The 288358-nt window shown below is 36.8% G+C and overlaps 1 protein-coding gene and 1 pseudogene across 2 annotated transcripts; both read right to left on the reverse strand.

The window, feature by feature from the left end:
* Window positions 1–52277: 52277 nt before the first annotated feature.
* Window positions 52278–53543, reverse strand: LOC128116931 (40S ribosomal protein S6-like; annotated as a pseudogene).
* A 6074-nt stretch (window positions 53544–59617) lies between these two features.
* On the reverse strand, window positions 59618–220730 carry Chm (CHM Rab escort protein). 2 transcript variants are annotated; one of them, XM_052734988.1, is made up of 15 exons: window positions 220625–220730; window positions 191704–191770; window positions 166672–166744; window positions 165335–165459; window positions 140463–140844; window positions 137895–138011; window positions 137272–137392; window positions 135480–135705; window positions 99742–99819; window positions 89841–89945; window positions 89387–89450; window positions 85718–85814; window positions 73111–73209; window positions 67549–67709; window positions 59618–62707 (listed from the first exon to the last, which is right to left on the reverse strand). In XM_052734988.1, exons 1-15 carry the CDS (start codon window positions 220671–220673, stop codon window positions 62516–62518), a joined length of 1956 nt encoding a protein of 651 aa, XP_052590948.1. In that variant the 5' UTR covers window positions 220674–220730; the 3' UTR covers window positions 59618–62515. The 2 variants fall into 2 exon arrangements, with proteins under 2 accessions (XP_052590948.1, XP_052590958.1); XM_052734998.1 differs by lacking the exon at window positions 59618–62707 and adding an exon at window positions 64747–66263.
* Between the last annotated feature and the right edge of the window lie 67628 nt (window positions 220731–288358).

Genomic DNA, 288358 nt, shown 5'->3' on the forward strand with positions numbered 1-288358 from the left:
AATTTGTGTCCCTTTAATCTCCTTATGTTGTCTTATTGCTATGGCTAGAACTTCAAGTACTATATTGAATAAGTATGGGGAGAGTGGACAGCCTTGCCTCGTTCCTGATTTTAGTGGAATTGCTTTGAGTTTCTCTCCATTTAATTTGATGTTGGCTGTTGGCTTGCTGTAAATTGCCTTTATTATGTTTAGGTATGTTCCCTGTATTCCTGATCGCTCCAAGACCTTTATCATGAAGGGGTGTTGGATTTTGTCAAATGCCTTTTCTGCGTCTAGTGAGATGATCATGTGGTTTGTTTCTTTGAATTTGTTTATATGGTGTATTACATTGACGGACTTTCGCATGTTGAACCACCCTTGCATCCCTGGAATGAAGCCTACTTGATCATGGTGGATAATTGTTTTGATGTGTTCTTGGAGTCTGTTTGCCAGTATTTTATTGAGTATTTTTGCATCAATGTTCATGAGGGAGATTGGTCTGTAGTTCTCTTTCTTTGTTGTATCCTTGTTTGGTTTAGGAATCAGGGTAATTGTAGCCTCATAGAAGGAGTTTGGTAATGTTCCTTCTGTTTCTATTGTGTGGAACAATTTAGAGAGTATTGGTATTAACTCTTCTTTGAAGATCTGGTAGAATTCTGCGCTGAAACCATCTGGTCCTGGGCTTTTTTTGGTTGGGAGACTTTTAATGACTGTTTCTATTTCATTAGGGGTTATAGGACTATTTAAATAGTTTATCTGGTCTTGAATTAACTTAGGTATGTGGTACCTATCCAGAAAGTTATCCGTTTCTTTTAGGTTTTCCAGTTTTGTGGAATAGAGGTTTTTGAAGTATGACCTGATGATTTTCCTGATTTCCTCAATGTCTGTTGTTATGTCCCCCTTTTCATTTCTGATTTTGTTGATTTGGATGCTCTCTCTCTGTCTTTTGGTTAGTTTGGATAATTGCTTGTCTATCTTGTTGATTTTCTCAAAGAACCAACTCTTTGTTTCATTATTTTTTTGTATTGTTCCCTTGTTTCTATTTTATTGATTTCAGCTCTCCCTTTGATAATTTCCTGGTGTCTATTTTTCCTGGGAGACTTTGCTTCTTCTTGTTCTAGAGCTTTCAGGTGTGCTGTTAAGTCACTAGTGTGAGATTTCTCCAACTTATTTATGTGGGCATTTAGTGCTATGAATTTCCCTCTTAGCACTGCTTTCAAAGTGTCCCATAGGTTTGGATATGTGGTGTCTTCATTTTCGTTGATCTCTAGGAAGTCTTTAATTTCTTTCTTTATTTCTTCCTTGACCCATTGGTGATTCAGTTGAGGATTATTCAGTTTCCATGAGATTGTAGGTTTTCTGTAGTTTTTGTTGTTGTTGAAATCCAACTTTAGACCATGGTGGTCTGATAGAACACAGGAGGTTATTCCAATTGTTTTGTACCTGTTGAGATTTGTTTTGTGGCCAAGTATATGGTCGATTTTAGAGAAGGTTCCATGGGGTGCTGAGAAGAAGGTATATTCTTTATTTGTTAGGATGGAATGTTCTGTAGATATCGATTAAGTCCATTTGAGTCATGACATCAGTTTAAGTCCTTTATTTCTCTGTTAAGTTTCAATTTGGGAGATCTGTCCAGTGGTGAAAGTGGGGTGTTGAGGTCTCCCACTATTAATGTGTGGGGTTTTATATGTAGTTTAAGCTTCAGTAATGTTTCTTTTACATATGTGGGTGCCCTTGTGTTTGGGGCATAAATGTTGAGAATTGAAACTTCATCTTGGTGGATCTTTCCTGTGATGAGTATGTAATGTCCTTCTTGATCTCTTTTGATTGATTTTAGTTTGAAGTCTATTTTGCTGGATATCAGGATGGCTACACCCGCTTGTTTCCTAAGACTGTTTGATTGGAAAGTCTTTTCCCAGCCTTTTATTCTTAGGTAGTGTCTATCTTTGAGATGTGTTTCTTGTATGCAGCAGAAAGATGGGTCCTGCTTTTGTATCCATTCTGTAAGCCTGTCTTTTTATAGGTGAATTAAGTCCATTGATATTGAGGGATATTAATGACCAGTGATTGTTCATTCCTGTTATTTTTTGGTGGTGATGTGTGTGTACTTCTCTTCGTTGGGGTTTACTGCTGTGGCTTTATCTATTGCCTGTGTTTTCAAGGGTGTATCTGACTTCCTTAGGTTGGAATTTTCCCTCTAGTGCTTTCTGTAGGGTTGGGTTTGTGGATAAGTATTGTTTAAATCTGGCTTTGTCTTGGAATGTCTTGTTCGCTCCATCTATGATGATTGAAAGTTTTGCTGGGTATATTAGTCTAGGCTGGCATCCATGGTCTCTTAGTGTCTGCATTACATCTGTCCAGGTCCTTCTGGCTTTCAAAGTCTCCATTGAGAAATCGGGTGTTATTCTGATGGGTTTGCCTTTATAAGTCACTTGGCCTTTTTCCTTAGCTGCTCTTAATATTCTTTCTTTATTCTGTACGTTTAGTTGTTTAATTATTATGTGGCGAGGGGACTTTTTTGGGGGCTCTAGTCTGTTTGGTGTTCTATAGGCTTCTTGTATCTTCATAGGCATTTCGGAGTATGGGTTTTTAAAGTATATCCTTGTGATTCTCTGGATTTCCTTGGTGTCTGTGGTTATGGGCCCAATTTGTTTCTAATTTTGTTAATTTGGACATTCTCTCTCCACCTTTTTAGTTCATTCAGAGAATGGGTTGTAAGTCCTATTGACTTTCTCAAAAAAACAACTCTTTGTTTTATTGATTCTTCCTATTTTTTTTCTATTTTATTGACTTCAGTCCTGAGCTTCATTATTTTTTGCTGTCTTCTCCATTTGGGTATGTTTTCTTCTTTTTGGTCCGGAGGTGTTCAGGCAGAGAGTGAGGACAAGCCACGACAGAGACGGAGATGAGGCTTGCGACTGGAGTGGGAGGAATGCAGGGAGAGGTGGAGATCTAGAGCTAAGCCAGCTGCTTCGTTGGCAAGAGTGGCCTAAGGTTTCCCAGATGGTGTCTGCTGGCCCAGGAGACTGAATAAAGCCATCAGTGGGGGGAAGGAAGTTTGAGGGAGAAAATCTGTGGGATTTACTGGAGATGGGGTCAAAGAGGAAGGGGAGTCCGCAGCAGGTAGTCTGCTACAGAGCTGGAGGTGAATCTGGGGGATTGGATTTGGAGGAGCTAAAGGAGAAGTTAAGATCAGCAATTAGTTTACCTGCTTCCTATTTTACTTACCAGAGTTCCCTGTGGTTTTCCAAGGAGTGTCTGCTGGAGGTAGGGGCTGGGATAAAGCAGTGAGTGAGGAAAGGGAAGATAAGAGGGAAATATCTGTATGCTTCTCTGGAAATGGGGAGAGGGAGAGGCTGCAGCAGGTAGATTGCTTGGAATGAGAGTGGGGACTTGGATTTGGAAGAGAGGAGAGAGAGGTGAAGATCTACAGTTACCCACCTTCTTTCCTGGCTGGAGTTGCCTGTAGATTACCAGGGAATTCCTGCTTGGGTTGGGGAATGTGAGATAAAGCAATAAACTGGAGGAGGGAAGCTTGGGGACAAAGGTTTTTGTCCTCCACTGGAAATGAGGGTAGATAGGAAGCAGAGGCCACAGCAGGTGGTCTGCTACAGCCCTGGGGATAAGACTGGAAGACTAGGGGGACTGGATTTGGAGGAGCTGAGGGAGAGGGAGGACTAGCCTATCTGCTTCCCTCACTTAAAACAGATTAGGTGGCTAGTAGAGACTGTAGATGAACGGTCTTGTTAAGTAAGAAACACAGAGCCAATGCAGAGATGAAAGCCCAAGAGGTCAGAGCTAAGAGCTAAAAACCTTACCCTTCACTGCTGCTGCTGTCCTCTTCAGCCAAGAGCCCTACTTCCTGTCTGTCTTTTTTATAGACTTTCTATTCTGCCTTCTCATTGGTTGTAAACCCAATCACATGACCTCCTCGTCACTGCCTGTCTGTACAGACCTCCAGGTTTTCTATGGTTGGTATTGAGATTAAAGGTATGTGTCTCCATGCTGGCTGTATCCTTGAACACACAGAGATCCACCTAGCTTTGCCTCTCAAGAGCTGGGATTAAAGGTTTGTACCACCACTGCCCAGCTTCTGCTATGGCTTGCTATAGCTCTGACCCCCAGGCAACTTTATTTATTAACATACAAATAAAATCACATTTCAGTACAAATAAAATATCACCATAAGAGACCACAATATATATACTACACAGGTATAGAATGCTGTGATTATTTATCTTTTATAATATCATTTGATCCTTATAATGTTATTTAAGTGGGTAGTGTGGTGGTCTAAATGAAATGGCCTCCATAGATTCATAGGGAGTGGCATTATTGGAGATGTGGACTTGTTGAAGTATGTATGGCCTCGTTGGAGGAAGTGTGTTGGGGGTGGGTGGGTCGGGGAGAGGTGGGTTTTGAGGATTCAGAAGTTCAAGTTAGGTCTAGTAGCTCACTATCTCTTCCTGCTACCTATGGGTCCAGATGTAGAACTGTGAGCTACCTCTCCAGTACCGTATCTGCCTGAGTGCCCCCATGCTTCCCACCATGATGACATGGAATAACCCTCTGAATTGTAAGCCAGTCCCAATTACATATTTTCCTTTATAAGAGCTGCTGTGGTCATGGTGTCTCTTCACAGCAATGAAACCCTAACTAAGACGGGTAGGGTAGTTATTATCTCTCACATTCTACCAATAGTATAATTGAGTGCCAGGAAGTTTCATTTTTTTTTTAAGATCTGCTAGTAACTGACAAACCTCAATAGAATGTTGAATGATAATGCATTGTTTAAAACATCTTACAGTAATGCAGTTTGGAATATTAGCAAGAAGCCACACTCAATAGAAATATTCCACTCAGATACCTTGTTATGGAAAGCATAGTTAGCTGATGGCCCAAGCAATGTATTTACTGGCTGTACTAGGGCATTCTTCAGGAGTTCTCAATTCCTGTGAGCTGCCCCAAGCTCCCAATAGGCAGGAAATGAATGCCTGCCACTTACTGAGGATCCAATTAACAATATGAGCCACCAAATACTCTTGTAAGCTTCTCCTCAATAAGTATGGTCTATAACAGTAACTGGCTTCTGATCCATCTGTTCACAAATGCCTCCTGCTTACATGACAAATGTTCCTTCTGTGGAAAGGAAGACCTTGCCAATACTCACTGTACTGGCTGGGTTTTTGTCAACTTGACACAAGCTAGAATCATCAAAGAGGAAGGAGCCTCAGTTGAAGAAATGCCTCCATGAGATCCAGCTGTAAGGCATTTTCTCATTTAGTGATCAATGAGGGGAGGGCCCAGTCCATTGTAGGTGGTACCATCCCTGAGCTTCTGGTCCTGGATTCTATGAGAAGGTGGGCTGAAGAAGCCATGGGAAGCAAGCCAGTAAGCAGCTCCCCTCCATGGCTACTGCATCAGTTCCTGCCTCCAGGATCCTGCCTTGTTTGAGTTCCTGTCCCGACTTCCTTCAGTGATGAACAGCAATGCTGAAGTATAAGCCAAATAAACCCCTTTCTCCCCAACTTGCTTTTTTGTCATGGTGTTTTGTCGTAGCAATAGAAACACTAGCTGAGACACTCACCTCTACTTTCAGGAAGTTCTGCACACCATGAAAAAAGAGTCCTCAACAAATTCATAACTATTTCCCAAAACTCAACTTTGTGTTGAAGCTTGCTTAACTAACTTTAGCAAGTTTGAACCTGCCTATAGTAATGTGAAAAATGACAAATATACTTTAAAGGGCTGAAAAATAGAAGCATGCTCTATTAAGACCCAAAAAAGCTTTGATAATAAAGCATCGAACATTTTGAAAACTCAAAACAAAAAAAGAAAGAAAAGAAAAAAGAAACTACAATCAGAGTCCAGCGATATGTGTTTTAACAAGCCCTCCAGTGGTTCTGATATACACACAGTTTGAGAGTCATTTCTATAGATCTTAGAGAAGATCAAAACATTTTGTTAGTGCTAAGAGTTAAGTTTAGTTCATGGATAAAACCAGGACTGAGACTAGGGTAAAGTAAATGTGATTGCTAATGTATAAAATTAAAGTAATTCCTTTCAGAGGTATCCAAGTACTCTGGTATTGCTATTTAATAAATGAAAAGAGAGCATTGTCTAAGTTAATAACATGAGATAATTTATTTCAATTAATTATTTCAATTAATTAAATAGTAATAGATTAATACATAGTTTAATATATTTTAAGACAATCTTTTTGAAGTGTATATAATAAAGTGAAACAGATCTGGCCAAAATCAAGAAATAAGCTCATTATTTTTGAAACTCTTGTTTACAAATGTGGTTAACATGATTTAAATTTTTGGAGATTCATTTCTTATTTTTAATCCAGCAAGATTACCAAAAGGTATATTATGTATTGGTTGCTAGTTGGTATGATTTCATTGATCATATTATTTTCCTTCTGGTATATAACGAACTGACATAACCAGTCTGAGGCATTAAATCCGATATTTATGGAGCACTTTGAGGCGGATGCTGTGCTATGAATGGTAATTGTAAAATTAGGAGAGGGAGGATGTTCCTACCAATGATGAGCAATTTGTGGCAAGACATACAGAATTGTGAGCACACAGAGGACTGCAAGAAAGCCCTGAATACTTTTGAAGTTGGTGGGGAAAAAGGCAGAAAAACACATTCCTCAGGGAATAATAAGACTGATTTAAATAAAGCTAAGCTATCTAGCTTTAGTAGGACTGGTTAATGATCTGATATATACATTTGATGTATTATCATGCAGCCACAAACATGTATAGATCCCTACTAATACTCAACGACCCCCATGTCAGTTTTAAGAAGTAATGTACTATATATTCTCATAGTTTGAATGAAAGATATGTGAAATATCTCAGGAAATACATGGAGACTATATCACAGTTGCCACTAAAGAAAGAATCTGGGTTAAAGGTCTAGGTGAAAGAGACACTTCATTTTTGATAATATATCACATGTAAACATCACCTACTTAAAAATTAATGAAATTTAGTTTTAAAATATATTCCAGAATTAACTATGTCTTTGTTTGTTTGTTTGTTTGTTGATAGACAGTGATATGTAGCCAAGGCTAGTCTTGAACTTACTATATAGTGCAGAATAACTTTGAAGTTCTGGTTATCCTGCCTTCATCTCTGAAGTGTGATTACAGGCATGTGCCTCTACACTCATGTTTGTGGTGGGAGTTGATCGCATGTGCACCACAGTCCATAATAAACATGGTGACAAGTGCCTGATCCCAATGGGCTACTTCACCAGTCCATCCACCCACTATATTTTTTAAGACAGAGTCTCTCACTGAACCTGTAGTTCACTATTTCAATTACAATGGAGCCCCAGCAAGTTCACAGGATTCAACTGTCTTCACCCTCCCAGATTTTTACATTGGTGCTATGATTCAAACTCATGTCAATATGCTAGAAAGAAGTTTATCCAGCAAGTCACCTCCTTAGCCTCTCATTTCTTTCATGTTGTCTTGGAAATTGAATTCAGAGCTTTGTGCCTGCTAGAAAAGCACTCTATTAGCTGGGATACATCCCCAGCTTGTGTATGTGTGTGTGTATGTGTGTGTATGTTATATGCATGTGTGTGTGTGTGTGTGTGTGTGTGTGTGTGTGTGTGTGTGTGTGTGTTCAGGTGAGTTAAACCTGTACATTTTGATTAGGAATAAAATGTTGTTGATTGCTTTTGAGGCCATCATCTCAAATATTTTTTCACTAGTAATGTTACATTTGAATTAGAGGATCACATCGTTATCACATTTTTATCGCATTGATCAGTAGGATCAATTTAGCAAACCCTCCTCTTTATGCCCTCTCTCTTCCTAAAGCCATTTTCAGTCAAAGAAGATGCTTTTCCCAGAAAGAACCACCAAAGGTATCAATATAGCTAAAGGTATCAATAAAGCTGCACTTTCCATGCCAGAACATTCAAACAAGACTACATGCTCTCTGTGAAATTAGCATTTATTTTTTTCTTAATAGGAGGAGGTAGAGAGTATTTAATCAATGAGAGGTCAAAATAAGATACTGGCAAATACTGAAAATATGACATAGGATAAATGAATTATAAGAGTGTCATAGAAATGTCAGCAAAACCAATATGCATTATATGAAAAACAGGCATTCCTCCAGTGATCTGAAGCAATATTGGAGTTCAGTGAAAAGCATTTCTCTTTGTTCTTGTCTGAGCTACATGCAGCAGCTCAAATACTATGCAATGTCACTTCCCAGGACACAAGGGACTTCAGTACTTTTATGGAATTACAGGCCCAGGAAGAACATGTCATTGAAATAAAACTTGAGAGAGAAAAGTCCATTGTGTTTTATGTTTGAATATGGTCTTTTAAAATGTAAGGCAGAGTAAAATTATTTGATGTAAAGATATGTTTAGATTTTGGAATTTTGGGAACTCAGAGTATAGACTTGATATACAATAAATTAGAAACATAGATATTTTGATACATTGAATGCTAAAATCTGGAAAAATCATTTCTTCAGAATGAATGTAGCTTTAGGAGTGGAGAGGGGAATTGGGAATATCTAAGTTACTAAGCACAAATTACTTTTCAGGTTTAGAAACTCAGTCTTGACAGTGCTTCAAAGATCTTGGAATGTTCATCAAATCCACAAACATACTGGCATACAAAACAAAATACAAATTACTAATTTTCACCTAAAATCATCTGTAACATGGGCTAGAGTAATTAAATCTATTAATCAGTATATTCTATTTTTATTCTTTGATAATTTCATATTTGTATATATTTTCATCAGAAATACTCCATTACCCTATCTTATTTCCCTCTCATTCCTGGCGACCCCTTTGTCGTCTCAACAAGTTACCCTTTCATGATCCCTCTTTTTTTTTGGTGTGGCCCACTGAGTTTAGTGAAAGTTGTGTGTATGACTATGAATAGAGGATTATTCACTGGAACGTGGGTGTTATAGGAAAGTTTATGTGGTATGGTGGCTTGAATATGAATGACCTCCATAGGCTCATATATTTGAATGCTTAATCACCAGGAAATGCAACAGTTTTATAAGATTTGAAGGACTAGAAGATATGTTCTTGTTGGAATAGGTGTGGCCTTGTTGGAGGAAATGTGTCACTGGGAATGAGCTTTGAGGTTTCAAAAGCCAATGCCAGGTCCAGGTGCTTGCTCTCTGTCTCTCTGTCTTTCTCTGTCTCTCTCTGTCTCTGTCTCTCTGTCTCTCTGTCCCTCTCTGTATCTCTGTCTCTGTCTGTCTCTCTGTCTCTGTCTGTCTCTCTGTCTCTCTGTCTCTCTCTGTCTCTCTGTCTCTGTCTCTGTCTCTGTCTCTCTCTCTCTGCTTGTGAATCAGGATGTAGCTCTCAGCTACTTCTTAATCACCACAACTGCCTGTATGCCATGATGCGTTCTGCTGTGATGATAATGGATTAAGCCTCTAAAACTGTAACCAAGCCCCTAGTTAAATGCTTTTTTTTTGTAAGAGTTGCCTTGGTCATGGTATCTTTTCACAGCAATAGAACAGTGACTAAGACACACAGGAACTGAGATTATAATCAGAAGCTGATCAAGTAAACATAAAAGTAAATCAGGGAAGTTTTCTGTATGGTTTCCATTTCTATTGCCATCCAACTAGGATAAGGGAACACCAATCTCAACTAGAGGGACAGAACTACTAGGAAAACATTTATACTAGTATTTGTCCTGCATCATTCAAGAACTGACCAATCAATTTCTATTATCAGAACCTTTAAGTTTATAATTACCATGAATTAAGCTTTGTCTAGTTCTCTCTTCCACGTTTGTTTCATAAAATTCTCTTTTTGTTAAATTTGTACTTATCTGAACTCATCCATTATATGTTGCTTTTGATATCATAACTCAGAGTTAAGAAAGAACCTCACTCTAACTTCTAAGGTTACTTGGATGGCAATAGTTTTTATAACTTTTATCTGAGAATAGTTTAAGCATATTAAAGGATGTCATTAAGGACTTAAATATGTTCTTCACGCTCTTCTGAATGGTTCACATATATTTTATACACTAATTTATATAGCAAAATGTTATTTATTTCTAATAGGACAGATAAGGCTATAACCACACAATTCTAGGTACTTGAATACTAACTCATTCCTCATTAAATCCAAGCATCCTATGATCCTCCTTATCTTTTCATATATATATGTACATATGTGTGTGTTACTGGATGAAGGCTCTCTGATGACAATTAAATAGTCACCAATCTGATTACAGGAGAAGGCCAGTTCAGGCACCCTCTCCACTATTGCTAGGACTCTTAGCTGGGGTCATCCTTGTGGATTCCTGGGAGTTTCCCTGGCACCATGTGTCTCCCTAAATCTGAAATGCCCCCACCCCATCAAGATATCTCTTTCATTAGTCTCTCCCTCCATCCTGCCCCCAACCCACCTAACTGGATCCTTCATGTTCCCACCCCCCATCTCCCTCACTCCACCCCCAGTTTACCCAGGAAATCTCTTATTTCCCCTTCCCAGGGAAATCCATGCATCCCTCTTTGGGCTCTCCTTGTTACCTAGCCTCTCTGGGGCTGTGGATTATAGATTGGTTATCCTTTACTTTACACCTAATATACACTTATAAGTGAGTACACACCATGTTTGTCTTTCTGGGTCTGGGTTACCTCACTCAGGATTATTTTTTTTTCTAGTACCATCTATTTGTTTGCAAATTTCACAATGTAATTGTGGTTTGTTTTTCTTGTTTGTTTGTTTGTTTTTTCAGCTAAGTAATACTCCATTGTGTAAATGTACCACATTTTCTTTATTCATTCTTCGATTGAGGGGTTGTTTCCAAGATCTGGTTATTAAGTATAAACCTGTTATAAACATAGCTGAGCAAGTGTCCTTGTGGTATGAGTAAGCATCATTTGGGTATATGCCCACGATTGGTATAGCTGAATAATGAGGTAGATTGATTCCCAACTTTCTGAGAAAATGCCATATCAATTTCCAAAGGTGCTGTACAAGTTTGCACTTCCACCAGCAGTGAAAGAGTGTTCCCCTACCTATCCATCTCCAATGTAAGCTGTCATCAGTTTTTTTTTATCTTAGTCATTCTGACACGTGTAAGATGGTATCTCAGAGTTGTTTTGATTTTCATTTCCCTGATGACTAAGGATGTTGAACAGTTCATTCAGTGTGTCTTGACTATTTGAGATTCTTCTGTTGAGAATGCTCTGTTTCGATCTGTACCCATTTTTTAATTGGTCTATTTGGCAACTTGATGTCTAGTTTCTTGAGTTCTTCATATATTTTGGAGTTAAGCCCTCTGTCAGATGTGGGGTTGAGGAAGATCTTTTCCCATTCTGTGGGCTGCCATTTTTTCTTACTGACAGTGTCCTTTGCCTTACTGAAGCTTTTCAGTTTCAGGAGGCCCCATTTATTTTGTCAGTCTTAGTTCCTTCGCTATTGGTGTCCTATTCAGGAAGTCTTCTAACATGCAAATGTGTTCAAGGCTACTTCCCACTTGCTCTTCTATCAGATTCAGTGTAACTGGATTTGTGTTGAGGTCTTTGATCCACTTGGACTTGAGTTTTGTACATGTTGATAGATATCGATCTATTTCCATTCTTTTACATTCTGATATCCAGTTATATCAGCATCATTTGTTGAAGATGCTTTCTTTTTTCATTGTACAGTTTTGGCTTCTTTGTCAAAAATCAGGTGTTTGTAGGTGTGCGGATTAATGTCAGGGTCTTCAATTCGATTCCATTGGTCCACATGTCTGTTTTTATGCCAATACCATGCTGTTTCTATTACTATAGGTCTATAATAGAGCTTGAAGTCAGGGATGGTGATACCTCCGGAAGTTCCTTTATTGTAGTAGATTGTTTTAGCTATCTTGGGTTTTATGTTTTTCCATATGAAGTTGAGTATTGTTCTTTCAAGATCTTTGAAGAATTGTGTTGGAATTTTGATGGGGATTGCATTGAATCTGATGGTTGCTTTTGGTAAGATTGCCATTTTTACTATGTTAATCCTACCAATCAACTCACATGGGAGATCTTTCCATTTTCTGATATCTTCTCTTAATTTTCTTTTCTTTTCTTTCTTTTTTCTTTTCTTTTTTTTTTGTTTTTGTTTTTGGAGACAGGGTTTCTCTGTGCAGCTTTGGTGTATGTCCTGGATCTTGCTCTGTAGACCAGGCTGGCCTCGAACTCACAAAGATCCACCTGCCTCTGCCTCCCGAGTGCTGTGATTAAAGGCATGTGCCACCACTGCCCGGCTCCAATTTCTTTAAAGACTTAAAGTATTTGTCATACAGGTGTCTCACTTGTTTGGTTAGAGTTACACTAAGATATTTTACAGTATTTGTAGCTATTGTAATGAGTGTTGTTTCCCTGATTTCTTTCTCAGCCCATTTATCATTTGTATATTTGAGTTAATCATGTTTCCAGCCTTATCACTGAAGGTGTTTAATAGCTGTAGGAGTTCCCTGGTAGAATTTTTGAGGTCACTTATGTTCACTATCAAATCATCTGCGAATAATTATACTTTGACATCTTCCTTTCCAATTTGTATCCCCTTGATCTCCTTTTGTTGTCTTACGGCTCTAGCTAGAACTTCAAGTACTACATTGAATAGATACAGAGAGAGTGACAGTCTTCTCTTTTTTGTGATTGCAGCAGAATCACTTTGAGTTTCTCTCCATTTAATTTGATGTTTGTTGTTGGCTTGTTGTGTGTAGTAGAATATTTTAAGGTATGCTACTTTTGCTCATGTTGCATTTGTTTAACTCTGTGAAGCTGTGTTACTGTGCCTGATAAAACACCTGATGGTCTAATAAAGAACTGGCCAATAGCAAGGCAGGAGAAAGGATAGGTGGGGCTGGCAGGCAGAGAGACTATATAGAGGAATAAATCTGGGAGGAGGGAGATCTGGCAGCCAGAGAAGGAGGAGGACATCAGGAGCCAGCCACCCAGCTACACAGAAAGCCATGGAATAAGATTTACAGAATTAAGAAAACGAGAAAATCCCAGAGGCAAAAGATAGGTGGGATAATCTAAAGTTAAGGAAAGCTGGCAAGAAACTAAACCAAGCTAAGGCCAGGCATTCATAAGTAAGAATAAGCCTCTGTGTGTGATTTATTTGGTAGCTAGGTGGTGGGACCCCCCCAAAAGAGCAAAACCCTCCAACAACAGTTGTATATTGCCTTTATTATGTTTAGGTATGTTCCTTGTAACCCTGGTCTCTCCAAAACCTTTATCATAAAGGGGTGTTGGATTTCGTCAAAGGCTTTTTCAGCATCTAATGAGACGATCACGATCATGTGGGTTTTTTCCTTACAGTTTGTTTATATATTTGATTACATTGACAGATTTTCATATGTTGAACCATCCCTGCATCTCTGGGATGAAGCCTACTTGATCTTGGTGAATGATTTTTTTGATGTGTTTGCTCTTGGATTCAGTTTGCAAGTATTTTATTGAGTACTTTTGCATCAATATTCATGAGGCAGATTGATCTGTAATTTTCTTTCTTTGTTGCATCTTTGTGTGGTTTGGGTATTAGGGTAACTGTAGTCTTATAGAAAGAATTTGATAATGTTCCTTTTATTTCTTTTGTGTGGAACAATATGAAGAGTATTGGTATTAACTCCTCTTTGGAAATTTTGGTAGAATTTTGCATTGAAACCCCTGGCCCTGGGCTTTTGTTGTTGTTGTTGAGGGACTTTTAATGACTGATTCTATTTCCTTGGGGGTTATTGATCTATTTAAATTGTTTATCTGGTCTTGATTTAATTTTGGTATATGGTACCTATCAAGAAAATTGTCCATTTCTTTTAGATTTTCCAATTTTGTGCAGTATAATAAAGGGGTTAATCCATGGAGTCTATTTAATGATCAAAGGAATTTATTTGGGGGTAAACTGGCAACCACAGGAGATTTATTGTAGAGTCCAGGAAAGGTGAGCTATGTCTCACACTGAATAGCTTGGTCCAAGATTTCAGCTTCCAAAACCACGAGGTAGCCAAGAGGAGGAGGCGTACATGTGTCCCAGGTCTTAAGTGTCCTCGGTGGCTATTCCCCAGAGGCAGATACCTCAAGATCATAGGCAGGTGTAACAGCTACAACTGCCTCACTAGGGGCAGTGCTTCAGGGCTTGGCTCAAACAGCCACCCCACCCACTACATCTCCCCCCTTAGTCTAAATAAGAAAATTTTAGCCTAATACAAAACTATATACAATAGGAATGATTATCAAGGAGAAATAAAGGATAATGACATAAAAAATGAAACTACCACCAACAAGAACATCAAACAAGAGACAGATACTAAAATCCAGAGGTGTCTAGAACACAGGTAAATGGTATGTTAGATTATTCCAAAAGCTGTCCTGTCCAGAAGAATCTAAATCTAGTACTTAATATAATCTAGATAAGATATGAGAAGATTGTAACTGTAACTGTTAGTTTTCAATCCCATCAAAGGCCTGAGAAAGAAAATAATAATACCTGAGAAAATGGGAAATGTATACAAGCAACTTTCGGAAATTTCTTGAGAATAGACAGAGACAGCTGGCAGCCTGGACAATCACCTAAATTTTCTCAGCATTGTTGGGGCATCCAATTTGGCTACAGGCCTAGAATATCTGACAGACCATTTTCAGAAGCAGGAATTTTGAAAGACTATCTTACCCTGTCTTGGCAGAGTTCAGTAGTTGCTTTTCCTTGTGTCTCACTTGTCCAGAAAGGGCAGCAATTTTACTGTCAGCAGTCAAGGTAAGGGCAGTTCTTTGCCCAGCAGGCCATTATGCACCAGGAAGAAGACAAACTTCCAAACAGAGTGTCTTAAAAGCCCAACATTCTCCCAAGATCAGATCAATGCTGCCAGGAGCAATTGTGTCTCACGTCAGCAGAATTCTTAGTTATTTAAATGCCATATTCTCTAGGTTTATGAAGTGTTTGAAGATTACCTGTCCATCTGACCTATGTATCTGTAAATCTGGACAACCTAACTAACATAACTATAGAGATGACAAGCATAGATGACTATAAATCTGTAAGTCTTATCTACCTAAATAACCTAAGGACTAAAGCTTCATATAAACAAGTAAACAGTCTATAAACAAATGTACAGTAAAGGGACAATGACCTCAAAATTGTGACAATACACAAAATATCCTAAACAGACGTATAAATATGTAGTGCAATATACAATATGACAACAATCCTAAATATGTATCAATATATAAAATATCCTAAACAGAGATAGAATGCACATACAGTATGACAAAAATAATTTTACATTTGTATCAATATATAAAATATTTCAAATAGGAGTAAAAAAATGTACATATATGTACACTACAACAAATATAGTTCTGTATTTGTATCAATATACAAGAATCCATAACACTGCAAATTATCTAAGTCTGATATTTTACTAGTATATACAATTATCTACCTTAATATTCTATACTTATCCATTCCTCTTTTTCTTTTCAGCTACCTACTACAGTACAGGTTTTTGACATATGACCTAATGATTTTCTGGCTTTCCTCAGTGTCTGTTGTTATGTCCCCCTTTTCATTTCTGATTTTTTTTTAAATTTGGATATTCCCTGCGTTTTAGTTAGTTTAGATAAGGGATTGTTTAGCTTGTTGATTTTCTCAAAGAACCAACTCTTTGTTTCATTGAGTCTTTGTATTGTTCTCTTTGTTTCAATTTTATTGATTTCAGCACTGAATTTGATTATTTGATTATTTCCTGCTGGTTACTCTTCCTTGGGGAAGTTTGCTTTATTTATTTATTTATTTATTTATTTATTTATTTATTTATTTGTTCTAGAGCTTTCAGGTGTACTGTAAAATCACTACTGTGAGATTTCTCCAAATACTTCATGTTGGCACTTACTGCTATGAACTTTCCTATTAGCACTGCTTTCAGAGTGTTCCATAAGTTTGGGTATGTTATGTGTTCATTTTCATTGAATTCTAGAAAGTCTTTAATTTCTTTCTTATTTCTTCCCTGACTGAGTGGTAATTCAGTTGAGAGTTGTTCAGTTTTCATGAGTTTGTAGATTTTCGGTAGTTTGTGTTGTTGAACTCTAACTTTAACCCAGTGATCTGATAAGATACAGGGGGTTATTCCAGTTTTTTTGTATCTGTTGCAATTTACTTTGCGACCAAGTATGTGGTCAATTTTAGAGAAGGTTCTGTGAGGTGCTGAGAAGAAGGTATATTCTTTGTGTTAGGGTGAAACATTCTGTGGATATCTGTTAAGTCCATTTGAGACATAACATGTTAACTCCAGCAGTTCTCTGTTTACATTCTATCTCTATGATCTATCTATTGGTAAGAGTTGGGTATTGAAGTTTCCCACTATCAGTGTTTGATGGTCAATGTGTTATTTAAGCCTTAGTAATGCTTCTTTTACAAATGTGAGTGCCCTTGTATTTGTGGCATAGATGTTCAGAATTGAGACTTTATCTTGGTGGACTTTTCCTTTGATGAATATGAAATGGCCTTCTCCATCTCTTTTGATTAATTGTAGTTTTAAGTCTATTTCGTGAGATACTAGGATAGCTAGACTGGCTTGCTTCTTAGGTCCATTTGATTAGACAATCTTTTCCCAACCCTTTACAAAGACAGAGGTAATATCTGTCTTTGAAGTTGAGGTGCATTGCTTGTATGCAGCAGAAGGATGGATCCTGTTTTCATATCCATTCTGTTAGCCTGTGTCTTTTTATTGGAGAATTGAGTCCATCGATAATAAGAGATATTAATGACCAGTGATTGTTATTACCTGTTATTTTTCTACTTTGGTGGTGGTGGCGGGTGTGTGTGTGTGTGTGTGTGTGTGTGTGTGTGTGTGTGTGTGTGTTTCCATTCTTTGGGTTTTTCTGGTGTGAGATTATCTATTCCTTGTGTTTTTGTGGGTGCTGCTAACTTCCTTGGGTTGGAGTTTTCCTTCTTGTAGTTTCTGTAGTGCTGAATTTGTGGATAGGTATTATTTAAATCTCGTTTTGTAATGAAATGCCTTGTGTCTCCACCTACAATGATTGAAAGTTTTACTGGCTATAGTAGTCTGGACTGGCTTCTGTGGTCTCTTAGAGTCTGCAAAACGTCTGTCCAGGACCTTCTGGCACTTAGTCTCCATTAAGAAATCGAATGTAATTCTGATAGGTCTGCCTTTATATGTTACTTGGCCTTTTTCCATGCAGCTCTTAATATTCTTTCTTTATTCTGTACATTTAGTGTTTTGATTATTATGTAGTGAGGGAACTTTCTTTTGCACTCCAATCTATTTGGTGTTCTGTGAGCTTCTTGTACCTTTATAAACATGTCCTTCTTTAGGTTATGAAAGTTTTCTTCTATGATTTTGTTGAATATATATTCTGTGCCTTTGAGTTGGTATTCTCCTGTTTTTTCTATCCCTGTTATTCTTAGGTTTGGTCTTTTCGTGGTGTCTTAGATTTCCTGGATGTTTTGTGTTAACATTTTCTTTGACAGATGAATCTATTTCCTCTATTGTATTTTCAACACCCGAGATTCTCTCCTCTGTCACTTGTATTCTGTTGGTTATGCTTGAATCTGTAGTTCCCATTCACTTACCCAGATTTTTCCATTTCCAGAATTCACTTGGTTTGTGTTTTCTTTATTGCTTCTATTTCAATTTTCAAGTCTTGAACTATTTCCTTCACCTGTTTCATTGTTTTTTCTTAGATTTCTTGAAGGAATTTATTGATATCTTCCATTTTTTTTTTTTTTGCCTTTTCCTTGATTTCTTTAAGGGAATTTTTCATTTCCTTTTTAAGGGTCTCTATCATCTTCATAAAGTTGTTTTTAAGGTCATTTCTTGTGCTTCAGCTGTGTTGGAATGTTTATGTCTTGATGTTGTAGGATCACTGGGTTCTGGTTGTAACATACTGTCCTTTCTGTTGTTGAACGTATCCTTACCCTGGCATTTACGCGTATGGGTTTTGGATGATTATAGATCTGGGTATTGATTCTTGTGTTGTCTTTGTTGGATGGGTGTTCTGTTCCTTTATTATTTGTTTCCTTTATTATCTTTTGGCCTGAATGCCCAAGGGTTCTTGTGATTAATAGGTCTTCAGGTCCAGCAGGTTTGTCTCAGCTGAGGTTTGTGGGGGGTTTGAGTGCCTAGATTCAGTGAATCCTCCTGTACTTTTCACTGGTGTGGGCTGTACCTGTGCCTATGAACTCTGTTCTTCCAACTGGTTTGGGTTGTGCCTGTGTCTATGGAGTCTGCTGGAGTTGTGGGGAAAGGCTGACTACAGAGAGCATGATGAGGTGGATGGGGTTGGGCAGTAGAGTGGATCTTGGGAGAACAGAAGCCAGTGGGGGGGTGGTAATGGTTCAGCCTGCAGCCCAGTGTCTCACCTGCCTGAAGGCTGCTGGGGACTGCACCAGAACAGTGCAGTTCCAGCAGAGTTGAGGGCAGGGCTCAGCTGCCTTGCTTATGCTGAGATGGGAGTGGGAGGCACAGGGCATGTGCCTTACGGCTTAGGGTCTGGAGGTTGAGGCAGTTCAGCTTGGAGGCCAGTCACTCACCTCTTCTTCCAACTGGTATGAGTTATGCTTGTGCCTATGGATATAACAGGAATCTTAAAAGGCCTTATATTAAAAAAAAAACAGAGCCACATATTGTGGTGAAAGCTAAAAATCAGAGAAACAGAACAAGCCACAGCCAATTTTCACCTTACCAACTCCTCAGCCTCCAAAGCAAGACTTCCTGTTTACTCACGCCTCATACCCTTCTGTGCCCTACCATCTTACTTACTTCCTAGTGCTGGGATTAAAGGCATGTGTGCTTCCCAAATACTTGGTAGCAAAGGCATGAAATTTCAAGTGCTGGAATTAAAGGTATGTGCCACCATGCCTGGCTCTGTTTCCAGTGTGGCCTTGAACTTACAGAGATCCAGTCGGATCTCTGCCTCCTGAATGATAAGATTAAGGGTGTGTGCCACCAATGTCTTGCCTCTATGTCTCATCTAGTGGCTGGCTCTGTCCTCTAATTCCCAGATAAGTTTATTAGAGTATACAATATATTGGGGTACATAATATATCACTGCATATGGAGTCTACTGAAGTTTTGGGGGAGGGCTGTCCACAGGAAGAATGATGAGGTAGGTGGGGTTAGGTGGCAGAGTGGGTCTTAGGGGAACAGAATCCGGTGGTGGAGGTGGTGGAGCAGCCTGCAGGCAGGTCTCTCACCTGCTGGCTGGCTGCTGGGGACTGCGCCCATATACTTTCAAAGTAACAATATAACCTGCGATCTATTGGCATGAGAATATTCTTAAAACTTGTGTCAAATGAAAATAATTCAATTTTATGTCAGTATATTAGTTACTTTCTGTTACTGTGATAAAATACCCTGACAAAAAGCAACTTAGGGAAGAAAGGGTTTATTTTAGCCCACAGTTCCACTAAGATAGACACCAGCATGGCAGGGAAGGCCTCGTGATAGTCAGGGGAAAAAAGAGTGTCAGGAACAGGAAGCTGGCTTGTCACATTTTCATCAAAACTGAGGAAGTAGAGACAGAGAAAACAAAAAGCAGGACAAGGCTATAAACCATCAAAGTATATCTCCCCTGACATACTTCCTCTAGCAGGGGTCCACCTCCTAAAGGTTGCATTACCTTTCCAAACATCACTGCCAACTAGGAACCAAGTGTTCAAATACATAAACACATAGGGGACATATCTCTTCGAAATCACCACAAACAGTATAGGGAATTGGGCCTACTTTTTATTAACAAGTTTTCATATAGGTTTTTAAAAAACTAGATGGCATCAAAATAATAGCTATTGTTACTACTAGAATGTTAGATCATGTGTCAATTATTTTTGCCAAATGTGTTTATTTAAAATTTATACATTTCATGCATGAAATGTTTTTATTAAAGAAATATTTTAATGCCTACTCAGATATGATATAATTAGTATTAATAAACACTTTTTACTCATTTTCCATAATAGAATCCTTTTTTTTTTTTTTTTTTTTTTTTTTTGGTTTTTTCGAGACAGGGTTTCTCTGTGTAGCTTTGCGCCTTTCCTGGGACTCACTTGGTAGCCCAGGCTGGCCTCGAACTCACAGAGATCCGCCTGGCTCTGCCTCCCGAGTGCTGGGATTAAAGGCGTGTGCCACCACCGCCTGGCCCATAATAGAATCTTAAATTAAATCACAAGCCTTTAACTTTATATTACTTAATATCTTCTAAGCTTTCTCTAGAGGACTTTTTATCCATTAATTATGTTCAAAGATCAAAATGGGCCAAATCAAAACTTTGAGAAATTTATTTCCAGTGCCCTGTGCTTTTTATTTCATAATCTCCAGGCCTTTCACACCATTGAAGTTCTTATGTAAAAGACAAGAACAGTAATAATGCCTGACATAAGAATAATTGGAGCAGTCAAGTTCATAGCAATGTACTAAGCACTTAACTATGTAATCGCTGATTCACACAGTTTCCTCAGATTGGTCTTATTGCTGTAATACTGCAATTCAGCAACCATGTTTGAGCAGTTTAGAAGAGGTTAGAGGCTAGAAGGAGGATGAATGCATATGATCAGTGCACGAGGCTGCATGTATACAAATGTCTCAATGTATTCAGTAATGTGTGAATTAATATTTGTCCATACTTTTTTAAAGTCAAGAAAAGGGAAAAAATACACCCATGACACTACACAAATGTTAAGTAGACTAGATATGATTAAAATCTATTTTGGTAGAAAAGAAAATCCCATAAAAGAAATAAATTTTCTATACTGTCCTTATTTGACAATCAGGATCTAACAAAAGCAGATATCCCAAGAACTTTCAGTGTTTCCTCCAGAAAGTCATCCCTCCCTAGATCATCTAACCACTTGGACTTGCTGCATCTTCCCATATTTCACAAAAGAAACATGAAATGCAGATTCACAGGTACCATCTCTTAGCCAGTTATCTCATGACTGTATCTTGCTAATCTCATATTGTAGCACAAATTCTAATTGGTCTTAAAAATAAAAACCAGGAGTCTGATATCAGGGTGAAAGCTGAAAGATCAGAGAAGTAGAGCAGCCAGCCACTAGAAAGACTTCTTATCTTGCCAGCTCCTCAGACTGAAAGGGCCGAGCTCCTGTCTCAACCCCACCTTGTCACTTCCTCTCTCTGCCCAGCCATATTATTTCCTGTTTCCTCCTCCCAAATGCTAGGATTAAAGGTGTGTGCTACCAGTGCCTAACCTCTAGTGGCTAGCTCCACACTCTGATCAGGCAAGCTTTATTTGTTAGAGCACAAGCAAAATATCACTCTGGCAACTTATCATCTATGATCATATATATTTATTTTTTAAATAAAATTTTCCTTCGAAATTATTGTGGCAAAATATGCATAACCCAAAATGTACCCTTTCAACAATTTATATTTCTGTGGTGGTAAGTATGTTCCCAGTGCTATATAACCATCACTACCATTCATTTGAGAATATTTCTTCCTAATATTATGAAAGTAAGGGTTTGTTCATTTATTTCTATTTTTAAATTAATATACAAGATAATAGATGTTATTGTGGCATTTTTTAACAAAGTGTGTTTCAGTATATTCTTATCATCCCTGCCATCCCCCTCACTTCCATTGTCTTCCTGTGACCTCTCCTGAGTCTCTTCTCCTCTAGTTCCCCATCTGCCTTTTCTTAGCACCTAGTTTTTACCCGCCTTTAAGGTTTACATACATCTATGCTCATTTACACACACACACACACACACACACACACACACACACACACACACACACACTCTACAGGCTAGGACACACATATGAGATAGACAATGTCTGTTTGCCTTTCTAAATTTGGGTGATCTCTGTTACTATATTTTCCAGTTCTATCCATTTTTCTGAAATTTTCATTTTATTTACAGCTGAGTACAATTCCATTGTGTGTATGTACCATATTTTCTTTACCACTCTTCACTTAGACATTTGAGTTGATTCCATTTCCTTTTAACTAGAACAACAACAAACATGAATGTACAAGTGTCTCTATGGTGGGATATGAAGCTCTGTTGTTATATGCCTAAGAAAATATTTGCCAGCCAATTTTCTGACAGGGGCTAATATTCAAAATTTATTAAGAACTGACAAAAATTAATCACCAATAAAACTTTTACCAATCAACAAGTGGGGGTAATGAATGTTTCATCTTTCAAAAGAAGAAACACAAATGGATAGTATTTTTAAAATGTTCAACATCCCTTGTCATCAGGGAACTGCAAATTCAAACTAATTTTAGGTACTACTGTACCCTTGTCAGAATGGCTATTATCAAAAAAACCTGTCAATAAATGATGGAGGGGATGTTGATGTAGAGGGAGCTTTATTCACTGCTGGTGGGAATAAAAATTAATACAGCCATCATGGAAATTCAACTACCATTGCACTTGCATCTAACTCAATAGGAGAAAACTCATGCTTAGTACCATAAACCTAGGCAACCACCCATAGCTGTCTATTCCACAGACCCTGGAGGAGAATCTCCTATTGTCATTTTCCTAATATAATATAATAAATATAATAATCAACTATACTCTAAATACTTAGCCTTGTCCACACAGGTAAGTATTTATCTTGTCCCGCATCAAAGAAACTTATTTTGTAAAAAATAGAATCCCTATTCCTTATTCTCCCTCTCTGTTGTTGATCCAGCTGGGATCTCCCACTCCCCCAAGCTCTCTTTCCCTCAACCCTCGCCTTTCATTACCCCCACTCATGTCCAGGCTGTTCATGTAGATCTCATTCCATTTCTCTGTCATTGGGTGATCCCTGTGTCTTTCTTGGGGTCCTGTTTTCCAGGTAGCCTCCCTGGTGATGTGAGTAGCAGACAAGTCATCCTTGTTTCATGTCTAGTATCCTGCTATGAGTGAGTACATACCATGTTTGTCTTTCTGAGTCTGGGTTACCTCACTCAGGATGATTTTTTCTAGATCCATCCATTTGTCTGCAAACCTCATGATGCCATTGTTTTTCTCTGCTGAGTAGTATTCCATTGTGTATATGTACCACATTTTGTTTATCCATTCTTCAGTTGAAGGGCATCTGGGTTGTTTCCATGTTCTGGCTATTACAAACAATGCTGATATGAACATAACTGAACAAGTGCTCTTATGGTGTGGTTGAGCATTTCTTGGGTATATGCCCAAGAGGGAGAATAAGGAATAGGAGACCATGGTAAATAAAGACCACATGAGAATAGGAAGAAGCAAAGTGCTAGAGAGGCCCACAGAAATCCACAAAGATACCCACACAACAGACTGCTGGCAGTGGTCGAGAGACAGCCCGAACTGACCTACTCTGGTGATGGGATGGCCAAACACCCTAATTGTTGTGCTAGAAACCTCATCCAACTACTGAGGAATCTGGATGCAGAGATCCATGACTAGGCCCCGGGTGGATCTCTGGGAGTCCAATTAGCGAGAATGAGGAGGGTTTATATGAGCGAGAATTGTTGAGACCAAGGTTGGATAAAGCACAGGGACAAATAGCCAAATGAATGGAAACACATGAACTATGAACCAATGGCTGAGGGGTCCCCACTGGATCAGGCCCTCTGAACGGATGAGACAGTTGATTGGCTTGATCTGTTTGGGAGGCACCCAGGCAGTGGGACCAGATCGTGTGCTCATTGCATGAGTTGGCTGTTTGAAACCTGGGGCCTATGCAGGATTGTTTGGCTCGGCCTGGGAGGAGGGGACTAGACCTACCTGGACTGAGTCTACCAGGTTGACCTCAGTCTGTGGGGAAGGCTTTGCCCTGGAGGAGATGGGAATGGGGGGGGGGGGGGGGTTGGGGGGAAGGTGAGGGGGACGGGAGGGGGGAGAACAAGGGAATCCGTGGCTGATATGTAGAACCGAATTGTATTGCAAAATAAATTAATAAAAAAAAAAATAGAATCCCCCCTTTAAGGCCTGGAAAGTCATAACTATTTTTTGCCCCTGAAAATTTAATTTTTATAGATCTATCATAAAACTGGAATTATATAACAGTCTCCTATTCAGGCGTGGTTCTGAAAAATCTTCCCATGCCCTCTACCACTGTATTACATGATCCTTTGGGTGTAGGTGTTTCATTGTAGAAGTACCAGCAGGGGTTGGGCAATCCATAGTCACCTATTCTCTGCATTTTGGGCATTTGTGAATTTTTGTAATAGTCTCTATTTGTTGCATAAGAAGCTTCTTTGATGAAGGGTAAGATGTATACTTATCTGTGTGGATAAGGCTAAGTATTTAGAGTACCGTTAGAAATTATATTATATTAGGAAAATGATAGTAGTAGATTCTCCTCCAGATTCTGTGGCCTTTTCAGTGATGGATGGTTGTTTACGTTTTTGGTATCAAACATGAATTCCATCCTAATGAATAAGATGTAAGTGCAATTAGATCCATTGGTTATCCCCAAGGTAGAAGTGTATGGTATCATTGGGAATATCATTCCAGGCTGGTCATTGTTGTTTGCAGGCTTTACAGTTGGGTAGGACTATTAATTATTTTTATCCATTGGCAGCTTGTATAGCACCTTCCTGTATTACATGATCTGTCCTCAGAGAGGAGGCTTCCAGGTTAGTTCCAGCTGGATTACTCCAAGTTCTGTGACTAAGGTATGTGATGTCTTCAGTAATAGGGTCTTATGGCTCCCTTAAAGATTTCTTCTTCTCTTCTACCTTCTCCACTCACATATCAACATTCACTAAATTACCTACCAGATCTTGAATTAAACCATTCTACTTTAACTTATAATTCCTCTTTACTTTCACTTCCATTATTTAAATATTATAACATCAATTATTCAAATTAATTCTGGCCCCTAATCAATTTGTATGTTTCATGAAAGGTAAAGATCACCTCTTCTCCATAATAAAAACACTCAGTCAAGTCTTCACTTTCCATCACTCTCCTGGCATATTCCTCCAACTTAGATCCATTGACACCTGTATACTTTCTCCCTTGTAAATATTCTTAAGCTTCACAAAGCACTGGAATAAAATAGAAAAACTCTCATTCAGACTACCCATAAACTATATACCATGTTTGGTCATACTGTCAGTATCAAAGCAATCAGTTTTCTGTGGGATGAGTAATACTGACTGTCCTACTCTTGCTCCTTGAGGATTGGTTCATAAAGATCACACATGAATTCATTTAAGATACAGGATAGTGAAGAATAAATGAAGAAAACAAGTAAGTCTTTAATTATGTTGGGAGTGGCATGTTAGTCAAGGCATTATAGCAAATTATTTCTAAAAGTCTGTTCTGAAACAAAATCAACTGACATGAGAGTAGAAGTTTTTGTTGTTGTTGTTGTTATTGTTTAACCCTGGTCAGTTTTGTTGATACATTCTGTAATCTACAAATTGGGAGGAATTTTGGCCTCTGCTTCCTTTCCCTTGATTCCTTTGGTTATTATTGCCTCATTATACAGTCATTTGTACAATGTTTTGGCAGACATTTGCTGTTGCATAAATTAAAGTCATGGAAACTCGCTTTGCCTACAGGTCTTTATGAAAATACCAGCAACATTTTTATTGGAATGTCAAAGTTTGTCAACCATTAAACTGATTGATTTTTCATTATACAATTCAATAGAAGAGGCAATCTTCAGTTTGTATGCAACATTACTCTGAGAAAAAGACTCGTTGTTGAAAAATCCTTCCTGCTTATGCTTTAAAAATGATATTCCTTTCACAAGAGAGCTTCATGTTTTAAAGGTATCTTTACACATGAATTGCTCCATTCATATTCCTGGTACAGGTATAGCATGGTAATTCACCTCACTGCAGGGAAAGAGCTTTTCTATTTTGTAGTAGCAACACAAGCCCATTTTATATTACACTATAGTCTATTAATTATATTATTATTTTATTCTCTCTAAAAAGATCATTTGATGTAGATTATGACTCCCAAAAATGATCAAATTGACTGTTTGGGATAGAGAAGAGCCTTTCCTCAGGACTAGCAAGTCTCAGCAGCTGTGTTGTGTTTCCTATACAAATCCTCTCAAATGATCCTGAACTTCTTTTGTAGGCACACCTGTCATGGAAATAGTCTATGCTAAATTGTAGGTTCATTTACCCTTTGGCTATGCCTCTAAAAATGTCAGCAAGGATACCAATTCGTGCCAACTACTGCTGGAACAGCTGTTGGTTGGTTAGGAATGAGAAAGCAACCTTTATATTGGCTTATTTATTTGGAGCAAACAAAGAAAGATGTAAATTTCCACAGTCACATCTCGATTCACTAAGGCAGATGTGTATCTGTTGTCTGTATGTCATATAATCCCACAGCAGTATTAGGAATGAAAATTGTCCTTTGTTTTGAAACCTCATTACAAATGTCAAAAAGAAAAGAGAATTGTCCAGTGGTAGGAAACTTCATGAGGTGGGAAAATATTTTCTGAATATTCAAGATATATAATGTCTAAAAAGACAAAGCATAGTTGATGAAAAACACAAAATGTTTTTATTGAAACAAGAATCCTAAAAGAAAAGTTAAAAGGATTCACCTTGTAGAATCAATATTATAGGTGAGAAATCGCAAGAGAAAAGTGTCAGAAATTGATGCTGATCCCTAGCTAGCTGAGTAGCCTTGAGCTTCTAAATCTGGTGGTGAAGAGAGTGCAAAGAAACATTAAGTTACTTATAAATCCTAAAAAAATCCATCAGCCTAATAGACATGGAGCAATTTCAGATATTGCAGGTTGAAGTTCAATGACAAACTCTAGAGTTAAGATCTTAACACAGGCACCAGAATGACTTTTCAGAAAGGGCTGTCCTAAAAAGTGGAGTGTGTGTTGAAGATACTCTTGCATGCTTTCATAAAGCACCATACCTGCTTACAATGAACAAAGACATAAAGCTTGTCCCATGAAAATCAACAATTATATAATTAAGACTACATAAAGATGAATTATAATAAACATTACAAATATTTCTGTGATCTTATACAGCATAAACCTTATGTCAAGTTACAAATTTCTTGGCAGCATTTATTTTGACTTATGACAACCTCCTTGCTTCCCTGAATTTGCTGTATGACAGGCTGCTCTCACAGTCAATGATTAGACACTAATAAGCATTATCATTTGCAAAGAAGAAAAATTCAATTTTATTTATTTTAAGAATATAAAGTGAATATCTTTACAATGTAGTACTTTTCAGTTCAATATAATGGATGTCTAGTTTCTTTGAAGAATTAGTGGGACAAACTACACATTAAGAAAACTCATATACAACAGGAGTTATGACATTTACATGGTAGTATATTAAACATGAAAATAAATTTCAAAGATATGTTTATTGAATTTCCATGTTCCTGACTTTGATAATATTCTGACATGGCATTCTAAGTCATTTTGTAGAAAGAAAAGAAGAAATTTCTTTTTTTTGAGAATTTTAAACATATATATATATATATATATATATAATATAAAATAGTTTCAAAGCAATGTTTCTAATTATATGAAAATATATACTAGGGGCTGTTAAGACCACTTTTTCAGAGGACCTGGGTTTGATTCCCAGCACCCACATGGTGGTTTACAACTGTCTATAACACCAGTTCCAGGGGATTCAGCACCCTCTTCTGGCATTTGTGGGTGCCAGGCACACAAATGGAACACAGAGATACTTGCAGATAAAACACCCATACACATAAAATAAGACTATTTTTTAAAAATCTATACTAAAACTATTATATTTCCCATTTGCTACACTGAAATTTGAAAAATTGACAGAAAAGTTGACATTCCACAGCTTTGGTAAAATAAAAAGCTGTTTAAGAGAAAAATGTAATTCATGTAGTCCTGCAAACACACATCTTCTTCTATGAATAAAAACTTGCTACATTAGGATTTCCAATATATTTTAAGATTAAATAATATCATCACGACAATTGACAAAGGATGAAAAATTACAAGTATAATATAAAATTTGTTCTTTAAAATATAGCTGGTAAAATCCTACCTAGATGGTTTGGAAAAATCAAACTAGTTAAAAGCTCAGGTAATAACCAAGTTCTATGTAAGATAGAAATCCAAATGTGTTATACATTTTTAGATGAAATATGAAGCTGATTTCTTCTGTTATAATCAATTGGTTGAAGATTCATGTTTTCAAGAAGTCTATGAAACTGGAATTAATTGCATTCTGAATATTTAGAGATTTGTTATTTTCTAGATGTGGCAAAACGGAGTCTCATAATCTGTCCCCATCTCCTAGGCACACTTTTTCTCTCACACAGTGTTTTGCATTTTGAAATATTGAATTAGATAATAATTATTTAAACTCAGGTGATTTCATAATGGAATCTAGAAGTTATCAACTCTTGCAAAGTTAGAGGTCCTACCAACTACAGATCTTCATTCCTAAATAGGGAAGACCACAAAACCCACATTGCTTCAAGTGTTAGCTGTTGAAAAGGAGTTGTTCAGCTAGAAAGAGCCTATGCTTTTCATTATTAGTATATTTAAGATCTTACTTAATGTCGTCTATTTAGTGTTTCTAAGCTTTGTGACCTCTGATTAAGAGAACCACATATTGTTCATCGGTAACTATATTCTATCTCACTTCTGTGACTGTTACAGTTGGTTTTAAAATGTTTTATTGCATTTATTTATGTGTGTGTGCTACAAAAGACACAACACACATGCAGAGGTAAGAGGACAACGTGTGGGAGTTGGTTCTCTCCTTTCACCTTGTATGACCTGGGAATTGAACTCAGGTTGTCAGGCTTGGCAGAAAATGCCCTTACCCATTGACCCATCTTGTTGGCATTTTTGTATCACCTACACTTTGATGGTTGAGTAACTAATCTTTTTTCACCCATATAAGTGGAAGAGCATTATCACTGTCTAATATATGTGATAATTAATTCAGAAAATGAGGAAGTTAATCTCTCACACCTCTCTCTCTCACACACACACACAAAACAAATAATCCAATGAGAAGGCATGTTAAAGGGATACAGAATCCAACTGAATGAATTAGTAATGGCTAAAGCAAGAACAATTTAAACACTAAAGTATTATTGGATTATAACCAAAGTTTAAAATAAATATACATAAATCCTTATTGATAATAGTAAATCACTGCATAAAAGTAAATGAGTATTAGACAAATCATTCTTGAATAACAATTTGAAATAATTTACATATTATTATAAAAGAGATAAAATGTACATCTTCATTCCATAACTGTATTAGTTTATGCTGAGTAACTTACTTCCAAAGCATAGAGTATGAATGGGGAAAGGGAAAAAATGACTTCACAGTAAGGAAATATGGCAAATGTATTGCAGGTAGACAACGAAGTTTGATTGACATACTGATGGTAAGTCAAACTGATAGCATATTTTTTTTTTATTTTAAAAAATGGCACTGAACATCTTTAGTTGCCCTCTCAAAAATCTAATGCCATTATTAATATAAAAAAGTAAATCAGACCCATCATGTTGTACAGGGTCTCACATCACAAGAGACCACAAATAAGTATTCAAGTAGGCACTCTGTAAATGGAAGCTTCTGTCCTGCCACCAAATACCTGGTGGCTGCTTCCCAAATTACCACACAGTGGCTCATATTAATTATAAATGCTCAGCCAGTAGCTCAGGCTTATTTCTAACTAGCTCTTACACTTAAATTAACCCATAATTTTGGTGAGAATGCAAACTTGTGCAGCCACTTTGAAAATCAATATGGTGCTTTCTCAGAAAATTGGGACTCAGTCTATCTCAAGGCCTTCCAATCTTTCTACCCCCTCTTATGTAATGTTCCTTGACTCTGAGAAGTAGGAATTGTCTTTTAGATATATCAGTTGAAGCTGAGCATCCTACAGTCGCTTCTCTGCATTTTTACCAGTTGTGGATTTCTGTAATGGTCTCCACCTGCTACAAAAAAAAAGCTTCCTTGGTGAGTGGTGAGAGTTACATTTATCTTTGAGTATAAAGATAAGTATTTAGAATGCAATTATGAATTATGCTGGTTTAGTAAAATGGCGATAAGTATTTTTCTTCTAAAATCCATGTTCTCATTAGCCCTAGGTAGTAGGTTAGATTTCCAGTACCAGGCATGATTTCCCTCTTGTTTAGTGGGCCATAAGTCCAATTGGACAGCTGTTGGTTACTTCCAAGATATGACTGCCACTGCTGCTTCTTTAGGGATATCTTTTCATGCTGTCCATTGTAGTACATAGGCCCAGAAAGATAGCTGCAATGGTGAAGTAGTAATACTGTTAACTTGGGGGTAGCCAACTGTTATTTAATTGGACTTACCTAGCCATCTATCAGTAGATAATGAGGTCATGTTTCTTAGAGCAGAATCTTTCCTAAGTCAGTATAATTTCTTTTTAAAAGCCTGCTAAGAATTCTGTGGGAATTGTGTTTAATACATAGGGTAATATCTTTATAATATTGAGCCTTCTAAGTCATGAACATGGATTGCCTACTTATTTAAATCTTTTTTTCATTATTAAGACATTTTGTATTCATTTTACATAGCAACCACAGATCATCCTCTCCACCCTACTCCTGCCCACCAGCCTTCTCCCCCCCCTCCCGACCCCCTATTACCACCTCCTCCAAGGCAAGGTCTCCCATGGGGAGTCAGCAGAGCCTGGTACATTCTGTTGAGGCAGGTCCAAGCCCCTCCCTCATGCACCAAGGCTGCGCAAGGTATCCCACCATAGGCACTGGGCTCTAAAAAGCCCCCAAAGCCCACTCATGCACCAGGGACAGATACCAATCGCACTTCCTGGGGGGCCCCTAACCAGTTCAACCTAAACAACTGTTTTGCCTATCAAGAGCGCCAAGTCCAGTCCCATGAGGGATCCACAGCTATTGGTCCACAGTTCATGAGTTTCCACTAGTTTGGCTGGCCCTCTCTGTACGTTTTCCCATTATGATCTCAATGTCCTTTGCTCACAGAATCCCTCCTCTCTCTCGTCGATTGGACTGCTGGAGATCTGCCTGGAGCCTGGCCATGGACCTCGGCATCTACTTCCATCAGTTACTGGATGAAGGCTCTATGATGACAGTTAGAGTATTCATTAATCTGATTACCAGAGTAGGCCAGTTCAGGCACCCTCTCAACTATTTTTTTTAATTTTATTTTAGAATACAATTCAGTTCTACATATCAGCCATGGATTCCTTTGTTCTCCCCCCTCCTGCCCCCCTCCCCTTCCCCCCAGCCTCCTCCAGGGCAAAGCCTCCCCCGAGGACTGAGATCAACCTGGTAGACTCAGTCCAGGCACGTCTAGTCCCCTCCTCCCAGGCCGAGCAAAGCAACCCTGTATAAGCCTCAGGTTTCAAACAGCCAACTCATGCAATGAACACAGGACCCAGTCCCACTGCCTAGATGCCTCCCAAACAGATCAAGCCAATCGACTATCTCACCCATTCAGAGGGCCTGATCCAGTTGGGGGCCCCTCAGCCATTGGTTCATAGTTCATGTGTTTCCATTCGTTTGGTTATTTGTCCCTGTGCTTTATCCAAACTTGATCTCAACAATTCTTGCTCATATAAACCCTCCTCTTGTCTCAGAGGTTAAGAGCACTGACTGTTCTTCCAGAGGTCCTGAGTTCAATTCCCAGCAACCACATGGCGGCTCACAACCATCTGTAATGAGATCTGGTGCCCTCTTCTGGCTTGCAGGAATACATGCAAGCAGAACACTGTAAACATAATAAATAAACAACATAATAAATAAACCCTCCTCTTTATCGCTAATTGGACTCCTGGAGCTCCACCTGGGGCCTAGCCATGGATCTCTGCATCCAGTTCCCTCAGTCATTGGATGGGGTTTCTAGCACGACAATTAGGGTGTTTGGCCATCCCATCACCAGAGTAGGTCAGTTCGGGCTATCTCTTGACCATTGCCAGCAGGCTATTGTGGGGGTATCTTTGTGGATTTCTGTGGGCCGCTCTAGCACTTTGCTTCTTCCTATTCTCATGTGGTCTTCATTTACCATGGTCTCCTATTCCTTGTTCTCCCTCTCTGTTGTTGATCCAGCTGGGATCTCCCGCTCACCCGAGCTCTCTTTCCCTCGACCTTCGCCCTTCATTACCACTCTTGGGCATTTACCCAAGGAATGCCCAATCATACCACAAGAGCACTTGCTCAGTTATGTTCATATCAGCATTGTTTGTAATAGCCAGAACCTGGAAACAACCTAGATTCCCTTCAACTGAAGAATGGATAAATAAAATGTGGTACATATACACAATGGAATACTACTCAGTAGAGAAAAACAATGACATCATGAGGTTTGCAGGCAAATGGATGGATCTAAAAAAAATCATCCTGAGTGAGGTAACCCAGACTCAGAAAGACAAACATGGTATGTACTCACTCATAGGAGGATACTAGATGTGGAACAAGGATGACTGGACTGTTACTCACATCACCAGGGAGGCTACCTAGAAAACAGGACCCCAAGAAAGACACAGGGATCACCCAATGACGGAGAAATGAATGAGATCCCTCTCAACTATTGCTAGTAGTCTAAGGTGGAGTCATCCTTGTGAATTCCTGGGAACTTCCCTAGCACCATATTTCTCCCTATTCCCATGATGTCTTCATTTATCATGGTATCTCTTTCCTTGCTCTCCCACTCTGTCCCTGTTCCAGCTCCAACCTCACTTTCTCTTATGTTCTCATCCCGCATCCATTGCTCTCCATTACTTCCCTTACCCCCAGTTTGCTCATGTAAATCTCATCTATTTCTCCTTCATTGGGTGATCTATATGTCCCTCTTAGGGTCCTCCTTGTTATCGATCTAGCTTCTCTGGAGCTGTGTGTTGTAGTCTGATTATCCTTTGCTTCACATCTAGTATCCACTTATGAGTGAGTACATACCATGTTTGTCCTTCTGAGTCTGGGTTACCTTACTTGGGATGATATATTCTAGTTCCATCCATTTGCCTGCAAATTTCATGATATCATTTTTTTTTTTACTGCTGAGTAGTACTCCATTGTGTATATGAGCCATATTTTCTTTATCCATTCTTCAGTTGAGGGGCATCTAGGTTGTTTCCAGATTCTTGCTATTATGAATAATGCTGCTGTGAACATAGTTGAGCAAGTGTCCTTGTGGTATGCATGAGCGTCCCTTGGGTATACGCCTAAGAGTGGTATAGCTGGGTCTTGAGGAAGACTGATTCTCAATTTTCTGAGAAACCATCATACTGATTTCCAATGTGGCTGTATAAGTTTGCCCTCCCACCAACAGTGGAGGAGCGTTCCCCTTGTTCCACATCCTCTCCAAGATAAACTGTTACCAGTGTTTTTTATCTTAGTCATTCTGACAGGTGTAAGATGGTATTTCAGAGTCATTTTGTTTTGCATTTCCCTGATGACTAAGGATATTGAGCAATTCCTTAAATGTCTTTCAGCCATTTGAGATTCTTCTGTTGAGAATTCTCTGTTTAGCTCTGTAGCTCATTTTTTAATTGGATTGTTCGGTATTTTGCTGTCTAGTTTCTTGAAGTCTTTATATATTTTGGAGATCAAGTCCCCTTTATATATTTTGGAGATCAGATGTGGGGTTGGTGAAGATCTTTTCCCATTCTTTAGGCTGTGGTTTTGTCTTATTGACCATGTCCTTTGCCCTACAAAAGCTTCTCAGATTCAGAAGGTCCCCTTTATTAATTGATACTCTCAGTGTCTGTGCTACTGGTGTTATATTTAGGAAGTTGTCTCCTGTGCCAATGTGCCCTAGACTATTTCCTATTTTCTCTTCTACTATGTTCAGTGTAACTGGGTTTATGTTGAGGTCTTTGATCCACTTGGACGTGAGTTTTGTGCATGGTGACAGATATAGATCTATTTGCAATCTTCTACATGTTGACATCCAGTTATGCCAGCACCACTTGTTGAAGATGCTTTCTTTTTTCATTGTACAGTTTTGGCTTCTTTGTCAAAAATTAGATATTTATAGGTTTGTGGATTAATGTCAGGGTCTTCAATTTGATTCCATTGGTCCACATGCCATTTTTTGTGCCAGTACCAAAGTATTTTTATTATTATAGCTCCATAGTAGTGTTGCTAGAGTTTTTCTGCCTGGCCCACAGTCAGGGCAAATCTCTCTCACCCGCCAGTCCCAAGCCGCTCAAACCCGATCAAGTAAACACAGAGACTTATTTTGGTTACAAACTGTATGGCCGTGGCAGGCTTCTTGCTAACTGTTCTTACAGCTTAAATTAATCCATTTCTATTAATCTATACCTTGCCACGTGGCTTGTGGCTTACCGGTACTTTACATCTTCCTTGTCCTGATGGCGGCTGGCAGTGTCTCCTCTCTCAGCCTTCCACTTCCCAGCTCTATTCTCCTCCTTGTCCCGCCTATACTTCCTGCCTGGCCACGGGCCAATCAGTGATTTATTTATTGACCAATCAGCAACACATTTGACATACAGACCATCCCACAGCATAGTAGAGCTTGAGATTAGGGATTGTGATGCCTCCTGAGGTTGCTTTATTGTACAGGATTCTTTAGCTATCCTGGGTTTTTTGTTTTTCCATATGAAATTGAGTATTGTTCTTTCCAAGTCTGTGAAGAATTGTGTTGGGATTTTGATGGGGATTGCATTGAATTGGTAGATTGCTTTTGGTAAGATTGCCATTTTTGCTATGTTAATTCTACCAATCAATGAGCATGGGAGATCTTTCCATTTTCTGGTATCTTCTTCAATTTCTTTCTTTAGAGACTTAAAGTTCTTACCATACAGGTCTTTCACTTGCTTAGTTAGAGTTACCCCAAGGTATTTTGTATTATTTGTGGCTATTGTAAAGGGTGATGTTTTTCTAATTTCTTTCTCAGCCCATTTGCCATTTATATATAGGAGGGCTACTGATTTTTTTGAGTTAATCTTGTATCTTGCCACATTACTGAAGTTTATCAGCTGTAGAAGTTCTCTGGTAGAATTTCTGGGGTCATTTATATATACTATCATATCATCTGCAAATAGGGAAATTTTGATTTCTTCCTTTCCAATTTCTATCCACTTGATCTCCTTTTGTTGTCTTATTGCTCTAGTTAGAACTTCAGTACTATATTGAATAAATATGGGGAAAGTGGACATCCTTCTCTTGTTCCTGATTTTAGTGGAATCGCTTTGAGTTTCTCTACATTGAATTTGATGTTGGCTGTCGGCTTGCTGTAAATTGCCTTTATTATGATTAGGTATGTTCCTTGTATTCCTGATCTCTCTAGGACCTTTATCATGAAGAGATGTTGGATTTTGTCAAAGGCTTTTTCAGCATCCAATGAGATGATCATGTGTTTTTTTTTCTGTTTGTTTACTCAGATTTTTGCCTTTGCATCATTGCCTCAGTTTGTGTCTTTTTATTTTCTCTCATTTCAGTTTTCAAATCTTGAACTATTTCCTTCACCTGTTTAATTGCTTTTTCTTAGCTTTCTTTAAGGGATTTATTGATTTCTTCCAAATTTTTGTTTGTATTTTCCTCGATTTCTTTAAGGGAATTTTTCATTTCCTCTTTAAAAACATCTATCATCTTCTTAAAGTCATTTTTTAATGTCGATTTCTTCTGCATTAGGATGAACAGGTGTTGCTGATGTAGAACCACTAGGTTCTGATGGTACCATATTGGTCTTTATGTTGTTGACTGTATTTTTGCACTGGCATCTACCCATCTCTTCCTCCACTTGGTGCAAGTGTTGTCTGTGTCTGAGGGAGCCTCTCTTGGTCTGATTCTCTTGATCCAGTGGGAGCTCTTGGTGCAATTGTGACTCTTGGTGCAATCAGTGCTGATGGACTCTTTGTGTCAGGGAGCAGCTCTTAGTCCAATCTGTGCTGGCAGGCTCTGTCTCAGGGAGCAGCTGCAGTCTAGGAGGGTGGATGGTTTTGGGAGGGGTGGGGCTTGTAGGTTACAGGGTCTGGTGGGGGATGGTGGTAGTCTGAACTGACAAAAAGTAGTCTTGCCTGCTGGCTTGAAACTGAGACTGCAATTGTGGTAGTGTAGGGCATAGCGGTGTTCCCCTGGGCCCAGAGCCTAGAGGCTGGGGTGTTCAGCTATAAGAACAAAGACTCACCTCTTAGTCCAATAGGCACTGGCAGGCTGTGTCTCAGGGAATAGCTGCAGTCTTGGTACTTATTTGAATCTTAAGTTTCCCTGTACCTACAATCTGTCCTGTTTGCAAGATGTACTAGGGCAATGATAGCACAGAACTTATGGGAGTGGCCAATGAATGTTTTGTTTAACTTGAGGCCCATACCATTAAAAGGAGCCCATGTTCTATACTGCCTGGATGGCCAGGAACCAGAGACTGGATAGGCCAGAGACCTAGGATATAACCAAACAGGCTTGGCAAAAGAAATCAATGAAATGATTCCTAATTGTATTCTGCTACAGTCATAGATGGTGCCTTGTCCAGTTGTCCTCAAAGAGGCTTCCTCCAGTAGTAGATTGAAGCAAATGCAGAGACCCACAGGCAGACATATGGAGAGAGAGTTCAAATTGGAAATCTTCATCTGGGCCTTTCCCTTGGAGATAGGAGAACTCTGAAATAGAGCAGGAGAAAAGATTATTGAAGTCAGAGGGGATAGAGGACACTGGAAGAACACAGCCCCCTAAATCAACTAAGCAGAGCTTACAGACTGAAACAGCAAGCATGGGGCCTCCATGGGTCTGCACCAAGTCCTCTGTGTATATGTTATGGCTGTTAGCTTGGTGTTCTTGTGGGACTTCTAACAGTTGGAGTGGAGTGTCTCTGGCTCTTTCACCTGCTCTTAGGACTCTTTTCCTCCCATTGGATTGCCTTGTCCAGCCTCTATATAAGGGATTTTGCCTTGTATTGCTGTGTATTGTTTTGTCCAGTTTGGCTGTCTTCTCTTGGAGGTCTGCTCTTTTCTGAAGAGGAAACAGATGGGGAGTGGATCTACAGGAGAGGGGAAGTGTGTGTAGGGAAGCTGGGAGGAGTGGAGAGAGAGGAAACTGTGGTTGGGATATACTGTATGACAGAAGAATCTGTTTTCAATAAAAACGTTAAAAAGATAAAATAAATAAATTTTAAGTTTTTTTGGTAAAGTGTTTTTGTTCAATTAATGCTGTCCATAAACACAAGGGTATGGGGATAACTACTGGTCCATAGTTATTTTTTTCTTCATTAAAATTCAATACTTAAAGGTCATTGTCTTTATATTTTCCCTTAATTTCTTAAACAATACTATTGTCTATTTTACTATCTACTTTGAAGTTCATAGTTTGCTAAAATCAACAGCAAGGGGGCTGGAGAGATGGCTCAGAGGTTAAGAGCACTGGCTGTTCTTCCAGAGATCCTGAGTTCAATTCCCAGCAACCACATGGTGGCTCACAACCATCTATAATGAGATCTGGTGCCCTCTTCTGGCCTGCAGGCTGAACACTCACTGTATACATAATAAATAAATAAATCTTTAAAAAAAAAAAAAAAAAGATGGCATTTCTCTTGCCGGGCGTTGGTGGCATGTGCCTTTAATCCCAGCACTCGGGAGGCAGAGCCAGGTGGATCTCTGTGAGTTCGAGGCCAGCCTGGGCTACCAAGTGAGTTCCAGGAAAGGCGCAAAGCTACACAGAGAAACCCTGTCTTGAAAAACCAAAAAAAAAAAAAAAAAAAAAAAAAACAGCAAGGATTACTCAGGGGCAATTAGCATTGTTTTGTTTTCTTATTTTTTCTTAACAGAGTTTATATCACTCTTTCTTCTTTCCATGTCTTGAACTTTTTAAAAATTGCATATTTTACGCAATATGTTGTGGATTTCTGAAGTTTCCTCCATGAAGGTGGCTGGTGGTGGTATTTTTGTTTCATTTTTTTAAATTTAATTTTATTTTATTTTACAATATAATTTAATTCTACATATCAACCTTGGATTCCCTTGTTCTCCCCCCTCCTGCCCCCCTCCCCTTCCCCCCAGCCCACCCCCATTCCCACCTCCTCCAGGGCAAAGCCTCCCCCGTGGACTGAGATCAACCTGGTAGACTCAGTCCAGGCAGGTCCAGTCCCCTCCTCCCAGGCCAAGCCAAGTGATCCTGCATAGGCCCTAGGTCCTGGAGTTAATCTGTAGATTGTGCTCCCCATACTGGGTGGCCTCTGCTGGCTTGGCTCATTTCTTTAAATTCTTAGTTTTGCTTTCTAGCCTGGCTTCCTAGGGGTCACTCTGTGTTTATATAGTTGAATGGTCAGTGAATGATCAAAGGTTGTGCTTAAACAACTTTAGTCAGTGGGACATTTGTGCATGGTTTTGTGTATTTATACAAATTTAGGCCATTCTTTACCCTCCAGACACTAGGCCCTTTAAGGAATCTAATTACATTCTGGTCAGCCATGAATATTTTTGTTATAGTTCTCTGATATAGCAGATGTTCATGTAAAATGTCACCTGCTTTGTTGCTTTGCTGTTGACTGTAGCCCTGCTCATATCGTCCCATAGTTTCTATTTTTACTAACAGGGCCACTGGGCATAGTGATTCCATCTTCTATATCACATCAAGTTATCTTCCTCTGCCAGTCATGGGATGACTTTACTGCCTGTGGTAGTAGTCATGGGATGGTTTTACTCCCACCGTGGTGGAACCAGCTCAACTACCAATATAGTGTTAACACTGGAGAATACAGAAGATTATATATTTTATTGCTCTTTCCTGAGAATCACTTTTTCACATGTAAACACTTTTCTATTTTTGGTTTACCTTTATTCTTTGTCAGATCTCTGGAATGATGATTGAGCTTATGAAAAACAATATTATAGTTGGTGGTGGCTATGGTGGTGCATATTTTTAAGCACTTGGGAAGCAGGGGTAGGTGGATTTCTGAGTTTGAGGCCAACCTTGGCCACATGTGGCAAGTTTCATGCCAGCCAGTTGTACATAGGGAGGCCTTGTCTCAAAAACAATAGGCTCCCCGAAATCCCCAATATTGTACCATTTTTATGGTTGTAGGGGTAAGGCAGAGAATGTTTGCTATCCTTTTGATTACAGTATAATCTGATTACTACATTTAAAGAATAAAAATAACTTGATTTGGGGGAGTTTTCCATTTTCTTTTTGGGGTTCTCACTTGACTATTCTGAACTAACACAGCAAAGTCAGTCAACAGCACATATTATTTTAGTGCCAAAAGCAGATTTGACTGGATGTAAATACCTAATTACAAACTCAAACACAGCAAGTTCTCCTAGAATTACTGTTCCAAGTATCTAAATAACAAATGGCTAGCGATCAGTTATATTAGTATATCAAAGAATCAATTAGAGTGAGTCCTTAACAAACCTGGCCAGCACCAAAAAACTCCTGGCCAGCACCTCAGATTCTGATTCAATACATTTGGAGTACAGGAAACTACATTTTAAACAAACATCATCAAATAATTCTGATGCAAGTAATCCAAGAGAGAACTGGAGAAAGTTTTATATAAGAATGAAATACAGTATTTGGGGCTGAGAAGATGGATCAGCTGATAAATCCTTTGTTACTCAAGCCTGATGACTTAAGTTTGGAAGCTTAGAGTCCACCCATGTAAGATCCTGACAGGGTGACACATGTCTGTAATCTCAGAATTCCTTCAGTAAGATAAAAAGTGGAAACAGGAGAATGGCCTGGAAGCTTATAAGTCAGGTAGACTTGAGTATACACCATTAAGACAAATCAGAAGAAAGGCCCTAATTCCAACATGATATAAGGTAAGCATAACACCAGAAGCTGTACTCTAATTTTCATATGCATGACATAGCAAGTACATGCTTTCACACATGGGTACATACACATGCATATTGTATACATACATATACACAATATACATATATATATACAATATATACACAAAATATGAAAATAACTGTCAAGCTATGTTTTATCAAAGATATTCAGATAATTGAGAGTGAAGTCATTTGTTTGGGTTTTGTCATACATTTCCTTATGATGTTACAAATTTGGAAATGTTCTTGTTACTCTATTGCATCAGCCATAATTTTGTCTGTCAAACATAATTCTGTCTTCTGGTAGTTGAACCTCTACTGACAAGTTGACTCTTTTGACCACAGACATGGCAAGATGATTTAAGTTTTTACCCTTTGCCAAAGTAAAAAATAAAAAATGCCCCAAACTAGTCATTAAAGAAATTTTTAGGAGTTTTACTGGAACTTGAGTAAAAAAGTCTTCTATTGAGAGATATAAAAATAATATAATCTTAGATCAGCTACTACTGAAGGAAATTTTTCAAGAAGCCAAGAAACACACAGAAAATTAGAGTCAACAAGAGTAAAAAAGAAGTTTGAAGGTACTCTGGACTTTCTTACACATACACAGAGGGAGAGAGAGAGAGAGAGAGAGAGAGAGAGAGAGAGAGAGAGAGAGAGAGAGAGAGAGAGAGATTTCTCTAATTCTGTCTTGTTTTCTTTTTTGAATACAGTCTACCTGTGAAACCCAGGGTAGCATTGAATTCATTACCTTCATCCCCTAGCCTCCTGAGTTCTAGAATTAGAGGCAGGCACTATCACACTCATGTTATATTTCTCTCATTTCACCTAGTTCATGACATATTATTCTTTATGTAGAACTGAAATAATAGTAATGTACTGTGCCACTGAGTAAATGCTCTCTGATGTATTCATAACACCAATACCTTGCTCCTGAAGTCACATGAGCATATATGAAGTATGCTCTTTTAGCAGTTCTCAGAATAACTTCCATATTAAAAACCACACTGAATCTCATTTTCTTAGATCTTAATAAAAATTTATGAAGAATATAATTCAATAAAATATAAACTATAACAAGTAATGTTTACAGATGATGATATGTGAAAGTTAAAATTCTCCATTTTAATTGAAACCCTACTCTTTTTTTAAAGTTGTACTTTAAGGAATACATTTGTTTTAGCTTTCCCATTATCCTGTGCCACTGCTAGAGCTTCATTTCTCTAGTGTTTTTTTTTTTTTTTTTTTTTGGTTTTTGTTTTGGTTTTTCAAGACAGGGTTTCTCCGTGAAACAGTCCTGGCTGTTCTGGAACTCACTCTGTAGACCAGGTTGGTCTCAAACACACAGAGATCCACCTGCTTCTGCTTCTCGAGTGCTGGGATCAAAGGTGTGTGCCACCACTGCCTGGCTTCTCTCATGATTCTTAAAGCTTTGGTGGTTTTATCTTCTCTAGCCATTGCAGAGCTCTGGGGTATCTTCCTGTATTTTGCTACACTTCATCTGTATTCATAGTTCCTCAGATTATTCCAAATATCCTGCTTAGAATATCCCAATTGTAGAAGAAAAGGAGCCAGAAACTGTATATTTTTTCTCCCTGTGTTGTTTCCTTTTCTAAAAGGCAAGACTCTTCCTTAGTTTCCCTACTTCCAGTAACCTGGAAAGGTCTTCTTCAGCTGGTGATCCATAGAAGACTTTTTTGGTGGTAAATTGAATGATGATTATAGCACTGTACTTAGTTTTCTACAGTTACTCATTTATAAGTTTGAATACTTCTCTTTACTTCCCTCATTCCCTACCTTATAGAAACAAATGTCTAGAAAGACATTTCATTATGCCTTGGATAAGATCATTTTTACATGCTTCCATTAATAGAAAAACGTAAGATTAACTAGAATTCATTGTAAGCATTTCTGTTCAATTCATAAGTGCACAAAATTTTTTGATAAAGTTAAATCTGAATTTCAAAGAATAATTTTATTGTTAAAACAAGATATTTTTCATCACCTGGTAATAAAGAAGAAATCTTACAGTGCCAACTAAGAATACAATAACATCATCAATTGGACCTAATTAAACAAGGAAGCAGTTTTCATTCTGGTGCAAATCTTGCACAGAAGTAAAACGTATTTCAATAAAATGTCATTTTATGCTTTAACTACCTCTGTTTTTATTAAAAGCAAAACAAAGCAATGCTTCTGTGGGTCAATGAATGCAGCATTTAAAAAAAATAAGGAAAATGTTAGTGATGGAAGTGATACTTCTACTGTTCCATCATATATCATTACAGTTGTATTTGACCTCCCTACAGAAAATTGTTTGCATCTGTCTTCAGCATTTTTCCAGCACATATTTACAGCATATCAATATATTAACACTTATTTCCCCTGTTACACAACATTTTGCATTACTGAATCAGTGCTATTATATGTGTCAGAAAAATGTGAATATTTATCACTGTTCTGGCAGCATTTAAGTATCTGATCTAAGGTATTCTCCTCAGAAGATGTTTGAAGGAACTGTTTGCACTGACTGTTGTCAACCAGCTTGTATAATTAAATCAAACAGGATAAATAATTTGGATTGCACATGGAGATTATATACTTCCAAGGATACAATGGTGCCATTGATTTTATCTAATTGTCACACTGTATAGGATTACAGTTTATAGAGCCATTTGGAAAATGTGATCTTCATACGCTTGTTTTGATACCACCAATTAGACTGGAGTAAAGCCACTTAGCTCAGATTTCATTATTTTGCTTGCTTTCCTGTATCTTTTAAGAAATGAATAGGGTCATAACTCTTACATTAGGTGAAGAAGAATGTAAGGCCTCTCACTTCCTGGATATAATGCAGCCTCCTAAGCAAACAACTTGGGCCTGATAGATCCAGTTTTCCCATTAAGGCTCAGTTTTCATGGGCAAGACTGCCTGCTTAGGATGGGACTCGTTTGATTTTGTTGAAATATTAGAGAAGGCATTCATTTATCTGACGGTGTCACCTACTCATTTCTCTGTGCTACTGAAACTTTGGCCTATAGACTGCTTTTCTGGGAGCCTACATTATTAAATTGGAAGGTTCTAAACCTGAAATATGTTACTTTCATTTAACAGAAGTCAAATAAGAAAACTCTGCCATGGAGAAATTACAGATGGTTTATCATGGCATTTCTACTCTAAAATTGTTGAGCAAAACATTCTATAGAAATTGAGCTCATCAAAATTGTCCAATATGCTGTACTTTTAAAAAGTTAGGCAGATTTACATCAAAACTAACCTTTTCTATGCTGTTCTCCCTTTTAGTTTAACTATTGACAAATGACAGAGATAATACAAGGGCGACAGGAGAAAGAATGCAAAGATTCTCACCAAAATGCTTTGGTTTTTTAAATTGCTTTTAACTACCCTGCATTTGAAACCAGATTACCTCAGTTTAAACTTTTTTTATCATTTAATGTAGAAAGTTGTGCCTCAGTTTCCTTATCTCTGAAAATAAGAGCTGTAATGTACCTGCATCCTTGGCTGTATAAGAATATAAAGCACCTAAACCAGTGCTTTTACAGCTTGTGTGCAGTGTGTTAGCTATTAAATATTAGCCTTAGGAAGTCATAAAATCTACTTTTAAATAGTTAGCCCAGGTCTTTAAAACAATACACAGACTTTCTTCTCTGAAGACATTGCTTTGCTTGCCGGGCATTTCTTATTGGCCTCATTTATTTTTCTTAGCTATTTCCTTTGACCTCTCCCCTGTTCTCAGATTGAGAATGTCCAGAAATCAAAACTCCCATTTCAGCAGGCATATCTTATCTACTTCTCAGCATGTTAAAGCAGAACGAGTCACATTTATAATGTACTGCTCTTGACCCCTTCACCCAATTTAACTTTGGTTCATGCTGAAAACCTCGGTTGGAATTCGGAAGCACTTTTGCCAAAGATCAATTTTAAGAAGCTGTCATCTGCTAAAAGCCCAGTCTAAAGTCCATGATAGATACAGGAAAGAGAACAAGTAGAAGTTTCCTAGCTAGAAAGTGTATAGTATCTTGGATTTATTCTTTGCATATTATAGTTTACATAGCAACTGCAACTGTACTATTGCTGACTTGATACATTAAATGAACCATGTCTAGTCTAGTTTATTTCTACCATTATTTATTTAACAAAATATTCTTCATTATAATTACCTAATAAATATTAAACTGACTTCAGAATGCACAATATTTTGAAATCACTACCTAATGTGTCTTGTAATTTAGAGAAAAGCTTTTCTCTACTTTAGGCAAAGAAAGGGTAGTAAGAATCTGAGAATACTTAAGGACTTTTCTCGTAGTACTTTATTTTCCTCCAGCAGCATCCTGTTTCACTTTTTAAACAATTTACTGAAATTTTAATTGGGCTTAATCTCACAGCTTGTACATATTTGTCTTTCTTATTCCAAGAAAGTAAACAAAGTTTAATATTCTTATTTCATAGTAATAGTTTTTCAAAGGATAAAATTTAACTGATTTTGTGTTAACATAGAAGAACAAACTACAAGACACAGAGTAAATATGGAATTGGAGCTAAAACAGATAGTTTAGTCTTAACAACACCCAAACTCAAGGCTTAAGAAAACACATGTCAGAAAACACAAGGTAACCGAGATACCTGGAAAATCCCAGGTCACAGCATTGTCTTTATGCATAGACCATAAAGTTAATGGTGTCATTGCTTAGTTTTACAGGTCTCTGTGTCCAATAGATTGCTTAGCTCTTTGAAGACAAAGATTGTTTTTTATTTATCCTACCATTTCTGATTGTTTTTAAAGTGTTTGTTGTTGTCATTTGGGAACATTTTCAATTAAAACTTTCTCTTACCTTCAGTAACAGCCTCATTTCAGTGATGATTTTAGTTCATTGCTTTATTTTGAAAATTATTTGGGGATACAGGATGGCATCAAATTTCCCAATGGCAAGTGTGCTATGTGGAATTTAAAAGTTTAATAAGTCTATCTTAGTCAATTAAAGTCAATATATACTGGATTCCTACCAACTGACAGACAGTATGTTAGGAAACTTACTTTACATGTCTGTCTTAGTTACTTTCCTATGAAGAGACACCACGATCAAGGTAAATTATAGAGGAAAAAGTTTTGGGGCTTACAGTTTCAGAGGGAAAGTTCATGACTATCATGGCAGGGATCTTGGAAGCAGGCAAGCAGGCATGGTGCCAGAGCAGTAGCTGAGAGTTACATCCTGATCCACAAACACAAAGCAAAGAGAGCACTAACTGGGAATAGCATGGGCTTTTGAAACTTCAAAGCCCACCCCCAGTGACATATTTTCTTCAACAAGGCCATACCTCCTGGTCCTTCTCAAACAAACAGTTCCACCAACTGGGGACTAAATATTCAAGCATATGAGCTATGGGACCATTCTCATTCAAACCACCACATTCCACACCCTGAGCTCCATAGGGTTGTAGCTATGTCACAATCCAAAATGCATTCAGTCCACCTTCAAATATCCCTATAGTCTTTCACAGTCTCAAGACTTTTAAAAAGTCTAAAATACCTTCTGAGACTCAAGACCACTTCTTAAGTGTAACCCCCTGTAAAATCAAAAAACAAATTACATAATTCCAACATGGCACAGAATATACATTACAATTGCAAAAGAGAAGAATGGGGGCATATTTAGGAAATATTGGACCAAATCAAAATGGAAATCCAAAGGGCAAACTCCAAATTCTGTAGCTTTGTACCCGATGTCAAAGGGTTTAGGTGACTCTGACCTTCCAGCTTTGTTGACTACAACACACTTATCTATCTTGACTGGTTCCATTCCCTTTGTGCAGTTCTCTCTCCATGGGAGATACCCCACAGCTCTGGCATCTCAAACATCTTTGGGTCTCTAATACAATCCAGGCTTCTCTTCCACAGTTTCACACACCAGCCTCTGTGGGCCTCCATGCAGGAACTCCCGTGTCACAGGCTTGGCCTTAGCAGATTTTCTTAACCTCAGAGGAAGATCCAATATCCCTTTACTCCTGTGTTCTTCATGACTCTAAGGCCAGAACCATCATGTGGCTGATGCTACCAAAGTCTGCTGCCTGCTTATGGTGGAGCCTGGCCCTCTCTTTGAATTACATTTGCATAAGATTTGTTTGTCGTTGATTTTATGAACAGATAATCCCTTAGGTCCTTTTGTTTGTTCGGTTGGTTGGTTGGTTGGTTTTGACAAGTTGAAAGCTTAGCTGGTAGGGCATTGCCCTGAGGGAACCATTCCCTCCATTTCATTTCCCCTTATCTCTTATAGCACAAACCACGGCTCCAACATTAAATTTCCTGGAGATACTTTTTTCCTCAAACTATACAGATTGTATTTCCTTTTGTCCTGCTTGTTCTTGTTCACTGTAGATCTGCAGAAGAGTGATCATTCAAGCCAGGTGGTGGTGGTATAAGCCTTTAATCCCAGAACTCAGGAGGCAGAGGCAGGAGGATCTCTGAGTTTGAGGCTAGCCTGGTCTATAGTGACAGTTCCAGAAAAGCCAACAGCCAGGACTAAATATAGACACCCTGCCTTGAAACTCCCCCCCCCAAAAAAAAAAGAGTACTCACTCATAACCATGTGACAGTCAATATTAGGTCATCTTAAAATCTCCTCTGCCAGCAAAATTAGTACAAACCTTTTCAATTTAGCCTCAGGTAGATTCTTAGGACAAAGGCAAAACACAGCCATATTCTTTGCCAAAATATTACAAGAATGTTCTCTAGCCCAGTTCCCCTCTGAAACCTCTTGAGTTGGGATCCAAGTTCACCTTGAACTCAGCCTACTGTGTTCCAAGTTTCTAGTAGGATGGTCCTTTTAAGCCTGGCTTACTCCTGCATTCCTAGTCCAAAGTTCAAAAGTCATCTACATTCTCCCTAAAAATAAATGGATAAGCCTATCACAGCAATAGCCTATTCCTGGTATCAACTTCTGTCTCAGTCACTGTTCTATTGTTGTGAAGACACATCATAGTCAAGGCAACTTAGAAGGGAAAAAGTTTACTAGGCCTACAGTTTCAGAGGGAGAGTCCATGACCACCATGGCGGGGAGTATGACAACAGGCAGGCAGGCATTGTGCTGGAAAAGTAGCTGAAAATTTAAATTTTGATCTGCAAGTAGCAGGGAGGAAGGGAAGGATGGAGGGATGGAGGGAGGAAAGGAAGGAGGGAGGAAGGGAGGAAAGGAGGGAGGGAGACAGGAAAATACTGCTTATAGCATGGACTTTTGAAACCTTCAAGATCATCTCTGGTGACACACTTACAAGACCACACGTCCTAAACAGTTCTAACTTGGGACCAATCAGTCAAACATAGGAGCCTATGGTGGCCATTCTCGTTCACGCCACCACAAATTTCATTGACTGAGGAATGCCAAATAAATTTTCCAAATGATAACACATCACAGAATTTCTTATCTAACCCTAATGGTTTTAATAATAAAAAAACATTACAGGGGTAGATCACTGAACTTTGCTATATTGCTTTAGTCTCAGATATTGATTTTACAGGTAACAAGAAAATGAGAGGGACATATATTAACCTGAGAGACTTAATTGAAACCTTTCTTTCCTACTCTTCCTCCACAGCCTTCTCTATATCTTTCATCTTCTTTATGAAGACATTGTTTCTTATATTGCCATATTATCATTGAAAAGCTTGGGAAGCACAAAGTGATATCATAGAACATTATAACTCCAAACAAATTTGAAAATATCAAGTTCTATATACCAAAATGATAAATAGAATTCTTTGAAGATAAATTAGAAAGGGGGAAAGTCAGGAAAGAAATATAAGAGCACAGAAAAGCAGAAAGTAGGAGTCAGAAAGGGAGAGAGAGGGAGTAAAGGAAAATATGCTTGGATTTAGTACATTAAAGCAATTATTAAAATATTTCATTTAGAAGAAAATGCAGAGTTATATTCTCAAGCCCTGCATAATGTTTATCTGTAGTTTAATTTTATAGATGTTTCAAAATAAGACCTTAAATACCCATGAGAGGGTAAAAGCAATTCTAAATTTGGGAAGATAGACTAATAATAAATTTAATCCACTGTTACTTTGGGTAACATTAATATTGTTTTTCTAAGTGAGAATAACCTATCAACCTCTGATGATAGCAACTAGCAGAAAACCAAGACTTTTAGAGCTGGAAGCCTTTAAATTGTCAACTTCCTACATTCAGAATTCTTGAGATGAATTTTTTTTTGAGGAAGAGAGGCATACTCATTTATATTTATTTTTAATACTTATTTATTGTTTATAATGTCAGATATTATATGTTAATTATTTATCATTAACCAATGAAATAACAGTAACATTGCAAAGTATTAACTTTTGTTCTTCCCCAATCACTACTTAAAATTATTGTGTTAAGTTTTGTAGATGTAATTCTGAACAGTTTTATTAAATAAGAAACACAGAGCCAAATGCAGAGTTAAAAGCCCCAGAGGTCAGAGAGCAATAGCTAAGAGCTGAGACCAAGACCGCCTTCTTACCACCTGCTGCCATCCTTCCCCTCAGAAAAAGACCTACTTCTACTGTGGGATGGTCTGTATGTGCTCTGATTAGTCAAGAAATAAAACACTGATTGGCCAGTGGCCAGGCAGGAAGTATAGGTGGAACTAACAGAGACGAGAATTGGGAGACCAGGAAGGTGGAGGGAGACACTGCCAGCTGCTGCCATGACAAGCAGCATGTAAAGATGCCTGTAAGCCACGAGCCACATGGCAAGGTATAGATTTATAGAAATGGATTAATTTAAGATATAAGAACAGTTAGCAAGAAGCCTGGCACGGCCATACAGTTTGTAAGCAATGTAAGTCTCTGTGTTTACTTGGTTGGGTCTGAGCGGCTGTGGGACTGGAGGGTGACAGAGATTTGTCCTGACTGTGGGATAGGCAGGAAAACTCCAGCTACAAATGGCACCCAACATGGGGCATGAACCCACAACCCTGAGATTAAGAGTCTCATGCTCTATGACTGAGCTAGCTGGGCGCCAGATATTGAAAAAATTATTAAGGCCACTCCACGTAGTAAAAAGGGAGATTTATTTAATGGTGTAACTTACAAATGAAGGAATAGGTAGGTTGAGGGTTCTAGGAAAGGTGCAGCGCAGTCTGGCAGTGTTCTCTGGAGAACTCTCCTTGGTCCACCTCTAGCGTCCGGGTCCCTAGCAGGAAGAGAGCAAAGCACATTCCAATCTCGGGTCTTCAGGGTCTTCCCTTGGCCCCGCCCTGTAGGCGTGATAGTTACCGAAGCCTCAATGGGGGTTGGAACTTCCAGACCAAAGCTGGAATGGCTACCCACTACATACTTCCTGTGTGTCTGTCTTTTTATTGACTTTCTGTTCTGCCTTCTCATTGGTTGTAAACCCAACCACACGACCTCTTCGTCACTGCCTGTCTATACAGACCTCCAGGTCTCTATGGTTGGTATTGAGATTAAAGGCGTGTATCTCCAAACTGGCTATGTCCTTGAACACACAGACTCTGCCTGCCATGTGATCAGATTAAGGGCGTGTGCTACCACTGCCAGATTTCTGCTATGGCTTGCTATTAGCTCTGACCCCCAGGCAACTTTATTTATTAACATACAAATAAAATCACATTTCAGCACAAATAAAATATCACCATAAAGTTTCCTGCATTTGAGATAATCACAGGGTGCAACACTACTAGTAGTAGTGTCTGAGTCAGTGTTCTATTGCTGTGAAAAGACACCATGACCAAGGCAACTCTTATACAGGAAAACATTTAATTGGGAGCTTGCTAACAGTTTCAGAGGCTTAGTCCATTATCATCATCATGGCAGGGAGCTTGTGGCAGGCAGATGTAGTGCTGGATAAATAGCTAAGAGCTACATCGAGATCTATATGCAGAGCTATAGATAGATAGATAGATAGATAGATAGATAGATAGATAGATGATAGATAGATAGATAGATAGATAGATAGATAGATAGATAGATAGATGAGAGGGAGGGGAGGAGAGGAGAGGAGAGAGAGAGAGAGAGAGAGAGAGAGAGAGAGAGAGAGAGAGAGAGAGAAAGAGAGAATGGGGTTGGCATGGGCTTATACAACTTCAAAGTCTACCTTCAGTGACACACTTCCTCAAAAAGGCCACATCCCCTAATCCTTTACAAATTGTGCAACATTCTGGTGACTAAGAATTCAAATATATGAGCCTATGAGGACTATTTTTATCCAAACCACCACAAATAGTGATGTTCATGTTAGGAGATAATGCCTTTGTGGCAGTAGTATCTTCTCTTCATGATAAATACTAAAGCAGATATCATTATGAATAGTTTTAATGTAAGGAAATTGGAACCAGAGATATGAATTTGCTCAAAGACATATAATTTTGGAAGTGAGACAGGTTTCAGGCCTGCAACTGATTGCAGAATCTTGCTTGGTCCCAATCTATATTGCTACCTGTAGCTGAAAGTTTTCCTGGTCCTGTCTAGCTCCCATGGCCCCACAGTCCACAGCTGTTCAGACCCAAGTAAACACACACAGGCTTATATTAATTAAAACTGCTCGGCCATTAGCTCAGGTCTACCACTGACTAGCTCTTACACTTAAGCGCAGCCCATTTATGTTAATCTATATGTCGCCACGTGTTCCATGGCTTTACCTGTGTGCCATTACATGCTGCTCCCTGGACGGTGGACTGGAGTCTTGTGACTCAGCATTCCACTTCCCAGAATTCTCCTTGTCTGTTTATCCTGCCTATACTTCCTGCCTGGCTACTGGCCAATCAACATTTTATTTATCAACCAATCAGAGCAATACATTCACAGCATATAGAGCAATATCCACAGCAGCTACCCATTAGTAATATATTAGCAGTACCTAAATTTTTACTTACCTATTACAATGAGGTAAAGAAATAAGTCATATGATATGTTGATAAACATTTTCTAATTATTACTACATAAGTTTTCTTTGCTTTTGTAGAAAGAAGTAAGATATGATTTGTGGGTTGATTAAACATATTTGCCTTATTTTTAACTCAAACTTACTTTGTAATGTTCTTTGTAAGATTCTGGTAGAAGAAATTATACCAACATAGTAATTAAGATATCACTTACTAAGTAAAATTAAGTAATGTGAGGAAAACATTGCTTATCCTTTGTTCAATCATCTAATGCTTGTTGAAAGGTTATGTTGTATCAGTTATAACATCCGTATGCTTTCAATATATCCCCAGAGACAGAAATATCTATGTCACCAGGGAAAATTTAAGGATATCATAATACTAAAAATCCTAACATACTGTACCATATCAACAGGTGAAAGAACTAAATTTAGTCAGTACACGACCCATAATATCAATATATGCATACAGAAAAAAAACTTTAGACAAAATTCTCAACAATTAGTAAGGGAAGATTTTAGTAAAATGAAATTGTATCTGATACCACCACTCCAGTTGGCATTGTTTTAGAAGTTCTAGGCAGATCAGTAAGAAAAACTAAAAATACATAAGACATAGGATTAAAAAGGAAGATATAAAGATATCATCAATCATGAATTTTATAATTATCTTACTAGAAGACTGAAAAGGATCTATGGTTAAATAATAACATGGCAGTTTTGCAAGGGTGTTAATTGGAAGATCAATACATAATTACTGCCCTGTATAACCATAAGCTTTCATGAAAGGAGATTTTATTAAGATAACCTTAATAAAACAAATATGGCCTATACTTTTAAATAAGTACAATGATATGGTATTTTGTAGTGAACCTATAATCACAAAAATCTCCACATTATAACAAAATATAGATTCATATCTTGTCCTAATAATAGTTAATATCAGCCATATGGCTTTCAGTCATAGCTTTTAACCCAACCCTATGTTATATCTCAAGATTCTTGTGAGCTTCAAATTTGTTGTAAGGACATCTGGAATATGTAAACTATTAGTTATGGAAGGGGAGAAATGAATATAGGAGGCATGTGCATCATAACTTTCTAACCACCCTAATTTACCTTCAAAAGAAGATCGGAAATATAGAGCTGAACATGGGCATTTGATGAATATTATCAGCCTCTGACAAAAAAGATATTGTTAAAAATATAATAAAATCTCAATAAAAAGCATGATATACCATGTTCATGAATAGGAAATTAGGATACAAGTGGATGGAATTTCAATGAAAATCACAAGGAATTTTGTCTATGTGTGTATATGATGCATACAATTTAACAAGCTGAACCTAAATGTATTTTATAGAACAAAATGTCAAGAATGGCTGAGACTGCTTTGAAAAAAAAAGTGAAATTGCTGACCCTACCAGATATCAAACTATGTTATAAAAGTCATAATAATGAAAATATGTTTTAAGTGTATATGAATAGGAAAAATACATATTGACATTAAATACAAAGTTCAGAGCATAATATACTGAGTATAAAAAAATCATAATGGTGGTGAAATATTGAGAAACTACCAATGAGCTAATTCAAAATCACAAATTAACACATATTTAGCTATATAATAAACAGAGAAATGAATATTAAATAATAATATAATTTTGATTCATCAGACATCAGATAGATACGCAGAAACTGAAAGAACAATAATATCTAGCTTTTAATACAAGTGTAAACCAGTCTTTTGGAAGTATTATTGTGACTACCAAAATCTAAAATACATATATATCCCTCAATTCAGCATTCAATCTGTAAGAATTTGTCAAATATACATATGAGTGGATCTATATGAGAAGTTTACCTAATAATTGCTTTCCATTGTCACAGAATTAGAAGCAATCTGTTCTGGTGTTTACTGTTGCTGGAGAATTTTTCTCCAGCTCCCACCGCCAAGTCCCGCCAGTCCCGGAGCCCACTTATAACATAAACACACAGACTCTTACATTATTTAAACTGCTTGGCCATTCGCTCAGGCCTATCATTGTCTAGCTCTCACTCTTATATTCAACCCATTTCTATTAATCTTTACTTTGCCACGTGGCTCGTGGCTTACCGGTACTTTACATCTTCCTTGTCTTGGCAGTGGCTCCAGCTGGTCTCTCTCCTTCCTCCCTCCTTCCTCAATTTTCCGCTCACCTTGTCCCGCCTATACTTCCTGCCTGGTCACTGGCCAATCAGTGCTTTATTTATATAGAGCGATATCCACAGCAGTTTACTTTGGCTTCTTTCATTTATGGCCCTAAGTTTAGCATATTCTACAGCCTCCTCTTCATTTTTCTTAGTGCATTACTTCTTTAGAAGAATAAGTCAGTGTTCCTATCACAGAGCACATGGAATAACAAGATGCTGAATCTTAGGTGCTTCAGTCTTGGGCTTCTTACCTTCTTTGTTTTAAGGGCTTTCTCATAATTACAGACATCATCTTCTTTAGAGAGATTGAAAAGCTTTTGGATTCTGCTATCTCTTTAAGGCCCCAACAGTCAAGGTACAGTAGTATCTGTCAGTCCAGGAATATCCACCCTCCCCGCCCCCCCCCTTTTTTTTTTTACAATAACCAAGTTGAGAACACTCAGATTGCTCTCCACAATACATCCACGAACAGGCTTGTTCTTCCTCTCTCTAGTTTTCCTTGGTCTATAACAAGAACAGTCTTTATTCAACAGTAGGTACATTCTGCCATAGGGCAAGATGCCTTGCTTCATGGGAAAACTTTGTCATTCTCACCAATTTGGACCACAGAACCCTTCCACTCTTCAAAATCAGAGCACCAGTAACTGGCCATGAACTTCTCAGAAAGTACAAAGTTTGTTTGTTCATTGTCCACTTCAATGAGTTTCTGACAGCTGGTGGCTGGAAAGGAGATATTCAGCTTCATCTTGACACAGTTGACTATCTGGGAAGTACCATGAAAGGCAGCTCATGGTACATTTTTAATAAAGTAAATAGAATTTGTACTCTAATATTTTTTGTCTGTTAAAGTTATAACACAAACAGCACTTTACCATTCACACTTCCTTGCAAGAAGATACTACATGTTTGATCCCCCTTGTTAAGCCTGAAGTACCAATTGCCAGACACTTATTTCCATGCATTTTAATCTGTATTTCATCAGTTACTGTTAGCTTGGGGGGGTCTGTAAATATGCATAATGGTGGAATGTATAACAAGTACAGTGAAAGCTTGAATTTCACATGTTTGCTGATTTTGTCTCACAGACAAATTTCTTGGTTTTTTTTAATATCTTTTACTTTATAAGATATAACTTGGGGGCTGCAATACTACTTATTTGATGAAATCCTATAGTTATCACTTTTCATCTAGCAAGTTAAAATGAACCACTAACATCAGGTAACTAGAAGGGCCATTGTGTGGTCAAACTAGAAACTGCAGGTTTGGCTGATTAAGAATTCACTGGCAGAACTGCTGTGGCAGTCCTTGTAGAGAGAAAAGTGATCTGATAATTAGGAAACCTGTGTCTAATGTTGGCTCTGTCTTTACTCATGGAATACCAATGCCACCTTTCAACAAGTGTCTTTTTATGTACCAGGAACTTTGCTGAGTATTTCCCAGGGGTTTTTATGAGATCCAATCACACGAAATTCATCTGCAGTGAGTACTACCAGGACCCCATGCAACATACAAGGAAACTGAAAACTAGAGACTGAAAGAACTTGCTAAGTTAAGAGTTACAGTGAATAAGTGGAAGTGACGGTTCAAATTTAGATTTGACTTCAAAGTCTTAAGTATCACCTTGTCACACCATTCTTTCATTAAGGTTTCTTTTCTCTTGTCCTGAGTTTCCCCATATACAAAAGCAGGATATATTGTCTGTTAAGATTTCCTCCCCTCTTCCATTTTCACCATTAGTTTTTTGAGAATTTCACACAATGTATTTTAATCATATTCACCTGCCACTTCTTCCTTTATTCCCAGATCCACCCCCTACCCCTTCACTCTCTCCTAATTTCATGCCCTCCTTTTTTTTTTCTTAATAATCTACCAGTTCCGATTTGTGTTGTCCATATACTCATGGGAATGGAGCCATCCATTGGCATGTGGTAGGCCAAACAAGACCCATACCCTTAAAAAAAAATCTGTCTTTGTCTCCTCTTAAGCCAACAACTTTCATCAGCTCCTCAGTTAGTCCTCCTGTACTAACTACCCATTCCCTGTCCACACTAGACTGGTTTGATCATGTGCAGGCATCCACAGCTGTTTAATGAGTGCAGGTTTTATAATAGTAATTCCAACTTCATTATCTTTGGCCTTCTATTACAGGTTATTGGAGATATGGTTTTGAACAAATGTTTTGCCATTTTTCTTTCAACATTTTATTTTTATGTGTATGTGTACCTTGTTGCTTTTACTGCTAGAACTTAATACTATTATTGACTACCCAGAAAAGGAAGGTAACAAAGGCAACTTCTCACTCACAGCTTTATCTTCAATTATAGCTTGTAATCACATATTTAACATTGAGATATTTTAATTTCCAGAGAATATTTTCCTTCCTTCCTCCCTTCCTTCCTTCCTCTCTCTCTCGCTCTCTCTCTCTTCTTTCTTTTTTTTTTTTTTTTTTTTGGTTTTTTGAGCCAGGGTTTCTCTGTGTAGCTTTGCGCCTTTCTTGGAACTCACTTGGAGACTAGGCTGGCCTCGAACTCACAGAGATCTGCCTGCCTGTGCCTCCCGAGTGCTGGGATTAAAGGCGTGCACCACCACCGCCCGTTTCTTTCTTTTTTTGAGACAGGGTTTCTCTGTGTAGTTTTGGTGCCTGTAGTGTGAAGCGTAGTCCAGTGGTGTTCTCTGGAGAACTCTGCTCAGTCTACCTCCTGAGTCCAGGATTCAGGGACCAAGAGAGCTGGCCCATCCAGATCTTGGGTCTTCAGGGGGCCTTTCTTGGCTCTGCCTTGTAGGCGTGACAGTTACTGAAGCCTCAAAGGGGGTGGTACTTCCAGGTCAAAGCTGGAACGGCTACCCACTACAAGCTATCTGCACTTAAATGTTCTGATAAGTACTGACAAACTGTCCCTCATATAAAAAGGTATAACCAATTTGTATACTGATTTGTTAGTGGCTTTCCTGTACATACTTGTGGCAGGGTCCTATGCTGTTGTTCCCTTTGGGGGAGGGGGCCAAGTAGGCACAGAGTCAACGACACAGACTCTGGGAGAATGTTGAAGCAACAAGCTCAGTTTATTCAGGAAGAGGCAAGCCTTATATACCCTCCACCCCACCCTGGGGGAAGGTCTGATGAACATGCATCTGCTGGTGTGACATGGCTGCCTCTCATTGGTCCAGGTCATCTCCAGATCATGTTTTAGCTGCTGTTGCTAAGGCCCTTAGGCAGACCCAGGTTGGTTCTCAGAAAGAATCTTTTTTACTTGTTTGGGCCAGCTGGCCCTCAAGCCTGTTAGGGATGAGTCATCCCACACATACTTACCATTCTTGTCTACTATCAATCTTATAGACTCTGTTAAGTCTCAAATCCCCCACTCTCCAGGCTGGTATAGCTTTCCTTGACTACTGAGAGAGTAGTACTACTGTATATGGGTTTAAAATATTCAACATTTCCAGAACATTTTTTTATTTGTTGAAAATTCCATAGATTTAAATAATGCATTTTGATCATATTTGTCTACCACTAGGCCCCTGTTGGAACAGTGTTCAGGAATGTAGTCATGTGAGAATTCTGAGTGCTTGTAAGAACACTCAGAGGAAACAGTGTTGTGACCTCAGTTTAAAACACAGAATTGTTAGACTGTTTTTGTGCTCCTCCTAGGTTTAGCGAATAGGAGTTTACCTCAGATTACTTGTCACTGCTTGCTGCTGTTACTCAATTTAATGCTTTAACTATCCTTTATATGCCTCTATGGAAAAACATATTTTTGCCATGTGTGGCTTGTCCTTGCAATTGTATACAGCTTGAACCCATGAGAACATTACTCATGTAATTTTTTTTAGCCCTCAGAGTATAAATTGTCTGATGCTCTGAATAAAGTTGGTGCATGAGACTTTGGCCCACCTCATTTATCAACTCTATTCTCCCAGGTCCCACCACCTCTAGAGTGGTGACAACTCCCTCCAACTCCCCCCAAGTGTCCACACTCCATCTTGTGCCCATCTTTATGTCATGCCCTCTTTTTAAATTTAATAATCCTATGCCGGGCGGTGGTGGTGCACGCCTTTAATCCCAGCACTCAGGAGGCAGAGCCAGGCGGATCTCTGTGAGTTCCAAGGCCAGCCTGGGCTACCAAGTGAGTTCCAGGAGAGGCGCAAAGCTACACAGAGAAACCCTGTCTCGAAAAACCAAAAAGAAAAAAAAATTTAATAATCCTGTGTCCAATTAGTGCTGCCCATCTACTCATGCATATTAATACTGGCATATTAATAACAATGCCAAAGTAGTTGACTTATCCTTATACCTACTTGTAAGTGTAGTTCTCACACATCAAAGAAGCTTCCTTTTGCAACACACAGAGACTATTACAAAGATATATAACTGCTCCAAATGCAGATTAGGGACCATGCCCAGCCCCAAATGATACATCTACAACACAACCCCCATACATAAGGCTCATGGAAAATCATGAATGAGAAGGTAGACCAGAACACCTGCTGCTAGGTAAGTGTTTTATAGATATGATAGGAATGCTGCACTGATGAAATCTCAACTATATAGTAGCCTAAACAAGACCTGCAAAATGACAACATCATTTGACATACCAATATCGACTGGGTAAATTTCACAAGGTCCCACTCCTAGATGAAGAGCTACAGGCAATCAATGACTGATGAGATGGGAGAATCAGTTTTCTCCAGGGATGAGCTTCCCGATAGGTTAGGCTAATTCTAAGTGGTCAGAGCTAGCACATAAAAGCAACACTAAAGGGGCTCAGTAGGTTGTGGTGTGTGCGTATGTAACAAAAATAATTAAAAATGTTATAAATTTCAGAGTGTACAGGGACATGGGATCAGGAGGAAGTGGAAGTGATGTAAATATAGTACTGATGTATGAACTTCTCAAAAAAAATAATTTAAATAAGTTTACTCTTGACAGGTGTGGTGGTGCATGCCTTTAATTCCAGCACTGAGAAGGCAGAGGCAGGTGGATCTCTGAGTTCGAGGCCATCTAGCGATACATAGTGAGATCCTGCCTAAAACAACAAAAACAACCAACCAACAAAAACAAATAAGTTTCCTCTTATACGAGAGAAATTTATATTGATAGTTCTTAGAAGCACAAGTTTCTATTATGTATTAAAATGGAAACAGAAAAGCAAGAGCCTTTCAAGTTTATCAATCTCTGTTGACGTGGTACACTGATGCTTTTCCACCACATGTGAAAATCCAAAGTAGAGATACTCAGTGCTGCTTCTTGAACAGTGACAGTGTACATCACTAGCTAATTTTCTTTTAGGGTTTGATTATCCACTTTATAGAAAGAGGATTTACACAAGCAAGTCCTATTAGCATTGATAGGAGTTACCAGATTAATCTTCTTACAGTGATCAGCAAAAAGACTACAGTCTACTAGGATTTAAGTTCTAATGACTGATTGCCTGGCAAATAATCCTGAACCCTCATCATCAGATAGAGCAGACACAGCAACTTGCAGGGGAAGGACTTCTCACTGGAGTCCACAGCAAAACTGCATTAATGGAAAGAACATGGTCTTCAAAATGTGACTTGGAAAGCCGAGTGTTAAGCTGCTTGGTGCTTTAAACAGCTATTATTAAACAGAATTCAAACATATCAAAGCACTTTTTAAGAGTGTTAATACTCTATGAGCTCCATGGTGCTTGAAGGATAACACAGCTACTTGTTTAAAAATTCAATCAACCTTAGCTTTCAAAGTCTTGATTTATTAATAATCTTACAGATAAATTGCCAGTTTTGTAAGAATTCTGGTTAGCTTTTGAATACATTCTGAGGAGCTTCATGAACTATTTGGAATTGACAGAAAATATCAGTATTCTTTGATTATTTTGTTTAAAAAAACATAGCTTAATGAATTACTTCTGCATACAAAGAATGGAAGCAATTATTTTTCCTACTGCAAATAAGCTGTTAGAGACTCAAACAGCTAAGAGAAAAGCATTTCCAGTTTTCATTACCAAACATGAAAAAAGATTTTGGATTCTCTTTCTCTAAGATGCAAAAACAGGTTGTAGGTGTTCAATGTACTGTAAAGTCATAGCTTATGCCTCACAACCCTCTGTAACACTGATCTCAGGATAAACTACCATCTGCTTTTGCTTGATAGTGACATTAATATTGGTTTCTAGAACATTTTGTTAAGTTAAACCAAAGCCATTCAAAGTTTGATAATCTGCCATACAAATTTACCACTATGGGTAGGTAAATGCCTGCAAATTAAATAAAACACACAGTGGACAACTATTTAATAACAGTATAAAAGCAGAAGACTAACCCAGATCCAAGACAATCTTTTTAGTTATTGGCATATATATATACATATATATATATACATATGTATATACACACAAACACACATACACACACACCCCTAGGTTTTTCGAGACAGCATTTCTCTGTGTAGCAATGGCTGTCCTGGGGATCAGGCTGGCTTCAAACTCACAAGAGATCCACTTGCCTCTGCCTCCTGAGTGCTGGGATTAAAGGTGTGTGCCACCACTACCTGGCATTTATATATTTTTAAAAGTGGTGTTTGGGATTAGTATTTTATACTAATCAATACACATTAATTTAAGTCAGTCTCCTATTAAAGAATACTTAAGTTATAATCAAACACATGCAGAGCTGACTATAAGCTAAGGAAATCTTCTATGAGGAGTGGAAGTGCTAGATAACAGGCTATCTACACTTCAAAGTTCTAGCAGGTACACTGCTAAGCAAAGTCTCTACCACTGAGCTGCATCTCTACCCTATACACAAAATTCAAATATGAAAGAATAGGCCACTACAGTGGAAAGGCATTGAAAAATCTTTATTTCCTCTGAAAAGTCCCTGTTACAGTGTGCAAATTATTATTCATGCTTTTAAAAATACATATAATAAAGTTTACTGAGCAAAAAGACAAATTATTCAATACCAATAACAGTACATAAGTAATTTGCAAGAAAATGGTTTTAATTCCTTTAAATGATTGCTACTATTTAGGAACTAGAAAACAAAATTTAAGACAGAAAAAAAATCTAGAAACAACCTTGCCAGAAATTAAAACTGTCAACAATCAACTTTATAATTGTGGATAGTATTTTAGAAATTTCCTCTATCCTAGAAGTTACCCATGTTTGTGGCCATTTTACTTTAGAAAAATAGAAAGTGACATCTATTGTTTATGTTTTCTTGGGCAGGCACACCAACTAGAAAAAATATACAAAAGCAACATGGGATTAGTTATTGGATCTTATATCAATCACTTAATGATATGATTTTTGGTTACTAAGAAAACAGGCATGCATATTTAAATATTTTGAACATACAAGTAAAAATTCTTTGATAACAGCAACTTTTAAAGTTTAAATTACTGTAATATTTGCATTACGTAAAACAGCAATTTTATTCATATTATGTTAAACTTATGGTTTTACAACATTACCTTAATGATTGTTGTTGGTATCGTTTTGAAGTTAAAACAGCAAAAATAAGTATTTACTGGCAGTAATTAAGAAAACAAGAAAAAGCTCTTCAAATGTTTAGTATTGCATTCTGAAGCAAGAGGAAATAGGAAGAACTGTCTTTACAATCTTTAAGAAGAGTTTCGTGGTATTTTTAACCACTACTTGAAGCATTTCAACAATATATTTAGTAAATGACCTGGAAGCGCGATTGTTTGGATGACATCAAAGGAATGAAAAAAGCTGCAGTATTAGCTAGGCCATGAAAGCATACAATAGTTGCTGCTGCTCTACAATTTACACAGCTGCGGTGTCCAAAGGTTTCTAGTTATTCTAAACCTATCTAGCCTAATTGTCTCCTTAGGTAAATGCGCATGCTGCATTTAGGAGGTCTTAACTCTAGATTATAACAAAGTACAACATTTTTAGTGGTGCAACTTCATTGTGATTGTATTCCAACTGAATATCCCCATCTAAGAGAAACTTCTCTATTGCTGCCATGGAGAGGCAGGACCAATACCTGGTGCCGAACAGGTGTGTACTTGGCATTTAGTGCATGCCCTAGTTGGGCTTCAGGAAACAACAACAGACTGAAGAGCTGAAGCTTTGTGACAAAGTAGGTTATAATGTGATTCTGTCCCTGATTTGTGTGACATTACAAAAGGGAAAGGGCACTAGAGAGGAGAGAGGGCTGTACAGCGGGAGGTGCAGGCAGTCGGAGAAGACTAGCCTGGGAATCTGGGGTGTTTGTCCTCCTTCCTAAATTCAATTCAATCTGCAGGGGTCAGCAAGAGCAACATTCCTTGGATTTTTCCATTTCTTAAGACTCTGCTGGGAGCTTCCTTTGAAATCTTCCCTGAAACCTGGCCAGGCCAGGAACTAGCTGCATGTGGAGAACTCCATGCTTTTCACTGGAGCCATTGCTCACTGACAGGAAGCACTGGGTTTATTTATTGTTTATTTATTTACAGGTAGTTCTAGGTCCAAACTATTGCTCAAAGAAAGTAGACCACCAGAGCTTGGAGAAATTTAAATGCAGGCATTGCAAATAGATTTGCTGCCAATATATAGCCCTAATGTTTTCATGTAAAGTGTGTATTACAGTTTATTAACTGTTATACTCTGTTCAGTTCTCCATGGTTTCAGGTTTAGTTGCCAGAAGAGGAATATGAATTTATTAAGTATTTCTAAGACTTTAAAAACCACCATTCCACTTGTTACTAATGAGGAAACAGACTTGCATTTTAAAAATTTCACACAATAAATATAACACTGTGATCATGAGGTTTGTTTGATATACAACCACAGGTCAATCAATGAGAAAGTTCCAAAACAGTATTTTTCCAGAAGAACCATTGTAAGGATGGTGCTGCATTTATCTCATAACCACTCTGACATAGTAAGCATAGTATTCCACTTTGAATCTGGAGAAACTGAAGATAAGAAGTTAAACAATTTGCCTAATATTTTGAGTAGCACAGCCATAATGAAATTAGTTCTGGGAACAAGGAGGTTCGTGCTTCAGTTACTCTGATTTAGTAGAATCATGAAGGACCTTTTCCAAATGTTTGCTTCCATTCTTACATTTCCTCATCTTTGAACTTTAGCCAGCGTGTATAATATTACATCCAAATTACTAATTACTAACAAATCATTATTAGCAAAACATCTGAACACCTTAGTATTGACATTTTTGGTTCTTAACATAGAAAATAAAACCAACTTTTACCCCAAATATAGGCTTCTGGCCAGATTATGATATCTTAGCTTTACTCTATTGTATTTACATATCCTTTTATCTGTTATATCATACCCAGAATGAAAATATAATTCAAATAATCAAAATAAGTATGTGAGTTGACTCTCCAGATGTGGCTTTCAACAAAAAAGATCCCAAGTGGCAAACAAATTTATGTGAACACCACATAATTACTAACTATGCATAGGATCCCTTTCACATCATAGCTACATTCCCAGGAATCAGTCCATTTATATTTTTCATCTGCTAATCTTACAGGTTTGTTATCTTAAAACAGGCAAGTCAATATGCTTTACACGTGTTTTATGTTCCTGGAAATGCCCTCTTTGAAGAAAATTCCCCTTTAAATTTCTGGGACTCATTTCTTCTTGTAATTTTGCCTATTGGTTGTTGTTTTCTAAAAGATTTCATATATTCTTTCCATCAAGAAGACTATGAAACCAAGAAGAATTTCCAAGTTAGCATATTAAGTCCGATGCATATGCACTACTCAGAGGGCTCCTCTGGGTTTCCCAGGTCTGTACTTTCCTTGGGAGTCTCTGAGCTGGCCTCTTGTATGACACTGGATTCTGAAGCTTCTTGTTGTGAGTTGTCTCCCTCAAGGACAATATCTTCAGGATTTGGTGGGGCTGGACAGAAGTCTTCATTTGGGCAGATTTGCTGGAAAAGTGTTTCTGCCTAGCCAAGGATGAAAGGACGAATTAATTTTTGGACATCAGTTTAAAATGTATGTGCATTTGTGGCACTATCTAAAAAATCACATCTTTAAAAACTTATGTAAACAGATTTTAACCAGTATATGTGACTTAGTTTAGTAGAACAAGGTAAGAGAATCAAAAAGCAAACATGAGGCTAATAAACAGATAGTAAATATGGCCAAGTCACAATAATCCACCTCACTGTTAAAGCTTTGTGTCATGCAAGGGAGCTTCTACTCTAGGCAACTGGTGAGGAAGAGTCATTTTAAGGTGTTAAAGAACACACTGCTTTCCTATACTGCTTCTCCCTTCTTTGTAATACACATTCAAGTGTAGTCGGAGGAACCTCTCCTGACTGCCTATTCCCAAATAACCAGTCAGAGGCTTAATATTAACTACAAATGGTTTGGTCTATGGCTCAGGCTTATTACTAGCTAGCTCTTACATCTTAAATTAACCAGTTTCTATTAATCTCTGTATCGTCACATGGCCAGTGGCTTATCAGTACTTTCACATCTTGGTTCTTGGGCAGCTTGCTGGCTTCTCCTGACCCTGCCCTTCCTCTCCCCAGCATTCTTAGTTTGGTTGCCCCACTTACACTTCCTGCCTGGCTACTGGTCAATCAGCATTTTATTAAACCAATTCAAGTGAAAAATCTTTACAGTGTACAAGAGCATTATTCCCCCCACAGAATGCAAAGACATCTATTTTGCCAAAACTTGACCATCTATGGCCCACAGGTCCAACCCAGACCACCTCTTGCTTTTTTAAATAAAAGTTTATTGGAACACAATTCTCATTAGTTCACCCACTATCTATAGCTGCCTTTTCTCTTTAATGGCAGACCTGAGAAGTTTCAATGAAGAGTACACAGGCTTTATAACCTAAATATTTACCATCTGGACACCTTCACTAGATGATTAAAGATGGTAGTCCTGAGAGTTTGGTGGAAGGGCAATAACAGAAACTTTTAAACTTTAAAGTTGATTTGAATTCTTTATTTTTTATTGCATATGTGTATAACATGCATGCCAAAGCACACATGTAGAAGCCAGAAGACAACATTCTGGAGTTGTTTTTTTCCTTCTACTTTAGGTTCTGGGATTTGAGCTCAGGTTGGGAGGCTTTCATGGCAAGCACCTTTACCAACAGAGCCATTTTCCTGCATTTAATATGGATTTGAAAGCAATTTGATTTTTAGGTATGCTTCAAGTATATACACATTTTGAAACAGAATATTTAATATATATATACTTTAAAAATTTGAAATATTTAGTTGAATATATATGTATATGTATGTAGTGATATCTTAGGATACATAGTATAATGGTTACCAAAATTAAATGAACTAAATCATGCCTTAACTTAGATTTAGAAAGTACATTAAGCAAACTGATTCAAATTCAGAGTGACAAAAATCAAGTTTTGTTTGAAAATTCCACAATGATACAAAATACCTTTTATGCTAATTAAAAACAAAAACATTCATAGCTACCATTTTGGATGTTCGTAGTTAGAACACTTAACATCTGGTCTCTTGAAGTATAAAGTGGAGGAATAAGGAAATAGTAATCAGACGATATACACTTTTAGTGACAAAATGACTAACTGCTGTGGATCTAATGTGCTGCATAGTGATCACAGTTAACTCTGTGCCGTCTACTACAAATCTCTCAATTAAATACCAGACATGCTTACTTTGCTCTTCATCCTAGGAATTCAGTATGTGCCTTTGCCAGAGATTCCTGGCTCCTACTGTAGAGGCTTGAAGACCTACATCAAGGCCTCTACTACTTCACACCTCAGTTCTCCCTGATGGCCTTCTGTCCTCTATTTCCATCCTGTCTGTAAAAGTTCTCTCTCCCCTTTGCTTCCCCATGTAAACAGATGCCAAATCATGGGAATGCCATTTTCTGTTTCTTTTTTTTAATTATTATTAAGAAATTTTCCATTCACTTTACATACCAACCACAGATACTCCCCCTTCCCTCTTCCCACCCCCAGCTGTCCCCCTCAACCCACCCCCCATCCCCAAATTTTTGAAGTCAAGGTCTCCCATGGGGAGTCAGCAGAGCCCGGCACAATCAGCTGAGGTAGGTCCAAGACCCTCCCCCATGTGTGACATTTTCTGTTTCTTAAACTCTGTTCTTTCCCCACTGACAAAGTTCCAGCAGGAACCATCTGTCAAAGAGACAGTTTGTAAATCGGAGTAGTTGTCTTGCCTCAAGGACCCTGCCTCTTACCATAATCTATCTCTATGCGACTCTTAATGGTGCGTATGGAAAACAAAATTCTCTTTATGCCACTTCCCAGCTTAAAATCACCCCATTACTGACAAGATAAAACTGACAGTCCTAACTATTACATTATAACCTCTTCCAGCCTACTTTCTCTGGTCCTACCTTCTATCATTTCTTTCAACCTCCAGATCTCACATTTTGCTACACTAAGAAGTGGTTATTTGGACTTTCTAAAACCCAATGTTTACATCCTGTGCAGGTCACGATGCTATTCTCTCCATCTGCAGTGTTTGTCTTTGATTTAAATGGTCATGCTCCACATTTATCATGTCCCACCACACAAGGTTTTCATGGTCACTATACGTACTGAACTGGTGGCTTCTAAAGTTAGATCAAGTAGTATTATCAGTGTGTAAGTCATTAGTGCATCCTAAAATCATAAGCTGTCACATATATACAAGAAAGTCAGATCTATATATTCAATCTCTATGCATTAACAGATAAGAGGTGCAAAATTTCCAAATGCTAAAATGTATAATTTTAGCTGAAAAAGAAATATATTACAATTCTGCAGAGGCCTATGCATTTACATAGGCAAAGCCATGATAATATTCTGAGAGCTTTCATGAATAACTTCCTTATTTAGAAAACAGAAGTTGCCAATAGGTGACTGAGATAACCACATGATGATATACTGGAATTAGAGCTCAATTTATCTGAATAAATTGGCAATTTATAAATATTACTGAGGCTCTTTAAAGAAGGCATATTTTTCCTCAAGTGGATATGATATGTAACACGTTAATGAGCATTCAAACAAACATTAATGGTGTTTTCTTCATTATATTTCATATAACCCATGAAAGTTATCTTTTTGTGAAGCAAATTACTGCATAAAAATATAGCCCCTTACCTGTAATCTTCTAGTATGCAGTATAGCTCACAAAAGCACTTGTAAGTTCTTATTTTAAAATTCAACTATTTTGGTTTAAAACAAGGCAAATCTTGAGCTATGGGTAAGAGTTGTAATTCCCTGTACGTTTGACATCATTCAGGACCTAGCATAATTTTCCAGGACCAATATTAGACTCTAATGATAAAATATAAAATTATGGCAAAAGTTGGTTCACTGTTCATAGCATTACTGCTGTACCAAAAGAGATTTTTAAAGTTTCAGTAAGACCACTTGGTACTAAACTCACTGTTACTGGTGATAACATAATTGAATCCATGGTCGTCTGTGGTCTTAGAGTCAACCCCTCCCATACACACATACACTCCACAAAGCTCAGGGAACTGCAGACAAGGGGGTGGAAAGAAGATGTGAAATACCATTTTGTAAGTAAGAAAGATATAGACATGGCAACCATGAACTCACAGCAGCTATGTTCACAAAAGTTGGGCCCTCATACCTCTCAGGTATGGAAGGAGATGGAACTGGAGGGGGTCTACCACTCACTGCTGATCTATTGGTAACCAATAGAATTTAGGATTGGGGAGGCAGAATATCTAGTTGCATACTCACTAGTTCAGGCCCTCAAGGTTAGTTTCAAACTTAGAGTCACATACTTGGCCCTAACCAAACTACATGGGGGTATTAAACAAATCCCAAACTGGTAAATAGGGGAAAGAGATTTGTAGTGTGTGTGCGTGCGTGTGTGTAAGGAGATTACTGATAGGGGTGGCAAGGAAATAGGAATGGGTAGATGAAAAGTATTTAGAATACACAATGTACATATATGAAATTATGAAGAACAAAATTACTAAAAAACAAAAACAATATTAAATTATCTACTTGTTGACTAAACAATGGATGTGCCAAAAGCATCTGACAAAAGTTTACACATTTGTCTCAAAGCATACCTTCTCTTCCTTTTTTCCTATCAAGGTAAAAAACGTGTTTTGTAATATGCCCTAAGGAACTTCTGCTTAATGGAATCAGAGTGTACCTTTGGCGCCTAGAATAAGTGGGTACTTCTTCACAGCTCTACCTAGGACTAGCCCATGTGGATTTATTACACTTCTTGGCAACTATAACAACAGCTTTGGGGCACTGACTTGAGTCAAAACATTAATGGTGTTATGTTCATTATATAAAATGACATCACTCATTCTTTTCTAAGATTAAGAAATGCATTAGAGCATTATAAAATTATCTTACAGACTTTACTCATTCTACCCTTCTAGAAATGGCTCAGGTTATTGCAGAATATTTATTTTTTTTCAAAATATGCACCAATAATCCAACTGTTTCTATTAAAAGCATTATTTAAGAATACAGGCATTTTAAATTCATTTTTAAGAATATATATATTTCTAATATCTTCATTATTTATTCTCAAAGTAGTACTCATAAATAAGCCTTTATAATTCCTTATATAACTCAAGGAGGTAAAATAGCTGATAAAAGTATATTTAACGTAGCACTGTAGTTCACAGGAAAAAAAAAAGCCAAACAGTATTAAATGAGAAAGAAAGATGTTTTACTGTTTTCTTTTCCCTCCTCCCAGGAGGATAAACCACTCACTTACCCCAGTATACCAATTTCTTAATACAAAACTGAGAAACACCAATGCCTTACCTGTTTGACTGCATTATCATTTCCTAGACCACAGTCTGGGCCAGAGCACACATAAACATTGGATGGTAAATCATTATAACAATCTCTGCTGATATCTGAAGAATCTCTCATATTGAAGTAGAGTGCCCACAGAATCCTTGGCTTTTCAACGTGTTCATTTTCTAGTGGTAGAAATAAATTTTATCACATTGAAAAACGTAATTTACTATGCTATACGGGCAAATATCAATAAAGCTATGACGACATTATAGTAAATCAGACATTTTTATATATAAGCGATTATTGAATGCGAAAACACAAACTCTAAGGAAAGTATATGGCATTTCAAACAATGAACACTTTTCAATCCAGGACAAGTTAGATTTTAGAAATTATTTTGAAAGGTTGGCAAGATGGCTCAGCTGTTTAAGTTGGTTACCAAGACTGAAGACTGGTGTACAATCTCTGGAACTCACATGACAGAAAGAAACAACACCTGAATTGTCCTCTGACCAAATGTGCAGTGTTGTGTACACATGAACACACAAATAAATAAATAAATGCAACAAAATATTAAAGTTCTTACATCACACCCACCTTTAAATTATCTCTTCTAAGTGAAAAGTTACCATAAATCATGCTTCACATAGAAAAACAACTTAATGTTATATAGTAACTTAATAGTATATATGTATGAAATGATAATTATAGAAAATGACATTATTCAGAATAAACAAAAGCATAGCAAATAGAGATAGGAATTAATGGTTATTAGAGGTCGGGGGGGGGCTGGGACAAAGGTCAGGTAGCTATTTATGGATATGGAGTTTCTTTGGCAGAGGGCAGAAACAAATGTTTTATAGTTGTTTCTAGAGATGTTTAAACAGTTCTGTGAATATACCTTTTAAAACTTGGAGTTTTACTTAAAATGTGAAAATTGTATGGCATATGAATAATATCTGTAAAAATGTTACTTAACATACAGAATTTAAAATGATATACTCTAACTCTCATTCTAATGCTTTATGTTATTGGATCACAAAATTAATGGGAAACAACAAACAAAAAACAATTACCAAAAAATGAAGCCAATAGGTTGAATGTCATTTTGAGTACAAGTTCACTCACTGAAGAGCAGCCAACCGTTATGCATGTTAGGCAATGACACAGGATCTGGGTACATACAGATGGAGTAGACTTAGTTCTGATTCTCCTGTTTTTAAAAATTTCTTCTAATGCAGGGCATAGCACACAAAAAACATACATTAAATAATTTACAAATTGACTTTAGTACTATTCTCAATAATCAAAATATAAAGTGTTTATAGAAAGGTCCAATCTTGTTAGCCTCAATTCCTACAGCCTATTTCTTATTATAGTAATGATCACTGCTCTGCCTCTCTTCTTTTAAAATGTTATAATTAAAGTTTCTTTGGTTGAAGACAGAAAATATTGCTGTTAATATATGTATTGATTATAGTTTTCTCTAGCCCAACTCTGTCAAAAATTCAAATTCTACATGATAATAAGGAATGTTTATGACAATAGTCCAATTCTGTGAGATACAGTGTGAATCATCAAGAAAATGCTAAAGGTATAATTATCCAGTTACTGTTCTCATTGAATTACTAAACAATGTAGAACCATTTTTAGCTAAATATGCCGTTGAATTAAAAAGAATGTCCTAGGCCCCAGGATAATTTTATTTAATTTTAAATATCTCTACTGTAGGAAGAGCAAATATGCCATTTTTCTAGTTTGTTCTGAACAATTCATAGTAATTAGTGTGAAAAGATAAGGAGCTGAGTGAAAGAAGTGATCTCATAAGGAGTCTTTAATTTTTCGTTAATTGTTTATTTTATGTGGGTGGGTAGGTAGGTGTTTTGTCTGCATATATGTCTGCACCGTGCGCATGCAGAAGCTAGAAGAGGCCACAGAATCCCTCAGGAACTGGAGTTTCAGACAGTTGTGAGCTACCATGTGGTTAATAAAAATTGAAGCCAGGTTCTTAGGAAGAGGAGACATTCTTAACCACTGATTCCTCTCGCTAGCCCCAAGGGATCTCTTACTGATGCTAAGATTTGAGTCCGAGGTACCACTAATTCATGCAGGGACATATTAGGTAGCAAAAACTACTTATTAACAAAAGAATGTAAGAAACATATTTCAGTTAAAATCATGTGGCTTTTATTAAATTGACTAGTGAGTTTAGCTTCAATAAACTGTGAGAATTTACTTAAAAACACCACCTATGAGTGATGCATCAAATACTGCAGGGAAATGCCACCTATGTGTAATGGCATCAAATACCACAGCAGGGAAGTGAGCTAAGGTGTGGAAGGTCTTTAATAGGGCCCAGGTCATATCTAGGTATATATTAGGTGAGCCTATCTTGTAGTTCATAAATGTTCTCTGCCTCAGACGACAGCCTTCATTCAATACAAGACGGGTGAAATGAATAGCCCTACAGATTTTAGGAAAGAGATTTCACAAAGGTTAAGGCTTTGACAAGAAACTATGTTGAAAGTGAAAATTGACATAGTCTGAAGATCAATGGTCTGGATACAAGGGAGCCATCAAGCTTTGACCTTAGAACCTTCAAAGAGACATGTAATTGCTTCATCTTTCTTGGAGGTCAGCTGGAGGCAGAGAGAGAGAGCTGGAAAAATAATATGCACTCTGAAGCAAGTAATTGTCAAAACTACTAAAGCTGATAAACAATTGCTCATTTCAATCAGCTAGATGATGTGCTAGACTAAGGAAGTAATAGCTGACATAGAGTAAGATTGTGTTAATTAAACAAGTGCATATCCTGAATAAAGCAGGTAGAAGAAAAGTAGTCAAAGCAAACCACATGAAAGCAGTAACTATCTATAGGTGCATGCCATGTGCAGCGAACAAGTAAAGTAATTTAGTTAAGCTGCTTAAGCCCTGGAATATAAAATTGAAATACAAAACAAGAAATTAAGAGATGGCATTTGATTTCCTGGTACAGCAAGTATTTAGTACCTTTGCCAGGCAGCAAATTAACACTTCATCTATGCAGGGAACTTGTTTTAGGAAGCACTGCTATTAGAGATAAAAATGACTACAATGGAATGAGGCAACTCCACTAACCAGGCAGAATGGAGGGAAAACAAATTAAAAAGTCAGAAAGAAGATGATGCTGTCCTAATATTACATTCTAGACATTTTAAAGTACTGTAGCAACAAAATTCTTGCTTTACCTTGTATTAGAAAGTCTTGTATTATAAATAAGAAATCAGTAAAGTTCTGTCAGTGAGGTTCACATACCACTCAGTTTATCACCTCTCAACGTTTACAAGGGTATTCTAGACTCTACACAAGAAAATTAATTGTAAGCAATGACCTTATTTTTTCTATAGAATGAGGCTCATTAAGCACAAATCATCTGTTATTTCTTTAGATTAAAAAGTAGACAAGGATTTAGAGATATTTGATGTGCTTAAAGGAGCCTGGTGGGTGGGTAAGAGTATAATTATTTCTTTGGAGAGGGCAATCTGAAGAGCTCTGGCTGATATCCATGAACCAGAAAGGTAAGAAAGATAGGCATTGTCTTCAGAATCTTACTACAATTCCCCACATACACTGTCAATCAGTGTTATAGTAGTAAAGAGATCATCATCCTTTTCATGAAAGAACTTCCTTTTAAGGTGACTAGGCTAATTTTCATAAAGGTTTATGATGCACAACACCATATAGAATGTAGAACTCAAATGCAAAAAAAGGCCACACAACATTATTCTGTTATGTTTCAGCAAAAAATATTTACAATGCTCTAAATCACAAAGTTCCAGATGATTGTCAAATAACCAAAACATAATAAAAGCCTATAAAAATGCAAGCTTTTGCAAGAGAAGGATGTATTTTAATGTATTAAAAGTTCATATTGCTCATAAAGTTGCTTCTCCCTCATTTAGGCAGGAAAATGAATTGAGTTCGCTTCTGCAGGTGACTTTGCCTCTTTGACCTGCCATGGCCCAGTGCTCACTTTATCTGGTGATTCATTTTCAATAACTCCAACAGTATTTGTTCTGACATTTTAATTAAAATATGACCACTACCTCATCCTGATGATAAAAAGGCCTATGTGTCAGTGAAAACTAGCTTTGCAGTGCCTCGGTGCACCTGAGGACCCCTCTGGCATAGTTCTTGCTAAAGAATTTCACTCAGCTTCCAAACAATACATCATTTCTAACTGGGATCACTTTCACCATTAAGATTAATCTTAAAAATCTAAAATGGCAAGTGGATGCTAGTTAGCGAACATGTAATTTCCGCCAGCCTGATTTTGTAAACCAGAAAATTAAATGCATTTAAAAAGTGAGGAATAATGATATGTTTAGTGTATTATTTGGCACAGTCATAAACTGAAATTACAACAGAGACACTGAAAAAGTTCAGAAATGAAAACAATACTCATGGTTATGAGCAAGAGATGCAATTAAAGCCAGAAGATAAAAACTATGACTCTACACAGATTGAGGGACATGGTTGTGTATGTTATAACATTGAAATAAAATTTTTAATGGTAACTCAAACATTTCTACAATACCTTCAAATAAAAAATATACATAAATGAACCAAATCTAAACTCAAGTGAAGCTTTTTTTAGATAAAAAGAATTTATTCAACTGGGGATTTCACAAAGAAATTACATTAGCAACTATAAACGGAACTCTTTGTCAAATACGTAAATGTTTGTATCTCACTCTTTATCATCTCTGTATTAAGAAAGGAGTAAATAGAACCATTAGAAATAAAAACAAATGGCTGGCTATCTGAATAAGTGTATCATTTAAAGAAAACAGCAATGGAAGACTGGAAGAAAGTCAAAGGAATCAAGCAAACATGAAAATGCTTCAGTGAAAATTACCTTTACTTCATATACATGAGGAAGATCTATCACATTACATTTCTGACCACTGACATACTACATATGCGATATTTGTTCCAGTAAGAGCTACTAGTTGTACCTTGTTGTTTTTTTTTTGGGAGGGAGGGTGGTAATTTTAAAAATTCAAAGTGGAAAAGTATTCTTTAACTATGAGTCAGAAACAGATATCATTTATAGAGCTAAGTATTTGGTATAGAAGTAGTATTTAAAGATAATCATTTAATAATTAGGACTTGTATACTTGCCAAGTAATATTTTAATTTTCTGAAAGTTAAAGCAACATTTTAAAAAAGGAATATATGGTTTTTCATAAAAATCCTGTAAAATAAATATAGTTATGAAAAAGTACCTGTAATATTATCAAAATTAATTGAGAAATTTCCCAGTACCTTCCCTTTCTCGGGCATGTATGTATGCGTATAAATGTATATTTTGATAATTAGGATTTTTTTGTCTATAAGTGTGATTATTTTCCTTTAACAATAAAGACTGAACATTTCTTCTCTTATTTATGCAATAACTGTGTTCAAAATCCTTAGTAAATAAGTATGTGGGAGTTATTGCTGAATACTTAACTTTAATTCAGGTTCAGTTCAGTTCATGAGATATCTAAAAGGAATATCATGTTACATTAACTTTCCACTACAAATAATCTATTTTCTTACCTGCTTCCATTTCTGTATATGGAGTAAACAATTTCTGTACTACTTGTTCTAAATCTTCTCTTGCTGTTTTAGAAGACACACAAGTTAAATGCACTAAATCTGAAAAACAAAAACAAAACCAAAAACATACTCACTTCCTGCTCATCACAACTTTTATTCATATTCAAAGCACTTAGTATCATAGGTAGTAGTGATTAAGCAAATCGTGGTTCCTCTGTTCCACGAATTTACAATCTAGTAATGATGATACAGGTAAAACCAATGTATTATGACATACAAAAAATTAAATGTGTACAAATGACAGTTAAAAGAAATCACATTAATACCCAAAGGTAAGTAACAGCTGAAGTTAATTTTGCAAAACATAAAGTAGTCAAGCTTATGAAATCATCTGTATATGCGCACACACACACACACACACACACACACACACACCAGGGTGGTGGGAGGGAGCAAAGTACAAGGTTTATTAGACCAAAGAAGAATCCATTATACAGACTTGGTTGACAAGTTAACAACAAATCATCTATCCTTTACATAAAACCTTTTTGGGTTAACACTGTTGGCTTAGTTTGAATCATAAAATACTTCAAAGTCCATAAAATAGGAGCCAAAACAATCCATACAATATTTCCAGGAATTCTAAATTACTTATTTTTGCATGTACAAATTCACATTGCCTAGACTTGGATAATGTTGAGGTTATAGAATGCAATATCATGTACAAGGACCCTTCACAAAAGTGAAATAATGTAGTCTGATATAAGTTCTGAATGCATATGTACAAAATGTTGGCATTTTCTTTTGGGCCTAAATAAAGACATAGACACTTATTAATTATGAATGCTTGTTCTTAGCTTGGGCTTGTCCCACTTGCTCTTTTAACTTAATTTAACCTGTTTCTATTCATCATGCTTTGCCTTGGGGTTTTTTACCTTTCTTTCATCCTGTATGCCCTACTGTCCTGCTTCTTCCATGTCTGTCTGTCTGGCTCATCTCCCTGTTGTTTCCTTTTCTTTTCTCCCCTCCCCCCCAGCCTAAATTCCTCCTCCTACTTTTTCGCCCTGTCTGGAAGTTCTGCCTATACCGCTTCCCTCACTATTGTCTGTTCAGCTTTTTATTAGACCAATCGGGTGCCTTGGCAGGGAAGATAAAACAGCAACACATCTTTACATAATTAAACAAATGTAGCACATCTTTACATAGTTAAACAAATGAAACATATCTTTGCATAGTTAAATAAATATTCCAAAACAAGAAAGTCCTATGCACTGAAAGATCGTGTGTGCAGTGGGATAAAATAACAGCAAAAAACCAGTATAATAGAGAAGAGAGCGTACCAAGAAATTCTTTTCCAAACATACCACTAAAAGGCATATCCATTTCTCCTGTAAGAGTTTATTTTACAATAGTAGAATTTGAAAAACCCTAGAAAGATATTTAAAATTTTATAATGAAAGCCCAAATCAAAATAGGACTCTTATCATTAAAATTCATTCCCTACATACAGAAAACGTAGCTTATATGCACACTAGGGTTTTAACCGGCCACAAAGAAGAATCAAATTATGTAATCTATAGGAAAATGGATGGAATTCGATATTACTGTGCCAAACAAAATGAATCACACTCAAACATCTTTTTTTATATGTGGAATTTCTGGAGAAGGGGCATGAATACAAAAGTGGGAGTACTTAGTATGTAAAAAGGAAAGGAAGAGAGGAAAACTAAGAAAAGGACCAGGTGTGTGTGAATATTATCAGAGCACATTACATGAATGCATGCAAATGTTAGAATCAAATCTGATCCTTTGTATAATTAATACATAATAAAATCAATTTCATATTCAAATGATGTAAAATATCTATGAATGAAATGGGGACCTGTATGTGTGTGTGAGAAAATGGATGATGTATACATGTGTAAGGTGGAGGTGAGCTCTTCTGTGAGGATGTGTTGAGGCCATAGGCTGACACTGTGATGTATTCCTCAGTAGGACCTTATTTTCTGAGCCAGTGTCTTTCACTGGACCTGGGGACTCTCAGTTTCAGCTAGAATGACTTGCCAGTAAGCGCTAGGGTCCCATCTATCTCTGCCTCTTAGCACCGAGACTGCAGAAGTGTGGTGTTTCACACGGGTGCTGGGGATCCAAATTCAAGTTTTCATGTTTACACAAGTACTTTACCCAAAGAATCTTCTCCCAAGCCCTGGCGAACTTTTAACATGAGAGCAAAAAATCAAACTTTGTAGCCCTCCTAGTCTACCAAAGAAAGTCATATTACAGGTTACTTTATGAATTATAAGTTTCTCTGACTTTACTGTTCTTTGTATTAGAGGTTGAGTGTTATTTTTCAATTATAATTATTTTTGAAATTGAACTATCAATCTTCATACCTCAAGAACCTTTTGCAGGGCCAAACTTTAAAAATCATTTTTCTCTATTTCTCAATAAAACTTTTACTTAGTATTTCACAAACATATGTTGCTAATGAAATTTCCTTGTCATGAGCAGATATTAATTATTCCCATTGTTGAAGATACATGTGTACACACAAATGCACCTGTATGAGTAAAATATGACTGATTTCTTATGTGAAATGCAGGAAATTGACCTACTAGGACAGAAGCACAGAAAATACCAAGAGATCTCACCATCCTCAAATTAACTATGCCCAAGAATTGCTCACAAAATTATAAGATGCAGTTATAAAATTCTTAAATGAATTTCAAAACTTGCAGAACTGTCTGTGCATGCATGTATCATTATTCTATATTACTGCATGTAGTGTGTAGCTGTTCTAGCTATGACCTTGAAGCACTGCCTCTAGTGAGGTAGCAGGTAACTGTTACACCTGCCTATGATCTTGAAGTACATACTCCTGGGGCATGGCCACTCAGGACCCTTAAGATCTGGGGTGCATGTATGCGGCTCTCTCCTCACTCCCTCATGGTTCTGGATGCTGGGACTGACCAGGCAGATCTTGGAAGAAGATCAGCATGGGACATAGCTCAGCATTCCTGGACCCTACAATAAATACCCGTGCTATAGTGAGTTATCCCCTAATAAATTCCTCTGCTCATTAAATAGACTCTATGGATTTCTCGCATTAATTGTATGCTATAAATATTATTTCATATCACTCATTCATTATCATTTTCTAATTGAGAAAACAGATGGATGGTAAAGTGAAGCAGATTTCTCATAATTAGTAAAAGGAAAAACCAGGACTCTGTGCTTGATCAGAATCATGTTTTGCGTCTGTGGAACATCTGCCCTCTTTACTCTCATGAAAAGATATGGTGTGATTGTCAACATCTGTAGACAACACAGATAGTCATTCAGGTCAGTAGTGCACATGATAACACAAAAACACTTTTTGTAAGTTATGGTAAATACATGGAAGTCACTACATAGATGTTCAATCCTACCTTCTTCCACTTCACCAAATGATACATTTCAATCAATTTTACTTTTCTGTTTATCTCTCAAAATTATCATGTATTAATTGTATTTAGAATAACTTTTATAAAGTTAATCACTTAGTCAATACAATTTTATTGTATAAAATTTGTATTTGGATTATTTTTCTATTAAAATTACATTAACTATTCAATCCAAAAGAAATTTTTAATAGTTAAAAGTTTACAGCTCTCTGAGGTTTCTAAAAGTTCTATTCCATATGCTTTCTTATTATATGACTACTAATTAGATTCCACTGAATATATTTACAAGGGATATTATAGTTTTGCTATTATGGATAAATATTTATGTTAGAAGTAACAGTATTTCAATTTATTTGAGTCTTCTTATGAAGAGCTGTGGTTATCAAAATAGCTGTGTTTAAAGGATACATGATCAAAAATATATGACTGCCTTAAGAGTATAATACAAATTCAAGGCCAAACCTGTACAGCATATTGTAATATTTCTCCTATTCGCTATAAAACATGTACTTAACATTCCATAAGTTTATTTTTCTTCATGGAATTATCTCACTCAATAAATGTCAACAAGCCCTACAAATTATATCAGGCAGAGTAAATATTTTCCAAAAGCATTATATTTAATTATCACCTATTGACAGCTGTTATTAACATGGAATATGCAACACAAGCTGCAATATTTCCCACAGGCATTATGCGATATTATAACTGACTAAAATAAAATGCAAATCCTAACTATAAAATTTAAAAACTACATTCTCTTTACTTCATTCAGCAACTGCTTAAAGGCTTACTTGGCTAAAAAGATAACTCAATATATTCTTTACTACCATTCCTATGATGTCAATACATATAGACTTGTATTGGCATTAAGGAATCACATTCAAAATAACAATTTCCAGAATGGAATGACAGCCCTGGCAAAACTAGTTACTAATCACAGCTACTAGCAATGAAAATAGAAAAGAAAACAGAAACTCAACATTTAGAAGTGACAATTCTCTCAGCACAAAGTCAGAAATAACTGTTCACAAAACTTGTTTTGGAACACTGATATCTCTCACAAGATACTGGTTAGGAACATAGAGGATTTCCACTCAGAAATACATAGAAACACATACAGGAGTACATACAGAAATGACAAGTCTAGTATCTGGGAGCGCTGGGTGAGATAGTATAGCATGATTATATGATCCTGTTTTTTTCCCCCCATTTTCTTATGCTTTCTGTATCTGTAATGTCAAGGCAGTTTTTCTCAGGCCTTGGTGTCCTCACGATTAGGCAGAAGGGGTGGAATTAGGTCATCTGCACTACCACTGATAAAGTCTTATGAAGCCAACTCTCTATTTAAAACCACAATTTTTTAATGATAATAAAATCTTAAATCAAAAATGGACAGTATTAAAACCTGAATATAAAATAAGAGTAAGCAAACGGCTGTTGAAAAAGATAAGAAGTCTATTCCTCAATGTTCTGAAGTCAGAATACACTGAAGTTATTCACAACATACAAACACACAAATCTGTTCCAAAGGTTTTTTTTAAGGAATTTTGCAATACAGGCTAGTCAACAAATTATGGTTTGTGGTATCACCAAAGAAAACATAATTTATATGTATAGGGATTGATGTGGCTCATAACTTATCTTTCACATATATTCATAAAAGCCAACTGTAATTTATGCAATACAGCACAAATAAGAATACTTGGTTTTGTCCATAAAAGTGAAAGGGTCAGAAAAATCGTTTTCTCCATAGTGCCAAATAGGGAAATGAGTTTGACATATGTCACACAATTTGGTTTCATAAACCAACCTTGAAAAACTTGACTCAACTTGCAATTTCATGGCAAAATTTAATGTTAAAAAAAATCACTCCAGAATGTTAACCTAAGATCAAGAGGAAAAAATTCAGCTTATTTATTAAATAAAATCTCCGCTTTGTAACAATACTAACAAAAATAATTTCAAATATCACATTTTCAAGCAGCAACTAAAAAATGAAGAAGACACTGAAAAGTGTTTTAAATTATCTAAAGTTGTTTGATGAAAGGTATGCAACGTTTTCCTAGTAGGGTTGTAAAACCAGAAAGGAGTATGTAAACAAGATCCTGTATAAAACTTTAGATTATACATTATTATACATGATAGTCACAAATCTATAATCATACCACAGATAAATAACTTCGTGTAACATAAAATCCCAGAATAAAACAGCTGTTACTGCCTGATTATTATGTATAGAAAAAGATTTCAAATTGCATAGCATATGAATAACAACTATAAAAAACATGAACTTGAATGTCAAATGGAAAGGTTGCAGAGATGATGTTTGCTCATTCATAAATGATTTTAGAATAAACAAACTTCATTTAGGATGTAATATGACTTGTTTAGCTTTACAAAACACAATAATGTCAAATTCTTAACAACCCCAGTAGCACAAAACCAAATTAATCAAGGGAACATGAATTTGAGTTGATGTAAAGATTTTTAAAACTGTAATAAATGACACAATAATTTACCTAATCCATGGCTGCCTAGAAAAGGACTGTATTACTAGATGGAATGATCAGCTTAAGAAGTACTGGTCTCCATTTTCATTGCAAGTATAGTAATATCACATTTATCCAAAGGGATATTTTGCACATAGTCAAAAACCAGGGAGTGTACTTGTTTTACTTTCCTAATTTTTTTTAAGCACCCAAGATGTTACAACATTTACTACCCAATCCCTCACTAAGGACTTATTTATGCTAATATTACAGCTATTAGACACAAGCTTACTTATCTTGCTTTTTAACCCTCTGTAGAATAGTTCTGGCAAATGAGATATCCTGGGAGACATATCAGTGTTCCCAAACAAGTTTTGTGAACAGTTATTTCTGGTTCTTTGTTGAGAGAATTTTGACTTCTAAATGTTATGCTGTTATTTTGTTTTCTTTTTCTTTCAGTATTGTGCAGGAAAGCAGTCTGACAAGGGGAAAGGAGGAAGACATATAAAATGTAGACAGCAGAAGGGGCAAAAGCATGCCACAGGGTCATTGAGCATGGGAGCAAACAGGGCTCAGCACCTCAGTAGCCTTCAGGACTGCTCAATTAAAATGGATTATAATAAATAACGATCCTGATATCTATAACTATAACACAGCATAGGAAGTAAATTGTGAGATATGTGTCAAAAAGGTAATTAAAGACTGGTAAAACAAAGTTTGGTTCTAAAAGAAAGTACTCAAAAGACCACTGCATAGTAAAGTGGGCTGAATAAATGATGGGTGACTGAAGACTGTGTATCCACAAATGACATTTCTAAGCAGTAATTAACCTTTTCCTATGGCAGTCCCTTCTAAAGTACTGAAAATTAATTTAACAAGATATCAAAAACATTTTATTTTCAAGGACAGGATCTCTAGTTTCCTTAGGAGACAAGTCTGCTATAGGCTTATTTTATAAAAGTTAGTTTAATTTTATACATTTTTATGGAATAGTACAATAATTAAATAAAATATGCATGTAATGTGCAATGATCAAACCAAGATAGTTGGCACTTCCAACTCCTTCAGCATGGCTTTGCACATGTGAGTAATACATAATAATATTATATATTTATGGGATACAATGGTATTTCAATACATGCAAAACAAGAATGAATTATGGTCAATAACATATATATTCTCTCCCCATCTCCACACACACATACACACACACACACACACACACACACACACACACACACACACACACACACACACGTGAACTTTTAAAAGTCAGTAATGAAATAATGATGAAAATACTAGAAAAATCATCACCAAGAGTAGAAAAAGAGGAAAAAGACACAAGTTTGTGTCAAGCATGTGTTACAAGAACAAGCTAACTTGAATAATTTTTAACATCTCAGAATCTTTCAACCCTTAAATCTTTGCCCATCTTTACCAAAAAAGTTATAATTATATATAAAGTACATCTTACAAACAAGTTAATTTGCTCTTGGGTAATCTCTGAAATATTTAAAATGTGTTTAACAACCTCACCTTAAATCAGCAAAGTTTACATAATTTACTTTCTATAAATTTCATTTTGTTTCCTCTGAGGAATGGATACAGTCAGCCTCACTGGGATATATTTGGACTACATTTGATTTACTCAGGTATAACTGCATTAGTTACAGTGCTTGCCAACATTTGTCAAGTGATTCCTTCAATAGAAAGAATGATGAGTTTCACTTAGGATTCCATCATCATGGCCTGTTTTTAGGGCAAGTACAGGTGCTCGGATCCACTTACCTGGCAAATTGATTATATTATATAATATACACAATGTGATCAGCTAGAAATGTTTTCTTTCTGTTAATCTTAAATAACTGTGCACAGGGAAAACAAGTCACTTCAAAATCCATTTAAAGTTAAGTGCCTGAAAACACATAAAATTTGCACATGTAGAATTATTCTTGAATATTATTTTACTTGTTGATATCTATACATCACAAGCAACCTGGATTATCAATCACAGTTCACCATAATTAGCATAAGTATGGGAAATCCAGAAGAGAGAATCCAAAATATAGGCTCTTAACACATCACACAGTCCTATTTATCATTTTCCAGGCTGCTTGATAAGAGAAAGGATTAAATTATGTTTCTGAATTAAACTGTGAGATGATAATTATACAAAATTTAAGAACATGTTCTATTGTGTCCACAATGTGCTATATTCAAAGCTTTAGGAGAAAAGAGAAAATACTCAAAAGAGACAGAGAAGCAGTTTGGTAGAGAATGATGGTGTAACATTCTGAATGAAGTCATATGTTTATCATCAGGGAGCTTCAAATGAGAAAAATAAATGGGAGAAGGTTTGGACACACAAAATAAAAACATAGTATATTTGCCCATTTTCCCCCTGACTTGAAATAGAAAAAAAAAATGAAAATGAAGAAAATGAGAATAGACACATGGAAGCCTTCTGTGATATTATCAGACAAATTCTATTTTAGAAGACAGATGAAGAACAGAACAATTTGAAGCTACATGTGACATCAATGACTCTTAAATAAGGGAGCAACAGGAAAATATGCCATTAAAGACTTTTAATGTCTGAGTTACATCTGTGAAGAGGCTCAAAGCATTAAAAAAAAGGAAGAAGGCAAATACTAATTAAGTTATAAAGTAAGTAAATGATAAATATGTCAGTTTCTATCTTAGTATCTTTCTTAAGTCTTGCTACATATTATATCAAACATTAAGCCTAACTATTATCTTATAAAATAATACATACTGCATAATGAATGAAAAAAAGATTTAAAAGTGATCAAGAACTTCCCTTTTTCTCTGTGATAAGGCAAAGTATCATTAATGAACTCAAACTTACCTCTTTCAGGCCAGAAACAAGACAAAAACAGCTAGTGTATTTGTCCATTTTCCTGGTATTATACTGATATAAAGTGATTAAGTTACAGTAAAGACCAGAGAACTTCAAAGTAGAAACAAGTGAGAAAGCAAGGGCTTCAGAAACCAAAAGATCTTGGCCAGTTTGCTTAAAATACTGTCATACATTATCAAAAATGTCTGTGTGACTAGTGGTTTCTTCCCTATACACAAATTCTGGAGGCTTGTGTCACTTGATTTCTTTCAAAAACACTTAAGATAATTTCTAAGGAAGATGTAGAAATTCCCAGGGTATGGGATATGACTATGAGGCTTATCAATTGTTTAGCATATGCATTCCTAGCACCACACACACACACACATCTACAGATAAATTAAAGACTTTCAATAAATAAAACTTTAAACAGCAGGAACTTCTAGTGAAGAAACAAGACACAGTAGTAGATTAAGAAACTGACCAATGTCTTTTCTATTTCCCTTTCGCAGTGAGATTAATGTGTCCCCACTTGAGTCATCCATGTTACTTAGCTTCTTTGGGTCTGTGGACTGCAGCATAGTTATTCTTTACTTTATGGCTAATATCCACCTATAAGTGAGTATATATCATGTTTGTCTTTCTGGTTCTGGGTTACCCCATTTAGAATGATCTTTTCTAGTTCCACCCATTTGCCTGCAAATTCCATCATGTTACTGTTTTTAATAGCTGAGTAATACTCTATTGCGTATAAGTATCACATTTTCTTTATCCATTCTTCGGCTGATGGACATCTAGGTTGTTTCCAGGTTCTGGTTATTATGAATAAAGCTGCTATGAACATAGCTGAGCAACTGTCCTTGTGGTATGGTAGAACATTCTTTGGGTATATGTTCAGGAGTGGTATATCTGGGTCTTGAGGTAGACAGATTCCAAATTTTCTGAGAAACCACCATACTAATTTTCAAAATGGCTGTGCAAGTTTGCACTCTCACTAGCAATGGAGGAGTGTTTCCCTTGCTCCATATCCTCTCCAGAATGAACTGTCACTTGGGTTTTTGATCTTAGCCTTTCTGACAGGTGTTCTGATTTGCATTTCTCTGATGGCTAAGGATGTTGAATATTTCTTTAGGTGTTTCTCGGCCAGTTGGGATTCCTCTGTTGAGAATTCTGTTTAGATCTATATCACATTTTTAAATTGAATTTTTTTTTTGATTACTAGTGTCTTGGTGCTAGAAGGTACTCTGCAGAGTACCAGAAAAGAAAAATAACCACCCATCTACAAACCCTGTGCCCTACAATAGAGACCGGACTGCAAGATGTACTGATGCTATAGTGGCACAAATGGTATGAGAAAGAGCAACAACTTTTTGATTGAATTTGAGGTCCACTAAATGAAATGGATAACATACCTGACACTGCTAAAGTGACCAAGAATTCAAGACTAAACTGGTCATGGTTCTAGGGGAAAACACACTACTATTATTCTCTGAAAGAATCATAACAACTCTTCATGGCATATCAATATACCCATAGATCAGTGTATTGTTCAACCATCATCTGAGGAGCTTCTTATTGAAGTAGATGGTTAATAACAGAGACCCACAACTGGAAAATGCACAGAAAGTGAGAGACTTTGGAACACTCAGTCCTAAATGGGAGGTCTTACCCTCAAGGCTAAGGGGTCTATGTGGAAGAGGAGACAGAAGGATTGTAAATGTCAGAGGGGATGAATGACTCCTAGGAACCAGTGTCTTCCAGACACAACAGGAATGATGCACATATGAACTCACATAGACTTTGGCAGCACACAGAGACCTGCATATATTAAAGCCAGACAAAAATTCCAGCACTAAAAAGGGGAAGTAGACTCCAAGTCCCAAACCCTAACCAAGAAGCTGTTTGCAATTAATGCCTTATAGGAAAGGGGAATAAGTTTTCTCCAATGGATTGTCACTGGGTTTATCAACCACACTCACAGGCAGGCACAATGACCAAGAGTAGATGGCCAATACAAAATGAATTTTTTTTCCTTTTGTATTGTTTGAGAATTTTTTTTCTTATTGGTCATTTGTTTGATTGTTTTTTGATTTATCGTGGGTTTGTTGTTGTTGTTAAGTGGAGAGAAAGTATATGAAGTTGGATGGGTAGGGAGGTGGGGTATATTTGGGAGGAGCTGGGGGAGGAAAAAAATTAAAATGTATAATGTTTTGCTATATGTAGAATCCATAATCCAGTCTATTTGTAATATATCATTAGCAGCTGCCATTTATTATATACTTTGTTGTTGATAGACATTATATTAAATGCTTTATAAACATTCAGAAGCCCACAAAGTTGGAGAGAATCTTTGTCATCTCTACAAATGACAGACGAATAATATCCAGAATATAAAAAACTCAGAAACCAGAGTGAATGGGCTTGGGATCTAGACAGTGTTTTCAAAAGAAGAAAAAAAATTACTAAGAAATATCGCAAAAAAAATGTTCAATTAGGGAAATGCAAACCAAACAACTTGGAGATTTTGTCTTACTCTGGAAAGAATAGCAAAGATCAATGGAACAACAGGAAATAAATAATGAAGGGGAAGCAGGAAAAAGGAACTCTTACTCACTGCTGGTGAGATTGTAAAGTGGTGCAACTACTGTGGAAATCAGGATGAAGAACCCCCAAAAGGTTCTTCATTTATTTATACCAAAAGGCTATAAATAAATCTACCATATGATCTACCTCTAACACTTTTTTACATATGCCCACAGGATGCTACATCGTACTCTAGAGATACTTCTTAACCAAGTTCATTGCTGTTCTATTCACAACATCTAGGAAATGGAAACAACCTAAACCCTTCAACTGACAATAAAAATGTGGTACATATACACTATGAAGTACTATTCAGCTTTAAAGAAAAATGAAAGCATGAACTTTGAAGATAGATGGATAGAACTAGAAAAGATTATATTGAGTGAGGTAACACAGAAAGACAAACATCACACGTTCCCTTTATTATGTATTTCTTGAAATATAACAAAGGAAAAAGTGGTCAAATATCATGATCATGTAAAACATTTATACATCACAGTGATCTAGAAGAACTGAATTATGTATTGTTACATTTGGACATGAAGTGTTTGCCAAAGTTCTGTGTATTGAACACTTGCTTCCCAGCTGCTGGGGCTATTTTGCTGTGTTCTAGAAACTTGAACTCGCACCTACTTAAAGGAAGTAAGACAGAGAAGGGAAACCCACTTCACTCTAGGGTATTGGGCAAATGGTATGCACTGTAAAAAAAATCACTATTAGGATTAATGGCAAGTTAATTCCACACTGTTATCACTCTTGATGTTCATTTTCTGCAAATAGGAAAAAAAACTATGTTAAAGTCAACAACAAACACTTTAAAGTTTGAAATAGATCCTCTGTCATACATGAAGCTGTATGTTCAATTCCTAGTATGATAAAAAGGGGGGAAAGGTAAATTTTTAAAGAAATATACATCCGTATTTATTGCTTCTCTTCATCATACTGTAAGAAGTCCTAGATAGAACAATCAGACAAGACAAAGTAATGAAAAGTATCCACATTGGAACACGTTGGAGTTAAATAGTCATTGTTTGCAGATGACAAAATTTTCTGTAAAGAACCTCCTCAACATTAAATAATACACTGTACAATGTATACATGTACCAAATCAGCATATTATCTAATATGTATTTTTTGTCTTACATATCAGTAAAAATTTTAATAACTAATTAAAAGTTTTAAAAGGAGAATTTAGTGAGAGAGAGAAAAAAGAAGATTACTGTGCTTACATGTGCCTTTCATGCATGTCATTGTGGAAGAGCATAACTCAATGACCCGAACGGCAAAACTTCCTGGTTCTTCTGCTGGCACTGTCAAAATGGAGACCTGAAAACCAGAAGAAATAATAGAAATAACTGTTAGGTCTCTTTTATTTTTCTATCTTTTGAGTGTCAACTTCACAGTTCCCAAATATCCTTTGATATTTGAAAACATTTTGCTTATAAAAATTTCATTTGGGAGTAAAATGTAAAACATGCAACACACGTCTCAATATCCAATTTCTTCATTATTACTCATGTTTATACAATTCCCATCAACCGTGAATATTTCAAATCTTTAATACTGATTCCATCATCACACATCACATACTATTCAAAGGAATGCAATTATAATATTACTGTTAAAATATAAGCACTCTGCTCCTTGAGATCAGATTATAATAATAAGTGGTCTTGTCTACTACTGATATGATATATGGCTCATATTTTAAAGGCTTTACATGACCATCAGATCAATGTTTCTCTGGAGAGCTGGTTTCCATGTAATTACTCAGTCAAATCTACAATCTAAGGAAATTATAACCTCTTAAAGGAAATGCTAGTGAAAGAGAAAGCCCCATTTTCACTTTTCCCTGCTTGTGCTGTGCTTGCATTCTGACTAGGAATGGAAAGAGGAAGCAACTACAACACATTTTTAAAATAGAAATTGTCACAATACCAATGACTATCCTACTTGCCATCTATTTGGCGGCTTATGATGTCTCAAAAACAGTTCTCCATGTTCCTCTTAACTCTCTTTGCTGCTATTAAGGATAGAAAATGTACTTTAGCATCAAAGAGAGAGAAACCACTAAGACATTGAACACTGTGAAGTAATGAAATGACTGGGACTAAAAATATGACCATAATTGAAATCGTTCCTTTAATGATTCTACCAACATGGAAGAATTTCTTTTGGTTCCTGCAATTATCATAATTTATTACTGAGATAAAATCAGTATTGTTCTACTGGAACACCTCCCTCACCTAAACTCTGAGAAGTTGACTGTCTCAAGTATTACAGAGATTTTAAAGACATTACAGGAGAATCTCTTCAACTCTCTAACATCACTAAGCAATATGCCTGGACTGTCCACCTGTTTCTTTTCCTACCCTCTAATCTTTTTAGTTCTACTTGCAATTCAAAATGAAGATCTATAGAGAGGTGGGAAAGAGAGGAAGGGAGGAAGGGGTTGAAGGAAATAAAGGACTAACTTTGTCAGCTATGTGGAGGATGGATCTCAAGATGACAGATGGGAAGCAGGGTGACAAGTTAGAAGGTAGAGATTATAAACATGGAAACAGTAAAGTTAACCACAAGAAAGGGAAGAACTGAGACAACTTTTATCAATTATAAGGATAGGACCCAAAGGTTGAGAAGATGTCAGAAAGAAGGAAGTTTGTGTGGCTAGAAAAATATCAGTTCTGTTCTCAGAAGCAGTGAGCAGTAGAAGAAAAGCACTGTGAGGACAGAAGATGGTGACTTCAGCTTTAAGTGCCTATCTCTTGACAGTTACCCAACAGAACTTTGACATGTGAGCCTGGAACCCCTGGGCCTCTAAGAGCTGACCTCCAGCATTTATATGGAATTGAGACTATGGATTCGAATACAGGAAATCATTTGAGTGTGCAGAGAGACAGATAATATAGTTGGATGAAGGGAGTATTTTGATATTTAAGAATAGGAGAAAAAGAAAAAGAGCGTCAAAAAGGAAGAGAAGGAATAGTCAATGTTCTGAGGAGGCACAGGGCATGAAAGCCAAAGGTGTTCAAGAGAAAGAAAGAAAAAAAAATGTCAAAAGCCATCAGGAAAGTCCTGGCAGAAAATAATAAAAAATGTCTCCTGACCCTGAATACCATGTTTTTTTAATGCATTTAAGTAACAGAAATTGTGGCAGACGTGTATGGGCAAAGCAAGACTGTGGTTTAGAAATGCCTGGGAGTTCAGGAGCTGGAAGCAGCAAGTACAGTGTATAGAACATCCTATTAAAAAGAAAGGAGAGGCTGAGTACTTGGTCGAGATGGAGGCAGAGTCAAGAGATTGGGTTGTTTTGTTTTTAATTGTAAAATTTCAGTCAGTGTGTCTGTATAGCATTCATGCATATATCAAAAGCACCTGTGAAGGAGGTTGCCTACAGATAAGGAAGACACAGACCCCCCAAGACACAGACCCCTCAATTACTTTTGGGATGGTGTACATATACTGTGGGTGGTAGGGCAGAGATTCAAGTTCTTTTGTGCATGCTGGGTATCTTATTTTACCCAGAGAAACAAGAAGATGAGAAGCGATCAAAAGCCAGTGAAGAATTTATATGTGAACAGGATCCAGCTGAATGAGGCTGACACCAGACTTTGTGGGAGGGCCAATCTGCTTGGCTGTATAACTTTCTCAAGTGGCCCTCAGTGATATGAATACAATTAGTAGCCAGACACAGGAAAGAGATTTTCCTCTGTGTTTCCAGTGAAGCCCTAGCAACATGGGAACTGAAGGTGTTAGAAAGAGTATCCACTACTGTATCTAAGGCAAAGGAAAGGAAGAGGGTAGAAGAGAGATGATAAAAATTGAAAGAAATCGAGGGGCAATTCTATGAACAGACAGATGGGGAAAATGATTAAAAAAGATGGGAAGACTGGAGCAGATTCATGATCCTCATGTCTATAATCTTCAGATTTGACTGGACCATAGACACTGCTCAAAAAATTGTACATAGAACAGGCCACTCCATAAAATGATCAGTATACGTCTTTCTTTCAGGTTTGATTTGCTTGTAAGCCTCATACTTGGGAGAGGACTTCACCTTGTAATTTAAAGAATAGAATTCATCAACTCCCAAACTTACAAAAAAAATAGTTCCATTTTCACCCTCTTACATAACACACCAGACAATGCTTGGGCTGGTTTTTCTCTGACTTTTGGTTGGACTTCAACTCATCAATTACTTTCTTTCTTGCCTGAGTATCTCAACTCCTCTGCTGACTCCATTCAAACAGCTAAAATACATAACAACCTTTTAAAAGAAAGCCCTCCTCACTTCCACATCCCTCTTCAGGGACCAATTCCTCTTTCTTATAAGGAATTGCCTCTACTTGCTCTTTTCCTGGTTCTGTCTCCCTGTCCCCCTCAGATGTATTCACAAAGCCCATGGTTTAATCGGAAATCTAGACCCATCAACCAACAATGGCAGCCCAATGTGAAGAGGGAAACATTAACTGCTATATAATATCTTTAAGCTATCCTATGCTAATCCTTACTGCACCGAACTGCACTTCTTAGTTGTCTGTCTGTTTTTGTGCACCTAGGCTACGTGGTATTTGAAGGCAGACATGCTATCATATTTATCAATCTCTCCTAAGAGGTCAGAACTCTCTGGCTGCTGAGGAAAAGGCACTTGTTTGCGAACTATTAAATGAATGCTCAGTGTTAGAGATTTAATACACAGCATAGGGGCTACGGTTACTAAGACTATATTATAAACTTAAAACTTGCTAAGAGTGGACTTTCACTACTCTTGCCATAAAAAATGCTCTGTAAAGATAGACATGTTCATTAGTTTGACTGTAGTATTAAGATCATCATGTACATATATTTCTTTTTTTAACAAACATCTTTTATTCTAAAAAAATAGAGGACTGAATCACCTGTTGATCTGAATCCGTTTTTAGTACAGATCCATCTGTAATCAGGACTGCCCTGGATATCTGCCTGCAATGCACAAAAGAGGAAAGCAGTGATTCAGATTCTATGGTTAAGTTTCAATTATTGTTATGTAACCAGCAGAAGGCATGTTTCAAAGATTTAAGTAAGGATAAAAGTGTCAAAACCAAGTCAAGTTCTGCTTTAATCTTTTCTTGGCTCAAGAAAGAAGGATGCACGACCTACAGACAAACTCCAGCTGACGCAAAGGAGAAGAAATTCTGCTAGGCTCCCCTCAAAATAGAACCAAGTAGGGAAGAACAGTAAGAAAAAGAGTTATACCTTCAGTTTGGTATACCTCTGCATGCTCCTTGAAAAGCAGAATGATGAGAAGGGACAATATAACTACATGGCCAGAAGTGTTCCCTTCCTTTGCGTAATGGGTGGAGGGTACCTTACCTGTACTGTACACGGGAACATGTGTTCTCAGAAAGGTAACTGTCTTCAATAACGAAATGTTTAGATATTATTCTTTGACCAAACTGATCTATCATTGCTTTACATCTATAAAGAAGATAAGCATAGAAGAAAAGATCATATTAATGATTAAGTAATTGAGAAAATGAAATAATGAACTGCTGATTTTGATTTGAAACCTTGTGAAACTTAAAATTGCCAAGTACTCTGCATTTTCTAACAATGAACTAGAGATATATTCTAGTAGTTATTCTGACATCTTTTAAACTATAACTGCATGTGAACTGTTACTTAAATATTTATTTTGATTGTCATTAGTCTGTAAGTGTAAGGCCAGCAAAGCATTATTGCACAATTCCAAGCTTTCCTCACATTTAGAAACTAGAAGCCATTCCTTTGTTTAGAAAAAAAATCAGCTTTCTTTTTTCCACCTTTAACAGTTCTAAGAGGAAAAGGAAAGCTGATTAAATATCTTGTTGTATCATTCCCAGCCTGTAAAGGCCACTAAAGGCTTTTTATTTTCTGTTAAGTGTTGCTTTCTCTTTTGTTCAAGAACAGCTATCTGGTCATGCGTTTGATAATGTTTTAAACAGAAAAAAAAAAAGGATAGAGCCTCTTTTAATATCTGTTTCCACTTTACTTCAAAGGATAATCATGGAAAGATTTCTTTCAAGTGCTGTTTCCAAATAAGGAAAACACTTATGCATGGACATTATCAGGTCTCTGTCATCTGATATGTGTTGGGACAATGAATCATATAGAACCCTCCATTGACCTTCTTTCAATGTGTCTAGATAAAAGGATGAAAATTAGAATCCATCTCCTTGCAGTGCCACAAGTTATAAATGTACTTTATAGGGCTCATTATCCAAACTAATGGACTAAGAGCGACATCCTTGAAACGGACTTACCAGCATTGACAAAGCCACTATACAGTATTTCAGGAACTATATGCAAATGACTGTATGTTTGCTATATCTTTTTATTATGGAAATATCAATTTGCTTTTGTCACAGCTTCTTTTGGCACAGGAATTATTTTATTAGAAATATACTTATATGCTGGTCTTCACAAAAATGCAAGCAAATGATTTTCACACTCATATCATATTTAAAATATTCTGCTATAAATTAAAGTATCCTCAATTGGTCTAAACAAGCCAAGTAAGGGATCAATTAAAGGCATATATGAACTAAAAATAAAATGACCAGCATCCAAAACCAATGGAAAAAGGAGATGAATTTGTATTTTGCTGTTACTATTGAATAAATGGCACACCACTGCCGGCAGGTTAGACTATTATGTCTCACAATATACTTAGAAACAAGTAAGCATATTTTAATATAAATCTGTTGTATTAATATTTAAATGACTTCCCCATCTTACCTACACTTCAACTCTCCTTCATTCCCTTAAACTAAGAGCTCACCTTAATTAGCACAAAGGACTTACACCAAATATTGGCCAAGGTAATTTTTAAAAAGTAGAAAGGTAAGTTTGTTTTTTAACCTCCTACTTTGAAGCATTCATAAACAATTTAAAAATCAAAGTACTTGAAGGAATGGAGAAGAGACATTTGCTGAACTGTCATGACATACTGATTATATTTGTCCTGTAACCATTGGCAAACATTCTTACTTTTAACTAAGAAGCTACAGAAATTGAAGAAAGAATAATGCAGACAGGCAAAGGGAGTATAAAGTGCTATGTATGTTGAAAGGACTGAGGGTATACAGATTTGTCTTTTGTTGAAACTCAACTAATGAATATTTAAGGATGGGGCACAAGTATAATTATATCTAAAAGGATGATGGAAAACACTGAACTGTAGTTCATGATGTCCATATTGAAGTGTTTAGGGTGAATTTTACTGATATCTGCAATTTACTGTGGAATGCATAAAAGATGAAACAACAGAAGGCTCAAGAGTTGAGTAACTGAGATGTGTGAATAAGCAAGTATACTGCATTGTTCACTGCAGAAATTGAGCAGAAGACATAAGAGGTGTTCACTTGAAATTCAGTGTTGGTAAAGGGTTTGAAATTGAGAAAAAAGTGCTTTTCATATAAATCTTCAACCTCAGTGCCTTTGCAAAAGGCTATTATCAAACAAACAAACGAGCAACCCAGAAATAAACCTAGCCCTCAAGATTACAGAGTCTTTCCTCCTTTGTTGGTTTCCAAAGACTCATAGGGATCTGTTGGTGACTGGCAGACACTGTTGTCAGGTGTTACAGTATTAGAAAGAATTAATGCAGACAACCCAGAGAGGGAATAACGAGATGTGGATACACGCAAGCTCAACTATGCAGGGATAAGATGCTAATAAATGTGCCTGTTTATGCAGAAGCTTCAGATGAAACAGTGATTTCCAAAGGAGGAGGAGGAGGAGGAGGAGGAGGAGGAGGAGGAGGAGGAGGAGGAGGAGGAGGAGAAGGAAACAAATCAGAATCACACCTGGGGGACTTTTTCAAATAATAAGTACCCCTGGAGATTCTGATAAGCTTCCAAGTCCCAAGAAAGAATCAAAGCGAAGCCTCTGCTACTGCTGCATCTTTACGTTACACTAAAGTGAGAAAAGTAAAGAGCTCCAGATAGAGAAATTACCCACATCTGTACAGAGTGAGCGACTATTACATATGCCCAGTCTTGGTCTGGTAGACAGTAACACCATGACTCACCTGTTAGTCTCATTCTTACCCTGAAGTACTGAGGCAGTAGCCCTAAGCAAAGCTGTGCAAACCAAGACATATTAAGCAAGTGGTAAGATTTGTTTTCCCTTAGATACTTGACTTATTGCCATATATTCAGCCTAATTGGGAGAACAATGAAGAACGAATATTGATTTGGGACCTACTCTTAATCTTTGTGTTATAAAGATTAATATAAAAATTAGATGACATTCGCTTAATGGAAAACAACAAAATGAAACAGTGCTGCCAGACACATTAAAATACCCTCCTGCCTACTCCTCCCACATAAACCTGAGGAAGCCGTTAATGATTAACAGCATTTCGGACTTAGCAGAGGGCCTTGCTGAGCCTCATAAATAGTAAATTGAGAAGGAACATGATAGGAGTTCCTAGTTACAGGGACACTATAACCAAGCTGATCATAAGAATCACTGAAGCTAGACAGAACATTTCTTGGGCAAGGCTTTCTAAATCAACAAACCACAACACTTACTCAGTTCTTGGTTCATTGATACAACAGCATAAATAGCAAAGTGACAATAAAGGAGGAAAAAAAACACAGCAAGTTTAAATCAAAACATCTGGAACTCAGTCAAGAAGAGAACATAACAGTATTAATGGGTATGCAATCCCTTTGATCTTCAGAATTAAAACCTCAGGCAATAACACAGTATGGAAATGAGAAATGAAATAATAAAAAAGGAAAATACTAGTTAAGGAAATGCTAAGATTCTTAATCACTGAAGGAAACAAACCAGGTATTCCTATTGGACACAGCTTGTGAGTCCTCTCAAAGGCATTAGTTCCAATTTTACATCTTTCAAAACACTGTTCCAAAATGTTTCACAATGATATTTCCAGGGTGGATATCTACTACAGTCATTTCAACTCACTAACAGATTTGGGTTTTTAGTTGTTGCTCTGACCTTTTCATAAGATGTATATCTATCTTCCTAATTTGTACTGATTTATTTTCTTGATAGTCTACTTATTCTCTTAGGAATATTTAATCGGCAAATAAAAGCTATACATATTTAAGGAATACAATGTGAAAATCTGACATGTATACACTGTATAATGAATAAAAGAATCAAATTAACACATCCAATTACCACCTACAATTACCATTGGGGAGTGAAGATGTTTAAAATCTGCTCTTATCAAATTTCAAGTACACAATGAAGTTATCATTACCTACTTCCTTTTTATATCTAGCTTGTTGTGCTCCAAATTGACTTTAACACAGTTCCACATCTACTTTCTTCCCTTGTAATCTTTCTATCAAGTAAGGCTATGACCCGCAGTTATAACTTCCCCACCCAAATCTCTCTTCATATCTAATCTACTACTATATTAGATTCCACCTTAAAATATTTCTTGTAATTAGCCTCTTTTCTCCCACATCACTGACACCGCCTTAGGCTCTGGTAGCACTTAATAAGGCAGTGGACTGCTACAAAGCTGATACCTTATTTATTCAACATAAAAATACGGCAATTAGCTATGCCACATACTGTTCCAATAGGTGATAATGAAGATACAGACACAGGCAATTTTAAAATAATAGTACTGCTCAGCAATAAAAGGTAAGGAAAGAAGCCAGGCAATGGTGATGCACGCCTTTAATCCCAGCATTTGGAAAGCAGAGGCAGACAGATCTCTGTGAGTTCTAGGCCAGCATGGTCTACAAAGTGAGTTCTAGGACAGCCAGGGCTACACAGCCCTGTCTCAGAAAAAACAAAAACAAAACAAAACAAAACAAAAAACAAGACAAACAAAAAAGGCGAGGAAAGACCATTACAGAGTACTAAGAGAGGTATTTAACTCAGCTTTGAATGGATGGGCAGAGTATCAGGGAATGTAGTTCTGGGGAAGTGATTCACGATGTTTGTCCAGGAACAACAGAGTTAAGCAAACAAGTCTGAGAATGTCTGTCTCAGGTAGAGAAACTCACAATCACTTCAGTGTTAGCTGTTCAGAAGGTAAGAAACAAAGAGGGACAAAGAAATGAGTGGCAGGCATCAGCTAGATGTCTCCTATATGGCTTTAGAGTTTATTCGGAGATGATAAAAGTCATGGAGGCTCTTTACATTTCTTCTTCATAGAGAAGAGAGCTATATCTGTGGACCAAATAACTCTCAAGATACCTAGCTACATTAAGTGTTTTATAATGTCTTCCAGTAGACTTTAAACTGTACGAAAACAAAAATCTCGATTTTTGTCTTGTTCCCTTCTGTATTCCCAGTGCCCACTACATAGAAAACAACTAATACTTTCATGAATGGGGAATGGTCAGATGATGGAAGTATTCTGCACAAGTGAACATTAAAAGCAAACAATTGTGATTCTAGAGGTAAAGAGTATCTTTTCATTACAATCCTTCTTCCAAATCACTGCCAAGATTACTTACCCTATTGAAAAATACAGCTAATAAGTCACACTTTTTGGCAAAGAGTAGAACACAACAGACCTTCTTCCTTTAGGGCATGCCAAGGTTTCCAATTACATATACTACTAATGTGTACTGAACTACTTGTATGTGTAATCATGGTTTTATGAGGTTTATCTGCTTTGCTAACATTACAAGAACCCTATAAGGTATGGTTTGTCAGCCACTCCACTTTTTTATAATAACACTAGGGCACAGAGGAGTTCAACATGCTGCTTAATTTCACACAGGTTGGAAATGGCAATGTCAAAATTCAAATACAGTTTATGTGTCATTGAAGGCTGCACTGTTCCCTTAAATTCCAATACAAAGACACAGGGTCTATATTTTATTTCCTTTTTTTCTTAAATCACATCACAACATAGTAACTAGCATGAGATTTGGTAAAGGGCAAGCTTCTAGAATATAATTCTTACCATTTTACAAAAGGGATACCCTACAATCAGAACTTCAGTAATGGCACAAGTAATGGAATCTTATGTTCAGCCTAACAAACTACTATTAACATCCAAATATCCAGGGAAGGTAATCGGAAAAAACCAATATTTCTAAAATATCCTAACAACAAATCTAGTAAGCAAAATAGCTAAAGTATACATAGAAGATGAACACAAGGACTATTTTTTACAGGCCACTAGTCCAAAGTCATAGCTACCATATCCAAATGTTAAATACTGTACTGCTAAGAGCCAAACTTAATTTATCTGAATTTTATCTAGTTAGCACAACTACAAAGGAAAAGAAAGCTGCTCAAGAAGAGCTTTCAGTGTTTAAAAAAAAATCAAAGAGTAGAGTGTTCGAATTTTGGGGAAAATGATTAGGAGATATCTTTTTTTTTTTTTTTTGGTTTTTCGAGACAGGGTTTCTCTGTGTAGCTTTGCGCCTCTCCTTGAACTTACTTGGTAGCCCAGGCTGGCCTCGAACTCACAGAGATCCGCCTGGCTCTGCCTCCCGAGTGCTGGGAATAAAGGCGTGCGCCACCACCGCCCGGCAGGAGATATCTTAATAAGCAGTGCTATTGGGTAATATAGTATGGAGAGTCTAGGCAAAGCAAATTAAGCAAAAGTGAAAAAAATCAAGCTCTATGCAAACACAGGGATAAAGTTGGTTACATATTCCATATAGTATAATATTATGTGCCTCCTCTCTCAAAGTTTACTTCATACTTTAATATGTAAACAGGACATCAACCTCAACGCTGTGGTCATTTATGTTTCTGTCAACTTTCTTAAACAGAAGGTAAAAAGCAAAACACATACACAAAGCTAAAGTCCTTCTAAGCCTCATTCATTAACTTATTAGAGGGTTACTGTGGATAATGAGTGATAGAGACATGCCTTATTTATGAAGATATTAGTGATATCTTGTATTTCCTACAGAGAATTTATCAAATAATATCAAGGGGACTAGCATAGAGGTCTGACTTAGTGTTTGAGATTTAAGGACTCTGACCTAAAGCATGGGCAAGTTGTAATTACACTAAATGGGAGAAGCAATGTCAACTGTTCCATCTAGTAAGAGAGGCAAACTAGAAGAATACAAATCTTTGCAGGTTGCTTGCTTAAGATTACAATTACAATAAACAATTTTCTAAGTCACCATAGAGTCCTTAAAAAGAAACAAATATTGGATGTACTCAACTTTAAGATCAGGATTTTAAACAAAATTATCCTGTACTTTTAGGTCTTCACAATATATCTCCTATTACTGCCATTTCTCTAAAATAGTAGATCTTAAATGAGGACAGTGTTTGGGAAAGATACATTAGCCTGAAACCAATTTGAATTAAAATTAGCTTTTGATATTTACATAAACTTGGCCATTGTTATCAGAGGTATACACTTTTGGTTATAAAATACTACATGCCTTTATTTTTATTTTTACATATTTCTTAAGGAAGAACTTTAAAGATCACTTAAATGACTCATTTGGTGAGGTGACAGGAAATAACAGGAATCACATCACTCCAAGCCAAGATAAAAAACTATACTATTATAGTTAAATTGTTAAATACTTGGAAGGAATAAATGTTTCAGTAAGAACTGCATGCTATCTCTAAAAAGGTTGTATTTAAAAAAAAAGATAGAGCTGGGCAGTGATGACACATGTCTTTAATCGCAGCACTTGTGAGGCAGAGGCAGGTGGATCTCTGTGAGTTAGAGGCCAGCCTGATCTACAGAGTGAGTTCCAGGATAGCCAGGGCTACAAAAAGAAACCATGTCTCAAAAAACCAAAACCAAAACCAACCAACCAACAAAAAACCCCAATAGATAAGAAAATGATGTTCATTGTTAAACTGTGGTTTAAGCAAAATAACATAGCACAAAATAGACACCGTGCTATTTGTTTATAAAAATAGACATAAATTGTTCAATTTGTTTATAATTTCTCATTACTCAATAATGTGACTACTGGCCCACACTTAGGCATATGAAGTATTTTAAGTTCACTTATTACTAAATGTTAAGGAAGAGCCAACTAAGTACTTTCCAATATCAGTTAAAGTAACCAAAGCATCATGTCAAATCTGAAAGAAGACTCAATGATTATTACTGAGTTCTTCTAAACTATCTTACAGATGAAGGAATTGGCCCAAAATAGGACTTGCTGTTGTTGTCATTCACATCATTAATATGAATCAAAAGCCGCTCGCATTGCAAAATGAACAGACCTTTGCATATCTTAGGTGTTGTTAATAAATACAGTGCTTTAGGATGATACGGTGATACAAAATATTTTAAACTAGAAGGCAAGCTGCTTACTACCTTAAGTTCATACTGTCAGTATATCTGACAAGTTCATCTAGAGAAAACCTTATAATAAATTAAGATTTAGGGTACTCAAACTCATCACAGAACAAAGTACTCTTGTCTAAATCTTTAAATTTAGCTTACAGAGATGACCACTGTATCTCAGTGTCATCGAAGAATAATTTATATTAGATTCTCTGAGGTATTGCTTCTAACTGTAGTTTTCTATCCAAAAGTGGTGACAAACACCTGTAATCATGGGGTACACAGTGAGAACCTGTCTCAAAACACCAAACCAACCCAATAGAAATTTAATGCTGGGGGTATCTAAAAGAATATTACTCAATTCAATTTTCTTGGTCACTTTATAGTTTTAAAATTACCAGTTGGGGGTTCTTATGGTTTCATTTATCTGTTCCAAGTAGAATCTGTATAAGTTCATAAATGTAGATCCTTTGTTTAGAATAGCATACCCATTTCAAGAAAGAAAGAAAAGGAAGGAAGGAAGGAAGGAAGGAAGGAAGGAAGGAAGGAAGGAAGGAAGGAAGGAAGGAAGGAAGGAAGGAAGGAAGGAAGGAAGGAAGAAATCACCAACAAGAAATATGAGTGATGCAAATTCTTCATGTAACTGAGACCAATATGTGGTACTGGAATGGTGCCCAGAGATTATAAAAATGGCCTAAGTAAATAAACACCAAACAAGCAATTCATTAACTGATTTCTGTCATAGGAAAGATTCTTGTTTCAAAATGACTGTAAAAGGAAAAACAAGCTGGGAGGCATAAAGACAACCACTCCTTTATAAACTTATAGTTCTTCATGAGCCAAACAGAATATCCTAAGCCTTTAGGGATAGTCCATTATATATTATCATTTCTTTCATTTATATAGTATGATTCTGTTCAGCTGCTAAAGATACTTTATAAGAATCTTAAATCACATGTCAATTTTTACACCACAGAATTGCAAATTTACTATGTCTTACTTATTTCTAGCACTAAATCTTAGCTAATTTAACTACTTATCACACTGTAAAAGTCACCTATGAGAAATTAATGGCAAATTTATTTCATTTAGACTGTACACAATTACTGTATAAAGAAACAAGCTATTTAAGATTTTAGTTACAAATATTATTGCACTTGATAATTTCAACAACACTATTTTTACTATACTCCTAAAATAGTCATCTATGAAATACAGTCAATAGGTACTTGAGAACATCTAAGAAATTAGAGACACAGCAATTTCAATAGCTCTGAAAACTTCATTCAGTTGAGCTATTACTGTTTCAGCATAAAACTTAGAAATTGTACGATGGCATTTTACTGAATTTAATTTAGACAAGAGTATACAATAGTAAATAATAATAAACCCTAGAGAAAATAATTAAAATACAAAATAGAGGTAAATAGATGGTGCTCAGCTATTGTAAGAAAGCGGATAAATTCATACTTTAATCCTCTACGAGCTTGTAGGCCTCATTCTGTTGTAAAAGAATTTATCCTCAGATAACAGGACAGCATAGTTTATGACAACAATCTACCTAAAAACTCATTAAAGTCTTTTCTCTTGAAGTGACATGCATTATCAGCAGAGATTAATCTGATGAGTCTTTAGGTGAGCTCCATTTTTAAAAATGCAATAACAGAGGGCTTTGTTGTCATCTGATGAAAATCAATTAGAGGAGGTAAGGCCACAAGGAAAACTAACATCACTCATCACCTACCCCCGGCAGCTGAAATGATTTGTCTTCCAAGCTTGAATGATCAGGAGCTACAGTCATATTGCAGGGAAATTAATTTAGTTTCTATATTCTGAACTCACTTTCCTTGTTCTGGAAGACCTAAACACAAATTACTTTTAATCAAGGTTGATATGTTATTAATACCAAGGAGGATCATTCAAGAATCACTTTTTAAAAAGCAACTTCTATGTTTTTCACCTGTGTCTGGTGTATAAATATAGGAAGGTTACTTATAGCATCCTTACTTTCTGGATTCTTTGTCCACTACAAGGCATTGTACAGAATGGCGAAGACAATAGATTCCACCAAACACAGCACACATTCTAGAAAGAGAATAGAAAGATGAGAATTAGGATAATTGAGTTGAAAATTAAGGTAACAAGATTAGTTATCTTATACATAGTAACTGGTATTACAAAAAAAGAAGTCTGATAATATATAATTTTCACTATCCATTATAAAATTTCTCAGATGTAACATTAGCAATTTCTTTATCCAACAAAGGGATTATGATTAATAATATAATACTGATAGCTAAAACTGTGACCAGGCCAAAAGTGTCCTAAGCAAGAGTTCAATGTCCCCCTAAAATCAGCTCCTGCATTTCTAAGGTGCATAAACCACGAATATTCTCTAGAAGTGATGCAAGAGTTACTCAACCACAATAACAACAACAACAACACAACAGAGAAGGGTGAAGAAGGATGGAGCAAGGAGGCTTCAAGAGACTTTTGAGGAGGTCACTCACCATAGAGGTAAGCAAAATCTCCAGGAGCCAAGACTAACTAGGAACTGCAAACTTAGAACATGGCAGGAGTTGATGCAGCAGAAGCTGTAAGGAGTTGGCTTGCGTTATTCAGTTATGTACTAGCGATTTAACATCCGGATATGAAGAATAAGCCTTAAAATCTGAGCACAAAAGGAAATTATCTTTCATGCCATCTGATTATCTAAGGGACTCCACTTCAGTAAAATGATGGAGGAAAGAAACACACTCATTACTAGAGGTGCGGGGCGGGTGGGGTGGGGTTGGGGGTTAGAATGCTGATTTGCCTTTAAGCTCTGGGTGGTCAAAGCTTATACTTCTTTACTCACAACCAAGGTTACATCCCCACCAACATCAAAAATTTGAAATTACACCATTAAATGATCCAAAACACCCATTACCAAGGAAATATCAAGAAAAGTGGCTCTGGGTAAATGATAATTCTGGACTTCAACTAGGGCTGTGTGAGACTTCCACAGGTTAGAGTCTCATAATGATGATTTTAAAACCTAAAATTACACAGTACAGAAAGAAACGTATCAAGCCCTGAGTGAGAATTAGCAGACACAATTTAACAGCATAGTTAAACACATAAAACCCTATTTGGATAGAATTATTAAGTAGAGGTTATAGGTATGCTTAAAATGGATTAATCAAAAATGTGAAAAAGAACAATGGAATATCAGAAAGATGACTATGGTAGGCTGAATATTCTCCCCAGCAGATGTCCACACCCTAATCACAGAGATATATAGACATGTTACACTGCCATCGTGAAGGACTTTACAAGTACATTACATTAAGGTTCCTGCCATCAGATAATTCTGGTGAGCACAAATTACAGGGGTCTACAAAAGAAGAAGCAGGAAGGTTAAAGTCAGATACAAAGATGTGCAGGTGAGCACAGAGGTCAGAGTGATGCTGTTTGTATGAGGTAGCTACATGCTAAAGAATGCAGGTGGCCTTATTCAACTAGAAAAGGAAAGGAACAGAGCCTTCCTTCGTGCCCTAAGAAGGAATGCAGTCCTTCTGGTCTCTTTCAGACTGCTGACCTCCAGGAATGTAAGAAAATAAATTTGTGTTGTTTTATCCTACTGAGTTGGTTAGAACAGAAATAGGAAATTAACAGAAAGATATACGTATACATAGAAATGTTTATGAAAGAAGTAGCAATATGAATTTGGGTAAAGAATAGGCTGTGACAAAGAAATTTGGGGACAGCAAGTTACATTTATCAGAAGAATCATCTCTGATTCGTACTGTGTTCAAAATCAATTTCAGGAAGAGGACAGGCGTAAGTATGAAAAGCAAAACTCAAGACAACATAGGAAGATATGAAGTTAGGAAAGATATTTTTCAACAAAACATAAAACTCATCATAAAACTGAGAAAATAGAGTAACTTTAAATATTTAAACATGTAGACAAGGAAGTTTAAAAAAGGCAAGCCACAGATACGAAAAGAGATGTACAGAAACATTAGTAGTTATTAAATATTTCAGTCTGGATAACAATTTGTTACAGTAATCTCAAAATACATACATTTCAGAGCAGAAACACCTATTGCTATGTAGATATTTTAGGTAATCCCTGCTATATGAAGAAGATATATTATATGTAACTTTTTCTTTCTTCCTGTATACATTGTAGGCATTGTGGTTAAGGAAGAATTTTGACTGCCATATGCCAACTATGCCACATACTAGCTGTGTGACCATGGAAACAGGATAATCAGCTCCACTGTATCTAATTTCCCTCACCAGCCTTGCAATACCACTTATTCACATAGGGTTCTTCTGAAGAATAAACAAAATAATGTTTGTAAAGAAGTTATAAAGTATATGATACACAGAATTGAAAGTACATCATATGTTCATTTTAAAATAATGTTTTTATATATCAACATAAAATAGAAATATCTAGAGGAGAATTAAAAAATAAATGGACATTTATATACACAATAAAGGAGTTTAGTTTAACCAAAGGAGATCTAAGATCTAGTCATTGTCCCTAGCTTCTGGGAGGTGATCTCTATGCCATCTAAATGTCATGCCTGAAAGGCATGTTTTTGTTTGCCTAGAGACATTGGTTCAACAGACAGCCTTAAGAAATTGGTTTAGAGGGAGGGCAGGGTGGACCAGATAGCTTTAGGATGGGGGTGGCTGGATCAACAGTTTGATTAGGGGTGAAGAGCTTTGGTCATTTGATAAATATCAACTAAACTCCAATGGGGTAGGCACTGACCTCAGCTCCGTTATGCCTAAATGTTGAAGCAACAATTAAAAACAGTTGAATACTGATGCTCAAGTGAGTTTTCTTGGTTAGTCAGACATGCTGGTCATATACCTGCATATGGAGAGGCATAATGCTCTGATTCTTCAGTGAGGAAACATTCTACAAACTGTACATTTGGAATCCGTCAGTGTTCTGCCCTATAAATCTTGAATAATTGACTTCTATATCCATTCCCTCTAATGAACAAAACTATTATATACCAACTTTTAATGAGTCCTTCAAGCTAATTATCATCCCTAAGGTCGACTTTGCAAAACTAACAACTATGCATTTGGTGTTAGAAGTAAGGATAGTTTGTGATGACTACATCCTATAAATATGCATACAGTTGTCCAAATTCTCATATCATACAAGGGAATATATAAGAAATATAAATGCATGAAACTTCATCTCTCATCTATTAATGTGGTTGTATTTTAAAATGTAAAAGCTGGGTGACAATAGAAATTTAGGAAACAATACTTTCTGAGTGGCATCATTTATAAAAAAATTCACAAGTTCATATATAAAATCTCACCATACATTAAAAGGATACACAATATGTAATGCACAAAACTTTGAGGAAACTAGAAACAAACACTGGAATAACAATTCCTCTAGGAAAGTAGAGAATGAAAGCTACACTGAAGAGAATCAGTTGCTTAATTTCTTCACTGCTCCTGCAGAAGTCTGGTTCTCAGAACCTGTATCAGGAGGCTCACAGCCATCTACAAATCCAGTAATATCAAGGGATCTGATGACCTCTTCTGGCCTCCCCGGGAACCTACATGCACATGCTGCACATAAACTCATGCAGGCCCACATACATATGCATAAATAAAAATAAATGAGTAAAGTTTAAAAAAGTAATTAAAGTAAATTTGGCCAAATTTTGAGATTTGACAAAACCAAGTGAGTACATTGATGTCTTTTATTTTAGTCTATACTGAGAATGTATTTCATAATCTATGTAGAATGTAATGAAAACTATAAATGGTGGAGATAAATGACATTCATTAAATAGGGTTTAGTATTTTCCTGTCTTTCCAAATTGAATCCTCTTAGATGGACACAAGGAGGATAGCTATGGTAGATTAGAGGTTGGGTAATAATTTCTTCTGGTATACTATGTGGTCAGGGCACAAGGAAACTGGTAGTTTTTTTACATTGAGAAAATCAGCATAATTCAATAAAGGACACAACAGAGACACTAAACAAAATTTCACATGGTTTAAAAACCTGTAGACTATAAATTTTATGTAGGACACTAATTATAAGACAGTCTTCTTTCCTGTTAGTCTTGCTCACCAATAGAATTTCAAATTGTGCAGTTATATTTATTAGTCTATCTGATGTTAAGACATTACAATCTATCATAATGAGATTTAGAAAAATAATCTCCCAGGTGGACTGTTTAGTTGCATTTGCTGTGTGGTATTCAGTCTTCTGTTTTGGCAAGAGAGTACTGATAGACAGGAAATCATGACCAAGGTAACTGACATGATCTTCACTGTCAATTTCCTGCTGATAACAAAAGAGTTCACAAGAAACACCGTTGTTCTACTTCACACAAATAAGTTGAATCAGATTCAAATCCCAAATAAAGTTCTCGTTTGTTTGAGGGACAGTTTTATGTTGTGAGTGTGGTTGCAACAGTCTTTCTGGGTTCCTCAGAAGTAGCTAGGGGTGAGCTGTTACCATCCAATCTACAGAATTTTTCATCTCAGACAGACTAGGCCACATTCTCATGTTCACGTCTCTTACTCCTGCCCCTTCATGCTCACAGAAATAAAGAAGTTAATGTGGCATCAATTCTTCAAAGGGTAAATGCTATTTTTAAATGTCTTCTTACTTTTGAAAAAAAAATCTGACTCAATTCAAAGTTGTATAAGGTTAAAATGTTATGAAACATTATGTCATAGAATATTACCAATCAAAAGATTGCTAAATGCACTTAATGAAATGTGATTTTACAAAGACCCCTTTTAAGTTTCTGTATGAAACAGACTACTGTTTTTGCATGTATTATCTAGTATTCTTTTGAAAAATAAACTTTACAAAATCTGAGCTACATGAAGCCTCTACAAATCATCAAAAATTTCCTGGTTTTTAACATGATATGGTCTATCAACTGTTGTTCTATGTACTTTAGGAAAAAAATCTTGTAAAGAATGTTAAGGACCAGAGGACCAGATAATGTGAATAACATGGAGTATTACAAAGAAGTTTAATGGTTACACACAGTCATAACCATACAACTAAATTCTCTCCAAATTTTAAATGAGAATCTAAGTATTTAGTGGTTTTGCAAAGAATAACAACATGTACTATAAATATTTCAGACTACAAGGATATACAGTTACATGTTTACAATTTTCACACTGCTTCTCTTTGGGCTTGTCTGCTGGAGAGGGAAACACATTGAGTTTATAAGGGTGGTATTTGTTCTCTCTCACACATCAATTTTCCTTATGCATCTTATGCTCCTATTACCAAACTCAGTGGTTTGTGTCTGGCAAAATAAGGATACCCATCAACTTCTTTTTGTGCTACTCTTATGACTCATTTCTGTATTTCGCCTTCACTGTTTTTTTGCTTGTTTGTTTGATTGCTGGGTGATATAAGATGGCAATGAGCAACAGAGGAAATTTGTTACAAGTGAATATTAAGCTCAACTGTGGGTTCTTGAGAGGTATATTCAAAACTTAAATAGCAACCATGGTCACGGCAAGTGGGGAAGGACATGTGAAGAATCAACTATGTGCTATATTTATGTTATTGGGGCACAAAACCCATAATATAAAAAAAGGAATCATGGCTACCACTGAATGCTTACTACATGATATATATATATATACTACATGTATGAACATGATGCATCCTATAATAATCCTGTAAGACAGAGATTTACAAATTTGGAAACCAGACACACACAAACATATCCACACACATACACACACAGAGAGAGAGAGAGAGAGAGAGAGAGAGAGAGAGAGAGAGAGAGAGAGAGAGAGAGAGAGAGAGAGAGAGAGAGAGAGAGAGAAAGAGAAAGAGAAAGAGAGACAGAGACAGAGACAGACAGACAGACAGGCAGACAGACAGAGGTGTCAAGGGATTTACTCAGGGTCATTTAATAAATGGCAATGCTGAGAAAGAGACTGAAATGGAGTGATTCCAGAGATTTCTCTGTTAGTCTCATTGTTCTTATCCTCTCTTTTTGCCATTATGAAGAAAAGCTAGAATTAGATGGACAAATTATTCCTAAAGTTGTTCTACACCTGTGCATTTGCAAAGATTATTATGAAAACTACAGTAGTCCCTCAAGATCTATTCACTATTGTCTCTCCTGAAAAGATGTGTTTCTTCCTATACATTCTAAACTTAGAGTACATAACTTCAACTGTATAGTACAATTATAATTATAGTAGAAATGCTTGTCTTTAGAGTTTCTAGCAAATAATGAATACTTCATAATACACATTAAAAAACATTATGAAGTACATTGTTCAAGCAAAAATTTTAAATAAAGTGCTGTGAGCAAAAAGAAAACACTCCAAAATGGGGTATATTTGTAGGTAATGTGGCTTAGTAAGTTGGATTCTAGAGTATGAGAAATGGTAACCTAGTAATGCAAGGATCAATGTATTAATGCTAAACAATTAAGATCCCCAAAGTAGCAAACATCTAAGATTTCAATTTTACAGCAGCATCATGGGGCCTGAAAGAATGTGTGGCTCTGCTATACCTACTTGCTATAGTGCAATAAGTATGGTAAGTATTATAATAATAAGTAACCTAGGTATTGAGGAATTACATGAAAATCTACAGACATCTACACCCAGATCATACAGCAAGCTGATAAAACAGCAGTTGCACTAAATATGTCTCCTACCATACCATGATATATAATTCACCTATTGCATCTGTAAAGTTTGATGTTTTTAATAACTGTATGTATAGCTAAACATACATCAGAGCACTATATTTAAAGCAGCACAAGGAGCTTTCTATCATGTTCACCTGGTACATGCTGCTCTGAAAAATGAGGGTAGAGAGAACTACATGGATTGTGTGTTTATTTTATATACGTAAATACACACATGCGGGGGAGGGCAGCACAAGTCTCAGTGCTTCTTATATTCACATATTGTAAGTTCATTCTCAGTATGTGTTATGTATCACAAGATGTTTATGAGTTATAGACTCACAATGCATATTTATATTACTATATTGTACTTACTGATTATAGTACAGTGAGTACTTAGTACAGTGCTCAATAACAGTATGACTCTTAAAGCTCCCCTTTCTTGGTATTTAGTATCATTCCAGTTGGAAGAAGAAGAAGGATATTAGGTGTCAAAATTGAATGCTACATTTTTGGTTGTAGTGGGTCTACCTTCTAGGAAAGTAAAAATGGGTATGATGTGAGTCACAGCATCAATTTTCCTTATGATTTTCTTTAATAGTCAAGCTGCTTTCATCCAAACCAGCTTTAGACTTCTCACTGCCCCAGAATCAAATGTATCCTCAAGGAAAAGAATGTCCAAAACAATCCTAAGCCAGGCCCCATCTTTTACTGCCCATTCCTGATTCTATTCACCAGGATAAAAAGAGAAACAAAAATAATGATGTCACCAATAAAAAAAAAAAACACTCAAATGTGTGTTCTATTCACAGTGACCTAGTATAATGAAACTGACAAGTCACTCATTCATAATACTGATCACAGTGACAGAACCTGAAGACAGCTGGATTGGTAAGAAATAATCAACATGAAAACTTTCACTAGGAACCAAGTGTCCAGTTGTAGTTACAATATGCAAATTACAGAGATCAGCTTTTGGAGATGGTCAAGAAATCAATGTGGACATCAGACATGGTGGCTATGTCCTGTTTGTTTCTCCCACTTGCTGTTCTATGACTAGTTCTTGAGATGATAAAATGGGGATAATACTTATCACACAGAGCAGTTTCCTGAGATAAATGCATTAAAAGGATGTGAGGTGAAGTGTTCACTATATTGCAATTTGTTAGCTACCATCTCCTGAAGCAAAGTGACTAAGTTTACAGAATTCCATTACTTAGGAGGAATTGTTGGCCTACACTGATCAACGTATGTAGTAATCTGCCTGGGTGTTCATGGTCTGTATTTTCTTCTACTAGAGTTTAAACAACATAGGCACCTGGTGAATGTAACCATCTTCCACAAAGAGATATGTGACAGATCTACGAGGTCTATCACAACATGCACTGACATTTATCCCTTCATTCTCAAAAATTTATAGAATTAGGACTACTGTTCATTAGATATAGTCCTAGTCAGTTAGGACACAGAAAAGAAGAAAACAGCTGTCCTTGACGTCATATAACTTTTCTAGTATAAAAATGGACAATGAAACAACATAATTAAAGATCGTAATTTCCTAGAAGCAACAGAACAGCTTAATGGTAATGTGACTTGGGAGTCAGAGTATAAGACAAACTGAACTGACATTTGAGTACAGAATCAAGTAAACAGAAGAATGTGACCATGTGAAGGTGTCGAGGAAGAATATTCCAAGCAGAACAAACAGCCAATTCCAGCACTTTAAGTATAAATGGCTCAGTGTATTTGAGAAAGGGAAAAATGACTATAGGGCTACAATAAATATCATATAAAGTGATATCACCAAAAAAGTAAGGGATCTGATAATGCAAGGTCAGAGTTGGGAAATTTTTTTTTCTTCCTGGTGTAGCAACCCACAATTTATCCATGTTTCTACAGATTAACCATCATTGATGCTCTTGAAAGTAACCCCAATGAAATCTACTGGGTTCATTATGTTAACCTTGGGAGGGATTCATGTTTTGGTCTAATATTGGTGACCCTTTCTGAGGTGAAGAGGCATTTGTTTATTTCTTCCCAGGAAAAAATAATGCAGTAGTAAATAAAGACTTAGTTTTTCCTTTGTTTGTTTTTAAAGATGGCTCTTGCTACTCAATGGAAAGTTTTCAAAAGGACTACAGAATGGGGAAAGACTAGTAATGACTGCTACTAATGAAGAAGTGAGTGATGATGGTGACCTGAAGCACAGTAGTGACAATGCAGATGAATAGCCTGGGGCCAGATTTAAGACACAACTGCTGAAGAACTGGATATGGAATTAGATTTCCCCAAGAACAATTCAAGGACATTGATAAAGTTCTAAGTACAGTGTTTCCCTTGAAACATATAACAATCAAATGCACCTTCTTAAGCCCAGTTGTCTTCCTGCAAGGGCAATGCTTTGAAGGAGTATCCCCGAATACTCTTCCCCAGGGGTGTGTGATTACTAGTTAATTGCTACCATTACCAGCAAGCACTATCTCTTGGCCTTTCATCAACATCACTGCTTAACACTCTGGATACTCATTTCCAGATGGGGGACACACAGATTAGTTTTTGTTCCTTGAAGAAGTTACCATGGACTAGGAAGGACACAGCACCCTTGGTAACCTAAGAAACTATCAGGCACACATATATGAATGCAGTGGGGCTTCTCATGCAGACTTCAGCCCCAAGGAAATCAGGCTGGGCACTGCTGTCACTCTTAGAAAGCATAATCATCATGCTTAACTTAGAAAAAAATGTCCAGAAAGAATGCCTAGCCTTCAGAAAGCTCACTCCCAGAAACTGCCTTTATTTCATACATCTTAGTCATATATCTTGTCTCTTCTGTTCTTGGTGCCATTCTGTAGATGATATATTCACTTTTTCCCAAGCTTTTCCAGCTGTCCTTAAATTTAACCTTCTCTAGGAAAGTCACAATACAACTATGTATTGGATGACAGAAACAGATCTGTATTAATAACTGCACCAGGGGTTCAGAATAACTTAGCATAAATTATAGAACACTAGTCATCATTCAAGCCTTAAAAAATAAAGCCTTTCAAAACATTGGGGGTCAATTTGTATGCTTCCATCACAAGCTGGGCTACAGATCTGCAGTTCACATGTTTGCACAAGGGATCCAACTATCAACTCCAACCCAGTAAGCTCCTACATCTAGTTTATCACAGTGATACCAAGAGGACTAGGAATGGAAAGCATCGGGGTTTCTGAACTAGTCTTAAAACATAATTTTGAGAACGCGCTAAATAATACTTAACTTTTTAGCCAAATCACTATAACTAACAGACTCATCTTTTTTTACGGTGGCAGTTCTAAAGAAAATTCTTTTAAAGAACTTCTTTTAAATTCAAGTATATATGAAAAAACCTCCATAGACTATGCAATTTCCTTTGATCAGTCTTCTCTCTCTGCCTCTTTCTCGGGTATGACAATGTACATGATATATCCATTTCCAGTTTGAGTAACCCTGTGTGAATTTTTTTTTCACTTTGCTATCTTATTACAAGATATCCACAGAGTCTGCTTAAAGGGTAAAGAAATTTATTAGGAAGGAAGACTCACTACAGTACAGGAGATTTATCGTAGGGTCCTGGGAGGCCGAGGTACAGTTCAATGCTGTTCTTCCACCTGAGTCTATCCCAGCATCCAAGCCCATGAGGGAGATAAGAGAAAGGAGTATGTATCTTAAGGGTAACCCTAAGGCCACACCCAGGGGCAGGTACGTTAAGATCATAGGTAGGTAGCACAGTTACCTGCTACATCTCTGGGGCATTGCTTCAAGGTCATAGATTGAACAGATATCTACTACACTACCACATACTGAAGATCCATATTTCACAATACACAGACAAAAAGAAATCTAGTCTAAACAATGACAAGAATATGCTTGGCTCTTTAATTTCTAAAACCCTATATGGTTATGCCCAGTATGATATAGATATTTGTGAATGCAGAAACAAGAATGACCCAAACTATGTGAAAATCAAATTCCCTTGTGTATATGCACCACATTTGTTATCTGCTTATCTGTTGTTGGACATCTAAGCCTATTCTATTTATTTCCTATTGGGAGTAGTGTAATTAAAGCATGAATATATAGTTATTTCTGTGATATTTTAGCTTAAGAGACCTAAAAGTGTATACCCAAGAGTGGGAGAGTTGTGTGGTAGCTCTATTATCAGGTTTTTAATTGTCATAAATTTTGTTGAGAATTTCATATATGAATACTGTATTAACATCATTTCCCTCCTCTGCCTCCTCTTTTTTTATCTCCCCCTCCAAGTCCCACTCAAATTCATTAACTCTTCAATAATTATTTTTGTGATATGTATATTCTCAGTTATGATATTTTCTCTATTGTTACATGTATGCATATACACACAATGCACACACACACAACCTACTAAGTCTGTTTAGTGTTACTTGTATGCATAGGATTTTACAATTGATTACTTGGTATTGGCTAGCTAATTAGGGGGCTCATCCTGTGGGAGACTGGGTGTCCCTTTCTCAGCAGTCATTAACTGCTGTATGTTCTCTCTTATTTTCAGTTTCTTAAGGAACCTCCAACTTCTACAACCCCTGCATATTTACATTCCCACAAGCAATGTATATGGATTCTTCTTTCCTACATCCTCCCAGGCATTGTTTGTTATTTGTTTTCTTGATGACAATAGGAAAATGGGTGGAGTTTGAGATAATTTTGTTAAGCAAAGTTAGCCTGACTAGAAAGAAAAATATCACGTATTTTTTCTTGTGCAAAAAAAATATAGATTTAATATTGTGCATGCATGCATGCATGTGCAGGACATTAAAGTAAAAGGGTCTATGAGAGCAGAGGAAGAGCTATAAAGATGGGAGGGAAAAGTCAGGGCAAGGAAATCTCTGTAACATGAAAGCAACAGGGGAACTATGGGGGAGAGGAAGTGGAGCAGCAACAGAAGGCAGGAAGGAAGGCAGTGGGAGAGGGAGATAAATAGGTATAACGTACAATGCCATAGTCTTCTTAAAAGACACACCAAAACCATTACTTTGTATGTTAATGCTAAGTTCTTCAGAAAAATAAATGAAATCAAAAATTGAAGGTGAATAAACCAAACTACCATCTTCTGACCTATACAATGACGCCTAGGTGCCTTTCACTATTTGAAAACTGTGCAGGGAGATGACTGTTATAAACCCCTAAGTGTCAACTATAAACTGGAAAGCAGATAACTAGTGAAGTGGGAAGTTACTATGCTGACTCCCCTATCGCTTAGAAAAATACTTCATGATTAAAAAAACCCACAAAACCAAACATTGCTTCTTGGTAAGCCTACTATAAAAATCTCACCATGCAAGTAAGAGCTCATTTAAAACACCCCCTTCCTTCCTTCCTTCCTTCCTTCCTGTGTTTAAACCAGAACTGTATGCATGACTAAACATTATCCCCAACCCCATGGGGAGAGAACATTTATTTTTTTAAAGCAGTCTTTGATATAAAATGTTATCAAAGACTTTTTGAAAATTCAAATGTTCACTGGCTCCCCCTTGTTCACACCTTATTTACCCGTCAAAGAACTTTCAGAACGTTAAGGTATAATTCTCTCACAAAAACCACGTTCTTTCCTCCTGTGGATTCTATATTTAAGAGCTTCAGCTTTCTGCTATTTATTACAAAATGGACTCTCATACTCAATTAATAGTTTGCCTTACTGCTCTGTCACTCCTGGGTTATTTCTTGAAACCACACACCCTGTACACCTTTTCCACTCCACATGTCAACTCATTTCCTTTAACTGCCCCCACTCAAAATAGGAATTCAGGACAATGTTACCATATTAAACTAAGATGGCTCAAGAACACATCAGGACCCAGCTGTCTGTGATCTCAGACACAGTGTTTCCACTTTTTATCCTTTATGAGTATATATGAAGCTATACAGTCAAATAAAAACAAGGGATGCTCAGCTATGTTAGGCAAATCTTGGCTACCTCCTTCAGGCCTTCTTAGTACAACCGATAATGGTCCTAGCCAGGGACTGAAAGCACAATGCAGCTGCTACTGACCTAGGGTTGGACATTTGGCTGAAATCAAATCAATCAGTTACTAACCTGCCACCTGCCACGGTTTTTGAACCGTGTTAGCTTAAGAATGAGTATGGGGCCGGGCGGTGGTGGCGCACGCCTTTAATCCCAGCACTCGGGAGGCAGAGCCAGGTGGATCTTTGTGAGTTCGAGGCCAGCCTGGTCTACAGAGCGAGATCCAGGAAAGGCGCAAAGCTACACAGAGAAACCCTGTCTCGAAAAACCAAAAAAAAAAAAAAAAAAAAAAAAAGAATGAGTATGGGCTGGGCGGTGGTGGCTCACGCCTTTAATCCCAGCACTCAGGAGGCAGAGGCAGGCAGATCTCTGTGAGTTTCAGGCCATTTTGGTCTACAGAGGGAGATCCAGGACAGGCAACAAAACTACACAGAGAAACCCTGTCTCGAAAACAAACAAACAAAAAAAAAAAGAATGAGTATGGAGTAATTCATGGATTTAGCCCTCTGATAAGCATGAAAAAAATGGTGTGCATGTAGCATTTAGAGGAATATTAAAGAGGAAAATCCAGTCCAGATATAACAAGGAAGTCAGTATGCATTCATTAGAGAAGTTAAAGAGCTGAAGAAGAAAGCAAACCTTTCCAATAGGTTCTCTACTATAGAACATCCAAGAGACTAATCTGCTTACATAAAAAGCAGATGTTTTCTGGTTAAGAGTACTAGCTGCTCTCACAGAGGAAATTCTGGTTTCATTCCAAGCATCAACACAGTGCCTCACAACAACCTGTAACTCCAGTCCCTCTTCTGACCTACACAGGCACTGGACACACATGTGGAACACAAATATACATGCAGGCACTCATGTATATGTAAAGAAAGAAGTATTTAAAACTCACTCTATTGAAAGACATCATCTTCCTAAACACATAAGTAAAAACTGTTGCTTACCTAGAGTGAGGAGTAGCCAAGTGGCAGACCAGAAGATAAATCCTGCCTATAGTTCTGCGTTACTTGTTATCACAGTTTGAAACAATGGATCTGTGGCTCCTTTAAACAAGCTCATCTGGGAGTACTGAGCCTGCAATCAAGACCTACAGTCATTTATATGCAGCTGCTGAGTTATGAGCATGTGCTCTATCTACAGTTCACCATTGTCTCTTCCACTCCTCACTGTCTTCTTCTAGCCTATTTAATTTGTTTCTATGATCTACCAGATTGCATCTTCTATGTTTCTACTATATGCTAAGCTTTTTTATTTTGATATTTCATTCTAATGTCACAAATGTTCCATACTAGATGCTATTCAGGAGGTTGTGCATTAAAATCTGAAATGTGAGTGCTAAGAAGGCTTCTGACACCAGAAACACATATACAAGAGCAGGAATGTTAAATTCTGAGTGTATATTTACTTAACAAGCTTTAGAAGACTTAGGGGGCTGGGAAGATGGTCCAGTTGGGTAACATATTTTCTGCATAAGCATAAGGATCTAAGTCTAGATTCCCAGCAACCACATAAAAGGCAAGCATAGTGGCATACATCTATACCTTCAGAGCTGTGCAGCATACAGGAAGGTCTTGACACCTTTCTGGCTATGAAATTCACAAGCTCCAGGTTTGGTAATAGACTTGTCTCAAAAAATAAGGTGAGCAGTGATTCAGCAAGACACCAGATGTGGACCTCTGCCCCTACCCCACCCCAAACACACACATGATACAAAGAAACATAAAAGATACGGAAAGAGAAAAATGTATTTTATGCTCTGAAATGACCACATTTTTAAAAAAATGGAAGTCAATGAGTTTTTTTTTTCAATTTCCATTCTATTCTAGCAATAACAGACTTTTGGGAATGTCTGTGATTTCAGAGATATATCATTTATTTAGATTTAAAAAAATCTATGTATAAGATACATAAGATTAATAAGATAAATTGATAAGATTAATCAAAGTTTGAACTTCATTATGAATCCATCTTACTTAGAATGCTCACAAATGACTTCTTTAGTTATTTACCTGTTAATATCAAAAGAATCTTCACATTTTATGGAAGTTTTATAGTTCTCAAATTAGCATAAAGAAATTAAAACAATGATCGCTTCTCTGGCATGAATATATGGATCTGACCAATGACATTAGAATACAGAAAAATGTCCTCACTTGTGGGCATGGCTTTCTTTTGTAAAAATTTTTATTTAAAAAACAAAATGCCATTTTCAAACATATACAATACTCACATCACACATTAACTTAAAAATGACAATTTGCTTTCTAATTTCACAAGCCTTGGACTTTTCTCAAAAGTAAATTCACTTTGTTTTAACAGACACTGACAGAATGTAATGCTTGTGCACAAAAGTATTGTTAGGGCTAAGTTTGCAGTATCATCAACTATATAACAAGGGTGGCCAACACCTACTGTTTCCATATATGAAACATACACAGCTCAGCCCCAAGATTTTCTCACTTCTTCCATTTTAACGTAAGTTAAGAACATGGAAATTGTTTCTGAAAAATATGAAAAACTGAAACTATTGGGAGATTGCTTGTTTCAGTTATTAAACTGCCTCTACAGTTATAAGCTCAAAGAAAATCCACAAACCAAAATAATATCCATACAATATATTATTCAGATAATTGTGTATATTTGGAGTACACCCGAACTCTTTGATGCTATTAACTCCAAAGAGCAGACAGTTAAGGCAATATAACTCTAATTAGTAGAGTACAGTTCCAACAATGATTCAGATTTTGCTGAAACTGCATACCAACACTGGACTAAACTTCAACTTTGCCCTGGTGACATCAAATAGTATTATAGATCAATTAAGAGTCAAGAAAAAATTTGGCTGGTAGCCCTCATCATACATAGCCTTTAAAAGAGCAATTTTAGTTTCTATCAAGGTAAGAATCAGCAGTTGTAATCTTTTAATACAGCTTCAAAACAATAGGACCCATTAATAGCTGAACTTTTGACAGCAGTATTCAAGATGATTTATGAGTTTGTATATAATTTGATTATTCTATTAATTTTGCTGATTACTGCTTCAGCTAATAAAGTGAAGGTCACTTCCAAAATAAATCTTCATTACATTTCACAGAAAGTAACTGCCTCCAACTAGTTGTTTTCTTTAATTAAAAACTAATGTAACAAGAAAGAGATAGGCTTCAGGGTTACTCATCAGTTGTACTATGCAGATATAACATACACAGGACAAATCCAATGCAATACAAAGTGTCTCTTCATCTAATATCTTAATTTCAAAAATGGAAGTATTACATTTATTTATACTAATACTAAAATTACAAAACCCAACTTAAATAATGTTTTAAAAATTAAAGAGAATATTTTGATATACAAAAGATATTTAAATAGTCCCTAAACACATATTATAAAATGTAAAGCAATGTTTTTACTTCTAAAATTATGTATGTAGGGCTCTGTATATGAAAAAGAAACAGTAGATCACTGCCTTAACCAGATCTTTCCTAGAGGTAGAAAAAGGCTCTCTATGCGCCATAAGATAAATAATGGGCACAGGGCCCTGAGAGGTTGGAGAGAGATCAGAGGAAAATGGTCAGGGCTCAGATTAATACATTATTCTTATTTAATCTATTTTTACACACAGAACATTCTGTGTCCTAGATTTAATGCTTCATTTTATTATTTTTAAAGTTCCTCAGCCCTTCAGCTTGAGGTCCTATCATCAAAGCTGATGAATCATATAACCGCATCAAACCAATAAAGCAAATTAAATGATGCATATTTTCCCACAGAAGTAAAAAGCAGCCCTCAAACTCAGGAAATAATATTTCAAAAGATTGAAAGTTTGATTATAATAAATTATAGAGGTGCAATAATACCACAAAGAAGGAGGCAGCAACAACTTTCCTGCATCCTCAGTTGGGCTTTCACTACATATTACACTTGCGTTTAACTGCTTTGTCCAGCACTGATTACCTCCTCTTTTGTATATATGAAAAGATTCTACATTCCAGCTCTGTAACTAATGCTTCTGGCCATTTAGAGAGTTCCTCTCATAACCTTAAAAACTCATGTTGTTCCATCATACTCTGGCACTACACTCAAATGCCACCTTCCAGAGTAGACTTAGATACCCACTACCTTTGGTCACCCTACAAATGTCCTTCTCAATAATCACTGCATGGAAAAAATCTTGCATTTTTCTCACAGAATGTTCACTCCAATTATTTCACATGTCTCTCAATAGTCTCCCTCCCCCACAAGAAAAATCTGTTTTTATCACTTTATCGTGAACATCTACCAAAACACTGAAGTATTTATTTGGCAAATTAAAAATTTTAGTCTAAACTTGCAAACGATAAAGCAAGGAGCCTGAATTTAGTCAGTTGCTCTCCTAACTGATTTGGTGGTGGTGGTGGTGGAGATTCATAGACTACAAAAACACATCTAAGACTATTGCAAATGTATTGGTAGTAAGAAACAACAAACTAACCACACTCGTACTACTAGGTCATTTTCATGACCAAGAGTAGATATTTTCAACAGATTTAGAGATTCAGATTGTGGTCATGGAAGAGTCAGGAAGAATGCGAAAGACTGTGGGAAGCGGAGAGGGAGAGAATACAATCAGCCTTTCTTCTAAGGTTCTAAGTTCTGTGCGAGTTAGTTTTCTGCCAACTTGACATAAACTAGAGCTACCTAGTAAGAGGGAGTCTCAATTAAGAAAATGCTTCCATCAGATTGAATGCAAGTCTGTGGGGAATTTTCTTGATTAATAACTGATGTGAAAGGGCCCAGTCTACTGTGGGTGATGCCACTCCTGGGTTGGTGGTCCTAGGATGTATAACAAAGCACGCTGAGTAAGCCATGGAAAGCGAGCATCAGTAAGTAATAAGTGTTCCTCCATGGTCTCTGCTTCAATTCCTGACTCTGGGTTCTTACCTTGAATCCCTGCCCTGACTCCCTTCAGTGATGGGCAGTGACATGGAAATGTAAGCCAAATAAATCCCTTCATCCCCAAGTTGCTTGTAGTCAAATGTTTTATTGCAGCACTCGAAAGCAAACTAGAACAATTTTGAGCTATATAGATGGATACAAATTCATTACCTATTGTAACATTTTCCCTGATGGGACACTCAAGTTTTTATCAAGTTATTTAGAGCCTGTTTAGAGGTTCTAGGAAGGAAATGCAGCTATTCCTACACACCTGAATGAAGACTAGTCCTCCTCTCTAATGGAAGGAAGGTGGTCCTCTGCCACGGAATATGCAGCTTGAGGAAGATGGGAATGCAGTGGTGAGGCAGAAAGTGAACCCACCTAACCAGCCAACCAAATCAGCAAAATCAATCCTGGTGATTGATGTCACAGCGAGATCACCCTCACATCGATTTTAGCAAGTTATTTGTAGAACCATCAGTTCCCACCTTTGTTTTAATTCATAAGATCTAAAATTATGTTTTTATTTTTCATTGAAGTATAAGGGAACACACATAGCAGTTGTTAAAGAAGACAATTTCTATCTAACAAGATCAATAGTAAATTATCACCTCTACCTGACTAGCAGATTAAGAACTTGGTGCTGCAAGAGGCAGTGAGAAGAAAAAATAAAGTGGAGTAATAGTGGGACCTATGCAGAGCCTCCAGCTTCTATTATCTGTTATAAAACTCATAAAACCTGTCTGGGTGTGTGTCTGGAAATGAATGAATCATTGAAATGTGTGTTGGGACAGAGAGGGGTTGAGAGCTACACATTGTTTAACCCGATATCAAGAAGGAATTGTGCCATAAAGATAACTTCACAGCTACTTAAGGAGCTTTCATTCAGCTTTTAGCTGTCTTTGTTTGCCTAATTTCTGATAGGTAATAAGGTTTCTTTTTACACACCAAAATGGTATTGTGTAAGTCCACATGTTTACAAACTTAGGTTCTTATCAATAGATTATAATTCTTTGATAAGTTTCACAGAGTGGGTATTTCTTAGAAGCTCAAAATGAATCTGTTGAGACTGGTGGATTATTATCTTTTAATCTTGGCATCAACAGGAACATTTCAATTTTTTCAAACGCAATGGTCAGACGATTTGATTTTACTAGCACATTTGTTTGTGAGTAAGAGCATCTGCATGACAGAGGTGCAACTGAAAAGCATAAGCATTTGCTTTAGTTCTACTGGCTCTGAATATCAACAGGTTTCAGTGAAGTCACTGATGCCACAAAGAAAATAATAGTTCCAAATTTATGTGTCCAAGAAAAGTACTTTCTACTCTAGTAAATATTTGAGAAACTAAAAACCAGATTTCAGTCTAAGCTTTGGTGTTATTAGACTTCTACTATAAAACAAAAACTTTATATAGAGACACTATATTATCATTAAAGAAAATTACAAAAATAGAAGATTAAGAGCTTCTGGCTGCACCTGATTGATCTGTATTATATGGGCCTTGCCTTAGTTTTCTGGTTTCAAGCACCATCACAATTACGTCCAAAAATACAGTAAATATGACTTTACTTCTGCTTTTGGCAATTAAAAGTAATGTTTATTTTCACCTATATTTACTAGCAAAAGGAGTACACCATAACACATACACTACCACAGTGCAGGAAAGAATGGAGTCCAACTCCACAAATGGTGGCAAGCAAAGCCTTCATTCTAGTGAGAGGAAGAAGTACTATAAGGAGATATGAGACAATAGCAGCTCTGATTTGAGTACACGAGGGCTACTGCAGTATGACTTTAAAGTTCATTTCGAAATATCATGAAGGACAGAAACACTGCAGTCAGAATGTTGGCCCTCATGGTATTAGGCATGTCAGGCCGAATTCAGAAATTCACAATTCACACATAATCACCATAACCTAACTTGGAGATTATTTGAAGCAGCAGTGGCTTGGATGTTGTCGATTTATATGTCAGGCACTATTCTAAGAGCTTTGCAAATATCTGTTTCCTTAATCTTTTTAACTCTGTGAAGTACATAGTTTAAAACATAAGGTTAGAAACAAAGTTAATCATCCAATAGACAAATGAGGTTATTTTAGAGTTAATTTCCTCTAAATGTACCTTAAGTTTATGGGTATATGCATATAAGACCTCATTTACTGTAGGTTAAGGAAAGAATATTTTACAATTCTGTAAATTTACTTTAAAATAGACATACTGTTGTTTAAAGCAACAACAAAATTACCCTGCAAATGGCAGCGCAAAAGGCTTGACAGGTATGGGTGTTTACTGACGTATGTGCATCAGTAGAGTAAATCTGCTTTCCATTAAATCACTGAAGACCAGTGTAGGTGTGCATTATGAAATCCTGATTAACAACTTCCATTGTGTCTCGTGTCACCACACAGAACGTAACTCAAGACACAGGAGTCACTTAGAAGTAGTTCAAATTAGTCTGATTCCCTAAATAAATAAAATAGTAGAAGGTGATATGCCTTCTTGTTCATGTCATTCATTTGTTCAGCAAACTGTTTTCATACAGAGTACAAAGCAAAAATATTTAAACAGTTGTGAACAAATGGTAAATTGGTAAAATTCAAATCGGACAAACTTTGTGAGATAAAAGTATTTTGGGATTTTGTACATCTGTGAGACCACTTACACTTGTGTATACATGGAGGCCAGAGGTCAACCTTGGGTGTTGTTCCTCATCTCTTGAGGTAGGGTCTCCCACTGACTCCCATTGGCTAGACTGACCTGTCAATGAACTCTGGTGATCCACCTATCTCTGCCCCTCTGCATTAGGGTTACAGGTACCTGAGACTATGCTCAGATTTTCATAGAGGTACTGAGGATCTGAACTTGGGTCCTCATGTCTTCCTGACAGGTAGTTTAACTACTAAACCATCTCTCCAACCCTACAACTAGCTTTTTCATGTGGGTTTGAAGGGGTTAAACTCTCCCACTTTCACAACTGAATTAGGTTCCAGTTCTCTAAGAAGGACAAACAGGTGTCTTTTCCAACAAAGAGCCATTTCTCTCCAAGGCCCTTACATTCAGGGTGGAGGGAGAGAACAAACACAGAGGGTCTAAGTCAGCCCCACAGTATCTCAAGGACAAACCCAGCAGCCCACTTCTGAGTCACATCTCAGCTTGTGCAGATGTGTCCAAAAATGATAAGAGTAAACCTCAGCCAATTAAAAATATACTAATGTTACTGCTGCTTGTTTAACCAATCATATCTGAGATGATCTAAGTGTCCCTAAAACTTCGCTTAGTTGTGCTTAAAAGGAGCCTACACATCCCTCTTGGGGTTGTTGCCATTTTGTACAGGTGAACGATCCCACATGCATGATGGTATAATAAACACTCTTTGTTCTTGTATGCTATTTGAATCTGGGGTCTTCCTTCAGCATTTCCTCAGACCCTACAGGCTCTGGGGATAAAACCCAGAGCCTGATATCTGCATGGAACTCACTCTACTACCTGAGCTATCTTCCCAGTCCAGAACAAGTTTTTACTCTATTTCATCATTACCAGACTAGTGTAGACCTTCTGCCTAATTTGTGGAAAGGGGGACAGTTTAAAGAAATAAAATGGGTCAAATGTTACATTAACTATCTCAGTCTCAAGTCACGTGTCATTTATCTAGTTAATAAAATGAAAATAGTTTCTGTACTGCAGTGTTTATTGTTTTATAATTTTTAAATCATTTAATTTACTAAGCCCATACTATGTATACATTGTGTAACAGTTTCCTCAGAGATGAAAACATTCCATTTGGAGCAGAAGCTCCTTAAGTAGATAAACAACTCAAAATAGCTTCAGGAAGCCCCTGAAACTGACCAGATTTAATAGGCCTCTCCTTGCCAGAGTAAACAAATGCTGAGAGTCTCTCTCAGAGAAGCCAAGCTACAAGAAGACGCTCAAATGAGAAAATCTACAAAAACAACTCTGAGACCAGAACCACTGCCTGGAAGGAAGCAGAAACCTGCTGAGATACCTGGAAGAGGTTTATACCAGAGTAACTTAGAAAGGACACTCCCCAACCTGTTGAGCTGCATGCAGGCTGTGCAGTGTGCTCCAAGTTCCAGCTTTTATGAACTGTCACACGTGCCAGGGTTGGGCATTGTGATACAGCTGTTTTTGAGTAATTTCTGCTCCTATAACCCTGCAACCATACTCCTGTAAGTAGCCCCAATGAAACTCATTGGTTCACCAAATTGGAATTAGATGGCGTTGGTACTTTGTTCTACTGTGAGATCCTTATCTGGGGTGAGTAGACATGTGTGTTGTGTCTACACAGGAAAAGTTTTGTATCACAACAGTATTGACCAAAGTTCTAACTATGTAAGGACATATGAGCAAAATTTAAAAATTCAACTAACAATAAAAAACTATACAGCATCAGTAATAGGAACTACAGAGCGACAAAGATGATTTAGTTTTACATAGTAAGCACAGCTACCAACAGATAAAAAATTATTGAGTTATTAAATTATTGAATTCTGATGCTAGAGCCAGTTTATATAAGAAAAAAGTCTACAATATACAAATTAATTTTTCAGTAGTCCCCGAAACATTTACTTTAAGTCTCAGGACTATAAAGTCATGCAACTTTGATATAATAATATTCTCCATTCACCTTAGATAACACAGAATATATGTTCTCTTATGTCATTAAGAATACTTAATGGATGAAGGCTGGCCTTCAAAAGGAACAGGGTTCAATTCCCAACACCCACATGGCAGTTCACAACTGTCTACAACTGCAGTTCCAGCAGATCCAATGCCCTTTCCATGGATTCCATGGGCACCAGGCAAACACAGTGCAGACATACATGTAGGTAAAACAACCATACACATAATTATTTTTAATTGTTTATATTTGTTTTAAATCCAAGGGATGGAGATAAGTTTATATTATTTCCTTTCCCATAATATAAGTAAGAGCACTAAGGTATTGGAAATTTAAAAGAAACGTTCAGCAATAACTAATTACAAATAACATGAATGACAGAGATAACTGAATGTAGAGGCTGCCGTTGTTTTACTTGTACTTTGTTTCATTTTGATTGACAACCTTTAATTTATATTAAAAAAAACACTTTACATACTATTTCTATCACAATTACTGTATTACCTAGTTAGCCAATGAAGTTCTAATAAACTCTTAAGAGTTACAACGAATCCCTCACACCATATATTTAAATATTAGCAAGAAGTTATTCATATTAATTCTTTCCCTGTCAAAACCTGAGGAGTAATGTAGGCAAGAATACAAAGCATTCCATTGCTTTATTAACGACAATGCTCACTGATCTGTGAATAACCTGGAAAAAGAATGAAGATTATTGAGTTACTTTACCAATCTATCCATCCATCACTACAGAACAGGTTTCAAAATGATGGATTATCTCACCACCCTGCTGTTTATCCCACACAACATTCTCTCCTCAAGGGGAAACACACAAACAATGATAAAAACATAACCATGCTTCCCTACATAACTTCTATGACAATACAAACTAGTAACTAGAAAGAAAACTGTCCTTAAAATAATATACAACTGATTCTGAAAATTAGGTATATTGCTGTGTTTATTTTATCTACCAGAATTCAAGAGTCTATACTAATTCTTGAAACTTTCCAGACAGTTTTTAAATTATCTATTTCACATCGCTCTTATAATTTAATAAGAATAATTCTCAACTGAGTGCATCTCAGTAGTATTTATCATTTGCACATGGTGCAGACTGGCTATCATAGAGACTTTTATGGTACTGGGAGAGTCTGTTAACTTATTTTGGTGAACAAATGCACTTACACAAATTATTTAGACAAAATTAGGCATGTAATTTCAAAGTATCCCAAATTTCTGAAATCTAAGTGAATGATGAAAGACTGGATTTGAAGTTATTGTTCAGGAATTCGGCAAATCCCACTCTTCTATCCAGGCTTTCACTATTTTTATTTTAAACTGAGTTTTGCTTTTTTAAATGATGGCTTTAAGTTTGTGGTATATATCTGAAAGTCAAATACAAAAGGCTAATAGAAGTATAATCATATATATTCTTTTAGATTTATAGGCTGAACAAATAAAGGAGAAAATACACCATAATGTTCAATGTGATATTGATAATGGGTTACAGAAGCCAGGAGTTGTAGTGCATGATTACAATCCCAGCCCTTGAGAGACTCAGGCAGAAGTAGCACTATGAGTTTGAGGTCAGCTTTGGCTACAGAGTGAGTTCAAGACATGTCTGGGCTATATAGCAAAAGCCCATGTCATAAAACCCAAAAAAGGAATGGATTTGATTTTTTCCCTTCTTGCTTTTTTTTTTTTGTGGTGCTGGAAATAGAACCCCAAATCATGTATAAGAACTACTGTGGAGCTACAACCAGAGCCTTCAAATTCTGATAATAATAAATAATGTTTTTGCTCTTGTTTTCTAAAATTTTTGCAAATGAAATTATGGTTCTTACATAATAAAGACAATATTATGTTTTAAACATTGGTACCAACATAGGGCAATGATTAAATTATGGTGTGTACATTCATATACTAGGTTATTTCATCATTTAAAAATTTAAAGCCTGTATACACACACACACACACACACACACACACACACACACACACACACACACACACACTTACAGATGGTTGTCTTTACAAGCATAGAATAGGTGAAAAAATATACATTCAACTTAATAGTTTATAATAGAAGTGGCAAATTCAAGGATGGAGAATGGGGCTTCTATTTCTTTACAAAATTATGGAAGTGTGTTTCTTTGTACCTTCACGGTTTCCCCTTAAATATGAAGACCTTGTATTGTTGAATAATTCATGTTTTAATAGGTATTTAGAATCTCCTACATGTAAAAAAGAACTTTGCTAATTGTCCTACTTGAATTGTTCTACTGATTAAAATGCTAAGGTATGTTAGATTGCTCTATTCCTTAAAGAAACTACATTGTTGCAGATTATAGAATCAAAACAGTACAAAAAGATTTTAAGAATGGACAGAAACTTTTAGTCTCACTCTTTGAATATTTAACTAGTGTTAAATATTCCTTAGGCAGAGTGATCACTTTGTTGTATTATTGTGCTACTCACAAAATTTAATATACCCGAAACTGGATGGATTTGCCTAAGTGCAACATCCAACAATGTCAAGATTTTTTCAAATGGATTTTGTCTACTACAAGTTAGTGGGGAAAGGTAGTGGCATTTAGTGGGAAGAACTCAAGGATACTTACTATTAAATCTTCTGCAATACAAGGGACAGCCCTCCAAACAGAAATGAATCATACTGACATCAATATCTTTAAGTGTGAAACTGAAAAACTGTTCTATAAGATATGTTAAAACTATGTAGCTGACTTGAATACACCACAGTAAATTGCAAGCAGGTTCAGACAAAAAATGGCTCTTATCTCAGAGCAGTCTAATATTTTGGTTTCTTTTCTTAAAATGGATAGTTAGCAACCGTCTGAATACTTACAACTTCATCAAGATGCAGCCAGTCTACATTAAGTGCATGGCAGATCTTAACTTCCTGCAAATCAATGACTTTCACATTTACATTGTACATTTTAGAACCTGATTAAGAGTACTTAGTCTCTAATTGGCTCATGAGTATGTTTTTTCAATTATATACTTCTTGTATTGATATAAAGGTCTATGCTATATTATTTTTCACTACATATAGAATGCTCTAAAAAACAATTATTGAATTAAATGGACAGACAAGAAGCCAAATCTATAGCAAATGTTTCTTCACATTTTGGGCTCATTTTTATTTAGCTTAATCTAATCTTTTTTGTTAATTATGATGGAAATCAGACAGCAGTTCCACTGATGGCAGTGTTTCCAGGGTCAGCAATAACAGCAACACCTGGGAATTGGATAGAAATGCAAACTATCATGACCAACTCCAGTTCTACAAATCTGAAATCCTGGAGATGAGGTTAGTAATTTGTGTGTTAATTTCTGAATACATGAGGAACACTACTGTAATATTTTATTCACATACAGTTTCCATGGTTATATATACAATTAGCCTAGCTTTCACTTGATAATATTTAGTTAATGGTTGGTATATACTAGGTATAATGTGGACTGAGGCATGCCTGTACCATTTTCTAGTATAGTTTTTGAAGGAGACCATACAGCCTACAAAACCCAAACTACTAACACTTAACCTTTTGTGGAAAAATCTTCACTAATTTATATGGCTAAATCTGACTTTCTAACTCTGCCTCATATTCACTCTGTGTCATTCTATAAAAGCATCAAGCAGCAGTGACCATTAATAATCATAATAACAACAATAGTAACAGCAGATAACATTCCTATAATACATGAGTATACAGTATCGTAAGACCTTTCTCGAAATTAACAATTGTAATACAACTTGTAAGATAGACGCCATTATTATCCTCACAAAGAAGAGAAATAGCAAGATACTAGTTATCTGCTCAAATATGCATACCAAGTAAATAGCAAGGCCATCATTTGATTTCATGAGTCTGTCACTCTTCTTCACTATAGATACTTCTTGCCCACATGACTAGGGCATAAGTAGCCATTTGTATCCAGTTGGAAGAAGTACATTAAAATTACTGTTTCAGTAGCAACATATTCCAAGTTTACTGTGTCCTGACACACATCATATATCTTATAGATCCCCGAAGCATTCTTATAATTCACTCCTTGGGACTTCGGGCTTTTATGATCTCTTAACAAATATTAAATAATGAAAATTCATAGCAATGATTCAATTCTTTTAAATCATAGCTGTCTGTGAAAATCTGAAGAAACTATGGCTCTTTTATATAAAAACCCACATGTATAATATTTCATATATACAAATTCCAATGATTAATGTACTGTAGATTAAGAAGCTTTGTCATATCTCCTTTTTTCAGAAAAAGTTATTTTAACTATTGTATACTTCATGAGCCACAAAGAATGCATACTAGAAAATCTGTATTCTAGCCTCAGTACCATTTTACTTTAATTCTCCTCATTTGTAAAATCAGACAACCAGTCAAAACAATTTCTATGTACATTCCCCAAGTCTATTATTCCCAGAATTATAGTTTGATTTCTGTATGAAAAGAGATTAAGGGGATTTCTTTAAAGGGGAAAAAAACCTAAAGCTTATTTGCCACTGGCAAAAACAATGAGGTAGATACCAAAAACCCTTTCTGACTTCTTATGCAATTGAAAAAAAATGTACACGTTCAGTTTCTCAAAAGTTTAATATCTAGTCATTTAAGACTTCCCCCTGATTTTTGGATAAATTTATCCAAATTAACAAATGCTTCTTATGATTCCAAAAATCTCCTGGTAGAAAAAAAAAGTCCTCATAATTAAAGAATGAAGTAAGTAGATTCTTTTGGCCTGAAAGGTATTTTCTACTACGATTTGTCCAAAAGGAACCATAAAACATTAAGCAAAATATATTAATCTACTGATTTTCTAATGTTGAACTCTAGACTGAAGAAGGCTTTCAAAAGCAAAATGACATAGCAATACCAACTATCTCAGTCTATAATAAAACCCCAAACCAATGGTTACCACCAAATCAAAGCAGCATCTGCATGCCCCATTTGTAGCAGAGATCTGAAATCACTAACTGAATTTATTCAGTGAAAGATTCTCTTTTCTTTCCATGCTGTTGCTCCAATAACTTTGAATAATATTGTTAAAGAAGCATACATCCATTCACATATTTTGTACATTTGGGTCTCACTCATGCTCTCTTTTAAAAATTATTAATTTAAAAAAAATTATTAATTTAGAGATAAAGCTTGAGGTCTACAATTTCCTGCAATAATGGGACTTTCCTTACATATTATATTGCAATTATCTGATTTTTCACATATAACATGCAGGGAAACGTTGAGTCTGAACACTCAGTAAAAAAAAAGTTTGATGGTGGTAATTTAGTTGAATGTGTATGGTTACATACACGCACATACACACATATGTGTTTATACACATATGCTAAAATTGAAACACTCCCATTGTTCATCTTTAGTTTTCCACATTGGAAGGATAAAATGAGACCAAATAAAGGCCACTAAAGCACAAAAGACTAAATTACTGAGTAAAGTAAACTTTAAATACTCTCTTATTTCCATTTTCCCCTCAAACAAAACTCTCTGGCAGTCGTACACTACTTATAAAATATGCAAAATCTATTTGCTCATGCTGGTGAGAGGGCTCAACAGGTAAAGTCACTTGCTGCCAAACAAGACGCACACAAATTTGACTGATCCCTGGAACTAGAAGGAAGGAAACAATACTTGCAAATTGTTCTTTGTCATCTACCTACACGCTGTGGGACTAGTATGGTACACACCTACATATATACGCACATGCGCGTAATGAAAGAATGAATATATTAAATAGACTAAAATTTGTTTGCTCCCAATGTGCTGCTCCATTTCTCACATTATAAAAACATAACACTATATAAAATTAATTCTGAACTAGAAAGTAGTTCTAAAATGTATTATGTCACCAACTACACAGATGGCATTAATAAATTCCTAAATTTAGGGACAGAAAAAGAACTTCTGTTTGGAAAATAAGCTATGTTTAAAAAATTGATATACTGCACACATATTTTGTCCAGTGTGCCAGAAAAAAATATTAACCAACTGAAACATGGTAAAGAAAATTTTAAGACTTGCTAGACTAGAAAAATACATAGGTTTCAATGACTTTCCATCCAATATGGTCCCAATTATATGCTCTGACATATTAATGTATACTAGGTAGCAAAATAAATAAGCTTCATTTTCTTTGCTAAAAAATCAACCTATTTAAAATGATAAAAGCCTCAAAAGGCATTTATTCATGGAAGTTATCTCTAGTACTTAAAATGTTATACTGCTTACACAGAATTCATTTAGGATGCAAGGATATGACTTACAAATGTCTTTGAATCCTTCACATAAATATGCATGCACACCATTTATAACAGTAGCCTTGATGAGAACACGCTGTAACTGGCTGTGAGAAATGCTTAAGAGGCTTATATTAAAACAGAATACAGAATGGTGGTTAGAAATCACAGAACAGGTGACACCTTATTCTGATAACCTGGTGATAAAAAGCATAGACTATGATGTATAGATAGTGGTAGTGTTAGTAGTTTAGGGTATAAACAGATCAATATTTACATGAAATTATAGTGCATTATGCAGTAAATCCATTAAAAACTTAAAAAATAGAATCCCTAAGCCAAGTAAATACATTTTTACTACAATTCAGTGCTATACATTTAAAATACACCAAGAACTCAGAGTTGTGTTAATTACCAAAGAACTAGTTAAAAGTTTAACATAATATTTCAAATATTACAGGGAAAGGTTTGTTTGTTGTTTCTAGTATTCATACACTTCATTGTACCATTCCTTGAAAGAATAGTTCAAATTGGAGAAGATCAAGTACAATTTTTATAACAACATCAAATTTGAACCATAGGCACAATACTGATGCAAGTTCAGTAAAAGAATAAATAGAAAGTTTTGATAGCATTTTAGCCTTAAAAATGTCAATGAAATGATTCCTAATGACCATCATAGATCTGTGCCTAGTGCAAGTGTCATCAGAGAGGCCTCCTCCAGTAGCTGATGTAAGTAGATGCAGACACCCACAGCCAAACATTAGGTGGAGCTTGGGAAACTTCACGGAAGAGGGGGAGGAAGGATTGTAGGAGCCAGAGGGTCAAGGACACATGGAGAACAAGGCCCACAGAATTAACTAAGATGGGCTCATAGAGACTGAAGCAGCAATCAGGAGGTCTGTGCTAGTTCCTCTGCGCACATGCTAGGGTTGTTTAACTTCAGGATTTTGTGGGACGCCTAATAGTGGGAGTGGGGTTGTCTCTGATTCTTTTGCCTGCACTTGGGACCCTTTCCCTCCTCCTGGGTTGCCTTGTCTAGCCTTGATATGAGGAGATATGCCTAATGTTACTGTATCTTGTTATGTCATGTTTGGTTGATATCCCTGGGAGGACTGCTCTTTTCTGAAGGGAAACAGAGGAGCAGTGGATCTGGGGGAGAGGGGAGGTGGAGGGAAAGGAGGCTGCTGTAGGGATGTATTGTATGAGAGAAGAATAAACAAAAAGTAAAAAAATCCAAAACAACAAACAAACAAACAAAAAGATTAACTACCAACTAAGGAGGAAATGCTCTTGTTTGTTTGGATATAATACATGAACGTCTCATTCTGAAGTATTTTCATATTTTGGAATATATGCAATATACCAAAGGTGACAAGGTAGCTTAGTGATGAGATTCAAATTTAAACACCAACTTATCTGTGTTTAATATATACCTAATAAACAAAGGATGAGGGTAAGTTTAAACATGTTTGCTGTATGGGCGTTTAGACAATGAAGTAGCAGGTAACATGTGGAATTCTCCACTTGTGGCATCATGTCAGCACTCACAAATTTCAGACTTGGGCATATTAAGGATTTCAATTTTTCAGAAAAAGACTACTGCTTTTTATGATTAGTTTTAGATAAGATCTCACTATATAGTCCAAGCTGGCCTCAAACTCATGGTGATCCAGGATTGGAATTGTGTAACATGATGCTAGGTTGCTTCCTTTCATCTGTATAAAGTATTAATAAATAAGTCAGTGTACTGCAGATCACTTCACAAGGAACTTTTACTTTCATCCCTGTTCTTTACCCAGTTTGGTAGGAATGAGTGTGGCAATAGAAAAAAATTACACCGTAGTTTCTGAAAAATGTAAACAAAAACTCCATAAGAAACAGCAGTTATACATGGAAAGAGTGACTAAGAAAAGTATAAAACTTCCTACTTAATTTCTTTTTTAATCATTTTTATTTATTTTTGATACTATAATAATATTTCTCCCTTCCCTTTCCTTCCTCCAAACCCTCCCATATACCCCTCCCCACTCTCCATCAAATTCATGGCCTCATTTTTCACTGTTATTGTATGCATGTATGTACATGTATATACATACATATGTATATATACATACACACACATACATATATACCTACTGGGTGGTATACGCCAGTAGGATATGATGCAGAGTCAGATGCAGGAGGATCACAGGTCCCTACTTAATTTCAATTTATAGGACGAGCTATGGTTCTAAGAATCCAATACTCCTCCATCATATCTACCTTGTCTCCTATTTAGGAGAAAGAAAGAGACCTATAATATTCAGAAATTAGTCACTTCCATTCTTATAATCAAATATTTAGGAAATATAAATGTGATAATACATGCTTCCACTGATACTTGGTGATGCACACTATAACAGAACCATCTGTTCACACCAAAAAAAAAATTCTATTTTACATGAAACAATTCTTCCTGCACTCCTGATACTGAAGGAAAGCAACCACCAATGATAAATACCTCATCCCCTGAAACACCCGGGAGAACACACTACAAAAGTAGGGCTGAAATTACAGCTTTGAGCAATAAACACTTCAACAAAAAATTATGTGTTCAAAAGCTTTATGCCAGTTTCACCATGGTAGAGCTATACGGGGTTCCATAACCAAGTGAAGGTCCTGGAAAAGAACTAGTAACTCCTCAAATTTGTAGTGCCTTGTTGACAAAAGCAAATAACTGCAGAAATATAAAGTACCTCAAGTTCTGAGAGATCAGATCAAAGGGAAAGCAGTGCAAGAGGAAATAAAACACTAATTTGAATCAGCAGGATTAACACATGACACTAATTGACCATATGAAAGTATGTATTAAATAGAATGAGAATGTAAAATTCTAGGCTCTGAGAGAGCCTGCACACATGTGGAGGCTATACATACATTCAAACATACACAGATACTCATAACATGAAAAAAAACCAACAAATATTTTATAAGAAAGACAGTGCAGTAATGTAGGACATCAAAAACACTATCTTAAAAAAAACACTTCAAAGAAAAGAGATACAACTTACAAAGAAACTACAAATTAGACTGATTTCATACTTTTCATGAGCAAAAATGAGATATAAATAACAGAATAAACATTAAAAATAGTGAAAAGAATTGTCAACCTAGATTCATTTACGTCTTTGAATTCCACTCAACCAAAAATTAAAAGAAAGCCAACAGCTATAGCTATTTTCAGATACAAAAGGTCTCGGAGGACAAGTTGTAAAGGAGAGAAAGGAGAAGACTGCAGCAGACAGGACTCATCCCAGCTCAGCAAAAGGACTAAACACAAGTATGACTATGCTAATAGAGTCCCAAACACAGACTCCAAAGATGAAGCAAGTAAGTAAGTGCTCAAAACTTGGAATAGGTGTTCAACTACCAGGCAAAGCAGATTTTTGAAGAAAAAAAATAAGGATAACAAAAATCAGCAGATAATTAAAACATTAAAGTTATTAGGAAATGTTGACAAATTTCTATGTTTTTATTTAATGTCACAATAAGCATAAAGTAAGCTTTGATAAAATTACAGGGAAAAATTGACAAATCCAGTATCATAATGGAGATTTTTCAAAACACATCTATAATATTGGTAGACCAATAAGAATGAAATTCAATAAAAATAAAGTTTGAAAATTACAACTTAAGTTTGATTTACTGAACTCTGAAAACAATCCTCAGAGAATTCTGTACCTTACAAATATATAAATGTTTTTGAGTAGACAGAGAAATTATAAAACCTGATGATTATCCTGTGACAAAGCTTAAAGCATCAATATCCCCAAAATATTTCTACCTTCATAACACAATTAAATTGAATACTGTGAGCAAAACTGTCCAAGTTAGTTGTTCTGAAATATCTCATAATAACTTAATTTAATGAAGGGATCTTAGTAGAAATAAAAACTTAAAATTTCTAACAAAATACATAAAAACTAATAAGAAATAAAACAACTCATATGTATTTTCATAATTTAAAAGTTCTTACTAGCTAAAAAGATAAACTGAGTTTGGTGGGACATGCCTATATAATCTGAGTTCTTCAGAAGCTGAAGTAGGCGAATGGTGAGTTTGAGGCTAACCTGAGCTACATAATGAGATGTTTTGCACACAAAGAGACTAATATAGTTGACTTTTCAAAACATAAAATGTGGAAACACTACTATATTTTATCATTTACTATGATCAAATAATACCAAATGTACACTGTGGACTTTTAAAATCTATGGCATTATGAAAAATTAATATTAATCCAACTTTACACACTCTGACACAGAAACAGTATATGGTACCATTCACAGTGGAGAGAAAAGTAAGCAACACAAAGATAAATGTGGTCCATACTGTGTTACTGCAATCATTTCATAGCTAGCTCATGTTAGTCAGCAAACTCAAGTGTTACACTTAAGATTCTGAGTGGCATCAAACATCATAAAAGCAGTTTGTTTCTCCAAGAAAGAGTGCGTAAAGAAAAAGTATCTTTCCTTACATAATTTTTGTCACAAGCAATACTCACAAAATATGTGTTAGTCAATAATGTTATTGGTATAGTTTCAAGTCAACCACAGGCTACCAGGATTTAGACTTTGGAGGTTAATAGATCTGATTTCAAGGAAGGGTCAGTTCCACTGACTATTCCATCAAATAAGTTTTCAAGTTTCAGCCTAATAACCGGGAAAGGCAAGGAAGAATACAAGAGAGCTCAAATAAGTCTCCCATAAGCAAACCACAGAGACAGTAACGAATTAATAAACAAAGCTTTAACAGAGACAATTCAAACACCCAACTTAAGTGTTAGAAATCTACTACAGGTATAAAACTTACCCAAGGTTACAATGGTAGTAAACAAAGACACCCCATTTAAACAGAAGCAGTCTATCTACAAAGTTCATATTCTTAACTACCAATCAAAAAGCTACACAGAAATGAAAAGCTTCCTGAATCCAACTATACTAATCTTAACAATCTTCTTGTAGAACACCAACACAGACAAAACACATAAAATTTTAACTATGATCAATAATCAGAATACACTTAAGAATCCTATAAATCATTAAGAAAAGAGCAACAACCCAAAAGATAAATGGGCAAAAGATGAAAAAGTAGTCCTCAAAATAGAGATCATGAATAGCCAATAAATGAGAGGCTCAACCTCACAGGAAATCAGGGCAATGAGTAAAGACTAACAAAATTGTTTAAATGCTGGGAAATACATAAAGCAAATAGAAATTCCTATATACTGTTCCTAGGGTGTAACTAATAAAATTATCAAAAGAAATACCAATATTACAATAGTAAAATGTAAAACACACATGCTATGGCTAAAAAAAGAATCCATTCTTGTCTGGAGATGACTCACTGGTTAAGAGCCCTGGCTACTCTTGCAGAGGACCCATGTTTGTGTCTCAGCTACCACATGTCAGCACACAACCATCTATAACTTCAGTTCTAGGAACTCCTACACTCTCTTATGGCCTCCATGGACACCAGGCACACATGTGATGCACATATATTCATGCAGAAAAAGCACTCATACAAAAGCATTCATAAAAACTTCATTCTTAGGTATGCCTCCTAAAGGAAATATTTTATGTGTTGCGTGAGTGTATGTGTGTGCCTGTGCATCCATCATTGTCCTGCTCTATTACATTTCACCTTATTCCCTTGGAACAGGGTATAGTGATTTGAATGATAACATCCCTCAATAGTTGTTGGGGTTGTTTGGGGAGGTTTAGCATGTGTGGCCTTGCTGGGGCAGTATATTACTACAAGTGGGCTTTGAGTGTTTAGTCTCATCACACATTACGTTCACTCTACTTCCTGCTTGCAAATGAAGGTGTGAGGTGAGCTTCCTGCTCCTGCCACCATTTGTGTTGCTCTGGCTCCCCACCATGATGGGACTGCTATCCTTCTGGAAATGTACACCAATAAACCCTTCCTTCCATAAGTTAGCTTAGTCATGCTGTTTCATCACAGCAATAGAAAAATTAAGACAGGGCTTCTCAGTAAACCTGGAGCTAGGTTTGTGGCAGCAAGTCACAGAGATCCTCTAGTCTCAGACTCCTTCCACACAGAACCCTGGAGTTACGGGCACACAGGTGACTACTTCTGGCTTTTTTTGTGGGTTCCAAGGATATGAACTCAGATCCTCATGCTTGCATAGCAAGCAAGCTTTATCTACTGGCCCATCTTTCTAGCTGCTCCAAAAGAAAGTCTTGAACACATATATCATAAGATATGTTGTGCTGGCTAGTCTTACATCAACTTGACACACAAACTACAGAGTTTATCTGAAAGGAAGGAGCCTCAATTGAGAAAATGCTGCCATAAGATCCAACTGTAAACCTTTTCTTAGTTAGTGATCAATGGGGGAGGGCCAGTCCATTATGGGTAGTACCATCTCTGGGCTGGTAATCCTGGGTTCTATAAGAAAGCAGGCCGAGTAAGCCAATGGAAGCAAGCCAGTAAGCAGCACCCCTCCAAGGCCTGAGGCAGCTCCTGCCTCCAGATTCCTGCCCTGTTTGGGTTCTGTCCTGACTTCCTTTGATGAAGAATAGCGATATGGAAGTGTAAGTCAAATAAACCCTTTCCTCCCCAAGTTGCTTTGGTCACGGTGTTTCATCATAGCAACAGAAACCCTAACTAAGACACATACACAAGGATGTTAATAGAAAATATCAACAGAAAAATGGAAAAAAGAGTTTATGGTACATTTACAATAGACTTATCTAACAATGAAAATTATATAAAATATAATTGAATATATAAATAAGTATAAATATAAATCTCTTAGATAAAAATGCATATATACAACATCATTGTTGAAACATAATGTTGGGTGACAATAGGGATTTATAATACTTTATCAGGTCCAAAAACAGGCCAAACTGAATATATCATTTAGATGGAACCAACAAACATTAAATTGCCTATAAAAAACAGAATGAACCATGTTTGTATATACTAATTCTTCATTGAATTGATTTTAAGATAGGAGCTTCTAGAAAGAAGCCTGGCCTCAACATGCTATGTAGCCAAGAGTGGCCTTGAACTCCTAACCCTCCTGCTTTCACATCTCACATGCTAGGAACACAGGGATGCACCACCAAGCTCACCTTTGTTTAATTTTCATGTTAGTCATACAACTCTTTTAGAAGACATAAATTGTAACTTACCTGCAGAAACACTGTGGGAGTTCACCTTGGCCATATAAAGGAAACAGAAATGGAGTGTTGCCATACCGCCCAAGACAGTGAAGAAAGTTTTTGGTAGCTTTGAGGCCATCTACAGTACAGCTTGTTGGCTCTGAGGTCATTGCAATTGAATGCAGGACAAAATATTGTAGGTTGGGGGTTAATTTTTGCGTTTTTAAATATTCAGAAAACGGAGTTTCCTCATATGCTATGAAAAGAAAGATGAAAATTTATCAATTAAAATCAAATTTAATTTCTACTTAAAAATATCCCACATTAATAGTCAAGTCTGTTAAAGACTTCAAACAGGACACCAGTGGCCCTTATTACTACAGTTTGGACATGAACTATGGGTCTTAAGAACAAAATATGGAAACAACCTCATTATCCTAAATAAATTGATGGCATAGTTTTTAAGTTTTAAATGACAAATCTTTACTATTTTATTGATGTGAAAATCCAGGAAGACATTAAATAATTCAATGAATTATGGTGGCTGGCAATAACCTCAATTCATCAGCATTTCAACTATATAACAATGTTAACACAAATCTGAAAATATTAAGCAAGATAAAATGTAATGAACTGATAAAATACATTAATAAAAATGTCACTTTTGTTACATTTTGCATTTTCTTTTTGTTAAATATATATTTTGCATTCAAACCTAGAATAAAAAACTTTTACTAAAAAATAGTGAAACTAATTTCTGTGAGGCTGCTGGAACCCAACATGCTAATAATCACACTTCAAATAATAAGGAACACCTACAAAACTAGTCCTTCCATTACCTAAGAGAAAACAGGTAAATGTACTACTTGTGGGAGGAAACAATCCTGTGACAACAGACATTAGTTTAGGTAAATAATCCAAGTCAATAAAAATGATAGACGTTAACTGATTAAGAGGCTCTAAGTTTAGGCACTGGAAAGAACAACCTGGTATTTCTTCAGGCGTTACTAGCAAGAAAGAGGTTTTCAGAATTCCATCAAAACAAACCATGATGCAATTCTCATTGTAATTTTATAAATGAATTATGAACACAATAATTTAATTTTGCACAATTTTCCACCCCAATGTCCACCCCAATGTACTTGAAAAGCAGCCGACATTAAAACAATGAAATCAATTTTCAACAGACTAAAATAACTGTCCGTAAGATTACAATAGTAGGCTTAAAGCTAACATTGGAAACCACAGCTTCTCTAAATCTAGAGGTTTCTAGTATACATCACATAGCATTTATGTCAAAAAAATGAAGAGCTCAATATTTCAAGTAAAAGCAGTCCTGAAAAGTGACATCTACACAAATTTATTATTATTATTAATGATAAAGTAAAGACAAAATAACAAAAAGAATGGCATATATCAACAATCAATTAATACACTATATCTCATGAGCCACGTCCTACATTCAGTTCCTAGTGCCATACACACATAGATTAAATAATCAATTATCCAGGGTATTTAATTTAAAAAGAATAAAAATGAGGGCCTAGCATGACATTCTGGCAATGTTGAAAATCTCTGCATATATATATAGCCACTTGACGCATAATGGGTACGAAGCACTTGAAATATGGCTAGCATAACTGAGAGAATGAAGTATTTAATTTGAATGAATTTAAATAGTACCAATGCGCTATGGCTAACTTACTGGATACAGTAGAAGTTAGAATGCATTTTAGAATAATTAGTTGTTTACCAAATTGAGGAAACATATTAAAATTAAAATAACAAATAATTAACAAAACAAATTAATGGAAAGCAATACCTTTGTATGCATCAGGATGCTCTTCATATTCCATACAAAATGTTAGAAATTTCATAAGCATTCGTTTTTCTACCATAGTAAGTCGTTTGCTATTGAAGACATCTGCTCTAGAACAGGGAACCTGAAAATATTTGCAAGTGAAGACGATTTTAAAATGCTTCCTAATGACACAGTATTCCAGAATATACTTTGTATTCCTTTCCTCATTATAAGGTTATCATTTCCATTCCATCCTGGCTGCTTCATGTCACCTTTCATCAGTTCTAATAGCATCTCTGTTAACTACAGAGCTAATTAACTTGAGAGCCCTGTTACTTAATTCTGCCAAGTTGTTCTTCATGCCATTAAAAGGCCAATGACATGTCACCCCTAATAAGGAACAAATGACAATTCAAATATAGTATTGCTGCCTGAAATTAGCATTTCCTCAACATTAAAATCAACCTGGGGAATAAATGTTCAAAAATAAAACAGGAAATTTACTGAAGCAAATTTTGTATTTACATTTATAAACAACCATGCAAAGTTGGAACTTACTGCCTTACTAGGAAAATAGTAATTGTCCTTTCTTATCCTTCTAAATGAGTAATAGTAACGACTCACACAGTTAAGTGATACAGTACCTGTTCCACAATTCCATCTCGAAATGCAAGAATCCTTGTAATATTTTTAAACTCTGCATATCGACTAACGTTTGATTTGATTAGAAGATCAATTAGTAATCCCCGAGAATAGAGAAGCTGTAAGCAGAAAGTGTTTGAGAAGATATGATCAAAGACAAAATAATGGAAAATGGCAACTAACACACATACACAAACTTGTTAGAATTTAAGTTATATATGCATAAGACAATTCATTAAATGCTCACAGTTCATATATGCATAAGACAATTCATTAAATGTTCACAGTTCATTACTATAATTTAAACCAAAATATCTATAATATAAAAGGTTTCTTCATAACTTGTTCTTGCAGTAAAACCTGAACTCCTAAATAGTTCTTCTACTCTTGTCTAGATGATATATGAACATTCATGAATTTCATTACAGAAATGTTAATGCATTTAATTATGAAATCTCTTCTCAGGTCTGCTAAGAATGTTATACTGCACACAGTACATCAACATGTCCACTGTATTTCCTTCTTAAATATCTTTGTCACCTCAGGATCCAAAGATCTAAGGCTGATAAAAGATTTTGAACCAGAAATAGAGCCAGTTGGTTTTAAGAAGAGATCAGTACAGTGGACCACCCCATGCCACCAATATAGACAAACCAACCAAAAACAAAATCACCTCACATGGTTTTGTGATACATTTCCATAACAGAGTCAAATTCTTAGCCTCTCATACTCTAAGTTTATATGACATATAATCTTTTCAAGAGGTGAACAATTTTACTATTGATATCTGTGTGAAGGACTGGCTTAATCTTTCAGTGTACTTTTTAATTAATACCCGAGAGGAAAACAATAAAACTTTAAACAGTATTATCTATCATGTTAGAAATTCAACCGTATGTATATTATATATTTGGCTATTTCCTATGATCATGGTACTTACAATTTATAACTCAATACACTAATAACTGGAAAAAATAAATAAAATGTTTCACTATACAAAGAAATATGGCAGCATAAAATTTTGATCTGTTATTAATTTGAGCACCAAAGATGATCTGTATATCAATATAAATTATGAACAATTTTGTAAACTATCGTATTAGTTTAGCCAACTAAACTAATCGTATTACACCAACTGAAGTAAATGTGGCATTTTTAGAAATTAATCTAAATACTCTGACTAAATAAATATGCCATGTTATTTGATTACCTCATTCTTAACACACTGTAAGTGATACACCTTACATAATTGTTAAAATGGCAAGTCTTAACTATAAAGTAGAATAAAGTGGTATTTCATTTGCTTAAAAATAATTATTTCTGATGTAATACTGCATCAAGAGGCACAATTTTATAAATATTAATATAGAACAAAAATTCATTCTAATTATTAAGTCAAATAAAGCTTAAAACAAGTGAATTTCAGTTTTCACTGAAGAATAAAAAACAAATTTCAACTAAAATTATCTTAGACATAAGTTTCTGAAGCATGGAAATAATATATGTACCGTATTTAATCATAAGTTGTTTTTCAATGTCCCCTAAGTGATCTACCATGTCAATTTCGCATTGATGAGATGAAACAAAGCTGCAATCACACTAAAATAATCAGAAGCACTTTTAAACAATTTGTTTTGTCTATTTGGCACTCTGGCTCCATAACTGAGGTATATAAGCTTACTTAGAATCGTTTTTAAGTCGAAAAAAAAACTTTTATGTTGATTTTTCTCTACTATTCTGAATAGTACAATATTTTATGTAGGGAAATATTTATATTTCCACACACTAAAGTTCAAAGTGAACAGGGGAATGGGCATACTGGATTTCATTAGCAAAATATAAGGTGCATGAATTGTCCCCTCCCTTTTCTCTTATCACACCCTTTATGGCAAGTCTGATGGGGTATTTTATTATTATTTTGAACAAAAATAACCTTGCTTCTTATGAACCCCATGCAGTATTGAAGTCTCCCATGATCTAGCAACCTCATCAGAAATATAATGAGCTAATGTTAGAGTTAATTATGGAAACACCAGCAAAGACAAAAGAATTCTTCACATCCTTTGCCACTACTAGAAAGGTATGCTCCAATGTCCTCAAACCTGACCGTGTGATTTTAAAAAATGCATTTGTTCATTTGGAATACTTGTACTAAAGTTAATTTTTATAAGGGCTAAGGACATTTAAATAAAATTTATTGCAAAGAACATGAGATTTGAACACGAATTCAATAGAATTTTTCTTCTGATGGAGTTGATAGTGACCATGAATTAGAATATTAAGATGAACTACCTGCCCTAATACATTAGCATTCTTCACAGACAAAAATATTTAGTATAATTTAAAAGTGCAGTAACTACATTAATACTAACATTTTAGTGTAATTTTAACCTATACTTAAAACAATTATTTTGTAACTGAATTATAAAATTCTGTTTACTATCTTCACGTAAAGCAAACACAATTCAGAAACTAAAATGAACAAAAGTACACTGAGAGATCCAGATGCTATTTTCAATCATTTGAAATTATTGTTGTTCTAGGTTAAGATGTATAAAATTAGTACTTACTTTTGATACTAAATCAATATTAAATCTTCTGCCTTCTTTAATAATCTGTGAGTAAGTAATTGTATTTTTCTTTGGTGGCTCTGTGTTGTCTTGTACTTTAGGCACATTTTCACTGGTCTCTTCCTCTGAAGTTTTATCATCACTAAGATTTTCTTTCTCTCCTGCTGCTTCAGCATCATTTACTTCTAGTGAACTCTCTGGATCACTGCTCTGAGTCTGTTCTGCTGGTGTTTCACAGCTCCGGGTGCTTAATGACTCATCTGCAGTAGGCAGGCCAGAAGCTTCTGCAGCCTCTGCAACCTCTATGGACTTCACGGATGTCACAGAAGCATGATTTTTCTGCAGTGCACCAGCTTCTTCAACATCTTTGTGCAAATCCTGACTAATAAGAAATTATGATAATAATCAGTATCATGCTTCTGATATTTCTACTCTGCTCCAATTTCTTACTGCTTTAAACTTTTTGTGGTAAGTTTTATTCCTCTATCCTTTTGTCTTAAGTTCGGGGTACATACTGCTAAAGTTTCAACATGAAATTTGAAATCATTGTTTCCTATTTACTATTGATATTTATTACTCCACTGAAAGCTTCATTTCCAAAGTTATTACTAGAGTAAGCATTTTTAGTCTACTGTTATCTTGATACAATAGACTTCCATTCATCTTGTCTACATTGCTGGCAGCTTTAGAAATGTCATCCAGGTGGTGCTGGCTTGAGAGTTATGAAGGATATAAGAGTAAAGGGGTCATAGAATCTTTCTCCATGGTTTTAGAAAGCTACAGAGGCCAGGCAACAGTGGATAATGAACCTAAGAGGACAAGAGACCCTAAGAGGCCTTTGTGTGAAACCTAGATTGCAGTGGAGACCTCAAGATGTTGGAGATGTCAGAACCATGTTTTGGTCCAGTATTTCCTCACTATGCCCCATTCCTCCCTTTTGGGATGTTAATGTGCATTCAGTGCTATTATATGTTAGAAGTGTATAATTTGTTTTCTGATTTTACAGGTGGTTACTTATGAGACTGCTTTGAATCTCAGAAAAGACTCTCTGGGCTTTTGTTTTTTTAAACAGTGCTGCAAAGGAATAAAAGGTGGTGATTTAAATGAGAAATCACCCCTGCTTAGTCTCCGGAATTTGAATACTTGGTCCATGGTTGGTAGTGCAGTGTGGGAAGTTTAGGAGATGTGGTCTTGCTGGAGGAATTATGTCATTGAGGGTGGGGTTTGAGATCTTAAGGCCTGTGGTTCAAGATGTGAGCTCTCAGTATCCTGCTCTAACCAACATGTCTACTGCTTACTGCCATGCTTACCCACAATGACAGACTCTTATCCCTCTGGGATAGTAAGCCCAAATAAACTTGGTCATGATGTTTTACCACAGAAACATAACTGACATGTAAATATCTAGGACAAATTACTCTCAACCTAGATATGCTTTATCTTGAATTTCCCTAAGGGGAAGGCTTTAATACCAAGTGTATATTCCTTAAAATATCTTCATAGAAGACCCCACTTCCAAAAGTAGTTAGGCAACACAGATTTGACTTGTTATGAAAAAAAATAGGAGAAAACTCACATTTAGGTTAGTAGGGAGGTAAGCGTAGAGAGGGTGGATATGGGAAGAGTTGAAGGGAGTGAACATGATCAAAATACATTGTATGAAATTATCAAAGAATAAAAATATTACTTAAAAGTCTATTACAGTTAGTTTATGTCTAATAAACTCCAGATGAAAATAAAATATATAGGCAAAGGCTTTTTTCCTTCTCTTTTTGAAATTATAATATTATTACATCATTTTCCCCTTCTGTTTACTCCCTTCAAATCCTCCCATATATGCACCTTGCTCTTTCAAATTCATGTCAGAAGCTACACCATTAAATTCTCACCAACATAACTTCCTAAACATGAGCTGAACAAGAAAAACAATAGACATGTAATCATATTTTAATATAAAAATGCTTACATGTAGAAAGTAGAAAAAGTTAAGCCAAGGGAACACAAGGTATTATAAATTTGAAATTCTGGGTGCAATGGAAATGAAAGAACAGAATGATAGTCACAGGTTAAGAAATTAAACATCAGCATGCCAGACAACCAGGTAGCATCTCCACAAACCATATCCACACTTTCCGTTTCCCTAGACCATGTCCTCCTGCTCTCCCTCCTCCCACTCATCACTGTATCCTAGCGCCCAACTCAGGTGGACTCTACTTGCCCAACCAGAGGCCATGCCTGCCAGAAAACCAGGTAGGGTGCCCATGGACCTTCTCCACTCTCTCTGCTACCCCAGGACCAATCTCTCAGGCTCATACTTAGAACTACAACAGAACATTAGCTTCGGTCTCCCTTCTGCCATGCCCACATCTCCTGTAGATCCCACCGTCCATCCCCTCTTAAACTCCCTCCATCCAAGTTGACACTATATCCGAGGCCCCAACTCAAGTGGAGATCTGCTGCTCAGCCTCAGGTCAAGCCTGCTAAAAAAGCAAGCAGGCTGCCCACAGAACTTCTCTACTCTCTATGTTCCCCTAGAGCCAATCCCCCCTCTACTCACTAGCACTGCAAGAGATCACAAGCTGTGGCCTCCCTCCCCCCTGCCCATGTATCTCATGGATACCACAGACAACCCCTGTTGACCTCCCTCCCCTGACCGCATTCCAGCCTCCAACACCAGCAGGCATTCCCTGAAGACACACCAGCCATGCAGGACAGTAAAGCAGGCAATACACAGCCACCACACTCTGACCATCCAGACAGGAAACAGAAACCAAGGAATAAAACACTCACCTACCAAGACAAACCCAGAAATCAGTACCTAGACCTATAATCACCCCAAACCCAGATGCCTAGATGCCAGCGAGCATAAGAATACAATCAATAAAGCCAGGACAATATGTATCCACTAGAGGACAGCAGTGGCAGTGAAGGGTAAGGTTTTTAGCTCTTAGCTATTGCTCTGACCTCTTGGGCTTTCATCTTTGCATTGGCTCTGTGTTTCTTATTTAATAAGACGGTTACATCTACACTTATAGACATTATAATACACCAAATACACCTAACAGATATTTACAGAACATTTCACCTAAACACAAAAGAAAATACCTTCTTCTCAGTACCTCAGGGAACTTTCTCCAAAACTGACCACATACTTGGACACAAAGCAAGCCTCAACAGATACAAAAAATTGAAACAGCTCCCTGCATCCTATCAGACCACCACAGATTAAAGCTGGATTTCAACAAAAATAGAAACAACAGAAAGTTTACAGTCATAGAAACTGAACAACTCTCTACTGAGTAGAAAACTGGTCAAAACCAAAATAAACATAGAAATAAAAGACTGTCTAGAATTCAATGAAAATGAACGCACAGCATGCCTAAACTTATGGGACACAATGAAATCGGTGCTAAGAGGAAAGTTCACAGTACTAAGTGCCTATATAAAAACACCGGAGAGATCTCATACTAGCAACTTAATAGCACACCTGGAAGCTATAAAACAAAAAGAAATAATTATATACACGATTAGACAGCAAGAATAATCAAACTGAGGGCTAAAATCAATAAAATAGAAACAAAGAACAATACAAAGAATTAATGAAAGAAAGAATTGGTTCTTTGAGAAAAATCAACAAGCTAGACAAACACTTGTCCAAACTAAAAAGTAGAGAGAGAATATCCAAATGAACAAAATCAGAAACAAAAAGGGTGACATAACAACAGAGGAGGAAATCTAGAGAATCCTAAAGACATATATTAAACCTGTAGTCCACGAAATTGAAAAATCTAAAAGAAATGGATAATTTTGATAGATACTGTTTATCAAAGTTAAATCAAGATCAGATAAACAATTTAAATAGACCTATAGGTTCAACACAACCCCCATCAAAATTCCAACATATTGTTTACAGACCTTGAAAGGACAATTCTGAACTTCATATGGAAAAAGAAACAAATAAACAAAACAGGATAGCTAAAACAATCCTGAACCATAGAACTGCTGGGGTATCACCATCTCTGATTTCAAGTTGTCCTACAGAGCTTTAGTCATAAAAGCCATATGGAATTGGCATAGAAGACAGACACACTGATCAATGTAATGGAATTGAAGAACCAGATGTAAGTCCAAATGCATAGGAACACCTGATTTTCAGTAAAGAAGGCAGAAGAAAGCATCTTTAACAATGGTACTGGTCAAACTGGGTGTCTTCGTGTAGAAGAATGCAAATAGAAACATATTTATCACCCTGCACAAGTGGATCCAAGTGGATCAAAGACTTTGACATAAACCCAGACACATTGAACCAGATAGAAGAGAAAGTAGCGAACAGCCTTGAACACATTGGCAGAGGAGACGATCTTCTAAATATAGCACCATTAGCGCAGGCACTAAGATCAACAATTAACTAATGGGACCTTAAGAAACCAAAAAGCTTTTGCATGGCAAAGGACACCATTAATTGGACAAAGTGGAAGCCTACAGAATGGAAAAAAAAATTAGCCAATTCCACATCTGATAGATGGCTAATGTCTAAAATATATAAAGAACTCAAGAAACCAGATATCAAAAAAAATAATAATAATTCAGTTTAGGCCCCCAGGCAGTGGGACTGGGACTTGTCCTTAGTGCATGAGCTGGCTGTTTGGAACCTGGGGCCTATGCAGGGACACTTTGCTCAGCCTGGGTGAAGGGAGAAGGGGACTGGACCTGCCTCAACTGAATCTATCAGGCTGAGCTGAATCCCCAGGGGAGTCCTTGCCCTGTAGGAGATGGGAATGGGGGGTGGCCTGGGGGGAAGGGGGGCGGGAGGAGGGACGACAGGGGAATTCGTGACTGATATGTAAAATTAAATTAAATTATAAAATAAAAAAATGGGGTACAAATCTAATCAGAGAAATCTCAAAAAAGAATCCCAAATGGCTAAGAAACACATGATCAACATCCTTAGACATCATGGAAATGAAAATCAAAACTACTTTGAAATTCTATTTCACACCTGCCAGAATGGCTAAGACCAATAACACAAGGGACAGCTCATGCTGGAGAGGACGTGGATCAAAAGGAACACTCCTCCATTGTTGGTGGGAGTGCAAACTTGTACAGTCACTTTGGAAATCAATATGGCGGTTCTTTAGAAAATTGGGAATCAATCTTCCTCAAGACCCAGCTAGACCAATCTTGGTCATATACCCTAAGGACTCTCCATCCTATCACAAGGACACTTGTTTAACTAGGTTCATAGCAGCTTTATTCATAGTAGCCAGAAACTGGAAACAATCTAGATGCCCCTCTACCAAAGAATGGACAAACAAAATGTGGGTATATTTACACAATGGAGCATTACTTAGATGTTAAAAACAATGGCATCATGAAATTTGCAGGCAAATGGATGGAACCACAAAAAATCATCCTGAATGAGGCAACCCAGACCTAGAAAGCTAAATATGGTATGTATTCACTTATAAGTCGATATCAGCAGTTAAGTAAATGATAACCAAGATACAATCTGTAGACCCAGAGAAGTTAGGCAAAGAGAGGTCTGGGGAGATTCAATGATCTTCGTGGGAAGAGGAAATAGAACAGATTTTGCAGGTAGACTGGGACAGGCTGGCATTGGAGTGGAAGGGATCAGGTGAAGGAGGATATGGGATAGAGAAAGAGAGTGCAGGGAGAGACATTGGAGAATATTTGAAGGTAGTGTGGAAACCTAGTACAATAGAAACTTCCTAGAATCTATGAAGTGGGCCTAGTGAGGACTCCTAGTAATGGGGGCTACAGAATCTGAAGTGGCCATCTCTTGTTTCTAATCAAGGTTTTCAATGGCAGGATTAGGTTGCATTCAGTTGCCTTGTAGGCTGAAGAGGTGCCCATGAAGATCCCCAAACAACCCAGGCTCATTCTAGGACAGAAAGTTGCTCACTGCATACTAACACCAGGGACCCCATGGTTGAGGACAACATCCACACAGTTCATTGAATGTGCAGAGGTCGAGCTGGTACCTGCATGGAGCCTTCATCCCTATGGTCTAGTCTCTTTGGTGTAGGAAGATACTCTGTAAGCTACTGGAAGAGAAACCTGGACATCAACCCAACCCCAAAACTCTCAACCAACAATCTGTCCCTCCTGCAAGATGTTCTGGGGCAATGGTGGTGCAGAACTTGTGGGTGTGGCCAACCAATGTCTAATTTAACTTGAGGCCTACTCCATGAGAGGGAGCCCATGCCTGATAATGCTTGGATGGCCAGGAACCAACCGAAGATGGGATGGCCCAGAGACCTAGGGTATAATCAAACATGACTGCTATATATACGTACTACACATATACACGCATACATACAAACATACATACGTATATTTAGATCAATGGAATGATTATGATTCCTAATGATATTCTGCTATACACATAGATCAGTGCCTTGTCCAGTCGTCATCAGACAAGCTTCCTTCTGCAGAAGATGTGAGAGGATACAGAGACTCATAGCCAGACATGCAGAGAGTCTAAATTGGAGGTCTCCAACAGGTCCCTCCCCTCGGAGCTTGGAGAATTCCGCGGAAGAGAGGGCAGAAAGATTGCAGGAGTCAGAGGGGATAAGAAAAGCAGGAGAAGATGGCCCACTGAATCAACCAAGCTGGGCTCATAAGGGCTCACAGAGACTGAAGAGGCAAGGACAGGGCCTGTAATGGCATGTACTAAGTCCTCTGGATATATGTTGTGGTTGTTAGCTTGGTGTTTTGTGGGACTCCTAACTGTGGGAACAGCTGTGTCTGTGACTCTTTTCCTCTGACAGCATTGCCTTGTCCATTTTCGGTGGGAGGGTTTTATCTAGTCTCACTTTATTGTGTTTTGTCATGTTTGGTTGTTATCTCTAGAAGGCCTGCTCCTTTTTGATGGGAGATAGGGGTAGGGTTTGGGGGTGGAGGTGGATCTGGGAGAGAGAGAAGGTGGAGCAGGGGAGCTGGCAGAAATAGAGGGAGGGGAAATCTGTGGTCGGGGTGTATTGTATGAGAAAAGAATATTTTCAAAATGCCAAAATTTATTGTCAAAATGTAATGATAACTTCAATGAAATTTAATTTAAATAGCAAGTGATAATCATTAATGACCAGCAAGACTTTTCCTAAGTAGGTAACAATAGTGGGGAAATAATCTATGTTCTTGTTCCTCATGTCGTTACTTGGGAAATCCTAGGCAAGACACTTAATATCACACAAATTGCTCACCTGTAAAATAGGTGTAAGTCCATTTACCTTATCTTTCATAATAGAGTTAGAAGATAAATTAACTTATGTGAAAAGTAGTTAATAAACTCAAAAAAGTCAAACATGAGGTATAGATCAAACCTAAAGTTTTGTTAAACTGCCTGTAGGTCAAAAGAAAAAACTCAAAACTTGTACCTACATTGCCTTATAATATGATGGAAACTCTTTGGCCATACCATTACAATTAACATTAAAAACACAAAAGTCAGGGCTAGAAAGATGGCTCAGCAGTTAATGTTTGCTGCTTGTCCTATTTTAATTTCTGTTTGTATGATAAATCACTGACCCATGGTAACTTGGAAAGTATTTATTTGGCTAAGAGGTTACAGTTCACCATGGCAGGAAGCCAATACAAGAACTCAAGGCAGGTGCCTTGTGGGAGCCCGTTCTCGGGTTCCTCATGGCTTTAACCAGCAGGTCCGCATAGAGGATGATTAGGACCACCAGCCTGAGTGCAGGTGTCTGAGATGATCTGCACTTGGTTGTGCTGGGGGAGGAGGTCTTTTGCTCTACCCCCTGGCATCTCTATAAAAACTCTGGGGCAGAGACAGTTGGGGCCCGTTGGAATAGGTTCCAGGCCCTCTCGAGGCTATCCTTTATTTTCTATGTTTATCTCCACAAGATTCTCCGCAATAAATCCTTCTATCTAATATTTCCTGCTGCTCGCACTCAAGAAAACTCTGGGGAACTGTGGGGGTGGTGGGGAAACGCACCACAGAATGGCGCCATGAACAGGGACTAAAGAAAAAAAAAAGGAACTAAAGAAAAAAAAGGGGGGACTAAAAAAGGGGGGACTAAAAGACAAATGAACAGGGACTAAAGATAAAGGAAAATAATAGTTTTATTACAAAGTTTTTGGCGAAAGTGTGGGTCAGCCCTGCCAGTGGAAAGGCATGCCGGTGTTATGGAAAAAATATATATTTTTTATATATATCATTGAGAGGCAGGGGTTTTATCCTCGAGAGAAAAGGAAAGCAGACTGGAAGGATGTCCGATGCTGCAGCGAAATTCTCTTCTGTCAAAATTTTCTATCTTCTATCCCTTTCTCAATTTCTATCTGTGAAAAATAAGTATAAGGCATAGGGTAGTAAAATAGTGTAGGAAAACTTAGAAGTGTAAGATTGTGTAGGAAAAAATAAGTAAGGCAACTAGACAGAAAAACTCTTCAATTTTCTAACTTAGGGGGCTATGAATGCAAACTGGGGGAAAAAATCTTTCTTTGGGCTTTACGGGTAGTAAAAAAGCTCTTCTTTGAGCTTATGGGGAAGAAAAAGTTTCCTATGGAAGCTTTTGTCCTGGGGACAGCTGAAATACTAAGTCCAAGCGGCAGGAGAAAGTGATTTCTCCCTGAGGCAAAAAATGGGGGTGTAAAAAGCCAAAAAGTTGGGAAGTTTTGGGAAAAGTTGGTCTTTCTGTCTTGGGGAAAAAAATCTTTCTCTTAAACTAAAAAGCTTTTCTTGGAAAATTTGGGGGGGAAATCTCTCTAAAAAAGCCTTCAACTTTCTCAAAAGCTCTAAAACTTAAAAACTGAAGCCTTTCAGAACTCTCTCTCAGAAGGACAAACTAGAATCACCTGAAGACATTAGTATGGGAATCACCTGTGATTAGCTCTAAGGGAAAACAACCCTCTTAAGACAGCAAAACCTCTCTAAGTTCTGTCTTTCAAGCTTTAAAAATCCTCCCTGCAATGCAGGAGGCAGGGACAAGTTCCTAAAAACCTCTCTTCTAAGCTCTGTCTCTTAAAGCTAGTAAAAGACAGTGGGTCAGAGTACCCTGAGGGAAACACTTGGGAGAGTGTGGGTAAAGAGCTACAAAGAGCCCAAAAGGGCCTGAAACTTTACCTGAGAAAAGGAAAAAGCCAAGCTTTTCAGTTATGCCCAGCTGAGGCATCAAGGGTTTTGTTTGAGTGAGCGTTTCAGAATGAAAAGGTGCTCCTAATCGTCCTAATGCAAAGATCCCCTGAAGCATGCAAACTGTTAGCATTGTATCCTAGCTTCTGACGAAAAACCCAGAGGCGACTGGCCAGCATCTGAGTTGGAGTGCATTTCGGGGATACTAGGGTTCCTGCAGTTGTAAACTTCCTGGAGCACAGAGCTGAGGCAGGAAGGTACAGGACCCAGGGGAAGATTGCTAATGAACAAACAAAGCTAAAGCCAGTGGGAACAGCACAGTTGTCTGCTTCATACAAGTCCCAGTTGATAGGTCCACAGCTGCAAAAAAGAAATCTGAGAAAAGCTTTCCTATCAGAGTAAGGACCTTTCTGGGAAAACAGTAAAGCTGAACTGTGTCTGAAGCAGTTGTGCTGCTGAGTCAGAACACTGTCTGGGGAAAGAGCCCAGCCAGGGCAGAACAGAACTATCCAGGAGTAAAGCTTTCTTTTCTATCGGAAAAAGCATCTTTTTGAGAAAAGCTTTGTTTCAACTGACTCCCTGAGATGAGGGAGTGTAGACCTGAGGGGTGATTGCCTCTGGCATAAACTCTGTCCTTCAGCACCCAGACAAGCAAACACAACCCACTGGGGGACTGGGTCAGGTGAAAGGCCTGAGGGAAAAACACCTATCCTAATGCTAGCTTAGGTATGGCAAAAACCTCCCTTGCTAAACTTGATTTATGAACACAAACCTCAGACCCGGAAAACAAATGGACTAAAGCCCCTATCTTCAGAAGCAAAAAAGCTGTCACTGTGACATTGGGAAATGTTTCTGGGGTAGAGGGGATAAATTGAGACCAAACTGGGAACTGTCTGGGAGAAAGACTCTGAAGATAGAGAAGGGACAGAATCCTCCCCAGAAAATACATGACCTGAAAAAGCTGCTAGAATTTGAGGCAGATTCAGGAGGAGAAAAAAAGCCCCTCCCTCCAAAGGCAGCTAGCAGAGGTACAGAGCTGCAGACAGATACCTGAAGCTCTGTATCTGGGGGGGAAGGGACAAGCAAAATGAGAATAAAATCAGAGGGAGAAAATCTCTCTGAAGGAGCTATGGAAAAGCTGTAGTACATGATCTTGTTTCTCACTGACTGGCTAAGACAAACACAAGCCCCGAGGAAAGTTGCTATCAGAAATGCCAGCCAGCTAAGGAGGCAGGTGCGGTTCTGATCCAGGGTCAGTGTCAAATGAAGAAGAGACACCTGTTAAAGCCCCAGTTGAGGAGAGACCAGAAACCTCCCAATGTCCCATAGTTGAAAATGTAAAATGCTTGTTCAAATCTCCCATTGCAAAAGCAAAAAACTTTGTTCAAACCTCCTGGGCAAGAATTTGTAAGCAAGTTTGGTAAAAAAGAACTTAGAAGTTGACTCAGACCCAAAAAGAACTATGGGAAATGAAGTCCAAAAGCTAGCTTGCAATAAGGGACTGGACTTGGGGGTGTGGCTTCGTACTGAGAATGTTACAGTCACGTAGCAACAAGTATCACAACTCTATAATGACAACACTCACTAAATCCCAGTGTTTTATAGCAAAGTTGAATATAAACTGTAAACTTTAGAAATGATGTACGTACTTCCTGTCTAGTTAAGAGAATCTTTCTAATAGAGATAGTGATAATAATTAAGAGTAAGAAGTAGAAAAATTTAAATAAGATGTGAGTTTGTAGAAATTATTCTGTCTTGTTAGATCTGTGTTAAGAAATCTTTAGGTGTTTGTGAAGTTAAATATATGCTAATGTAGCCCTATATAAGTTTGTAAAGTAGATCTGTAGAGTTCCTTCAAGAATATAAGCTTGTAAGAAGTATCCAAAGTAGTCTTAAGACATGTAGTAATAAGCTTGTAAGAAAGATACTTATGGTGATATTTTATTTGTATTAAAATGTTATTTGTAGGTTAATAAATAAAGTTGCCTGGGGGTCAGAGCTATTAGCAAGCCATAGGAAAGCAGGGCAGTGGTGGTGTACTCTTGTAATCTCAGCACTTGGTAGGCAGAGCTGGGTAAGTCTCTGTGTGTTCAGGGATACAGCCATTATTGGATACACATGCCTTTAATCAATACCAATCATGGAAAACCTGGAGGCCTATACAGACAGGCCATGAGGAGGCAGTCATGTGGTTGGGTTTACAACCAATGAGAAGGCAGAACAGGAACTCTATATAAAGACTTTAACACAGGGGTAGCTCTGGTTCGGAGAGGTAGGACCACCGCAGGAGGAAGGGTAAGGTTTTAGCTCTTAGCTCTGACCTCTTGGCTTTCTTCTTTGCATTGGTTCTGTGTTTCTTATTTAATAAGAAGGTTGGTTACATCTACAGATACTAGTTGTAAGTGTAAGTTTAAATAAGAAATAAGATAAGCAGTATATAAATAAGTAGATGTTAATGTTATATGTGAGTTTGTAAAAATGTGTAAATGTTGAGTGTGAGTTTATGCTTAAGCACATGTTATATGTAAGTTTATGAAAGTGTAAATATTGAGTGTGAATCTGTTTAATGTATATGGTAAAAGAATCTGAGACACAGAAGATAGTGTCCTAGTAGACTGCAAAGTAGGCAGTCTGAATGGTTTCAAAAGCTCCAGAAGCCGCTAAGAAGCTAATGGTGGACGCCAGAACCAGCACAGCCAAGTGCAGACCATCTCCAGACACCTGCACTCAGGCCCGTGGTCCTAATCATCCTCTATGCGGACCTGCTGGGTCCATGAGGAACCCGAGAATGGGCTCCCACAATACCTGGAGGTAGGAACTGAAGTAGAAACCTGGAAGGAACAGAATTATGTTATTATAAGTTATTACTGGATTATTTCCTCTGGCTACCTCAGCTACCTTTCTTAACTAGCTCTAGACCACCTGCATAAGGACTGCACTGCCCACAATGAGCTTGGTCCTTCTACATTGATTTACAATTAAGAAAATGCCCCATAGACATGCCCATAAGCCAACCTGCAGTCAATTTCTTAATGTTGCAACTTTTCCCTAGGTGACTCTGGCATTTGCCAAGCTGATGAAAACCAACCAGCACACTGCTCTTGCAGAAAAACCAGGGTTCCAATGCTATGTTGAGTTTAAAACTGCCTTTAATTTTAGCTCCAAAGGATCCAACACCCTGTTCCAAAAGAACCCACACATATGTGGCATATACCCTCACATCTATACACATGAACAAGGATTAAAAATTAAATCTTTTAAAAATTAAAAGTTATGATATAAAATGTGATTTGTATCTTTTTCCACAGTAATGTTCACATGTCTATATTTGCTTTCACTGTGAAAATTGATAAAACTTAAGATGACAACTTTTAGCAAAAGTTACATGCCTAAAGATTAAACTAAGAAGTGACAGGATAATTAATTACAGTACAGAGACAAGATAGAATATGGCAACTTCTTTTATTGCAGACTGTGATGAGAACAGCATGAAAATTGAGCATAGCAACTGATTTATTCAGTAGCTATCTCATATATTAAGTAAAAAGAGGTTTTATGTAGTAAATAAAATCCATTATCCCATGCTGGACAATCTGAGAGCTGAAAGTCAAAGCATTTTATTAAAGGTGATCAAAGGTTAAGTAAATCTAAGGCAGTGGGGAATGTATAAGAAAAGAAACTACTATTTTAGAATTAGTCCTACTTTGACAAACTACTAAATTTCAATGTTCTCAACATCATAAATTGGTGAATTTCCTAGCTTTACAAGAGATGGAAGCATAAAAACATACTACTATTCCTACTTTTCATTTAAAACCAAAGTATTTTTGGAGTTCTGCCAAGTGTTAGGCTCATATCTAAAAAAGTGATGAAGACACTAAAACTCCTAAATCCCCACATAATTACTTTGTAACTAAATTCTTTTAACCAAAAGGGTGATATTTCTATGAATTTCAAACCTTACATTGTGGTTCATATATAAGCAGCATTTTCAAAAAAAGATATTCCTCTGCCAAAGAAAATTTAAGAATAACAGTTTAATTTTAGTAAGTCAAATGTACATGAAAACACATCTGCCAGATAAAATGTTAGTGAATTCTAAACCCTCAAAAGAAGCTATTAATTATAAAAATATTCACTACCAAAATAGATTTTGCAAATTAAGTCAAATATCACTTATAATTTGAATCTCAAAGGCCATTATACATGGATTGTACTTTTTACATAATTTATCCTATCTAAAAATGTTCACTGCTTTGTATAAATGCACCTTTTTAAAAAACTAATTTTAAAGATCTATCTGTAACTTAAAGAACTTGGATATCACTTATCAATTAGTGGTAACAACCAGGAGTACTTCCAAAAGAATTTGCATATTAATTTGTAATCCTTTACATCTGTCAATGTAATACATGGTAAAAACAAATGGAAAGAAAAAAAAATCACATGATCATCTCATTAGATGCTGAAAGAGCCTTTGAAAAAATCCAACACCCCTTCATGATAAAGGTCTTGGAGAGATAAGGAATACAAGGAACATCCCTTAACATAATAAAGGCAATTTATAGCAAGCCAACAGCCAACATCAAATTAAATGGAGAGAAACTCAAAGCGATTCCACTAAAATCAGGAACAAGGCAAGGCTGTTCCCTCTCCCCATATCTATTCAATATAGTTCTCAAAGTTTTAGCTAGAACAATAAGACAATAAAAGGAGATCAAGGGGATGCAAATTGGAAAGGAAGAAGTCAAACTTTCCCTATTTGCAGATGATATGAGAGTATACTTAAGTCATCTCAAAAACTCTACCAGGGAACTCCTATAGCTGATAAACAACTTCAGTAATGTCGCAGGATACAAGATTAACTCAAAAAAATCAGTAGTCCTTCTATATATAAATGATAAACGGCCTGAGAATGAAATCAGAGAAACATCACCCTTTACAAAAGCCACAAATAATATAAAATACCTTGGGGTAATACTAACTAAGCAAGTGACAGACCTGTACAACAAGAACTTTACGTCTCTGAAGAAAGAAATTGAATAAGATATCAGAAAATGGAAAGATCTCCCATGCTCATGGATAGGTAGAATTAACAGTAAAAATGGCAATCTTACCAAAAGCAACCATCAGATTCAATGCAATCCCCATCAAAATCCCAACACAATTCTTCATAGACCTGGAAGAAAAATACTCAACTTCATATGGAAAAACAAAAAACCCAGGATAGCTAAAACAATTCTGTACAAGAAAGCAACCTCTGGAGGCATCACCATCCCTGACCTCAAGCTCTACTATAGAGCTATAATAATAAAAACATCATGGTATTGGCATAAAAAAACCAACATGTGGACCAATGGAATTGAACTGAAGACCCTGACATTAATCTGCACACCTATGAACACCTGATTTTTGAACAAAGAAGCCAAAACTGTACAATGGAAAAAAGAAAGCATCTTCAATAAATGGTGCTGGCATAACTGGATGTCAGCATGTAGAAAGTTACAAATAGATCCATATCTATCTCCATGCACAAAACTCAAGTCCAAGTGGATCAAAGGCCTCAACATAATTCCAGTTACATTGAACTTGATAGAAGAGAAAGTAGGAAGTAGTCTTGAATGTATTGGCACAGGAGACTACTTCCTAAATATAACACCAGTAGCATAGACACTGAGAGCAACAATTAATAAGTGGGATCTCCTGAAACTGAGAAGTTTTTGTAAGGCAAAGGACACAGTCAATAAGACAAAGAGACAGCCTACAGAATGGGAAAAGATCTTCAGCAACCCCACATCTGATAGAGGGCTAATATCCAAAATATATAAAAAAAATCAAGAAACGATATCAAAATATTAACAATCCAATTAAAAATGGGCTACAGAGCTAAACAGAATTTTCTGTGGTTACTATTTTGCGCACCACAATAAACTTATCTGGGGGTCAGAGAACAGAACAGCCACAATATTAAACATAGAGGTTAGGCAGTGGTAACACACGCCTTTAATCCTAAGCATTCTAGACAGATCTCTGTGCGTTCAAAGCCACACTGGAAACAGCCAGGCATGGTGACATATGCCTTTAATCCCAGGAAGTGATGGCAGGAAGCAGAAAGGTATATAAGGCATGAGGACCAGGAACTAGATCCTTTTTAAGCTTTTAGCTTTCAGCAGCATTTCAGTTGAGATTCATTCAAATGAGGATTCAGAGGCTTTCAGTCTAAGGAAACAAGATCAGCTGAGGAATTGGCAAGGTGAGGTTGGATGTGGCTTATTCTGTTTCTCTGATCATTCAGCGTTTACCCCCAATACCTGGCTCCGGCTCCGGGTTTGTTTTTTATTAATAAGACTTTTTAAGATTCTCGCTACATTTCTCAACAGAAGAAGCTCAAATGGCTGAAAGACATTTAGGGAATTGCTCAACATCCTTAGTCATCACGGAAATGAAAATCAAAACGTCTCTGACACCTGTCAGAATGGCTATGATCAAAAACATTGATAACAGCTTATGTTGGAGAGGATGTGGCGCAAGGGGAGCACTCCTCTACTGTTGGTGGGAGTGCAAACTTGTACATCCACTTTGGAAATTAGTATGGTGACTTCTCAGAAAATTGGGAATCAATCTACTTCAAGACCCAACAACAACACTCTTGAGCATATAGTTAAGGAATGCTCAATCATACCACAGGAACACATGCTCAACTATGTTCATAGAACCATCGTTCATAATTGTCAGAACCTGGAAACTACCTAGATGCCCTTTAACCAAAGAAAGGATAAAGAAAATGTGGCACATATACACAATGGAACACTACTCAGCAGTAAAAAACAATGACATCATAAAATTTGCAGGCAAATGGATGGAACTGGAAAATATTCTGAGTGAGGTAACCCAGATTCAGGACAATCATGGTATGCATTCATTCATAATCGGATACTAGATGAAAGGCAAAGGATAACCAGACTAAAACCCACAGCTCCAGAGAGGCTAGCTAACAAGGAGAACCCCAAGAGAGACACATGGATCACCCTGGGAAGGGAAAATGGATCCATGAGTAGTCTGGGAGTAAGGTGGGACAATGGAGGGTAGGAGATGGGGGATGACAACATAAGGAAATGGGATGGTCAAGCTGGAATAGGGACTGAGTGGAAGAGCAATAAAAGAGATACCAGTATAGAGGGAGACATTATGGGGACAGGGAGAAACCTGGTGCTAGGGAAGCTCCCAAGAATACACAAGGACGACCCCACCTTAGATTACTAGCAATAGCGGAGAGGGTGCCTAAACTAGCCTACCCCAGTAATGAGATTAGTGAATACCCTAATTGTTATCATAGAGCCTTCATCCAGTAGCTGATAGAAACAGATGCAGAGACTCACATCCAAGCACCAGACCAAGTTCCAGGAGTCCAGTCGAAGAGAGAGAAGAAGGATTCTATGAACAAAGGACAGCAAGACCATGATGAGGAATCATACAGAGACAACCAAATCGAACTAGTGGGAACTGACGAACTGTGGACCAATAACTGTGGAGGCTCCATGGGACTGGCCTAGGCCCTCTGCATAGGCCAGACAGTTATATAGTTTGATCTGCTTAAGGGGCCCCCTGACAGTGGGATCAGGACCCATCTCTAAGGTATCACCAGGCTTTTTGGAGCCCAATGCATATGGTGGGACACTTTATACAGCCTTGGTGCAGGGGAAGGTGCTTGGACCTGCCTCAACTGAGTATATCAGGCTCTGCTGACTCACCACAGGAGGAAGACTCACCCTGGAAGAGGTGGGAATAGGGGGTTGGATGGGGGAAGGCTGGGGAGTGGGAGGAGGGAGGGGAGGGAATCTTTGGTCGGTATGTAAAATGAACAGAAAATTTCTTAATAATATATATATATACATATATATATTAAAGAAATGCAAAAAAAAAGTATAAACATCCACAGCTTTAGAATGGCTATTCTAATTGTCCAGAAGTACACTGAGATAGACAGACTTTGGTTTTGGTTAATCTCAGTGTTTGGTATTTTTTATCTGAAAGTTCTCGAAATTAAAAAACAAACCTGGCAACTAACTGGCTACTTTATTCAGCACAGGTGTTCACTGGTACAGAATATTTGTATAACTATACAAAGATGTGTTGCATTTGTTTATGTTGCAGAATATTCGTTTTACTGTGAAAAGATGTGTTGCATTTGTTTACGCTGTATAATATTTGTTTGATTATGTAAAGATGTGTTGCATTTATTTAATTTTGTAAAGATGTGCTGCTGTTTTACCTTGCTTGCCTAAGGCACCTGAGTGGTCTAGTAAAAAGCTAAATGGTCGTTAGTAGGGAGGAGGTATAGGCATAACTTCTGGGCTAGGAAAATAAGTAGGAGCAGGAATTTAGGCTCTAGAGAAATAAAGGAGATGACAAGGGCAAGCCAGACAGACATGGAGGAAGCAGGAAAGTAGGACATGCAGAATGAAAGAAAGGTAAAAAGCCCCAAGGCAAAATGTAGAATAAGAACAGGTTAAATTAAGTTAAAACAGCTAGTGGGACAAGCCAGCATTCTTATTAATAATAAGTCTCTGTGTTTTTATTTGGGAAGCTGGTTGGCGGCCCAAAGAAAATTCTAACTACAAATGGCACCCAATGTGAGATGCAAATTTCCATAGGACCTGAGAAAGCTGAAAAAATAAAAAAGGATATGGCTCTTTTAAGAGGCACTGCTGTGCAGCAGAGCACTTGAGCAGCCAACAAGTGCTCTTTTTCTACTCTTTCTAAGTAGAAAAAGCAAGCTAAGTAAAATGCCTGTCACAGTGTGGGCACCAACTTCCTAGAGCTGGGGGATGTTCAATGCAGCTCTTGGCAGGGCAGCCTTAAGGCTCAGTTCTCACAGACCCCTAAGGAGGAGGCGGAGCCAACCACCAGAGCCACATGGCAGAGGCCTAGCTGCCACTTGCTTAGCAGTCTAAGGTTTAGCTCACATGGTCAGAGAGTACTACATGTGCACAGTAAAACAGGTCGAGACTGAAAGAAACTTCAAACAGGTTACAGTGTGTGTAGATGCTTACGAAAGAAAAGGGGTATAGACAGTCATAGGAAAAAATAAATAGTTTTAAAAATAATTAAGTAAACTCTTTAAAGAAAAAGTAATGTAATATAAAAAAAATAAGCCACATAAAGATGGGAAATACATAGGCAGTCTGGATCCTATATGGTGCTTTGTTGACTTTGAATTTTTGAATGCTGATGAGCGAATGACAGCTGCCCAAAGACATAAGACTGTAAAAGGAATTTCTGAATTAAACCAGCCTAGATACTTTAGGGATGTCTTAACTTTAAAATGGAATTCAGAAAGTGCATTGTGTTGGAGGAGAGGTTATGCTTTTCTTTTCACAGGAAGTGAAAGGCTGTGGATTCCTTCAAATTTAATAGAGACCAGATTTGATTGGGGGAGAACCAATGAAAATCCTGGCCACAGACATAAAGAAATAAACCTAGAAAAACTACAAGATAGGTGACATATATGGTGATCCCTTGATATGGGAACAGCTCTGAGACTGGACAAGACATGATAAATCCTGCTGGTTACATAGTCCTCATGACTTATTATTACATGCCATACTTTCATATGACATGGCTCAAGGTTTGGCTATACAGTCCAAACAAACTTATAAAGTTAACAGAAGTCTTTTACCTGCTCAAACATAAAACAAACAAACAAACAAAAATCATCTTTGGCTGGCTTGTATACAATGCACAGTCCATACTTGTGTTAATACACATATGTATGTTACCTTTGAAAGTTTGTGTGTTCAGAGCAAGGATACCAGATACTAATGAAAATAGGTAGCCCAGGTGATCCAGCCTTTCAGAGTGCCTCTGTTGTAGTTTCCTCAGAGTTCTGCATTTAGAAAAGCTTCAAAGCTGCTAGCTAAGATGGTCCAGCCTCATAGTCTATTCTAGCCAGGATTTCAGATAAACCTTGTACTTTCCCATTACACAGAGACGGGACAACAAATGTTATAGCTACTTTTCTTAGGACTTGACCATTATCTCAATTTTCTCAGGGTCACCTAGGGATGTGGTCGCCTCCAGACAACAGGAAGCAGTCTAGAGAACACAATGTCCATATTCCCAAGAGGTGGGGTGGGTGTTTTTGGCCATTCAATGTATTATGGATGTTTGTTATCATTTAGTGGGGATATAGGAATATAGGATAAAAAGACAACTAATCATCTCAAATATTTTACATTGGTTTTTGCATAAATTTAAGTTTATTTGTGTTATACTGTATATATGTTTCTATTCTTGTTTAAGGTATTGCACCTAAGCAGCTCATTTAAAAATGTAATATAAAATTCTAGTCCTTGAAAGCTAATACTACAAACAGTTTAGATTATTTAAAAATGCAGGTTAGTAGTTAGTCCTCTCTATAACAATCAAACTTGTAGTCATGTTAGGTAAGTTTTCAAGGTTAAACAGATACATTTTAGATAGATAGGTAATCTTCAAATGTTTCAAAGACCTACAGAGTATGGCATTTAAGATGTTTAATAACGTAGGCTTTTCATGACAATGAGACAATATCTGCTCCTGGCAGCATCAGTCTACTTCATAAAAGGATGATGGGTGTTGAAGAACCTCCATAAGGATTTCACTTCTTTGTGGCAAAGCTAGCCTTTTGGGCCAGAAAGTGCCCTTGCCTTGACTGCTGACAGTATGCGGTCCAAATTGGACAATTAGGACACAAAAGAAGGCAACTGCCAAGCTTTGCCAAAACAAGGTAGGACAGTCCTTCAAAATTCCTACTTCACAGAAAAGTCTGTCAGATATTCTAGGCCTGTAGGCAAAAGATGGATGCCCTAATGTTGCAAAGAAACCTTGGGTGACTGTCCTAGCAGCCAGCTGCTTCTGTCATTTCTATAATTTTGGAAGATGCTTACTCTGTACTTTCTGTTTACTCAGGTAATATTATTTCCTTCTCAGGTCTTTGATGGAGTTGAAGAAGATAGTTATAGTTACAGTTTTCCTTGTTACCAAATTCAGAAAAGAGATGTAAAGTTTATAATGTTGAGAAACATAAAATTTTAAGTGGTTTATCTAAGAAAATGTTTTGAGGTCTAAGATAGTTTTGGGTTGGTAACACAAGTTAGGGTAGAAAGTAAATTAGGCACACAACTTTGGAGTCACCATGATTGGATAGATAATGCAGTGTTTTCTCTGAATTTGCCAAATACAAATGGACTGGATAGTGTAAATGTAATTTTTACTTGGTAAGTTTTCTTATTGTATATAGTCTTACTATGTTAAAGCTAAAACCTTTCTTTTTATTTAGACAAAAGGGGGAAATGTTGCAGAGTATTTATTTAACCATGTGAAGATATGTCGCATTTGTTTAACTACGTAAAGATGTGTTGCATTTGTAGATGTTGTGGAATATTTAACTATGTAAAGATGTGTTACATATGTTTATGTTGTGGAATATGTGTTTAATTATGAATAGATATGTTGCATTTGTTTATTATGTAAAGATGTGTTGCACTTTAACTTGCTTGCCAACCTGACTGGTCTAATAAAAAGCTAAATGGTGGAACTTCCAGGCAGGGAGAGTAAGTAGGGGGAAGAGTTTAGCCTCTAGAGAAAGAAAAGGAGACAACAAGGAAATGCCAGGGGCCAGACAGACAGACAAGAAGGAAACAGGAAAGTAGTGCATATAGAATGAAAGAAAGGTAAAAAGCCACAAGGCAAAACGTAGATAAATAGGAACAGGTTAAGTTAAAGGAGCTCATGGGTGAAGCCTAAGCTAAGGCTGAGAATTCATAATTAATAATATGTCTCTGTCTTTACTTGGAAAGCTTGCTGGTGGCCTAAGAAAATGCCAACTACAGTTTACTATTTTGCAACTTTTGTACATTTTCTTTCCCAATATATCATATTATAGAAATTGTGTTCTTTTATTTGATACATACACTTTGTTCTAAGACCATTCATTTTTATTTGCATAGTATATTATGCTGCTTTCCAGCTGTTTACTCCTAAAAATATATAAATATTCCATGACTACTCAAAATAATTACAGAAATCAGACTACCCAAACTGTTCCATAAAACTATATTAGTTTTGATTTTCTGCAATGTAATATATTGTAGAAATTTCTCTAGTTATCAACTTAAATGGTTTTACACATTATAGAATACAGCTGAAATATCAACCTTTCCTTATATTTATCAAAACAAAACTTCATAAATTATCAGCAGGTAACACTGGTAACCTACTCAACCATAACAGCCTTTTTGCTTACTATGAGATAAACTGAGCTTATGACAATTTATCAGGCAGAAGATACCCAGCCCTAGGAATAAATCATGACCAATCAAAATTTTATTTTGTAACTTTATTTCCATTTTGATATGATGGATTTAAAAGTGTGCATGTACTTCAATTTTATCCAAAGAGTTAAGGTAGAATCCTTTGAAAGCTCTTTGTAAAGACTTTATTTAATCTATGATTATAAATTATAATATAAATATATTTATTTATATAAATAAAATATATATATACATATAAGTAAAGTATAATTATACATCTAAAATTATATCTATAATCTCCCATTTCCTTTCCTGTATAGAGATTTTAGTTGTGTGAGAACTTGTCTGGAATTATGACAGGCATCTAGATAGGAAGCATCTACGAACTTTTAGTACTCCAACGTGCACATGCTAAACAAGCTACAAATCCTCTGTCGACCTACCTGATACACTCCCATCTGTCTACTTGTTCCAACAACTTTTAATTGGCATACTTTCACAGCCTAAAACAAACTTACTGTACACAATAATAAACAACTTCCTCTAAACTGCAAAAATGCAGCATATACTACATTGATTTTTTTTATTTCATTCTTCTTATTGGACTAATGCAACAGCTAGTATTGTTCAAGAAGTTTACTGTTCATGTTTTTTGGAGTTCATAATGAAGAAGAATTTCAAATTCCTGCCACAATTAAAGCATCATATTTGATATCATATCAATCCACTAAAAAGTTGGTTCATTTTAATTTTAGAAGCACATTTTTATTCTGGTTTAACTTTATATCAAAAAGGGGGAATTATTAGTCATTAATATTCAAAAACGACATATGTTTAGAACAATAAAATTTCTTCTTCCTAGGCTCAGTGAGCAAAGGCATTTGCCTCCAATTGTGACAACTTGAGCTTGATCCCAGGAATCACATGGTAGAAAAGAGAAAACTGATTCCAGCAAGATTTTCTCTGACTTCCACACACGTGCATGTTAGGATACACTTACACAAACATACACACCCACAGAGATTGAATTAATTGAAGAAATTACTTTCTTACTAAAGAAAAAACACGAGTATAAAATTAATATGCAATAATTTTTGGTCTAAGAATTATCTGTATTTATGTGACCCAAGTGGGAATAATTAATGTTGTGTGCCTTCTCCTAATCTGTATAAGATTTAAAGCTAGAAATAATGGCTACTTTACTGTTCCCATATAAACTAAGAAATATTCCCAAGCATATATACTACAATCTCAACAAATCAAGGATACTGGAATACTGTATGTCCTCACGAGTTCAAGCTCAAGCCTGGGCAGTATAACAAGGTCCTGTTCTCTCTCACAAAAACCAAAACCAAATTGAAGAGAGGTATAATGGAAATAGTACAGCTTCCGATGTAGAGAACTATGAGTTGAAATCCCTGTTCTACAGTAACTGTGTTTCACTGAACTTCAGTTTATCCATTTGTAACAAATCATGCACATAGTTTCAGCACAGAATAAAAAAAAATGTAATATGAGATATTACAGAGGGCTATAGTGACTGCTACAAAAATAATAACCAACAACTACAGATGTGTTATTTTTCTTCCCTTTCATTAATCAGTTTTTAAATGCAGACGATAAAGGAAAAAAAAAACTTTGAACAGCAAAAGCATTAGGAGGTTCAAAGAGGCAGCACTCAGGATAAAACTCTGACAAAATAATCTTCATACTCCCTAGAGTGTGACGTTGAAGCAAATGATGTCCTGAGGCTGGGGAGTGGGGAGAATATCTACCTAATCCTCATGCCACATACAAAAAAATAACTCAAAGTGGGTCACAGACTAAAATGTATAATATTTAACTATAGGAAGTACTTTTCAACAAGACAAAATCTTCTGGAAGTACATCCAAGTAAAGAGATCTCAGACTTGATGCCAAAAACATAATACAGTGAAGGAAAAAGGAAGAAATGGCAGCTCGTTAAAATTTGTAAAACTTGCTCTACAAAATATCCTGTTTAAAGAGGATGAAAAGACAAGTCACAGTTCAGGGGAAAGTATTTTTAAACTACACAGTTAAGAACAAATACCTAGAAAAAGAATTCTGCAACCAACAAGAAAAAAATGAATTCTATTTAAAAAGATGTAAAAGACACGAATCAACAGACACTTCACCCAAAAGACAAATGAATGACAACTAAGCACAGGAAATGATTTACAAAATCATCCATCAGTGAAATTCACACTAAAATCAAAACACAGGGACAGGGATGTAGCTCAGTTGGTAGAGTGTCTGCATAGCTTGCACAAAGCAATGTGTTTGATCCCCATCATTGCATAAACACAGGGAGGGGTGCACATCTGTAATCTCATCACTCTGGGAGGATGAGGCATGAGCACAGACAGGAGCTAGAGGCTAGCCTAAGCAACATAAAAAGATCCAGTGCCAACCATTCAAAAAAAAAGTAAAAATAAAAGAAGGGACTGTTTCAACTGTTCCACCTTATGGACCAATAGGGTAAGAGACAGCAGCCTCTCACAATTGGGAATGGGAATGTACAAAGCTAAAAAGCCTGTGTATAACAAAGGAAACTGTCAATCAAATGAAGCAGCAGCCCACTGAACAGAAGAAAGCCTTTGCTAGCTGTATTTCTGACAGAGAGTTACTGACTAGTATACACAACAAACTCAAACAACTGAGCATTAAGAAAACAAAGCTACTTTAAACATGGAAGCTCTATTGCTAGTTTATTTGAGAAGCATCCATATTGACTTCCAGAGTGGCTAGGCCACACTTAAAGAGCAGTGTATAAAAGAATGCCTTTTTTCTATGTTCTTTGTTTTTTCTTAAAACATTATTTATTTTATTTTATGTGTATGTGTATTTTGCCTGCATGTATACCACATGCATGCCTGGTGTCCAAAGAAGCAAGAAGAGGGCATCTGAGCTCTTCGAACTGGAGTTGTGGATAGCTGTGAACCACCATGTTATTGCTAGGAATAAAAGCTGGGTGCTCTGCAAGAGCAGCAAGTGCTTTTAGTATCTGAGCCATCCATTGAGCTGCCAGCCTACTTTCTTATACCACACAGGACCAAATGCCCAAGGGTGGCACCAACCCCAGAGAGCTGGTCGCTCCTCTATCAATCATTAATTAACAAAATGTCCCCACAGACTTGCCTACAGGCCTAGTGGGATTTTCTCAATTGAAGTTAACCCTCCCCAGATGACCATAGCTAGTGTGAAGTTGACAAACTAACCAGCACAGCCCTACTGTAACATAGGATTTTCACAAAGATAAAATGAAATGTATGGCATTGTTAGATGTTACTATTTCAAAAATAGAGAACACTGAAAGCAACAGCTAAAAAAGGAAAACCAATGTATTGATTTTACTATAGCAACATCCTCGTTACTCAATTTTCCTGAAGAAGTGTGAAAAGAAGAAAAGAGCTATTATCTTAATGCTATATAAATAATTTTCATACCTGGCATAACAAAATACTTCTACATGTTGAATTGTCTTATCCTTGCTACTAAGAAGAATAGCTTCCTCATTTTCAAGTATCTGTTCTTGCCATGTTGAATTTTCAGTCACAACATCACTGTTTTCCTAAAAAAAAAAAAAAACACAGAAAAAGAGTTTTAACTAAATTGAAAGATCTGAAATTAAAATTTCCCAAAAAATTCTATCTTGTCTTAAATTTATGTTTTTATTTTTATCACAACAAGATGCAATGCTTCAGAGTAACTGAACTGACTCCAACAGTATGCCAGCTTCAAAGGAGGCAGAGGAAAACTGCATGAAACTTATCAAAAGCTAGCTTTGCTATACAGGTGTCTATGAGACCCTGCTGTGTTTGGAAAATGCTACTTCCCTGAAGTCATCCACCACCTCTAGCTCTTACAATTCTTCTGTTCCATCTTCTACATAAATCCTTAAGTTTTGATGGGTGGGATATGACACGGAGGCTAAGCATTTCAAGGTCTCTCACTCTCTGCATGTTGTCCAGTGGGCCACACTTATTTTTATACAATGGTATTTGAACAATAATATCACTGAAGTTTTATCACCTGTGTTTTTGTCATCAGGAGATGAATCAATGAAAGCAAGTACCATGCTTAGTAGAGTAATGGAATGTTGTAAATGTGTAATGATTTTTAGCTAACTGAATACAGATTCCTGGAATAGTATCATTCTCTATTCCCAATCTTCTCAGCTAATTTGAGAGACAGCAGGGTCTGAATTCATGTAAGATGTTCTCAGCATAAGTTACATTTCAAGCCACATACGCCCATCTATATAAAACGTGTCTTATAAAAAATGTTAAACTACATAGCATGACTAAATCTCTACACCACACTGCCAGTTTTCTCTAAAACTCTTTTTTATGATGGGTACTCAACAGTTGTAAGTAACAAGAAGCTACCATAGGAAAAACAATTTCTGAACTTCAATTTTTTTCCTCTTTCTTTTTCCTTTAAGTGCTTCTGCCACTTGACAGAAATTAGCATACAAACCAGAGAATGTTCCAAATTAAGTTTTTTTCTTCAAATAATTGATAGTACATTGTTTTTATTGTTATATAGTAATAATATAAAGAACAACTAACAATAGGTGAGATTTTTACAATGACTGGTAAAATTTCTGTGAATGATTCATATGAAACATTAGGTAAGAAGGTAATTGTACTTATTTTTGTCAAGTGAGTGAATGAAAATAAAGCATCTATCCCATATGACAGAAAAAAAAACACCTCTTCAATGAATGGACACTGACACAAGATACAACCTAGTGACCTGCAATATCAGATAAGAACTTTACCTGGTATTCCTTTAACCAGGACAACAGTCCTGAAAAGCTGAAACTGGCCCAGTTTCCTCCATAGTAGCTCCGTCTGTAACAGTAAAATATAAAGAACATAAAAATCAAGTCACTGATCTTTATAACCTAAGCCATCCTTGAACTTTAAACTCCTAGTATTTTCCAATATAGCCCTCCCAAGTATTCCAAAGCACAATAACTGGGTTCTTTAAATAAAAGAAAATAGTAAGTGTAAGCTGTGATGGTATTTTACTTGTACTGAAATGTGATTTTAATTGTATATTAATAAATAAAGTTGCCCAGGGGTCAGAGCTATTAGAGCCGTAGCAAGAGCGTGGCGGTGGTGGAGCACGCCTTTAATCCCAGCACTTGGTAGACAGAGCTAGGTAGATCTCTGTGTGTTCAAGGATACAGCCAGCATTGGAGACACACGCCTTTAATCTCAATACCAACCACAGAAGACCTGGAAGTCTCTAAAGAGGCAGTCATGTGTTTGGGTTTACAACCAATGAGAAGGCAGAACAGCTAGACTATATGAAGACATACACACAGGAAGCAGCCCCCTTTTTCGGAGAGCTCTCGGCTGAAGCAGGAAGGGTAAGGCTCTTAGCTCTGACCTCTTGGCTTTCTTCTCTGAATCGGCTCTGTGTTTCTTATTTAATAAGACAGTTGGTTACATCTACAGTAAGCAAATGGCTATTCTCAGATCTCAAGTGCAACTTTTCCTGATATAAGAGTTTAAAAATTCTTTGCCTTCCACAGAGTTTTCTTCAGTGATCATAGGGAAACCCAGTCTCAAATCACCAGCATAATGAGTTCCAGTATTGATCCATCAGAATAGTTAAGAGTCACAACACTGGGCACTGATGGGATAGTGTGTTTAAGCTGATTAAACTTTCAAAGATATATGGCATCTTCCTAAAAAAAATGATACAATTACCCAATGATCCAGCAACTGTACTCCTAAATGACTACATAAGAGAAAAACATATTTTTCCAAAAAAATCTTTTCATCACATTAAAAGGCCCAGAGTGATAATATCATCAACGTGAAAATGTGTAAACAAGCTATGCTATATCCACAGGATATATACTTTTTAGCAATGTAAAAGGATAAGATATTAACACAAACAGCAATCAATCTAGATCAATCTCAAATTTTTATTCTGAATGAAAGCCTAAGCCACAAAGAATATATACTGTATAATTCTATTAATAGGACATTCAAGGACAAGCTAAATTAATTTATGACTAAAAAAATCATAAGAGTGGTTGCCTCAGAGTGGGAGTGGTAAATTTTTAATTATCTAAGTATATGTAATTTTAAGAACATATTTAAATGATATACTTAAAGTCTGTACATTTTAAATATATAAAATTTATCTTTGAAAAGAGCCAATATAAAGTGTTTACTAATAATCTTTATGCTAAAACCCTGAGTGACAGAAATTACTGATGTGTGTAAATCAGGAAGACAGAAAGATTCATGGATCCACAGAATGAGTATGTGGATGGTTATGTGATATATTATAGATGGCAACTATAGAACCTAAGTAGTTAAATTTTCTGTATACTTGAAAATTATCACCATAAAATAAGAAAAACAGAAATAATCTGAGTTGTTGAGTACTGACCACAATGTGTCAATTTCCAAGGTATTTTCACTTAATTATGAAAACCCTAAGAAAACTGTAAGAAGAGGCATTTCTGGTGTTTCTTTCCACTATTAAGAGACTTGAGGTCAGTTCCTGGTCAAAACCTATTTTTCTCCCCTGCACTTGGTCATAAGGTTTTTGACAGAGCTAATTGGTCCTAGTATTTTTCCATGCAGGTCTCATTTTCTACTTTTCCTGTTGATTTGTTCCTAACATCAACATCTGCTGATCTCATCCAATTATGTATGTAAAAGGTGAAATATGGTTTTCATTACTATGGTCTTTCTGACAAAAGATGGCAAGACAACTATTAGTAAACTCACTATGAAACCAGAAGAGTCTGACTAAACTCATTCTGATATCTCTATGGTTTTAAATATGGTTATGACATCCCTTAAACAAAGACATTACATATCAATATCAAGAGAAATAGGAAAAAATCATTATGACATTCCAAAATGATCCATAAAACAAACTACAATAGATACGATAGAAATCAAAGCCACACAATGTTTTGTTTTATCTTTAAAGATATGACTTTAGAACTTTGACATTTAAATCCAATTTATATGTTTTTCCATTATGTTTAAAAGTGATTCTACAGGGAGATATAATACTAGTAGTAGTTTTGATTTTTAAGCCTCAGAAATCTGATTTAAAGACAAAGTGAGAATGAGAGAAAAATAAGGTGAAAAAATGGTATGGCATGTTGTCTGCCAATTTTGTGTCATCACTGTCTCTGTACATGAAGTAAAGGAAGAAGCATTTTTATGATGGAAAATGAAATACATTTCTGCTGTCAGGAACAGTTTCTGATGATGAAAAAGACTTCCTTACAACTAGAGTCTCTGGGAAACCAGAAAATAAATATTTATGATATAAAAACAGGACACATAAAACTAGAATCTACATTCCTTTAATGTCCCATGATAATTAAGTGTCCTAAAGTCTTTAGCAAAAAATAGGCAAAAAAAGATTATAATGAGGCATTTTTCTCCCACTTTATATATTATAGTACATTATGTGAAACATTGATCTTAAAACTGTTCAAAATATGGTTTTAATTTTTCTACTGTTTTATATAACCTATTCCAAATGCCACCTAAGTTTTTCCAGATACAATAAAGAAATGATCTCAAAAACTCTATCAATTAACACAAATCAATAAATAAGAAAATACTGCTGACACAGTAATTCTAGATATTTCTTAGACTTTCCATAGTATTATCACTTTACTTAATTTTATCCAACATAAAATATATAACAAGTAGAGAGGATGAACATTAAATATGTTAGTGAGAGTCTATAATAAAGTTCTCTTTCTTTTCTATTGACACCAAAATTATAGTTCTTTACTGACTATTCAGCAGCAGGGGCAGGGACAGATACAAGACGCTGTATTACATACTGCATTGGGAAACAGCATATATAAGCAAGTTCCAAAACACTGACAAAAGATAGAGCTACTAATGACACTCAAGCACATCCATCTGGGAATCATTTTACTTAAGAAACCTGTAGTTGAAAATACATTCAGACAGGTAGCAAAGCAATAGGGTCTAAGATTGTTTGGTAAGAAAGAGAATTGACCTAGTTAAATTCTAATAATACTTTTCTATGTCCCAATACCTTACAATTCCTTTTCCTAGGGCAAGACTAATAGCATTTTCCTTTGCCTGCATTTTATTTTTCCAAGTTTGTTTTCAGAAGTGTTTTCTCTTGGATTTCCAGCACTTCTGTGAGAAAGATACAAAGTGTTTCCTTTATAGATAAGCCCAATGAGACTTGCTGCCAGTCAAGGCAGCACAGTTCCAAAAAGGATAGAACTAATGTTCAAACTCAGTTTTCCCAAAAGTTAATCCTGTCCATTGCAACACACAAATTTGCAACTTTTAGACTAGAAAGCATTAGCTAGTCCTCAGGATAATGGTAGCTATGGTTCGATAAAGACACCTGCATAATGACAAAATAAAAATGGAAAACACTAGGTTTCAAGAAGTTAACAAGAAATGGTTTTCTAGTGTCATACCTTCTCAACATCATTAACTATCACAATGACTGCTGGAGCTTTCCAAGAGAATACAGCACTATGTAGCATTTCACAACTTCAGCTGACCAACGAGCACATTTTTGAGAGGGGATTTTGAAGGAAAGAGGTTTAACAGAACATATTTTGAGAAATATTAGTTTAATTCATATTAAGGGAAAGGAAAAGTACCTGCATTGAACTTGGCATTTTGTATTCACTTTTTCATTTAAGCTTTATGTACCTTGTCTAATTCACTCAGCTAAGAAATAGTAAAGTTGGAGCATGAACCCAGGGCATAGCAAACCCAAAGCCTAACCCCTGCTTCCTAAATATTAGGTACTAAACCATATGGGTTTCATAGCTTTAAAATTATAAGCATCAGTAAATCCTAGCCTGACTTACAAGTAAAAACAATGGTATTTGTTTACAAACTCCAGATGCTTGCTACAAAGTCTATTTTTGTTTTGCTTTGCTTAATAAAGACAGTATAATAACCTCAACACTATGTCTATTCTAATGTCAGAACTGGGGGGTGAACCTAAAATTTCATTGGATCTCTCAAATTTAGAATGAATAAGTAGGAAAAGGAAAATAATTCTTGCTATATCTACTAGCATTGGTTTGCCAGTTAGAAATGAGTACAATATGCTGTTGAAATGAAAAAAGGGATCAAACCTGCCTCCATAGTACACTAGGCAGTGTGTGTCAATCTCATCAAAAACGGTCTGTTCCATTGAATTTTGTTGGAATACTACAATCATGATATGCCACTATCATCTTGTTAACAAACAATAGGCCATAATTCTAGGACACAGAAAATATATTGGACTAATTCCTATGCAAAGTTTCATTGAGCAAAAGTTCAGCACACGTGCCACACAAGAAAGCTGTAGTCCTTCCACTATCCCTACACTCTTAGGCAATTCAATTAGGCTTCCATGATAGAATCTGCAGATATAATTCTAATATTAGAGAAGATGACCAGGCCTGTGGGGCGTTTACCCACCAACCCCACAGTTCCCCAGAGTTTTCTTGAGTGCGAGTAGCAGGAAATATTAGATAGAAGGATTTAGATTGTGGAGATAAACAGATAGAAAATAAAGGATAGCCTCGAAAGGGCCTGGAACCTATTCCAATGGCCCGACTGTCTCTGCCCCAGGGTATTTATAGAGATGCCAAGGGGTGGAGAAAAGACCTCCTCCCCCAGCACAGCCAAGTGCAGACCATCTCAGACACCTGCACTCAGGCCTGTGGTCCTGATCATCCTCTATGCGGACCTGCTGGGTAACACCACAAGGAACCCGAGAACGGGCTCCCACAGGTCCCCCTTTCTTAATATATAAAAAATAACTATTAATGGCTTACAGCAATCTCCATAGCTGTTACACCTCCCAGTATGGATGATAAAGATGGCATTTCTCTTTTGAATTAGGTCCAAGGTGACTATAGCAGTCTTAGCTGCCTCAAGCCCTTTCTAAACCAAAAACTCTTAAGGCGACTACAAACTTAAAGAATCCCTTAGCTTCATCATTACCATTAACAGGTTAACATAAATATTGCTATACATAGTCACAATTCTCTCAGTCTTACAACTCAAAGTAAACTCTTAACAGAACCATTTGAATTAGCATATATGGTGCTATATATAGTTAAATTTTCTCTGTCTTACAATTTTAACTCAATCATTTGAATTTTCTTGCTAACGGAACATAGGAAAAACTTCGATGTATTCACAAACAAATATTTCCTTAATGCCACAAAACCAGGGTACATCAATATCAATAGGTTAAATATAATTCAATCTCATAACTCCTCCTTTTCTTTATAATTTTTTAAACAAAATCTCAAATTTAGTTAGAGGAACCCAAACTTATACAATTCCTACAAACCTATATTGAAAAGCAATATTCTCCATCTAACCACTAACACTGAAAACTTAGCAAAACATCCAAAAGCAGTTTCTTAATAAAACTCTTTACACTTTAAAAGTAGTCTCTTAATATACCCCATTTGCATTTCTTACTAACAAAAACATGACATTAATCCACTCAAACAACTTTTGAAATTAGACTAAGGAATATTAACTCTCCCCCTTTTCTTTATAATTTAAGCAAAATCTCAAGCCTAGTTAGAAAACCCAACTTTTCCATTTAAACAGTTCCATTTATAACACAAAACCAGTTCTGTAAGTAATTTCATTTTTACATAAACAGTTCCACAAAGCAATTCATGAATCACCAATTAATAAAGCATATATGCATACACAAAACTGCATCTTAATTCTAGGTAGAAATAATAAATTTCTTCATTTAAACAGTTCCATTTTTAACCCAATTCCAGAAAACAGTTCCCAAGTCATTACTGTAAGTAAACTCAAAATTGTCCCATTGCAATGAAATCTCTACTGTTCATTTCATTTCTTAAGTCCCAAAATTCAAATGATAAATTCTGGTACGAGCCTTCCAAATATGAAGAAATCCATAACCAAAATCTTTTTGTAGTTTTATCTCATTTTAAGTTCAAAAAGTTCAAACAAATAAATTCTGGTATTAGGCTTTCACTTCAAAATATGAAGAGACTTTTTCAACCAAAACGTTTTGCAGTTAACAATTTTTGTTCAAACAAGTGTCTCTGAACTTATTCTCAAGCCAGAGACCTTTTTAGGTACAGAAGTATTCTAAACCGCACCGTTTTTGATGTTAGCTCAGGTTTTTCTGTGTTACGTTGATTTTCCACAGATCTCAGCTGCGGATGCCTTGTGCTGGTTCTGGCATCTGCCATTCTTAGCTTCTTAGCGGCTTTTGGAGCTTTTGAAAACCGCTCAGACTGCCTGCTTTGCAGTCTACTATGACACTAACTTCTGTGTCTCAGGTTTTCACCATATACATTAAGCATAGACTCACACTTAACATTTACACTTTTTTACAAACTCACATATAACATACTTTGCCTTGCAAAGCATTTAGACTCACAATCAACATTTATACTTTTTACAAACTCACATATAACATTAACATCTACTTATTTATACTTAAGAAAACTATAGAAGTACTTTAGCAAATATATTTCTTATTTACTTCTTATATACTTCTTATATTCATTCCATCTTCTTATTTCTTAAACTTACACTTACAACTAGGATCTTTAATTCTTACAAGCTTATTACTACATGTCTTAAGACTATCTTAGATACTTCTTGCAAACTTATATTCTTAAAGGAACTCTATAGATCTACTTTACAAACTTATATATGGCTACCATTAGCATATATACTTATACTTATTTACTTATAGATCTATTTTATACACTTATATTCATAAGAACTATTAAGCAAACTCTACAGGGCTACCATTAGCATATATCTAACTTAGCAAACACCTAAAGATTTCTTAACACAGATCTAACAAAACAGAATAATTTCTACAAACTCACATATCTTATTTTCATCTTTTTCTACTTCTTACTCTTAATTATCATCACTATCTCTATTAGAAAGATTAAGACAGGAAGTACGTACTTCATTTCTAAAGTTTAGAGTTTATAGTCAGCTTTGCTATACAACACTGGGATTTAGTGAGTGTTGTTGTTATAGAGTTGTGATAGTTGTTGCTAAGGGACTGTAACATTGGAACAAAGCCACACCAGCCTTTCTGGAACCGGCAGAGATGCACTGTCAGCGGTAAACGGTTTTTAACTAGAGGCTGTCCCTTCACCCAAATTCATAATAGCTCCCCTAAGTGCTTCAATTCAGACAAATGTTTCTATTACAGCAGTACTTTTGGTTTGCTCTACTGGAAAACTTCCCTTCACACTGAGGGTGAAGTTACCATATTTAGCTGCTGTAAAGCTCTTTGCAAAATACTGCACAGCTATTAGGTGATATAAAGTATTTTTCTAAAGGAGCTAAGCCAAAAGCGGCACAGCTCTGAACTCTTATTTTCTCACTGTTTGCATTAACCAGTGACAAAATCTCAGAAACACTAATCGAGCCACTTTCATTCTGGTTCCTTTATAGGAACGTCATTGGAGCTGAATTTTCTTAGTTCCACACTCCTTACCAGACGCTCCAGTAACCACCGAGCTTCATTCTCCTCTTGTAAAAAAACACAATCATGTCCTCGACCCCATATTAAAAGAGGATCAGGCCCCTTCCATAATCCCGAGCAGGGATCTTTCCATTTCACTTGAGCAAAATTTGCTTGGATGCCACTGTGCCAAAATCTATCTGCAGCAGACTGCTCATGGGCATCCATATTCAAAAAGTTCAGAACAAAAAGAGCATGATTTTAATGCATTATGTGGTGAATGAGGGTAAATTTATTCCTTTTCTATTTTTATTTTTTGAAGTTGTATTTTGAGACTGCTATGAGCCCTTTCCACAATACCTTGTCCCTGAGGATTATAAGGAATACCTGTTTTATATACGATTTCCCATTAGGTACAAAATTGTTGAAATGCCTTACTACTATATCCAGAACCATTATCAGTTTTAACAATTTTTGGTATATCCATATACAAAAAACACTTCAAGCAGTACATAATTACATGTTTTGTAGCTTCCCCAGGTTGTGCACTAGCCATTAAAAATCCTGAATAAGCGTCAATGGTCACATGTACATATCTTAATTTACCAAATTCTACAATATGAGTAACATCCATTTGCTATAGATGATTAGGAAGAAGACCTTGAGGGTTTACCCCTAAGTGAGGGAAAGGAAAATATTTTGGACATACCCCACATTGTTTAACTATTTGACGAGCTGCTTCTTTGGTAAGATTGAATTGCTTTCTTAAACTTTTGCTATTTTGATGAAGAGCATGTGACTGTTGAGCCATTTCCACCTGGGATAATGCTACTATCTTTGTTAACTTATCAGCCATTGCATTACCCTCAGCTAAAGGACCAGGAAGATTGGAGTGAGCTCTAATATGGCCCCATAAAGCATGGCAGCTTTCTTTTGTGGAATAGCGTCTTGAATTTGTTGAAACATTTTGACTTGATTGTTGTTAGTTCCAATATTTTCACCAAAACTGTTACTATTCAAAGGAGTCAAGAACATAGATGTTCTTTCATGAAACATATCCTTCATTAGCTTACTCTGAGAAAAAGCACTTTCACGATTTAGTATTTTCATTTCATTACCTTTAACTCCTGATGTTATTAGCAGCTGTGATATTTAGCATTGATTTCTTATGAGGAACTTTAAGGTGAAGCAACTCTTTTGTAAGACAGCTAGATTTTCTGAAATTTGGTTCCCATCTATAAAGCAGTCATTTCTTTTTTGAATGCCTGTTTCTCTGTCTCCCTTATTAGATTTGCAAAGGAATTACTCATTGCAGGCAGTCTGTTCAAAAGGCAACAAACTTTTTTAATTTCAACATAAGTTTCTCCATATCTAAGACAATGTTCAATGTATAAACTGCTTTCCCTTGTTTTAAGTGGCTTGTTTGCTCTTATAGGTAGCTTTTTGTCTGATCTGAGTTCTCAAGAGGTAAGATTAAGCTTTCTAGCATTGCTTTGAGAAGAAACTTCATTCTGAGCTGAAAAGTTTTGGACAATATCGCCATCTTTAGCTGAAAAACTACATTTCCCAGAATTCATTTCTCTTCATCAGTCCACTGTTTAAGAGCTAGCTTATGGACTCCATTTCCCATAGTTATTTTTGGGTCCTGAAGTCAACCTCCAGTTCTCTTTTATTGGACTTGCTTTAGAAGTTTTGCTTTGGCAACAAGAGATTTGAACCAAGAGTTTTACGTTTTCAATTATGGAATATTGAGAGATTTCTATTCTCTCCTCAGCTAGCTTTAACAGGTGTCTTTCCTTCATTTGACACCAGCCCTGGATCAGAACCACACCTGCCTCCTTAGTGCGCATTGAGGCGGGCATTCCTTTTAGCAACTTCCCTCGGGGCTTGTGTTGGCCTTAGCCAGTCAGCAAAAAACAAAAACATTTACAACAGCTTTTCCATAGCTCCTTCAGAGAGATTTTCTCCCACTTATCTTATTCTCAATTTTGCTTGTTCCTCCCCCCCCCCCAGATACAGAGCTTCAGGTATCTGTCTGCAGCTCTATACCTCTGCTAGCTGCCCTTGAAGGTAGGGGCTTTCTCCCCCCCAATCTGCCTCAAACTCTAGCAGCTTTTTCAGGTCATGCATTTTCTGGGGAGGATTATGTCCCTTCTCTGTCTCTTCAGTCTTTCTACCTGACAGTACCCAGTTTGGTCTCAGTTTACTCCCCTCTACCCCAGAAACAGTTTCTGACACTACAGTGGTGGCTTTCCCTGCTACGGAAGGTAGGGGCTTTTTGTCCGTTTGTTTTTGGGGTCTGTGTAGTTTGTGTACAGACTGAAAATCTAACATGGGAGGTTTTTGCCATCTCTAAGCTAGCATTAGGACAGGAGTTTTTCCCTCAGGCCTTTCACCTGACCCAGTCCCCCAGTGGGTTGCATATGCTTGTCTGGGTGCTCAAGGACAGAGCTTATGCCAGAGGCAATCACCCCTTAAGGCTACACTCCCTCATCTCACCGGGAGTCAGTTGAAACAAAGCTTTTCTCAAAGAGATGCTTTCTCTGACAGAAAAGAAAGCTTTACTCCTGGATAGTTCTGTTCTGCCTTGGCTGGGCTCTTTCCCCAGACAGTGTTCTGACTCAGCAGCACAACTGCTTCAGACACAGTTCAGCTTTACTGTTTTCCCAGAAAGATCCTTACTCTGATAGGAAAGCTTTTCTCAGATTTCTTTTTGCAGCTGTGGACCTATCAACTGGGACTTGTAGGAAAGCAGACAACTGTGCTGTTCCCACTGGCTTTAGCTTTGTTTGTTCATTAGCAATCTTCCCCTGGGTCCTGTACCTTCCTGCCTCAGCTCTGTGCTCCAGGAAGTTTACAACTGCAGGAACTCTAGTATTCCCGAAATGCACTTCAACTCAGAGACGCTGGCCAGTCGCCTCTGGGTTTTTGGTCAGAAGCACAGAAGAGAAGACAAATGATATGGTAGCAACTGATTGCTTGATTTTATTTTCTCAACCTCACTAACAAGGACAACTTTATTTCTTTTCTATAAATGATACTTTTATTCTTAATAAGATAATGTTTTCTCTATTTTCCCAACCCTTTATGGCATAGTACTATACATAAAGCCTTCAAAATATAAAAGTTTATGCTAACTTCATCATATATCTGTATATGGTGGTAGAGGAAAAAGACACATATTTTCTCTATATTGTCTAATTTATTTATACTAAAGATGGAAAGAAACTAATATGATCACTCTTGTTTGAGTAGTTGTCTATAAGGCAGCAGTTCTCAACCTTGGCAGCACATTGTAACCCCTCCTGTTTTATTTATTTATTTATTTTGAAAATATTTTTCCATATCATATATTCTGATTGCTGTTTCCCCTGCTCCAAGTCCTCCCAGATCATATGCACCTCCCCACCCACCCAAATCCACACCCTTTCTTACCCTTTCTCATTTGAAAACAAATCGGCATCTTTAAGAAAAAAAGGAAGAAAAGAAAATAGTAAAATAAAATAAAAAAAATTCTACATAGGACAAAATAAACAAATGAACAGAAAAAAGCCAAAGAAAGAGCACAAGAAAAACACAGATAAAGAGACACACATGCACATTTATACACACAGAAATCTCATATAGACACAAAATCAGAAACCATAATATATAAGCAAAAAGACTTATAAAAAAGGGAAAAAATAATTCAAAAGTACCATTGAGTTCAATTGTGTTGATCATCTACAGCTGGGCATGGGGGTCTGTCCTTAAAGTGTAGTTTCTATACCAGAGAGATTCTGTTGAAGAAATTATTTTTACCTTTGTGCGTGGTTATCAATTGGAGATAGTTTCTACATTAAGGATGGGAGCATGAAGGCAGACAACCTATCCTTAATTTCCAATAAAAAGAAACTTCACTGCAGGAGTAGTTGTTGAATCAATATTGGTTTCCTTTTTATGGGTGAATAATCATTGACCATCTAGAGTATTTTTGTTTTTTTCATTAGAAGTAAGGCATTATTTCACCTAACTCTGTTTATGTACAATTTATTTCCATGGCAGAAAAATAACCACAAAATTGACTTGACAGACAATTACAGATGCAATTTCTGAGGTGATTCAATGAAGTGAAACTTTATTAAGCAACAAAACCTGCCTCTACTAATAAATCCATACCTTTCCATAAAAGAATAAAGGCAGAAAATGATGCTACCTCTCAAAGCTATCTACAATGTCTTATATCCAAGATGAAAGTCAATAGGAATCACCACGGTAACCTCCATTTCAACTCTCCAGCCACCAAATCTAACTGATGTTCCATTTTATTATTTTGTAGTAACTCTGGTTTCTCCTTCAGAGTGTAATTAGAAATCTTAAGATGTTTCAAATCCACATCCCCTATTAGGGTTCAAAGTCAACAGTGATGGCGGGTTCATCTCGTGGTTTTCATGGACTAGGAAAGTACATGGATTCATTTGGTCTTTTTTTTTTTTTCCAAAGGTATAAATTATATCAATTTGTTGCCAGATATATGTTTTTCTTTTTTTAATATTTTTATTTTATAATTAATTTAATTTTACTATCAGCCATGGATTCCCCTGTCCTCTCTCCTCCCACGCCCCAGCCTTCCCCCCAAGTCCACCCCCCCATTCCCACCTCCTCCAAGGCAAGGTCACCCCTGGGGAGTCAGCCCAGCCTGGTAGATTCAGTTGAGGCAGGTCCAGTCCCCTCCTCCCTGCATCAGACTGAGCAAAATGTCTCAGCATAGGCCCTAGGTTCCAAAAAGCCAGGCAATGTACCAAGGACAGGTCCAGGTCATACTGCCTGGGGGGGGCCCTAAACAGTTCAAGCTAATCAACTGTCTCACTTAACCAGAGAGCCTGGTCCAGTACCATGGGGGCTCCTCAGCCACTGGTTCTCAGTTCATGTGTTTCCACTAGTTTAACTACTTGTCCCTGTGCTTTTTCCATCATGGTCTCGATATATCTTGCTCATATAATCCCTCCTCTCTTTCGCTGGTTGGCCCTTTTCCGGGGCCTCTTGGAGTAGGGCACCCATGGATGGCTCTTTCTTAGAAAATTGGGAATCAACCTCCCTCAAGACCCAGCTATACCACTCTTGGGCATATACCCAAGGAATGCTCAATCATACCACAAGGACACATGCTCAACTATGTTCATAGCCGCATTATTTGTAATAGCCAGAACCTAGAAACAACCTAGATGCCCTTCAACTGAAGAATGGATAAATAAAATATGGTACATATACACAATGGAGTACTACTCAGCAGAGAAAAACAATGACATCATGAGGTTTGCAGGCAAATGGATGGAACTAGAAAATATCATCCTGAGTGAGGTAACCCAGACTCAGAAATACAAACATAGTATGTACTCACTCATAAGTGGATACTAGATGTAAAGCAAAGGATAACCAGACTGCAACTCACAACTCCAGGGAGGCTACCTAGTAAAGAGGACCCTAAGACAGACACAGAGATCGCCCAGCAACAGAGAAATGGATAAGATCTACATGAGCAAACTGGGGTGAGGGGGGGTTAATGGAGGGCAAGGGTCAGGAGAAAGCGAGCTTAGGAGAGCGGGAGGTCCCAGCTGGATCAGGAACAGAGTGGGAGAACAAGGAAAGAGACACCATGATAAATGAAGACCCCATGGGAATAGGAAGAAGCAGAATGCTAGATAGGTCCCCAGAAATCCACAGATACCACCACTATAGACTACTGGCAATGGTCGAGAGGGTGCATGAGATGACCTACTCTGGTGATTGGATGGCCGAACACCCTAACTGTCATGATAGAACTCTCATCCAGTGACTGGTGGAAGCAGCTGCAGAGATCCATGGCCAAACCCCAGGTGGAGCTCCAGGAGTCATCTGGTCTTATAGTTAGTTTCTTACATGCATTTCTTGAGAAGTTATAATTCCTGACAAAACAGAGATGCTTTCTCACAGTGGTACCACACGTACTAATAACTACATTGAGAAGAAGGGATGCTCATTCAATGGCAGAGAAAGAGTGAACATAAGTGGCTCCCCACAATGACTATTACCAATCTCTCCTGGCCTTAGAAAGCTCTGGAGGAAAACATTCTAATTCTTTCTTAAAGGTGGAGAAGTTATCAGAAATCCTGATAATCTTACATGGTAGCTCAACTCTGAAATGACAAATAGTGAGAGCTGTATTAACTTCCAAGACATCAACTGGGATCAATTTTCCTTATATGTTCCCACATGATCTCATTTATTTGTGTAGTTTGGGTCAAATAGTTACCTGTTTTAAAAGCTGCCTTTTTTATTGTGCTGTCAGTATCAGTGTTCCAGAATAACATATCACTACATATTATTAAATATAAAAAAGACCAAGTCAAATACATAGTAAGGTTGGTACAATAGTGTTATGACATCCACCCCACATCAACTCATTTCATCTGTGTGTTATTCACTTATGCATTTGTTCTTCTATCATAAAACAATCCTGCAAAGTCACTTGGATAGAACATACTAAACAATTTATCATATACTAAAACTAGCATATGTATATGGTGAAATGTATATTCTGCACAGACACACACACATGCAAAATGAAATAAACACATAAATTCTTTAGCATTAGCACAGTTTCAAAGTAATTCCTGAGAATAAAACAAAATCTTATTAATGAGACAAATAAGAAATCTAGAAACTGACAAACATGCAATGGTATTATCAGTTCTTATAAGATAACACTATTTAGGTAAATATGATTCCTTAGTAAAATTATTAAAGCCTAGCAATGTTTCAAATCATAATTAAAAATACAGTCATTATGTAAAGTTAAGCATAATTATTTATGACAATATTTAGATATATATTAAAATCTATTTAACATATAAAATGTTTAGTGACACTAAATGTTGAACACATCCATTTTAATAGAGTCCAAGAAAAACTGAATTTAAATTAATTCAGCAAGGTAACATCATTATTTTCAATGGAGAGTTTAATTCCTCTTTCATGTAAAGTAGTATTATAAGAAAAACATTGATAGGACCAAAATAAAACTAAATAAGAAAGAAGTTGGACTGGATCACAAAGACAAACAGTTATAGGTACAGGTATATTATATTCAAATATGTACTTCTCGTCTTATAGTTGAACCTCACATAAGGATTAGTGTCTACATTGCTTTTGCGAATTACAAAATCTATTTATTTTAATTTTTTAAATAAGCAACATAAAAGCAGGTGAAAATTGAAATTCTGATAATTATAAGTATACACTAAATTACTTTTGAAAAAAAAACAAAAAAATAACAGAGGAAATCCATACTCAAAACATCATATAAGAAAGCTCTCATGTCACCCCCACTTATTTAAAAGAGAGAGAACAGCATCCCTCTTTCCCAGGGATGCCCCTCATTCCCCAGATAGCAGCTTTGCCTGACAATCTGAAATGGATGAATGCAGGCTCTGATGTAAAAGTTGAGGCTGGACAGGTAGCAGCTTTGAGTATGATGGGTCACACTAGCATCCATGCACATGGGAACCCTTCTGATTTGGGAAGGAGATGAGGAGAAGTTGTCAGTAAAAAAGTTGACTTGATATTTTGTATTTTACATATGCATGTCTTGAACTTTTAGCTTCTCCTTGTATCATTAACATCCAGACACTGACAGACATTAAATAAATCATTATTCAATGAAAAAAAATCTCCCAATTATTTAAACATGCAGGTTACTAATACTATTGCCCTTTCCCCCTTTTACTAAAAACAGATTTTTTTCTCACCTAATATATCGTGATTATAGTTTGTAAAAAAAAAAATACAAGTATTAAAGTACCATGTCATCTACCAACACCATTTCTGGGTATTTACTTAAAAGAATTAAAGTCAGAATTAAAAATAAATATTTGCTAACCCATATTCCTAGAAGCATTATTCACAACAGCCAAGAAGTTTAAGAATCCCAGATGTCTATCAAAGAATATAGCATGGGCTATTACTCAGTTATAAAGGGAAGATATCCTATAACATATGATGACACAAACAAAACATGAAGATCTTGAGCTAATTGAAATAAACTAGTCATAAAGAGATAAATACCATGATTTGCTTCTACAGGGAGTCTAGATACCCAAATTCTTGGTAACAAAAATTAGAATCTTGGCTATTACAAGTTTAATTATGGAGAACACAGTTATTGTTAAATAGGTACAAATTCCAGTTTTAAAAAAGTCAAGAGCTTTGGATATGTACAGTACAACAATGTGAATATACATAACACAACCGAACTGTGTATCTAAGAGTGGTTAAGATAGCAAATTGTATTTCACCTTAAGCATAATTTTTAAAAAATTATTTAAAGCATGGGAAAGGCTAATAAGACACATCAGTCAGTAAAATGCTTGGCTTGAAAGGATGAGGATCTGAATTTGATCCACAGAACCCACAGAAAATAGTCAGGCATGGCATTACCATCTTGTAATCCTAGGGCTAGGAAGGTAGTTGACATGTGAATCCCTAGGCTGGCTGACTATGACCACTGAGAGGCCATATCTTTAAAAAAGGAAAGGTAGATCCTAAGGAATAACACTTGAGGTTGTCCGCTAGCGTGCGCACATGCGCATGCGTGCGCACACAAACACACACGCACACACGCACGCACACATGCAGAGAGAGAGAGAGAGAGAGAGAGAGAGAGAGAGAGAACGAGAATGAGAACGAGAACATGGGAAGGCATGAACATTGAACTGAGGTACACTATTTTACATGTAGTCTAGAAATTAAAGGGTCTGGTAATACAGTTCAACTGGTAAAGCATTTTCCTGGTAAATTCGAGGCCCTGGCTTTGACTGCCAGCACTGAGAAAAACAGAGATGGAGAGACAGATGGCAGACAGACAGAGACAAAGATCCACATACCGAGGGAAAAAAAGACAGGAAGGCAGAGGCTGAGAGACAAGGCAAGGCTGATAAACTGAGTATCACTAATACTAAATAAATCCTAAGTACTAAAATGAGTATTAAATGAAGAAAAAATTAAACATGGGCCATATCAGAAAACAATTCATAAATGTCCCTTTGCTTCAAGCTTTGTCTTGTGTGGAATGAAGAGCTATAGAATCAATTTATCAGATTAATAAACAACCACACCATCATGCTTTCCTGTTAAACTTCTAGCTGCTTCTTCTTTATCTACTTTGATAGATTCTCTCCCAACACTTGTGCATTCAAAAGATTCCATTCTTGATTGTTTTGTGTTTTGTTCTAGTGAGGGTGATATTTACTTCTTTCCTACCAACTAGTACCAGAACAAAGGAGGTAGTTATAGGCAGACGAGTAAGATGTTAAAGGAATCATTTCACACTCACCAGAAAATTCCCAAAAGAAAAGAGTCCAACCCAGTAACTCTTCTCAGTGACAGAGAGAATATTCTGATCTACTCTGAATTAATTAGACTAATAGCCCTCACCTGACCTGCAAAAATGGCTAATAGACAACTAAAGGGAACAGGAAAACCACACTTATCCTAACTAGGAAGAAATACCAACAAATGTTGTTATATTTTTATTTCATTTTATTATTTCTATTTGTTTTCATTTATTTTGTTTTTAAATTTTACACAAAATTTTAAGACGAATTAAGGAAATCAATCCAACACCTAGACAAGAAAATAAGGGGATGAAAACATCAACAACATAGTAAAGAAATCCCAAAACATGAAGAAAATTGTCAGCATGGAACTGAGATTCTAAAAACAAAACCTATGTATGTTAGAAATCAGATAACCCATCAAATTAAAAAACACATATAAAAAAATCACCATCCACAAATACAACTAAGGAGAGGGAAAAGTATGAGAGATGGAAAACAAGGTCAAGAAACTACTACACTCAGATACCTAGAAGAAAAAAAGCAAACGATTATCACCAAAAGGCCCAAGACCTCCAGGATACATTTAAGGGACTAAGAATCCATAAAGTAGGATACAACATAAATACTGAACACTAACGGTATCGAGGATTCAGTAAAACCATAGCAGGAAATTCTCCCAATCTAGAAAAGAAATGGGGCATCCAAACACAGGAGGTATTTAGAATAATCAAATAGATGTGACAAGAGAACAACCTCTCCAAGAAAAACCACAATCAAACTGTCCAAAGTCCAAAACAAAGACACAATATTAAAAGCTGGAAGAGAAAAAAGTCAAATCACCTACAGCAGCAAACATATAGACCTATCACTAGCAATTCTAAGTGGACATAAAGAATGAAAATAAACCATCAACAAAGATTATAAACACTCAAGTTGCCTTTTAAACATTTATTTTATTTTTTTAATTATGTGTGCTTGGAGATGGGGTATGTACACATGAGAACAGGTACTTGCAGAAGACAGAAGAGGGCCCTCAGATGCCCTGAAGATGGAGTTACAGGTGGCTATGAGTTACAAGATGCAGGTGCTACGAACTGAACTCATCCTCTGCAGGAGGAGTCAGGATATGCTAAGCCATCTTTATAGTCCCCAAAGCTAGCTTTTAAAATTGAGGGAAAATAAGCATGCTTCAAGACAAGTACAACTAAGGCATGACAACTAAGCCAGTCTCATAAGAAAATATTTCATGGAATATTGTGTACAAGGACAAGGAAAGAGAGTCTGAGGAATGCATCCACAAGTGGGAACTAGTAAGGAATATATTATGTTTAACATAATAAATCATAAAAGCCCTCGTACTCAAAGGAGAACAAACAACACAGCCAACAACAAAAACAAGTATTAAAACTTATAGGAATATGAGATGTCCTGGGTAAACTGGGGACGGGGGCAGGGGACGAGAGAGTAGGGGATAGGGGGGACGGGAATAGGAGGGATCAGGATGGTCATCTTCAGGGTGGGACAGAGGGAGAGAGTAATAAAAGAGGTATCTTGATAGAGGGGGCCATTATGGGGTCAGGGAGAAACCTGGTGCCAGCAGAACTCCCAGGAAACCACAAGGATGATCGCAGCTAAGAGTCCTAGCAATAGTGAAGAGGATGCCTGAACTGGCCTTCCCCCAGTAATCAGATTGGTGATTACCCTAATTGTCATCACAGAGACTTCATTCAGTACCTGGTAGAAGCAGATGCAGAGATCCACAGCCAAGCACTGGGCCAAACTCTGGGTGTACAGTTGAAGAGAGGGTGGAGGGATTATACGAGCAAAGAGGCATCAAGATCATGATGGGGAAAACCACAGAGACAGCTGACCTGAGCTTGTGTGAGCTCACAGACTCTGGACAGACACCTAGGGAGCCTGCATGGGACTGACCTAGGCCCTCTGCATCTGGGTGACAGTTGTGTAGCTTGGTCTTTTGTGGGGCCCCTAGCAGTGGGACCAGAACCTGTCCCTGATGCATGACCTGGCTCTTTGGAACCTATTCCTTTTGGTGAGATGCCTTGTTTAGCCTTGAGGCGGGGGGGGGGGGGGGGGGGGGGGGGGGGGGGCGGGGGGGGGCTTGGTCCTGCTGCAACTTGATATGCCATGCTTTGTAGATTCCCAAGGGAGATCTTACCCCATTTGAATGGAGAGGGAGGAGTGATGGGGGGGGTGGGTAGAAGGGAGATGGGGGAAAGGGAAGGGAGGAGAGGAGAGGAAACTGGTTGGTATGTAGAATAAATAAGAAAAAAAAACTTATAGGAATACAAAAATACTGATCAATAATAACCAAAAGTGGGAGTAGTACTGTAGGAGGATAAGACCAGACTGAACTACATAGTGAGTCCAAGGATTGCCTAGGCAACATAATAAGGCCCTGTTTCAAAGTCAATAAAGAGGAAAGGAGGAGCTGGTATGATGGCTTGTTTAATAAAAGTGTATAGTGCCATGCTTTATGACCTGAATTCAGTCCCCAGAGACCCCTATGGAAGAGGGAGAAAAACCAACTTTCACGAGTAATCATCTAACCTCCATGTGCATATTCCAGCACATAAAAATGTACATACATGCACACAAATAAATACATAAATGTAAAAAAAATGTTAGGAGGACGTCCATTTTCCCAATGTCTAAAACAATAACTTTAAACATTTAATTAAAATTTAATAATAACTTCAAATAGAAATATTCTCAATTTACCAGCAGAACAGATTAAAATACAAGATCAAACTATTTGTTTTCTCCAAGATATAACTTACTTAAAAAGACATATAAACTTAAAGGCTAGAAATCAATCAATAAAGCAAATGGAAGCTGAAAACAAGCTCGTATAGCTATTCTGCTATCTGATGAGGTAGTCTTTAAATAAAAATTAGTCAGATTTAAGGAAGGCATTGTATGTTTATAAAATATAGTAGCCTTCCTTAAAAAATTGTATTCTTAAAGAACTGTATTTTTTAAAAAATATACTTCATTAAGAAGACATAATTTTAAATATATATGCACAGAACACTGGAATTCCTGATTTCATACAACAAACACTAATGAGCATAAATGGTCAGAGAGGTCTTGAAATATTAATAATGGGTGACTTTTTTACCTCACTCTCATCTTTACAAAAGTATCCAAAGTAAACATCAACGAAAAACTTCAAAGTTAAATTACAAAATAGTTCAAATAGACTTTACAGATGCCTACGTAATATTCCAGCCAATAATACGCAAGTCCTATCTTTTTCAGAGTCCCATGGAGCCTTGTCCTAAAAGTAAACAGATTCTAGGATACCAAGACAGCTTAAAGAAATACAAAAGCACTGAAGGAATTTCTTATATCTCATTAGTTAACAGAATAAGACTAGAAATCAGCAACAAGAGAAACCACAGAAGCTACACAATCATGATTAAGCCAAGACACTGTTGAATTAACAATAGGTTATTAAAAATAAAAAGCAGGGAGGAACTTAAATACCTTAACAATGAATGAAAAATACTACGGCAAAATTAATGGACTAAAAAATAACTCAATAAAGCAGTTCTTTGAAAAGCTAAACATTGACAAACCTTTGGCCAAACTAAACCCAAAGAGAGAGAAGACACTAATAAAATTAAAAATGAGGAGAGATTTCAATGAAATCCACATCACTGGTAAATCCTTTTAAAATGTACATTCCAAAAAACTGGAAAATTTAGAAGAAATGAAGTCCAATACATATGAACTGCCAAAAGCAAAACAACTTGAAGAAACCTATAATAAGCCATGAAAAAAAGGAAAAGAAGCATGAAAATAGTCTTCTCATAAAGAAAAACCCAACTAGATGAATTCACTACCAGATTCTCACAATTCTTTAAAGAAGACTGTGAATATTAATCTTGCTTATCAATTTGACTGCATCTGTGATTAAGTAAACCACAAGATACTGGCATTCCTGTGGGAGATTATTTGAAGCAGGGCAACCCATCCTAAATCTTGGTGGAACCTTCTGATGGCAGCCCAAATCAAAAGACAGAAGAAGGAGACTTTGCTTTTTGCCCATTTGCTGTCACTCTAGCTGGCAAGTTGATTCATTCTGTTGACATGACATTCCTTGACTGATTTTACAACCAGTAATATTCTCTGGGACTCCAATGTGGACTGAAGACCTGAGCTCTCCAGGAATCCCCTAGGCCTCCAGTTCCAGAATGAAACTGCTAAGACATCCAAGAATTGCTGGGGATGTCTTTCTGTATGCTGTGAATGTGTTGCTCTGATTGATTGATAAATAAAACCCTGATTGGCCAGTAGCCAGGCAGGAAGTATAATATAAGTGGGATAAGCAGAGAGGAGAATTCTGGGAGTGGAAGGCTGGGTCAGGAGACACTGCCAGCCACCTCGGCCATGAGAAGTAAGACATAAAGTACCAGTAAGCCACAAACCACGTGGCAACTTATAGATTAATAGAAATGGGTTAATTTAAGATATAAGAACTAGACAGCAAGAAGCCTGCCATGGCCACACAGTTTATAAGTAATATAAGTCTCCATGTGTTTACTTGGGTCTCAGTAGTTGTGAGCCAGCGGGACTGGAGAAATCTCCAGCTACACAGAATTGTGGACTAAACAACTACCAGAATCTGGACCTTTAGAGTGAGGCAGCCATTGCTAAACTACATGGACTGTATCAAATAAGTCAATCTAGTAACTCCCCTTTTAATATACATATATTCATTTTATCCATTCTGTTCCTTTAGAGAACCCTGACAAATACAAAGAAGTGATATTAATACTCAGTAAAGTTGAATGAAATAGAAAGAGGGAATAGTATCAAATTTGTTTTATAAAGATAGTAAGAAAACTACAGCCCAATTTCACTAATAAACTAAGATGTTTATTAAATGTTTTGCCCATTTGCTTGAAGAAACCTATAATAAGCCATGAAAAAAGGAAAAGCAGCATGAAAATAGCTTTTGATTAATGAAAATCTCAATAAAATACATGTAAACCAAAATAAATAAACAACAAATTAAAATCTATTATACTATGACCAGTTGGTTTCATCCTAGGGATGCAAAATTGGATCAATATAGACAAATCAATAAATGCAACATATTAAACAGACTTAAGGCTAGAAACCACATGACAGTTATCAGTGCACTGAGAATAGAGCTTTGACAAACTTCAACATCCCTTCATGATGAAAGCTTTTAGAAAACTGTAACTACAAGGAACATATCTTATCAAAAAAGAAACCTAGGGCCAACATTATACTAAGTAGAAAAACGGCACTTCCTCTAAAACCTGGAACGAGAAAATGGTGAATCTTTTCTCCACTCTTGTCAAGGTAGATTTCAATAAGAGAATGAAATGAAGTGGATGCAAAATAGGAAAATGCCAAATTATTCCTACTTCATAACAATATGATTCTATATTGAAAATAGTGAAAAACTTCAGCAAAAACTCTCAGAGCCAATGAACACTTATAGTAAAAATAGGATATAAAATCAACATATAAGCCGGGCGGTGGTGGCGCACGCCTTTAATCCCAGCACTCGGGAGGCAGAGCCAGGCGGATCTCTGTGAGTTCGAGGCCAGCCTGGGCTACCAAGTGAGTTCCAGGAAAGGCCCAAAGCTACACAGAGAAACCCTGTCTCGAAAAACCAAAAAAAAAAAAAAAAAAAAAAAAAATCAACATATAAAAGCCATCATCCTTACTATATAACAATAACAGATTTGTAGAGGAAACATCAGGAGCAAAAACCTTCACTCACAATAGCATCACAAAAAATTAAAATACTCAGGAATAAAACTTTTAAAAAGAGATAAAAAAATCACCACAATGATAAACACTGAAAACTAAAATTTAAAACAGGGTGTCAAATGGCTTATGTCTGCTAATTCCAGCCCTTGGTGAGCAGAGTGAGGAGAATCAGAAGTTCAAGATCATCCTGGGTCAACCTGTGCTACAAGACCCTATCTAAAGAATTAAAAACAAATACACATTTTTTTCACATTTTATTCATTCTTTGTGGATTTCACATCATGCATCCCAATCCCACTCATCTCCTAGTTCCCTCACTTCTGCCCTCTGCTCATGCAACCTCCCCAAAACAAGATTTAAAAGTAAAACCAAAACAACAACCAAAAACCAAACCAAACCAACAAAAAAAAAATCTCAGCATGAAAGCTGTAGTGTGGCTCAGTGAGTCACACAGTATACCCTTTAGTCCACACATCTTTACTTGAAAGTGCTCATTGCAATGAGTCATTGGTCTAGTTGGAGGCCTCTGGGCCCTCACTAGGATTCCTCTTGGATATCCTCTTGTTGCCTTGATAAATATACATTGTTAAAAAAAAAACTGAAGAAGAAAAGATGAAAAGACCTCCCATGCACATGAAATGGTAAAATTCATATTGTAAAAATAGCTATATTTTTTACAGCTATGTAAAATACAGTGATACAAAAACACGTTTCACATGAAAGTCTCAATTGCATTCTGAAGAATATATTTAAAAAATGCAAAATTTCACAGTAAAGCAAAAACAATCCAAAATAGACAAAAACAATTTGTTTTAGTTTACTTTCTATAATCTTACAGTGTACTGTCCATCATGAAGGGAAGTCAGGGCAGGAACCTGGAGGCAGAAGCTGAAGCAGAGACCATGTAGGAATGCTGCTTACTGGCTTGCTCGCCATGGCTTGTTGAGCCTCCTTATTATACAACTCAGGACCACCTGCTCAGGCATGTCCTCACCCACCATGAGCTACCACTTCAATTATTAATCAAGAAAATGCCTAGCAGACTTGCCTACACATGACAATCTGATATGGGCATTTTCTCAATTGATGTTCTTTCTAGATAACTCTCCTGTGTGTGTCAAGTTGACAAAAATTAACCAGCACATGATCTTAGAAAAAAGATCTGTGGAAAGAAAGATACAGAGAGACAGAATGTCCCAAAATGAAAAGGAAACCGTAAGAGGAAAGGAAATGATCTGACAAGGAGCCTCAGAGAAGGTAAAGAAAACAGCTGTAAACACATGTGACATGAACACTGAAAGGGGTCACTGATGGGAAGGGGATCAGTAAGAAGAGCATTAGTGGGGTGGGGGAAGGAAATGGGGAATGGAGTAGGAATAAGGTATAATGACATACACGCATATATGAAAATGCAAACATGAATCATATTACTTCTAAGTATAAATTAATGAATGCTACATTTTACAATATGAACATAAGGGAAAACACTATACACTATTTACAAACCTAGTGCTACTTGGTTTTCTAGCACTCTGGAAAACACTGTAGTTAATATCTACAAGAAGACAGAAAGTCCACTCATTCTTTCTCTTCTGAGTCAAAATGAGTAATCATATAGGTGGCAGACATAAGACCTGCTTTCAAGGGACATGGGAATTAAGATTTAAGTTAGGCATCAAGTAGTTTTCCTTTTACTTCTTTTTTGTTAAGAGAAAACTAGACATTTTCCTAAGACTTTTTAAGTTCAAACTTGGATATCCTTTAACAAAACCATAAATTCAAATCTAATGGCTAAATTTTTAATAAAACATGAAGCCTAAAATACAATACCAAATAAATGTGGTATACACAAACACACACATACACACACACAAACAAACAATTTATATAAGAAAAGGCACACATGAGGTTTTCAAGCCTGTTAAAGAATTGCTTATTTTAAGATCAAGCTCAGGACTGAGAAAAAAAATTTTTATAAGATGCATTTGGTTTACTACTTTTAAAGGACAAGATCCTTATTTCAAAGAATATAGTAAGAAACTTTGTATTTTATGTGTCTTACACATTATTGGTTAAAAATGAAAATAATCCCAGTGCCTTTTCTATGTTATGAAATTTCACATGATACATATATACAAGCACATACATAAATAAATAGACATACATGTATGTTAAATGCTACCAGGGTTAAAACTTACGAGTCAACATGCAGAACCCTCTGGCCACTCCTTGAACATGCAGCCGCAATAATGGATTCAGGCAAACCTATAAAAACACACACCTATATCATTTAGAATGTAGGTATATATGTAATTTATAGAAAATGTTCAAGTCATACTATTGCTGCATAAAATATTTTAACTAAAAATATTTTCACTAAAGAAAATTAAATATTTTCAAAATTATAAAGATTATATTGAGATGTTTCATAAACATATAAAACTAATACTGGGTTGTTTTAGGTAGAAGATAAACATTTTTATAAGGTAAGTCTTCAGCTTCTTTTCTTCTGTAAATTATCATAAATGGACAACTGTTTAAAAAAATCCGCCTCTGTTACTTAGGAAGCAGGTTACCACACAAGCTTATCTGATCCTCCCAAAGGCACTGAGAGATAAGAATCTGCACCTGCAGCCAACAACAAAACTGCTCAAGGATGTACATTTACTGTTACTAAAAAGCTCCAGAGTTGAAATTTCAACTCACATCTAATTCCAAAGCCACAAAGCCTCTAAGTGAGAATGGAATACAATTTTTTTTATGTTAAAAATTATATTAGTTAATTATCTTGCTTGTTGGTCACTATAACAGATTGGCAAGAAAATATTACTGCTTTGGAATCAAATGCAGTCATATCAAAGCTTATGATTATAGAAGGAAATACAAATTACTACTAACAATATGAATAAAAATTTGAATTACCAAGCTCAATTATGTTACAATAAAGACCAGGTTTTCTACTACATTAATAAAATGTCTATGTTATAAGTTCAAAACTCTCCACAATTTTTATCATCAGATCTACCATTTCAATAGAGGCCATTAGGGCCTATATTCTCAGTCATACAGCTAAAGCATATTTTGAAAGTTTAGTAAAGTCCTATAGAACAAGCACCACCATCACCATGAAAAATCCTAGTTGTTTTACATTCTTTGATGAACATTTAAAGTACTCACTAAGAATCAAGGATGACAAAATAAGGAACAAGTTAACTTTTCTGGGTAAAAATGTAATATGGTGCTAGGGGGTAAGGAGCATGCTGCCCAGCCTGACAACCTGAGTTTGACCTCCAGAGCCCAGACTGTGGAACAAGAAAATCAATTCCACAAGGCTATCCTCTGATCTCCCTCCATATGCCCAGCAAGATGCGCGTGTGCGCATGCACACATACACACACATACACCCCTCACACATGCACGCACACACAGATAAAATAAAATTAAAAAACTGTTTTAAAGTATTACACACAGAAGCAATCAATCTTCAGCTAAAAACCACATTAAACACAAGAGCCAACCACCTTTATGAAGAACTATTTTTCCACTTTGTGGGTATATAATGTCTGGTTCAAAAAAAGTTGTGTCCAAATATACAGAATACAACCATTAAATATCAATTATTTGAACCAAGCCATCATAAAGTTTTAACTTTGGATAGAACTGTAGAAGAAAGACTAGAGGGAAATGGGAGTTTCAAATAACCACATATATTATGTTCTTCAGTTACAAGGTATTATTCTAATGTGTCTTATGATGATCTGAACTTTTGCTATATGTAAATAACTTTCCTTGCTAAAGAAATATAATCAATATACTTTAAAAAGTTGATAAGCAAAGAAATATTACAAAATAGAATTACGTTAAGTTTTCTATTTTAATGATAGCATTAAAATGGTATATACATAGTTTTGTGCTTTGTACCATGTTAACACATATAATCTCATCTATTTATCATTATCATCATGGATAATACTATCTAAGTGAGGAAAGAAGGCAAATCCAAAGGAATTTTGTAACAGCAGTAATTCACTGCCTCCAACTTGACATAAGTTGGAGAACAGGATTTAAAGGCAATATAGGTAATACAGTAAAATGAGGACGTCTTAATCACTGATACCTGAATGGGAATCTTTGTTTCGTTGCTTCCCTAGGTGTGCAACTTTAGACAAATCAGACTTTCTGGGCCTCTTTTTCCTTCTATAAATGGCAATATTCAGCACCTACTTCGTAGGATTATTTAGTTATTAGAAGACTAACTGTACTAAGAATATTTTTTAATTACTTATTTTCAGATTATAATAATTGAATCATTTCCCCCTTCCTTTTCATCCCTCCAAAGCCTTCCATATATCCTTTCACTGCATGCTTTCAAATGTGGCCTCTTTTTTAATTAATTGGTATATATATATATATATATGCATGCATCTATATATATTCATAAATTTCCTAAATACATAAATACAGCCTGGAAGAGAAAATTCTTAACATCCTTGAGAACGATAGTTTAGAAGCGCCAAACCTTCATTTAGTACCAAACCAAACATCTATGTCTTTGCAGCAAATGCCAACACCAATTGCAGACAATATCACTTGCCTCTATTTTGCCCAAATTAGCTATTCCTTTGGGTAGGAAGATATGTGTGTGGTAATTTCTATGCCTGAAATCAACAGTCAGAAGTCAAGTCTCTGCTGACAATGCAAAGCCAAAAATGGTTTTCAAAGTGGAATATGATCTGAGTCCATACTGCATAAAACCCAAATAACTATTATTTGTGATTTTCCTTAATACTTCCATCCAGATATCACCACAAGATTGTGAAAGCAATAGGCAGGCTGTTCCAATGGTAAATACCAAGGGTCCGTTATCTTCATGCCTAGAATTATTAAAATAACAAGCTATGAATACTGTTAGTAATGTCTTTGTGGCCAAGGTTACATTTTTTTGTCCCACCCAGTCAATAAATAGTTTTTGAGGAAAGGACACAGCAAAAAAAAAAGTTAAGAGGATAGTTATTATTTTAAATATTTTACTACAATAAAACAAACTTTTTAAAATGAGTAGTTGGGAGCCAAATTAGGAAGTCTGAATGTCATTCTTCGAGGAACAAAGAGGTTGAAAAGGATTTCAGTGTTTCAATGAGAATTAGTTTTCAAAAATACTTCAACTTGGAGCTAGAGAGATGGATCTGTTGCATAAATTCAAAATGGTCTTATAATAAAAACATGGAGCCAGATATCAGGGTAAAAGCTGAAAGATCAAAGAAGTAGAGCAGCCACAGCCACCTCTTACCTCACAAACTACTCAGCCTGACACAACCTCCGCAAGAGTGCGAATTCATGTCTCCTGAGCCTGATATTCCTTTCTCAGCCCAGCCATATCACTTCCTGTCTCAATCTTCCTAGTGCTGGGATTAAGGGTGTATGCCACCACTGCCTGTCTGTTTCTCTTTTAGACTGGATTAATCTCATGTAGCCCAGTGCAGCCTTGAATTCACAGAAAACCAGAAATATCTCTGCCTCTGCCTCCTGAGTACAAGGATTAAAGGTGTGTGCCACCACTGCCTATGGCTATCTCTGTGGCTGGCTCTGCCCTCTGATCTTCAGGCAAACTTAATTTCTTAGATTACAAATACATCACTACACAGATCAGTGGTTAAGTGCACTTGTTCTCGCAGAGGACCCAGGTTCAATTCCCAGCACCCACATGGCAGCTCACAACCACCCAACTCCAGGTCCAAGGGATCTGATGCTCTCTTCTGATCTTCTCAGGCACTAGATATACAAATGATAGACATGCATACATACAAGGTAAAATTTTCATATGAATAAAATAAATCAATCCAAAAAATACCTCTAGTCACAGCAGAAAATAAACTTTCATTAAATGGGAGAGCTTTAAGTTTTAAGAGACTTATATAGGAAAAGTAACAAATTAAATCTTTTTTTTCCCAATCATTTAATAAAATAACTGCTTGTTTGAAAATAGTGAGTGAGGGAAAACATGTGCCCTAATGTACATGTGAAGGTCAGAGGACAACTTGCAGCCATCAGTTCTCTCCTTCCAGCTTTGTGAGTCCTGGGAATCAAACTCAGGCTGCCAGGCTTAATAGCAACCATCTGTAACTGGAGTTTTCCTGGTCCCACCCAGCTCCCACAGTCCTGCGGTCCGCAGCCACTCAGACCCAAATGAGTGCTGTGGGATGTCTTTCTGTATGCTGTGAATATGTGTTGCTCTGATTGGTTGATAAATAAAGCTGTATTGGCCTATGGCAAGGCAGCTTAGAGGCAGGCAGGAAATACAAGCAGATAGACAGGAAGAAGAAAGGCAGAAGGGAAGAAACCTGAACCAGCCACCCATGAGCAACATGTAACGGGATGCAGGTAAAGCCATGGAACATGAGGTGATAGATAAATTAATAGCTATGGGTTGATTTAAGATATAAGAGCTAGCTAGCAAGAGGCCTGCCATAGACTACACAGTTCGTAAATAATATAAGCCTCTGTGTGTTTACTTGGGTGTGAGTGGCTGTGGGACCAGGCAGGACACAGGAAAACTTCCAGCTACAACCATCCTTACCCAACAAGCCACCTCACCAGCCCTTCTGTTTTTCTTATTTTGTTTAAATATGGATCTATATGTGTATATTGTGTATTCAACTTTAATATTATTTAAAAACTTTAATTTTATAATAAATCTCTTCTAACACTTAGAAAAATGGTACTGAATCGTGACTCAAATTCACACATCCTTGTGAGTTTTTTTTATCTAGAACACATGCAAGCTTTAATAAATTGTAAGATTTCCCTAGGAAGTAAAGCCAGATGCCTTAGAAGCATATCTATGCTGCAAAGTAGATGACTCTCAGAAACATTATACTAAGTGAAATAGGCCAGCCCAACTACTCAGGAACCACCTTTTTGTGCTCTCTTCTCCTTCACCCTTTTGGAGTAAGTTTAGGTTTGTTCTATATCCTCAAAGATCTGGCTAATGTCTAATGTTTGATCAAAGACAAATCACACAATGTTTCACTGGAAGCACTATGAAATGTGTGAGCACAAATATACAAGTACAATGCATTCACTGTTCAAATGGCCTAATAATGTATCTTACAGGGTCTGGGGAAGAACAGGAACAAAATGATATGACACATCTTATATAGCACTGCCTGCTCTGTGGAAAATGTTCTCTACCTCTATTTCTTGAGTTAAGATTAGCTCTCTGAGGGTTTAAAAAAGCTATCACTTGTGTACCACTGATTTATCTTCAAAAGAATTTTTAAAATTCATCTTTAAGCAGTCTTCAGCCTGAGACTATAGTGCCACAACATATTGCCTTTGCAGCTGAAGAAGACCTGATACCATGGAAAAGGAATGAGCACTCCATCAGCACTGGAAGTATATGGAATAATTGTGTCTGCTTCTTTCTTGCTCATTAGGCATTTTCCAAAATGAAAATTCACAGTGACTGTAACTCTTATAAGAAGCTGGGTACTACTATTTTGTGCCAGAAGAAGAAAACTATTTCATGCAGTTTTTTGAACTAGTCTGTTGTACTCTATGCAGGATTCAGCACCTACCAGTATCACTCTTTTAGCTTACTACAAGACCTGTGAGGTAAAGCAACACATCTATGTTCTTGAAGAGGTATAGTTTAACTATCTAGATAGCAGGTAATCTGATCTGGCATACTGATGTGCTTAAGGTGCTGGCTGAGGTTACAGATATGGACTTTTCAGCCTTCAAGGCCATGATCCAAGGCTTACAGAGCCCTGTACCCAAGAATGAGAATTGAATATTTTTTACCTTCAACTGTGTGAAGGAGCTTCTCCCTCTCAAAGTATGCCAGCTACCCCTGTAGCTGCTGGGTGGTGTTTATGACCCAGGATGGTTTGTTTGCCTTGACAGTACTTACATGTCGGGAAGATAAAGAATTTGATCAAAATAAACTTCTGGCCAGAGACTGTAGATAAAAACTAAGTAATTCTGTCCTCAGGCACAAATTGAAATAACTCAAAATGTAAACTTTTTGTCGCTGCAATATTTAAAAATATTCAGATTAGGAGAATCACTTTTTCTTTTAACGTCTGGATATGAAGGCAGACCCTTTTCATGGTAGGCAAGTGCTCTCTCACCAAGCCACACATTCATACCCAAAGAGAATCTTGTACTTAAATTTTTTTTAAAAAAAAGAACAAAGATGTTTTCAATATTCTTTTTTGTGGTCATTTCAAACTCAAAGAAAAGTTCAAAAAGAAAGTACAAGGAATTCTGTTGAACTTCACTCCATTCTTCTAAATGTTAACAAAAGCCAAGTCCTTTTTAGCTGCAAAGGCAGTATGTTCTGGCACTACAGTCTAAGGCTGCAGACTGCTTACAAAATGAATTTTAAAGATGCTTTTAGATTGCTACCTCTTTGAGGATAAATCAATGGTAAATGGGGGGTATTTATTAATTTATTTTTATTAGTTTTTTCATACAATATATTTTGATGATATTCGTTCCCTTCCCAGAACTCCTCCCAGATTCTCCCCATCTCTCTACCTACCCAACTTCATCTTCTTTTTCTCTCTCAAATGAAAATCCAAACAAACTAACTAAACAAACAAAGAAAAAATCAGTAAGACAAAAAGTACTCAAACAAGACAAGGGATCCTTAGCTTTGTCTATATAGATTTAGAACTTGCCTTAAGAAGTTTGGATGCTAAAACTTATGGTTGACATGTCTGAATTTAAGGGGACGGAAAGGAAGAAAGGAGGAAAAGATGCAGAAAGTTGTATAACATGATCTATGCCATGTGTGATCACGTTGGAGCACAAACAGAATCAAGTAAAACTGAGCAGCAGGTCATGCCTGTGAGGGATTTTCTTTGCTGGTTCACTTGAGAAGGGAAGACCAACCTTAATCTGGAGCACACCTTCTGGTGGCAGCCCACATAAAATGACAAAGAACAAGGAAGCTTTTGCTTTTTGTCTGTTTGTCCTCACGTTGGCTAGAAAGCTCATCTATACTGTGCTGAGGTATTCCTTCACTGGTATTAGACCTACTTCTTCAGGATTCCACGGTGGACTGAAGATCAGCTTCTCTCAAGAAATCTTTCAGGACTCTAGCACCATATTGGGACTCCTGAGACCCATGCACTGAACAACTACTGAATTTCTGAACTTCTTATCATTAGTTGTAAGACAGCCATTGTTAGACTACCTACCTATAAATCATTCCAAAAGACCTCATTCTAACAATTCTATTCTTTTAGAGAACACTACCTAATACACAGTGTATGTGGTTAAAATATATATTTTAATCAGCCTACTTCCTAGGTCATTAGGGAATATTTCTCGTGTGTCTTCTGTGGCATAGTTTATTTCTACTTATACAAGTCTATCCCTTGTTCCTGCAATGAGAAAGAAAATTCATAATACCTGGATTAACAGTATACATCTGAAATTATTTCAGATAAATATTTTCTAAATAGTTACTGATACTCATCATTTTCTGGATCTTCAATATATTTATATACACTAAAGGAAGTTTTTTATCTAAAAAGGAATTTACATCATGAATCTCTTTATGTAGAAATGTAAATAGCTTAAATGTCTTTAAACTGATGAATGAATAATGAAAATGTGGTACAAACAAACACAATGGTATAAAGAAAAATAAAATATTGAGATTTGCAGATAAGCATTGAACTAGAAAGTATTATACTGAGTGAGATAACCTACACCCAAAAAGACAAATGAAGACATGTTCTCTGTAATTTGTGGTTCCTAGTTCTGAACCTTTACGTGAGCATATATAGCTTGGAGTAACTGAAGAAACCAGGAAAATAAAAGGTGATGTAGGGAATGGGACGTGGAGGATGGGGAAGAGAAGGCGCTTTAGAGAGGAAGACAGAAGCATACAAGTACTATGAAGTGGGAAATGGACAAAGGAGGGTAGACTTTAGCTAGGAGGTGGAAAGGAGGACAGTACTAAGCATGATAAACCTCCTTTCAAGCTGTAAGTCAGGGGGAGTATAAGAGACCCCCCAAAAAACACAATATACGTAGTTGCAGTTGCCATTGGTTGCCTCCTAGAATTTGAAGTTAAGTCCCTACTACTGAAGACAGCACAGACTTTAGACACAGGACTTAGAGGAATCAAGCTAGATTTGACCTAGAAGTCTTCTCCCTGAGGACCATCTGTCATAGCACTGTAAGGTACTATGCAAGCTGCCAAAGATGAAAAGCAGCTAGTATTTCCAGCCAGCTATGACACTTATGAACCACAACAATGATCAGCATAGCAAGTTATTCCCAAAGATGCAATACTGGTACTTCTATTTTGGGCATAACTAACAGCTGTCTACCTGGACTTAAGTCATACTGAACAGGAGGGACTTGATGCCCAGTACTGTAAACCTAGCCAACTATTTATGGCTAGGGAAGACATGAAACCTAGAGGAGAACCTACTATTGTCATTTTCCTAAGCCAGTTACTTTGTAATCACATTCTAAATACTTACCTACTGTTGTTGGGGATTTTTTTTACTCTTTTGAGAGGGGTCCACCACCCAGCTCCCAAATAAATCACACACGAAGGCTTATTTTTACTTTATGAATGCCTGGCCTTAGCTAGGCTTAGTTTCTTGCCAGCTTTCCTTAACTTATCCTAACTACCTTTTGCCTCTGGGCTTTTCATTTCTCTTACTTCCGTAAATCTTACTCATAACCTGCAACTTGCTGGCTGTGTAGCTGGGTAGTTGGTCCCTGGTGTCCTCCCGTTCTCTGGCTCTCCACTTTTCAATCTTCCATCCTCCTCCCAGTTTTCTCCTTCTATATATACTCTCTGCCTGCTAGCCCCATCTATCCTTTCTCCTGCCTTGCTATTGGCCAGTTCTTTATTAAACCATCAGATGTTTTAGACAGGCACAGTAACACAGCTTCACAGAGTTAAACAAATGCAGCATAAACAAAAGTAACACACTTTGAAATATTCTACTACAATCTACTTATCTTTATAGCCACAGATAAGTGTAACTCTCACCTCCCCCCATCAAAGAAGATTCTTTCAGCAGCCGATAGAGACAATTACAGAAACCTACAACTGGCCAAAATGCAGAGAATAAGTGACTGGATTTCTACTCTCAACTGATGCTTCTGCAACACAACCCTAACATCTAAAGCTGAGGAAGTACTGAAGAGGGTCCAGGATAATTCTTAGAGCCAGAGGACCAGGAAAGGATGTACACTGTAAAAAGAAGAAAAACTATATAGGACAGGGAAGTTGTACCCATGAAATTTCAACAATATGGTTCCCTACAGAATACTTGTACAATGACACACCACTTGACATCCTAAAGTAGATCTGAGAAATCTCTCAAGGCCCCACCCCTAGATAAGAGCTACAGGTGACTGCTGAGAAGGGGGAAATCAGTCTTTCTTAGGGATGAGTCCCTGACAGATTATCTAATACCATGAGGTCAGCCCTAAACATATATACATTTGAGCAACAGTAAATGAACTCAGCAAGTTTTATTTATATCTTAATTTGCACACACACACCCCAGATATAACAATAGTAATTAAGGAAAAAGAGGCCATGAGTTTTAGAAAGAATGGAAGAAAACAAGGGGGGAGCTAAAATGAGGAAAAGAAGGGAATGATGTAAATATAGTACATACATGAAATTTTAAACATTTACAAATATATATAATATATGGCACTTGTACATTGTTTTTATTAGTTATTATGTAAGTTAACTTATTTATAATAAGTTAAGTAAGTAAATAATTTTTGTGTATTCTATACAAGCTACTCAAACATTTGATATAATTTAAACATTTCCCATTAAATATGATTAGTAAGGCTGTCCCAAAGAATCTTCCATGGCACTCAATTATAGGAAACATGCATAATTCTCATATAAGAACAATTTGAGTGAAAAGACATTACTAAAAACAAATAAGGTAAGAAAATGACTTTTCTTAACAGTTGTAAGAGGAGTATTGACATCAGACCTTCTCAGCTGACATTCCACTAGAAAGTTGTCAGTTAAAAATATATTATTGAAAGAGCATATGGATTGTTATATGATCACACACTATCATAAACAGTCCCATCTTTCTGAAATTTTTCAAAATCTATTAAGATAAAGATGTTTAATAATCAAATGAAAACACAAGATCAAAATCAGGGGCACAAAATTATGAAATGAATATTTTCAAGAATACTATCTTAAATATCTTAAAAGAATTAGAAAATTATACATTTAATGTTAAAAATTACCTTTAATCCAAATCATCATTGCTGAACTTCATCATTTATAACTATACTATTTAGGTTAGTTCTCCATGATATATTCTTAAAGTACTTGTATTTGTGACTGACTTGTCCTAACACTACACTTACGTAAGATAAACATAAAATAAAGTACTTACACCACTCCTAGTGAATCAAACAATAAATAATAGATTCCCTGACAGGACTTTGATGACCTGGCAAAGCCCGAGTGCTTTCAGCCCAAATCATATGAAACCATAAATCACTCTTTATTTTATAGAACATTTCAAAATGGATTCCTGCTTTCTACCTTGAAAGTCATTTCATGTGTTATTTATAACTAGTGAAGACCAGAATGGAAAGAAAATTACATAGAACTAGAAAATTTACTGTGACTGCTTTTATGAAGAACAATTTCTTTTCTTTTCTTTTTTTTTTTTAAGGAAAAGAAACAGAATGACTGGCAAGAAGAAACTTGTGACTATAACAAGCTTTTAGTGAGCCACGGCTTTTACTTTACTACTTAAAAACACTATGGAGACATCTGCACCATCATAAACAAAACAGAAGCAACATTAGGTACAGAAATGACCAGAGAGCAATGCAAAGGTAAGACTACATACTTCAAAGGTTATAGCCACTCAAAAGAGATGACATAAAATTAAGCAGAAACTCAATTTCAACCAGGGCTCAAGTCATTTTGTTTAGTCCTAATTTAAGATTCGCATTCAGACTACTTTTAGTGGACACTTTAAAATGAAAACAGTAGAGTGCCAGGGAAACAACCCAGGGAACCGCAAACAGACCAAAATATGGTTCTTAGATTCAGTATCAATTCACATTAATGCCTCACAAAATATCAAGCACATATTAATAAATGATATTTAAAATCTGATGGATGTCTTCCTTGTAAAGATATTGTATTTATATGTATAATTTTTCTAGCAGTATTGAAAAAATATGCCACCTATTAAAATATTAATGCAAGTTTCATATAATATAAGGTCCCAGGAATGGCTGATAACAAGAACACTGTTCCAGGACTCAGAGTGCTGAGCCAAGCATCAGAATTGTCTTGTTCTTTTCAGGTTTATATTAAATAGCTTTGACACTGGGAAAGTTATTGCCATCACCTCTCTGCAATCCAGCTTCCTTACCAGTATGTATTCTCATTAGATAAAAAGAAGGGCTGAGTATAAATGTTGCAAAGATTTATTTCAGAATCTAAAAAACATGAATGGTAATGGTAAATAGGCCAATATTCTTAGACAAATGATATGAAATGAAAAATAAAAATAAGATTCTTAGAAAACCACAGGAGCAGAAGAGTTGATGAATCTTCCTGAAGACCCTCAAAGTATTAAATCCTAGGGGACAACATCTACAACAAGACCTGGCTATGCACTACCATCATAAACCTCAAAATATGAGTGGATCAATTCTAACAGCCAACAGATATAAGAAAATGTATCATTACCCTGAAGCTAGAACACCCCCAAATTGTCCTATGTACTGGCTGGAAGGTTGGCAGACTATTCTGAGAATGAGGGAAAAAGCAGGAGATGCTGAAAGCCTTGATGTGGATGAAAAAAAATGATTGTACAAGAGGGGGTCAGAATCCTGAGAAACTGAAAAATCAAACTCTTCTGACATGTATGCTAGGGAGTGAGGTATAAGTGAGGAGAGGGATGAGAGGGTAGGGAGAAAAAGGGGTCGGGGAAGGGAAAACTAACACTAAGATGTTTGAAAAGCCATGTGCAAAATGCTACTCCCAGAAGCCACAAGTTGTCAAATCAAAAGCCCAATACTAGACTACTTCCCTTCAAGCTGTTAGTCAGGGGAGAATCCTAGAGACTAGCCCCCAAAACAATGCAAGCTATTGTCACTGCTCTTGATTAGCTAATAGAACTTGGTGTTAAGACCTTATTGCTAAAGATACTAAACATTTTTCGTACAGGACTCAGAGAAATCACGTTGATACTGACCCTCCTTGCTGGCTATTTTTCATAGTACCAGTAGGTGCTCTGCAGTCTGCTGGGAGAGAAAAAACATCAACACTCTTACCAAGCTATGAACCCTGTGACCTACAATAAGGACAGGTGTGACAAGATTTGCAACAGGTGCCAACAGGGCATGAATGTTACTGGAGGTAGTAAATCACTACCTGATTTATTTTAAGGCCCACCCCACAGAAGGAAACTTACGCTTGGTACTGTATACTGGCCAATAAACAGTGGCTGGGGAACTCAGGCTTTAGGAGTGAACCAACTTTCATTTTACATCATTTACATCAAATCGTGTGTTCGTTCGTTCGTTCGTTCGTTCTCTCTCTCTCTCTCTCTCTCTCTCTCTCTCTCTCTCTCTCTCTCTCTCTCGTGTGTGTGTGTGTGTGTGTGTGTGTGTGTGTGTGTGTGTGATGAAGATAACCTGAGAGGATTTGCAGAGGGAAGTGAGGTGTTTGATCAAATACACCATATGCATATATGAATTTCCCAATGAATAAAAAAATAGATTAAAAAGAAAGAAGTGACTGCTGTGAACATCTTCCAAATTCATCAAAACTGATAAAATATGGGACAATGAAAGGGAAAGACAACACTGGCCAAGGAAAACAGTCAGTGGATCTCAGATCCCAGTATATGTTTACTCACTGCATGAAAACAAAAGAGAAAGATCTGGAACGGTAATGTTCAAAAAGCTATACTGCCCTATTCTCCCTATTAAAAACACAAGAAAGGTCATTTCACATAAAAACACAAGAAAAGGTCCTTTCACCTAAAAAAAAAAAATCTTTGGCTGAATTCTACTGAAGGCACATTAAGATGAATAAAACACAGCAAAATAACACTCCAAAGAGACAAAAACATGTCAAAAACAACCTCACACGTTCAATGGAGATTTCAACCTAGATGTGGTAATATAAGCTAAGACAATTTAAGAAAATCATCAAAAAATCTGACATAAAAACCAAAATAAGAGAAGCTCAAATGTGAGGTGAACAGAGAGTAGGAACATTTGAAAGACTGTCTCCTGGTTGTTGTTTGTTTGTTTATCAACTTTACACAAGCTAGAGTCATCTAGGTAGAAGGACCCTCAAATGAGAAAATGCTTCCATAAGACTGCCGGGTAGGCAAGTCTGTAGGGCATTTTCTTGACAAATGATTGATGTGGAAAGGTCTAGCCAGCCCACTCTGGGTGATACTTAGGCAGCTGGTCCTGTGTTATTTAAGAATTCATACCGAACAAGCCAGGAGGCGTAAGCCAGCAAGCAGCACTCTCTGATGGTCTCTATATCAGTTGTGCCTTGAGTTCTGGCCCTAACTTGCCTCAGTGATGGATTGTGATCTGTGCATTGTTACAAGTTGAAATCAATCCTTTTCCTTTCCAAGTTGCTTTGGTTATGGTGTTTTACCACAACAATAGAAATCCTAAAACAGACTGAAATCAGTTAAGAAGGAAGTTTTTCACAACTCATTTCAGAAATGAAAACTAAGCTAGAGTACACAAGCAAAGAAAATCGATGAAAAAAAACTGATGATGAAAAAGAGTATGGGATGACAGTACTGTGCTTGTAAGGAGATCCTTTATCTTTCAGATAAATGTTGAAAGAGCATTTATAGATAAAATGATGTTATGTCTCGGATTTCTTTCTTAGTAATCTGGAGTTGGATGGTGAAATGAGAGAGAAGGTAGAGAATACAGAGAAAACAGAAGTGGCTAGGAGTAGTTAACTGATGAAACTGAGAATCTGATACCTGGGAAGGTATTTTGTACTGCATCATTATTTTTATAATTTTCTATAATAAAACTGAGTCTACAATAGATGATAAAATAGACTGAGTGCTCATTCCAAGATTGTTATAAAATCACATTCCCTTTTATCTGAAATTTTACCATGAAATCCATTTTCTTTTTCCTTATTTTTGAGATTATAATTACAAAATTTCTTCCTTCCCTTTCCTCCCTCCAAACCCTCCCATATACCTTTCCCTGCTCTCCTTCAAAATTCATGGCTTCTTTTTTTTTTTAACTAATTGTTATTGCATGTATATACATGCATATACATAGGCTGGAACATAGACATATAGCAGAGTACCATAAATAAATAACCTTATAAACGTTTTTTTTAAGTGCAGATTGGGCCCGGGAAATGGCTCAGTGGGCAAAAGTGCAAACTTGACAACCTAAGTTTAATTCCTTGAACTCATGCTAGAATCAGAGAATGAAGTTCTGAAAGTTTTCCTCTGTGCTATAGCACATACATGCCCATACATACACAATATTTTTCTTAAAAAAAAATGAAAGTTCAGGTTGAGAATCCCTTATCCAAGATGCTTGGAAACAGCAATGTTTAAGATCTGGGATGACTTCTTTTTTCAGATTTGAGAATATAGGTATACACATAACAAGATAACCCTGAATACAAAAGCCAAATATAACACAAAAAAACATGTTCTACATACATCATATACATGTAACCTAAAGGCAATTTCATTTTCGTTTTTGAGACAAGGTCTAACCTTAGAGCTAGCCTGGCACTGAACTCAGGACAATCCTCCTGCCTCAGCTTTTTAAGCACTAGGATTAGAAGTTTAAGCAACCACACCCACCTAACTACCTGCCTATGCTTGTCTAGCAAATGCAAAATCCAGTTTTGATCTCCATCATTGCAAATAATTAATTATTTAAAATAGAAAACCATTAAATGATAAAATTCTGTCTAATTAAAATTAGCCTTTCTGCATTAACAATTTTTATATTACATTTTTAAGAACAATAAATCAAAGTAATATTTACCTACTCTTGGAGAGAAGGAAAGATTTTTTAAGGATATATGTAAAGGCTGGAAACTACAGAAGAAAATTTTTGATAGACTAGAAATGTGAAATTTATACATGTCCACATAGGATATCACCATAAAAACAAAAGACATACTTAGAAATCAAATGACAACAAAAACACTAAATGCCAAGATCCCTTGGTTTGGTAGTAAATCAAACCAAATTCAATTCAAGAACATAGTAAGAATGATCTCTGCAACGCAAAGACAGTTAAACATATGTAAATCAATAAACACGATTCATCACATTACAATAAGCAACAATTAAAAGGTAATTATTTAAACAAATACAGAAGAGACTCTGGAGAGAATTCAAAAACGCTTCATGAAGAAAGCTTCCAAGCAACTCAGTATATATAGAAGGAACGTACCTCACCACATTAGAAGCTCTTCTAAGACTAAGAATTAGACCAGGAATCCTACTTTCACCAGTTTTGTTCATACTGTAAGTGCTAGCCAGGCAAAGGAGCAAGAAAAAGACAAAAGGTATCGAAATTGGAAATGAAAGAAAACCAAACTGACCTTTATGGCAGACGATTTCATTTATATAGAGAACTATATAGAGTCATCACTCACCAAGAAGCAGTTGGAAATAATTAGGAAACTCAACAAAATTCAAGAAACAAAATCAACAAACAAGTATCAGTATTTCAAGACACTAATAGTGAATTATCTGAAAAAGAACTTGGAACAATCCCAGTTACAATGCCTACAAAAATAACACATCAAAGGATAAAGAAATATAAAATTTATACATTTTCACATAAGACATCACCATAAAAGTAGACGGTGTTAGAATTCTGCCCTAACTCCATCTACACATGCACAGTTCAGGGTCATGCATCTTACATCATCAGTGTGCGCTGGCGACTTATGTGCACACGGTGTGGTCACGGAATCAGCGCATACATGGGGTAGCTCCCTAAGCCCGCTTCACCAGGAGCCCTTAAAAGCCGGACGTGGACCCCACCCTCTCTCTGCTCTGCTCTGCTCCCTCCACCCCCCCCCACCATCTTTCTCTCTCTCTTTTCTCCCCAGGTCTGGTCCTTTTATTCCTCCTCCTCTTCCTCCTAATAAAGCTCTCTGCTACTAAGCAACCGGGTTCTGTCGTGACCGTGACCTTTCCGCAGGTAACCAGTGCCGCTTATCATTCATTTCATTGGTGCCATGACTTGGATAGGATATTCTGTCCGCTCTGCGTCCAGGGTTGAGCGTTGTTGGAAACCTTATACCTAGGACCTGTGACTGCCCACTCCATTTTTTTCATTTGCCCAGCCGCCAACCAGATTGGTGAGTTTTTCCCCTTTCTGACTCCTGCCCAGTTCCACGACTGAAGCCTGAGCTATATTCCTTGCTCTAGACCCCCAGGGGGTCCTTGGACTGCGAAGTAACTGACTCATTCTCTCTCTTGACAAAGAGGTCAATGCTGTCAGACCCCCCAGGGGGTCCTCATGCTATGTACACTCCCAACCTTTACTCCTCTCTTGAAGAAGCAGGGAGTAACCTGTGCTGATTCAGAGACCCTTCTCCAACCTCAGGGACGCCTGGGACTGGAGTCTGATCCCGTTTCCTTTTTTTAATTTTTATTTTTCTCTCTTGGCACTGCAGCCATGGGACATAGGGGCTTCCTTCTCATGGTTCTATTCTTCCTCTGACAAATGTCTTAAATATCCCCAGATACCATTAAATTTGGCTGCTTGAACCCCAATATTTCACGGGAATTATCTAACTTCTGCCAGCAAATGGGCAAATGAAAAGAGTTACTTTATCCCCACACTTTTACCCAAGCTCTAAAGCGCTAAAGCCCCTCTCCCTTTCTGACTCTCTCTTTCTCCTGACCACATGTATTCCTAAACCTAAGGAATCTCTGACTCCAAAGAACCTCATCTGTTCTCCACTCTGTGCTCTGCTCTCTGCTCTCTAGTATTGGGCAGGCTGCTTCTGCCCAACCCTGGCTCTCACCTTAACTCCTCCCAATCACTCTCATTCTGCCCTGAGAAGCACAGATAGGTCTGAAAGCAGGCTAGGATGCATGCAAATAAGTTTACGATCAGGACCCACATGGGGATCACAGTAATCAGGATGGCTCTTTAACCAGAGATCAGTTTACACCCTGCCCCCTGGCGGGTCTTCCTAAAGCTGTCCTCAAGCCAGGAGAGATGAAAAAAATTCAAGACATGGAATAAAATCCGTCTCTTGTCTCCCAGACCTCCCCGACACAAGGACTAAAACTTAAGCATCTGGAAAGCAAGGCTTCTGACCCCACAGGTGGAAGTTTCAGCTGTGGCATTTAAGGTGTACCAGGGGAGAGATGAAAAAGCCCGAGAACAGAATTGCCAAGTGCTGGCACACGTGGCCCGACTGGCTCCCGAAAGCTGCTGGGTCCCTGTTTTAAGTGGGGGTGGGGGGAGGCCACATGGGCTAGTATATGCCCTGCCAGGCCATCAAGTGAGCCTTTTTCAAAGTGCCACCTAGAAAGACAACTGGTCAGCTGACTGTACCCAGGCACCGAGGGGCATGGGAGCATCAAACTAAGACCTCCAGCAGACCTAGGCTTGGCCACTGTCTCGCTTGCAGGGAACCCAGAACACAGCATGGAAAGAGATCCATTTCTTTCCTTCTGGACACCAAAGCCACTCGCCCAGTCCTGGGAGTTTTGGGGCCTCACCTCTCCTTGTTTCTCTATTGTTGGGGTAGGGAGGACAGCCTTATCCACCTCACCAGACTTAATTGTACTTTCAAGGTTACTTAATGGAAAAAGATTTTCCATCTAAGATAGGAGCCTCACTCCAGACCTGTCAAAAGTACTTTTCCTCCACATGCACAGGGACACAGAGAGGGCCCTGATCTCTGCCTTGTCCCTAATTCCAAAAGACTAAGTTCTCATGCACCACAAGCTTTTCTCTTCCTGGTTCCCTCTTCTACTTAACTGCTCAGCTAATGGTTACAGGACTATCACAGAACTGGAGTCCAGGGATCATCAAGTAAGAAACTGTAACAGCTAAAAGGTATTTACACCCCCAGACTCAAAAGTGTCTGGGCTCTACAAAAACAGACTTTAATATAACCATCTATTACTGTTAAATGCTCTCAACAATTGATCACCTGTGTCTCCTGAATGCTAAACTAGTAAAGGAAGCAGGTACCTTAAATAATCTACCTCTAATAAAGTTTATCTCAGGTAAAATTAAGCAGAGTACTAAATACTACAATGGTCACTAATTTTCTCATGGCTGCTTCTTAACATGTTCAAAATTTTTCCCAAGCTCCAGAAACCAGCTCAAATCCATCTGGACAGGTCAGATCTGCTTCAGATAAGTGCAACCCAAATTCCTGGTCCCAGGACTTCTTTTTCCTCACCCTGGGACCTCCCTGGAGGTAAAATTATTTTCCTAAGCTTTCTCTGTCTTATCAGCATCCTGTCAGATGCAAAAGCAGCCAGAGTGCCAAGCCAAGAGGGATGAATGGCTCCGAGGCAGCAGGACAGCCCACCATCCCAGGACAGCCCACCATCCCAGAACGCCTACCCCCCTAAGAGCCAACTGACAGCCACCAAGTCAGCTGGGAGCAGTTTTTCTGGGAGAAACAATGCCCCTATTCCTATTCACTTGCTTTTTTATAATAAGCTATAAGTCTGGAATGTTGGAATTCTGCCCTTACTCCAGCTACACATGTGCAGTTCAGGGTCTTGCATCTTACGTCATCAGTGTGCGCTGGCGACTACATGCACACGGTGTGGTCACAGAATCAGTGCATGCATGGGGTAGCTCCCAAAGCCCGCTTCACCAGGAGCCCTTAAAAGCTGGACACGGACCCCACCCTCTCTCTGCTCTGCTCTGCTCCCTCCACCCCCCCACCACCATCTTTCTCTCTCTCTTTTCTCCCCAGGCCTGGTCCTTTTATTCCTCCTCCCCTTCCTCCTAATAAAGCCCTCTGCTACTAAGCAACCAGATTCTGTCGTGACCGTGACCTTTCCACCAGTAACCAGTGCCACCACCAGTGCCGCTTATCATTCATTTCAGAAGGCACACTTAGAAAATGAATATGACAATAAGAACACACACACACACACACACACACACACACACACACACACACACACACACACAAAACGTCAATGTCCCTAAAAAACAAAAGAAAAAGAGATGAAAGATCTCTATGAAAACCATCTAAAAATGGCAAAAGAAACTAAAGAGGGTGTCAGAAAGAGGGCATGGAAAGATGATGGATGCAGTTGGCAAACACCTTAATTATCACAGTTGAGAGGCACAGACAGGCAGACTTCTGTTGAAGGCCCAGCCTAGTCTACAAAGTGAATTTTAGGCCAGCCAGAGTTACATGTGAGAGTGTTACTCAATAAAAAAAAAGAAAGAAAGAAAGAGAGAGAAAGAAAGAAAGAAAGAAAAAAGATAGATATCACGTGTTTATGTTTAAGGATTAAAAGAAATATAATTGTATTAAAACACTACCCAAAGGTATCTACAGATTCAATACAATCTCTATCAAAAATATCAGTATTTTTCACAGAATTAAAAACAGAACCATGAAAGACTTCAAATATCCAAAGCCTAATGAAGTAAAAGAGCACAAAGTTCTACCTGACTTTAAAATGACAATGATAACTAATAATAATTAGCTAAAACAGCATGATGTTAGCAAAACAAAACTAGAGAAACAAACAAAGTGAGAGCACAAAAGTCAAATAGCCCTCTACACTGATTTGTGACAAAAGTCACCAAGAACACACAGCAGGGAAAAGGCTGGGAAACCAGTATCAATGTGCAGAAGAATGAAATCAAACCCCCATCTCTCACTAATTACAGCCATCACTTCAAAGTGAATTTAAGATATCTGAAATACTCAAATCTGTGAGTCTTGCAAAAGCAAACATGGAAAATACTCACAAGCATTGGTCTGGGTAAAGAGTATTTTGGAAATGAACCCAACTGTGCTAGCAACAAAAACAGACACTGAAAAATGGGGTCCTATCAACTTACAAAGCTTCTATACAACAAAAGACACAGCAAAATTTAAGAGACAGGCTTACAGAGTACTTGCATAGCATATATGAAGGCATGAGATCAATGGTCATCACTGGGGAAAAATGATTAAAGAGACAGACAATACAACTAATAGAACAGAAGAAAACATTCGCAAACTATAGACAAAACAAGCAGTTACATTACTATACAGAATACACAAAGAACTAAACTTAGTAGCAAAAATAAAGAAATAAATAAACCAATTCAAAACGGGGCTAAGGCACAGATTAGGTATTTCTTAAGACAAACCAACAGGCAATAGATACATGAGAAACTTCTCAAATAGAAAAATGTAAGTTAAAAAAAGAATAAGTTATGACTTTATTACAATCACTGAAAAGACAAAAAAAAAGTGACGAGGACAAAGAGAAAAAGGAACTCTTATACACATTAGTAAGAATTTAAATTTGTATAGCCATTGCAAAAAAAAAAGGTATAAAGGTTCAAGACACTAAAAGTAGAAAGACTATATTTCTAGTCTTCCCATTACTGGGTATACACCAATGGGAAATCAATCATCATATCAAAGAGACAAGTACTTTTTGGTTTTCTTTTTTTTTTTTTGTTTCGTTTTGTTTTTGTTTTTTGAGACAGGGTTTCTCTGTGTAGTCCTGGCTATCCTGGAACACATTACAGACCAGACTGGCTAGCCTCATCCACCTGCTTCTGCTTCCCAAGTGCTGGGATTAAAGGTGTATACCACCACCCACCTCACACACACAGTCAATTGCATTACTATTGCTATCATCCACATGACAAGTACATTCAATTGCAATACTATTCACAGCACCTAAGAGATAGAAACTAGAATGTCTGTCATGTGATGAATGGATAAAGAGAATTAAATACATAGATACAATAAAACACTATTCTACTATAAGAAAATGAAATCGGGGGCTGGAGAGATGTCTCAGGGGTTAAGACCACTTGTTGCTCTTTCATAGAGCCCATGTTAATTCCCAGCACCCACATGGTAATTCACAGCTATCCATTCCTCCAGTTATAGAGGATTCAGTGTGCTCCCTGATCTCCTTGAGCATGCACATGGTATATATACATATATAAGCAAAATACTCACACATACAATAAATTATAAAAAATAAAATAAAATTTTGTCCTTTGCCACAACATGGTATGTGAGGTGAAACAAGTTAACACTGAAACACAAATACCAGGTGATCTTTATGGAATCCACAAAACTTGATCTCACAGAAGATACAAGAACAATGACATAACAGAAACTAGGGAAAGAAGGTAAAAGAGGAATTGAGAGTTTGCTCATTAAAAAGAGTAAGTTCTCGTGACCTACCTATGCATAACATACCACATTATGTATTTAGTACTAATTAGAAAGATTTCAAATATATGAATAATAAAGAAATAATAAAAGTTTAAAGTGGACATGCTAACAAAACTGAGTTATACAAGTATGTGCTAATCAAAATACAATAGTTAGGGGTTGGGGATTTAGCTCAGTGGTAGAGCACTTGCCTAGCTAAGTGCAAGGCACTGGGTTCGGTCCTCAGCTCCGGAAGAAAAAAAATGCAATAGTAATTTAAATACATATAACAAAAACTAGAAGTTAATGAATGAATTACTATATATTTATAATAATTTAGTAATGACCTGATTAATATCTTATGGTTATTCACAAAGGAAATGTAGGTGGCCAAATCACATAAATATTTAGCCTTATTTATCATAAAATGTAAATTCAAACAAGTAATATTATTTGTGAATCAAGTTTGTTGTCAAGAAGTAGCATTTGTGTATCAAGTTTGTTGCTATACAAATGGCCTCCAAAGCTTTCATCAAGGGCAAATCTAAATTCAAGGGCAACTACACAATGCTCCCTGTGGGTGTTCACATGTCTGCAAAAAAAACTGCAGGGCAATCTGATAACCAGAAGGAAAATGCCCTTAGGTTGGCCTTTTTGGAGAACTATGTTCACTAACTCTGAGCCCTTATGACCTCTAAAGCTCTAGATAAGGCCTGACACTCCCAGAAACCCTACTCTGCCCTTTAAATATACCAAACTATAAAATACATTTGTCCTTTTTTCTTAGTAAAAGAAACACAGGGTGTGTCTCTGCATGCATCATTGCTCTTCTCTTCCAGGAATGCCAAGTTTTAGCTTTTGCTGCAATGGCCGCAAAACAAGTTGACAGTCATGAAAAATAAGACTTGAATGCCAACGTTGAAAGAAGATGAATTGAATACTGAATCATTCTCAAACTTACATCATTATTATGTAATTACACACCTTGGAATGAATGACATTCAATCGAAACAAATTGTATCTTAAAACATGACTAAAATCTCTGATCCCACTGATTTAGTGTCTGTAATTCTTTGATTTGTTTTGTTTTGTTTTTAGGGATAAACCTAACTAGTTCATCCTGTTTGCCTTTATATAAAGGTTTGCAAGCTGACCACAATATCATAGTGCTGTCAATAATTAAGGACCAGACACATAGCTATTGCTGGCATCAGTAAAAAAACTGCCACCCACAAACCTAGAGCACACTAATCTAATCTTCAGAGTATATGATGTTCTTTACCACTTACAAAAATTTAACAAGTTCAATTGAGTATCTCAACATTAGTTGACAATGACTTCTCTAACCTATATAATCTATGTCAAAGTTGGCTAAATCTATGGTTTTATACTTACTTGAGGTGAGATAATATTTACCCCAGAAAGGGTAATAGTAAGAAATCAAATATTATACTAAATTTATGTGGACAAGCACAATAATAGAAAACACTATGAGAGGGCAAAAAGTAGATACTAGAAAACCAAACCAGCCTAAGCTCTGAGATGAAATCAATTAGGCATTATGCTAAGCCAAGTTGCCTGTCTTCTCAACTATTTGTAACCTGTTTGGGTTTTTTTGTTTGTTTGTTTGTTTGTTTGTTTAGGGATTTTTGTTGTCTTGTTCATTTTCCCTATCTGCCTCATGTGAAAACATGCCAACTCTTATAATCATGCTCCAATAAATCTCTATCCATGGAAAATCATTGTCTCTTTGTATACTGCCCTTTAATTAAATTATTAGAAAAAAAACAAAAAGTAAATCTTTAGAAAAGTATCCCTATTTTACTAGCCACAACTAAATGTCTCCCAGACTCCCAATCTTTCTACACTATGGATTATACACTGGGAGCAGACAGCAACTTTTAGGATTTACACACATAACAGGCACAGCCTAACTTTTCAGTTCACACTGAAACTGAATGGCAGATGATTTAGCATGAGTAACAGGTCAATTATGTGGAATTATAATTGTTTCTGTGCATTGGGATTTTATGTTAAACATGAGAATGTGAGGTTGAGCAACCACATTTGATTTTAATTGCTGTAGCCTGAGTTATCCAAAACATCATGAGAACACTGGAGAAAATGAGAAAATGACAAGCAGCATGGGAGATGAAAATGCTGCTGCCCAGGGAACTCTGGTAACAGATGCGGCTCTCTCTGAGGGATTGGCTCAAATTTATGATTTACAGAGAAGTGTAGCAGCTCAGAGAATCCCCAGAATTAAATAACTCCTCCTTACTTTGTTAGGTACTAAGAGAAGAAAAGACATGAATTTCCTTAAAAAACAAAAAGCCCAAAGAAGTACAAAATAGTTAACAAAGCAGCAAGACCTGTCGGCCTTCTTTACCTCCTACAGCATTTATAAGCAATGAAACAGCACTTCACACTATGTCCCCACTTAAAATGAATTAATAAATCTACTCAAAACAGATGATAAATAATGCAAACTGGTGAACCAAACTCAAGAAAAGAAGGAATATCTATAAGCTACCAGATTAAAAAAATCTGATTTTTTTCTTAAAAGTAGTAATGCATAAACAAAGTTCTTTCCAATCAAGTAGCCAATGGGAAGAGGAAGATAATGAACCTTATAATAGCATCCATCAAGGACACTCCATGAAAATCATGAGCTCTTCCTTGAAGCTATTCAGGCTAAACAGTAATGATAATAAAAGCACCTCAGTATGGCTTTTCAGAGCACAAAAATCAGCTACATTTTGTAAATATTTTAACAGAATTATTTCTTCAATATTTAACACAAGTTGGTGGAACTCATCCTAGAAATTATTTAGAAATAAGGTGAAACTTAAGAAGGGTTAAGGAATGTGCCTAAGGTAGCACAAGAAGCATACTTGGAATTCAAATTCAATTTGGCTGATTCCACAGCCATGCTACTAATCACCACGTTATACTCCACAAATGAGACATATGTATATAAAAGTGTGCAAAATCTATGCAAGGTCTAAAGGACCTTTGAAATACTACTTTCAATATTATTTACTATTAAGTTGCTTAATGTTTTCTAGACATTATAATTTTGGTGTGTATAAAGAGAATACATTAATCTTTTATTATATATATTAATATTATATAATCTACTCATTTAAGGGCTAGCATTCATTTCATGAACTACAGAGAAGTGGCAACTTGCAATTAAAAAAACAAAGCCACTCTTGGCGCTTAGCCCAATTGTCATAAGAAAGGCTTCATCCAGCAACTGATAGAAACAGATGCAGTGACCCACAGCCCCACATCAGGCAGAGCTCAGGGAATTCTGTGGAAAAGGGGGTGGGGATTGTAGGAACCACGGGGGTAAAGGACACCACAAGAAAACCTACAGAATAAACTAGCCTGGGCTCATAGGGGCTCACAGAGAATGGACTGACAACCAGAGCACCTGCATGTTACTGGCCTAGGCCCTCTGCATATATGTTACAGTTGTGTAGCTTGGTCTTCTTGTGGGGCTCATAACAGTGGGAGCAAAGGTTGTCTCTGACTTTTGCTGGCTTTTGGGACCCTACTCCTCATACTGAGTCACCTTGCCCAGCATTAATACATGGGGAAGTGCTTAGTTTTACTGCAACTTGATATGCCATGTTTGGTTGATATCCACAGGACACCTGCCTTTTCCTGAACAGAAATGGAGAAGTGGTTGGGGGGGGGGGGGTGGAGCAGAGGAGAAATAGGGGGAGAGACTGAGAGGAGAGGAGGAAGGGGAAACTGTGGTTGGGATGTTAAAAAATAAATAACACACACACACACACACACAAACACACAAACACAAACATTCTCAAACGTACGTATAAGGATGTTTGGAGCTATAGAGAAGGAATATGTGCATACTATGATAACAGAAGCACACATAGACATCCTAAGAAGAGTATTAAGTGGTCTGTAAATATGGGAAATCACTTGTGCTGAACATAGCATAAGTGCTATTTGGCAAATATCAGGTTTTACACCACTTCCTGTAGCATTATTACTCAGCAAGGTTTAGAAATAGTACCCTATTGATATCAGAAGCATTTAAATCTTTGAATGAGCTGCCAGCCTTTAAAGTTAACTACCTCAATGCTGCATTCTGAAACATCAAGAATGGGACTGTGCTATCTACATGAACATTCCTGAAAAAAAGCAGCTTAACTTTAAAAAATGTTTTAATCAGTACAATATATAGAACACAAATTCAACTTCTTTAAAAGGCTATAGAAAACACAGGGTCATTTACATACACACAATAGTAAACCCTTACCTTAGAGAAGCTTTAGCTACCTAGCTCTTTAAAAAATGATCTGAGTGGGGCTGGGAATGTGGGTCATTAGAGTACTTCCACAGCATGTGCAAAGGCCCAGGTTCAAAGACCAGCACAAGACTGAAGGGAGGGAGAGAGGGAAGGAGGGAGCAAAAAGAGAAAAGATCTTCTTCAAGAATATAACTAAGAAATTAAATAAGCTCGCTTACTACATATTCTCTTAGAGGAGGAACTTTTGGTAAAGATAAAGCAGTATAGTTAAGAAGGAACAGCATGCAGACTGAATTTCTTTATGGTGTACTGAAAGCATAAAGAACCCATGGCATGAAAAATTTCCATGCCTTTAGGAAAAACTGTAGAACTATGACTCTGAGGAAGTCCAAAACATTTCTAAGAAAAGGCAATACAGTAAATATTACAAGCACAAGGGGAGTAGGTACTCAATAGAAGTCAAGTTCATGAAAATTGATTAACTGATTATATGTGTGTATTTACACTAAAAAATGTCAACCCATTATGCCACTTCATATGTATTCCCTTTCTTACAGAGCTATGAATTTTCAGTCGGCTGTACATCTAATAGCACCAGCCAAACATATTCTTCACAGGTGATAACAGTCTGTGCTTCCAAATGACATGGTTATAGTACATTCTAAGCATGCTAGAATTCCTTCTAAAATAAGAGTATATATTTCTGGTGTACTGAATATGCTCCTATGTATGGCATATGTCAACATTATCATATAACCTTTATAACTTCAATTTCTTTCGAACTTGTGAGTTTTTGGTTTTGCTGGAGATCATACAAGTTACTGGAAAAGTCACTTCGAGTGACAATTTGTTACTGGGATAATTTTTAATCTGCACCTAATGATAACTTTTCCATAACCCACAAAATTATCGCTAAAATCATTTTTAAATGCTAAACTATTCTGAAATGACAATAGTGTATCCAAGCCAAAGATCACATTCTAATAGTTTATGTCCTTTTTATCCTCTCCATTGAGATTCCAATTGGTTTTCTTTCTTTGATCTATTTTCTTTTTATCTTTTCCCCCACAATTTAAGTACTGAATCTTAATTTTTTTATTGAGTATTCTGATATCATTTCCCCATCATATCTTGAAAATGTGACCTTAAAGGAAAGCTTTAAACCATGTCATTCAAAAAGTAAAAATACAAATTATTTAAGGTAGATGGACTTTTAAAATATTCTTGGATGGATTCTACTTGATGAAGCAATTGTCTCCTGGTGACATTTAAACTAGAAACTTGCTAAAAGGGAACTACAACTCACAGCCTAGTTCTTGTTTCTGATGACATGCTTCATTTTGCTTTGGTTAACAGAACTGAACTTATGAAACACTGTTTCTCCTATAAGTTATCTACATATTAATTTAATAAGGCCAACACATTTGAAGTCTAATTCAGCAAAGTATTGGGGGAGGAAATCAAAATGTTTTAAAAATCAGTTCAATTAAAAGCAATGATTGAAACTGTCTGAATCATTTTATTTGAAAAATGACTTTCACCAAATGTTTACACTTTTAATGTATCTAAAACATTTAATAAAAGTTAACACACATCACCCAAATCAAATAGAATTCAAGCCGGGCGGTGGTGGCGCACGCCTTTAATCCCAGCACTCGGGAGGCAGAGGCAGGCGGATCTCTGTGAGTTCGAGGCCAGCCTGGTCTACAGAGCGAGATCCAGGAAAGGCGCAAAGCTACACAGAGAAACCCTGTCTCGAAAAACCAAAAAAAAAAAAAATAGACTTCAAGTACAACTTTTAAGAAAAGCACCTTATTCTAAAATGGATGGTGTTCTCAGTTTGAGAGCAGACTGGGAAAAGTGAATAGTCTCCTGGGTCTTTCAAGCTCTCATCCAACATCTGTTCATTGCAGTTACAACCAGGTTAGCTACTGCCATAGTTATCTTCAGGCTGAAAATTAACACACCCTCACTGTTCTGAGAACAACTACCCAGGTACATCTAGAATATGGGAATTTGTGTTTGGATAAGACCTTTAAAGGCTGTCTGACTTACCCTTCTTATATTCAAAATTGTGGAAATTGAAATGCTGAGTGTCTGATTCTCCCATTGCATATCTAGACTAAGTTTTCCCAGTTATTTCTGCTAACATAGTACAATTTTGAGAGTAAAAAAAAATTCTTCCATTTCTTGGATGGTACTGGCCTTTGGACATTTATCAACTATGTGACTTTGGCAAGTTAGACTTCCAGGCTGCTTCACCTCTTCTATGGACTGAAAAGAATACCCATCCTAGCAAGGTTGTTGTTGGGATTTTATGAAGTACTTAATCCATTGATTAGGAAATGATATACATTTGAAAACGAGTTGCTATTGTTTTCACTCTAAACCTGGAAATATGGCTATTTTTACTCTTTGGGAACAGAGGAAACTGAATTCATTAGCACAATGGACAGAATCCCATTCACCAAAGCTTCTGCTGCCTACCACATTCTATAGATGGTAGAAAAACCCACCCCACTATCTCTTATACTATGCAAAGTACATCCCTTACAGTTAAGAAATGTTAATTGCTGCCAAGTGTTGTAGGATTAACTAGTCAACTAGAAGCTGAAGAGGATTTCTGGCTCCACCCAAAACATGGAGAACTAATGATGGAAAAGCAAGGAGAAGCTAAGGTCACACATGGGAATCTGAAACACTGGAGCTTTTTCTGAGCATATTTATTTGTGGTGTATAGATGGGTGAAAGAAAACAGTATGCTTCCTTTCTGCATCAAAACAAGGATGCTTTAAACACCATAATGCAAGAATAATGGCTACCTCTGGGGGGAGAAGGCCCTTAGGCTACTCAACACAACAAAAAAGAGTTCATTATCTTTCCCTTAGTAAAAATACACAGGGGTAACTGAGCATCACTCTTATAAAACTGCAAATTAAGCTGCATCTGAGCTGCAACGTATCCTAGAATCATGTAAGTATATGGAAAAAGTCCTATGAAATAGCGACAGAAATTGATGGGGAATATAACCTTGAAATCAACGAGGAGGGAAGGAGGCAATTATGTTATGCCAATGGCGAATCCATTGATCAAATCCCGACCCTCCATTCTCATGACACTGCAAACCCACCCTCCTCTAAGGAAATTAACAGGAATCACCGCAGCAACCAACCTCAGCAATCGGCATCGACCAGATCGACCCCTACTCAAACGGCGCAAAACACCGCGGGTCCAAGCCCCTCCCTGAAGCTGCCAAGTCCCGCGCTGACTCCAGACTACCTCACTTCCTTTCCGACCTCCCTCTCAGGCTCGACCCCTGCCGTTTCTCGCCAACCCTCGCCACTGACAGAGAAACTAAAAGGCGAGAATTATTTCCTAAATTTTGTCCAGGAAAAACCAGGGCTACACATACCCGTCCCTATTACGATCACATCAAAATCCGAAGGGAGATTATCCGCCATCTTGACAGGAAACGTGTCATGTGACTGTAGTTTGTGGCTCCGCGTTCGGTAGGCAGTTTCTCGGTAGAAGGCGGAAGGAAAAACAGTGCATTCTGGGTGTTGTAGTTCTAGGGTGAAGCGTCCAGGTAGGCAGCAAAGAGGTAGTATTGAAAATGTTAACGAGAATGGTAAAAAGCTCTATTCATTTTACAGGCTTCAGTGAAATACATTATTTATCCTGGAGGTTTGATATGGAAAAGAAATGTAAGTATTTGACTCCTCAACCTAGGATGAATGAGGAAAATCTTGTATACTCCTTGACAATTACCTAGCAAAAATTGGTCAGTGACTCTCGGGGAGGAGTGAAATTCAAAGGTGCTCATTAAGAACAAAGGAGATTTTCATTCACGCCAGGAAAACTCTTTCCCCTAGCATGTCTGCATTTGTATTTTTGGAACCTGAGGCATCGATTTTCACTTCATAACAATACTGTCCAACTATATTCTGTGTCTTTTTTTTCCTCTGTATCTTTCCAGTAAGAAAAGAAACAACCAAACAAAAATTCCTTTGCCTAGTTTCCACAGAATGGAATTTCTCTTGTATTCTCTAGTCAGTCCAAACAGCCACCTAGCAATACAAGTTTCAAAATGAAATGGGGGAAAAATGTGAAAGAATAATAAACAATAGTAGATGCTTAATAAATCTTTTGTTTCAGAATCTGATTTCTGGCCAAAATAAGAGTTTATACAACTTTCTCCTACGAAACTGTTGGAAAAATATGATTAAAGTAAAATAGACTTTATACAGAAGTGATCATATTTAATAAGGGAGCTTAAGGTTGTCTATGCCAAGTAGTTAACAGAGCTCTCATGAGTATTTTCAAGGTCTGTCACCTTCCACTTTACCTTATTTAAAATGCTTGCCCGCCTGAAAATGCTAAAGCAAAAAGAGAGGGGAGGGTGCATTGGATTAAGGAAAGTACTTTTTAATCTCAAGAATTATTCATGTAGTTATTTTCCAAGAGTTTCAAAATAACTCAAATGTGAGATGCAGTAGTGTGATAATCCTTCATACTATGTTCTGTCTCCGGTGCTTATAGTTCTCCATTCTTCGTTTCCTTCTCAGTCTCTATGACCTACTCACACTAGCTTTTCCCTCATCAATGAAAGATCTTCTCAAGCTCTAGCTTACACTTTTATTTTATATCAAGGAAGAGATACTTTTTTTTTTTGGTTTTTCAAGACAGAGTTTCTCTGTGTAGCTTTGCACCTTTCGTGAAACTCATTCTGTAGCCCAGGTGGGCCTCGAACTCACAGAGATCCGCCTGCCTCTGCCTCCCGAGTGCTGGGATTAAAGGCGTGCGCCACCACTGCCCTGCTAAGGAAGAGATACTTAACCTTATTAAAGTATTAACTAATGTATACATGTTTTAAAACACCACCTGATCCCACATAAATATGCACAACTTCATGTACTGTTACAAAGCAATAAAATAAAAGGGAGGCTAGAGATGTAGCTCAATGGTTCAGAGCACAGGCTGCTCAGCTAGAGGACCCGGTTCTATTCCTGGTACAAACATGGCAGCTCACAACCACCTGTAGCTCCAAATGCAAAGAATCTGACGCCCTCTTACGGCCTCCCCAGGCACTGCATTCACACAGTACACAGACATGCACACAGATAAGTACACATTATATAAACAAACTTTTAAAAACAATAATCATAATAAACAGAAACCAAAAATAAACTTTGGAGGCAAAGCAATCAAAACTTTAAGTAATACATTTCTTGAGACAAGGTCCCATTAATGTAGGCTAGGGCAGCCTAGAATACTCAGCTTCTCAAGTACTGATATTACAGGTTTACAGCCAGCAAGCTATGTTTACAAATATTTTTAAAGAAAAATTTGGCAAGCTTCTATTTTATCTTGCTTTCATTCCTTCTCTATGTTGTGCTACTTCCTTACAAGATATTACCACTTTATCACATCCTGCTACATTGCACTAAAATTTCAAGTATGTTGACTCCTATAAAATACTCACATCCCCACACATACACACAAAATGCACACCCAGACATACAGTACTATCAAGTGTCAAGCCTTTCATGACAGAGATTAAGTTGTGCTCCTCTTTTTTTACCCAGAACACTTAACCTAAATTTGTTTTCACACTAGGATTTTACAACTGTTTCGTGAATTCAATCCTGACTTCTTTAGCAGATACTGAGCACTCTAAAGACAAAGACTAGGCCATTTTCACCTTTATATCTACCTGTCACAATGAAGTGCCTTGAATTTTTTAAGACATTTTACACATTTCTTAATTTTAAAAGTTCCATAAGAACTGGTTTAAAATGGGTTTTGCTAGACATTTTTCTACATGTTTGTTATATTTTGGTACAATCATTATGAATATTATAGTTTTCCTAGTTTTATTTATGGATTATCTTACTATAGTATAGAATTTTCTCATGGTATGAGCCACTGAGGAGTATGTAGCTCTTGGAAAATAGATTCCTTGAACATAACGTATTATTCAGTAAGTCACTACATCATTTGCCTTGCTATGACAAGAAAGTTTTGAGTTTTATCAGAACTAAAATAAATGTCATCTGTGAGGTGTCTGATATATCAATGTAAATTAAAATTAAAACAGCCCAAAGTAAGCACAGGAAACTTTCCAAAATTTCCTCTGGCCATGAGAAACCACTGAAAGATAGAATACAAACAAATAGCATTGCATTCCCCTTGGGAGATATATGTGTATACATTCATGCACATACTATGTGTACATTATATAGTATTTTTCTAAATATGAGTAACTTTCCATGATTTCAGAAAATTTTTCTAATAATCACAAGTGTAACTACAGAAGTCATTTATAAATTTATTCCTTAAAACTTAATTATTCTTCTAGTAAGTATCTAAATGCTGAGATAAGAGCAAATAATAGGCAAAAAGCTCTCGTCTTCAGAGTTTACATGTCATTCTACTGATTTTCCGCTCTCTCTTGTCCCATATTTAAAGTTGTTTTTCCCCTGAAGATAAAAAGTATGGTCTTCATGAAGATAGTATTATCAACATCTTTTGCTGTATATTTTCTAAATATATCATGTTTTCATGTATGATGAAAAATAATCACTGTATTAGAAAAATATGTTAAAATGTCTTTTCTCCTTAAAAACCTTGTTTACATTTTATGTAAATAAATAATACAGGAGTTGACAATGTCAGGAAATGGCATAAAAAAAACTAAATTGCTGGCTATTGTTCCAAGGACATCTATTTTTGAGAGCAATATTTTGATAAGTTATGGCACAATGAATTATATCTAAGAAATGAGTGCCTATTAAATCACCATGACACTAATTTTATACATAAAGGTTTTATGAGTTGAAAAATAATAATTCCTTACATATTTATTGTGTATTTAAAGGTATATTTAAATATACTATGAATACTATCTTTCTACAAATCAATAATTGAGTGGGCTTTTTCCCTAGGGTCTTTCTTCTCAGTTCTAGAACTATATTTAACTCCTTACTTAGTATCTCTTCTCAGTATGTTCAGTACTAAGCTCCAAAATATTCCAAACGCATTTGCAAACTGTCTCTTTATTTTGTAATTCCTGTCTTAAATATAGTTCCACCTTCTACTCACTTAAGTCAAAACATCAAGAATCATCCTGTGATGCAGCAGGAGTAGGCATGGTCCTGCCAGGCTTTGCTGACTCCCCAATGAAGGCCTTACCCTTTTGGAGGAGGGAATGGGGAGTGGGTCGGGGGGGGGGGGGAGGGCTGGGAAAGGTGAGCGAGAGGAGTGATGAGAGGGAGATCTGTGGTTGGTATATAAAATGAATTAATTTTTTTTAAGTAAACAAATATATTTTTTTTAAAAAGAATCATCCTAAGCACATCTTTTTCTTCAACTCTTAAACTATATCAACATCTCAGAGCAGATTTATGTTTAAAACATACTGCAAGCGTTGAAAACCTAGTTAACTGTACCAGGCATGAGTTCCAATTTGTGGACCAGCACTTAAATCCAATCAGAAAATGTTTGGTTACTGCCATAACATTCATGCCTCCATTGCACCAGTGGCCTTATCTTGTTGTTGCTCACAGGGTTTGCAGCAGGGTATTTTTTGTTTTGTAAGATGTGTCTCCTCTGGTAGCATAAATAGAACCCTTTGGCAATGTGAAATCATACTCAGTAGAAATGAAGCTACCAAGTCAGTATCATCTTTATTTCATGTCCTATTTCAGCTTCATGTCCTATAACTGAAGTATGTGGCATAAGTCTTAGGGAAGAACACAATACCATTATCCTGATAAATGTCATAGTATTAAACTGCCCCTAAGTTCTAAATTGGTGCATCTCTCAACTCTCATCAGAGAAACTTATTTTTGCAGTATATAGTTATTAGTACACAGACCCAAAACTTATCCGTGTACAGAAAGTAAGTCTATGGAGTGTAAAGTCCAAAATGTAAAGTCTATGTAACAGTCCCTGCCCACAAGGCTCAATCATTGTAGAAGAAAGGGAAGAAAGATTGTTAGGGCCATAAGTAGTAGGCATCAACAGCCAAAACTCACGTCTGGACAAAGAAGTACTCATGAAGTGTCACTCCTAGATGAGAATCTATTCACAGCTGATGGTTTCTGAGGGAAGGGTAATCAGTTTTCTTCAGAAATGTGCCCACTAAGAGGTTACCCATGCTCCAGTATATAGTCCTATTCCCACTATTCCCATTCACATAAAGGTAGAATGAAGTGCAATCAGTAGATTTAAGAGAGAGGGAGAGAAAGAGGGAGGAGAAGAGGAGATAGAGGGGGGAGGGAGAGAGAGAGAGAGAAAGAGAGAATTGGGAATATAAATGATGGAGGATAGGGGAAGATTTGTAAGTAAAGGACTGGTAGTGGATTTGATTGAAACATTGTAAAGACATATAAAATTCTCAAAAAAGAAAGTTAAATATATATATATATTGCAAACATATTCATTTCTCTCAATCTAGGGTCCCACCATAATTATGCCCAGACAACTACAATAAGTCCTAGATACATTATTCATGTTTGCTTCTTTCCAGTCCACTGTCCACAATACAAGCTAAGTAAACATATTTAGCTCAAATATTATTTTGTCTTCCTCTACTTTAAACTATTCATGAGTTTGCATTGCTCTTAAAATACACCCAATTTTTAGCCTCAGTCACATTTTTGCTTTCACTCTGTAGGCTCTAGTCATACTAGAATTTCTTCATTTACTGATTTGGTAGTGTTCCTTCTTGCTTCAGGGATTTCACACATGATCAGTCTTATGTGTGACTCAAGTACACCTCTGCCTTTTTCCTCCCACTTTCTCCCATCATAATTTTGCTCATCTTTTATATTAACTCAAAATTTATGTATTCTTTCAAGCCTTTGTTGAGGACCCTTTCAAGCTTAAATTCTATCTCCCAATAGTCCCCTCCTTGCTGAACTTACCATCATTGGAAATAGCTTATTATTTAGGGAATTCCTTTTTTCATCCTCATAGAAGGTAAGCTCTTCAAAGAAATGGACTGTACCTTATATAAAATTTTCACTTCCCATACACACTCCAGTGCCTAGCACACAGTGACACTCAACTGTATCTGCTACTTGAGTAGATGAATAACAAAGTATATGAGGACCTGATAAAACAACACATGAGTTGTAATAATTAATATTATTTGATGAGAATGTGTTGTCTAGCCAGTAAATTGCTTTAATGTTTGATTTTATGTATGTAATTGAAAAAATATCAAATAAGTGATTAATACAAAATCAAAGAAGTACCAAGGTTTTACAATGATTGGTAAGGCTAGTAAGTCTACCTGTCTGTCCTCCAACTTTTCACTAGTGCTTATAGCTTCTTGTGAACTGTGCTATGTGTTTGTGTGTATGCGTATTATACATTCATCATGTTATAAACATTATTCGTCTCCTTACATCTTTATTTATCTTGTTTTAACTTGGAGATCTTCTGCACTTGATATGGACGAATTCCTCTTTCTTTGCAATCATTTCCAGCAATTATATTGTATGTGTATATCATGATTGATTTTACATTCACTTAATTTTTATTCAATATTTTCTGGTCTATTTCTACTAAAAATCATGCTTCGACAAGCATTCTTTCTTAGGGAGACAGTAGAAGATAATGGTTATACATTGAGACTCATGTGAAGATTATCAAAGCTCCAGCCCCAGTTCCATTATCACAAACTGAATGATGGCCTTGAGCAAGTTATTCTACCTTTTTGAACTTGATATCCTTAATCTTTAACATAGGAATGATAATACAACTTACCTCGAAGGTATATATGAAGAGTGAAAAAGTTAAATAAGTTACTTAGATTATATTTCTCCTAGAGTAAGTATTTAGTAATGTTGTTGTTATTAATGGTGGCAGTTTTCATAAGTATATAGGATATAACAATTTTTTTCAGTATTAAACATTTTTTATTTTATAATTTAATTTAATTTTACATATCCCTTTTCGTCCCCCCCCCCCCCCCGCCTTCCCCTCCAGCCCACCCCCCATTCCCATCTCCTCCATGTACTCAGTGCATGTGCTGGCTGTTTGGAACCTGGGGCTTATACAGGGACACTTGGCTCAGCCTGCACTGAATCTACCAAGTTGAACTCAATCCTCAGGGGAGTCTTTGCCATGGGATATAACAATTTTTAATCAATTAGATTTAAAGATTGAAATAATTTGATAACACAAGGTATAGATAAGGGTACAATATAAGTAAAAGTATTTGCAAGCAGGCGCATGCATATACTGCCATTGGAGGGTAGTTTGGCAATATCTGTCAACATGTTAAATTTACCTACCTGATAATTGATCACTTTCTTATTTGGAATTTATCCTACAGACTCACAAATGTGGTTTATTGGTATTTTTAAAGATAGATACAATATTATATATCATTTCAACAATTGCTGGTCTTCAGGTTTAAAATTCCTGTGATCAAGATATAATTTTTCGCCGGGCGGTGGTGGCACACAACTTTAATCCCAGCACTCGGGAGGCAGAGGCAGGCAGTCTCTGTGAGTTCGAGGACAGCCTGGTCTCCAAAGCAAGTTCCAGGAAAGGTGCAAAGCTACACAGAGAAACCCTGTCTCGAAAAAACAAAAAAAACAAAAAAAAAAGAAATAATTTTTCATTTTAGTAGTTATTTTGACATGTAGTACCATAACATAGACAATTTTTGCTTAAATTAGATATGTGTTTTACACACAAGATGGCCTAGAATTATGCATATAAACATATTTTATCTTATATTTTCTAAAGTCTTATATTAACATACAAATCTGAAAGAGTGACTGTAAAATGAAATAATAATAAATATTTCTTAAAGGCAGAGATGTATAGTGTACTCATGCTAAACCTTTTCTTACTATTATAATCAGGTTTTTTCCCTCAGAGCCATTTTCTCAATGACTTATCTAGAAGAGAATAATTAATACTGCAGGATATTAGCAGGGTTTTCATGATCAAATACATTTAGGCTGCAATTCAAAAACAGGAGTTCTCTTAAAGTATTTTATAATAAACATACATGTGAGCCATGGGGGTTTCATAACTTTTAAACTATAGAAAGCACTAGGCTGGATTATTGGTATACTCAGGAATTATATTTCTCAAATTTTCATAAATAATGTCATTGTCTCATTATCAGTAAGGCAGACACAGGAAAAAAAATGTTCTCTGTGAGTGGCAGTGAACCAGATGGCTCAGAATTATTGCATACTTTTATCAGATGACAGCCTTAGTAGAGTTTATGATCCAACAATTGCATAGTTTTCCTTACATATGCACACATCTACTAAATCCGCCACCACCGAAGCCCATTGTCACCATATTTAAACTACCAAACTAACAAAACATTTCTTTCTGCATAAACAAAAGCACCAGTGTCAGATGAATCACTGTCACTTTGAGGTCTTTAAGCTAAAGAAAACTTACTCAAAAATAGTTGTATATAGCAACACAAGTCTCTTAACACTATGAGCAATAATCACTAGCATTACAAAAGGAAGCTTACAAAACACATTATTGCAAGTTACATGTCTAAAAAGGAAATTAAAATTAATGCAGAACTACTGTCCTGGCTTCTTTGAATAGAAATTTTTCTGCTGTAAAGCTAGTGTTTGTGGTGTTGATAAAAATCTTCAAACACAAATGTTCTGGTTAACAGAACATAACTAAAACTAGAGAGAGACCAGTTTACCGTAGAATAATTGCAAATTGCATAAAGTGTAACTTGAATCAGCTTCAATCTTTTTATTTCAAATATATAGAAATACTTAGCCATTATCTCTTTTCTGTTTATAAACCTCATTCTTCAAGTGCACGTACATTGCTGTTTTTACAAGATAATCAGTGTCACAGAAGCAATCATTACACCATACAAGAAATATGTTTTAAGTGCCAGTTTTAGTAACAAAATGATTATTTGTACTGTCGTATTTGTCAGCTTGTTCAATACAGAAGTATTTGGAACACATTTGCATTTTCATGGTCCTTGCAAAGCAAACAAAACAGAAAACTATGAATAATTTGGTGGAAATTTCATGAACTTTTGCTAAAAAGCTTGCTGTTCTTATTTTAGCTATTTAATTATAATGTCATATTAACAGAAAGCAGCATGCCCAATTCTTCATGGATGAATAAGCACATTCAATAAGGAAGATTTAACAGAGTAAATCAAACACTGGATTAAACGTTTTCTGCATAACAGACCAAAAAATAGGCATTCATTTTACCAATAGATCCTTGGCATTAGAAGCAAAGAGAAATGCATATCAACATAATTAAACTGAATATTCAGTAGCCCAATTCTGAAGTTCTTGATATTTTATCAAATTAACATTGAGTTAATCAGAATTTCCTAAATGTATCCAAGAATACACATTGGAAAGATTAAATATAAGCTCTATTCATTTGCATTTCATTGTTCAGTAAATTATTTCCTTCTGTGTTATCCTTGAAGTATAAACCGTGTAAATTTTCTGCATTTGGTTTCACGAAGTAAAAAAGTTCAAACACATGGAGGTACGCCATAATTTTTGTGATGCTTTGTGCTGCTGGAAATCAAACCCAGGACCTCATGTTTCCTAAGCATTTACTCTACAATTAAGCTATAACTCCAGCCTCACTAATCTTTAACATTAGGTTTGGATTTTAAAGTGATATATTTGTATCATGTTAACTTCACATTATAAAATGGTGGAACTATAACAACTAAATATAATTTAATCTACTATTCATTGTACAAACAATAGTATCAAAATAAGTATTGGAGCATAAGGGCAAATAAGCAGTTTCCTTGATTTTGCAGAGAAGGAAAGAAAATGCTACTGTAAAAAATATTATAGAACTATCCAGTGCATACAATGTTATAAAGCCATGGAAACACATTAATGGAAACTTCAATTGTAATCCTAACTGCCCTTCCTCAATGTGTAAATTACAAATTACAAATTTTTATCAAATAAATATGTAGAAACTATGGCAGGTAGTTTCCAAGATCGTCCTCTTTGTCTGCATATCATGGGATTGATACTCTTACATATTTCCTTATCACATCAACCTGGATGACTATTTTTCAAATAGGATTTTGTGGAATTGGCAGAATGGGACTGTAGAAGTCAGGTCATCCATGGTAGTAAGTTTTCACCAACTGACTTTTTTCAGGACCACTTGCTCTAGGAAAAGACCGTTCCCAATTCACGACAATGTGAAACAATTTTATGAATAGATTCATATGACCAGATTCTCTATCCAGGTGAAGCATAGATCTAAGGTCTCTTACCAATAGATATTGGTGTGAGCTGCCTCTGGTGGAATTTTTGGCAACAAAACTAAATTCTCTACATTTCCTCACATAAATGTTGAGATAACAATGTTAATCATTTTATAGCGCTAAGTTTTTAGATGATTTCTGTTTAGCAGCACATAAATTTAAAGAACAATGAAGCACTAGAACCCATCTTAAAATGGTATTTGAATCAAGCTATCTCATTGAGAGAATTATGTTATACACAAGAAATTATGCTCTCAACTCTCTGAAGTATTTTAGTAAAGTAAATCTTACTTCCAAATTTCCAGATTTATCTAGTTTTGCTACTTTCCTACCTTTACAGTATGGTCCAGCAAAGCTGGTCTGTTCACTAGTTCCTAAATTTTTGTATGTCTCCAGGTCTTTATTCGAATGTTTTCTCTGACCAAAAAGCACTCTGTTTTCCATTTTATTTTTTACCCTAACCTTGTTGTAGAAAATCACATGTGTGGGAACAGAGAGATGACTCAGAGGGGGGAAAGCAAACAAACAAAAAACCAAAACAAAACATTTGTCACACAAGCCTGAAAATGTGAGTTTAATTTTGAGGCCCCAGAGTGAAAGGAGAGGACCAGCTTTCAAAAGTTCTTCCTGACCTCCACATGCACTCCAGGATGGGAACACACACACACACACACACACACACACACACACACACACACACACACACACACACACACACAGAGTCACAATTTAAAATCACATTTTCCCTCCTTCCCTCCCTCCCCCGCCTCTCTCTCTCTCTCTCTCTCTCTCTCTCTCTCTCTCTCTCTCTCTCTCCTCTCTCTCCTTTCTCATCCTATATAATTTGTCGTCAGGGTTGAAGGAGAATGATAAAGAACTGTACAGTCATAATGAAGGGGAAAGGGATCACCACTATCATCCTGATGAAAGACAAAAGAAACTGTATTTGCTCCCAGATAGGGCAGCCATACAGAGAATATGGAGAAGGCCACCTGACTCCAGGAATTAGTTATAGCTATTACATTGCAAAAATGCATGGTAAGAACCACAGGAATAAATAAGCTTGCCTCTTGTACCTTCTCTTCTTTATTCTTTATCCATGGTTCTATATTTTATGAATTCAACAAAAAGACCAGAAATGCATTACAGAGTCAAAAGGATAGATAATGGACCTAAACATACAAATGAAAACACATGCAGGGCATTAACTTGAGCCAGGTGTTCAAATGTAGACCAATCACTGTGGTCCAGGACATGATAGGATAATTGTCTCGCTTAGGTTATCTGATCACTGAAGGAGTGGAGTTGAAGTGGAAGCAATGCTCAGCAATAATAGAGCCCTTATGACTGGAAACTGGCATAAAGGTAGCACAGCTGAAGGAGTGATTCTCTGTACATGAATATGTCCATTGCAATCATAATGCTGCACTAGATTCTTCTGGGGAGCACTTACTGAATTAGAACTGAAAATAGGTTTATACATTAAAAGCTCAAAGAAAACATACAATTTACTCATTTAAGTAAACAACTCAATGGTTTTTAACATCTTAGTGGGACCACTGACACCAGTTTTAGAAAACATATCCTTTAGCTTTCACCTTCTTTCTTCTGTCAGTGTCCCTCAGACCCAGACAACTGCTAGTTTAGTTTTTAATCTGTGTAGGTTTTTCTCTCCTGGGAGTTCTCTATTGGCTTATTTTACATTAGCATAATGAATGCAAAGTTCAGCCACTATTCCATTGTGTCGATTCACTCATCAATTAGTGGACTTTGAATTGTTTCATCTTTGGGCTATTAAGAATAATACAACTATAAAAATTTGGGCCGGGGGCGCACGCCTTTAATCCCAGCACTCGGGAGGCAGAGCCAGGCGGATCTCTGTGAGTTCGAGGCCGGCCTGGGCTACCAAGTGAGTCCCAGGAAAGGCGCAAAGCTACACAGAGAAACCCTGTCTCGGAAAACCAAAAAAAAAAAAAAAAAAAAATTTGTGAAAAAGTCTTTTCGGTAGGCATGTTTTCATTATTGTTGGGTATGTATCTGCAATTTAAGTGAACTGGTTATGTGATAAATGTGTTTAATGGCTTGAAAAACTTCCAGAATTTTCTATTAAGTGACTTTACCATTTATCAGTCTCAGAAGAATTGTGGTAGGGTTCTGATTTCTCACACCTGATGTTTTAATTCTGGCCATCATAATGGTGTGAAATAACATCTCATTGTAATATTGATTTTCATTTTCCTAATGACTAATTATTTGAAGCAAGTATTCAGACTCATATTCTAAGGTTTAAGACTAAGGAAGTTTTGTTTTTTTTTTCTTTGTTGCTACTGCTGTGTTTTATCTCTGAGGTCAGCTTAGTTACGATGTGTCTACTTTGCTTCTTTGATTCTGTGAATGAAATATGAATGGAAAATTGATGGATATAAAGCCTATATATAGTAAGAACTACTATGCATAAGACACTATCACACTACATCATAATGAATAAGAAATTGATGTATTTTTTTCTGCAAGAAAGAAATACAAGTGGTTTATTTTGTTTGGTTTATTTGTCACCTGTTTTCTTCCTATACCTGAATATGTGTATTAGTCAGGGTTCTCTAGAGGGGCAGAATTAATAGAATGAATTCTTATTTAAAGGGGTATTTATTAGATTGTGTTACATGATACAATCTGAGTAATCCAGTAATAACTGTCTTCACACTGTAGAGGTTAAGTACCCAGGGCTGCTCAATCCACAAGTCTGGATGCCTCAGCAATCCCAAACTGGCACTGAAGGCCTGGAGGATGCCTGGGAGCTGCTCATCTTCAGGTCACATGAAAGAGACAAAGAAGATGGGATCCAACAGCAATGAATCATAGCCACAGTAGTAGCAACAACATAGATGAACTTGTCAGTGAGACACAAAAGCAAGTAGGCAAAACTCAAAAACCTTTCCCTTGTACTTCATGATATCTGAGCCAATACCAGAAAGTTCTACCCACATTTAGGGTGGGTCATCTCATTTTAAATAAACTAATCAAGAACTAATCAAGAAAATCCCATACAGGATTTTCCAGAGGCTTGCATTTAGTTGATTCCAGATCGAGTCCTGTTGACAACCAAGTATATCTAATTGTCACACTATGTGACTCAGGCTGATCTTAAATTTGTAATTCTCTTGCTTCTGCCTTCTGAATTCTGGGATGTCAAGAGTGTGCCATTGACTGGGTTTGCAAATCATTTATAATATCAGACACAATAAATGCCATTAACAAAAGAATAGACAAGATGTCATGAACATGCAAAGAATAAGTTCATTCTTTTGCTTGTAGAACTGGGATAAATCTTCAAAAACAGTAAATCATGAAGATAAAGATATATTTGCAGAATAGAAGAGAAGGCATACATGACTATGACTCAATGAAGACAATCCTAAATATTTCTTTGCATGGATGTTTTTATAATATAAAATAAGAATTCTATGATTCTGAATATCTAGTGCTTTTCTTGATGCAATTAAAGTATTAGTTTTCCTGTTTAGTTAAATGTTTACACTAAGAATGAGAAGACACCATGTGAGGGAAATATAAAGTAGCTCTCTAACATATAGGCTACAGGTAGTGTTTTCAAATGATACAACAGTGTTTGCTTTTTTTCTTCTTTTTTTCTTTTATTTTACAATATAATTTAGTTCTACATATCAGCCACGGATTCCCTTGTTCTCCCCCCCTCCCGCCCCTTCCTCTTCCTCCCAGCCCACCCCCCATTCCCACTTCCTCCAGGGCAAAGCCTCCCCCAAGGATTGAGATCAACCTGGTAGACTCAGTCCAGGCAGGTCCAGTCCCCTCCTCCCTACACCAAGGCTGAGCAAAATATCTCAACATAGGCCCTAGGTTTCAAACAGCCAACTCATGCAATGAGCACAGGACCCGGTCCCACTGCCTGGATGCCTCCCAAACAGATCAAGCCAATCAACTGTCTCACCCATTCAGAGGGCCTGATCCAGTTGGGGACCCCTCAGCCATTGGTTCATAGTTCATGTGTTTCCATTCATTTGGCTATTTGTCCCTGTGCTTTATCCAACCTTGGTCTCAACAATTCTCGCTCATATAAACCCTTCTCATTCTCGCTAATTGGACTCCCGGAGCTCCACCCGGGGCCTAGCCATGGATCTCTGCATCCAGATCCCTCAGTCTTTGGATGGGGTTTCTAGCACGACAATTAGGGTGTTTGGCCATCCTATCACCAGAGTAGGTCAGTTCAGGCTGTCTCTTGACCATTGCCAGCAGTCTGTTGTGGGGGTATCTTTGGTGTTTGCTTTTAATGGATAATTGTTTCTAAAAGTAAGTGAAATGGTTTGATACAATTTTTTTTACTGGACTTCATAATAATTTCAATCACATAAGGCATATCATTTTTATTTGTTTTTCTTGTTAGTTTTCAGTTTTATTGAGCATTTATAAAAATATAATAAGAGCATTGCTTATTTCATAGAATTTAATGACAAAAATCTTCAGTGCATATGTCTCACTTTCCATGTTTCTCTAGTTGTACTGTCAGCATGTATGCATATGGAGGAGAGAGCAAAATGGCTATAGGATAATGCTCCCAGCACTTAAATGGAATCAGGCTGGATTTGAATACCTTACCACTTCCTTTTGTGTTCAAAACTAATTCTATCAGTCATATTTCAACTACTTCTTGAGACTTTTATATCATTAAACTACTTTTATGCACAGTGATGGAGGTATTTATGCAGTATGAATGCTTTCCTAGAGTTTGTCTTCCTGATCACATTCTATCACCATTGTGAGTCTACTACCAAAGTTGATCTCTTTGAGGTTTTTCATTTTCAGGACACCCTGGGAGTAGACAATTATCTTCTGTGCTCTAAAACATTTGATTAAGAAAAACAAAAAAACCTTTCACTTAATGGACAATGATATAAACATATGTTTGCACCTTTGAAAACATGTATGAATTTTTCGTTTGAAAAAATTATCAGTTACCTCCTGTTCAACCACAGACCACACATGTCAGAAAAACAGGTAGGCTGCTCACAGACCATCTCCACTCTATGTTCTCTCAAACCCAGTTCCTCAGTGTCCTTCCTAGCACTGCAACAGATAATCAGCTGCAACCTCCCTTCCCTCACTCTCCACATCTTCTGTGGATCCCACAGACCATCCCTTCCTAACATCCCTCCCCCAATTCATCACTCTATCCCAGAATCCAACACCAGCACCATTCCCTGTGAGCATAGTAGCTGAGCAGACCAGTAAAAGAGGCAACACACAGACATCTTACTCTCCAAAACTCCAGAGGGGAAACAGAAACCAAGGAACAAAACACCCAACAAAGACAAACCAAGAAATCAGCAACTAGACTTATAATCACCCCAAATCCAAATGTCTAGATGTCAGCATAAGAACACAATCAGTAATAGCCAGGGAAACATGTCTCCATTAGAACCCAGCTATCATACCACAGCAGACCCTAAGCATTCAAAAATAGGTGAAAACAAAGAAAAGACCTTAAAACAAATGACATGAAGATAATAGAGGTCTTTAAAGAGGAAACGAATAAATTCCTTAAAGAAATTAAGGAAAACACAAACAAACAATAGGAGAAAATGAATAAATCCCTTAAAAGAAATCCAGGAAAACACAAACAGTTGGAGGAAATGAATTCAGTCCTTAAAGAAAAGGAAGGAACTGCAAAAAAAAATAGTTAAAGGAAACAAATAAAACTGTTCAAGACCTGAAAATGGAAATAGAAACAATAAAGAAAACACAAACTGAAGGAATTCTGGAAATGAAAAACTTAGGAATTTGAACAGGAACTATAGCTAGTCTTTATCAACAGAATATAAGAGGTAGAATAGAGAATTTCGGGCATTGAAGATATGATAAAAGAAATGTACACATCAGTCAAAAAATTTTTAATCTAAAAATTCCTGACACAGCATCCAGGAAATCTGGAAATCTATGAAAAGACCAAACCTAAGACTAATAGAAATAGAGGAAGGAGGAGAATCCCAGCTCAAGGCCCAGAAAATATTTTCAACAAAATCATAGAGGAAAATTTTCCTACTCTAAAAAAGGAGATGCCTATAAAATTACATGAAGCATACAAAACAGCAAATAAATTGGACCAGAAAAGAAATCCCCATCACTGCATAATAATCAAAACACTAAACATAAAGAAAAAAGAAAGAATATTGGAATTTGAAAGGGAAAAAGACCAAGTAACATATGAAAGCAGACATATGAGAATTATACCTGACTTCTCAGTGGAGACACTAAGAGCAAGAAGGGCCTGAATAAATGTCCGGCAGATTCTCAGAGACTACAGATGCTAGCCCAGACTACTATACTTAGTGAAACTTTTAATCAATGTAGATGGAGAAAATAAGATACTCTGTGTTAAAGTCAAATTTAAACAATATCTATCTACAAATCCAGCCCTACAGAAAGTGCTAGAAGGAAAACCCTGACCTAAGGACTGTAACTACACCCATGAAAATAGGCAATAATCTCACACCAGCAAAACCAAAAGAAGCTTGTTCTCCCTCCCTCCCTCCCTCCTTTCCTCCTTCTCTCACTCCCTCATTTCCTCTGTCCCTCCCTCCCTCCCCCCACACTCAAAACACCACCACCAACACCAACAACAAAATAACATGAATCATCATTGACCATTGATATCTCTCAATAACAATGGTCTCAATTCTCCAATAAAAAGACACAGACTAACAGAATTGAGGTGAAAATAGGATGCATCCTTCTGCTGCATACAAGAAACATATCTCAACATCAAGAATATGCATTACCTCAGGGTAAAAGGTTTGAAAATGAAAATCCAAAAAAATGGAACTAAGAAGCACACTGGTGTACCTACTTTAATATCTGACAAAACAGACTTTGAACAAAAATCAAAATAGATGGGGAATGTCACTCATAACAGAAAAAATTTACTAACATGGCATTTTAATTCTTACATTTGTGCCCCAAGTACAAAGGCACCCATTTTTGGAAAAACCTATACTACTACAGCTTAAATAACATAATCACCCTCATACATTGAAAGCGGTTAACTTCACTACCCTACAATCACCAATGGATATGTCATCCAGACAAAACAAACAGAGAAATACTGGACTTAATAGATGTTATATACCAAATGAACCTAACAGATATTTACAGAATATTTCACCCAAACACAAAAGAATATGTCTTCGTGTCAGCACCTCATGGAACTTTGTGCAAAACTAACCACATATTCAGATACAGAGCAAGTGTCAACAGATAAAAGAAAATGGAAATTATTCCCTGCATCCTAGCAGACCACCACATATTGAATATAGTAATCCACAACAACAGAAACAATAGAAAGCTTACAAGCTCATGGAACCTGAACCACTTTCTACTGAATGAAAAATGGGCCAAGACATATACAGAAAGAAATTACAGACTTTCTAGAATTCAATGAAAATGAATACACAGCATACCCAAACTTATGGAACACAATGTAAGTAGTGCTAAGAGGCAAGTTCATAGCATATAGTGCCTACATTTTTAAAAAAGTAGAAAAGATCTCATATTAGCAACTTAAGAGGGAGCATATCTGAAAGCTTTAGAACAAAAGGAAGAAGCACACCCAAGAGGAGTAGATAGTAATGAAAGCAGTGCTAAGAGGAAAGTTCATAGCACTAAGTGCCCTTATAAAGAATTTGAGAAATTTCATACTAGTGACTTAAAAAAGCTTTAGAACAACAACAACAACAACAACAACAACAACAACAAAACCACTCAAGAGGAGAATGCTGTGGGATGTCCTGTATGCTGTGAATAAATGTTGCTATGATTGATTGATAAATAAAATGCTGATTGGCCAGTAGCCAGGCAGGAAGTATAGGCGGGACTAGCAGAGAAGAGAATTGGGGGATCAGGAAGGCGGAGTCAGAGAGATGCTGCCAGCCTCCACAATGAGAAGCAGATGTTAAGATACCAGTAAGCCATGAGCCACATGGCAACTTATAGATTAATAGAAATGGGTTAATTTAAGATGTAAGAACAGATAGCAAGAGGCCTGCCACAGCCATACAGTTTATAAGTAATATAAGTCTCTGTGTGTTTAATTGGCCCTGAGTGGCTACAGGAGCCAGGTGGATACAGGAACACTCCAGCTACAGGAGTAGATTGCAGGAAATAATCAAACTGAGGGCTGAAATCAATAAAATAGAAACAACGAGAGCAATGCAAAGCATCAATGAAACAAAGAGTTGGTTCTTTGAGAAAATCAACAAGTTAGACAAACCCTTATCCCAAGTAACTAAAAGACACAGAGAGATTATCCAAATTAACAAAACTAGAAATGAAAAAAAGGTGGGACATAAAAACAGACATTGAGGAAATTCATAGGTTTATAAGGACATATTTTTAAAACCTGTATTTCACCAAATTAGAAAATATAACAGAAATGGATAATTTTCTAAATAAGTATCACTTTTCAAAGTTAAATGAAGCTCAGATACACAGTTTAAAGAGACCTATAACCCCTATTCAAATAGAAGCAGTCATTAAAAGTCTCCCAACCACTTAAAGTCCACAGACCAGAACTTTTTACCACAAAATTCTATCAGACTTTCAAAGAAGAGTTAATGCCAATATTCCTCAAATTATTCCCCAAAATAGAAACAGAAGGAATATTTCCCAATTGATCTTATGAGGCCACAATTACTCTGATACTCAAACCATATAAAGACTCAACAAAGAAAGAGAATTACAGAATAATTTTCCTCATGAACACTTTTGCAAAAATACTCAATAAAATACTTGCAAAACAAATCCAAGAACACATCAAAAGATCATCCACCATGATCAAGTAGGCTTTATCCTTGAGATGCAGGGATGGTATAGCATATGAAAATGAGTCAATGCAACCCATGATATAAACAAAGATTTAAAGATATGATCATCTCATTAGATACTGAAAAATTCTTTGACAAAATTCAAGAACCCTTCATGATTAAAGTCCTGATGAGATTAAAGATACAAGGGATATACTTAAACATAATAAAATCATTACACAGCAAGCCTATACTCAACATCAAAGTAAATGAAAGAAACTCAAAGCAATTCCACTAAAATAAGGGAGAGGACAATGCTGTTTACTCTCTTCATATCTATTCAGTATAGTACTCAAAGTTTTAGCTGGAACAGTAAGACAACTAAAGGAGATCAAGGGGATACAAATTGGAAAGGAAGAAGGAAAAGTATCTTTATTTTCAGATAATATGATAGTGTACAGAAGTGACCCCAAAATTTCTACCAGGGCTCCTACAGTCGATAAACACTTGCAGTACAGTGTCTGGATGCAAGATTAGCTAAAAAATTATTAAAAAGTCAGTATACCTCCTATATACAAATCATAAATGGACTTAGAAATGAGGGAAACAACATAATTTACAATAGCCTCAAATAGTATAAAATATCTTGGGGTAACTCTAACAAAGCAAGTAAAAGACGTGTATGATAAAAACTTCAAGTCTTCGAAGAAAGAAATTGAAGAGCGTATCAGAAAATGGAATGATCTCCCATGCTCATGGATCAATAGGATTAACATAGTTAATATAGCCATCCTACCAAAAGCAACGTATAGAGTCAAGTCAATTCCCATCAAAATTCCAACACAATTCTTTACATACCTTGAAAGGGCAATTCGCAACTTCATATGGAAAAACAAAAAATCCACAATAGCTAAAACAATCCTGAAAACAAAACAAAACAAAACAAAACAAAAGGTAAAAATAAAAAAACCCAACTTTTGGAGGTATCACCATCCCTGATTTCAAGTTGCGCTAAACTTGGTATTGGCATAAAAACAGACAGGTTGATCAATGGAATCAAATTAAAGATCCAGAAGTAAATCCACACACCTATGGACACCTGATGTTTGGTAAAGAAGCCAGACTGGAAAAAGAAAGCATCTGTAACAAATGGTTCTGGTCAAACTGGATATCTACATGTAGAAGAATACAAACAAATGCATATTTACCACCCTGCACAAAGCTCCAATCCGAGTATATCAAAGGCCTCAACATAAATCTAGATACACTGAACCTACTAGAAAGCAAAGTGGGAAACAGGTTTGAATTCATTGACACAGAAGAAAACTTCCAGAATAGAATACTTATAGCACAGGCACTAAGATCAACAATTAATAAATGGGATCTCATGAAAGTGAAAATCTTCTGTAAGGCAAAGGATCTCATCAAGAGGACAAAAGAGCAGCCTACAGAATGGGAAAAGATTTTAAGCAATTCCACATCTGACAGAGGGCTAATCTCCAAAATACATAAAGAGCTCAAGAAACTAGACATAAATAAACCAAATAATCCAATAAAAATGAGATACAGATCTAAACAGAGAATTCTCAATAGAGGAATCTCAAATGACGAAGAAACACTTAAAGAAATGTTTAACATCCTTAGCCACCATGGAAATGCAAATCAAAATGACCCTGAGATTCCACCTTACACCTGTCAGAATGGCTAAGATCAAAAATACAAGGGACAGCTCATATTGTTGAGGATATGGAGCAAGAGGAATACTCCTCTATTGCTGGTGGGAGTGCAAACTTGTACAGCTACTATGGGAATCAATATGGTGGTTCCTCATAAAATTGGGAATTGATCTATCTCAAGACCCAGCTATACCACTCTTGGGCATATACCCAAAAAACACTCCATCCTACCACAAGAAGACTTGTTCAACTATGTTCATTGTGACTTTATTCATAATAACCAAAAATGAGAAACAAACTAGACATCCCTCAACCAAAAATGGATAAAGAAAATTTGATACATTTATATAGTGGAGTATTACTCGGCTGTTAAAAAAATGACTTCATGTAATTTTCAAGGAAATGGGTGGTGCTACAAAATAATCATCCTAAGAGAGGTAACCGTGACCCAGAAAGACAAATATGGTATGTATTCTTTTATAAGTAGACATTAATTGTCAAATAAAAGATAACTATGCTACAATCTGTAGACCCAGAGAGTTGAGGTAAAGAGTAGGGGTCTTGGGAGAATGCATGGATCTACCTGGGAAGGGGAAAGAGAATAGATTTTATAGCTGGATTGAGGGCAGGTGGGGACAGGAGCAGGAGGGTTCAGGTTGGGGAGGGAGATGGGTTGGAGTAAGAGAGTACAGAGAGAGAAGGCTGGAATGAGGGGAGGTGCTTGGGAAGTGATGTGGAAGCCTAGTGCAGTGGAAACTTTTTGGAATCTTTGAAATTGACTTAAGGAGGACTCTTAGTAATGGGGATTATGGAGTCACAACTGGCCATCTCTTGTTGCCAGGGAAGGCTTCCAGGGGAGGGATTGTGTTACATTTATTTGAGTTGTTGACAAAGCGGTCTATGCCAGGCCCTCTGCTTATATATTATAGATATTAGCGTGATATTTTTATGGGACTCCTGTCTGTGAGAATGAGTGGGTCTCTGACTCTTTTGCCTGCTCTTGGGACTTTCCCCCTCCTGTTGGGTTTTTGTGTCCAACTTCAATATGACAGTTTTTGTTTTAACTTATATTTTATTTTGTCATGTACTGTTGTTACATCTTAACAGAGTGTTCTTTTCTAATAAGAGAAATAAAGAGAGTAGATTTAGAGGGGAGGGGAGGTGGAGAGTAACTAGGGAGAGTAGAGTGAGGGGAAATGAGGGTATATTGTATAAGAAAAGAATTTACTTTCAATATATACAGTATAATTGAATCTATGTTACCTATATATCATACTTGACTCTCACAAGTCAAAATTCTGGGGATTTTAGATTATGTCTTCTATATTTTATAATGCATTCAACAACTCAGTCATTTTTATTTGAAGGGACCATCTTGCAACTAATATCAAGTTATATGAAAAATTATACTTGCAAAATTAGTGAAGGAAAGTAATGGATAAAAGGAAGAAGTGTATTAAAAATAAGCATCTCAAAATACTATCTTACAGTGTTTCAGATACACATTATTTAGTATCTTGACAAATACAGGACCATATGTCTTTAGTTAAGAACCTACCCACCTTAAAGAGAAATAGAAAACTGTATATATTGATAATTGCAACTGCTAAAAGGTAATAGAATAAAATATTGAAATATAAATTGAATTAATATTAATTTATCAGAGAAAATTACGTACATATTTTATGTGTTCCATTGAAACTGTCTGACAGTGTTTCTGAACAAAAGCATGTGAAGCATTAACATGAAATTTTGGATATGGTTTGAGGTCCTGAAGAATCATGTGTTAAACCTTGGTCATTAGTATAGTCATGTTCAGAGGTAGTAAGACATCTAAGAGGTTGGGTTAGTGACACATGACTGAATAGTAAAGGGATATTAGTACTTTTCTCACAGGAATGCAGTTTGACTCTTGAGGGAGGTTCTTTGAGAGTTATTTTTTTCTGAGTCTGGTACCTCTCTTGAATCTATTTTTGATATGTGCCACTGACCATTCATGTACTCACTCCTTCTAATGTAATACCATTTGCCATAATGTCTTCACCAGAGCCAAACAGATGCCAGCTTCATATTCTTGAACTTTTTAAACTATGAGCTAAATGGAGCCTCAGACTCAGGCATTTTGGCACAGCAACACCAAACACAGTAAGAAAATTATTATAAATTGTGTTGCCTATTCTTTGTTTCTAGAACATAAGCTTCATGGGGGCACATGTTTGGCTTCCTTTGTTAATTGTTTCTACGCAACAGGATTATAATAAAGTCTGGAGCATATTAGAAATAAATGATAAATATATCTGTTACATGAATGAATGTTGGGATTTAAAATTTTAACAGATTTTATCTTGTTTTGTTCCCACAGTTATAACAATAAAAATAATAGAAGTAGCATCACCAACAAAAATAATAATTGACATTATTTAAATTGTAAAAAGTAAAGCATTGAGGCTTTCCTGACAGGATTGTAGCAACAATGGACTCATATGCATGTGTTGAGTTTCCTATTTGTTTCTCAGGATATCATAGGCCCCACTGATCTTTGTTTCAAAAAACTCCTCTTACTTGTACTTATATGCCTAATCTCTGTGTCTGAGTTTATGATTCCTCTTAAATTCACTAATTCATTTCCCACTGCAGTGAATTTATAGTGAGAGATCTATACTTTTTGACAAAATGAAACAGCATATAAATAAATGTAAATTATATTAATCTGATTTTTTACTTTAAAATGTATATATAAAGTACAGTATCAGGGAGATAACCCAGTGCTTAAAGCACCTGCCTTTTAAGCATGCAGACCTGAATTCAGATGCCCAGAACCCACAAAAGACAAGTGTGGTGGTAAGCACCTGTAATTATAGTAGTGGGGAGAAGGGAACTGGAATGGGGTGAATCTCCAGAATCTTGCTAGGCAAGTAGTCTAGCTTTATGGTTAAGTTCTAGGCCAACAAGAGCTCCTGTCAAACAAAGGTAGAAGACTCCTGAAGAACGACAAATGAGGCAGTAATCTGATCTTCATATGCACATAGGTACTCATAATCTTGTGCATCCTCACACCCAAGTGCACACACTCATACAACAACATGCACACATATACACATGCACGCACACACAAATAAAAATAAAACAAAAATACAACTTCAAAGTATAATGATTTACTCCAAAAAGTAAACATAAGCTTCATAAGTAATTTTTAAATTCACAAAAATATTCCCCATTATTTACTAATAGGATTTCTTAGTCATTTTAAATCCTTTCAAATGATTTGACTTTCAAAGAGGAGAACATGATGTGCATTGTCTCCCACATTCCCCCACACCAGAAAAGTAGCTTTTACTTGCCCCTAGTGTCTTCTATCTCCTAATTCTGTCAGCTGAGATGCTCAACTTGTTCTGTGCAAGCATTCCACTTTGTTCTAAATACTTAGATGCCTTTGAAGTTTTCCAGGATTCTTTCTTCAGAACACTATGGTGACTAGGGTAAGACACAAGAGCACATAGCTCATAACTTATTATTCTCCACAAACTTAATAGTAGTGTGTTTTATCAGATAGAAAATCAAACTTCTGGGTTGGAGAGATGGCTCAGCCATTAAAGGCTAGGCTCACAATAAAAACATAAGAAAATCTAACTCCTTAAACTCTGAAGGAGAACGTATTGCTTTGTGTAAATGAATGTTAAGGAGTATGGCCCCAACAATGCCTGTAGAGTGTACATTTCATCTTTAGCGATGCTTTTATTATGTCACTTATTTTTTTCAGAATGTGGTGGCCCTCAGTGACTCTAGGAATTTTCTTTCTACCAAGAATATATATGCAGCAGCATAACCCTCTTGACTAAGGCAAATGAACTTCCAGTAATGATCATTTGCTGTCGTGTGTGTGTGTGTGTGTGTGTGTGTGTGTGTGTGTGTGTGTGTGTGTGTGTGTTTTGTCAACTTCACACAAACCAGAGTTATTTGGGAAGAGGTACCTCAATGGAGAAAATGTCTCCAAAATATCGGTAAGCAAGTCTGTAGGGTACTTTCTTGACTAATGATTGATGTCAGCAGACTGAGCTGGCTGAGCTCATGAGGGGCAGTGCTACTCCTGGGCAGGACATCCTGACAGCATGAAAAAGCAAGGTGATCAAGTCACAAGGAACAAGCAAGTAAAAAGCATTTCTCCATGGCTTCTGCTTCATTTCTGGCCTCCAGCTTCCTACCTTGAGTTCCTTCCTGCTCTGATTTTTCATCATTATGGACTGTTATTCAGATGGGTAAGCAACATAAACCCCTACTTTCCCAACTTGTTTTTGGTATTTTTTTTTTATCATAGCAATAGAAATCTAACTAAAACACCTGCCTTTTAAAATTCATCTCAGAAAGTCTCACTAGTTCACACTAAGCCAGGTACCCATCTTCCTATGGTTCTGTATTCATTGTGGAAAGGTGAAGTTCTGGATGGTAAGAATCAAATGATCATGCATGTCTTCTGGAGCTTGAAAACTAAGAACAGAAGAGAGTCCAGTCATAACAAAATATTATAGTATATTTGGTTATAAAACTAGTGATGAATGATGCTTTATCAACAAAATAGAAGACCACTACAGAATTTACTGGGTTATATTTTCTATTTTGTTGACATTTTAAAGTTACCTGTAATTTATTTTCCTTAAAGCCTTGAGAGCCTCACATTTCAGAATTTATGTACTGTACTAATTAACATTAGTTTTGGGATTTTTAGAGCTTTATTATTCAACATTCATTTTCTTCAGGATTCAATATTCATGAATCCTGCTTACATACATGCTATATTCTTGTGATATACTGAGCAGGATAAACTGAGTTGATTTTACATTACACATATAAGTGAAATCATCAGATAACATAACATCTTCAATGTTTATCCATAAATGTTAGTAGGGAATATTGCTCAAAGGTAGACTCAAAAGCACACTTGCCAGAATGTGCTCGGATGTAGGTTCAATTTCAAGACTCAAAAAAGGATTGTAGCCAGGCAGTGGTGGCACATGCCATTAAACCAAACACTCGGGAGGCAGAGGCAGGCAGATCAAGGCGACAGAGAAACCCTGTCTCAAAAAAAAAAAAAAAGATTGTATGTATTTAACTGGCACAACTTAATGTTTTGATGCATACACACAGTATATAACCTTTCTTGATATACTTGAATAAAACCAAAAATTTGATCAAAACTAAAATGAAAAATCTCTAGTGTGAATTTTTATTTTGTATTTTACTTTCCTAGTAATGATTTTCACTGTGTTTTAAAGACTGTTACTTTGTGCGTATCTGGTTTCCAAGCTGACCACTTTGTATCAGACAACCAGTTGGGGGCTCATCTCTGGGAGTTGCTAACTACCCCTCTTTAAGTAGTCATCCGTTGACTGCCATTCTTTATTGAGGATTGTGACCCTGAGGGATTCCCCACTTCTGTGTTTGCATGTGTATTGATAGTGTCATTTTCCCAGCCTTGTTTGCAGCAATTCTCGAAGAGAGGCTGTTTCACAGCAGACTTCCTGATATTCGGGCTCTTACAATCTTTATGCTCCCTCTTCTTTGATAGTCCCTTGCTGTGGGATGGTCTGTATGTCAAGTGTGTTGCTGATTGGTCAATAAATAAATCACTGATTGGCCAGTGGCCAGGCAGGAAGTGTAGGTGGGACAAGGAGGAGAATAAAGCTGGCAAGTGGAAGGCTGAGGCAGAGAGACACTGCCAGCTGCCACGATGACAAACAGCATGTGAAGATGCCGGTAAGCCACGAGCCACATGGCAAGGTATAGATTAATAGAAATGGATTAATTTAAGATATAAGAACAGTTAGCAAGAAGCCTGCCATGGTCATACAGTTTGTAACCAATATAAGTCTCTGTGTTTACTTCCTTGGGTCTGAGAGGCTGTGGGACTGGCAGGTGAGAGAGATTTGTCCTGACTGTGGGCCAGGCAGGAAAACTCTAGCTACAAATGGTGCCCAAAGTGGGGCAAGAGTTTCCACCTAAAAACTGAGAAAAAGGATTCTAAAACGGAGCTAAAAACAGTTCCTAATTGTCTCTCTCAAATGAGTGGCAGCTGCCAGTTTGAGCTACTGGCGGGTTCCTAGCATGCACACTGGACCTGCAGTATGGCGGGAATGAGGCCTCTGCAAGTGGCACATTAAGCTGCGTGGTGGATTTAGTCTTTACTAGTACAAAACAAAAAAAGAGGCTTCTGGGCTACACGCTGCTTGGATAAAAGCATAGACCCACGATAGCTCCCAGAGCTGGCGGTAAACTACCACCGCCATGTTGGGAAGCTGAGGTGGGCAGAGCCAGCAGCCACAGCTACTGCAGTTTAAAGCAATAGATTCACAATAAGACAGATTCAGATGTAATAGTTTACAATGTGTGTAAAATATATGTAGGCTTGAAAGAGACAAAAAAGGTGATATATACAGTTATATAAACAAATACATAGTTTAAAAAAAATAAAGTCTTTAAAGAGACAGTAAAATTAATATAAAAAATAAGCCACGTGAAGATGAATATTACACAGAGAATCTGGATTGTGTTGTCTTTGGGATTTTTAAATGTAGAAAAACATTTGATCGTAAAAGATGTTGAGTTAAACCAAAATGTATATTTTAAAGGTACCTTGACTTCAAAATTTGGATACAAGGATACGTTGCTTTGGAAAAGAGTCTCTGCTTTTTTTCCCACAGAGAGCCAGACACTATGGCTTTGTTCCAGATTAAGATACATCAGGTTTGACCAGCCAACACCCCCTGAAAGGTCTCTGATGACACCAAGGCCCAGATGATCCAACATCCAGAATGGTTTGAAGGCATCTGTCTCAGACAATACAGCCTCATGGACTATTCCATAATCCTAAAATTTTCTTTGTGTCCCCATAAGATACAGCGCCCCCCTCCAGCAGGAAATAGTAAGAGAAGCTACGCCCAAATTCCCAAATTATGTGTAATTTTACTTTGTTAAGGTTAAAACCTTCCTTTTTGAAAAAAAAAAGAAAAGGGGAAGTGCTGTGGGATGGTCTGTGTCAAGTGTGTTGCTGATTGGTCAATAAATAAATCACTGATTGGCCAGTGGCCAGGAAGTATAGGTGGGACAAGGAGGAGAATAAAGCTGGGAAGTGGAAGGCTGAGGCAGAGAGACACTGCCAGCTGCCATGATGAGAAACAGCATGTGAAGATGCCGGTAAGCCATGAGCCATGTGGCAAGGTATAGATTAATGGAAATGGATTAATTTAAGCTGTAAGAACAGTTAACAAAAAGCCTGCCACGGCCATACAGTTTGTAACCAATATAAGTCTCTGTGTTTATTTGGTCGGGTCTGAGAGGCTGTGGGACTGGCATATGAGAGAGATTTGCCCTGACTGTGGGCCAGGCAGGAAAACTCTAGCTACAGTCCCTGGGCCACAGATACAGGAGCTGTGATGGAGATGTATCCATTGGGTCTGGGCTCCCTCACAATCTGTTAGTCTCTGCATGTGTACAGTTGTGGTTTTCTGTGATGGTCTCCATTTCCCATAAAGAAAGGCTTCTTTGATGAGGAGTGATGGCTACATATACCCAGGAAAACATGGTTTGCACACAATGTTTTTATTTTCATTTGGTTCCAGGAATTGTTTTTTATTAATTAAATTTTTTTGTTTATTTTACATCATGATTGCACTTTTCATTCCCTCCTCTAGTCCCATTCCCTCCTCCCTTACCCCCCCCCCATCAGCCTCCATCCCCATCCACTCCTCCTCCTTCTCCATTCAGAAAGGGGCAGGTCTCCCATGGGAGTCAACAAAGCATGGCACATCAAGGTGAGGCAGGACCAAGCTCCTACCCCTGCATCAAGGCTGTTCAAGGTAACCCAGCATGGGAATAGATTCCCAAAAGCCAGCTCAAGTGCCAGAGACAGGTCCTGATCTCACTGCTGGGAGCCCCACAAATAGACCAAGATACACATCTGTCACATGCATGCAGAGGGCCTAGTCGGTCCCATGCAGTCTCCCTAGCTGTTGGTCCAGTGTCTGTGAGCTCCCAAGAGCTCATGTGAGCTGTCTCCTGGGTTTCTCTGTCATGACCTTGACCCCAGCTGGCTCATACAATCCCTCCTCTCTTTTCAGCAGGTTTCCTGTAGCTTGGCCCAGTGCTTGGCTGTGGATCTCTGCATCTGCTTCCATGAGTTACTGGATGAAGGCTCTCTGATGACAGTTAGTGTAGTCACCAATCTGATTACAAGAGATGGCCAGTTCAAGCACCCTCTCCACTATTGCTAGGAGTTTTAGCTGGGGTCATCCTTGTCGACTTCCAGGAAATGTTTTATTTCTTTTTTTATTATATTTTTTCATACAATAAATATTTAGGTGTGATTTTTCCCTCACAAACCTCTTTCCAGGTTATCTCACCTGCCTATCCACCCAGCTTTGAGTTCTTCTGTCTCTTTTAAAGAAAAAAAATGAAAACAAAACAAAGCAAAAACCAAGAAGATTAGTATGAAAAAAAGTCAAAATAAAACAAAGTGTAACAAAAGGTGTAAAAAAAGGAGAGAGAGAATGAGAGAGAGAGAGAGAGAGAGAGAGAGAGAGAGAGAGAGAGAGAGAGAGAGAGAGGAGTTTGTTTTGTCCTGGATTGTGACATTTCATTAGGGAAAACTGATCTTCCCTTTGCCAGATAGTATCAGCTGCAAGTAACTTTTTAGTTATGAGTGGGAACTCCATGTCCACTACTATTCTCAATTAAAGGACCACATCTGGCCTGTATGTACAGGTCTTGGGCATGATGTCACAGCCTCTGTGAATTTGTTTGCACAACAGGCCTGTTGTTTCTGGAAATACTGTTTCTTTGGAGTCATCCATTACCTCTGGGTCTTACAATCCTTTCAGCCTCCTCTTCCATATAAATCTCTGAGGCTTGAGGGGAGGAGTTTGATAAACACATCCCATTTAGGACCAAGTGCTCCAAAGTCTTTCACTCTCAAGCTCTTGTTCACTTTACCAGTGTCAGGTATGGATTCCATTTCATGGGCTTGGTCTTAATCTCAACCAAAAAGTGGTTGGTTACTCTTATAACATTTGCGCAACTATGATCTCTAATTGTTCTAAAGCATTAAAGGCAAGTCCTCTAGACACCATGTTTTTTCATGTCTTCATTCTTCTATATTCATCTCTAAAAATCATACATATTTTTCTACATAACCAAAGTAATGGTATTATACCTATACAAATTAGGTAGTCTCCAATATCTCATGTAAAATATTCCTTATTTTTAAAAATGTATATTTAGATGGACACTTAAACAAGAGCCATAAATCTTGGTCTCTCTGAAACTAGAGTAACATATTATGACAAACTTCGTTTTCTCTGCCGTTACCTTTTTTTGAGGTACTGCATTAATTGTTCCTATGGACCATGTTAAATTTATTATTGTTTCCTTCCTAGAGGTACCAACATACTTGTCTTCCTTTCTTTCATATTTATGTGAAAAAAAGTATACTCTGATGTCAGTGTCTAGATAACCTAACAATTTTGATATTCTCTTTAAACCAATAGTCATACCTTGAAAACACATAGCCAAATCTTTTACATAGACACATTTGAAATAAGTGTCAGTTGCTCTTTCTTGTTTTCCCACACAGGTATATTTCCTTTAGTAACTGAATGGGGGTGGGGGTGTTTCGGACCTGTCATAAATCAAAAGTAGAAAACTGGGAGATCAGAATCGTGTCTTGTTTTAAGACATATTTTCTTATACAAGATAGCTTCACTCATTTATATTACTTACTATGTCCCTGTAAAGGGGCTTTTAAAATTTTTTTTGAGAAGTAATATGATTGCATAATTTCCCTCTTTCCTTTCCTCATTTCAACCCCTTCCATATATCCCTCCTTGCACTCTTTCAAATTCATGCCCTCTTTTTTATTACTGCTACATATATATTACATATAGGTAGCTATAATTCATATATGTACATATATATGTACGTGTATTCCTAGATACCTAATTACCAAATGACAAGCCCTGAAAATGTACATACTTATAAATGTTATTTTCTAGTTCCTTATAACAGGATATACTAAATCTCTGATCACCACTGTTAAACCAACTCTGTGTAGTCAGCTCATATTGACTGAAAGCAAACATGTTTTGCTGTTCTGAAAGCTCTACGTTAGAACATAGTAAAGATCTAATTTGAAACTTTGATCTTTTTCTCTTTTCCAAAACTGGGGAAATTTGTTAAATTATAGTCCCCCTATAACCCCAGTAAATAAAAGTAACCATGACAAAAAGTTTGACAATGTCCAAAATCTGAAGATGAAAAAATTGGTTTAGGAATTTTACTATACATTTCATCACAAAACTAAGAGTTTAAGGTAGTCCATAAACCTAAAGCTTTGATGCCTCCCATATGTAATATTTTAACTTGGACATTTTAAAGGGAATCCATAAACAAATGACCATAAAGACATCACATGAAATGAGGTTTTGAAAACTCAGATTTGTTGAGGAAGACACTCCAAATTCACAAGGGATAAAAAACAAATATGAAACTTTATTACCCAGAATGATGAGAAACATAAGTTACAGGTTAAATTTCATGTTTCCAGTTCTTTCAGAAACAATGTATTTATGTAGTGTCTAAACTGAGGCTGATGAAGTCAGAAAGAGAGGGAATAACCAGAAGAACATGTCATAAGTATTCTCTTTGAGAATGTTTTCAAAGCTTTTAAAACTGACTATGTAAGTTAAGGCTGCTTTTAGCACTTCCTCGAAAGATCACCTTAGGTTTTCCTAAACTTGGCAGCTTTATAAGGGTCATATTTCCATATGGGTGCACTCTTCCTGGACAGAATGCAGTGCACAGAAACAAGGTTTTCTTTTAGTCCAGGCACTTGTGTTTCTGCTTTCCATAATGAAAAGCAGGATGAAGCTAACTATTCTGGATTCTCTCCCAATAATTCCCATTTAGCTAGAAAAACAAGGTTTTTTTTTCTGTTCTTTTGTTATGATTTGGCAAAATGCTTTTTAACTCTTTAAAAGAATGCAAGATTTTTTCCAATTTGAATTATTGTTTCATTTTTTGTCTGTCAAGTCTATTTCCTCATCACGTGAATTATCAAGAGAGATAGCCTAATGACTAATACTTTTTATACAATTTAACATTTTATTCTTATAGTTCATACTTGCACTGTTTTGTTTTAGATTAAATCTGTCTTCCATAATCAGATTGGTAGAAGACTTCATTTTGCTGTTAGGCAGTAGGCAGAATCTAGAAGGTAACAAGCATCAGAGTTTTGTCTGAAAGTCTTTCAAGAGTTCATTTGTTTTTATACAATGAACAGTGTGTCAAAACCCAGAGCAAGGCTATTGTAGTAGGCTAAAATCTTAATAAAGTAAAGAAAATACATTGCCAGGCTACATTTAGACTATGTATTAGAATACAATATAAGCTTTATTCCAGTGGTTCCAAAAATAATACATGACACAGATGTTATTCTGAGTCTTCCATAGAAATCAAAGCATCTCCTGAAAATTTTGGCACAGAATGAATGACTGCTCCATTCTTCATTTTGACAGAGGCATTTAGATGAAAGCTAGCAAGAAGACCTGCTTTATAATGCTTATATTACTATTAGGAAGAGAAATGTGCTCTTTTTACTAGCAAAGAAAATAAATAAGTTAAATGATTTTTAGCTCAATTACTGTCACCACAATAATCATTTTTGGAAGCTTTACTGACTGCTTTGTAATGTAGTATAAATTAATTTTGTATTTCTTTAATTCTTTACTGTCATGCTTTTTTAGAAGAAATTGTTTAGCCTCTGAACTACTCAAAGACTGTATTATCATCCTTTTCAATTCATATACCTACACTATTTGCTATTTAAATATAATATAAAATTGGGGCAGCTATTTTGTGCCAAAACATGTTTCATCAGTAAAAAATACATATCTTAGATTTATTTACTTAATTTCAGTATATAAGTGTTTTGACTACATGTATCTATCTATCTATCTATCTATCTATCTATCTATCTATCTATATATATATATGTGTGTGTGTGTGTGTGTGTGTGTGTGTGTGTGTGTGCAACACATATGTGCCTGCTGCCTGCAAAAGTCAGAAGAGGGTATCAGATCCCCAGTGTTTGCCACTCTAGTTGGCAGTGGGACTTGGGAGAGTGTGGCCAATAAATGAGGCAAACTAAAGTCTCATGCAATAGCCAACTTTATTCAGAGCACAACACAGTTTATATTCTGGGAGTTAAGAGGAGTCAAATGAGTAAAGTGTACAATCACAAGGACAAGCCACACATGACAGAAACATGTTTATCCATAAAGGTATATAAACAAATAGCGGTAGCCAGTTGTAATGAATAATCTGAAGTAAACTCATTCCTATCTGCCACACTGGGAGGGGCATGAAAGCATAATACAAGAACAATTTTGAGTTCTTGAAGAAACTGAGGTCATAAGAGTCTTGTCTTGTTTTCTTACAAGCACTCAGAATTCTTCCCACACAACTCCATTCTTGGACCTTATTCTGACATCCCCTGGTACTGGAGTTAAATATGGTGCTATGTGGGTGCTGGCAACCAAACCTGGGTCCTCTGCAAGAACAAGTGCTCTTAACAAATGAGATATCTCTCCAGCTCCATGCTTCATTATTTTTGCTGGGGATTGGTCTCCAAATCTCAGGAAGTGGCGGGGGGTCTTGGGCGGATGGGTGTGGGGGCAGGGTGTGTAGATTGCAGGGTTCACTGGGGGGTCTTGGAGAAGGGGAACCTTCCCTTGGGAGCCCTGCCCGCTGGCCCACAACTGGGGTTGAGTTGGGCGGTCTTCTCCGGGAAAGCCTGGGGCCCAGGGATGGGACCTAGGGGGAGGCTGCCCTGGGTATGAACCCAGTCACTCACCTCTGGGCCAGATGGGAGCCCTTTTTACTCTTTAGAGATGTTATTGATGGAATAATATTCTTCTACACTGCAAAGAAGTGCCTTTGCCAAGGTGCCTTATGATTGGTCTATTAAAGAGCTGAATGGCCAATAGCTAGGCAGGAAGAGGTTAGGCAGGACTCTGGGCAGAGAGAGGAAAAGGAGATAAATCTTGGTGTGGGACATATGCCAGAGGACACAGAGAGAAAACAGGGAGTACAAGATGGAAGAAAGGTAAAAAGCCAAAAATCAAAATGTAGATTAATATAAAAGTTAAGTTATAAGAGCTAGTGGGACAAGCCTAAGCTATAAGCTGAGCTTTCATAGTTAATAAGTCTCCATGACTATTCATGTATCATTTGATTTGAGACAGAATCACCCATCAACTTTATCCATCCACCGAAGTCATTCTTTTTTATATATAATATCTTTATTAATTCTTGGAAACATAATTCAACATATTTCTATAATATTCAGCCCCATTCCTTCTTCAACTTCCTCGACTCTCTATGCCTACCTTCCCACCCCTCACAGTTTTGTGTCTTTCTTTTTTTAGAAAGAGTTTTCCTGTTAAGCTGTGGCTGTCCTGAAACTCACATGAAAGTCCATGTCTTTTTTTAACTAGATGAACTTTTTGAGAACTTCATATGTGAGTATGGCAAACACAACCTATTGAGTCCATTTAGTATTGCTTTCATGTGTGTGTGTTTAAAGATGACCACTTGGTGCTGACTAATTTATCAGGGGGGCTCATCCCTGGAGAAGCTCAATTCTCCCTGTCTTAGCAGCCATTAATTGCCTACCATACTTAATTTAGGGGCAGGGCAATGTGAGAATTCTCCCATCCACTTTGGGATGTCAACTGATATTGCCATTGGGCAGGTCTTATTTAGGTGACCATGTTGTTAAGATTTAATGAGTGCTCTGTGAGTTCGAGGCCAGCCTGGGCTACCAAGTGAGTCCCAGGAAAGGCGCAAAGCTACACAGAGAAACCCTGTCTCGAAAAACAAAAACAAAAAAAACAAACAAACAAAAAAAAAGATTTAATGAGTGAAGCTCCCTATTATGAGTAAAAGACATTATCTCTTAGCAGATGCCCTGGTCCTCTGGCTTTTGAAATCTACAAAACACAATCCTTCTGCTTGCTCATCTGTGATGTTCTCTGAACTTTATGTGTAAGAGCGGTGTCTTAGATGTATCAGTTGGGGATGGGCACACCATGGTGACTTGGCTGTTCTCTGCATTTTGACCAGCTGTCAATTTTATTTCCATTTTTCTCCAACTCTATAATGTTAAAAGCCCTCTCAAATAAATAAATACACACACACACACAAATTAACCAGAGACAATGTCTATATAACTAAAATAACTTGTATACAGTTAAAATAGGTGTTTGGGCCAGGCGGTGGTGGCGCACGCCTTTAATCCCAGCACTCGGGAGGCAGAGCCAGGCGGATCTCTGTGAGTTCGAGGCCAGCCTGGGCTACCAAGTGAGTTCCAGGAAAAGGCGCAAAGCTACACAGAGAAACCCTGTCTCGAAAAACCAAAAAAAAAAAAAAAAAAAAAAAAAAAATAGGTGTTTGGAACTGAACTTGTTTCACATTGAATTTTACTCTTTAAGTATTCAATATGTTTTATTCACATATACACCACTAAAACAAACAAGCAAAAAAATCCATCAAAGAATTAGAACTATAAAAATATTAGCTTTATATTCTCTTTCATAACTTGTATCCATACCTGTTTTCAGTCTTTTCTCATCCCATAATATTTGGCCTTTCTTGTTCTAGTTTCTTCATGTTATATGGTACCCATATGTACACTTGTTTACGCATATACAAATATTGCTATCTAGAGTCCATGTATAAGAGAGTGTCTATCATTTTACTTTCTAAGATTGTGTGACCTCACTTAATATTAGATGTTCTAAGTTTATTTTATTGAAAATTTTATTACGCCAAATAGACATGACCATTGAAGAGACTCTCTGAAACATATTATGATTAGGATGTCAAAACTACAAAGTAAAGGAATAATCCTAAAAGCAGAATGAGAAAAATTACAACTCATATAAAAAGGCAGAAATATCAGAATTACCCCAGACTTTTCATCAGCAACCACAAAAGCCAGAAAAGCATGGGCTGAAATATTTCAAACTGGATTCCCTGGCAACTTGCAGGCCATGCTGGCCAGGGGAGTAGGTAGGCCAACTTCAGTTCTTCAGTTCTTTCTCCTCTCCTAATAAATCAATTTTGGGGGCAGTCTCACCTTCAGCTCTGTAGCAGAGCACTTGCTGTAGCTTCCCCTTCCTCTCTGCCTCTACCTCCTGTAGATCATGCAGAACTCCTCCTACAAACTTCCTGTCAACTCGTTCCATTGTCTCAACCCCCAACTCCAGCAGATGTCTCCTGGGATCCACCAGCCAAACCTGTCAGAGAAGCAAACAGCCTAGCTAAGCAGGTAGGGGAGCCTCAAATCTTCACTTTCCCTCCTCTAATCCAAATCCTATCCTGCCATCTGATCCCTGCTGCAAGCCACCTGCTGCAGTTTCTCTAGACTCTCTACCCCTTTTCCAAGGGAATAAGCAGATTCTGGTGAAATACCCTGCTTTCCTAACTTCTATGAACACCCTCAGTCTCCTTTATTTCTATCTCTTTCCCATTCCTAAATGTCAGGTTGGAATACCTAAAAGCACACTCTACCCTGAACCCCCAGTGGATGCACCTGGCAATATCCCAAAAGAATTCTGTACCAGGCATAAATCAGCCACCACACCCTCTTAAGAACCAGAGAGAGCAACAAAAAACAAGAGATAAAAAAACCAACCCAACAAAGACAAGACCAGATTTCAGCACCTATAATTATAATTATCCCAAATACAGATGTCTGGAAGCCAGTGTAGAAATACAATCAATAGCAGACAGAGCAATATGTCTCCACTAGAGCCCGGCAACCCTATAACAGCAGGTTCTGAGACATGCAACATAGCTGATGCACAAAACAAGGACCTTAAAGTACACTTTGTGAATATGATAAAGATGCTTAAAGAGGAAATTAGTAAATCCCTTAAAAATTCTATGAAAACACAAATACGCAGTGGAAGGAAATGAATAAAATAGTGTAAGAATTGAATGTGGAAAGAGAATCAATAAAAAACCCCACAAATTTGGGGAATCTGTAAATGAAAAACTTAGGAACTCAAACAGGAACCTCAGAGGCAAGCTTCACAGTGGAATGCAAGAGATGGAAGAGACAATCTCAAGCATTGAAGACAAGGTAGAAGAAATGTATAACTTGGTTAAAAACAATTTTTATTCTAAAAAGTTCATGTAAAAAACATCCAGAATATCTGTGACACTATGGAAAGACCAAATCTAGGAATAATAGGAATATAGGAAGGATAAGAGACCCAGTTCAAAGGCACAGAAAATATTTCCAACAAAATCATAGAAGAAAATTTTCTTAGCCTAAAGAAGGAGATGCCTATCAAACTACAAGAAACATAAAGAACACCAAATAGACTGGAATCAGAAAAGAAATTTCCCTTGGTACATAATAATCAAACCACTAAACATACAGAACAAAGAAAGAATACTAAAAGTTGCAAGGGAGGGCTGGAAAGATGGTTCAGAGGTTAAGAGCACTGACTGTTCTTCCAGAGGTCCTGAGTTCAATTCCCAGCAACCACATGGTGGCTCACAACCATCCATAATGGGATCTGATGCTCTCTTCTGTCATGCAGGCATTCATGCAAATAGAGCACTCATCTACATAAAATACATGAATAAATAAATCTTTAAAAAAAGTTGCAAGGGAAATAGACCAAGTAACATATAAAGGCAGACCTATTAGAAAAACACCTGACAGCTCAATCGAGACCCTAAAAGCCAGAAAGGCCTGGAAAGATGTGCTGTAGACTCTAAAAGACCACAGATACCAGCCCAGACTCGTATACCCAGCAAAACTTTCAATCACAACAGATGGAGAAAGAAATGTATACCATGATAAAAAAACAAATTTACATAGTAACTGTCTACAATCCCACCCCTACAGAAGGTGCTAGAAAGAAAACTTTAACCTAAAGAGTTTAACTACAGCCACAGAAACACAGAGGACAAATAATCCCACACCAGAAAATCTAAAGAAGAGGAAAAACATAACACCATAAAAATAACAAGAATCAGTAAACACTGCTCTTTGATAACTCTCAACAGCAATGGTCTCAGTTCCCCAATAAAATGACTAACAGAATGGATGCAAAAACATATTCCATCCTTCTGCTGCATGGAAGAAACACACCTTAATATTAAGGATAGATACCATCTCAAGGAAAAAGGATAGAAAAAGGTAATCCAAGCAAATGGACCTAAAAAGTAAGCCCAATTTAATATATGACAAAACAGACTACAAACCAAAACTAATCAGAAGAGACAGGGAAGGACACTACATACTGTTCAAAGGAAAAATCCAGTAAGATGATATTGCAATTGTTAACATCTATGCACCAAAAACAAGTGAATACCATTACAGCTTAAATCACATATTGACCCTCACACAGTGATAATGAGACACTTCAATACCCCTCTTTTGTTAATAGACAGGTCTTCTGGACAAAAATGAAATAGAGAAATGCTGGAGATAACTGAGGATATAAATCAAATGAATCTAACAGATATTTACAGAACATTTCACCCAAACACAACATAATATGCTTTCTTCTCAATATCTCAAGGAACTTTCTCCAAAATTGACCAAATACCTGGACCAAAGAAAGCCTCAACAAACACAGGAAAATTGAAATAATAGCCTGAATCATATTTGACCAGAACAGACTAGAGCTGGATATCAACAACAGCAGAAAAAAACAGAGAGCTGAACAACTGACTACTGAATGAAAATGGATCAAGACAGAAATTAAAAACTTTCTAGTATTGAATGAAAATGAATATATAATATACACAAACTTATATGACACATTGAAGTATAGTTCTAAGAGGCAAGTTCATAGCCTTATGTGCCTACATAAAATGTTGGAGAAATATTATACTAAATAAATTAACCACATACCTGAATGCTCTGTATCAAAAAGTTGATGGCAACAAATATTCAAACAAAGGCCTGAATTCAATAAAATACACACGCACACACACATACACACCAAAAAATTACGAAGAATCAATGAAACAGAGTTGAGTTCATTGAGAAAATCAATAAGATTGACAAAAACCTTAGCCAAATTAGTTAAAAGGAATAGAGAGAAAATCCAATCAACAAAATTAAAGATGAAAAGGAGACATAACAACAGATACTGAGGAATTCAGAGAACAATAAGGACATATTTTAAAAATCTGTATCCCACCAAATTAAAAATCTAAAATAATGGATAATTTTCTTGATATATACTATTTATCAAAGATAAATCAACACCTATAAGCTATGTAAACAGACCTGTAGCCCCTAGTGAAATAAAAACAGTAATAAAAAGTTAGTGCAGAAATCTATCACAATTTCAAAGAGGAGTGTCAATATCCAAACTATATAAAGAACAACTAAATATCAAGAAAATAACCCAATTGAAAATGGGGTACAGATCTAACAAAATTCCTTTTTTTCTTTTTCCTTTTTATTTATTCTTCTCTCATACAATACATCCCAACTACAGTTTCCCCATCCCTCTACTCTTTCAAGTCCTCCCTCTACCTCTGCTCTTCCCAAGGTCCCCTGCTCTTCCATTTCCCATCAGAAAAGAGCAGGCCTCCCATGGATATCAACTGAACACAGCACAGCAAGATACAACAAGACTAGGTACAAACCCTCATATCAAGGCTGGATAAGGCAACCTAGTAGGAGGAAAAGGGTCTCAAGAGCAGGCAAAAGGGTCAGAAACAACCCCACTCCCACAGCACCAATCTATAAGTATAGTAGAATATCATTAGGAATCATTATATTGACTTTTTTTTTGTCAGTTATGTTTGGATCTACCATAGGTCTCTTGTTTCTGGCCGTCCAGCCTCCAGTTTATGGCCCATCAGGCAGTGTCAGGCATGGATTCCTCTTGGCATGGCCCTCAAATTAGACCGGTCATTGATTGGCTACTCCCAAAAGTTCTGAGCTACCATTGCCCAACACATCTTGCAGGTAGGGCAGGTTGTAGGTCGAAGGTTTTGTGACTGGTTTGATGTCCCATTCCCACCACTGGAAAACTTGTCTAGTTACAGAAGATGGCAGTTCATGGAGTTGGGGTGCATTTAAGAGATGATGTGGCCACCTAGAGCAGTGCAAACTTCCTGGAATCTATGATAGTGACCCTATCCAGGACTCTTAGTAATGAAAGACAGAAAATTCTTAAAAGAGGAGACTCAAATGGCTAAAAAAACACTCAAGAAAACTACTTTGAAATTTCATTTTACACCTTTCATAATGGCTAGCATCAATAAAACAAATGACAGCTCATGCTGGCAAGGATGTGTACTAAGTGGAACACTCATCCATTGCTAGTGGGAGTACAAACTTGTACAGCCCATATGTGTGGTGATATTGTGTCCCCCAATATATTGTGCACCCTAATAAACTTATCTGGGGTCCAAGAACAGAACAGCCACTAGATAGACATAGAGGCCAGAAAATGGTGGCAACACACACCTTTAATCCTATTACTTGGGAGGCAGAGATCCATCCATATCTCAGTGAGTTTAAGACCACACTGGAAATAGGCAGGCATGGTGACACACAGCTTTAATCCCAGGAAGGGTGGCAGGAAGCAGAAAAGTATGTAAGGTGTGAGGACCAGGAATTAGAGGCTTTTAAGTTTTGACACTTTTAGCAGCAGTTCAGCTGAGATCCATTCAGATGAGGACTCAGAGGCTTCCTGTTTGAGGAAACAGGATCAGCTGAGGAGTTGGCAAGGTGAAGTTAGCTGTGGCTTGTTCTGTCTCTCTGATCTTTCAGAATTTACCCCAATAGCTGGCACTGAGTTTTTTTTTAATCGATAAGACTGCCCCGACTAGCGGGGTGTCAACGGGGGCGACCCACCTGTGGGAGAGAATGAGAGGGATGGGGGAGACACGAGAGAAGACAGCAAGACAGTGTGTTCTGATCAAGCTGCAAATTTTATTTTCCTCAGCAGGGCTTATATAGCATGGGAGGGGGAGGGGAGGAGGGAAGGGATGCACGACGTGCCGTACGTGCAGGTGAAGGGGGACGTGCAGGTGAGGGGCTACGTGCAAGTCGTGCAAGTCATGAGGCTGCTAGGTGGTAAGGTCACTGGTCAGGGCCCATTGTTCTGTTGCTATGCTACCTGACCTGCCTGACCTGTTCTTTATCTTCGGGGGCATCCGGTTTAGGGTAGGGGCTTGTTCTCTGGCTTAGCTAGTACTTTTCCATGGTCCATGTTTGGTCTCTGACATAAGACCATTTAAAATTTGTGTTAAGAGTATGGAAATCAGTGTGGTGGTTCCTTAGGTAGATGGGAATTGATTGACCTAAAGATTCAGCTATACCACTCTTATGTCTATACCTAAAGGATGCTCTATTCTACCACAGAGATACCTACTCAGCTCAACCATGTTCATTGTTGCTTTATTCATAATAGCCAGAAACTGGAAATAACCTAGATGTCCCTCAGATGAATGGATAAAGAAAATGAGGTATATTTACAGAATAGGCTATTACTCAACCATTAAAAAATGAAATCATGAAATTCAAAGGTAAATAGATGGAACTAGAAAAAAACATCATGATTAAGGTAACCTAGACCCAGAAAGAAAAATATGGTGTGCACTCACTTATATGTAGATATTAGCTGTTAAGTCAATAATAAGCAAGCTACAATCCATATAATCACAGAGGTTATGTACAGTATAAGGGACTAGAGGGGATTGATTGAACGCCTTAGGAAAGGGAACTACAATACATAGCTATTGAGGGATAAAGAGAGGAACTGGAATGGTTGGATCAAACCAAGAAGGGGAGGGAAGAAGGGGACACAAGAAGTTATATGGGGAGAGGAAGCTAAAGTTAAGGGCCATTTAGAGGGCGTAGTATGGAAACAATGCAGTAGAAGCTTTCAAAAATATATACATGTCTGAAGGTGATATAAGTGAAATTTCCAAATAACTGGGGAAATACAGGCCCAACTGGGCATCTCTTGTCACCAAACGAAGCTTCCAGTATCAGGAATGTGTTATAGTTAATTGAGTTGTTGACCAAAGGGGTTCCATGGCACCCCCAAACAACCTAGGCTGTTACTAAACCTAGGTTTTTCTCAAGCCTAGGTCATTCTCTACAAACTGACAGCAAGGCCCTATTGCTAAGGACAACACTGACACAATTCATGAACATGAAGAAATTGAGCTAGTGCCTGTATAGAGCCTTCACCTTCATATTCCAACATCTTTGGTACAGGAAGATACTCTGCACTCTGTCAAAAAAGAAGCGTAAACACCAACCTAGACACAAACCCTCTGACAGTGGTGTCCTGCCTATGAGATATGCTAGTGCAATGGTAGCACAAAGCTTGTGGGAATAATCAATCAATATCAGATTTGTCTTAAGGCCCACTGCACAAGATGGAACCATAACCAGATGCTTCTTGGGTGACCAAGAACTGAGACTAGATAGCACAGGGACCTAGGGTAAAACCAAATACCACTGTTATACTAGAGAAATGTAGCAATTAAATGACTCCTAATGATATTCAGCTGTACTCATAGACCAGTACCTTGTTCAACCATCATCAGAGAAGCTTCTTCCTGAAGCAGACAGGAAAGAATGTAGAAACCCACAGACAAACATTATGCACAATGTGAGAGAGAGAGACCTTGGAACTCTCAGCCCTAAATGTGATGTCTCCATCAAATTCCTGCCCTCAGAGCTCAGGGAACAACACCATGGAATGGGAGGCACAAAGAGACAGAGGATTTGGGAGACACCAAGAAAACAAGGTCTTCTGTGCCCAAGAGGACAGACAAACATTTGAACTCACAGAGACTGGGGCAGCATGCACAGGGCCTGCATGGGTCTGCACCAGATGGGGTCCTAGAGCTAAAAGGAGAAGTGGATACATACCCCCATCCCCCAATCATAAGCTATCTCCAATTGAAAACCTCTTACAAATGAAAATTTAGTTTTCTCCAAGGGAACAAAGGGCTCTTTTGGGTAGGCTGAATGCCCAGCAGCAGATGGCCAATAGAAAACAAAACACACTCAATGGCACATTTGGAAGTTTCTTTCTCATAATGTTAAAAGAGGGCTTTTTAAATATTTTTGTTTTTAGTTTTATATTATTTTATTTTTTCTCTTCTCTTATTCTACATGTCCTTTGTGTATGTACTATGGGTTCTGGTTTTGTATTTTTATGGGTTCCTGAGTATGCAAACAATTGGGTCTCTATGTCTGTTACATGTGCTTCTTTCTTGGCCCCTTTTCCTTCTGTTTGTTTGTTTTTTTCTGTTATACTGTGTTCATTTTTGTTTAATCTTATTATGTTTTATCTTATTATTGTCCTTAGATACCTGTTTGTTTTCTAATGAGAGACAGAAAGGGAGTAGATCTGGATGGGAGGTGAGGAGGAACTGGGAGGAGTGGAGGGAGGGAAAAACCATAATCAGGATCTATTGTATGAAAAGTATCTATTTTCTTTTCTTTTTTGGAGTGCTTTTCTTTCTTATTTTAAATTTATTTATTTTTATTCATTTTACATACCAACTACAGTTTCCTCTCCCTTCCCTCCTCGCACTCCCACCCCTCACCTCTCCCAACCCACTCCCATCCACTCCTGAGAAAGGGTAAGGCCTCCAATAGGGAGTCAACAAGGCCTGGCACATTCAATTGAAGCAAGACCAAGCACCCCCTGCCCCCTGCATCAAGACTGAGCAAGGCATCCCAACACATGGAATCGGCTTCAAAAAACCATCTCATGCAACAGTGATAGATCATGGTCCAACTGCCAGTGGTCCCACAAAGAGACCAGGATGTAAAACTGTCACCCACATACAGAGGTCCTAGTTCGGTCCCATGCACGCTCCTCAGCTATTGGTCTAGTGTCTGTGTACTCTCACAAGTTTGGGTCATCTGCCTCTGTGGGTTTCTCCATCATGATCTTGACTCCCCATGATCTTATAATACCTCTTTCCTCTCTTGCACTCGACTCCCATAGCTCAGCCTGGTGCTTGGCTGTGGGTCTCTGCATCTGCTCCCATAAGTTACTGGATGAAGGTTCTATGATGACAGGGTATTCACCAATCTGATTACAGGGGAAGGCCAGTTCAGGCAACCTCTCCACTATTGCTAGGGGTCTTAGCTGGGGTCATCTTTGTGGATTCCTGGGAATTTCCCCATTATCAGGTTTCTCCCTAGGCCCATAATGGCTCCCTCTATTGAGATATCGGAGTGAGGTAACACAGACCCAGAAAGACAAACACTGTATGTACTCAGTCATAAGTGGATACTAGATGTAAAGCAAAGGATAACCAGACCACAATCCACAGCTCCAGAGAAGCTAGGTAACAAGGAAGACCCTAAGAGGGATGAATGGATCACCCTGGGAAGGGGAAAGAGATGTGATCTTCTGGGTAAACAGGGAGTGGGGGAGGCAGTAAAGAGGAGGGAATGAGAGATGAGAACATGATGGAATGGGATGGTCGAGTTGGGGGAGGGATGGGGTAGGAGAGCAATGAAAAGTATCTATTTCCAATAAAAGAAAATAAAATACTTGAAGCTGTAAACAACTGTGGGTATAAACATAGATGTTTAGAATGTAATTAAGAATCATCCTAACTTAAGTAACTGACAGTAGTATGTTCTCCTGTAGGGTCCATGAGCAGTCACAGGTATTTGACTAGGTTTACAGTACTGGGCAGGAATTCCCAGTTTAGTAGCTATTAGCACTAAGATGTAAGTGATAATATTATATACTTGAAAATATCTGGCCTTTTTTTTTTAAAAAAAAAACAGCCCACAGAGCCCTATTTATGTTGCCTAAATACTAATGTGTGTAGGGCCACCCATTGAGACATGGTCAACTTACCTACCATGGTCAACGTGACAAATCCTTAACAAACTCTATTTTTTTTTAAATTGGGGGCATTTTGTTTTGTTTTGACCTCCCCCCATGTTGGAGTATTGACTCACTTGTACAGGTAATACACAGGCAACCAGAGCTGTTGTGAGTTCATGAGTGGACTGATCCTGTCACGTCCTGAAGACACTGTTTCAGTTCATTTCTCCTCAACCTATGTCTCTAGGCCCTTCCTTCTAAGGATATTTAGAGAATCCAATTTCTGCAGGAGTTTGAAAAATGAGTTCCAAACATGCTATGAATGCTCCTTTTATTTTAAAAACTTGGTATTGGTAGTAAAAAAATAAAAACTTGCAAATTGCTTTCTTTTTTCAAATACTCCTCAACGTGATTCAATTAACAGTTAGTAAACTTCTATAATAATTGTGAATTCAATAAACATGCTCCATTGTTCTTTAGCACTGTTGTTAAATCATGATGCACTAAAGGCATCCAAACTTTTCCAGCCAGATCACCAACATCTCGGTGACATTTATTGGTGTGATTTGATAGGGAAATTGCTTCTCATTTCAAGTCCTTTCCTCCTCTACTAAGTTTACTTGTGGTTCTTGTTGTGTCAGGAAGAATTTCACATCCCTTTGCAGAATGGAACTTACTGAGCTTGTATTTCTTTTCCAGATCTATCATTTTTTTTTATCCTTGGGGATTGTTTGTTCACATTAGTGGGAGCTGAGTAAACATATCAAGCAAACAAAAACACTCCCTTTACTTGAGAACCAGGTAACACGGGTACAGTTATCACTGCTAGTAATATTTTATCTCCAAGATAATTTAAAGAATTGCTTTTAATTATGAATAGAGGGCTAAACTTGATAGCATATTAAATGTCTGAACCATTTATGAAATTATAAGTCCCTTTGCAAACATTTTTGGAAGTTGACTTGTACATATCAGTGTTGTTATAAAAGTGTGTTTAAAAATATTGTTAATTAAATTTTGCCAACAATATTAAGAACTTGAAGTCACTGTGGTGAGGGGAAAGCCCTTGGCATGTATTCCTAAGGAGGCAACACAGCACTTTTTCACCTGGAATTTTAATTTGCAAGTCCAATATCTTCCTCTAAACAAATGCACTATAACTTGTTCCTATAGATAACATTACAGCTAGATGCCCCAAATTAGATCAAGACCCATCTCAGTGATCCATCAAACACTGCTTGAGGGCTGACAGAATTTCTTTGCAGTTCAGTACTTGACACTGTTGGCACTTTTCAGAGATTAAAAATAATTCCTTAGCTCAAATGAATAAGCAAATTTTCATGCTTCCCAAGCAACAAACCAAAAAGTAGGAGGATCATTATTTGAAAGAAAACATGAAGTTTTCTTGTTTTGGACTGATTTTGTTTTATTCATTTACTTCATACTTTTCTTTTTCTCTGAAGGACAGACTATATCCACTACATAACAGGTCGACAGTGTAATTTGGATACTTTGCCAGCTATTTCTTTTTGTGCACCATTACTGAAGACATTTGACAAGTGACCAAAACCCAGGAAAGGCTATATTATAAAAATATACTTAAATGGTCTAATGGGAGAGGGAAATGACATGTAAAGCCCCATGTAAATAAAATAATTCTATGATACCAAGAAGATACTCCTTTGAGACAAATAAGCTTAGACAAAGATCCATTTTTCTGAATGTTAGCTGCTTAAATTTTTTGGATGCTATCACAAGGGAACAATAGATAATTCTTTCATGCAAGTAGGCTATTGCTTCTCCTCTACTGAGAGTCTGCATTGATAAACAGTTATTACTGATAATAGTTCATCTGAAAGGACTGCCAACTAGCAAGTTTGTACTTAGGCTATGAGGCTATTCCCAGAATTATTAATTTTAAAATAAGATAGCTGTGCCTGATTTTCCTCACCCCAATATAATTTCTCATAAGTTCAAAACAGAGGTATGGGTGAATATTTGTAAGACTGCTATAGCAAATGAAGGACATGTATACCATTGTTTTTGTAGTCAAACTAGTCTCTTTATGCTAATTGGTCTTATTCTTAGTATTACTTATATTTTTAAAGAATGTGTCATAACTAATTAGATATGATAGAAGATGTTTTTATTGTTCAAATTCTTGTAATAAAAAAGAAATCCCCTTAATTTCCTTACATCCTTACAAGAAGAGACGAAAGGCAAACATTTAATTAGTGACAATTAGTGGCATACTTCAAAATAACTAGCAAAAGAGATTTTTGGAATGTTCTAACACAAAGAAATGATAAATGGTTGAAGTAAGGGTTGCACTAATTACCCCAATATGATCATTACCTATTGTATATTGATTGTAATGTCACCTTGTACCCCATAATCCTGTATAACTGTTGTGTAGAAATCAAAATATATTAATTGTGAGAGAATTGAGGGACAATAATCATTTAGAATCCAATAAAGGCTAAAAGAAAATTAACAGGGCATATTTAAGTTAAAGTTAAAAAAAACATGCTTTCAGCAATTATAGAGAAAATGACAACTGGCAATTTTATATTGCAAAATGTGAAATTAGTGTGTATGACAGTGCTATTGTTTGGGTAGTTTGCTTACCAAGGATTCATTTGTTGAAATTCTGTTCTCCAATGTGTTGGGATTAAGAAGTGGTGGGACCATTAAGAGGTGAGGCCTAATTGGAGTTAAGTCATTGAAGTTTGCTGACTGTGGTGGTTTGAAAGAGAAATGTCCTCCTTAGTCTCACGCATTTGAGTAATTTGTTCCTAGTTGTTGGTGGTGTTTGGGGGATGTTTGGGTAGTGCTGCTGTGGTAGAGGAAATATGTCACTGGGGGCACGACTTTGATATTAAAAACCTCTTGCCATTTCCACTTTGCTCTCTCTATTTTGTACTTTCGGTTCAAAAGGTGAGTTCCCAGCTTCCTGTTGCTACTGTCATGTTATCCACACTATTGTGTACTCAGCTCCTCTGGAACCATAAGCCAAGGTAAACCATTTTCTTCTTTAAGACTCCTTTGTGATGGTGTTTTACCATAGCAACAGAAGCTATAAATAGATTAGCCTTGAAAAACTATAAATAGATCAACCACTAATTCTGTTTCACCATTCCTGAGCAAATGCTCAGAAGACTTTATATCCTGCTATGGAGATGCCTGCTCATCTATGTTCATTGCTACTCAATTCACAATAAACATAAAATAAAAAAAGCAGTCTGTATATCCATAAACTGATGTATAGATAATGAAATGTGATGAATAGATATTGAAATGAAATGAATAGATAATGAAAATATGGTACAACTTTAAAAGAAGTAACAGATTCTCGACACTAGTCTTTTTATTTGTTAGTGTATAGTGTCTTCTGCAGTCATTTTTACCCTATTATAGAGTAACACCTATATTTTATATGCGTATATATTTTAAGATGTTTCTATAGCAGTAGAATTCCATATGACTCTTTATAAAGATCTTTAAATGTTATCTATTCCTCCTCATAGTCTCTCTTCTACCTTGTGTTCCATCTACTATCTATTTCAACATTTAATTTTCCATTATTCTCTATTATCCCTTTACAACACTGTGTTCTATCTCCCTTTCCTAGAAAGCCCCATATGCATAGCCCCTTAGAAATTTCCTGATCTCTATGCATATTTCAATTGAAACACATTTACATCAATATTCAAAGAGAACACCAACAAATGAAAGAAAACATGCAGCATTTGTCTTTCTGAGTCTTGATTATAGTTCTATCCATTTATCTACAGATATCATATTTTCATTTTTCCTCACAGTTGCATAATATTTCATTGTGTAAATGGACCACAAAACACAAATGACAATAAATGCTGGTATGAATGTGAGAAATTGGCAAACAGCGCTTGGGGTGCAAACTAATGCAGTCACAATGGGAAATTGTGTGGCGGTTCTTCCAAAAGCTATAAATAGATCAGCCACATAGTTTAGACACACCTCAGGGATCATTGTGGAAGAGGGGAGTGGAATGACTGTGAGAGCCAGAGTTGATGTATGACTACAAAAATGGTGTTGTCCATACACAATAGGGCTATCACACACAGGAATTCACAGAGATCATGACAGCATGTATACAACCTACATACGGTCTAGCCTGATAAAATCCCAGCATAGAGAGGGAAGGTAGCCACAAATTCAAATCCATAGCTAATGAGTTATTGGTAATTGACAGCCACTGGGATAGGGAAAGTCAACTTTTTAATGGTTTGATTCCTGGTATGTCAACTGCACACTAATGGATAGCTACACATGTATGAGTATGGATGGCCAAATTGATTTAAAATAATGAGGACATGAAGGTGGGTGGGTAGGGAAAGGAGAATGGACATGAATGGAGTTGGGGGATGGAATAAAATACATTGTATGAAATTATCAAAAGAATTAATAAAAATCAATAGAAAATTACAGAAAGAAGTGTTAGAAGTGAGAACTTAAGTATTTAATGACTTATATATGCATTACTTTGTTTTCTGTTGCCACAACAAACTGAATCTTACAAAGAAAGAGGCTTACTTATAGTTTATGAAGTTGAAAGTATAATATCATGCAGATTCTTATATTTAGTCTCTTAAAAGGCCCCCTTCCCATATCAAAAGATGATACATGACATTATATTCTGAATGTAAGAGGTAACAATCACATAGCAAGTCAGAAATCAAAAGACACTCAAAGACCAATCTTAGTCTGTTTATAAAGCACTCTCTCAGGAACTGACCCATGTCTTATGAAAAATTGATTTATTGTTAGCAAGGGTGTTGTTTTTCTTAGCATTCATAATCTTGCACTAAGCCCCATCTATTAAAGATTCTACAATGGGGAGCAAGACTTTAGCACATGAGTTTATAGAGAACAAACTGTACTCAAACTATAACAGCATTTGATGTTGTTATGTGTGGAAACAATCTAAAAATGTGTACATGTGTGTTAAAAAGAACAAATGTATTTAGTAAGCTTTCTGGATAAAAATGTGACATACAAAAATCAATCCATATTGTATTGGAGAAAAATACACCATTTATAAAAATGTCAAACAAATGAAACAATCCAAATCTAACTAGAGATATGAAAAAATCTTTCATAAAAGCTATAAAATATTATTGAGAAAAATTAAGAAATTCTGGTAAATGGAGGGATGTGCCATGTTTAGAAACAGAAAGAGATAATCTTTTAAATATATCAATTGTGTGCTATTTGTCATATTTTGTTTTATTTGACAATAGTTTTATCATATTTTATATGCATTTTGATAAACTGATTCTAAAATTATTTTTAGAATTAATAAAGCCCAAGGATAACAAAAAAACTTTGTAGAGAATAATAAAACTAAAGTACCATATATCAAGACTCCCAAATAACATCTATTGACAAAGATAAAATAGTATTGATGAAGAAACTGAAAAGTAGATTAATATAGAGTAATATAGAATTTAGAAACAGATCCACACATGTATGTTCACATAATTCACAAAGCAGAACAATGCAAAGGTGGAAGAAATGTTTTACCCCAAAATGTGCCATTTTGATATCTATCTCAAAGGACATTTATTACAATACTATCAAAAGAAACCAGTTCTCTGGGGCTAGAAAAATGGCTTAGTGGTTAGTGGTTAGAGTATTTGCTTTTCTTGCAGAGAACCAGAGTTTAGCTTCCAGCATTCACATGGTATCTCACAACTGTCTATAACTCCAGTCCCAGGAGATCTGATACCTTCTTCTAACCTCCTCTGACACCAGGCTCGCACATATTTTACATAAGTACATGTAGGGAAAACACTCATAGATATAAAAAAATAAAAAAAACCCAAAAAACTTCAGCTCTAAGTGCATGAAAATCTGTGTGTGAGAAAGTGAAAACAACAAATCTGATAGAACATAATTTAAGAGAATATTTTTTATGATAATTTGAGATAAGTAACATTTGCTAATGTAAAACTCAAAAGGTTGTAGCCAAAAATAAATGATCAATAAACCAGACTTCATTAAAATTGTGTCTGTTGCTCAGGAGCTCTTAGTGCTGACATTTGGGAATTTTCTGAGCTTACCAAACAGAGAATACTGAAATTTATCCTTCTACAGGCCATATTCCTGGGGTATAAAAAACACAGAAGTGATGTCAAGAAACTTAAGCAAAAGGTGAAATGACTGTGCCTTAATAAAGCAATGAGGAGTGAGCCTGTGTGTACATTTCTCTGCCTAAACTAAGTTAGCTGGCCATACCTCTATTTTCTTTCAATCGTCCTTAATAGTAGTACTCCTTTTGTAAGGTTATTGGCTGGTCATAGATTTCTCATTGTTTCTCCATTTTTTTAATTTTTACTTTTGCTATCTCATACAATGAAGATTTTACATATTCTTTCCTATAATTTTAGTGGAGTTTCAGAAGGAAAATAGATCATCTGTGCATAACCCATCCTACTCATTCTGTAATCTGCAGGTTACTTTGGGGCTACATTAAACCTTGAGAACACATGTCTATGTCCTCCAGTGTAGAATAGTTAGCAAGGGAATATAGAACTGATTTTATATTACATCATATTTAAATTTCCAGGACACTTGTTTTGTGCTCTTCTAATTATTTTCAAGGTATTATGTCATTGTTTCACAAATGTTATTTGTCTCAGCATATTATGGATTAATTTCCAAAGTTTTATACTTAGCTTTGTTTTTCTTTTCACTCTGAAATTCTTATGTTTAATTTGGCCTCTGTTTTTCTTATACCAGAGACCTTCCTTAAATATTTGTTTCCCAATTAATTTAAAGGTGTCTTTTATTTATTATCCAGAAAGGGACTGGAGGATATGTTCTCACCAAAGGAGTAAATCAGTAAAAAAAAAAAAAAAACAAGCACAACAGGTATTCAACAAACCTGAGGATGCCTGTTCTTTGTACGTATTTTGCAAAGGCATTTTTAGTGGTTTTTTTCTTTTAATTTCATAGTTCTCATCACTTCCTTGGTATCATTCTTTTGATTGGTGTATAAATATGTGTATCTGTGCCATTAAAAACATGTCTTTACAATGTTTATTTTCTCATCCTTTGTGAGACTCCTTTTGTAATTTAAGCTCATCCATGGATTCCCTATTTGACCACATCTTTTTTAGATTTATTCTCCATTTTGTTTTACTTAGATGTTATTTATTTATTTATTTATTTATTTATTTATTATTCAGTCAGTAAGTCATTGAGATAGGGTTTTCATTGATTATCTTAAGTTGTTCTGGAATCTGCAACTCTCTTGCTTCAGCCTCTAAATGCTAGGATTACTGGTGTGCACCATCATCCTCTGAATTTACTAATCCTTTTTAGTTATATAATGGGAATTCCTTTTTGGAGAACTTCTTTCCATTTTAATATTTATTGGTTTATTGGGATCACAGCAGATAGGTTTACAACATTTTCTCTGAATTTAATTGCTTCTGATAACTTAGATTCTAAATTTTTGTCTTTGCCTTAAATGTAAAAATATTTCTAATTTTTGCTCTTGTCTTTCATTCTTATGATGACATAGAACACAATAATGTAGGGTCTCACTGCCTCTCTAGGAAGCCACAATAACATTCCCTTCTCCAGGGTTTCTGCATGAGAGGTTTCCATCTGATGAATTACTGTAGCCTAACCTCTGCCCTACAGATTGATATTAAATAAGAAATGTTGAATGAATCCAGAAAATGTATGTTGAATCTGAAGTGAAATATCTGTCTCAGCATTGAACATCTTTACTTGATTCCTTTGAGAAATAAATCATTTATTTAATTAATACTCTTTTAATTTTCTATTATAAAATTCTCATTGATGACTTAAACACCTCAAAACAAATGATTTGTTTAGATTGGTAAATCTAAGTGTGTGTGTGAGAATTTAACCCAGAGTCTAGTATGTGCTAAACAAAGGATTCTATTATTGACTCCATCTCTCAATCTGGTAATACTAATGAAGAAATGGGCACATAGAAATCAAGTTAAGGAAGCGTACTAGTGTTTGAAGTATATTGGTTATGCTAAAAAATGTTTTTAAAATTTTTACTTTCTTTTTTTTTGGTTTTTTACTTTCATCACAAAATTTTCAGATTTTTAAAATATTTAGGCAAGTTCATATTTTTTTCACATTTTAAAATTTATGTACATGAAATCAGTATTACACTGGTGGTATGTCACAGGTTATTAACTATTTTTAGAATTAAATTCCACTTCCAGATCAAAATAATGAATAAGAGAATGAGGAATATGATCAAAAACTAAGAATATTTTATATTACTTTGAATATTTTACATGATATGAGCAAATTTCCCTTTATAATTCTCTAATAACAGCATAATTGATCCAGCATTATTTATATTTAATTAGAAGCTGTTTAAAACATAATCTAACCACAGATCATACAGTCCAATCAATTAATACATGTCTAATTCTAAGTCATCAGCTGAATTTAAGCCCAATTTTATTAGTGAGTAATAGCACTAAGACATTACTTACATTTAGGCCTGGTATTAAAATATGAAAGATCTAAACCTCAGAAATCTACTGTTAGTTTTGTTTTTCTCTCTAGCCCAGATGGAGAAACCATTGTTTGGCACACATTTTAATGTGACCTCTATAACTTTTTACAAGACATAGATTAATGAGATTTGGTTCCAGTGACTATGGGAATGAAAAGTGGTTGCTAACCTAGAGACCCAGAACCTACCCATTCATATTTAAGGGTTTTACTTACTGGCAGACACAAAAGAATTAGCCCAAGCACCCCAGCAGTTCTGCAACTAGATGGGTGATTAAATTGCCTGTTTGGCATGTTCAATGTCCATGGTAGATATTTTCATACTGTTCCTGTGGGAAAACTGAACTAAATCCAAACATTATATATAACTCATTGTATTTTTAAATTGCAAAACAGATGACATTTTTGGCAGTACTAGGAATTGAATCCAGGGCTTCACAAATGGTAGGCAAATATCTTACCACAGAAGTACATCTCTAGCCCTTAGATAATTTCAAATGAGTACTATCTGTTACTAAGTAGTAGTTTTTTTTTTAATAAAACAAAGCCAAATTCAAATATTTCTGTGGATGTTCTCTTTTATGGTCACTAGGGCTGCATTGGATTCCTTTGTAAACTAAACTAAAATTTTGCAATTTCTGTCTTCTAGTTTAAACAAAGGTCACTTTTCACACAGAAGTTACTATGTGTGTGACTCTGAAAGATGATAGCAGCTCAGTGCTAAAAAATAATAACTCCTTATAGCTCCTACAGGGCTGAGCTACCCCCCCCCCAACACACACACACAGAGAGAGAGAGAGAGAGAGAGAGAGAGAGAGAGAGAGAGAGAGACAGAGACAGAGAGAGACAGAGAGAGACAGAGACAGAGAGGGAGAGAGAGAGAGAGACAGACAGACAGACAGACAGACAGACAGACAGACAGAGACAGTGAGAAAGATAGCTGACTGAATACCTTATTTATGAAAGAATTCTAAAATATTTGACCGAATGTTAACATTTTTCCATTCAGACAATATTTATGTAGTCATGAATGCAAGGAAATCATTAGTGACAACATCTCAGGAACTTGCATACACAGAACTTCTCAAGATAAGAGCTGCAGATGGCAGCACATTTTTATAAAAATAGAAAATTATTGTTACTGGAAACAATTTGGTAAGTCAATAAAAAGAAATATTTTTGCATAGAGTTTCAGTAGGTTTAAAATATCAAGGAATACATAATCTGCATTGCTTATGTTTTAATCAATAAATAAAATCTTAACATGCAAGAAACCTGGAAGAATTCCAATTTTTTGAAATCAGAAAACTTTAAGTTATAGTCAAACAATGGCCTGACAGATATTTTTTGATTGATTAATTCTTTCAATATTTTATCCTCTGATTTCTACATTCTTTTACTTTTCAAAATTGTATGCAATTTGGTTTTGAAAAGTAGAATGGTTAAATACAGGTTACTAGGTTGTGGTAACTCCAGGCTAGATTATTTGTAGCAAAGTGGTAAAACCCAAAAAACAAACAAAAAAACCACAGGAAACTAAGGCATGCTGAGAATGAGAGAAATAGTCTTCTACACTTGGTTGTCCAATACCAAGTGGAATGAGCAAGTTCTCTCTCTCTCTCTCTCTCTCTCTCTCTCTCTCTCTGTGTGTGTGTGTGTGTGTGTGTGTGTGTGTGTGTGTGTGTGTGTGTGTGTTTGTGTGTGTGTGTGAGACAATGATTAAAGAAAAAGAGATTTAAGAGGAAGAGCAAAGGGCGATGTATGGGAGAGATGGAATGGTGGAAAGGAAAGGAAGAAAATGATGTAATTGTTTTTTAATTAAAAAATGAAAAACTGGGAAAAGGTGAGATACTTTATGAAACATGAAACATTTTTGTTTTGGTTTACTCCCCTGATTTATAGATTCAATATTTGAATTTCAAACAGAATTACTTAAGAATCATTATTAATAATGATCATAGCATCTTTAGTTAATGGGGAGCAGTGACACCTATTTTTAATATAAAATTAGGTCACATCTTCCACTTGACATTTCTTTCTGTTCAGACATGTGAAGTCAAAACTTACTTTACTCTATAAATGAAGAGATTGGGTCAGTTAATTGAAAAATATTTTCTTAACTGAAAATGAGTGAAAGATGAGGCATACTTCATATGAATATACCTTCTAAGACAACATAGATAAGAATGATTTAGCCAAGTAAAGGCCACATAGTGACAGATTTTAGCAAGTAGCATAATACACAATTTATGTTTAAAATGAATCATTTCATAAGTCAGTAAAGACACAGGATATAAGCACCAGTTTACATTAAAATGAATTTTAGTCCTTCATCAATTATCAATCACTAGTGAAACATTTTCTGTTACCCCATTCAAATTTCCTATTTGATGGTCATAAAATTACACTGAGACTAGACATTCTGAAAGGTGTAAACAGTTGCATAGAATGAAAAAGGTGACATATTCAAAGAAGAGAGAAGTGACCTGACTCCTTAGGTTAGAAAACTAAAGGCCAATTAACTCTCACAGAGCAAGGGGACACCTGATGGAGGTACTAAAAATGAGAAAGAATTTTGTGCAGAGCAGAGCTTTGTATATTTTTAAGGAATTGTTTTGGGCAATTGCTGCTGTTTTATTCTTGTCAGACATCACTACAAACTTGGAGACAAAGGTTCGAGATTTAAATAAAACCACACCTCTTTGTTCATCATTTTCAGATTTAGTTGAAGATAAGCTGAAAGTCTCACAGCTATTACTCAGGACTGTCTCCTGTGGACCAGCCATATTTACTATTATATCTCAGACCAGCAGTGAAGAATATTCATGTCCTAAATATGGTACCTTGGATTTTTATTTGCTAAATCTAATTTAACTTCTTTAGTCACTACAATGTCTAATGCATAGCCTATTGATGTGACAAAGCCATCTAAGGATTCTTTAATAATTGTGGAGAAAGAAGGAATTTTTACCTTAATACTGTTACTGAAAATTGGCTGTGAACTAAATGTACTTATTGTAAGAAATAATGCCTAATCAATACTTTCATTAAGTATTTTTATAATACTTTTATTATCAAGAACAATTTGAAGATACCACTATGCTTTCCAACCACTGAAAATATCTCTAGCAACTCCTTCTTTTACTTAATAAAGGATATTTTATTTTTATAACATTAAAAACAGATGTCACAGCATTACTACACTGCTGATGTATGTAATAGAAATGACACACTAATTAACTTAGTTCAGCCTAAGTGTACTGATTATTTATCATGGCTGACAATTAAATTATGAAAACATTCAATTACAATCAGTGGTAATTATTATTTATTGATTTTACATTATATACACATTAAAACAAAACATTTAATTATGCAGAAGAGGGGATTGCTTTTTCTGTTGATATGCAGACATTTGAATTTATTGGTTTTCTTCAAAAACAAACAAAAATGTTTGATAATTATTGATCCACACTGAAATAGAATAAATTTTCAATATTTATATGAAACTGTTTCAGAGTTACTTTTAAAAGACTTCCTAAGAAATATACAATTTTTGAGACAGGATCAAGCCAAGCTGACCTTTTACTTGGAATCTCCTGCCTCGGCCTCCTGAGTACTGGCCTTCCAGGTGTGCACCAATATACACTGAAGATTTTATTATTTTAAATATGCTTCTGAATTATACATCTTTCAAGTGGCCAGTGGTCCTTGTCATCCAGAAATGCATACTATGCAACACTCATCACACAGACTGAACAATATCTCAGAAATTGTCTTACACATAGTGAAAATACAACAAATATTTGCTACTGAAAAATCTCAACTCTGATCCAGATAAAAACAGATAATAGAAGATCGTGCATAGAGATCTTGTTCCGGACTTCCCTTTTGGAACACTGGTGAGTGGCCTTCCTTGCCCCGGACCCCATCCCTGGGCACCAGCCACTCCAGGGAAGACCTGCCCAACTTGGCCCCAGGTTCTGGCCACAGGGCAGGTTCCCTGCTAGCCCCACCGGGAAGGATCCCCTTCTCCAAGACCCCTGGCAGACCCTGCAGTCTCCACGCCCTGCCCCCACGCCCATCCGCCTGAGCCCCAAGCCTCTTCCTGAGACTTAGAGGCTGGCCCCCAGCTCCCATCTTGCTCCGGACTTCCCTTTTGGAACACTGGTCTGTCTGAACCAAGTGTGCAGATAAGGCCAAGAACGAACCACAAGGAGATGGGCCGACGTCAAGGCAGAAACATATACAACAAAATGAATAGCAATACAGCATCACCAGGCCCTAGCCCTCCTCCAACACCTAGACCTGAACATCAGAAATTGGAAGAAGCAGAAGAAAACAGCCTTATGAATGACATCATGAAGAAGCTAGAGGCTTGTGTAGAGGAAAAGACAAAAAAATGTGAAGAACGCTGTAAACAACTAGAGGAAAGGGCAAACAAATTAGAAGAAATCAATAAAGTCCTGGAAGAAAACAATAAAGTACTGAGAGAAAATCAAGAAAAATCAATGAAACAAATGAAGGAAACAGTCCAAGACCTGAAAAGGGAAATAGAAAAAATGAAGAAGACACAAACAGAGGGAATGCTGGAAATAGAAAATCTGAGAAAACGATTGGGAACTTCAGATGCAAGTATAATCAACAGAATGCAAGAGATGGAAGAGAGGATCTCTAGCGTTGAAGATACAGTAGAAGAAATACATTCATCAGTCAAAGAAAACACTAAAGCCAACAAAGTCATGAACCAAAAAGTCCAAGAAATTTGGGACACCATGAAAAGACCAAACCTAAGAATAATAGGGGTCGAAGAAGGAGAAGAATACCAACTCAAGGGCACAGAAAATATATTCAACAAGATCATAGAAGAAAACTTTCCCAACTTAAAGAAGGAAATGCCTATGAAGATACAAGAAGCTTATAGAACACCAAACAGACTAGACCCCCCCAAAAAAGTCCCCTTGCCACATAATAGTTAAACAACTAAACGTACAGAATAAAGAAAGAATATTAAGAGCAGCAAAGGAAAAAGGCCAAGTGACATATAAAGGCAAACCCATCAGAATAACACCCGATTTCTCAATGGAGACTTTGAAAGCCAGAAGAACCTGGACAGATGTAATGCAGACACTAAGAGACCATGGATGTCAGCCTAGACTAATATACCCAGCAAAACTTTCAATCACCATAGATGGAGTGAACAAGACATTCCATGACAAAGCCAGATTTAAACAATACTTATCCACAAACCCAGCCCTACAGAAAGCACTAGAAGGAAAATTCCAACCTAAGGAAGTCAGATACACCCTCGAAAACACAGGCAACAGATAAAGCCACAGCAGTAAACCCCAACGTATAGAAGTACACACACATCACCACCAAAAAATAACAGGAATGAACAATCACTGGTCATTAATTTCCCTCAATATCAATGGACTTAATTCACCTATAAAAAGACATAGGCTTACAGAATGGATACGAAAGCAGGACCCATCTTTCTGCTGCATACAAAAAACACATCTCAAATTCAAAGATAGACACTACCTAAAAATAAAAGGCTGGGAAAAGACTTTCCAATCAAACGGTCTTAAGAAACAAGCGGGTGTAGCCATCCTGATATCCAGCAAAATAGACTTCAAACTAAAATCAATCAAAAGAGATCAAGAAGGGCATTACATACTCATCACAGGAAAGATCCACCAAGATGAAGTCTCAATTCTGAATATTTATGCCCCAAACACAAGGGCACCCACATATGTAAAAGAAACATTACTAAAGCTTAAATCACATATAAAACCCCACACATTAATAGTGGGAGACCTCAACACCCCACTTTCACCACTGGACAGATCTCCCAAATTGAAACTTAACAGAGAAATAAAGGACTTAACTGATGTCATGACTCAAATGGACTTAATCGATATCTACAGAACATTCCATCCTAACAAAAAAGAATATACCTTCTTCTCAGCACCCCATGGAACCTTCTCTAAAATTGACCACATACTTGGCCACAAAACAAATCTAAACAGATACAGAACAATTGGAATAACCTCCTGTGTTCTATCAGACCACCATGGTCTAAAGTTGGATTTCAACAACAACAAAAACTACAGAAAACCTACAATCTCATGGAAACTGAATAATACCCAACTGAATCACCAATGGGTTAAGGAAGAAATAAAGAAAGAAATTAAAGACTTCCTAGAGATCAATGAAAATGAAGACACCACATATCCAAATTTATGGGACACTATGAAAGCAGTACTAAGAGGGAAATTCATAGCACTAAATGTCCACATAAATAAGTTGGAGAAATCTCACACTAGAGACTTAACAGCATACCTGAAAGCTCTAGAACAAGAAGAAGCACAGTCTCCCAGGAAAAATAGATGCCAGGAAATTATCAAAATGAGAGCTGAAATCAATAAAATAGAAACAAAGAGAACAATACAAAAAATTATTGAAACAAAGAGTTGGTTCTTTGAGAAAATCAACAAGATAGACAAGCCCTTATCCAAACTAACCAAAAGACAGAGAGAGAGCATCCAAATCAACAAAATCAGAAATGAAAAGGGGGACATAACAACAGACATTGAGGAAATCCAGAGAATCATCAGGTCATACTTCAAAAACCTCTATTCGACAAAACTGGAAAACCTAAAAGAAATGGATAACTTTCTGGATAGGTACCACATACCTAAGTTAAATCAAGAACAGATAAACTATTTAAATAGTCCAATAACCCCTAACGAAATAAAAACAGTCATTAAAAGTCTCCCAACCAAAAAAAGCCCAGGACCAGATGGTTTCAGCGCAGAATTCTACCAGATCTTCAAAGAAGAGTTAATACCAATACTCTCTAAATTGTTCCACACAATAGAAACAGAAGGAACATTACCAAACTCCTTCTACGAGGCTACAATTACCCTAATTCCTAAACCAAACAAGGATACAACAAAGAAAGAGAACTACAGACCGATCTCCCTCATGAACATTGATGCAAAAATACTCAATAAAATACTGGCAAACAGACTCCAAGAACACATCAAAACAATTATCCACCATGATCATGTAGGCTTCATTCCAGGGATGCAAGGGTGGTTCAACATACGAAAGTCTGTCAATGTAATACACCATATAAACAAACTCAAAAAAAAAAAACATATGATCATCTCACTGGATGCAGAAAAGGCATTTGACTTGCTATAAATTGCCTTTATTATGTTTAGGTATGTTCCCTGTATTCCTGATCGCTCCAATACCTTTATCACTACTATCAAATTGGTTTTAACATCATAGGAAAATCCATAGTTTTCTTTTTAATTCTGGAAGGAGATTCTTTGCACAATCTCTTTTAGTAATAAACAATGGATTAGCTCTAAGTATGAACAAGGAAGAAATATGCATTCTACTTGGTAAAATGGAAGAAGAGATTATATACTCACTTGAACTTTCTTCCATTTCTTTGTGTTCATCTAACTCTCATAAATAGTAAAAATACAAGAATCAAGTATCAATTATTTTATTAACTTTTTTTCTGCAACCTTTTTTCTATTGATTGGCCTTATATATCAATTGCCTGTTATAAATCATTATCCACAGAAACTTACATACATATATACATACATACATACATACATACATACATACATACATACATACATACATACAGAACTGAGTGCCTGCACACCAGGAAGTGGTTAACAATGCTTCTCTGTGTCTAGCTCTCTTCAAAACGTTCAAGGTCTTTCAGGTATTACCACTAACAGTTGCTTTCTTAAGGCAAATACCCCACAGAGATTTTTGTGCTAATCTTTCAGCAGTGATTCTATTTATTTGTATTCTGACCCATGCTGTCAGATCCTTTTGCTTATATCCTGGTTTCTTCCCTCATCCCAGATGCAAGAATGTGATTGTAGGACTCAGCCTGCTTCTTGAATCGCCTGCCCTATCCTGCTTTCCACAATGTATTTTCTCACTCTGTCTCCTGTCTATTCTCATTTTCTTTTACGACGACCTATCGGCATTCTTCTTCCTTCAGGTTTCTTTCTTCTTCTCATTGTCATTAATATTTCCATCTGGGAAAGCCACAATTTATATATAGTAAAGTTTTAAAAAGTAATCTTTACAAATAAATGATAATGTTTAACAGAAATGACACTAACCCCATGGAAGGCACTACTCTATATCTAACTTATACAATCTCATAAAAATTTGTGAACAAGACATAATTGTGTAAGATTACAGATCAGGAAACTGAGGCACAAATTAGTTAAGTATTTTGTTTAAGAGCACTCATGCAGTAAATTGGAGAAGCAGGCTTTGGGTGCTTGAAGTCTGGTTGCAGATTTGACTCCTAGAAGCACTCTGCTAGACTGCTTCCTGGGATAGAAATAGCTAAATTTGACCTGAAGGAATCTTGTTGAGTGAAGAGATTACTGTGCCCAGTGAACAAGGCAACGAACTGTAAATAAACCAAATGTACAAGTACTGCTCATGCTGCAAAGAGGTATTTTGGGTTTGTGTTCATTTTCACAAAGTGTTCCTCTTCACTGGTGAATGAAAGGCACGTTTTGAATTTGTCAAAAGTTTCTCAGTAGTTTGGAATGTGAAGATATGGTTTTGTATTGTTTTCTTTTCAGAACTTGGGGATTAAAAATGTAAGCAATCAAAGTTGTCATGTTACCATTTCAAAAAAGCTTAAGCCCGTAATTTGTACTTGGTGCCACAATGTGGAGAATGAGTCAATAATGGCTTAAAAATTAAAGATAAAATCTAGACTGCAGATTGAGAATCTCTGTCTAATGCTTCAGCACATCATTTATTAACACATTTTTCTATCTTAAACACATCTGGACTTAAATATGTATTAGAAATTTACTACATAACACTTTTGAAGTGAGGAGGTAAGTCTATTGGAATGGTTAAGACAAAGGTCTCAAGATATGTCTGTATTTTGGCTGTAATTTAAAATTGAGTGAGTGTGGACAAGGTAATCACTATAAACTGTCATTTATTCATCTGAGAAAAAGGGATAATAGCAGAATCAATTTCACAATGATGCTATGAAGACACAATAAGAGGTTTTATATAACGTTCTTTTTAAAAATTTTTTAAATTTACTTTACATATCAATCATAGATCCCCCTCTTCCCTCCTCCCACCCCTCCAGGCTTCCTCCACCCACCCACCTCCAGTTCACTCCTACAAGAAGGTAAGACCTCCCATGGGGAGTCAGGAGGGTCTTGTACATTCAGTAGAGGCAGGTCCAAGCCCCTCCCCCTGCCTCAAGGCTGTGTGAGGTGTCCCACCACAGGTTGTCGGCTCCAAAAAGCCCAAACATGCACCAGGGACAGATCCTGATCCTACTGCCAGGGTACCCCTTAAGCAGAACAAGCTACACAACTGTCTTGCTTATGCAAAGGGCCTAGTCCAGTCTTGTGGAGACTCCGCAGGTGTTGGTCTAAATTTCATGAGTTCCCATTAGTTTGGTTTGGTTGTTTCTGTAGGTTTCCCCATCATGATCTTGATGCCCCTTGCTCACAGAATCCCTCTTCTTTTACTTTGACTGGACTCCTGGAGCTCAGCCTGGTGTTTGGCTGTGGATCACTGTATCTGCTTCCATCAGTTGCTGGATAAAGGCCCTATGATCATGGATAGTGTATTCGCCAATCTGATTACCAGAGTAGGCCAGTTCAGGCACCCTCTCCACTATTGCTAGTAGTCTAAGGTGGGGTCATCCTCATGGATTCCTGGGAACTTCCCTAGCACCTGGTTTCTCCCTATTCCCATGATGTCTCCCTCCATCATGGTATTCCTTTCATTGCTCTCCCACTCCATCCCTGCTGCAGCTCGGCCACCCCATTCCCTATGTTCTCATCCCCCATCCCTTACCCTCCATTGACTTCCCTCATTATATATTTAAGTTTTAATGAAATTAGAGAATAATAGTGTCAAAATGCTGTTTTTATAATATCAAAAGTGTGAATACAGAAGCAACTGAAAAGTTAAAGGACACCGTATTAATGGTACTGGTTTCCAATTACAGCTGGACTTTACATAAATTTACCTTTCTTTTTTGATCCAATATTTACAAAAAAGCATCTCAATGTGTTATGTCATTATTATAACAGATATAAATATTTCAAAATAGTAATGTAATTTTATATTATTGGATAAGCTTTTAAGATAAAAAAAACCTACTACAGGCAGTTTAGGAGGGCAGACCATCACAAATTACAGGAGTTTTCAACAATGTAATTAAAAATATATTTAAATAGAAAATTAATAGCATTAAACTTTTTCTCAGTCTCGATTTCCCATCTTTCATATGCTCTCCAAATTACTTTCCATGCATTCAAGAATTTCATTTCTTTTCCCTAAAGCACTAGTGGCTGTCTCTTACCTAACATGCAGAAGCAAAACTGTTGTTGGATTCAATCCTTCTAGCTATCCAAATGCTTGTCTTTAACACTGTCTCTCTTCCTCAGGTTGCCTTAGACACTGACTTCTGATCACATGCTATGTGTTGTTTGTGCTATGCCCCTGCCTCTACCCTCCATCCAGTTACACTACTTCCTTCAGGGTTCATTTGAAACTCTGTTCTCTCAAAAAACTACTTTGGCCAGGGCACATTACTGAACTTCTATTTTGCTTTACAGCTCAACTGTGTAATCAGCACACACACTTGTCTCACCTGGGCAAATGCTTCCCATGAATGTTGCTGCATGGCAATAATGTCCTTGAAAAATTAAAAATGTTACTACTGTGTGTATTACCTTTCAAAGTATAGGTACATTGTATATACAGTAAGTATTCAATATACTTCTTGATAGATTAATAAAGATTTACCTTTATTATATTATTTAAAAGTAAGATTTATTATTTTTCCTGAAGCATGATGTCTTTACATTTTTACAGGATAAATTGTAGTAATGTTATATGCATATACAATGAATTATAGTCATATCAGAATACTAAGCACATAAGTATTGGAAAATATTCTTTGAATTATACTTTTTTATGTAATGAAGTGTTGCAAACTCAGATTGCAAATAAATCCAATTGCATTCTTTTTTCTTTTTTTATTAAGAAATTTTCTGTTCATTTTACATACCAACCACTGATGCCCCTCTCCTCCCTCCTCCCACCACCCCCAACCTTCCCGCCAACCCACCCCTCATTCCCATCTTCTCCAAGGCAAGGCCTCCCATGGGGAGTCAGCAGAGCCTGGTACATTCAGTTGAGGCAGATCCAAGCCCTTCCCCCTGAACCAAGGCTGTGTAAGGTGTCCCACCATAGGTACTGGGCTGCAAAAAGTCCATTTATGCACCAGGGATGGATCCTGATCCCACTGCCAGGAGCCCCTTAAATAGGTAAAGCTAAGCCGGGCATCAGTGGTGCACACCTTTAATCCCAGCACTCAGGAGGCAGAGCCAGGCTGATCTCTGTGAGTTCAAGGCCAGCCTGGTCTACAGAGCAAGATCCAGGACAGGCACCAAAACTACACACAGAAACCCTGTCTCGAAAAAACAAAGCAAAGCAAAGCAAAAACCGGGTAAAGCTAATCAACTGTCTTGCCTATGCACAAGGTCTAGTCCAGTCCCATGGAGGCTCCACAACTATTATTAGTCCACAGTTCATGGGTTCCCACTAGTTTGGCTTGGTTGTCTCTGTAGGTTTCCCCATCATGATCTTGATGCCCCTTGCTCATACAATCCCTCTTCTCTCTCTTCGACTGGACTCCTGGAGCTTGGCCTCTGCTTCTATCAGCTACTAAATGGAGGTGTCTATGATGACAATTAGGGTATTCACCAATCTGATTACTGGAGTAGGTCAGTTCAGGCATCCTCTCCACTATTGCTAGTAGTCTAAGCTGGGGCATTCTTATTTATTCCTGGGAACTTCCCTAGCACCCTGTTTCTCCCTGTTCCCTTGATGTCTTCCTCTATCATGGTATCTTTTTCCTTGCTCTCCCACTCTGACCCTGTTCCAGTTTGACTATCCCATTCCCTTATGTTCTCATCCCGCATCACCCACCCTCCATTGCCTCCCATTACCCTCAATTTGCTCATGAAGGTCTCATCTATTGCCCCTTCCCAGAGCAACTCTTGCATCCCTCTTAGGGTTTTCCTTGTTAGCTAGCTTCGATGGAGCTGTGCATTGTAGTCTTGTTATCCTTTGCTTTACCTCTAGTATCCACTTATGAGTAAGTATATACCATGTTTGTCCTTCTGAGTCTTGGTTACCTCATTGAAGATGATATTTTCTTGTTCTATCCATTTGCCTGCAAATTTAGCGGTGTCATTGTTTTTTACTGCTGAATAGTACTCCAAAGTGTATATGTACCATATTTTTTTTATCCATTCTATGGTTGAGGGGCATCTAGGTTGTTTTCAGGTTTTGGCTATTATGAATAATGGTACTCTGAACATAGGTGAGCATGTATGATTGAGCCTTTCTTGAGTATATGCCCAAGAGTGATATAGCTGGGTCTTGAAGTAGATTGACTCCCAATTTTCTGAGAAACCACTGTACTGATTTCCAAACTGGCTGTACAAGTTTGTACTCATACCAACAGTAGAGAAGTGTTCCCTTGCTCTGCATCCTCTCCAACATAAGCTGTCATCAGTGTTTTTGATCATACCCATGCTGACAGGTGTAAGATAGTATCTCAGAGTCATTATGATTTGTATTTCCCTGATGACTAAGGATATTGAACAATTCCTTAAATGTCTTTCAGCCATTTGGTATTCTTCTGTTGAGTGTTCTCTGTTCAGCTCTGTAGCCCATTTTTTAATTGGATTGTTTAGTATTTTGATGTCTAGTTTCTTGAGTTCTTTATATATTTTGAAGATCAGACCTCTGTCAGATGTGGGGTTGCTGAAGATGTTTTCCCATTCTGTAGGCTGTGGTTTTGTCTTATTGACCATGTCCTTTGCCCTACAAAAGCTTCTCAGTTTCAGGAGGTCCCATTTATTAATTTTTCTCAGTGTCTGTGCTACTGGTGTTATATTTAGGAAGTGGTCTCCTGTGCCAATGCTTTCAAGACTACTTCCTACTTCCTCTTCTATCACATTCAGTGAAACTGGATTTATGTTGTGATCTTTGATCCACTTGGACTTAAGTTTTGTACATGGTGATAGATATGGATCTATTTGTAATCTTCTACATGTTGCCATCCGGTTATGCCAGCACATTTGTTGAACATACTTTCTTTTTTCCATTGTACAGTTTTGGCTTCTTTGTCAAAAATCAGGTGTTCATAGGTGTGCAGATTAATGTCAGGGTCTTCAATTCAATTCCATTGGTCCACCTGTCAGTTTTTATGCCAATACCATGATGTTTTTATTACTATAGCTCTATAGTAGAGCTTGAGGTCAGGGATGGTGATACCTCCATTGGTGGCTTTATTGTACATGATTGTTTTAGTTATCCTTGATTTTTTGTTTTTCCATATGAAGTTGAGTATTGTTCTTTCCAGGTCTGTTTTGAGTTGTTTTGGGATTTTGATGGGGATTGTATTGAATCTGTAGATTGCTTTTAATAAGATTGCCATTTTTACTATGTTAATTCTACCTATCCATGAGCATGAGAGATCTTTCCATTTTCTGATATCTTCTTCAATTTTCCTTCAGAGACTTAAAGTTCTTGTCATACAGGTTTTTCATGTGCTTAGAGTTACCCTGAGTTATTTTATATTATTTGTGGCCATTGTAAAGGGTAATGTTTCCCTTATTTCTTTATCAGCCTATGTATCATTGGTATATAGGAGGGCTACTGATTTGTTTGAATTAATCTTGTATCCTACCACATTACTGAAGGTGTTTATCAGCTTTAGGAGTTCCCTTGTAGAATTTTTGGGGTCACTTATGTATACTCTCATATCATCTGCAAATAGGGAAAGTTTGACTTCTTCCTCTCCAATTTATATCCCCTTGATCTCCTTTTGTTGTCTTATTGCTCTAGCTAGTATTTTGAGTACTATATTGAATAAATATGGGGAGAGTAGACAGCTTTGTCTTGTTCCTGATTCCTAATGGAGTTTCTCTCCATTTAATTTGATGTTGGCTGTTGGCTTGCTGTAAATTGTCTTTATTACATTTTGGTATGTCCTTGTACTCCTGATCTCTACAAAACCTTTATTATGAAAGGGTATTGAATTTTGTCAAAGGCTTTTTCAGCATCTAATGAGATGATCATGTAGTTTTTGTCTCTCAGTTTGTTTATATGGTGTATTACATTGACAGCTTTTCATACATTGAACCATCCATGCATCTCTGGGATGAAGCCTATTTGGTCATGGTGGATAATAATGTTTTTTGATTTGTTCTTGGATTCAGTTTCCCAATATTTTATTGAGAATTTTTGTATCAATGTTCATGAGGCAGACTGGTCTGTAATTCTCTTTCTTTGTTGCATCTTTGTGTGGTTTGGTTATCAGGGTAACTGTAGCCTCATAAAAGTTTGGTAATGTTCCTTCTATTTCTATTGTGTGGAACAATTTGAAGAGTATTGGTATTAGCTCTTCTTTGAAAATCTGGTAGAATTCTGTGCTGAAACCATGTGGTCCTGGGCTTTTTTTTGGTTGGGAGGCTTTCACTGGCTGTTTCTACTTCTCTAGTGGTTATTGGTCTATTTAAATAGTTTATCTGGTCTTGAATTGACTTTGGTATGTGGTACCTATCCAGAAAATTTTCCATTTCTTTTAGATTTTTCCAGTTTTATGGAGTACAGGTTTTTGAAGTATGACCTGATGATTCTCTGGCATCTATTCCTCCTGGTTGAGTTTGCTTCTTTTTGTTCTAGAGCTTTCAGGTGTGCTGTTAAGTCACTAGTATAAGAATTCTCCAGCTTCATTATGTGTGCATTCAGTGCTATGGATTTTCC

The sequence above is a fragment of the Peromyscus californicus genome, unplaced genomic scaffold, assembly GCF_007827085.1.
Source record: "Peromyscus californicus insignis strain IS unplaced genomic scaffold, ASM782708v3 Scaffold_10__1_contigs__length_136768540, whole genome shotgun sequence".
Lineage (NCBI taxonomy): Eukaryota > Metazoa > Chordata > Mammalia > Rodentia > Cricetidae > Peromyscus > Peromyscus californicus.

Bases quoted from the DNA above. Each gene is read 5' to 3' on its own strand.
- Chm (XM_052734988.1), bottom strand. From the start codon at position 220,673: ATGGCGGATAATCTCCCTTCGGATTTTGATGTGATCGTAATAGGGACG. The intron at 165,460-166,671 runs GTAAAGTTCTTA...TTTTTTTTTTAG, and splicing joins CCTGGTTAAAGGAATACCAG to GAAAACAGTGATGTTGTGAC. The intron at 67,710-73,110 runs GTAAGAAAATAG...TTCTACCACTAG, and splicing joins ATATACAGAAATGGAAGCAG to AAAATGAACACGTTGAAAAG.